The 288,358-nt window shown below is 33.1% G+C and overlaps 3 protein-coding genes across 3 annotated transcripts in view; all 3 read left to right on the top strand.

Annotated features, from left to right (window-relative positions):
* The window catches only part of LOC129218981 (solute carrier family 23 member 2-like), a 6,024-nt gene extending 4,068 nt beyond the window's left edge, over positions 1–1,956 (top strand). Inside the window, exons 3-4 of the mRNA XM_054853300.1 lie at positions 681–831; positions 1,771–1,956. Coding sequence (XP_054709275.1) covers positions 681–831; positions 1,771–1,956 — 337 coding nt within the window. The remainder of the gene's footprint in view (positions 1–680; positions 832–1,770) is intronic.
* A 44,576-nt stretch (positions 1,957–46,532) lies between these two features.
* Positions 46,533–52,716, top strand: LOC129218980 (solute carrier family 23 member 2-like). Its single transcript, XM_054853299.1, has 4 exons — positions 46,533–46,649; positions 49,550–49,823; positions 51,031–51,126; positions 52,442–52,716. Exons 1-4 carry the CDS (start codon positions 46,551–46,553, stop codon positions 52,714–52,716), a joined length of 744 nt encoding a protein of 247 aa, XP_054709274.1. The 5' UTR covers positions 46,533–46,550.
* A 48,965-nt stretch (positions 52,717–101,681) lies between these two features.
* LOC129218979 (USP6 N-terminal-like protein) lies at positions 101,682–283,675 on the top strand. The gene is made up of 14 exons (XM_054853298.1): positions 101,682–101,782; positions 217,368–217,456; positions 239,080–239,233; positions 240,557–240,599; positions 240,740–240,820; positions 242,744–242,851; positions 242,940–243,049; positions 243,131–243,179; positions 252,168–252,233; positions 253,240–253,294; positions 273,434–273,594; positions 276,858–276,957; positions 280,861–281,141; positions 283,046–283,675. The coding sequence occupies exons 2-14, from the start codon at positions 217,453–217,455 to the stop codon at positions 283,673–283,675; spliced, it is 1,842 nt and encodes a 613-aa protein (XP_054709273.1). The 5' UTR covers positions 101,682–101,782; positions 217,368–217,452.
* Positions 283,676–288,358: the final 4,683 nt, after the last annotated feature.

The following is a 288,358-nucleotide window of genomic DNA, read 5'->3' as shown; positions in this document are numbered from 1 at the left end:
GCCCCTTGAAAAAAAAATGAAAATTTTCCACTTTTGTCTTGGAGGCTTAAAATTTTTGCCAAAAATAGAAAATAATGTTTCAATGAAAGTTTTGGAATAAAATACAATGTTCTTTCTTTTTGTACTGTAATTTTCAAAACAAATTTCCAATTTCTTCATTTTGAAAAAGCTCAGTCATCTTAGCGATTTCACTTTGCCCCACATTTCCCTACTTCGAAAAAGTAATACTGTTTTTTTAGATTACCAGTGAATCTATATGGACCTATTTGAGGCTTTTTTGACACCTTAACGTATGTTCACCACATGATTATCTGAAGATGGGCTTGCACAGTGAACATGCATAGCATCATTTTCATCTTCACTTTAACTTCTCCATTCTTTCTTCTCTGAAGACAACTAGTTCCGACATTATCCGTCGATGTCGATTGCATATATATTGAAGAACATGAATTCAGTACAATCATGTATATGAATTTAATACATAGGTACCCCGTATTAGGAAGTACCGTCATATGTGGGATGTTTTTGCCCTACGATTAAGAACCAGAATTAATTGGTGCGTAATTAGCTTGTGTGTGTGTGCTGCCGAAATAGTTTGAGTTTGGTAATATAACGTGTATCGAATTTTTAGTATTAAGAGTATCTGATGTAATTTTTAAATTTATAATTGTTTTCTTCAGATTACCAATCATACAAGGTCCATCTTTAGGATTACTTAGCTCAGCTCTGGCGATCCTCAGTCAACCTAAATGGAAATGTCCAAGTGAGCATTTACTTAATAATATGACAGAAGACATGAAGAATGAAGAATGGATGTCAAGAATGCGAGAAGTAATTGTAGCTAAAATATTTATTACGTTTAAAAATTTCTGCTTTATTGATTCTGGAAGTCAGTCACAATTAACTACATAATGATGATGTTTTATCGTAATAACTCCAATGTGAAACGAGTGACACATAAACCGCATTCATAGATTACACAGGCCTGCATTTTGGTCAAGACTAATGACTGACTTTAATTTGTAGTAGTTGTTGCGTTGATTTCATGTATAACGTCCATTTTTCTCAATGTATAAGGAGTTTTTCCAAAATAGGCTTGACTGTATGGACAAGAATATTTACTTTTCATACTCAGGGAGAAAGATTATTTTTCATACTATGGGAGACAACAGAGCACATGTTGCTGGTCTCTGTCATTAAGTTGCAAGGTATCGGCCAGTGAGTTGCCCTTGGTGGGAGGTTATCCAGAAGGGAAATATTTTTCGCACCCTTTTGATGCTATATATAACAAAACGTTGACTAGTGGAACGAATTCCGAAAGGAAATATCACCAGCGTAAGGCTCCAACCACCATTTTACGTTCCCGTCGTGCGACCATAATCGAATTAGAAACCATTTCATGCGAATTACTTGAAAACAAATTAAAGCCCTACCAATGCATTGCCCAGTTATACACTTTAATACGCTGCCCAGTACACGAAACTCTAAACATATGTATATTTATATCTTGCTATCCATGAATTTTGTCACTTCAGTATATTTATCATCAGTGTACTTTTCCTCCATATCTATTGTTTACATTCTGAATTTTTGCGCGAAAACACTGCTGAAGATTTCTCTAATTATCTTCTTTTTATATCTTCTCGAAATTTCTTAGAAAATTGCTCGGGATGAATGCAAAAAACAACTTTTATGCAACATCTATTTGTAAATACTTTTGCGAAAAAAGATAAATTAATTGTACTAAATGAGATTTCACTCCGTTTTTAGATTCAGGGAGCCATAATCGTAGGTTCCGTTGTAGAAGTTCTCATAGGTTTAACTGGTCTAATTGGATTTCTGATGAAGTGGATAACTCCTTTATCTGTGATGCCAACTATTACTTTAATTGGACTGTCTTTGTTTGGCGAAGCAGCTAGGCAGGCATCCGGACATTGGGCTGTTTCAAGTTTGTAAGTTTGCCACTAATTCGTTATTTTAATTTTCTGTTTTACCGTTGTTAGTAACTAAGTAACTATTGGCATGAAGTACATAGTAGACACAAATGTACGCATACTCTCTCTCCCACACATGCTATACATGCTATATATATATATATATATATATATATATATATATATATATATATATATATATATATATATATATATATATATATATATATATATATATATATATATATATATCAAAATCAAAATGGCAAGCTGTTGACTTAAGACAATATTTTGGGATGAAGCAAGTTTTACCAAGCGATCACCCCCTCCCCCCCCCCCCCCGACTTATCAGAACTTAGAAAGACCAAACAAATAGAAGAAGCAGAATACCAGACGAAATCTGAAATAACAAAACTCTAAACTTCTCACTTTCTGAAGTGAGAAAATGAAACTACTAAAGTTATACCACAACAAATATACTAAATAATTTTCGCCATCAATTAAGGTACTTAGGCTCTTTCAAGCTTATGTACCCATAACTAGTTAATTAAAATATTGTATCTCAGTAGTGGGCACTTAAGACCAAAATTGATTTTTCAGTCATTCTTACTCAAAATTATCATTTATAATTGATGATAAAATTGAGGTTAAATTTGGCAGATGATAAATACAAATGCATCAGTAAAATTGTTTTGTTCTTTTTCAATTGTTATTACATTTTTGTTGCTGTTCAGCCGAGCCTTTCAAAAACGATTTCTCAGTTATCCATTTTTAATTTCAATGTTGCTCGAATTGCTGAGTTGAAATTTGATTATATTGTAAGAAAAATAAGTGCTTTGATGTAGTTAAATACTTTTCAGGGTATTTGCTGAAAATAATTGAATTAGCTAGCAGGACCATTTCTAGATTTTAGCATGCCCATAAATGAGCGAGCGTAACCATAACTGGTTAAACCAGTAGTTCATGTCAAAAAAAAAAAAAAAAAAGAAAGAACGAAAAATTCATACATAAATCATAGTTAAAAATTAATAAAAATTTCACATCTATAAAAGTGCAATTCCTAAGTTCTAACACGGTGAGCAACAGAACAGTTTAACAACAATCCAAATTTTAAAGAACTCTTTTGACTATGCCCCTAGTCCCCTACATTATTGTCTTTCTTTTCCACTGATTTTGGTTTCACGAACTCTTAATTTTTCTATAATTATTGATAACATTGATGAAATTAGGCGTCATTCAATTTTGGTTGTAGTACATTTTTCAAAGAAGTGAAAAATGATTAGCTGTTTTTTTATACAGGTAATCACAAAGTATTTTTGAAATTCGGTAAGTTCTTTTTTAATATTCCACGTTTTAACGCCCTAACTATAGTTCAGATTATAAAAGGATGTATTGACCGCGATATAAAAATTTCCGTTCTTTAAATGCTCCACATATCACTCTTGGAAATCTATTGAAGACGACTCTCCTTGTGGTCGCAGTGTCCCAGAAACTACTGCGTGCTCTGAAAATCTTCAATTTTAAGCAAAATAAAAGCATTAATATCTGCTGATTACATGATTCTCTATTTAAGCAGGCCAAAAGCGGATGCAATCTGGGGCACAAATAAGTAAGTAAAAAAAAAAAAGGATGAGATCAAGTTGCATTGCCCACGCCTTGAATTCCTTCCTGTACTATTAGTGTACTAACTCGTTTATTTGTCCGATACTTGAAAAAAAATAGATTGAATTATTTTATAACGTACCGCATAATGAAGGAATATTTAAGGAAAATATTCGTGAGTATGTGTTAGTATCTTATTTTTGAGGGCTGTGATTTTGAGCAAAGATTTGTTTTAACTCCTCATATATCTAGTAGTGATGGGCATAATCGAGATCTTTTGATAATCGAGATCTCGGTAATCGAGTACTTCTGATAATCGAGTGATTGATAATCGAGATCTTTTTAAGTCGATCACTCGAGTGATTGATAATCGAGATCTTTTGAAATCGAGAACTCGAGCGATTGACTTCTCGAGATCTTCCGAATCGAGTACTCGAGCGATTGACTTCTCGAGATCTTCCGAATCGAGTACTCGAGCGATTGACTTCTCGAGATCTTTTGAATCGAGTACTCGAGCGATTGACTTCTCGAGATCTTTTGAATCGAGTACTCGAGCGATTGACTTCTCGAGATCTTTTGAATCGAGATCTCGAGATGTTTTAAATCGAGATCTCGAGATGTTTCAAATCGAGATCTCGAGACGTTTGAATCGAGTACTCGAGTAGTTCATTTTCTGAGCTTTTCCAAAATTGAGTTGACTGCTACGGGGGTGCCCACTAAAAGGGGGTGGGGCATGGCGCAGCCTGTGCAACTAAAATTTTTAGAGCCGGTTTTTTGAGAGGGTTTTTTTAATCTCATTTTCGGAAGAGGGGAGGGGGTCCATGGCGCAGCCTGCGAAACCGAAATTTTTAGAAGCGTTTTTTTTAATTTTTTTTTTTTTAATCTCATTTCGGGAGGGGGGGGAGAGCTCTTTCTAGACGGATGCTCCGTAACATTTGAGGGGGTCCGCCATCGCCCTGCGAAAGGGGGGAGGTGGACTCCCTTGACTTCAGTCGAATTCCCGAGTTGTTTTGACAGGAGTGCGCTCGAGATAGGAATGTGACATTTAGCCTGCCATTTAGGGGTATAATAAGGGGTGAACCCTCCTGGCTTTTAGAAGCTTTAGGTTAAGTTGGGGGGGGGGGTATTGACACCCCCTTTTTAGAAGGGGAATCAATACCACTCCCCCCAAATTCCATGAAAAATTCTAGTTTTTACATTTAAGTGGGTCTAGTTTTTTGTTGTTTTCCGATAAAATTAGCAGATACACCTTTTGTCCCCTTACCCTCCGGTAAAGTTCGAAATGCAAACTTGTTTTAGGGGGTCGATTCGATAGATTTTAGTCTTCATTTTGGGGTCGCAATCCTTGGCGGATGCAGGTTCGACTAGATTCCCTGTTAGCTTGTCAGAAACTAGGAGCTCGGCATTTGGGCGACTGAGTGATTTATTCGAACGGTTATGCATTTAAACTAATGATTTTCAGTTATCACGTGATTATTTCGAATGTGGTTTCGGACTCTCCAACACGAAGTTAATAATGTAAACAAGTAGGGGAATAGTTGCTCTGCGCAAAAGTACTCATTCTTTCCTAGTTTATAGCTTTGCTTTTTTTTTTTTTTTTTTTTTGATGTTCTTGTTGAGAGTAGTTGAGTATATTTATCTGATTAATACATGAGGAAGGAGGGTTAAATATTTCTGATTGCGTTTTCCAGAGGATTGGGGTTCCTGACGCATTGAAAAGTGTACAAGTGTGGCTTGAAGTGCATTGAAGTTCATGATTATTTTTTTTCTTTCTTGATCCGCTCTTTTTTATTTTTCTTTTTCATTCGTCGACTTTAGGAATATGCAATAACAGTAAAAGTGTTGGGAGTGAAGTTGAAATGTTTCTGAGTGCATTAAAAAGAAATATTGAAGTTTGTCGTGTGGGATTAATTTTAGCTTCCACTCTTCGGCCCAATTTTTAAATAAAAACTACATTTTATACAGATTGTTTTTTCTTTTTTTTTTTTTGAAATTCCATACGCAAAATATTTGTGACTTCTTGCGTGCGTAGCATTTATTTTCGCGTGGGTAGTTAAATTTAAGTATTTTGCTTGTTTTACTCGCTTCTGTTTATGTCATATTCCTTATAGTTTCGTAAATGTTGATTAGTATATTATTTACTCAACTTAAAAATTTTCAGTCAATTAATGTGCTGATTTTATGGTTTTTTTTTTTTTTTTTTTTTTTTTGTAAAGTTGAGGCAAAACTGCTGAAAAGGCTCGCAACGGTCCATTTCGGAACTTAAGGTTCCGTAGCTACGTTTCATTTTCCGTGCGCTGGTCCTCAAATAGGTTAAAATTGATTGTCAAGTTTCTCTGAAAAGTAAATTACGTATTCGATTTTCAAATCATCCGAGATGCTCGATAACCGAGCATTCCACAACAAACAATATATTAGAGAGAGAGCGACAATATAAGAGACAATATAAGAGAAAGCGCGGGGGAGGGCGGTAAATGGCGCAGACCGCGCCATTGAAGTTTTGAAGAGGAGAGGGTAACTTAAGCGGGCTTTAATTTATTTTAGGGCGTTCAACGTCGCATTTGAGGGATGAGTGTTATCGTCATGGGGGGGGGGGGGGGGGAACCACTGAATTATAAACACCTTGCGTTTAAACATTTCATAAACGTTTTAACATGGACGTCACAGCGTTAACAATCGCTTTAAAACGTTTACTCAACGAAGTGTGCTCTCTGAGTAACCCCATTAGAAAAAAAGCAGAAGCAAATATTTGATTCAATAACTTCATAGAATGACAGGGGTGACACATTTGAGAAGCAATTATTTGATTCTAAAACCTTATAGAATGACAGGGGTGTCCGTCCGTCCCCTGTGCGAGCTTTTTATGACAATCCCCCCCCTCCCCCAAGAAACGATAATCCGAAAAAGGGCTAAGACTACATTAAATTTTCAATTACACGGTTTGTACCATACCGGTCAAGGGCGCCCATATGCAAAATTTTAAGGGGGGGGGGCTCAGATATTTTCCCCATGGTTTAATAGGATATTTCCCCCATAGAAACCGATTTCAGTACAGATTAGAGTTATTAAAATTTGACATTTTTAATAACTTATTGATTAATTGTGCTGGAGAAGAAATGATTTTACATTTTTGCAGAAAAAAAAAGTACTAAAAGCAAGGATGTCCTAATTTCAAAGAAGGGGGAGGGGGCTTGAGCCCACACTTGCCCCCCCCTATATGGAAGCCCTTGATACCGGTTTAATATATTTTTAAGTTTAACAACTCTCAAGTTTAAACCTGCTAGTGTCGCCCAACGACTTGCCCATATTATCATTATCCTTCACTTTTTAATAAAAATTGTACATACGTACGTATTTAATCTTAATAACTGTCAAGTTCAAAACAGTATGGAAAGCGTTTCTCTATCCTTTGCTTCAAGATTTCACCACCGGATCACACCAAGGACGGATACAGAAAACCATTTGAAGGGGGGTGGGGGTCATGCTGAAGAAAGCCCTCCCCCATGAACGAAATTCCCGTTTTAAGTGCGAAAAAATTCTGAAACTTTTTTGGGGGTCAATAAAAAGCCCCAAATCGGTCAGGAATAAGGCACATAATTGGGGATAAACGTTGCAAATTAATTTCATAAGCAATAAAACAAAGTAGTAGTTCAAATATTTTCTTTGAAAAATAATTGATGTATTGAAAAGATAAGATACTGTAATCGTTTGCATTTTATGCATAAATTATTTGAACACAATGTGTACGGATACTATTCTCGAGAGTTCAAGGGGGGGTCATGACCCCCACGACCCTCCATTGTATCCGCCACTCACACAACACATGCCCCTCCATAAATCTGCTCATATGATAATGAACAATTTTCGTTCTAAAAATATCGTTCGATTATTAAGGAATCTCTCAATTATCGAAAATTCGAAGCCAAACATTCAACTATTACCCCATTCGAATAAAGCAAGAGAAAAGCAATCATTCGATTTTAAAAATCATTCCAAATCTATTCATTTCAAGAGCAAATAGCACCACCTATGAAGCTCTTCCCCCAAGAGCAATACCCCCAAAAGAGGCAAAATCCCCTAAAAATTACAATCCCGCAGTTTACGTCAAAACTCCCCCCCCCCTCCCCTCTCATTTGCACCCATAGGGATGAATTACACGAGAAGTTAACCACTTGTTTTATTAAGAAATAACTAAGTATCTTTGTGCCGAGAAGTAACATGAAATAACAAACGTTTTGTATCCCAAATATACAGAGTACTGCAGAAACGTGTTTTGGAGTTTTAAAGTACCCTTTTTTCAACAAAATAGTAAGCTTTTACATATAAGGGGCCATTCCTTTGGTACATATGTATGATTTTGGCCATTTTTGACCCCTTCCCCCATGTAAGGGTACGTAAGGTTTTTCAAACCCCTCCCCCTATTTTTACGTAAGATTCCATTTCGTTTTTAGAAATAATGAAATAACTAATCTAATATCACTGGAATCGAAATTTAATTCACTATTATTAAATTAAACCTTTTTGCGTGAAGAAATATTTACTAAAAAGTTGGAATCTAGACTGAATGTGTTTTCGACATTTTTTTGTATATGATGCGATAGTAGTTTAAAATAAAACATGCCATACATAGTGCAATTCTTTTATTATGTTTTACATAATTAATTCTTCGTAAAACAAATAAAAAAGTCATCCTAATACGTTTTTATTTTCCAAACGCAAATGAAACATCGGCTTGGAAAATACTGCTTAAGAATGCGTTTGAACCCCTCTCCCCCCCAAAGTATGCAGACATTTTTCCACCCCCACCCCCACGGGACCCTTACGTAATTAATGAATAGTCCGTAAAGACATCCAGTAATGTCCTTACATCCACAATCTCACTATTTTGCGTTGAAAAAAGGGTTCCTTCAAACCCTGAAACACGTGTCTGCAGTGATCTATATATTTGGGCTCTAAAACGTTTGTTATTGCCTATTACACTTGTATCATTACCCAATCGTATAGTCGAAGGTGAACGTAAGGGGGAAGACGTCCCCTCAGGTTTTCAACTTAAGTATTCCCCCTTTTTACCTGAACTATAATTTTAATGCCTCTCAAGTTAGAACCTTATATGAGCGCCTCCAACCTTTAGTTCCACCACCGGGAGACACAACACATGTCTCCCACAGACCCGTCCATGTGTTTATTCATTAACACCTTTCGCTCAAAACATATCATTAGACTACCAAGCATCCCCAAAGAATCATTTGATAATCAAGCATTCAACAGTATACATTCGATTATAACACTATTCGAATGAAACATTCGAAAGGCAATTATTTGATTGTAATACCATTTAGATCGCAAGGGGATCTATTCCTCAAGTGTGCAGGCACACTTTTTAAAATTAGGGATCCTCTCTCCCCCTCAAGAAGGACACTCCCTAAAAAAGTCTAACGTCCATTAGGAATTTCAATGGAGCAGTCTGCGCAATGACCCACCTCCCCTGTGGGTTCCTCAGCGCAGCCCGTCTTTCTGGGGGAAGGGTTAAAAGGTTTCAATGCAAATTTTTTCGGAAGACAGAAAAAAACCATGCTCATTCATAAGTAAAATCATTAACTTTTCAAAGCCAGCTCTTTGACCGCCTAAATGACGGATCCGCCCCTGCAACTAAACACTTCAGAAGCAAGGGTGCTCACCCGCCCTGAGGTATAGCCTCCCCCCCCACCCTCAATATCGCAGAGACCTCCCCCCAACAAATGAGAAAAATAACCCTTAAAACACCCCCCCCCCTAAAAATGTCAACAGCACAGTCTGCGCCATGACCCCCCCCCCCTCCATAGGTGGGCACCCTTGTCAGAAGTCAACTATATTGAGAGGTTCATTCGATTATCAAATCGATCGAAGAATAACACTGCTTGAGTGATTGACATCTCGAGAACTCAAGATCTCGAGAACTCAACATCTCGAGAATTCAAGATCTCGAGAACTCAACATCTCGAGAACTCAACATCTCGAGAAGTTCAAAGCGAGAACTCGAGCAGTTGATCGCTCGAGAACTCGGAAAGTGACAATCGAGAACTCGAGCAGTTGATCGCTCGAGTTCTCAGAAAGTGATAATCGAGAATTCGAGAAATTCATCGCTCGAGAACTCGAAAAGTGATAATCGAGTACTCGAGAAGTTCATCGCTCGAGAACTCGAGAAGTGATAATCGAGAACTCGAGATACGATAATCGAGAACTCGAGATACGATAATCGAGAACTCGAGATACGATAATCGAGAACTCGTGGTAATCGAGTTCTCGAATGATCTTGAATAATCGAGTGATTCGATTATGAGAACTCGATTATGCCCATCACTAATATCTAGCTCAGCATACACCAACAATAAATATTTTATAAGTGACGTAAATGAAACAAAAAAGAATGGCAAATTTTTACAACACGTGTTTCAGCATTACAATGAACCTTTTTCCAATGCTGAAAGTGTGAATTTATTAATGGAAGCGCATCTGACAAAAGCGACAGGAACTGAACGGAAAAAACGAAGGATTAACAAGTAACCAATGAGTATTAGTAGTGCATTATGATAAAAATCGGTAGAAAACTCAAATGAACCAAGAAAGTATTATTATTATTGTTATTACCAGGGCTGTGGAGTCGGAGTCGGACTGATTTAGGAGTGAAGGAGTCGGAGTCGTTGGAAAACATGCAAACTCTGACTCCGACTCCGGGCTTCCCTTTTTCTTTCCTTTTTACTGACTCTCTTTGTATTTTTTTAAAACTGAATACCAATTGGTTCGATTACATGTATAAAAAGATACTAATGAGAAAATAACTGCCGTTATGGCAATCAGCTAGCTTGAGCGCTTACCGAACTTTCTTTAGCCGTCCCCAGGTTTGCTTCTTTTTAACTAAACTAATAGCAACTGTCAGCAAACGGTTTTGTTGCATAACATTTTCAAGTAATCACTTTCCAATAAAAATAGAAATATAGTGTTTTGTTCAATCTCAGTTATAAAACAGTTAAAAAAAACGTAACAAATTAGTAAGTCGAGGCCCGTAGCTAAGGTTGAAACTTTTAAGGGTGATCGGCAAATTCAAAGAAGTTCTGGCGCGAAAGCACGAATCCAAAAGATCCGATGAAATAATCTAATGTTTTTTTTTCTTTATCCTTATATATTATTTCTGTAGCCTGTTTTTGGTTTCTACGCCAGATTTTCCTCAATTCTTGATCGATTTCTTTGATTTACACCTTATTTTAAAGCTTATGGTGCTGGCTACTGACGAAAAATAGACCCACGGTCTAAAAATTGTTTTTTGAGCTGAAAAACCTGTTTTAAAGAACCAGAATGAGACTTTCGGTTAAACTTATAACTTTAACTTGCACTATGACCGACAGAGCTGAATAGCTTGATCGGCAGAGCGTTCTCCTCGTAACCAGGAGAATGCGTGTTCGGGTCCACGTCCGGACAATCTGTATCAAAAAATTAGAGAACTATCATGCATTACATGAATACTTAATAAAGTGAATAGCAACTATGAGGTAACAGAATAAATGAGTAGGAACCGCACTTTGCTGGTATGAAAAATTGATGTGTTTTTGTGCTAAAGTACTTCTGAATTGTACGTTTTTTTTTTTTTTTTTTTTTTAAGCTTTGGCTCTGGTAAGAAAATTAAAGCTTAATGTAAGTGAAAATATAAGTAACAGGTTTAAGATTTCAGACTACAATAGAATTGTTTTTTATTCAGAAAAAAATAATAAATCGTATATTGAAATATATATTCTTCTAATGAGTTTTTGACTCTTTGTACAAAGAAAAAAATTACTACCTCAATTTGATGGGAAAAATACATATTTTTTTCTTTTTTTTTGCAAAAAAAAAAAAAAAAAAAAAAAGCTTATCACATTTTTACTACATTCGAAAAGCTACTCTTAAACAAGAGCATAGTTCAATTTATTTTGTATTTTAACCGTGCTGTTAAATGATGAACACGTGCTGCCATCTAAGTTATAACTGTTCAAGCAGCCTGAGGTAACAAATTGTAAAAATTTTCAAAAAGAAAAAAAAAACATTTCTCTTCAATATCTTACTTTATATATTATTCCCCTCTCATTTTAAAATTTATCAGGCTGGCTAACGACGAAAAATAGACTTACGGTCGAAAAATCAAGTTTTCGAAAACGCCCCTTGCTGTTTCAAAACCTTGATGCAGCCTGTAGTTCTTATGCATTTTTTTTAAAGCAAAGTTCTAATGAAGTTTTCCAATTTTTTTACGTCGCTTTCGGCAAAAAAAAAAAAGCCTGTGTGTGTGTGTGTGTGTGTGTGTTTATATTTTAATAAATCTTAAAAGCACTGGACTTAGTTGTTCGGTTAAATTGATAAGTTTTTTTCGGTAGAGCGTTCGGCTATAAACTATCTGAACTTCGGGCAAGCTTGGGCTGTCCGACATAATATCAAATTTATATTAGTATTACGCATTACATGTACTCATAACATACACACGTAATAAAATAAATGCAGTGGGAATGCTACTTGGTGTTTCGATTCCTTTATGCAGGCTACAGTTATCATTCGGATAAGTTGACTGTTAATCGAAGGGTGTTCTTAATTTTTTTAAGCTTTGACTCCGTTCAGACCACTAAACATAATGTAAGCATAAAAAAGTATTAGATTTACCTCAAGGGAATCCTTTTTGTGCAGAAAAACATTTTCTTTGTATGCTGAAATGTAGATTTTTCTAATAGCAGTGTTCGACCTTTTATACAAATGAAAAAAATTCTACGCCAAATTAAAACTCCGAGTTTCACCCAAAAAATACATTTTGTCTACGTTCGAAAAATTACACTTAAAAAACGGACTCAGTTCAACTGGTTTTGGTTTTGAATTTTAAGTGTTCGGTTAAAAGAGAAACATGTGCATCCATTTAAGCCGTAACGGTTAAAGCAACCTTCTATGTGAAATAGTTCAATATTCAAAGATAAAAACACTTGTTTTCAATCTAATTTATTACTTCTCTAGAATGTTTATTTCTATCGCTACGGGAGATATTCGTCATTCTTTAATCAAATTCCATGCTTTACGAATAATTTTAAATCGTATCATGCTGGTTAATGACAAAATATAGAAGCATAATCTTATTATTACTATTATTATTTTTCTTTTGGCAAAAAGCTTTTTTGCTGTTTCTTACTACGCATTCCTTCAATGAATAGCTTTCGAAAAGGAGGGCGCAATTGCTAGGTTTGTTGGGGTGTCGGGCTGTTAATCAGAATGGCGCCAATTCGAATCCGTGCCAATAAATATCTCTTTAATGTTTCTTTTTCCCCGTCAGATGCTCACATGGGCAGGACTGTATTTGCCACAACCTGTTTTTTTCACATGCACAATTATTGCTTTTTCACGAGTCATTACTCAGCCACTTTTAATGATGTTTATGTTTGCATTGAAAATATGTACGACCAAAAGGTGAGCTATGATCAAATTATCACAAGGTTGTATTTAACGAGGTTTTGTTACTGATGTCTTTAAATTACATGCCTTCTCTTCTGCGCTTACTTTTTTTCGGTTCTTCTTCATAATGTTCTTTCTTTGAAATTTTTAAAGAGCGAAATGCCTTATGAAACGATTCGAAGCACAGTGCGGAGTTCCGCACGGGTCGTCTAGTTAAGACTATTTCTATAAGCTTGGTTCTCACTAAAAAGTATGGAACAAAATTATGTAAATGATTTCTTGATTACAACACTCAATTATTGCAGTTAATCTTAAAATCTTCATATTAAGGTTAATTCTAAAGCAGCCAATAAAATTTAAATTAAAAATTAGGCGAAGAAGAAATAAGGGTATAGTAAAAGCTATTCGTACAAATTTGTATACCGTCGCATTTTGCGTAAAAATAGCTCCTGACGTATATGTGCCCTATTTTCGTTGACATTTTATTGATGAAATATAATTTAAAATATATTCGCGAAAATTTTCAGAATTAAAATATTTATATTTTTTATAAACTCTGAAATTAACTTTGGGTGTCATCTACCAGATAGGTGTCAACCGGAGTAAACCACCCCCTCTCAAGAATTTGGATTTAGAAAAAAAGCTTTTTTTCTCTCTCAAGTTACAGTTTTCAAAAGTTGAAAGCACACGATTTAATCAATATCTATTTGTTAAACATTAAAAGGGGGCAAATTACAGGTAATCCTTTTCAATTTTTTAAAAGGGATTTTTAAGTGATCTCACTTTTTAATTCGTAACTATTGGAAAATTAGATTTTTAAATTGAATTTCTAACGTTGTATACGTCTTGGGTTTACAATAAAAAACAAAATGAAATTTTCATAAAAAGGAATTAATATTTCAATCTCTGTTTAGAGGTTTCCCCCCTTCCCCTGAAGGGAAAGAGGGAGTTGAAAAAGTGCAATTTAAAAAAAAAAAAAAAAAATCCGGAGTCGGAGTTGGAGTCGGCCATTTTCCTTCCGACTCCGCAGCCCTGGTTATTACTATCGTTTTTGGTGGGGGCCGGGGAAAAAAGGGTAGGTAAATCGGATTGGTTGTGGCATAAAGCTGATTAGAAAGAAATTGAATCACAGTGATCGTAGAGAATAAAAGATAAGTGCAAGAAGTTAATTAACAGAAAAAGTGAAAGGAAATTACCGTACAGAAGTACAGAATTAATAAATTAAGAATAAAATCAATTTAATGCGGAAATTTGAAGATAATAAGTAAAAAATATGTAACGAAGAACGAGTCAACCAAAGTTCGAAATAAAGACATACATAAATGAAACTAAGTTCAAATGAAGTTAAAATTATAAGACAAGAAAGAGAAGACAATTCTTTTTTATTGAACTGACAGATTCAAAAAACATGAAAAAAAAAATCCTCTAGCAGGAGGTGCTGAGATAAGTTTGCATTCATCAACATTAATTCATTTTCAGTTTTTGGCATTAAAAGTCGTTATCAGTTAGTGAAACGTTTCAATCAGTTGTGTATTCCTTTTATTTATGTAGTATGTAATTGTTTTATTTCTATTATTAGCATTTATTTTTATTTGTTTACCAATTAATTTATTTTGTTTTGTTTACCTATTTATTTATTTTTTCTTTCTTTAATCGTTCGTTGCGCTTTCTTAAAAATAAACCAATCTTTTTATTAAGAGTTGCTAATGTGTGTGAAATATTCCACTATCTGAAACTGCTCATCAGCTCTAAAATTTCTTCTTGTATACTTTTAAATTCTTAATAATAAACAAAACTCCTTTTTAATCATGGGTCAAACATCGCGGTAGAAACTTCGCAGTACAAAAAAATAAATAAATAAAATAAAATAAATTAAATAAATAAATAAAAAAAAAAAATCTCGGACTGAACTTCGCGTGGCAAAATTTCAAGCCGCCAAACCTTCGAGTTGACAAAACTTCGCACATACATCACTTCACAAGTAAGCACTAAATGTAAAGAAAAAAATAGTTTTCAAATCTTCAGACATGGACTTTCAATATCAAAAGAATAAGATAGGATAAGCTTAAGATAAAATTGTAGAAAACATAGGGTCCAGGAACACTTGTTAGGAGGCGGGGGGAGAGGGGTACTATCCAGTAGCACAAACATTAGTGCATTTTTTCTATATAAACTTATAAAAAAGAAAAAAATTTTTTTTTTTTTTAACTGTTCTAAAATAAAAGTACAGTGGCTGCCGCTTATATGAATCACGTTTGTTCTAAAGAGTTTTCATTCCATAAAGCAACTAATTAAATAAAGCGGCTAGTTCAATAAAGCGACTAATTCAATAAAACTGGTTTTTGTAACAGCGGTTGATTTAATTAACCGATGATTCAATTAACCAGTGTCCAATGTTAGAAAGCCAAAATCGTTAAATCATTTATAATTTTAAATGTTACAATTTTGGTTTAAAATAAATTTAAAACACGATTTAAAAATTATTTTAATGATAAATTAAGTGTTTAGAAATTTAGACTCGCTGTGCATAAACTTGAAATAAGAAACAATACTTTAAAGAATTGTTTTTACTGTGGGTTTATAAGGTTTATAAGTTCAATCAACGCCCCTACTCTCCCTGTCTCCAAACACATTTTTAGAAGAGGAGACGGGGGGGAGGAATTATCCAACAGAAAAATTAAATTGAATATTCATTGTCCCAAAAATTTACTTTTATTAAATTAAAATAGCAAAATATTTGAATGATCAAAAAATCTTCAATTAGCTACTAATAGAAGATCAAAATGATAATCATGCTGTCACAATTTCTCTATTCTTTGATTGTTTTGGAAAATCAATTCATACATTTTAATTTCATCTTAATTAAGTTTAAATCAATTTCATGTTTAATTGATTTGCTATTTTTTATTTTATTAAAAAATTCAATTGCTACAGTCAAAGTTGCTTACAACGAGCGCAGAAGGACCGCGAGATTTGCTCGTTATAACCAAGTGCATCATACAAGTCATACATGTTTACTTTATTTGTTTTTTATTTCTCTATAGTGATAAGGAATTTGGTTAATCTGTTTCAACTGTCTTATTGTTTCTTTCTTGTGCTAGTGTTTTTTGGAAGATACTCACAGCCAGTGGCGGTTACAGCCGGCGGGCAACCGGGAATTTGCCCGGTGGGCCGGTCATGCTTCGGGCCGACCAACTAACAGCAAGGTGTTTCGGGCCTGTCTACTAACAGCAAAATATAAATTTTGCGCGCACGTTTTTAGAATAACGCAAATTCGCAAAATACAGCCTCAGCTCCTCTTTACGCATGGGCTAAAGCTTGCGGGTGGAGGGAGGCAGGGCCGTCACCAAGACGGGGGGGGGGGGGGATTTCTGAAATGGGGCTGCCCAGGGCCTGATTACCGCACAGGCTGACCAGGCCTGGAGCCCCATGTTTCTAAGGGGCTCCACATTTTTTAAAGAACTATGCATAGCATTGCAACGATATGAAAAATACATATATTTTTAAAAAAATAAAAAATTATGACTTATTAATTGGAAAAAAACTTCTTTAAAGGGGAATTTTTAATCATTCTGCCAGTAACGAATTTACTTGGTCACGATTATGAGGGGACCCAAAGGGGATTCATAAATGCACATAAGTGATTTACACATTGTTGTGTGATTAGACAAAGAGGCCTCCAAAAGTGCATTCGTGCTTTAAAAATGTAAATCAAACGCTTCATAATCTTCAGGGGGGCTCCAAATTAATGTGGGCCTAAGGCCTCACAGTCAATCGGGCCCCGGGGCTGCCAATATATTTTTAGTGGTAAAATAAAAAGTAAATGAATAAATTAAAAAAAAAAAAAAAAAACAAGGAAACCTTAGCGGTCGTAAAAAGTTAAAATACTTTTGGTCTCTTTGACGCTTTTATTTATAAATGACTATTCACGATTGCTATAAAATGCAACTTACAACAAGGGCCGACGTGAGGTCATGTCAGCTTAGTTGGAGAATAGGGGCCCGACTCGGAATTGAACTCGTGCAGAGAGTAAAATATCCTAATGGTGAAAGGAGTAGAAGGAGGCTTGTGAAAAAATTGACCTTTGTCATTTTTTTCTCAGATCCGCTTTTGCTCTCGGCGACCCTGTTTATAACAATTGGAATAAAAGTGACAAAATATTTTTTTCCGTAAAATTATTTTTAAAAAGGCAATCTTAAAATACCATTGAGGAGCATGAAAGACTCAACATTATTAAGATTATCAAATCAAAGAAAGGTCAAAGGCCGCCGAAATGTGAGTTTCAAACATTTTTTGACGAAACATTAAGTATTCTGTACACTGTACAAACTCACGGTTTCGGGTCCCTCAGTTTAAAAAGCAAATAAGTTGATAAAACAATATCGAAAGAATTCCGGTGGTCCCCAGAACCTCCCCCCCTGCCCTCCTAATATCATTGAAGATCGTGGAAAACTTAAATTTTTTGGCTTCAATTTTGAACAACTTCATAAGAGAACAGCCGAGAACACCATTCCCGCCATAACATGGAATTCCAGTTTCAAAAATTTGCTGGAGGAAAGTACTCGAACCTCTGCCATTTTTTAACATTCCCAAAGATGGTCTAAAACTGATTTTAAATTAACAGTATCAAACATTTTCTGGGAAAGTCCCCCGTCCCCTCCTCTCTCTCGGTATCATCAATGAAGAATGTTTTAAATCTTGTTTTTAGAGCTTCAATTTCGAAAATTTTCAGGGGTGCGCCTTCTTAAAACTCCTTTTCCTAACATCACTGAAGGTCAGCAAAAATTTTGTTTTAGGAACTTAACTTTCGAGTAACTGCCGGTGCCCTAGTCTTTAATAAAGATGGCTTTTAAGACTTCAATTTGAAAATTTTCTGTTGGATGACCTTGAAATCTATTTCGACTTAAAATCACCAAAGATCTTCTAAAACTGCGTTTTCAGAACTAATATATTTTTAAAAATTTCAGAGGAGAGCCCCCGGAACCGCTCTTCATACCACATACTCGAAGATAATTTAAAATTCTGTTTTTGGATTTCCACTTCTGAAAAATTGCAGCAGGAGAAACTCTGAACCTATGCTCCCCTAACATCACCAAATATTGTCAAAATTGAGTTTTTAAGACAACAATTTCGAAAATTTTACCGGGGAGAGGCCCCCCGGACACCCCTATTTCAGACTCAATGTTAATCTTTCCATTAAGTTTATACTGCTAATACTTTAATGACTCCCAAGAAGCCAGAAAGCTAAGTCCACTCTCTCTCTCTCTTTTTGTATTGATACATGCGTTTGAAAAAAAATTAAGGGGCTGCGAAACTCGTACCCGACCCCTCCCACCAGGTTTTTGACCTCGCTTCGAGTCTGGGGGTCGTCAAGATATGGTAGTATATAAAAAAAAATGGAATGTTAATGACAGGGCCCAGTTATGTATGTTTGTGTCGAGGGACCCATCACGTTCTAAGACGGCCCTAGTCTTTCCCCCATGAACATCGCTAGATCAGTTTCATATAACAGGGCAATTAAGTTACTTGTTATGACTGCAGAAAAGGACATACTAGCCAAGCAGTGTTATCAGTACGGAAATATTCAATCAAGTTCCGGGCATTATAAAAATACTTAAGTAGACAATTACAATCACAATTTCCCCCCAAAATAAGGTTTAGCTAATACTGTATAAATTTCGTTTAAATAAAACATATTTAGTTGTTAAGAATAATTTCCTCATACAGTGAAACCTGTGTAAGTTGACCACTTGCGGTGCAGTACTTTGGTGGTCAACTTAGACAGGTGGTCAACTTATAAAGGGGGTAATGATTTTTTTTTTTTTTTGTCGTTTCTTGCACCATGTATTCATTTTTTGACTAATTGACACTTACTCTTTCCGTTCAACTCACTTTCATTTTTTAACATTACTTTGAAGCAATAATTTAAAATGTTATTCAAATATTTTTAGAGGTTATTTGCTCAGAATGACGTATGTAAATTAAATTTTTAGTAATTGATAAAAAAAATCATTGTTTAAAAAAAGTTATTTGATATTAATAGTTCCTAAAAATTCATAGCTAATCAAAAATAACAAATTTTTCGCTTATTTATTTTTTTTCTCATATACATTTAATACATTTACAACCATGATGATCTACTTTTCAACAAAATAACTCCTTATTGAAATTTGGTGCACTTATTAATCACTAATTTTGGAAATTCCATATGTGTCAGCCAATTTTCTCTGGATTTCTCCCTATTCAATTAACTTTAATATTTCATACATTTATCAACCTCAAGTTCAACTAACTTTCTTTTTGAAGCCATTTTATGTAAAACTTTTACGCAAAGAGCAACAAGCTAGACTCTCATAGTTCTAAAAGGCAGTTTGAAAACGAAAATGTCCTATTTCTTAATCCCTTGCACCAGAAATACTGCAATGCAAGTAACTTTTACTCTAACACAGTTCCAGTGTTGCCACAAAATATTGCAACTGGAAAAAAATACTTAGTACTTTTCAACTGACACATGTTTTCATTGAACAGAGAGTACAAAATGTAATCTCAAATAGAACAACAAAAGAAAAACAAGTTTGGAGAATAAAAGGGTTCTTGATAGTTTTCCAATGTGGGTTAAACTTACAAGGAGGTTTAGTTATGCTGCTGTTTTATTTAGTTGGTAAAATGCTGGTCTGGCATCAAAAAATTCTTGGAAAGCTATAAAAAAAATAATAAAATAATTTACTAAATTAAGTTTTAAAAAATAAACCAAGTGGTCAACTTACAAAGGGTTTTTTACAATGCTCCAAACAAAATTTGGGGTACATTAGTGGTCAAGATAGACAGGTGGTCAATATAGAAAGGTGGTCAAGTTACAGAGGTTTTTCTTCATTATACAAGATAGGACTAATTCCGTTCCTGACAAAAGCGGTCAACATAGACAGGTGGTCAACTTACAAAGGTGGTCAACTTTACAGGTTTTACTGTATTTAAGTGATATCCCAATCGTTAGGTAAAATTTAATATCTATAAGCGCTATGGGCCGCTACATCTCCTAATGCCATTGCCGATTTTTTCAACCAATCCGGCACTGCTCGCAGCCCGAAAAACGTCGTCAGTTTTGTAAGGTTGGCTTCGGAAAGTTTTTAAGTTTTAGAATTAAAAGAAAGGCCTTTGTCACTTGTTCTCATGATTTATGACTCATCTCTTTCGGTTGACTTCGGGATGTTAAAAGTTTTTTCCTTTTTTTAAAACGATTAACTAAGCTGGAAGTCAATAGAAACTTAAAATCGCAAAAATATTGCTTGCTTTATCTGGGGCAGAAGGAAAGAAATTTACCCTATTTTGGTGCCCCTAAAATTATGGTACCCAGGTAGATACATTAATCGGGCCCTTAGACCCTGGATCGGTGAAGTTTTTACCCCAAACCATGTTTTTAAAGGTATTGATTCTGCATGTTAGATTGTCTATATCATTTGCAACAAGTGTTCCTTTAACTGTTTGCTTGCTCATTCCAGGTATTGGTTTCAACTTAAAAAAAATACTGTAATGTCTTGTCTCTTACAATAGCACAATCATTCTACTGACAATAGTTTGCCAGTTCCTGTTTAACGTAAAGATACCCGGATGTGGATACTCAAAAGAGCGAAAGTGCCACATCAGATGGTACCCATTCTTCAAATTCTTCCCTGTGAGTATCGGAAAATTTAGCCTAATTTAGATATATTTCATCGAAGGTATTTATTCTTCTGCGTGAGTATTTTGCACACTTCAAGAGGGTTAATATAGATTTCCTTTCTGCTTGATCTAAACAAATAGATAAATTATACAACTAATTTATAAAATTTTTAGTTGCTATAGTAATCCTTTTAAATTTAGAATGTTCATGAAAATTGGTAACATTTAGAGTGAAAATCGGTAGCAATAATTTTTCATGTGTACTGTGTTGTTTGCTGTGAGAAAAAACATGAGGTACGCATGCAGCCTTTTCACAATATTTACTCTTTCTTTACTTTATATATTAGCTTATTTTAGTATTTACTTGATTTAATATTACCCACACTTTTAATATTGATTTTTAACTTGAATTTTACAGTTGTGTTTTGAATTTTATGTCATATTTACTAAGAAACTTGTATGAAAAATATCTAAATCAAAAATATTTTGAAATGAAACTTTGGTGCAACGTAACGCATGTTGTTCGCATTTTTATGTGCACATTACATATTGTTAAAAGTAGAGATTTTGTTTGACATTATAAATTTAAATTGCCAACACGGCTGAATAGCAAAGTAGATGAAGTAGCAAAAAAAAAATCAACTTAATAGTCAGTTTTTAACAAGCTTGCATTTTGATGCTCCATAAAAAAAGCATTCAATTTGCTGCTTTGAACTCCGCCACTGCCTCCCCCTCCCCCTAACAAAAAAAGGGGGGGGGGATTTTCATCCGCCATAGAATCATTGCTGCCAAAAATTAAAGTCTGACGAATATGTTCCTTCAACTGAAAATAATCGGCGTAAAAAATGGTCAAGGAAAATTTTCAACTTCGTCTGTGCATTTTGAATGCAGGAAAATAGCGAGTTATCGCGAAAACTTGCAAGTTAAATTGCATACAAGGCCCGGACTGGCCATAGATTTACTGGGACATTTCCCGGTGCGCCCTCTCGAAAGGCGCCTTCTGTTGTTTACTCATTTTCCAAATCAATGTTTTAGCAATATGGAAATAAATTATGTACAATCAAGAAGTGATTTTGTATGTGAATATTTTCACATGCAAAAGCAATGTTCTTCTTATTTATATAAACGTTCCATTTTATTACCCTCATAAAGGCAATTAGTCCCCCCTCGTTTCGTAAACGGTCTGCTCCCAGGGTACCGTTTTTGTGGCTTATCTGTCACTCCAAGGTTCAGTTCTGAGGACAAAAAGGGGATTTGAGAGTGAAAGTGACAGCACACATTCTATGGTCAAGAATGGTTTGATTTATTGACTGTACTTAAGTTGCTGTCGGAGCGGATGGCATGACTTCCTGTTCTCCTAACGATTATGAGTGCAATAGAAGCAAGTAAGATTACAAATAATGTTAATTTTTGAAATTGGCGCATTAAAAATAGTGTCATGTCGAAATAAGCCGCATAAAATTAATATTTTAGTGGATAGATGCACACGATGACAGGTGTCGCATTTTTAGTCGCTTCACAAAAAAACCCAAGACAGGACCGTACAGTGATTATTAGACTTTTTGAGTCAAGGTGCCCTTTTTGGAACATGGATTTTTGCATGGCGCCCTTCCCAAAATAAAAATATGACTTGTAACTGACAGTCAAAAATAAATACGAGTCTTGTATCTGCATTGAATAGCCCTTATTTATCTTGCAGAGGTTCTGCAAAAACGGGAAAAAGTTTCATAAATAATAAATCTAAATTAGTGGAGGAAAAATAGTGAAATTTCGACGTGGTTCTAGGAGGACTGCAGGGCTTCCCGGAGCACATTTGGAGCATTACTGGAGTAAACAATAAAGATGCCGAACAGTTTTAAAGATAAAACATTTTTCGATTTTAAACTAAGTTTTTTCAATTAAAATCATAACAAAAGTTAAAGATCTTTGCCGTTGGCAGCTTTGTATTCAAAACATATTCCAGTTTTTGTAACTGGATTTAATTCCTTCACAGTCTTAGTCTTTTTAGCCAGAGGTGTGTGCACAATGGAGGGGGATCATGGCATAGCCTTTGGCATTGAAATTTTTAGGGGATCACTTTAGATTTTTAAAATCTCATGTTAAAGGTCACGTTTTCGGAGGAGAGGGGTGCTGCGTAGCATTTGGAGGGATTTTGTCATTATCCTGGGGGGGGGGATTCTCTTGTGTAAGCTACAGTACTACATTAAAAATAGTTATATTTGAATTTCTGCGTGAAATCATTATATTATTCATTTTATGCTGCCTTCCTACAGCTATATCATTTTGGGAAGTTTTTTAATTTTGTTTTCCCCTCTTATGAAGCTCGATACCCCCAACCCTCCTCGCTACTCTGCTGACTTGTGAAGGTTACTACTAATAAATTTTGCATGAAACTATACAAATCATTGTGAGCGAAACGAAATTTGAGTTTGAAGAAGGAATGCATAACAATGTCGGAAATATGTAAAACGCAAAGGTATTACTAGTGGCGGACGCGAAGGAGGGGGGTGGGTGTCTGCCCCGGGTGTGACCTGTCTGTGGGGGGGGGGGGGTGACACCCAAAGGGTAATTGCAAGTTTTTGAAAAATACGAAACTGAAATGCATTTTCAAGAGTACTAATTTGAAAATTTTCCACGGGGTGTGACCGCCCAGATCCCAGTAGTATTTCCCACCCAAATCATAGAATTAATTCTACTATACTCAGAATTAGGTTCATATTGTCTTAGGCATAGTACTTAGGCGTAGTAGTGACCTCTTATACCAACAAACTGAAAATCCATTATCTTGCCCTGTGTGTGAGATACGTTTAAAGTAACTAAGGTGTCAACAATTTCATACAGACCCCCTTACTTTTTTGATCCCTCGACGCCCACATTCGTCTTGGACAAGTTACATAAAAAGCATTCATAGTTTTTATTTGTCTTCTGTATATCATCCCACTAAAAATTTGTTTTTCACAAATGAGACAGTGAGAAGCAAAGGGATGTAAGTGGACATTTTCATGTTTTGAGTAAAACGCATTTAAAGATAACATTCTGGGTAGGCGCTTTTATTGAATTTTTTCTCTAAATCCTGCTGTATAGCAGCAACTACCAGGGCTACTAGTACCATCTCTTGCCCCAAGACAGAGGAGAGGTTCACCTACCATGTGTACTGGTTATCTCCAAATTTTTAATTTTGCCACTTGCATCCCTTTGCTTCTCACTGCCTCAAATGCAGTTGTTTCAGAAAATTTTAAGCTTTTCATTTTTTCATAGAATCTATTTTTTTTTTTTTTTTTTTTTTTTTTTGCATTTAGAGGGTGAAGTGAGGGGTGATATCACAAATTACCGCTCCAAGTCCAAGTGTCACTCATGCTAGGTACGCTACTGGTATTACAAATACATTAATAAGAGTCACTAAAGACAAAATTAGAAATCTAATGTGAGAAATATCGAAAACCTTATTCGTTTTCTATCTGCAGTTAGTTATACACATATTAGTAGAGTATATTGCCCACAAGGACTCCCATATAGGGGGGCAAGTGGGGGCTCAAGCCCCCCCCCTAGAAATGAGAACTTCCTTGCTTTTAGTGATTTTTTCTTTGCTAAAACGTATAAAAATTTCTTTTCCAGCCATTAATGAATACGTCATTAAAAATGTAAAATTTTACTATCTCTAATTTGAACTGAAATCGGTTTCCGTGGGGAAAATATTCTGATAAACCATGGGGAAAATTATTGAGCCCCCCCCCCTAAAAATTTTGCGTATGGGCGCGCTTGATTGCCTAAGAAAATAAAGATCACTTTTTCTTTCACAGAATAAAAGCTAAAGATTCTAACCATTGAAACATTTAATGAGGTTCTTTCGCAGCATTCTTGTACTGTACAAGAGCTTTTGACTAACTATCTTATGATAAGTAGAAAAAAAGGAGCATACATGTAGACCACACATGTTGGCTTCTATGGTTCTATGGCTTTAAATGACGCCTTTTAAGATGCGTTTTGTGGATGTGCGATGCTTGGGGATTCGTGGAAACGGATTTCTGTTGGACAAGGAAGGACGACTATCATAAATTTTATCCAGTTAGACGGCAGAGGTCCGATTGCTGTTATTTACATGAATCAAAATGTCATTTGGATCAGATTTTAGCGTTAGTAAACAAGTGACTTTGAAACTGCAGCAAAATTAAATACATCAAGTCAAGGATCTTTTCAACAGTAGGTTACTCGTTTCAGTTTTCATTTTCTTCTTATTGCGAAAATATTTTCCTTCATGTATGATCTTAAATAATAGAATTACGATCTAAGATTCGTAAAAAACTGTAATATGATCTATGAGCTGCGAAATGACAAATAAATGATATTGCAAAATTTTCCACAATACAAATAGTTAAAAAAAAAACAACGTACTTAGATAAGTTGAAAGATAAAATCTAAGTGACTTGTTGTATCAATTGAAAACTACAGATTAAGATCAAGCCTGACCCTGATTTTTTTTTTTTTTTTTTCATTCTTCCTCTCTTTTTAATATGATTGGTTTATTTCATGACGGCTCTTTCTAGGTTGCGCCAGGTTTCTAAAACAAATTTTTACACTCAAAAAGTTTTCGAAACTTTAAGACAACAGTGGCATAAAAATGAATGGAAACGTTTTTAAAATGTTCGTTTGCTATAAATGTATCTTCTTACATATAATAAAATAAGATGTTTGTGTGTGTGTGTGTGTATGGCGCGCTTCCCGGGAAAACGGTAAGGCCTGGAAAGATGAAATTTGGTATACAAGTGCTGTTTTTGCCGAAGATGTGCACCTCGGGCTTCGATTTTTGATATTTTAATTAGAAAAGAAGTTATTTAAGGTTTTATGTGTTTTTTGGCCCTTTTTACCTCACAGACCCCGAACCAATCGTATCACACAAATATTTTTTGTACTATAGTGTAGGAAATTCAATTTCAAATCTGATGAATGAAACTTTTTTGAAGATAGAGCAATTTTTGTATTTTTTATGAATTTTGAAAAAACCTTTAATTTGCATTTTTTCCTGGGTCTTATTTCTTTCTAATATCATCCTGCGAGAAATATCAAAACCTCATTTCTAAAATTTAAGTTGGTAATAGTAAAAACATTTCGCCCTCTTCAAAAGAAAAAAGTTCTTAAAAATACGCAATAGGTTTTTTTTTTACAATTTTTTTAATGCTGAATACATTATGTCTTTATACGCATCGGTCGAAAAAAGCGTTCTTCAATCTTTTATGCCTCTGACGTCACTACTTGAATTTCGATTCGATATATACGATGGAATCTTCATCGCAAATAATGTTGATCTTTTTTTCTTTTTTTTTTTACTATATAGCTTACTTCTACATTTTATGACGTGGTGATGACCACGTGTTTTTCCGGCAGCGCTTGCTTTTTTTTCTTTTCTTTTTTTTTTGTTTTATTTAAGGATTGTATTTATTTCTTTTTCTATTCCCCCCCCCCAAGCTGGATGTTTTGCTGTATCTGTATTACGTTACATTTCATAGTTGTGCGCATTTAATTCAATAAAAACAGCGAGATTTTTTTTTTCTTTGTCAAACGCTACTTTTTGCACACTGCGGGGAATTTTGGAGATAATTTTTTTTTTTTTTTGTTGCTCTACTTAAATAAAAAAAAGTGTTTTTTTGAGTGATCTTTGTTTTTATTAGGAAATAAGCGGGGAGGTTAAAATGAATAGAGATGGATAAGAAAATTTAGAGATAGATCGTAAAGGTAGGTAGCCGCCGAAGGCGGCAATCTTGGCGTAAAAATGTAAATGGCACAAAAAAAAGATAGAGATGGATTGATTAATACTGCTGCCAAACTTATTTAAACAGCCGCCGAAGGCGGCAAACTTGAGTTAAAAAGGTAATTGACAAGTTAGCCAAACAGCCGCCGTAGGTGGCTGCTTGCACAGAAAGGCGAATGGCGTAAGAAGGCGAACCAGATGGTCGCCGCAGGCGGCTAGTTTTAAAATATAACACTTTGGACAGCGAGAATTTTCGAAACGAATTTTCAGAAATTAGATCCTGATCTAAGAATGGGGGAAAAAATATCATCACGAAGCACGTTCCTGTTTTCTTACCCTGCGGAACAAAAAACTTGTAATTTTAATTTTACTTCGAAAAAATTAAGGAATTCATAAATGAAAAAAGGAGGCAAGGGGAAAGAAAATTCGACAACATGGTCAAGAAATTTATTTGTTCTTCTTTTAAATTGAAATCTTTGAGTTTTCTTGCAAAAGTTTTATTAATTAATTAATTTATTTTATTAATTCATTTATTCCTCATAATGGTCCCAAACAATGTTAGCAATTTTGAATGTATATCCATACATAAAAAATGATTTCTGAAATAATTTAATTTTCAAACTTTTCCCAACAGTTGCAGTGTTATCAAAATGATATTATTTATTATGTACTGCAAAGAGGCAATCAGGTGCACTGGATGAGTTAGAGTTTGATTGGTTGTATTTTCTTGCATCTTTGACCCAAGATATTTGCTATGACATTATCATGTTAATAATCATACTAATAATAAATAATTAAAGAAATATCGGATTTGAAAAAAAAAAGGACTTTAAAAATAGACTTTGGGGACTCTAGATATTACTTATGTTTGATTTATAAAAAATATGTATTGCAAATATTAAGCAAAAAACATTACATTTTTAATCATTTTCATGGTAGCAGTTACTTCTTTATCTTTACTAATAATAAAGCTTAAAGTCTCTGTCTGGATGTCCGGAGGATGTCTGTAGGATGTCTAGATCACTGTGACGCGCATAGCGCCTAGACCGTTCGGCCGATTTTCATGAAATTTGGCACAAAGTTAGTTTGTAGGATGGGGGTGTGCATCTCGAAGCGATTTTTCGAAAATTCGATGTGGTTCTTTTTCTATTCCAATTTTAAGAACAAAATTATCATAAGATGGACGAGTAGATTACAAAATTATCATAACGTGGAACCGTAACATGGGCACAAGCCAATTGGCGAGATACGAAATTATCATAACGTGGCACCGCAACATGGGTACAAGTCAATTGGCGAGAAAATTCACCATACATTATTTATAAATATACAGGAGAACCAAAAGACCTTTTAATTTTTCTATTATGGGCAAAGCTGTGGGGGTACCACTAGTTATAGCATAAATAAACCGATTTCATTACAAATACATAATTCGTATCAAATTTGACATTTGAGAAGCAAAAAAATAGTATTACACTTTAAGTACAGAACAAATGGGTAAACATAATTCTAATTATCTATATATATATATATTTTTTTTTTGTTGAGCCATCACGATTGCTTATTGCTTTTATTTGACTGTTTTGAGGTCCTATCATTTTATTTCCCACCAGCACCCTCTGCAGCATCACCATCGACCGGCCGCCTCACGATGCTGCTCCTCTAGCGAAAACCGTCTCAAGGTTGCGTCAATATGCTACACTTACACGCATACATACACGCACGTACACACACACACAAACACATACACACATGTACACACAAACACATACACACATGTACACACAAACACACACACACACATACCTACACACATACATGCACACACAAACACATATACACACGCATACATCCAGACACCTACACATACACACACACCTACACGCAACTACCCACACACTTTTGCCTGCACATAGACACAAACACATATGCCTACACATACATACACATTCCCTCCACACACAAACACTCATACACACAACTACCCACATACTCATACCTGCACACAGACACAAACACACATGACTACACACACATACACATACCCCCCCCCCACACATAAACACACACGCCTACATACACACACACACACTCGTGATTGCGAAAAACATAATTTGAATTCAAGAGGTCAAAATTCAAATTAATGTTTCTTTTTTTTTTTTTTAGGACTGAAATTAGTTAATTACTAGTGTCATTTCTCGTGTTACATTCGCACTATATTCTTCATCTTAATTACTCTTTATTAATTTTCGTTTTTGATAAATTATAATATTTCTTGATTTACCCAATTTATAAAATCATGTTTTCCATTCATGACTGTATGCCTTTCTTGTATAGCTATTCATCCAAAAACGTACCATTTTTCCTTTTTAAGTACATTTATAGAAACTAGTAATGACCTATTTAACCTCATAACCCATGATATTCATTACCACTTGCTCCTATTCTCAATTTAATTGCATAACTAAAATGCTTTTAAAAAGCACCATGCAAAGATGCAAAGATTTTAAACAATGCTATAATAAAATGATATTTTTAATTTATTCTTTTTGACTTTTGAACTTTAGAACCTCAAATAAAGTGAAAAAAAAAATAAGTCTTTGGAAACGGATAACAGTTTCAAACGTGATGTACGTACATCTCTTTTTAATTTTGAATTGCAGAAGCATTTTGTCGAAAGTGGTCAACTAGCATATGCTATGCAAGAAAAATACGAAAAAAAAAAAAAAAACGGGCATGAATATTGATCACACGGAGAAAAAAGCTAACAGCTCGTCAGCTTAAAGAATCGACAAATTTATGTGACAAAATGACAGCATCATGTTTTAAAACGACCAGCAGATACCAGTGAAAAATATTCAATCGACTACGCAAAAAATAATGTATCACGGCAAAAGATGTTGTCTCCTAATGCTATTGAACTAGTGAATGATGCAGTTCCAGAAGAAAGACGAACAAGCAATGAATTTTCGGAAGAAGTGCCTATTCAGAAATATTTAGCAAAACTTCTCATTCTTAGAAACTAGAAAATATGTCACCCCCTCTCGCCCCCCCCCCCCCCAGCATTCTTCAAAATTTCAGGGGGTATTTTGGTGGTCTTTCCTCTTTTTTTTAGGGAGAGTCTCTTTCTAGGGGGTAATCTGTAATATTTAAGGGGTGTGCCAACACTCTTGGAGGGAGGTCTCTCCTACTATCGTTGAACTTTTTAAAAAAAAAAGACTTTTCTTTTGGACATTTTTTGTAACAAAAAAAGGGCTTAATTTACTTCTCAATGATTTTTTATCCCCTTAAAATGTCCGCACTATCTCTTTAGTCCTTAGATATTATGGAGGAAAATCGGCGCCCTTCAACTCAGCCTTCCCGCGCCCTTTTGACCACCCAGTCCGGCCCTGATTGCATACACGTGTTTCGGGTAGCTAAGAACCTCTTCGTCAATGCGTAAATACGTGATATTCTGGATAAAAGTCATCCTATACAGTCAACTGAAATTCTTCGAAATAAAAATTTATCGTTACCTAACGAGCTAAGTTTGCTTTCATGAAATTTATTAAGCACTGCTGAAGGCGTTCTTTATAAATTTGAAACACATGTGTGTGCAATTCAATTTTCCTGTTTGGGCAACAAAACATACTTTTCTCGTTCAAACCCCACACAGACACAGAAATAAGCATTATTTTCGCATATCTATAGATGCATCTCATCTTACAATTCAACATACTTTCTTGACTAAATAACTTTTTCCTTTTTTTTTTTTTTTTTTTTTTTTTTTTTGCCTTTACAAGTAATAGGTAGTTTTTCTTGTTTAAAGGCTGTTTTTAGGTCGGAAAAAAATCAAAAATAATTTGTACTAAAATATGGGTAGAATAATAATAATAAGAATAACGTAAATAAAGCCCATATTGTTAAGAAAATACTGCAAGAAGACGCAGCACAATTTGTCAAATATTCGAAAATTTGACTTATATTCAAGGTGAATTTTTATTTCTCTCTTGTTCGTCTACGTATTCTAACGTAAAGAATGAATTTGTTTATTTATTTGGAGTGAATTATTTGCCTAACACCTCTGTAGACATACAAATATTTGGCATACAAATAGATCGATCCATACATATTTTCCCAATCTCAATAACTATTTCCTTTTTTTTTTCAATTTAATTGTAAATTTAAAAGCTTGTTTTGCTTAATTTTCATTCATAGTTTTTTAATCAAAAGATTAGAAATATTTTACGTTTTCCTTAACTTTTACCAATATATTTATTTTTACATCATAACATACTTTTACCGTAATTTTTTTAAGAAATGTTTTTTCCTCTTATTTCGCAGGTATTACTTACTATAGCTTTAGTTTGGGGATTGTGTGCCATATTAACTTGCACTAACGTTATTCATGTAAATAGTCCTGCCAGAACAGATCTCAAGCTTAACAACTTCAAAGATATTCCTTGGATACTAGTTCCATATCCAGGTAAGATAATTTAGTAATATATGCTTGGTTGAAATAGTTTCAGTCAGGGCCCAATTTCCCAACAGGCAGAGTAGGCAGTTGCCTAGGGCGGCAAATTTTGCTTTAATCTCACATTTTTTAAATGATTTTTTTCTTCTTGAAAATAAAATATTAGCATTCTTTCATTTTTCACAGATACAATTTTTTCTTGTCATTTAATAATGATTACTTACACACATCTTATGAAAATCAAATGATTTTCAATCATGGCAATTGATCAGCGTAAAATAGTAAGTGAAGACGAAAAGAGGGTGTCAATTTCAAAAAGTATCGTTGCGTTTATCCAGAAGTCGCAACAAGATTGGAGTTTGACTAAGATTTTAGTGTTATACTTAAGTTTATTCAGTACTGGTTTCTTAAGTAATTATGACGTTTATTTTCTTTTTTACGTCATTACTATTTAAAAATTGTTTTCTGTTAATATTAAGTCTCGGAGGTTAATAAAAATGAGTGACAAGCGAAAAAGGCTGAATGATTTTAAATAAAAGGAAACATGCTAAATTAAAAACCGAAGAACAAAAAAAGGGTCCTCAAAAAAATTTTAAACATATGTTTTTTTTTTCAAATGGGCAATTTTCAAAAGCGGAAACTTTAGACTATTTGCAAAGTAATCCAGTTACAATTTACAAATGAAATACCATTGACTGTGAGGAGTGGTAAGAACACAAGTGAGTGTGAACGTATTAACAGAGGAAATTATTCAAATCTTTGATTCGTAGATAGAAAAAAAAATAACAGGATAAAGATGCTGCTATAAATAAAGATGACAACTGATAAAATGGTTAACGCAGAAGACATTAAAGTTCAGTGCTCATCAAAGATTCAGCGATATAGATATTAAATAATTAAGCTAGGTTTGATTTCAAAACGCAGTTTTGATCAAAAGAGCACTAATACGTAACTTTTTTAAAAAAGGTAACAGAATTTATTCGGAATGTAATCGTTTTTTTTTTTCTTTTTCTTTTTTTCCTTCTAAATTCAAATTGACTTTTTAAGCAAACGATTACTTATAATGAAACAACAAAGAAGTTGGTTATTTTTTTCTGAAAATAAAGATGCTCTCTTATGTGAAACATGCTTAGCATTCGAGAAAACTCTCGGTTACTCTTTATCTCCCCATTTTCTATTAGTATATTTTCCCTTATAGGTCTAACTCAAGTCTATATCATTTTTCAGTAATTCACTTGCGTTCCCATTACAAAGAAATGTTTTAAAACTTCAAAGAATGAAAGAGAACATGTTTTATGAAACTATAAGGCCATGAAAAAAAAAAATAACCATGCTCTAATAATTGATAATTGCAAATAAATATAGATATTATAAATATTATTTATATTGATCTTCTGTGAATCGCTTGATAACCTGCCCAAGAGCAGTACTTGAGCCATGAACGATGTTCAAAATTAATTAATGTAAACAGAGGAGCATCGAACTAAAATTTTGGGGGGGAGGGAAATTTTAATTTTACCGAATGATAAAACACGAGCTTACACGCATATCACACATACGTCCATAACATCTAATGAGAAGGAACGTTAGGTACTATTAAAAAACAATTTTTAGAATTCAAAAAAATAAAAGAGAATATGTTGCAATGTAATCTCTAAATTTTTGAATCGTCAGCAAAATTTTCCGAATAAGGAGTTTTTTGTGAAATTGCTGTAACCTCCCATCGGGGCGCCCCTGAATGTGAAACTTCATCATTTCTTCATAAGCTTGACAGTTGAAATTTCGGGAACACTTATTTTTTGCGTGTCTTTTTGAGTTTTTGCTTTTTGGAAAGGGGGGAAGGGGGGTAGATTTAAAATCTGCCTAGGGACGGCAAGGGTTCCCTGGGCATTCGGCCCTGGTTTCAGTGACAACTTTGTTCTGCATTAAAAAATTTTCTTGATATCAGGAAGTAGAGTAGGGAAAGCAAAGAGATGTAAGTGGATATTTTCAAGTTTTGAGAAATACGAGTTTAAAGTTGTGGCCCTAGGTAGGCTTTCATTGAAAAGTTTTTCTAAAGAATGCTGTATAGTAGCACCTACCAGGGCTACTAGCACTATTTCTTACCCCAAGACAGAGGAGAGGTTCATTTACCATATGGCCTAGCTCCAAATTTATAATTTTTCCACTTACATCTCTTTACTTCTCACTGCCTCAATTGGCATTGATCCTCATACATTTCCGAAAACAAAACCACTTGAAAATCTAATGTTTGTCTACTGGTTGGGGGGGGGGGGCGGTGATCTTTTTTTTTTCGCTACAATTCCCCAAAAAACTAACACAGAACTGCAAAGATTTCTTCCAATTTTTTAAAAATAACTACATATATGTATCAGGTAAAAAAAATTTTAACGTCATGCGCCAAACGCGACACTTTTTATTGATGCTGCGAAATTTTGAAAATAAAATGCGCCTAAGTGTTCAGTCACTGATCAGTCTGCCCTACAAAACATTCATGATTAATGAACTTTATTTTAAAATTGTGTACATTAGTAACCAGAAAGTTTGGTAATTTTCTTCATGACATAATAAAGGGATATGTTTCAGCATAAAAAGTTCCAAATATCGCCGCCAAATATCGTATTAATTTCAAGTCCTATTGTATGGAAGCTTTTTTATTTTTATTTTTATTTTATTTACTAGCCGCCTGCGGCGACCAGCTGGTCTGCCTTTTTACGCCATTCGCCTTTTTATGCCAGGGGTGCCGCCTTCGGCGGCTGCTTAAACAATTTAGCGACGACATTAATCAATGTTTTTCTCTATAAATCAGTATTATCATTCGTTTTTTTACGCCAATGTTGCCGCCTTCGGCGGCTGCTTAAATAAATTTCGTGGCAGTGTCAATCAATCTATATCTATCTATATCATTAATAATTTGAATAAAATATTTTCTAGATCTGTCTCCAGTTTCGTCGTTTGGAATATTTTTAAAGGAGGGAGAGGGGAGACACAAACGACGTACTCTTCATGCAAATTTTGTCGAAAAATAACAAAAAGCACTTCCGCTTTTATGTGAAAGCATTGTTTTTTCAAAGTCATGGTGTATGTGGGAGAGGGAGGGGAGCATTGACATCCAATGTGCAAGCAGCCACCTACGGCGGCTGTTTGGTTAACTTGTCATTTACCTTTTTACTTCAAGTTTGCCGCCTTCGGCGGTTGTTTAAATAAATTTGGCAGCAGTATTAATCAATCCATCTCTATCTCTTTTTGTGCCATTCACATTTTTACGCCAAGATTGCCGCCTTCGGCGGCTATCTACCTTTACAATCTATCTCTACATTTTCTTATCCATCTCTATTCATTTTGACCTCCTCACCCATTTCCTAATAAAAACAAAGAACACTCAAAAAACCGCTTTTTTTTATTTAAGTAGAGCAAAAAAAAAAAAAAAGCTCAAATTCCCCGTAGTGTGCAAAAAGCAGCGTTTGACAAAGATAAAAAAAATCTCGCTGTTTTTATTGAATTAATGCGCACAACTATGAAATGTAACGTAATATAGATACAGCGAAAGGTCCAGCTTGGGGGGGGGGGATGGAAAAAGAAATAAATGCAATCCCTAAATAAAACAAAAAAAAAGGAAAGAAAAAAAGCAAACGCTGCCGAAAAAACACGTGGTCATCACGTCAGAAAATGTAGAAGTAAGCTGTATAATAAAAAAAAAGATTAACATTGCTTGCGATTAAGATTCCATCGTAAATATCGAATCGAAACCCAAGTAGTGACGTCACAGGCATAAAAGATTGAAGAACGTTTTTTTCGTTTGATGCGTGAAAGGACATAATGTGTTCAGCATTAAAAAAATTGTTAAAAAAAAAAAACTATTGCGCATTTTTAAGAACTTTTTTCTTCTGAAGAGGGCGAAATGTTTTTACTATTACCAACTTAAATTTCAGAAATGAGGCTTGGATACTTCTCGCAGGATGATATTAGAAAAAAATAAAACCCAGAAAAACATGCAAATTAAAGGTTTTTTCAAAAATTCATAAAAAATACAAAAATTGCTCTATCTTCAAAATTTTTTTTGTTCATCATATTTAAAATTAAATTTCCGACACTATAGTACCAAAAATATTTGTCTGGCGCGATTGGTTCGGGGTCTATGAGGTTAAAAGTACTAAAAAGTGCTAAAAATCACATAAAACATCAAATAACTTTTTTTCTAATTAAAATATCAAAAATCGAAGCCCGAGGTGCACAACTTCTGCAAAAACTACGCGTTGTATACCAAATTTCATCTTTCTAGGCCTTACCGTTTTCCCGGGATGCGCGCCACACACACACAAACATCTTATTTTATTATATGTACTAGCTGCGTGCCCGGCGTTGCACGGGCTACTTAAAAAATGAAAGAGATTTCCAATTGATGTTTTTGTATTACTCTGACATCAGTTTCTAAAGCGCTAAGGAGTAAATAAACATGCATAATGCAAGGTTTGCAAAACACCAGTAGAGCATATTTTTGGCAAAAATCTCTTTAAAGTTAATCATAGTTATCAATAATGCAAGTTATGAGTATTTTCAATCAGCACAAAAGATGAAAATATATGCATTATCAATTATAATTTGTGCTCACATTAAACTGAATTAAATCCGATAGACTATATCTGAAACATTTGTATGTACAATTACGATCAGCTTTTTACATAAAATGACACATACTTTTTGGTTGCTTACGTGAAACTAAAGTACCAAGACTTAATAAATACCAATCAGCATTAATTTAATACCAAGTCATCAGATTCGAATTAAGCTTTAGTTAAAATCCTTAAAAACAATATTTTTGTTCAAATCTGTTTCACTTAAAGAAATCCAAACAATCTTAATTTAACATGTTCTTTTAACGATACAAACTGTATTTCAAAAATAGAAACAGGAAGGAAAAAGAGAGTTATTAAAATTCGAAAACTCACCCATGTGACGGGAAAAAGTCCAACAAAATCAACATAATTAGTCGCACATCCTAAATGTATCAAAATATGAGGCCAGTGAATGATAAACTTACGCTACAATCAATAAACATAGCTAAAGAAACAACTTTCATATGTTGGAAGGAGTTAAGAACGTTGAATGTAAAAAATAAAAAAAGGACAGACGATAAAATAAAGGCTATATCCGAATAGAGCAACCAATTTTAAACTAATTTAAAATGAAATTCTAGATGGAGACGTTGTTTTAAGATTTGGACAGCAGCCAAAAAAATCTCTTTTAAAACAATTATTAGAATTTTACTTGCTCACGCAAATGCAAAATGGCAACTGGAAAGAAATAAAATTCCCGAATAACGTTATGTTAATTAACGTTTTAATTAATATCTCCGCTAATTAAACTCGCACAATTACGAGATTGGTCCTATTGTTTTCTTTGGAAAATTTCGAATTGATCGGTATCTCGTTTGACTCCCGATTCGCAGCGGTTCTCGAGAAGATAGATCTTCAGACAGACAGACAGACGCGAACAGATTTTAATATTATAGTGGATAGATAGATTTATTTATTTATTTGTTACGTCACATATCAGTTTTTGTCAACGTGAGAGAAACATTAGGAGTGACTTTATTATTATTTTGCTTGCTGGAAACAGTTATATTTTCAATTTACAAGGTACTGAATTACGCCAAAACGCTTGATTTCACAGCATCTACTCTACGGAAATTTCGGATTTTTGACTAAAATGAAAAAGATACTACATAAAAAACGTTTGAAAAATGTTTACGGAATTTGAAGAAACAAGTTTTTTTTTTTTTTTTTGTTGTTGTTGTTGTTGTTTGTTCTGAAAGAGGAAGTAAATTTATATCTCAAAAAGGGTCTAAGGACCTTCAACCTTTCAAATTTTCAATTTTCTGGGAAAAAATGTGATGCATAATTTAATTCTGATCAATTTAATATCTTATTTATTTACCACACGCAAAAAAACATTTCGAGTTAACGTAAAAAAGACGTAAACTATCTTCATAGAGATTTCTGTTAACAAGTTTTAAGCTGTTTTAGCTTCTTTTTCTCAGAAATATGTTTTTCGTTTTGCGTGCATGATGTTTCAAAAAGTTCTTTATATATTTCCAGAAAATTTTTCATGTATGTTTGTCTGGCATATTTTTATGACTTAAAAGTCAATTTTACTTAAAAATGAGACTCATTTTTACTTCCTTTTACAGAAAAGGAAGTATTGTATTCGCGAAAAATTTTTCACTCAAAAATCGGCCTTAATTTCCATTTTTCTCACCCCTGAATGAATGTTGAGTTTTTTTTTTTTTTCGATCCGACCACACGTGGATACATGCCTAGGAACCTACAGACACCCGAAATATCCATTTTGACGACCCCCCGTGTTAATTACAACGAATTTTCTCGTGACGTCTGTATGTACGTATGTATGTGCGTATGTATGTATATGTGTATGTATCTCGCATAACTCAAAAACGGTATGTCCTAGAAGGTTGAAATTTGGTACGAAGACTCCTAGTAGGACCTAGTTGTGCACCTTCCCGTTTGGTTGCATTCGGATGTTCCTAAGGAGATCTTTTGCAAATTTTTGGGGGGAAATTATTGTTAATTTCGATTTAAACTCAAGTGGTGTTATAATTTGTCGCACACTTGGCCAAATATCGCCAGTCTTTTGATCGCCAAGTTTTGTCGCCAACTTGGCAACAAATTGAGCGATGTTTTTTTTTTTTTTTTTAAATTTTAAATTTGGTTTCAATTTGGAAACTGTTGGTGATAGTTAGAGAGTAAACAATTGAATCATATTAAAATTGCTAATAATGGGGAAATGACATTAAATTGGAGTAAAAGGAAGTCATGTGATGCACACATCAGCTCGTTTTTTTAAATATTTTCTCTCAAAAGTTTGGTAAATTTAAATTTTTATTTTTTAAATTTCAAAAAATAATAATAATAATAATGGAAAATTCTCATATATATAATAGTCAATGATCGAGTAACGCTCCTTACGTCATCAACAATGAAACTCGCGCCACGGCATGATAATTTGATAATATGTTTTGGTTGTGCTTAAAATGCAGGGAAAGGCTTTATTGTGACAAGGCTGAACTGAATCCGGTAAATTAAATGTTTTACTGGTAATACTGTGTCATTTCAGGGGAATGAAGAAACGAAAAATGGATCATCAATGATCGCTATCAACTGGTGTTTAGGGTTAATCCACTGGAATTAGGGTTAAAATTTCAACCATCAAAATATCACAAATCAGGTAATTGCTTCGTTCAAATGTAGAACGAATTTTCATCCGTCATAGCTTGACGGGCGATTTTCTAATAAATAAGTAAGAACAAATAAATTAAGAAAAATTTAAAGCTAAGTTTCGGTTCCACCCCTGAGGAGATTTTATAGCAATACTTCAAAATTAATATTAGAATCATACATGCATTTTACAGTGAGAGAGAATGCGTGTAGTTACATGTTATTTTTCGAACTTGAGGAAAAGTTAAGTTTTTTCCTATAATTGTAGTGTTTAAATGTATGTTATATTATGTATTTTTCTCAGATTTTCAGCTTTAATTTAAAACCAAAATTTTAATCATTGCTTGTATCGAAATTTAGTTGCAAGCTTTTAAATAACGGTAATTTCTCGTGTCATGTTAAAGTTTATAAGTTCTGAGGCCCCTACAGGCAGTAGACGAAGTTAAAGTTTTCGTTGCAAAACACAAAACTACAAACTTTGAGGCTTGTAGCAGCGCCCGCTGTCCGCTGGTGCATTAATTGGAAAATATTTCTAGTAAAGCGAATGAGAAGAAGACTACTCTGATGCGAATGAGAAAAAGACTCTAGATGGACTGGTTGTTTTGTGTGGGGCTGGGGTTCAAACCTTTTAAAAAATACCAATAACTGCAAAACGGTTGTCCAGATTAGAGATGATCGAAGAAAAGGCTCGAGAAGACCAAGGGCAGTCAAGGGTTATCAAAGTACTAAAAAAGCAGAAAAACTATCTTTGTTGATGAAACAACTAATATTTAGGCGACAGACGTTTATTTTATCATTAAAGTAGTGAGAAAGATTAGTAAGTTCACGCGAGCTCAATTAAATGTTGCTGCTCACTGTTCCATAAAATTTTTGCTGAAGATGTGGTGAATTTAGGATAACATTTGTGACAAACGGTACAATTAGCAAAAATTGCTACTCCGAGTAAACGAAGTAAAATGTTTTGATGTGTTTATTTAACATAAACAGCATCGCATGATTGTATGCTTGATGAATGTTTTAATTAGATGCACTGAAGTGAATCAAGAAAACTGTCTTAGAAATTTACCTTTATATTTAAAATAAAGAAATAGTTTTCTATCTCACACTTGTATAACGCAGACTTGTGTTTTAGTTTCGATTAGAAAACTCGAGTTAGTTCAACTTAAGCTTGTATAGCTTGAAGAATGAGAGCATTTTTTTAAACAATCACGATTGCTTATTGTTTTCATTTGACTGTCCTTAACGTTACGCTGATTTTATTTCCACTCCCGCTTCCCTCTGCTGCACTCCCGCCCACCGTCCTCCGCAGGCGCGGCTCCTCCACTCCTGAGCAATGTTCCCCGAAATCCGCTTCTTCTGGTCGATGGCGTCCATGTCCTACACACGCTCTCAAACACACACACACACGCCTATATGCATACACAAGTCTATGCACACACAAGCCTACACATGCAAAAGAACCTACACACACACACAGAGACACACAAGCCTACGTGTATGCACAGGTCTACGCACACACAAGCATACACATGCATACGCGCCTACACACACACACACACACACACAACTATACACACGTAACCGCCCAGGAGAAGGGCAGGGTGGTCATTCCAAACTATTTACGTTTCAACTTCGAGATTTCCCGTCACGTGATCGATGTTGTCGAAAAAATCTCGCAACGTTGAATTCTGAACAGCTCGCAGCTCTCTCTCGAAGAGGCGCCGATTTTTTCGATTAGTTTGATCGGCCAGGAGGTACACGTGACTTCTTCCAACCAATGTCCTTTCAGTGCAGCTAGTTTTGTTTTGTTTAATCCTTGCACGGAAAAGCGCGAACTTTGACGACTGGCACGCTAATGGCTATTCTTCAAAGAATACGTTTTACGTTACAAAGAATCACACCGAAATAATTATTGATTTTCGTGAAGCAAATCCAGATGTTCTTAAAAATTAATTCTCCGAGAATTTTAAAAAATAGTACACAAAGGAAAAATGGTAGAGGGCTCCGGTGCAAAAAGCTTAGTCGAATGGCAAAAAGTAAGTCGTATTTTTTGCATATTTCAATATTACAGTGTCTACAACAAAAATAGAAGAGGTTAAAAAGCCAATACATAAATTTGATAAAAATTATCCGTATATTTTGTTGATTTACTATATAACACCATCTATATTAGTAAGAATGTCTTATATGAAATATATTTTTCCCAAGAAACTATAATCGAAATAATAATAATAACTTTAAAAAAATAATGATACTAAAAAAAAATCTTAACCGTCATAAATGCAGACGAAAAAATATAAATAGTTCGTAATCGTGGATTGAATATTATGTTGTTGCCGTGTCTAATGAAGTGCAGAGTGTGAAAAGTTTAGAGGCATCCAAAAGTCTTGATGAAAAAATCTGCTAATTCAAATTGAATAAAAAAAAAACACTGAAATGTAAGGGGGGGGGGGGGTTAGGGAATGGCGCTGACTGCGCCATTGAAATTTTTAAAGGGGCTTGAGGGGTATTTTTTATTTGGGGGGCTCTTGCTTTTGGAGGGGGAGTCTTCGGGATATTTATGGGGAGGGGCACCCCTACAAAATGTAAAAGGTTTCTTGTGCTAATTGAGCTTTTGGGGATGGGAGCAGACCTAACAGAATATATAATCTTCCATATTAGGATTAGTAATGTGAAAACCAACCCTCCCCCCGCTCCAGTTGCAATTATAACAACAATCTCAGTTTCAAAGACATGTTCCAGATTTTTTTTCTCTTCTCCTTTAAAATTATAATTAAATCAGCATATGCTAAATAAAAAGTATTACTTCTTCAATATTCCGGTTTTCAAATTCCATTTTTTCTAGGTATTGTTTTCCAAGACCCAAACTAAAGATATCCTCAAAACAGTACTTTTCTAGATTTTTTTTTTTTTTTTCAAAACAAGCAACTTGTACTATACCTATGATTACACAATTCCATCTTTATTTTCAAGATTAAAAAGTCAAAACAGCAATCTTGGTTACAAGAGCAGTTTAAAATAAATAAATACTCTGCTTCTGTAAATGTATATTGAAAAATATTCGTAAAAGGAATAAATTTTTCAATCATTATTTCTCTTCAGCTGATAAAGAACTTTAAAGTTCAACCCAAAGGAAAGATCCTAAATTGAAGAAGAAAAGAAAAAAGGAGCATTTTGAAGCATTCTCTTTTTTTTTTTTGAAATGCATCATATTATATAGCAGCCAATTTACAAATGCTTACAGTATAATCGAATACAGTATTTATATAATATTGCTAATTTTGATGTTGGCGAAATGGAAAATCAAATTTTAGAAACAACTCCCCAGAAATTACCAGCCTTTCTATTGTTTTGTAATTAGTTAATCGATATCAAATTTCAATAAAGAAAAATAAATTTTCTTACAAATTGAATTCAATTGAAATTGAATATTGACAGTAGGTAATAAATAAAGAATTTAGGAAAAAAGGGGGGAGGAGGATTTTATAGCAAAAGAAGACAAAAAGAAAAAACAAAGGAAAAAAAATTACCTACGTCAGTGGCGTACCCTGGGTGACACCTGGGGCGGTAATTTGTGATGTCACCCCCCCCCCCCGCTAAAACGCAAAGGAAAAAAAAAAGGGATTGTATATTCTGTGTAAATTTGAAATTCATACAATTTTCAGAAACAACTAGCAATTTTGTGAAAAAAATAAATTTTAAGTGGGATAATGTACAAATGAAAATAAAATTTATAAACGCTTTTTACATAAAATTTGCCCTAGACGCATTTGTGCAGGCCGTCGAGCGGTCAAAAAAATAAGAGGGAGTAGGAAATTCCTAGCCCCTTAATTATTTCAAATGCATTATATCTTGAAAATTTGGATTGCCCCCGATTCCCCCCCCCCTCCCTACCCTTACCTTAATTCCTAAATGATGGGTTTGGTTACAAGAAAGTGGAATCAATGGAAGTTATCAACCGTAGCCGAATGCATTTTCATTCACAAACTAACATTTTTTTACATTGAAAAAGAAGCCCTTAACACGTGTCTGCAATTTAATTCGGATGTTTGTGCATTATAATGTTGTTATTAGTTAAATTAAGCATTTTAAGCTTTGAAAACTTGTTGTAAAGCGAAAAATGTTGCATATGTACCTATTTTATGTTTGCAGTTATAACCCCCCTCCCCACCCCCTGCACCATTTTTGGGGTTGGCCACATCCTAATTCGTTTTCCTCGTGCCAATACCTATCAGAAAAACCAACTGCCGTAATTTTATCACAAAAATTCCACGGACAACCACTTTTCCCCTCCCCCCCTTTCACTATGTTCAAGGTTCCTAACATTCTAATTTGTTTTCTGCTTGCCAATACTTTTCAGAAAAACTAACTCCCGTTTTTGTGTCACAAAAGTTTAACGGAAAACCACTTGCCCCCAGCGCAGTTTTAACCCCCCTCCCTCCCCTTCACAATGTTCAAGGTTTGTAACATTCTAATTTGTTTTCTGCTTGCCAATACCTTTCTGAAAAACTAACTCCCGTTTTTGTGTCACAAAAATTTAACGGAAAACCACTTGCCCCCAACGCAGTTTTAACCCTCCTCCCTCCTCTTCACTATGTTTAAGGTTCGTAACATTGTAATTTGTTTTCTGCTTGCCAATACCTTTCAGAAAAACTAACTCCCATTTTTGTATCACAAAAATTTAACGGAAAACCACTTGCCCCCCCCCCCCAGTGCAGTTTTAATCGAGACCCACGTGATAACAGGCCAGACAACTCCCCTCCCCCCCCGCTTCGTTACGCCACCAGTAGTCGATCTTTGAACTTGGCGCGAAATTTTGAAAGAAGTGCAGTCTACCAGTTAAACAATAGTGCTTCTTGGTCTGGTTGAAATAGATGAAATAGGAAATATTAACTTCGGCTGCACATTTTTGAATACAATACTGTTGGATTTATCTCATCCTTTCCACGTACCGGAATGTAGAGGCAATTAAAAAATATATATATAATATAAGTGTCTGCTGAGTGAATTTGAGTCAGCGATTTCCGCTTCCGAACAACCTGCATGTGAAGAAAAAAGCTGGGCGTCTCATGGAATAAATTTTAAAGTTCGGAGGTAAGTACTTTTCTCTTTCATAAACGATTCCATTTATTAAAATGGAGGTAAGAAAACCCGGTTTACGTCACCAGTAGTTATTATTTGCGTTGTGCAAAAGCTGAGAATTTCGTATCTTTTAACCAAAGCATAAATAAGCTCAGCTTAAGCATCTTCCTACTAGAGCTACACTATAGGTTCATGTGGGGTGAAATGATCATACATTTAGCTATTTTCGACTTAACCAGGGTACCATCACACGAATGGGGTAATAATGAAGATAATTAAAACATCGTTGTTATCGAAAGAACATATTGAGACATTTCTGGTTCAAAAACTATTTGCCCTCGTGTCCCCATTACTGAGATGCAGTCGACTCTCGTTACTCGAAGCCTTATAATTCGAATATTCCTTTATCTCGAAGTTTCTTTTGGTTGCAAAATAATTTAGTATTTTCAGCACAAAGTTGTCTCTACATCTAGAATGTAATCCTTTTAAATCGAAATTTTTACAAAAGTATAGTTTTCATTTTATGCATAAAAATGCAGCCAAAATAAGAAGAAAAAAAAGTTTTTTTTTCTTCTTACACATTGCTTTTCTTATCAGCTTGTGTGAGGGGGATAACTTATTTAAAACTGTGCTCTTTAGTGTGTACAGTGTTGCAAGATTGTGTGAGAAGTAGCGGATAGGGCTTTTTTTTTTTTTTTTTTTTTGCCGTGGCTGACGACCTAAAATGTTATTACTGACTAATCTTTGAGATACTTAAAACTTTGTCAAATCTGAAAAAAAGTGGCCTATATTTTCTAAATGACTCAAATAATCGTGCTTTTGCGATAGAAGCGGCCTACGACAGAAAGAGTAATTAAAACTGCTTTAAGAACTGTGGTTTCATAAACAGCATTGTTAACGAAGCTAAAGGGACTGACGAATGTCATCATTTTGAAATTTTTGCTGATGTGGTGTGGGCTGCAATAAAATATTACTTGAATATTGAGAAGAATGTAACAACGTTTGAATCCTTTTTCTACGAAGCTATTGTGTAAGCTGTCCTTGGAGAGTCTGCTTGTGCGGATTCTGATGAAAACAATGAGAGAAAATCTTTACCGTCTCCATAGCTAATCGGCAAGTATCATAGTTTGCAAATATTTTACTGCAGTGCCTGGAAAATTCCGAAAATATGAATAGGTCGAATTGTGTTTGCAAACTTAACGTCTTAAAATGCGATAAAAAGATATAAGCAGTAAAAAAAAATCACCCTTTTTTTGAAGTATCATAATAAAATTTGTTCTCTATAAATGGTATTTTTATGTAGTACATAATGGTTCATTTTATCCAAACTTTAATTGTTATAGTCTATCTACACTGCTTGACAATTGCTAAGGAACAAGTGATTTATGCAAATTTGTACCTCAACCACTTGGCCAATGGAAATAAATTCAAGTTCAGATGGCGTGGTAGACCAAGACTCGTTATCTGTATAAAAAACAGTGCATACACGCTCAAGATTCGTTCGAAAATTCACGCTGTTTGGTTTTCAACAAAAATAGTGCTGGACGTTAAAAAAGGTTTTGCTCTGAAATTCTGTTTGGTTCTTGAAATACATAAGAGTAAAATGTCAGCAAGACTTCATTTGAGTATCTACGATCATGGACGAGCGGTTGGACGACTGGAAGCAAGTCAAAGTGTCGTCACTGTGGCGGCTGCAATGGGTGTATCTAAAAGTGCCATCTCCCGATTAAAGACGGCCGCTGAAGGCGGAAATGTTTTGCAAAAGCATGCCGGGGGTCGTGGTAGGAGCACCACAACTTCAGAGGATCGCTATGTAGCCCTCGTGGCAAAAAGGAACAGAAATTTCACTCTTGGACAGATAGCTGCAAATCTAACAACCGCTACCGGTACGCATATGTTTCTGCAAGAACCATCTCACGGCTAATAAATAATGTCGGTTTGTATGCACGGAAGCCCGTACGCAGCATCCAAGTTCAACCACGCCATCGTCGAGAGAGATTACGCTGGTTTAAGGAAGATGTTGGTGGGATCATCAAAATTGGTCTAAAGTGATGTTCTCTGACGAATCTCGTTTCAGTGTGACAAGTGATTCTGGTCACCAACTACTGTGGAGAGAGCGTGGAACACGTTATGCATAAAAATTTGTTTGCGAACGTGATCTGTACGGCCCAGGCGTCATGGTGTGGGCAGGCATCATGCACAATGGCAGAACAACCGCTTCACATTTTTGAATAAGAAAGCGATACGTCGCAAATGTATTGCAGAGATGTTATGCTGGACCATGTTCGTCTTTTTAGGGGGGCTGTAGGTCCAGACTTTCTCTCTATGGACGACGATACACGGCCACACTGGAACATTGAAGTGTCAGACACGCTGCAATGTGAAAACTTTCTCCGCATGCAGTGGTCTGCTTACTTTCCCGACTCTAAAATCCAATTGAACTTGCCTGGGAGGCTCTTGGCAGACGTGTTACGCGAAGAGCCGTCCCTCCCAGAACCGTACAAGAACTCAAATCCGCATTGAGAGAAGAGTGGGAAAACATCTCTCAAGCACTCCTCAATAATTAGTGGAGATTATGGAAAACAGATGAAAATTGTGCATCAGTGTCCCTGGTAATCCTACATCATATTAAGGTACTCATGTCTCCATCATTCTGACCTAGATCATTTTTTTGTGGTTGTATGAAAATCATCTAAGTAGGATTATTTTTTTATTTTTAAGTTTTTACTTCATTGATGCAGTAATATCTGTATTATTTTGTACTAATAATAAAGGCACATCCTCGCTACTAACTATGCATTTCGTTCTGTTTCTTTAATCATTATCTATTCTTAACTATTCCAAAAAATGTAATTGTTAGTTAGCAATTGTCAAACAGTGTATTATGGACCATTGCTGAGAATAAAAATTAAAATATTTGAAATAGATTTAAAATATGTATTTTTTATTATGTATCATAAAAACTGTTTCAAGTGTGGCGTGATGTATGACAAAAAAAAAAAAGAAAAAGTCATCGTTTGACGTAGCTTTAAAATTCTAAAGCCTCAAAAAACTAAACTCTCTCAAGTCTAGATGAGTATAAACAAGTTTTGATTTATGTCTACGAATCTGTTTTAAATTATTTTCTTTATTAATTCGATAATTTATACTTGAATCTAATTTGAAATCCAACATGATATATAAATAGTTAGCATGATGTAATGACTTTGATACGATATATCTTTTTGATGATGAGTCCATGACTTTCAGGTCAATATGGAATGCCTACTTTCAGTATAGGCCCAGCTTTAGGAGTGATTGCTGGGTTTGTGTCTTCAGTTATCGAATCAGTCGGAGACTATTATGCTTGCGCAAGAGTATCCGCTGCTCCACCACCTCCTACACACGCAGTGAATAGAGGTGTAATGATTGAAGGAGTAGGCTGTATTTTTGCTGTTCTTTTCGGAAATGGATGCGGCAACACTTCCTTCAGTCAAAATCTAGGAGCAATTGCTATAACAAAGGTACAATTATTTTCATTTACTCTTGATTCTTTTTACTTGAGTCGGTTGAGCATTGATGTTCTCCCTTTTAACGTGTATCTTTGCTGGTGGTATCTAATGACATTTTCTGTAAAGTTATATGGGGATAGTCAAGATAACTTGCCTGTTTCAAAATGAAAACATTAGAAATTTGACTTCAAAATTATAGTACGTGAACAATGAAACAGTACAAGAACAATGTACATAAAATACACCGCTAGTTCAGTCATTCGAGGACTGCAGTTTCGTGCTTTTTAGCACTCATCAGCCCGGAATAGGAAGTAACCGACCTGGAGGCAGAAAACCTCTTAAAGGAGCCAAGAGATTCAAACAAACTGGTAAATAATGTAGAATTAGCACACCAGAAGAGTGACCTCAGCAATGGTGCTGTTCAAATCAAAGATTGAAGACAAAGCTAGGTGTTTTGCAGTAAGTTACCGCCAGCTGATTGAGCTGACGGTGTATTTTATGTATTTCTGCCTTAGCCCTAGTTAGGGCGGTAACTTACAGCAAAACAAGAACAACGTATTTTATAATACAACTTGTGTTGAAACAGTGTTTTTTATTTTTTTGGAAATGAATTTGTAACTCAAAAAAAAAAAAAAGAGGAAACTTTTTCACTTTTTTTCTTATGGAGCAAAGTTGAAAATAAAATATTCTGCTAATGAAATATTTTTTATTTGTTTATTAGAAAATATTTTTGATCAAATTAATGAGAAGATAAAAGAATGAATGAATAAATGAATAGATAAATAAATTAGTTAAAACATGAGAAAAAATAAATCAACGAATAAAATAGTGAATGAATAAGAAAATAAGTGACGATGAATAAATAAGTGAATTATTTAATGAGGGAGTGTAAAAGAATAAGTGACTAAATAAATACGTTAGTGATTTAGTAAATTATTGAATAAGTAAACGAAATGAAGTATCTCACTTTGCCATGCATGCACATGACTAATTGCACAAAATATTTAAATTAAATATAATTTTAAATCAAGTAAGCAAATATGTACTGCACTGAAGTTTAGTAGGTCCAAATTAATATTTAAAATTTTAATAACAAGAAAATTATCATTTTATAACAACAAAATTATCATTTTATAAAAACAAAATTAATTTTTGACTCACAAAATACTACAATAAGGGTATCCATTTTTTTAAAATTGCTAGCATTATCATTAGCTTTGATCTTCAGAAATAACTTTTTTCCTGATTGGAAGAGACTACATATGCTACATAGTCGAAATATTACCAACTAGGCAGCGCTGAACACAGAGTAGGGGAGATTGGGGTTACTTGTGCCAGAGGCAAGTTGTGCCGTGGAGCTTCCTGACTGAACCAATAGGTTGCGGCATCAGTGAGCAGTTTGATTATCTCAGTGTGCTAATAAGCACGTTAGGAAGTATATTTTTTTGCTGTTTTCAAGATTAAAATATTTATCGTGTTTTCTATAGCAAAAGTAAATTTTGTGATCTACGTTGGAATTGTCATCGTCACTAGGGACACTGAGGTGTGTAAACTTCCATAACATTGTTTAAATAATTATATTTTCAGCTTTTATTCTATGTGTTTCATTTGTTAATCATGACACTATTTCAGAAACTTATGAATAAAGTTCAAAATGGCGTAAGGCGGGGGTAGTTGTGACGAAATCAAGGAGGCGTGTTGTGGCAGTGTCGCTACTTGCCCCGGCATAATTTTTAATTTCAGGTTTTTGTACTTCAGGGGGAACTGTGCGAAATGACAAGAGGCATGATTCTATGACAGTAGACATCAGCAATGTATCAGCGGTAAGTGTTACAGAAATAAGACCGATAAGACTGAAGCAGGACCTCATAAGTCAAGCGCTCCACTCGTAAATTTTTGAAATATGCCATTCTAACAAGCGCACCTGCAAAACAGAAAATTCGAGCAGAACAAAAAAGTAAGAGGACGCAAGAAACGAATTGAAGAAGAAAAGGCAAAATTAAAAACTAGTGTATGGAAACGCCAAAAACTGCATAAACAATTTACATCTACGTTATTGAAAACAATGGGGAAGCAAGAACCAAATAACTCTGAAGATGAAAAGACAGAAGACTGATTATTTCATTCCTTTATGAAAGAAATAGTCCTCGAATTTAGCAGCTTTCACTTTTCACAGTACAAATCCAATGCTTAAAGATCCTAAGAGGTTGTTTACATATTATGTCACGCTTTGAGGGAGTTCGTGATATTGTGAGTTTTTGTGACCTTAGACCATTGAGGTCTAAGTTCTCTAATGATTTAAGTTTGTGACAACGTGGGTGGGCGGGGGGGGGGGGGAGCAAGAAGTGAGTGAACGCGCATTTTTTTATGAGAATATGCGTATGAAAAACAGGAAAACGATTCACGTAGTGTTGTATTTTTCAATATTTTCTTCTAAAATCGGAGTTAAACTTTTTCTATGGAGCAAAAATAGTTTCTATTTCAGTAATAATACTAATTTCGCTTTTTAAAAACTAGGTGGTAAATTTTACTTGCTTATTTAAAACATCCTCTAGACTTGGTGTCAAATTTTCTGTGTCTATTTTGATTTTTTCCAATTCGCAAGCTTACCCCGTGACGAGGCAAGTATGCGAACTCTGCAAAGGTTCACAAAAAATTATGTAAAAAATACATAAAGCATAGTATTGTCAAAAAAAAAACCTTTTGCTGATACCATACAGATAATCTAAGCAATTAGAGAAAGTTTTTTTACTTCATTTACAACCTTTAAAAAAATAAAGTTTAAAAAGGTCGCCAACATTCCCCGGTCTCCTCTATTCTTTACTAATGCTGCTTTTATATCAGGGCGGTATCACGTATTGCGTATTTTATTCTATGACATATTTTCTTTCCTTCTTTCTTTTTCTTTTCAGGTGGCAAGTCGAAGAGTTATCATTTTTGCTGGAATACTTATTACATTCTTTGGAATGATTGGAAAAATTGGAATGCTTTTTGTCATTATACCTGATCCTATCATGGGTGGAATCTTCTGTGTCATGTTTGCCATTATCACAGGTGTAGGTATATCAAACCTGCAGTACGTTAATCTGAACTCTTCAAGAAACATTTTCATCATAGGCTTTTCATTATTCATGGGACTTTGCATTCCGAGCTATCTTCAGAATAATCCAGATGCGTTGCAAACTGGTAATGAATACATTAAGTGTTTTGAAAGTTTATTTTTATCTTTTACATTTTTCACCACTATGCCTAATATTTTCTCTGATGGTTCATTGGTGTCTTTATAAAATCCTTGTAATGGTTCTGCATTAAATTTGAACCAAATTCCTCTCGACTGAGAGGAAAAGTTTTTGAGTAGATAAATTTTGGTTTATAGATAAACCAAAAACACGTGGATCTTCTACGAGCAACCACAAAAGATTCCGATTAGAATTGATATCTTGAGCAATTTAAGAAATGTGAAAAGAAAAACTTCATAGATAAGCTTTATAAATTCCATTAAGTCTTTTGTTAATAAACTGCTACGACAGTTCACGTCAAATACATGAAGAAGCAGTAATCTGAGGTGTGAGATTTGTTTTGCTAAATCACCTTTCTTGATTAGAACGTTCAAGATCACCATTGCTCGCTCTATGTATTTTTTTCCCCTATGATCATTTCATCTCTCACAAAGATCCAGATGTCAGATAGAAGATGAAAGAAAATACTATGAATACTACGCGCATGTGCATGTTTAAAAAAATGCTTTAATTATTATCTTAAGCTGTGGCTAGTTCACATAGAGGGGTGTAAAGATCACGACGAGGAGCCAACTAAAAGCAATTGAGTCAAAGTTTTTAAACAATTTTGCAAATAATTAGGTGTTTTATAGGCACACCTCCTGTGTTTCATCACTTTCGCTTTTCATTCATAAATAAGGAGGTTGGAGCTAGAAATATGGCCGAAAGATGAAATCTCTTCAATTTTACAGAAACGCAAGATTCTAATAGCTGCCTCAGAATAACTGTTGAATTATGTTTAGGCATATTTAACAAAATAGGAAAATAATATTGTCCAAGTCCCCTTGAAGTTTTGATTAAAACAGGCTGAAAATCATTTCCTTAGCCAAATTGAAGTCGTTCCCCTATTTTACGTAATAAACGGTAGTCCGAGAATTGAGAAATACCCTAATAAACTAAAACCAAAGTGGTTTGTTAAGGCTCTATAAATCACCTACAAGAGGCAAAAATTTTTCGGTAACTTTCGTCCAACCTAGTTCTTTCCTATTGTTTGATTTTATTCTAACTGCGTCGCCCGGAGTCGCAAAGCTACCGTTTCAGAAACTTTGTTTGACCAGTAGTAATTTATATTTATGTATAAAAATGTTAATGTTTAAAGTATGGATGTGTTTCAGGAAGCGAAGTTGCTGATCAAATTCTTGGAATTCTGTTGAGAACAAATATGTTCGTAGGAGGATTTCTAGGATGTTTGCTGGATAATACAATACCAGGTAAAACGGTTTTCCATAAGTATTTGATATTCTACAGCTTTTTTGTAAAAAGAAAAAAAAAAGTAATATTTTGAGGTCACCTATTTGAAGAACATATTTTTAGTTTCAGCATGATAGGCGTAAATTCTTTTTGATGTGTTAGACAGCTAGTAAATATGCTTCTCAAGTATTTTTTCTAAATATGTTCTGCATCAGATAAAGCAGTGTTTACGAGTGTTTTGGAAATACTTTTATTTTCAATTCTTTTTCCGACTTCACATTTTATGAGCATTTAGCTGTCGATTAAAAAGTGTCATGTACGTGATCATATAAGGATCTTCTGTTAACAAAGAACAAATAATTAGTTTTCAAGTATATTGTTTGAAGTTGTACTTCCTTTGGTGCGATGAAGATAACTCTTTAAAGCAAACGGAAGCAATAGAATGCAAGTAATGCCGTAAATTGGCTACTATTTGGTGAAGTCACTTAATTTAACACCAAAAAGGAGGTGCCAAATTAATTGTGGGCTTCCTAATGTCAAACAATATCAGGTTTCAGATGCCAATAAAAACGCTACATTTTAATTTGCCATTTTCTACAGTTACTTAATACTCACTTTACTTAATAGCATTTAATATTCACATACACATGAGCAGGTAAGTGCCATTCTTTATACGTATTGTACCATATTTTTTAAGGACTTGCAAAAATTGTTTCTATCGTCATCTGAGGATGAGATTTAATAGATTTTAACTCTGTTTTAGTAATGCATTTACTCTGAACTCTGAAAATCAATATTTTTTCTCCAAAGCAAATGTTTATAATTAATTCATTAAAAAATGTTTTTTTTTTTACTTTTATTAGCATTGTGTATTTTTCTAAGCATTCTTTTTCATTTAAAACAATACCGGAAAAACCCCAATTAAAGCATACAGAGAGCAATGATTAGAGTTTCGCCCTTATTTTGGATTCGTTAATAGCCGTAACCGAGCTGCAGGCAAATAACCTCAAAAAAGCGATGAGTATATCTTCTCATTAGTAGCTAAAAATATTTGATTAGCATACCAAATGCTGGTGACTTGGCCTTTTGATGCTTTATTTATTTCTTTCACATGATTTATACATGTTTTGATAATCATCCAAAATAATAAGCTTAGAAGTGGAAGAAGAAACAGAAAATATATAGACGATTTCCTAAAAAGTAAAATTTTAAGATTCAATTTTCCTCTCTAAGTGCTCGAAGAATGCATTTTCCTTTTCAAAATTTTTATCTACCAAAATACACTTACTGTGCTTTTATTACTTAAATGCAATCGTCTTTTATTCCTTTGTCTAGCTACAGAACAAGATAGAGGAGTTCTTGCATGGAGAGAAAAAAAAATGAAGAAAACCGACGAGTTTGAAGAAGCTTCTGAAGTTTATGACTTACCTTTCGTAATGCAATACATCAAAGAAGTCTCCTGCTTTAAATATTTACCTGTCAGTCCAACATATGGAAATGAAAGTATAAATTTCGCAAGTGCATGCTGTGCGACTAAAAGTGAGAAAACTTCAAATGTGAATAACGAGATTGAGCTTAGAGATGCAAAGAGTAGAAAATGTCCAGTTTAAAGCCGGATATTGGCATCAGATATCGTCTGAGTTTTTTCGTATATTTCCAGTGGTGAATCCAAGAGGACGCCTATGGAGATCCAGCCTTCAACCCCATTTTCGTTGCAAATCTAGAACTTTAATCCACTGTTAAAGTCTCAACTTTTGTTAGTTAGTTTTTAGTCTTTTTTTGTTTTTATAATTTCTATTTAATTATTTTTTACGTTGTAGCATTGCATTCGGACTGGACAGGTGTAAAAGTTTTCCATCTTTCGTAGTCAATCTACCTGTAGCTTTAAAGAGGTCGAAACACTTCATAGCTAGTATGTTAAAGTAGTAGTTAAAATAGAACAACGTCATTAGGCATGGTAGTGATGAAGGAAACGATAACCGATCAGCCTATTCAATCCTATTGCTCCAATTTGCGCCTATTCTCACTATTCTATTTTAACTATTTTACACGTTTTGTGCAAAGGGTTCAATTTTAATTTTTTGACTAGTTACATGATTATAATTTTATTAAATTATAAAAAGTATTTTTTTTCCTTGACGAGTTCAAAAATTTCAAACAGTTTTTTCCTTTTCCTGTGTGCATTTTATCACATATAAATTCACGTTTGTATATGTTTACATTTATGTCACATATACACACGCTTTTATATATATATATATATAAATGAATTTGTGATTGTAAATTGGTCCATCTTTCACTTCACTGTAGACGTCACGACTGTACAAAAGTTTTATAACCTCCTATGTCCCCTTCAGTTACCAAACTCGTGGATTCACCTCTGTATAGCAGGTTGTTTCAATTTTTGTGCACGTTTACCTTCAGCCCGCTGGCGCAAATCTTGGACAGGCCAAAAAAAGAACAGGGAAGTTATATCTCGTTATTCATGTTCAAAATTGAATCCAGTGAACATCATTGCCAATAATTTGGAACTTTTTTCTTGAAATCACAAATCGTGAGAAAGTGCATTTTGTACACCTTGAACCATAGGCGGCTCGTACGAGGAGGGAGGCGGCAGGGAGGGTCACTGCCCCCTCACTTTCGAAAGTAAAGGGGCCTTGCCGACTTGCCCCCTCCCTTTTCAGAGTTAAATATTAATGATCGATTGAAAAATGATTTTTTAAAGAGTGAATTTTTTACCAAAGAGTGATTTTTTTTTACCAAAGTAAACACTAAAAATTCCAAATAAATGAACTTTCCTCATCTTATTTTATAAAAATGGAACTTTGAATTCTAAGAGGAGAGTCTGCTGTGGCCATCCGTCCCGGTTTTTGAGGCCTTATTCCACATTTTTTGGATTTCATAGAATCAAAAAAGTTGAAAGCCTTTGCTTTGATATATATACAACCCAATTCTACAAAAAAAAAAAAAAAAAAAACGCATTTTTGGAGCACCGGCCGCCTATTTGAACTTCCACTACTGCCACTCCCGCTTTCTAGTCTACTTTTACAGTAAAAGTCAGAGAAAGATGAAAAAGGCATGAAAGAAGGTTTAATGCTTCTTTAAAATATCGCAAAAAACAAAAAAAAGTCACAAATAAACAAAATAATTGAATAAGTGTCGAAAACTTAAAAATTGGAAAGTCGGGTATTGAGATCACGTATTGAAAAAATCTTCCCCCCTAATAACTTTGTTCAATTCGAAGATTTTTTTAAATTTTATTTTTACTTTATTTATTTATTTATTTTTTCGTAAGATCTTGGCGAGGACACCTCATTCCCATATTTTCTTTTTTGATTAGAACAGTGTTTTGTTTAATTTTGAACAATTGAAAAAAACTTAACATTAGCGCCTACGCGGAAATTCAAGGCATATATAAATATCGAACTTATAGAGACGAATTTGCTTCAAACTAACTTTGTATGAAAAAGTTTTTGAAGAAGAACATGTATAGAAAATATCTTGTTGATTTGAACAATTTTCCGTTCAATTTTGAACAGTTCCAATCCCTTTAACATTAGCGCCTACGGGAAAACTAAAAGTCAACATAGATCCTGCACTTAAAGGAGGATTTACTTCAAACACATTTTGTTGTGAAAAGCTCTTGATGATCAACTCCCGACTTCAACTCCTAGAATTTTAGGGTAGTCGACTCTGACTCCCCGACTGCGGCTCTGACTTCGAAGCTTGGGCAAAAATTTAGACACGAATGGAAAATGAATGACTCTGACTCCTACTTTTTTATCTCAAAATAAGTCCGTCTCCGATTCCTCAAATATTGGCAGAGTTGTGGACTCTGGAGGAAAACCCAGAAACTGACCGATCAAGACTTCGAGTCTTTGAATTAAAAACCTTCGACTACTGACTCTGACTCTTTTAACCCAAAATGAGATTGACTCTTTCTCCGACTCCGAAGTCATGGTTTTCACTGTGAAATAATTACTGTTGATATGATTTGTTTTTATTTTCACTCCAAAATTTTAATTGACGTATTCAGTTTTTGGCGTAGAAATTTGGTTCTTTATGTTTCCATATCAAGCTATGCGCAGACGATTTTTTTTTTCTTTCTTTCTTTTTCATTTCTTTTTTTTTTTTTTTTTGATGATGAAAATTATGTTGACATTTTATTGTTTTTTATTTGTTTTTAAAAGTGCATTTATTTATCTTTTAAATTTTTTTTTGGCAACAGGGGCAAAACGAACGATTTTTTTTATATTAATGTATTTATTTTAATGAGCTTATTTTTTTTTTCCTGCTTTTCGAAAGCGATTGCAAATTTTTTTAATGATAAAAAAATATATTAGCTGCTTTGTTTAAAAGGTGCTACTACTTTATTTTCTCTTATATTTATTTTTTACGCATCTATTTCTTCAGATGAGGAAGGCATGTTTTTATTTTTAGAAATCAGCTTAAAATGTTAAAAAGTTATGTTTGACATAATTTGCGACTTTATCTAATTTTGAGAATATTGATCAGATAATAGAAAGTCGATATTGGTATACGGGAAAGTATGCCCATTTAGTTCTGGACGGAACTTCTTGTTATATTTCTATAGGAGGATGGTTCAAAGAAAGCCGTACATTTTGGAATATTTTTCAAAGCAAACTAAGGAAGAAAAAAAAAAGGAAGAAAAAGGGGGGAGGGCGGCAATTCTTTTTCCTTACTGATTCAACGAAGTTCCAATTATCGGTATTCATGAGTTCATTTGAAGAATTTTATCCGGTGGCTTAGCAGTCAACAAAGTTTAAATTATGCTCAACAGAATTTGCTGCTGTGTTCTGCTTGCACTGTAAAAAATATCGGTGAAACATCGAACCAAAATCAGGAGAACATTTGCTGGCTCTTCTGTTTGGGGAAAGAATGAACCATAAAGCGGCGCCGTTTTCTTCCCGCAGGAATGGTGAAAGCTGAAACCTAGAATGAGTCTCGCTCGCGCAAAAGACTAGTGCGAGGTTGAACCAAAATATTGATCAGTTGAGCGCGGGTGGATAGCATATGGTAAAACAATGAAATGGTTTTATTTAATGCGAAGGTTTAGAGCGTGATCGAACTGTATTTTGGCCCAACTTTGATATTAGAAGCAGTGCGTAGTTTAACGTACTATTATGTTGTTTTCAAGTATTTCTAAGAAATCGAAAATAAAATAAAAAATGTTATTAAAATCTAAATGAGCAGAAAAAAAAAAAATTCTGATTCTATTGCATATTCTTTCATTTAATCACCTACGCCGATTTTCGATTTCATTATTAATTTTATTACTATTGAATCCAGCAATAATAATAATGTAAAACAAGAACTTATTTTTTTTTTTTTACTTTTTAGGCATAAAGATATTTTTTCAACTCTTATAATTTTAAAATTTTATTTAACTATTTCAAAGATTTTTTATTTATTTATTTTTGTTGTTATTATTATTTTTTTGGAGGAAAAATATGAGCAAATTTAAAAGTAAAAGCTAAATTTGTGCTTTTGCCTTTGTGATGAAAAGTAAAACAAAACGTAAATAATACAACGTTAATGTCTAAATCTGCAGGACACTACACACGTGTTTCGGGGGTTACAAGGAACCTCTTTTAAATGGGGAAGAATTAAGCTCATGAAATAAATATTATATATTGTTTCAAATGTGCCTGAATTTTTATTTCGTTTCTGTGTGTAGAAAAATGAATTTGAAGTAATTAAACGCATAAGCAATAATTTTTTTTTTTTTTTTTTGCGTTTATGCATTGAATTTTTCTTCAATTATTTTTGCCCACAGGTAAACATTTCATTTTTCAAATAACGTATGATTGATTCAGAAATTAATGTATAAGGGGGAGGGAGTGAAAAAAGTACATCACCCCCTCCCCCTTAGACAGGCAGGGCAAACTTTTTCATTGAATTAAAACTCCGAATTGCATAAACTAATTGATAATCAAAATTAATAAAATTGATAGGTAAGAGTATTTCTGCAAAAGAAAAAACAAATTACAATTTTATACAAGTTGAGTAAAAAATATAGTTCAAAGATTGATAGGAAGTAATCAAGCTGACTTTGTAATTAATAGGTGTTCTTTTAGAAAAAAAAATATATGCTGGTATTGTTTTAATATAAAGTATGTTTAAAAAATACAACAGATAATAAGTTTTTGTTTGAATTTGATTAGCATTTAAATTATGTATTGTTACTGTACATAAAAAAAATGAATTTCGAGATCTTTAATTTAAATCATGTTTTTTACAATCACAAACTGCGATAGGACTTGACACGTTGGGTTTCCTGTTTCTACTAACGGCTTTTATTGCAACCATTCTTTGAATTCAAGACCTCAAAATTCAAATGAATGCCATGGGCTGGATGTTAGATGTTATGTACTGTATAGCGATTTTGCTTAAAAAAGATTGTGTCAACTCAAGGTGGTGGTTTATAAATTCAGTACACACCACCTAATGTGATAACATTTAGGCGAAAGTGATTTGATATCAATAACCGGCTGATTATAATAAAAGAGAAAGTTGAATGTACATATGCACAACCAAACAAGGCTCAGCTGATAAAATTAAACAACTGTGTTACACAAATATTAAAGGTGATCACATAAAGCGGCATCCACTGTAATTTGATTCCAAGGCACAGAACGCTGCATTATAAGTGTAGAAAAATAAAATCAAAAGACAAATCAATTGCTGTCAAGTGAAAACAGTAAGCAATCGTGATTGCTCAACAGAACCCTCCCTCCATTTTATAATCTATACATAGCACAGGAATGATTATACCCCTCAAAAGCAAAGGCACCTCTCTAAATGCCACAAACTCTCCCCCCCCCCCACCCCAAAGAGAAAAACATCTCTCAAAGCAACCCCTCCCATTAAATTTCAATGCTGCAATGTGCGCCACAACCCCCCCCCCTCCCCAGGTGGCACCCCAACATAACATCGAGAAAAATTAAGTTGTAATGGAGACAAGAACATTGAACTCGAATTTTTCTATTTAATGTAAATAAAACATTTTTTTAAAAAAATACAAAAAATTCAATTTTTGTAGCATGTGCAAGTTTTAAGTGGCAAACAAACCTAATGCACATTATTTTTATGGTTTATCCAGTGGCCACCTCTTACATGAATTCCCTTTGTTCTACACAGTTTTGATTCTGTAAAGTGGATGATTCAATAAAGATTTTGTTCTGGTTTTGAAAATTTGATTCAATAACGCATTCCATTGAATTTACTTCGGACTCAATTAACCAGCGTCCACTGTATTTTTAATCATCAAAGTTTTTTTAAAGCGACACGTTAATAATAGTCAATTAAAGTCAGAAAAAGTGTTGTTTGAGCGTTTTGGATATGTCATATAAACAGAGCAGTGGTTGGGAGTAGGGGACATGCAGTCTCCAAAAAATGTTCTTTTGTTGTAAAAATATTGCAAATAATGTGTTAACTGGTTTCACACCATCTTTTCTTTTTTGGATTGCCCAAAATATTTTTTTCAACTACAGCATTGCTTTTTAAAATTAAGCGAACATACTTGAAAATTATGGAAAAATCAGTAAATGAACACAAAATATAAGTTAAATAATATCTTTATTCACAAATGTACATAAAAAGTTTTAAAACATCCAATTTTAAACATGTTTATGTTATTTCTCATTACCAAAAGGAGATACTACCAATATAAAATTCCATAAATGTAAAAAATACTTACATGGATGATTTTACAAGTACATTAACCTTTGCCTATAGTAAGTTGAAACAGTCATCTCATAATTAAACTTTGGGTTTTAATTCTTGTATGAAAACCATGCAATGGTCGAAAAAATCTAAATGTAGCAGCTAATACGGGCTCCAGGTTGTCTGAATTAATGAAAGCATGGATTAAACAAATTAACCTACAAATTCAGTCAAGGTGCATAAACAAACTACTGTGCACAGTAAAATTTTGAATTCAAGGCAATGAAATATAATACTGCCTAAGAGATAAAAATACAAAATACAGCCAACAAAAATACATCATTGCTCTAAATATCATTTCATTTATACAGCATGTACACATAAATGATTGTTCAGATTAAGCAAAGACAGGTTTAATTGGGTATGGATTAATGAGGGTTTACTGTCCAAATTTAGCAATGGTTTTAAATTCAAATTTCATGCAAAAATTAACTACTGTCCTAACTTGAATGCTTCCCAAACTCAGGAAAAGATAATTATTTTTTTTTCAAGTAATTAAAATTGAAAAGTTAGACAAAAGACGTTATTTTAAGTAATGTTGATTTAAATTTCAATAATATGTTTTAAAAAATATATGGCAACAATTGTGAAGAAATATTTTGAATTTTGATTATTAAAAAGAATTTTTGGTGTTGTACGTTAGCAAAACTTTTTTGTACATTTTAATAGTACCTAAGTGAACACATTTAAGGGGATCAAACTTTGTAAATAAACACATAATATTTTTAATTTAAAATGAAAAGTTGCTGATTTAAATTGCGACTTTTGTTTCAAGGAGCAGCAAGGATGGGTCAGAAATTACAATAACTTTATTTTTAACATAATTTTGCTTTGTTTCAAGACTTTTTTATGTAATATTTTTTATAAATAAAATCATTCCCTAACATTTCAGAACATATTTTGCTTATTTCATTTAATTGTCTGTTGTACAGAAGAAGAAAGAAATTGGGCACGATGGCACATTTATTATGTTGCTGCATAATCTCGCTTTTAAGAATGTTTCCTTCATTTTATGCTTTTAGCCTCACAAATACTACATTTTTTTTTACACTGGTATTTTCCCCCATTGACTTTCCCTCATTTATGTAGCATATCTTGAGTTAAGAAACTGAAATAAGTAGTAAACTGAAACTTTGGATCAGACTACATAAAAAATGCTTTTTTGCAGTTGGTATCCAAATTTCTATTTATTAGAAGTTAAAACAAAAAATATGTAAGTGTATACTGAAAATATTTGAAAATAAAAACTAATTAGAAAACAGTTTATTGTATTAATGTAATATGAAAGTACTACTCAGTTAAAAAAACAATCATGCAAATGCTTGATAGTATTCAAATTTTACGAAGGATAAAGTGAGAATAGTTTTTAATATATTATAACTGCATTTAAATTGCTAAGAGGGACCAAAAAAAAAGTTTACTTTTAAAAAACATTTTTTTAACATTTGTTTTATTCTACATATTCTCAAAATTAAAACTATTTTTATAAGACAAATTATTCTGAACTAATTAAACAACATTTAAATAGGACATTTAAAATTTAATTAACAATAGGAATTACCAGGGATCTCAATAGAACTAATTAACCGCTAAATGTTTATTTTTATCAAAATTTAACTATAGTCCACATTCAAAATTTACATTTTGATTTACATTCAAAACAAAATCATGCATGGCTTACTTAAGATTAAAAAAAGAGGGATGGGGGAATTCAAGTGGCTAACTACCACCGTAATATGTATATTAAGATCTTTTTATCTTTTCTTTTGTACTAATGGCAGTATCTAGGGACACATATACAAAATGTGGAATGATTTTAGGAGCATCGATTTAACAAATTTAATTGGACTTATGCTATTTTACGTATAATACAACTTGCTGGAAAATCGATAGAATGCATGTTGTGGACAAGGTACAGAAATGACATTTTATTTGCATTTTATTTTTTTAAAACAAATTTTAAAAACAAAATGACAGTGATAAATATTTTTATTACTCCTTGTGAGTATTTTAAGTAAAATATATCAGTATGTATTTTTTATTGAATGCTTAAGAAAACTGATCTCAAAAAAAAAAAAAAAAAACTAGATTCTATTCATTTCTTAGATTAGTGGGCAGATAGGTGATGTTTAATGTCAAAAAGAAAGAAAAGAACTTCAGTCTTTTTTCATTATCTGCTTTGATGTGTAAATATTGGAAGTCGGAACAGAATAGAAATGGTGGTACCACACTGATCATTCTTGGTTTAATAGTAATTTTATCTTCATTAAGCCATGACAATAGTAATAATGATTCAACAAAAAAATGAATATACAATAAATAAACAAATGAATAAAACAATATAAAATAAATAAGTAACTTTCAGCACATCTCCTGCACAGGATGCTATCTTTTTGAGACAGCAGACCACAAAGTCGGGATCCTGTTGAGGGCCACTTAGAGAAAGGTTCTGTGAAAAGCATAAAAGTGTACAGCATATTTAGTGCAGTATTAGCACATAAAATGTATCTTAAAAAGGAGTGGATAATTAAATCACTTAACTCAGATAAAGATAATGAAAAAAAAGAAAAGAAATATTAATGCAAAAAAGGGCTAAGTTGGAAAGCAACAGGTATGACTAAGGTGACCATATGTTCCCCTTAAACATGACTCCCGTGGTCCCTGGACATGCTCAAATGTATCGTTCTTCAAGGTGACAAAACGGAAATCTGAATGCTTCAACTGAAGGTCATTCATACAGCAATTTAAGCCTTTTCAAGGCGATAATTTAATCATGAATAATAATTGAATTTATTTTAAGGTTCCTTGGCCCTCATACACCGGTGGAAAACGTATTTGTCGATTGGTAAAAAAGCCCCAATTGCCAATCACGTATCTTATTTCAAGATGGGTTAAAAAAACAAATTGTATGTATGAAATTCTGCCAAGCATTTTTCTCTTTTTTAAAATACTCAATCACTCCACACTCAATCAACTGGGATGTAACTAAATTTTTACTTACAGTCACCCTAATTTAATACATAACTTTAATTTCTTTATTTTTTCACTTGGAATATTCAATGCATCATTGAAACAGAAACCTTAATGTTTAGTTAGTGCTCTTTTAGTAAAATGCTTTTGTAGTTAATGCTACACATGCAGAACCCCCCCCCCCAAAGGAGAGTCTAAATAACAATAACTCACTGACTTGGATTAAAGTTTTTAACTATTAAGCAACACTTATAACCAGAGGCTCAGCAAAGGGAGGTTTTGGGGGGTCAACCCTGAAGTCTTTAGATTGAACACATTTTGCCAGATCATCCATTCTGTGCTGTCTCACCCCTTTAAACCTTAATTGGCTAGAGATAAGGTGCTGGACATAAAGGGTGTTCTGAAGACCTTGAGGAGTAAAAGCATTAAAATCATCACTTGTCATCCACCACAGGCGGCATTGAGGCCTCGTAGGTGGTGAACAGAGGTTGGCGAATGAAACGAGCAGGGGGAGGAGCCCAACACAATCCTAATATATATCGGCGAGCCCTGTATTAAACTACTCCTTAAATAGTGAAAACAGTTTAATCTCATCAAATTCAGTTGACTTTGTAACATCAGAACACATTTTTTTTACTTCCTTTTACAAAAAAGGAAGTATTGTATTCGCGAAAAAATTTTCACTCAAAAATCGCCCTTAATTTCCATTTTGCTCACCCCCAAATGAATGTTGAGTTTTTTTTTCGATTCGACCACATGCGGAAAAGTGCCTAAGAATGTATAGACACGCGAAATATCCAGTTTGACCATCACCGAGGTAATTACAACGACTTTTCTCGTGACGTCTGTATGTACGTGCGTATGTGTGTATGTGCGTATGTGCGTATGTGCGTATGTGCGTATGTATCTCGCATAACTCAAAAATGGTATGTCCTAGAAAGTTGAAATTTGGTACATAGACTCGTAGAGGGGTCTAGTTGTGCACCTCCCCTTTTGGTTGCTTTCGGATGTTCCTAAGGGGGTCTTTTGCACCTTTTTGGGGGGAAATCATTGTTAATTTCGATGTAAACTCAAGTGGCGTTATAATTTGTCGGACACTTGGCGATATATCGCCAGTCTTTTGGTCGCCAAGTTTTGTCGCCAACTTGGCGACAAATTTGGCGGAGTTTTTTTTTTTTTTTTTGGTTTCAATTTGGCCATTGTTGGTGATATTTAGAGAATAAATATTGAATCACATTAAAATAGCGAATAATGGGGAAATGACATTAAATTGGAGTAAAAGGAAGTCATGTGATGCACACATCAGCTCGTTTTTTTTTCAACACTAAATAGCAATATCAAGTTTTGAAACATTATTCCGAACCAGTTTCATTTTGTTCGAGAATTATTTTCAAATATTTTAATCAAATGTAGTAATTGTTCTGATTTAGAACCTAAATGTATTAGTTACAAAACTATCAATTTTTAATTTAATTATATTCAGATAAGTTTCCTAGTCTTCGACATGATGGCTGGTTTTTACCAGTGCCCTACCAAAAGACCATTTTGTTAACAAAATGACCAACCCTGCAATTATTGATCTTCTAATAGTTAAAAAAGAAGTGACCAAATAAATAATTGAACAGATTTTTATGTTCTTAAAAGATAATAAAATAGCTGAAGTGTTACATTACATCATACTCCTCATGAAAGCTCCAATCCACATGCCATCCATGGATTTGGCAATAATGCCTAGGTATTGTAGTGTTGTTTTCAACTCCAAAAATAACCTGGAATTAAAAGTTTGTTTAGTCTGAATATTTGAACATGAGGTATAAATTAGTTACACACAAAATCTTTCCTTTTAAAAAATAATTTTTAGAAAACAAAGTATCATGCCCAAATAAATTTTTCAAAAACTGTTATCTACATTAGAGACATACCGAGTGGCACTTTGGCTGAGTATCGACTATTGAGTAATAGTTATGTTTTAAAAGGAAGACATACACGTGATGAATTTTGACCTCATTGGAATAGCATTATAGACCTCCATATAATTAGTTTTCAAAATGAAATTCCAGCTGAAATTCAATTGAATATTATTTTAAAAATTTGGTTTATGTAAAATATTTTGATAAAAAACTGGTATTTTTAAAATTAAAAACAAACAAATCAATAAATAAAGGGTAGAATTAATAAAGTTGTTATTGCAATGAATTATATCAACCTATTATAGTTCTAGTATGCCAAACATCAATAGTTTTTAAAAGCAAATAAAACACTGTTTACAGCAAATGTGCAAGAAACTGCAGACAGGTGTTTCTGCGTTACAAGGGACGTCGTTTCCGATGCACAAAATGTGAGCTTATGGATGTAAAGAAATCAGACAAAAGTTGGATTATTTTGTCGTTTATATACACTTGCACCTTTTTATAATTTGAAAAATTTATTCATTTGTTAACAACTACTTAGTAACTCGGCAAATTGGCCGAGTACCGAGTATTTACCGAACGCTCGGTATGTCTATGATTTAAATGTGCTTTTTTTTTTTTTTTTTTGAAGGGACTTAAGGGCAGAGATAAAGGGGTCTGCCCCAAAATAAATTAAAAGTACACAACCTCCTTAATCTGGACTAAAATCCGGATAATGAGCATAAAAAATTCTTATATAAGCAGAGATACCTTTTGTTAGAGCAAAAAATAATTCTTAGTAACACAATTCCATAGAAATGTTTCATGCAAACTCTTTCATCATTGAGAGTTCAGCGTCATTGGCAACTACCGGATCTAGGAGGAAGTAAGCCGGGGCTCTTGCCCTGACTGGCAACGTCTGACAAGCCGGAATTCGTGACATTTCTGTTTTTTCTACTGGAACTCACTTGGGGGAAGATAGGTTAGTACAGCATTTTTAAGATTTTAGCCCGGCTTGAAAAACTTGTTGATCAAACACTGTTGGACTGCCATAATAGATTATTTTGTCCAATCTATGCGGAAGTGGCACATTTAATCAAAATATAAAGCGAACGTTAGGCACAAAAATTAAGAATTCTTAGTTTAAATTTTTTTTTGCAAGTAGAAAACTTTTTTAAAAGTAGGATGTGGTTTAACTGGTTCTACTATATTCATTGCGAAAGAGGATTTCCATATTTCCAAACTTAAATTCGGAAAATTATCATAAAATTTGGCTGGAGCCTCCATCCCCAGATTATTCTTATATACATTCCTGCTATTTTTATTAGTACACTTACTGGTACGTAATAAGTTTACCTTAAAATGGACATTGGTTAAAAATAGAAGGTATGTTTCACTTTTATAACTTGTCTCATTAACATGGTCAATGATGTTTACTTAAACAATACGACAATTGTACATTTGATTTATAATTATGATATCACTTATTTCTAATTTCAAAATTATTTTACTGAAACCATTTTTTCATTTAAATGCTGTGAATGAAGCGGGAGATTTTTCAATGTCACATTAAACAACTTGCTTCTGTCATCCTAAGTAATTCTTACCAAGATTTAAAAATATGTATATCAAATAATTTCACTTACTTGTAATCGGCTTGTTTTTCAACTCCAAGAAAAGTTCTCCCAAAATCCTCAACCTTCATCCAAAGTAAATTAGGAACATAGAAGAAGTTGTATTTCACTTACGTACGTTAATTATCAAAAACATAACTTAAACCTATTTTCAAACCAAAACCCTCAATCTTTATCAAAAGTAAACTAGCAAAATAGAACAAGTTGTATTTCATTTGCGTAAGTTGATCATCAAAAACATAGTTAAAACCTATTTTCAAACCATTAGTCAACAAACAGGCACACACTTACTATAAACAAAGCTCTAAATAAGCCTAAGCGAACCTATAAATGCATTACTGAAGTCAAAATAAACCAAAGTTATGTAAATATTTTACAGTCTAAATTATCTGCGTTTGTTTTAAATTGTTTGGTTTCAAATATGAAAACATAAAGTAATCATAGTAACACATGCATAAAGTACATAGTGCACCAGCTCTTCGGAAGGGAGTGAGATCGGGAAAAACAGGCGATTTCCCGACGCGTGCACAGTTGGCTTATTACGAGCTGTACGGAATCGGGAAAAAGAACCCGTTTTCGGGTTTTTTACTCATTCACTTCAGAGGTGGTGAGATCGTGGTGAGATACAGTGAGATGGAACTTTTTCAATATGGCGGACATGTTAGTGTTAGCACGATTTTTGTATTTAGCCATTGCAATCAATTAAAACGTTTTGCATCTAACTAGAGAGTCTTACGTCTTGAACCCTTTAAAAAAGCAACTTTTTTTATACACAAAATGAAACACAGCACTCTGAAAATAGTTTATAGAACTAACATTATTAACGTAACTAAACCAATGGATTCCCCAGGTCGAACTACATATAATTTTGCTTTTTATGTTACCCTACTTTTCCGTAAAAGTAACTTAAAGATAAAAAAAGAAAGAAAGAAAAAGATTTAAAACATTTAGAACCCTTGAACTAAAACAACTGATTCCTGCAGCCAAAAATCATCAACGTTATTCGAATATATATGCTCTCAGTTTTCAGCTTCAAGAAGACACAAAAACATAACAATAAAAATGGAAATAACTTTCTACATTTACTTAATATCAACTGACGTTTAAATTGAATGATTTAGTAAACTTAAACAGCTCATTTAATGCATACACAACTTGGATAGATGGAGTAGCGTATGGTTCAAAGGGTTTAAGCTGTATTTGGGCAGCAACCTTGTGTTCCTGTGTGGCGCGGTTGTTTAAGCACGCGCGTGGAACTACCGTGATCGTGGGTTCGAATCCCACCATGTGCATTTTTTATCAAAAACTCGATTAATTAAAAAAAAAAAAATTTTTTAGTATTAATGTGTTGACATTTTTTTTTTCTTTTTATCAACAATCAGATCATAAAATATTTCTTTCGAATTGAGAATTTTTTTTTAATGCGATTTGTCCACAAATAGATAACCTTTGAAAATAATTATAAATTTTGCACTAAATTTCTTTTTTAACCTAATGATTTTTAACTAGATGAGGAAAGATTGTTGGTGCAATTCGGTTCTGTGATTTTCTTCCTCATACGATATAAAAAACAAATGTGCTTGAATTACATAACGCCGAACAGAGAGCACAAGCATGATATCGACCAAAACACGTTTCTTTTTCCTTTTTTTCTTTTTTGTTTTTGAAAAATAGATTTTGTTTTAAGAAAACTACTTCAACTATAGAAGGATGCTTCTCTCCTTACCGAATGGAAAACAAAGGAATAAATAACTTGAATTAGTCTTGATTCAGAGACAGTCAAATTGTATTTTTCGTAATCAAATTTGAAATAGGATAGGAATACAAAAATAAAAAAACCTTTCGAGGCATAATAAAAATACGCACAAATGTTTTTGTTTATAAAATAAAAGTAATTAAAAACGCATAACATTTCTAAAGTAAATAAAATAACTTTAATTAGAATAAGGACAACAGCCATCGAAAAACAAATTAGAAAATGACGTTTGCAAATGACAAAAATAATATAAGTCTATTTACAGGAGAAATACTCACAAATGATAGTTTTATCGTGTCAAAAAATTAAATAAATAAAACGAAGGAAAGAATTTATAAGCTACGAAAAGATTTATCGCCTGCAAAAAAAAAAAGTTAAATTAATGAATGGGGTCCCGAAATTCGCTATTTACGTTCAGCAACACGACAAACCGATGGTTGATTTTCGCAATGATATTAAATCACCGTGACTAGCTATCTGCCAATCACAAGGATAATAAATTGAAAACATTAAGCCCTAGCAAAGGGAAATCAGCAAGCAATCTTGATTTAAAAAAAAAAAAATCAAACAGTGTATGCCAGAGGGGAAGGAAAATTCATCAAAATTACTGGCTATTCCATCAAGCAGAAACAGAATACGGAAACACACTGCAAAAGATATTATATTTTAGTGTAGATATCAATGTGGTTTCGACATTTTTTTAAAACTATTGTACGCTAAATTTAAAATGAAATGAATTTAAAGTCTTGTTCATTGAATTACAAAACAAAGCCGTAACTTTCAAATGAAGGCTTCGTAAAAAATTTTTCGGACATGGAGCTCACAGGAGTAAGCTCTACACTCTAGTTTTAGGTCGCAAAATAAGTGAAAAATTGTAAAACAAACCCCCTATACAAAAAATATGGGTTCTGATGATTGATTTTTGAAATAATTTAGTGGGAATACCACTGTGAGTCTCTTGACTTAGTCTAAATGTTCATACTTTGGAACCTTGCACCTTTCTAGACCTTCAGAAGAGTAACAATGGCTGCTTTTATGCTTCCTTTTCCTCCAAATAAAAATAATGGCTATTAAACTGTCGAAAACGGGAAAAAAAATGGGAAGGGGGGGGGGGCACTATTTCTAAAAAAAAATGGGACATGTAGGGAGAAAACGGTGGTCACATTTGAATTCCGGGGCTCATTTTACATAAGAATCAGCGAGAATTAATGTCAGAAGCACTTTGAATTTTTTTTTCGTTTTGTTTGTTTTGTTTAATTTGTCTAATTTGGATAATCTCTGATAGTTAGAACAAAGAAAGCTAGTGGCGAATTTAGTTTAATAGGAAAAGGTTTATGTATATATCTCTTTGAAAGAAAAAAATACCATGGATTGCATACATCTTCAAATATTGAAAATTCTAAATGCTTTTTGATAAAATATATCAATTAATACATTTTAAATTTAAAAAAAATCAAATTTTCCATTTTAATTCAAAAGTTTTTTTTTTCCCCACCGCCGCAAAATTTTCGGAAATTTTGTATCTCTAATTATTTTTGAAATTTCATTAGTCATAAAAAAAAAATGTTTAACATGTGATGAAAAAAAAAACAAAGCCACTATTAAAATTCACAAAATCCATATGAAACGAGAACGCATAGAAACAACACCATTTCAAATTTTCACGCTGCAATCTCTTATTGGTTCATCTTACACCACGCCTACAAAACGACGTCATATTTTTTTCCCGAACGGCAAGTCTTTCCCACTGTGAGTATGCTTCTCACTTGTAATTCGTAATACGCCTAACGACTTCGTTCGGAATGAGAAAGGTGAGATTTCTAGCTTCCCGAAGTCGAAGCCGAAGAGCTCGTAATAAGCCCCCTGTACGGAATCGGGAAAAAAGAACCCGTTTTCGGATTTTTTACTCATTCGCTTCAGAGGTGGTAAGATCGTGGTGAGATACAGTGAGATGGAACTTTTTCAATATGGCGGACATGTTAGTGTTAGCACGACTTTTGTATTTTGCCATTGCAATCAATTAAAACGTTTTGCATCTAACTGGAGAGTCTTACGTGTTGAACCCTTTAAAAAAGCAACTTTTTTTTTACACATAAAATGAAACACAGCGCTCTGAAAATAGTTTATAGAACTAACATTATTAACGTAACTAAACCAATGGATTCCCCAGGTCGAACTACATACAATTTTGCTTTTTATGTTACCCTACTTTTCTGTAAAAGTAACTTAAAGATAAAAAAAGAAAGAAAGAAAAAGATTTAAAACATTTAGAACCATTGAACTAAAACAACTGATTCCTGCAGCCAAAAATCATCAACGTTATTCGAATGTATATGCTCTCAGTTTTAAGCTTCAAGAATTCACAAAAACATAACAATAAAAATGGAAATAACTTTCTACATTTACTTAATATCAACTGACGTGCAAACTGAATGATTTAGTAAACTTAAACAGCTCATTTAATGCATACACAACTTGAATAGCTAGAGTAGCGTATGATTCACAGGGTTTAACCTGTATTTGGGCGGCCAGCTTGTGTTCCTGCGTGGCGCGGTTGTATAAGCACGCGCGTTGTACTATCGCGATCGACGGTTCGAATCCCACCGTTGGCATGTTTTTTTTTTTAAAAACTCGAATAAATTTTTTTTAAAATTTTTTAGTGTTAATGTTGAGTTTTTTTTCTTTTTCTTTCATCAACAATCAGATCATAAAATATTTTCTTCCGAATTGAGAATTTGTTATTTTAATGCGATTTGTTCACAAATAGATAACCTTTGAAAATAATTATAAATTTTGCACTAAATTTCTTTTTTAACCTAATGATTTTTAACTATATGAGGAAAGATTGTTGGTGCAATTCGGTTCTGTGATTTTCTTCCTCATACGATATTAAAAACAAATTTGCTTGAATTACATAACGCCTAACAGAGAGCACAAACATGATATCGACCAAAACATGTTTTTCCTTCTTCTTTTCGTTTCTTTTCTTTTTTTTTCCTTTCTTTTTTTTTCTTTTTTGTTTTTGAAAAATAGATTTTGTTTTAAGAAAACTACTTCAACTCCAGAAGGATGCTTCTCTCCTTACCGAATGGAAAACAAAGGAATAAATAAATAACTTGAATTAGTCTTGATTTAGAGACAGTCAAATTGTATTTTTCGTAATCAAATTTGAAGTAGGATAGGAATACAAAAATGAAAATAAAAAAAACCTTTCGAGGCATAATAAAAATACGTACAAATGTTTTTGTCTAGAAAATAAAAGTAATTAAAAACGCATAACATTTCTAAAGTAAATAAAATAACTTTAATTAGAATAAGCACAACAACCATCGAAAAACAAATTAGAAAATGACGTTTGCAAAAGACAAAAATAATAGAAGTCTATTTACAGGAGAAATACTCACAAATGATAGATTTATCGTGTCAAAAAATTGAATAAATAAAACGAAGAAAAGAATTTATAAGCTACGAAAAGATTTATCGCCTGCAAAAAAAAAAGTTAAATTAATGAATGGGGTCCCGAATTTCGCTATTTACGTTCAGTAACACGACGAACCGATGGTTGATTTTCGCAATGATATTAAATCACCGTGACTAGCTATCTGCCAGTCACAAGGATAATAAATTGAAAACATTAAGCCCTAGCAAAGGGAAATCAGCAAGCAATCTTGATTTAAAAAAAAAAAATCAAACAGTGTATGCCAGAGGGGAAGGAAAATTCATCAAAATTACTGGCTATTCCATCAAGCAGAAACAGAATACGGAAACACACTGCAAAAGATATTATATTTTAGTGTAGATATCAATGTGGTTTCGACATTTTTTTAAAACTATTGTACGCTAAATTTAAAATGAAATGAATTTAAAGTCTTGTTCATTGAATTACAAAACAAAGCCGTAACTTTCAAATGAAGGCTTCGTAAAAAATTTTTCGGACATGGAGCTCACAGGAGTAAGCTCTACACTCTAGTTTTAGGTCGCAAAATAAGTGAAAAATTGTAAAACAAACCCCCTATACAAAAAATATGGGTTCTGATGATTGATTTTTGAAATAATTTAGTGGGAATACCACTGTGAGTCTCTTGACTTAGTCTAAATGTTCATACTTTGGAACCTTGCACCTTTCTAGACCTTCAGAAGAGTAACAATGGCTGCTTTTATGCTTCCTTTTCCTCCAAATAAAAATAATGGCTATTAAACTGTCGAAAACGGGAAAAAAAATGGGAAGGGGGGGGGGCACTATTTCTAAAAAAAAATGGGACATGTAGGGAGAAAACGGTGGTCACATTTGAATTCCGGGGCTCATTTTACATAAGAATCAGCGAGAATTAATGTCAGAAGCACTTTGAATTTTTTTTTCGTTTTGTTTGTTTTGTTTAATTTGTCTAATTTGGATAATCTCTGATAGTTAGAACAAAGAAAGCTAGTGGCGAATTTAGTTTAATAGGAAAAGGTTTATGTATATATCTCTTTGAAAGAAAAAAATACCATGGATTGCATACATCTTCAAATATTGAAAATTTTAAATGCTTTTTGATAAAATATATCAATTAATACATTTTAAATTTAAAAAAAATCAAATTTTCCATTTTAATTCAAAAGTTTTTTTTTTCCCCACCGCCGCAAAATTTTCGGAAATTTTGTATCTCTAATTATTTTTGAAATTTCATTAGTCATAAAAAAAAAAATGTTTAACATGTGATGAAAAAAAAAAACAAAGCCACTATTAAAATTCACAAAATCCATATGAAACGAGAACGCATAGAAACAACACCATTTCAAATTTTCACGCTGCAATCTCTTATTGGTTCATCTTACACCACGCCTACAAAACGACGTCATATTTTTTTCCCGAACGGCAAGTCTTTCCCACTGTGAGTATGCTTCTCACTTGTAATTCGTAATACGCCTAACGACTTCGTTCGGAATGAGAAAGGTGAGATTTCTAGCTTCCCGAAGTCGAAGCCGAAGAGCTCGTAATAAGCCCCCTGTACGGAATCGGGAAAAAAGAACCCGTTTTCGGATTTTTTACTCATTCGCTTCAGAGGTGGTAAGATCGTGGTGAGATACAGTGAGATGGAACTTTTTCAATATGGCGGACATGTTAGTGTTAGCACGACTTTTGTATTTTGCCATTGCAATCAATTAAAACGTTTTGCATCTAACTGGAGAGTCTTACGTGTTGAACCCTTTAAAAAAGCAACTTTTTTTTTACACATAAAATGAAACACAGCGCTCTGAAAATAGTTTATAGAACTAACATTATTAACGTAACTAAACCAATGGATTCCCCAGGTCGAACTACATACAATTTTGCTTTTTATGTTACCCTACTTTTCTGTAAAAGTAACTTAAAGATAAAAAAAGAAAGAAAGAAAAAGATTTAAAACATTTAGAACCATTGAACTAAAACAACTGATTCCTGCAGCCAAAAATCATCAACGTTATTCGAATGTATATGCTCTCAGTTTTAAGCTTCAAGAATTCACAAAAACATAACAATAAAAATGGAAATAACTTTCTACATTTACTTAATATCAACTGACGTGCAAACTGAATGATTTAGTAAACTTAAACAGCTCATTTAATGCATACACAACTTGAATAGCTAGAGTAGCGTATGATTCACAGGGTTTAACCTGTATTTGGGCGGCCAGCTTGTGTTCCTGCGTGGCGCGGTTGTATAAGCACGCGCGTTGTACTATCGCGATCGACGGTTCGAATCCCACCGTTGGCATGTTTTTTTTTTAAAAAACTCGAATAAATTTTTTTAAAAATTTTTTAGTATTAATGTTGAGTTTTTTTTCTTTTTCTTTCATCAACAATCAGATCATAAAATATTTTCTTCCGAATTGAGAATTTGTTATTTTAATGCGATTTGTTCACAAATAGATAACCTTTGAAAATAATTATAAATTTTGCACTAAATTTCTTTTTTAACCTAATGATTTTTAACTATATGAGGAAAGATTGTTGGTGCAATTCGGTTCTGTGATTTTCTTCCTCATACGATATTAAAAACAAATTTGCTTGAATTACATAACGCCTAACAGAGAGCACAAACATGATATCGACCAAAACATGTTTTTCCTTCTTCTTTTCGTTTCTTTTCTTTTTTTTTCCTTTCTTTTTTTTTCTTTTTTGTTTTTGAAAAATAGATTTTGTTTTAAGAAAACTACTTCAACTCCAGAAGGATGCTTCTCTCCTTACCGAATGGAAAACAAAGGAATAAATAAATAACTTGAATTAGTCTTGATTTAGAGACAGTCAAATTGTATTTTTCGTAATCAAATTTGAAGTAGGATAGGAATACAAAAATGAAAATAAAAAAAACCTTTCGAGGCATAATAAAAATACGTACAAATGTTTTTGTCTAGAAAATAAAAGTAATTAAAAACGCATAACATTTCTAAAGTAAATAAAATAACTTTAATTAGAATAAGCACAACAACCATCGAAAAACAAATTAGAAAATGACGTTTGCAAAAGACAAAAATAATAGAAGTCTATTTACAGGAGAAATACTCACAAATGATAGATTTATCGTGTCAAAAAATTGAATAAATAAAACGAAGAAAAGAATTTATAAGCTACGAAAAGATTTATCGCCTGCAAAAAAAAAAGTTAAATTAATGAATGGGGTCCCGAATTTCGCTATTTACGTTCAGTAACACGACGAACCGATGGTTGATTTTCGCAATGATATTAAATCACCGTGACTAGCTATCTGCCAGTCACAAGGATAATAAATTGAAAACATTAAGCCCTAGCAAAGGGAAATCAGCAAGCAATCTTGATTTAAAAAAAAAAATCAAACAGTGTATGCCAGAGGGGAAGGAAAATTCATCAAAATTACTGGCTATTCCATCAAGCAGAAACAGAATACGGAAACACACTGCAAAAGATATTATATTTTAGTGTAGATATCAATGTGGTTTCGACATTTTTTTAAAACTATTGTACGCTAAATTTAAAATGAAATGAATTTAAAGTCTTGTTCATTGAATTACAAAACAAAGCCGTAACTTTCAAATGAAGGCTTCGTAAAAAATTTTTCGGACATGGAGCTCACAGGAGTAAGCTCTACACTCTAGTTTTAGGTCGCAAAATAAGTGAAAAATTGTAAAACAAACCCCCTATACAAAAAATATGGGTTCTGATGATTGATTTTTGAAATAATTTAGTGGGAATACCACTGTGAGTCTCTTGACTTAGTCTAAATGTTCATACTTTGGAACCTTGCACCTTTCTAGACCTTCAGAAGAGTAACAATGGCTGCTTTTATGCTTCCTTTTCCTCCAAATAAAAATAATGGCTATTAAACTGTCGAAAACGGGAAAAAAAATGGGAAGGGGGGGGGGCACTATTTCTAAAAAAAAATGGGACATGTAGGGAGAAAACGGTGGTCACATTTGAATTCCGGGGCTCATTTTACATAAGAATCAGCGAGAATTAATGTCAGAAGCACTTTGAATTTTTTTTTCGTTTTGTTTGTTTTGTTTAATTTGTCTAATTTGGATAATCTCTGATAGTTAGAACAAAGAAAGCTAGTGGCGAATTTAGTTTAATAGGAAAAGGTTTATGTATATATCTCTTTGAAAGAAAAAAATACCATGGATTGCATACATCTTCAAATATTGAAAATTTTAAATGCTTTTTGATAAAATATATCAATTAATACATTTTAAATTTAAAAAAAATCAAATTTTCCATTTTAATTCAAAAGTTTTTTTTTTCCCCACCGCCGCAAAATTTTCGGAAATTTTGTATCTCTAATTATTTTTGAAATTTCATTAGTCATAAAAAAAAAATGTTTAACATGTGATGAAAAAAAAAACAAAGCCACTATTAAAATTCACAAAATCCATATGAAACGAGAACGCATAGAAACAACACCATTTCAAATTTTCACGCTGCAATCTCTTATTGGTTCATCTTACACCACGCCTACAAAACGACGTCATATTTTTTTCCCGAACGGCAAGTCTTTCCCACTGTGAGTATGCTTCTCACTTGTAATTCGTAATACGCCTAACGACTTCGTTCGGAATGAGAAAGGTGAGATTTCTAGCTTCCCGAAGTCGAAGCCGAAGAGCTCGTAATAAGCCCCCTGTACGGAATCGGGAAAAAAGAACCCGTTTTCGGATTTTTTACTCATTCGCTTCAGAGGTGGTAAGATCGTGGTGAGATACAGTGAGATGGAACTTTTTCAATATGGCGGACATGTTAGTGTTAGCACGACTTTTGTATTTTGCCATTGCAATCAATTAAAACGTTTTGCATCTAACTGGAGAGTCTTACGTGTTGAACCCTTTAAAAAAGCAACTTTTTTTTTACACATAAAATGAAACACAGCGCTCTGAAAATAGTTTATAGAACTAACATTATTAACGTAACTAAACCAATGGATTCCCCAGGTCGAACTACATACAATTTTGCTTTTTATGTTACCCTACTTTTCTGTAAAAGTAACTTAAAGATAAAAAAAGAAAGAAAGAAAAAGATTTAAAACATTTAGAACCATTGAACTAAAACAACTGATTCCTGCAGCCAAAAATCATCAACGTTATTCGAATGTATATGCTCTCAGTTTTAAGCTTCAAGAATTCACAAAAACATAACAATAAAAATGGAAATAACTTTCTACATTTACTTAATATCAACTGACGTGCAAACTGAATGATTTAGTAAACTTAAACAGCTCATTTAATGCATACACAACTTGAATAGCTAGAGTAGCGTATGATTCACAGGGTTTAACCTGTATTTGGGCGGCCAGCTTGTGTTCCTGCGTGGCGCGGTTGTATAAGCACGCGCGTTGTACTATCGCGATCGACGGTTCGAATCCCACCGTTGGCATGTTTTTTTTTTTAAAAACTCGAATAAATTTTTTTAAAAATTTTTTAGTGTTAATGTTGAGTTTTTTTTCTTTTTCTTTTATCAACAATCAGATCATAAAATATTTTCTTCCGAATTGAGAATTTGTTATTTTAATGCGATTTGTTCACAAATAGATAACCTTTGAAAATAATTATAAATTTTGCACTAAATTTCTTTTTTAACCTAATGATTTTTAACTATATGAGGAAAGATTGTTGGTGCAATTCGGTTCTGTGATTTTCTTCCTCATACGATATTAAAAACAAATTTGCTTGAATTACATAACGCCTAACAGAGAGCACAAACATGATATCGACCAAAACATGTTTTTCCTTCTTCTTTTCGTTTCTTTTCTTTTTTTTCCCTTTCTTTTTTTTTCTTTTTTGTTTTTGAAAAATAGATTTTGTTTTAAGAAAACTACTTCAACTCCAGAAGGATGCTTCTCTCCTTACCGAATGGAAAACAAAGGAATAAATAAATAACTTGAATTAGTCTTGATTTAGAGACAGTCAAATTGTATTTTTCGTAATCAAATTTGAAGTAGGATAGGAATACAAAAATGAAAATAAAAAAAACCTTTCGAGGCATAATAAAAATACGTACAAATGTTTTTGTCTAGAAAATAAAAGTAATTAAAAACGCATAACATTTCTAAAGTAAATAAAATAATTTTAATTAGAATAAGCACAACAACCATCGAAAAACAAATTAGAAAATGACGTTTGCAAAAGACAAAAATAATAGAAGTCTATTTACAGGAGAAATACTCACAAATGATAGATTTATCGTGTCAAAAAATTGAATAAATAAAACGAAGAAAAGAATTTATAAGCTACGAAAAGATTTATCGCCTGCAAAAAAAAAAGTTAAATTAATGAATGGGGTCCCGAATTTCGCTATTTACGTTCAGTAACACGACGAACCGATGGTTGATTTTCGCAATGATATTAAATCACCGTGACTAGCTATCTGCCAGTCACAAGGACAATAAATTGAAAACATTAAGCCCTAGCAAAGGGAAATCAGCAAGCAATCTTTATTTAAAAAAAAAAAAAAAAAATCAGTGTATGCAAGAGGGGAGGGAAAATTCATCAAAATTACTGGCTATTCCATCGAGCAGAAACAGAATACGGAACATACTGCAAAATATATTACATTTTAGTGTAGATATCAATGTGGTTGCGACATTTTTCAAAACTATTGTACGCTAAATTTAAAATGAAATGAATTTAAAGTCTTGTTCATTGAATTTCAAAACAAAGCCGTAACTTTCACATGAAGTAAATTAAATCATGAGAGATATTTTACTAAATAAATCCCTATACATTAATGCAACTTTATAAGCATATCCTAAGTTCATTTTTAATCATACTTATATCTGGGAATGCAAGTTAAATAATACAGGAAGGTTATTTACTGAAGATCTTCGATGCGAGTCTGAAAAAAAATGCGATGCTTCCTTTTTTTTTTCTTTTTGTTTAATTTTTTGACTTCGTAAAAATTTTTTCGGACGTGGAGCTTACAGGAGTAAGTTCTACACTCTAGTTTTAGGTCGCAAAATAAGTGAAAAAATTGTAAAACAAACACCCTATACAAAAAATATGGGTTCTGATGATTTTTAAAATATTTTAGGGGGAGTACCACTGTGAGTCTCTTGACTTAGTCTAAATGTTCACACTTTGGAACCTTGCACCTCTCTAGACCTTCAGAAAAGTATCAATGGCTATTTTTATGCTTCCTTTCCCTCCAAATAAAAATAATGGCTATTAAACTGTCGAAAACGGGAAAAAAAGGGGAGAGGGGGGGGGCACCATTTCTAAAAAAATGGGACATGTAGGGAGAAAACGGTGGTCATATTTGAATTCCGGGGCTCATTTTACATAAGAAGCAGCAAGAATTATGTCAGAAGCATTTTGATGTTTTTTTTTTTTTTTTTGTTACACTGTAATTTGGAAAATCTCTTACTTAGAACAAAGAAAGCTAGTGGCGAATTTAGTTTAATAGCACAAGTTTTATGTATATATCTGTTTAAAAGAAAAAAATACCATGGGTTGCATACACCTTCAAATACTGAAAATTTTAAACGCTTTCTGATAAAATATATCAATTAATACATTTTAAATTTAAAAAAATCAAATTTTCCATTTTAATTCAAAAGTTTTTTTTTTCCCCACCGCCGCAAAATTTTCGGAAATTTTGTATCTCTAATTATTTTTGAAATTTCATTAGTCATAAAAACAAATGTTTAACGTGTGGTGAAAAAAAAAAGCCACTAGTAAAATTCATAAAATCCGTATGAAACGAGAACGCATAGAAACAACACCATTTCAAATTTTCACGCTGCAATCTCTTATTGGTTCATCTTACACCACGCCTACAAAACGACGTCATATTTTTTTCCCGAACGGCAAGTCTTTCTAACTGTGAGTATGCTTCTCACTTGCAGTTTGTAATATGCCTAACGACTTCGTTCGGAATGAGAAAGGTGAGATTTCTAGCTTCCCGAAGTCGAAGAAGAGCTTGTAATAAGCCCCCAGGTGGACGATACATCACCTTCGGCTGAAGGATCGAAGGAAGTGTCGTAACGAGCTTTCTACCAGAGAAGTATCCAGAAGTATCCCTACGCGAGCGGGAAATCGGGCTGTCACAATGAAAGTGTCAAAAATGGACGATAATGTTCAATGTTGGGAGAAATTGTTCCTCAAATGCGAATCCCTTTATTTTGGATATGTTTCATCTTATGACAACTAAATGGGGAGCGGGGCACGAAATGAGAGGGCGACGTAAGGCGTAGAGTCTTTGTGTTTTTGAAGTACTCGTGGATAAAAATTCTGAGAACATATACCTGTTTAGAATCTAAAAAAGGCACTTCTCCTTTGCTTAGTTCCCTCTAAATTTCTTGGAATATAGTCCCTGCGTCTGGGGAAGTGGGGAATCTAGCATTAAATTTTGCTGCTTATTTTAAATTCAAATGCATTCAAAATTATTACTTGTCACAGTTAAATTAATTTTTCATCTGTAAATTCTATTTTGCTTTTTTTTTAGAAGATCTGCATATTATTTGTCAAATTTCCTTAGGACACCCCCCCCCCCGGAATGAAAATCTCGCTACGCCACTGATTGGACCCCCTCCGAAATAAAATCCTGGCTACGCCACTGCAAACAATCCTTCACTGCTGCTTGACTCATAAAATATGACACTATGAAATACAAAGGGTAAGAAAAGCTCCATATGTAAAGAGAGTGCAGAGCGAAATTTATTACTACGCACTTATTACTGAATACTTAGTTGCGAGTTTTAAAGATAGTAAAATGTAACATCTATTTTTATGCTGTACACATTGAGGGGAGTTTTGACAAGCCTATGCTTAACACATTTTTAAAAAAACAATAGTTAAACTTTTTAATTGCAAGTTGATTTTTTTTTACATTATGCAATGACTTTTTGAAATAAACAAAAATCATTTTGTGCTATGGTTTTGGCAAACCTAACCTGGTTAGTTTTTAAAGGTGTGATCTGCTTGATAGCTCTGCAATGCAAATCTCTTCTTCAGAACATAGTAAAATGTAAATTTACCTTGTCACCTTGTCTAATAATCGCATAAATTCTAAATTTGAAGTAAAGCACAGTGTTTTAGCACAAACTTGCTATGAAAATATAGTAGGCATGTGTTGAAATTTTCGGAACACCCTTGTCAATCAATGCTAAGAAATAAAAACTACGCGAAAATGAAATATTTTTGAGTTAAATGTAATGCCTTCAGTGCAAAGAAATTAAGTTACTCGCCAGAAATGGCTATTTTGTACGATTAAATGAAACTATTTAAATGATCCCATAAAAAAAGTGATAAATTTCCACCTTTTTTTTATGGAGATACACAAATTTACTATCAAAAATAAACGCTTCAATGCAAGTCACATATTATTCTTTCTTTATGAACCATAATTTTCAGAACAAATTTTAAACTTGTTCATTTTTTAAAAGTATAAGTTATGTTAACTATTTCACTTTGCCCTACATTCCCCAATATAGCGAAATAACACTTCCTCATTCTTCAGGAGTTAATATTTAAAAAAAATAAAATATTGGTTCTTTAAAAATTCCAAATAAAAAACTAATGAAAACACATTTAAAAATTAAGAACGGTAATTTTTATTATTGTTATTTTATTTATTTATTTATTGTACATTACAAATAAAAATTAAGATATTATTTTATATCACTAAAAATAAAGTATGTTCTTTTATCCCAATCAAAAAATGACTGAAAATACTTTTGGAAAATACAGAACAGTAAATATATTTTTTACACTTGTATGGTAATCACGCCCGTCTTTTCTAATATTCCCATAAATTTTCTCGGATCAGGCTGGGGGGAGGGGGCGGGAATAATAAAATAGTTCAATAATCATGCCCTTTTCCGTTTGTTATACTCATAATAGTCGGTGGAGTTTGTGCAAAAACATTTCACTTCCGGATACCAGTATGAAATTTTGTACAGCACTTATGTTCATATAAGAGAGCAAAAAAACGCAGGGGGGCAATTGATTGGAGATCAAGACCCCCTGTGGTGACGTCATCAAAATGGCCGCCATGTATCGGTTAGTACGTTGGTTTAACTGCTTAGAACTACATAATAGGTCATAATTTTGTAAAATTCAAATACATTATCTGAAAGCCGTTTAAAAAAGCTCTTCAACAGTGCTTAGTTTTATTTCCTACTAGCGGTACCCGCACGGCTTTGCTCGTAGTAGAAAAATTAAAAGGTCATTTGATTCGCCTGTATATTTACAAACAATGGATGATGAATTTTTCCCCAATTTGCTATGTTAATTTGCTCAGCCATTTTATGGTTCCTTCCTTCCTCAGTTGCAAGACAGCCATGAGTGGGCCCTGGTCTTCCCAACAATTTTTTTGTGTTACGGTTCCACGTTATGATAATTTGGTAATTTACTCGTCCACGTTTTGATAATTTGCTAGGTAAAATGTTTTTTAAATTGAAATAGAAAAAGAATAAAATCGAATTTTTGAAAAATCGCTTCGAGGTGCACACCCCCCTGCTACAAACTAATTATGTGCCAAATTTCGTGAAAATAGGCCGAACGGTTTAGGCGCTATTCGCGTCACAGAGAGACATCCGGACAGACATCCCGACAGATATCCAGACAAACTTTGAGCTTTATTATTAGTAAAAAAGATAAATAGTTTAATAATTATTACAATATCAACGTGAAAATTGATAGGAAAACAATGACTTCCTTGTATTCGCCGATATTAAAGTAAAATTTTTACTGTTATACCTGCATTATACATGAACCTTTCCAGTTTCATTTGTACTTCATGTTTTAACACCTTTTGTCAATATTTTACCTGTATACTGAATGAAAGGGAGGTTAAAATGCAGAAATAATCAAAGTCACCGCCCCAAATGAATCGAGGACGTAACTATTAATGCTAGCGTATAATAAAACAATTTTGTTAAACATGCTTACATTTTAAACATTTAAGAGAAATAGATGAAAATTATACGTTTTAATACAAAGAAAAAGTACCTGTTATAACGAAAACTCTAATAAGTTTTTTTAAGGAACGTTTTACGTATTGCACTGACCATCAAAACTACAAAGAAGTGTACGATTCAGACCTGATCTGACGCATCGACAGCGTGTAGACATCTCTTTGCACTTGCATGATATAATTTCCTGTAATTTCTCAATTGTTATTTCGGGGTGTGCATACCAAAGAGGTTCAAACTCTTCACTAATTTTTTTCCATCCCCACTGACATGGATCCAAGAGCTGAAAATTTTGCTGAAGGCATTTTGTCTATAGTGAACACTACAACATTGCTCTCTTTAGGTGATGCAGAAGAACGTTGCAAGATGGTGGAATACATTCAACTTGTCTGTTTTGCGGGGTGAAGAAAATTCTCCTAGCCGCATTTTTTTACGGTTTCCACTGAGCTTGATGAATTATACGCCAGGACGACGAAGCGCTGAATAAGTAGGAAATGCTTATTGTCTTCATTGATGCTTTCGGGTACTTTAGTATAGGACTAGAAACTTTGTCAACATCTCTAAACGTCATCCACATTTTCCATGCAGTACCTAGTTTTACCAATGCTGGCAAAACTAGACACCGGATCAACTCATATAAAGGCATGGAAAAAAGGCAGAAGATCTTGTAAACCTTGTGGAACTTTACGGTGCGAAACGTGGATAGAAAGATACCGCAGATATTCTCCACTTCCATACTCCACCCATAGCTCTTGCAGTTTCAGAACTGGTAATGTAGCAATCACTACATCATCCCTGTCAACAGTTTTCGCAGTGATCTTAGCATGACCCGAGTATTCTATTGCATGCTGCATATAAAGGAGTAGCATCGCATCGGCTTCTTCGTGGGATATAGGAGACATGGTTTCAAAATTGTTCTTAACTGAAGCAATTACAGTCTTTGCAGGCGCATACAACCTGCTTTCCATCTGGTAGATCCATCTTCACGAAATTTTCTGCCAAAAATTCGAAAAGCTCCTTTTTATTTTTATCTTCCGCGAGAAATTTAGTAAATGACTTTGGTATAAAAGCATTGGATTTAATACTTATTCTTGGTCCATATCCTCTCGATTGTCTCGTGTCGCTTTTCAAACTTCCTTTTAAATACCGGTCAAAAACTAAATCTACCCTATGAACGCTTTTCAGTCTCATTAATATGTATGGCTTCACAATCTGATCGCAGTATTGTTGGAAAATTGGAGTAGACTGAGGAAAAGGCATGTGAATCAGTGTAGCCCCATCAATGAACACTTTGGTTCCGGAATAACCGTCAAAACCAGTACAGTAGATAGGACGGTACAAGAAACTACGTCGGACTTTTTTCTTGGTGTCCTAAATTTGCCAAGGTTGGATATAGAAGGTGGACACGAGCTGTTTTCATGGGGAAGAATTCTTTTGCATCCATTTGAGTTGCTTGGCCGGCAACATATAGCTTAGCAAAAAGAGTGCTGCCCTCCTCAAATCAACAATGTTTTGCTTGTCTTTGCTTGTCTTTCTTAACAGTTTTTTTTTTTTTTTTTGCTGCTCATTAAGAGGAGATTGTTTCTTTTAATAACATCATGTATGGACAGTTTTCTTAACACTAAGCGATCTTCTACAAATGTATTGAATTGGCTTGCGCTGACATCACAGAAATGGCACTTTCTTCCGAGAGAATATTTTTGTTGCTGTTTACTGCAGTTAAATCGTCATCTTCGAAAAGATTCCCGAGTTCTTCAATTGTTTCAACCAAGCTGGAAACATGAGTTTCATATCGAATACAAAAGCTTCTAGTACCTTCATGTATCTAGTATCTAGCTTTTCAGTAGTGACGTCAATTTCAGGCTCTGATTTTCTTCAGACTCCCCAATCATGCGCACAACTTCCGGTCCAGCAACGATCCACTGTATTAATGAAGCCTCATATGACTTAAACGGGATAGATTAGTTGATGATTTTTAAATTAATTTGTTGATTTGCTCATGCAAATGGTCGTGTGCCAACCTGGAAAATTTTCTCTCAGTTTTGGAGCCAGATATATCTCCCCTATGAAACTCCTGGAAAATAGCTGGATGCATTTCTGGTAACTGCTTCCAATTGAACAGAAATACTGAAGGCCATCGGGCATAATTTGTATGATCAAGAGCAAACATCTATGCACGTATGTTCTCAAGAGTCACATTAAAACCTGAGAAATTTCCTTGACGAATAGGGCGCACCAGATTTGAAAGTATACATTCTAGCTCCATGGTGATCTTCCAGTACTTAACTCTAACAGAACCTGGAGAGTGGTTACTGCAAAATCGTGAGCGTATCGATTTCTCTTCACATGCGAAACTTTCAGTGTTCCTTCTGCTCTTCCCGATGTTGTTACTTGAGTTTCTACTAGGAGTTCAGTTCATCCACTTCCTTCAAGCCATGTACCTATTGCACATGGAACAGCCATTTCTATGTGGATACCACCTATCATGACCAACTTTTTATTTTCGCCATACCCATTCGGCATAGCCCACTGAATAGATTTTAGCAGAGCACGTAGGTAGGACCTAGATTACAAATACTTAATTCATTAAATATTTTACTTTTTCAAAAGCACATTAAAGAAATGATTGCAAGCTATGTTAGTATTTTGAGGTTACATGGAACAAATGAAGAAGAAAAATTTATTCTAAAAAATATTGCGAGTTTTAAATACGTTTTGCTTATTGAAAATGACGTAAAGGAATGAATACAAGCTATATGATAAATTTAATGCTAGATGGAACGAACAATCGAAGTTATCTATTTCAAGCCGTAATAGAATTATATGACTCACCTTTATTTGATATTATTTGCTATAGCATTAACCAGTCAAATATTCAGTTATTGAAAATTATATCTGAATAATAAACATATCACTATGGAATTAATTATTGCTGAGAACAGCAGAACTGGGAAGAAACGAGCTAGGCGGACTGCAATACAAAGTTACAGCATTTTGTTGGCGGAAAAAAAATTGAGTAGTCGTTCTGATTCTTGCCGCTAGACGGCAGTCGTTCGCACTTGCAAGATAAGTGAATTATTATGGGACAATATATATGTATTTAATCCGGTAAGGAATTTTTAATTTAAAGTTTCACAGCGGGTTAAATGCGGCGAAACAGTTTGAACAGTTCAATGAGACTCCCCCCCCCCTTAACGCTCCATGTTGTTACGTTATTGCAGTGAAATTTTTAAAGCTATTTACTAGGGGGGGGGGACAAATGCATATTTTTCTAGTTTATTTTAGAGCTTTTATTTAGTGCACCTATTTTTTAAGGAAGAATGATTTCTAATGGCGTTTTGAGCAGTTAACGAAACTTTTCACCTTTTCACGACAGCCATTTTGATGACGAAAATTTTAATAACCCTAAAACTACTTGTCTTCGGAAGAAAAATCAGTCACTGTTAAATAGCTCTTTTAAAGTTCTTTCAGATGATACACATTAATACTACAATATAAAGATCTGTATTGTAGTTCTAAAAGCAGTTAAACGTACGTACTTACCTTTCCAGGCAGCCATTTTGATGACATTAATTGTAATAACTCTTAAACTATATGCGATAGGAAAAAAATTCAATCACTATTTAACAGCTCTTTTAAAAAGCTTTTGAATGATATGCTTTAATATCACAATATTCAGATCCGTAATAGAGTTCTAAGCCGTTAAACGAACGTCCTTTTCTTAAAAAGGCGGCCATTTTGATGACGTCATCACAAGAGTTCATGACATCTGATCAAATGCCTCCCGGCGGATTTTTGTTCTTAGATATGTACATAAGCATTGTGCAAAATTTCAGACTGGTATCCGGAAGTGAAATGTTTTGGGTATTTTTGTCACAAACTCCATGTACTATAAGGACTTCCTGTTGTTAAGGCAGCGAAATACGGAACTACTTCTGCCGCAAACATAAGGGGGAAAAAAAGGCGGAGCTAAAATGACGTGACTTCCTTGGATCCTTCAGCCGAAGGAGACGTACCGTCCACCCTGTAAACATGGCGGCCGTGATTAACTTCACTTCATTTCGTTAAAGAAGGTGAGGAGAAGGTTGCACCGCGATTTCGAGCCATCGTCGCTTCTGAAAAATTTTAGTTGAACCTCTTTTTCGCGATATTTGTACAAGTGGACCATAAATTGGTTCAAACTAGTACGGAAATTTTTTACAGTGTGTGATATCATCTTCTGATATATTAATTCTTGTGAGCATTAAAATCTTTGTCGAAACTACCTTTTCTGTCGAGATAATGTTATTGCATTTTTGTGCAATTTTTAATAAAATTGGATGAATGACAATTGACAAGCCCTTTTCACTATTCTATCTAGCGTTGTTTCTGAGCTCATTTTTTTCGAAAAAAAAAAAAAAACCTGCATCCTTTTAACTATTTTCCATAATTTTTACGCAACCGGAACATCGTTTTAGTAATTCATGATGCAAAGCAAGCAAAAGAAATAAATACAGTAGAGTCCCAAAAATTCGGCCTTATGTGGACCTAAAACTGGCAAAGTTTGAAACTGTCAGGTTAAAGGGAATGCGCGAGCTACAAATTTTTCTCGCGGTATTATTTGGTATTTTCCAATTCGTGGCCGAAATTTCTGGATTCCTCTGGTTAATCGAGTGACAAGTTTTAAGACTTAATTGTAAAGAAAAAAACAAGAAAATGCATTTCATTTATGCTTTTGTTTAATGCAGCCATTCCCAAAGTGTGCTCCGCGGAACCCCAGGGTTCTGTCGAAGGATAAGAAGGGTTCCGTCACGAGTTGGTTATTGCAAGAAATTATTTTCCCATAGTAAATTATTTTATATATATATATATATATATATATATATATATATATATATATATATATATATATATATATATAAAAATTTCGTGTCACGATGTTTGTTCGGGGTAAACTCGGAAACTACTGAACCGATTTCTATCAAATTTCATACCTATCTGTAATTTGGTCCAACTTAAAAGATAGGATGGTTTTTATAATTTTTTAATGCAAATAAATGTTGATTATACATTAATAATGTGTATTGATTGTTTGGTTCTGTAAATTCTTACTAGATGACGCTGTAAACTGATTCATCCTCAAAAATTTTATTCTTAAGTAAATTAAAATTTACAAATATTACTATGTTACGGATATTGATGGTTATCAACAATATCGCCATAGAAAGGAGGAGTATAGAGGCCACACTTTTCAATCTTAATGTCAAATTCTACAAATCAAGTTGAAATTGATAAGCAGCGGGTAGTTCCATACTCACCACTACTTTTAAAAACGTACGAGGCTCATATAAATGTCGAGTTTTGCTGATTCGTGAAATCCATTAAATAATTCGTCAAATACGTTATTGAAAGTCCTTATTAGGTAGCATTTGTAGTAATAGATATGGACGACATAAAAATAGCAGCGAAGCTATCTGGCTTCCCCATATACGAAAGAGACCGTTCTGTACATCCTCTTGCAGTAAAAAACTTGAAAACAATCAACGAGTATGTTTTACCGAAGATATTTTCTACGGAGAGTACTTGAACCACAAAAAACGACCTAGAAATTTTTTTTTTTACTTTGTCAAAAACCCAATGTGTTTGGCCCAATTCTCAGAAATAAAATTATTTACCAATGTTCCACGCTATTTTACATGCACTGTAAACAAATCCGAAATGTCACTGATTATTTCCGTGGAAAATGTTGGGATTTCACAGGTCCCCAAAAATTTTATTTGGAAATAAAGTATCTGCTTCAAAAAGTTTCTTGAATTGCTACAAACGTCATGAATGCAGACTTCTTCTCACTGTTGCAAAAAATATTTTTAATTTCCAGTTTAAAGATTTAACTGAGCGTATTTATTAAGTGTATCGGTTTCAGTTCGATTGTGTTCAGTCTACATTGACCAAACTCTCACTGATAGTGAATGAGCCTCTGGATTCCGTAGCTTTGCATGAATTGCAGACGAATTACACCATGATACTTGCTTGCAAATCTGTCTTATCTTTCGCCATGCTTGCTGCATTGGTGTTGGAGCTTGGAAAAGTAGAGAGCTGTAAAGCTTTCTATTCAACTTACCTAATCCTTTTCTGAAGGTTCAGCGATACGACTGGCTTTTAACCTGGGATAGTACTGAATTCTTCAAAGATTCCAGGATAATTTCAGGAACGTTAATGAATTTTAGTGATGAACTGACTTCATTACCGTCGTCGTGGTCCGTACAGATTGACATAACTTTCAATGGGACGAAGGGAGTCTCTGGATTCCGTAACTTTCCAAGAGTAACAAGCAAGTTGAATTCTTTGTGCGTGCTTGAAAGTCCTTCTTAGCAGTGGCTATGGTTGCGATAATGCTTTTGGTACTTTGTCGAAAAATATGCCAGGCTATTATTTTTAATCTCACTCGGTTCTCTCTAAAGGTTTCAAAAAAATGATTGTCTCGAATCGGTGAGGTTTCGGAATTCTTCAGGACGTTTCTTAATTGTTTTTACAGTGTTGCATAAAATCAAAAAAATCATGGAAGCCACGCAAACAAAGAATACAACATTCATCCATCTCGGGCATTTTTAAAAATTAAAGCCAAGACATTGGGACCAAAACTCCATCCAAAACAAAACTGTGCATCCAAAACAAAGACAATGTTGTTTTTGCATTCGTTTTCGTTAAACATTCCCTAAAAGACGGGAATATTTGCGGACCGTTAATTGTTGAGTGTTTAAAACATATCACGATGCATTTCGCGAATTGTAATTATTGGTAGCACACAGTCATTGAGAGTTGCATTTCCTAATGCAGGTTTTGCATAACGAGAAACGGTATTCGTCATTTGTTTAAGATAATTTTGATGAACTGACTTCATTACCGTCGTCGTGGTCCGTACAGATTGACATAACTTTCAATGGGACGAAGGGAGTCTCTGGATTCCGTAACTTTCCAAGAGTAACAAGCAAGTTGAATTCTTTGTGCGTGCTTGAAAGTCCTTCTTAGCAGTGGCTATGGTTGCGATAATGCTTTTGGTACTTTGTCGAAAAATATGCCAAGCTATTATTTTTAATCTCACTCGGTTCTCTCTAAAGGTTTCAAAAAAATGATTGTCTCGAATCGGTGAGGTTTCGGAATTCTTCAGGACGTTTCTTAATTGTTTTTACAGTGTTGCATAAAATCAAAAAAATCATGGAAACCACGCAAACAAAGAATACAACATTCATCCATCTCGGGCATTTTTAAAAATTAAAGCCAAGACATTGGGACCAAAACTCCATCCAAAACAAAACTGTGCATCCAAAACAAAGACAATGTTGTTTTTGCATTCGTTTTCGTTAAACATTCCCTAAAAGACGGGAATATTTGCGAACCGTTAATTGTTGAGTGTTTAAAACATATCACGATGCATTTCGCGAATTGTAATTATTGGTAGCACACAGTCATTGAGAGTTGCATTTCCTAATGCAGGTTTTGCATAACGAGAAACGGTATTCGTCATTTGTTTAAGATAATTTTCACGACATAATATCCAACACAATCATCATTTCTGTGGGGAAACTATATAAACTTTATGCTTCAAGATGTACTCCATAGAGTGAAACAAACACACCAATGTCCAAATCTAGATCTTACACCAAAGATGTATGATGAAGCTTTAGTGTTGATTGAAGATTCATACATTTCAATTTCAAATTTGTTGTTTAGTTATTAGAGTGTGATATCACCCGATCGATTGGTCACCGACTTAGATGACACTGATTTGCAACGAGAAAAAACAGTGCAATGGCGCTGTCTTAGCTACAGTTATTGTGAATAATGAGCCATTAATGACAGCTGAAAAAAAAATCATAATCAGATTGTGCTGACCGTCTGTGCTGAGCAAGGCTATAAAGTTGTGGATGAAAACAAAGCCGTAAACATCCCAACTGAATTTTTAAATTCTCTAGATATACCAGGAATACTACTAGACGATTTTCGGTTGAAAATTCGTTCACCAATTATTTTTTTTCATAGTTTAAACCCACCTAGATTATGCAACGGTACGCGTTTCTTCATCAAAATTTCAACAATTTTGACGGAAAGTTTAAAGGAGAAATTTTTGTGTTGCCACGTCAGCGATTAATAGCGTCATAATTTTCAAACACATTTGGAAGGCTTCAATTTCCGATTTGTTTAGCTTTTGATAAGACCATAAATAGATTTCAAGACCAAACAATGTCTACTTTCGGTTTGGACTTGAAACATACATGTTTCTCTCATGGGCAACTACAGGGTGTCCAGAAAAAGACTGACAGTTTTCAAAAATTCATAACATGAAATGGTTAATGATTAAAAAAAATAATTTTTTCAGAATACTCATATGGTGACCCATAAGTTTTGTCACCTAAGTTCCAAAACTTAGTTCAAGAACTTTCCAATAGATGGCGCAGAAGATGTAAGACCGTAAATGAAAGAGAGACAGAAAATTACATCATAGTTTTTCGAAAAATGTTCTTAATAAATAAAATTTCGCAACAATGATTTCAAAATGCCTGCCGCCGGCTGCAACCACATGTCGCAATTAGAGGAAAAAATCGGTGAATTCCAATATTTTTTTTTTTTTTTTTGACGTAGAGGCTTGCTATCTGCAGCGCCATCTATTGAAAAACTTTTGAACTAGACTTTGGAGTAAAGTCAGAACAAACAACGTAAGTAGAAGCACAAATTTGTAAAATTTGCGGTAATTTACAAATTTGTGCTTCTACTTACGTTGTTTGTTCTGACTTTACTATTCAGCACAAAGGTATTTATTTATCTTAGACTTTGGAGCTCTGCGGGGCGAAACTTACGTCCCACCACATGAATTTTCTGCAAAAATTGTTTTTAATCAGTAACCATTTTCCTGTTATAAATTTTTGAAAACATTCAATTTTTTTTCAGGACATCTTGTATCTATCGCCTACTCACGAGTGGGAAAGTTATCATACATATTCGTGTTAGCAAAAGACAGGTTAAGCAAGAATATTGTGCACAACTTAGTACTTAGATAATTTTTAGTTTTCAAATAATGGAAACAATATATAGAAGTCAATTATGTAATCTACCTCATTTATAAAATTATTTTTATATGTATTTAATTTAGTTAATTTTTTTTTTTTTTTTTTGTAAAAAAGTTATTGATTACAAACTATAGATTAATTGAGATGAATAAAATTTAGTGTACATTCTAAAAGTGTATGTTGGTTTATGTTTAATTTCTACTTTCTGATATATTACAATCAGTTTCGATATTGACTATAACTTTCAAATTATTTTGCTTTTATTTTTGGCCGAAGTCATACTTGCAAAATTTACTAAGCGTAAGTATAGTGCTTTAACCATTGAAATTTTAGTTAGTACTTACTAAATTCAATAAGTACTTAATTCAGTATAACACGCCCATTATCAATCTCATTTGTTTTAAAATTGGCTAGACTATTTCAAGATTTACTAAAAATATTGATTAGATTCTATCAAAATATTGAGCAAAAGAATATTTTAATTCAACTACTTCGCCACAGCAACGCGTGGCTGGGTCAGCTAGTATATATATATATATATCAGAGATTTAAAATACAACACCAGATCGCAGTTGTAATCATCATTGTGTTTTTCCTCGCCATGCCAGCATAACAAAGACAATTCCATCTGATTTGAAGCAAATTCTTCCTTAAGATTTAACAGTAGTTTTACCAAGTTTATTCCCGTCCAGTTAAGATTATTCAGCTATATTCATATTAGAGATATGAGAAGTCAACACAAATAACTACTTTCCCATACAGAAATACTCTGACTTTCTTCTGGAAAAGTTTTTGGGAGATTGTATGAGCTTCCTGACGAACTGAAGTTTTTTTAACTGTATGAAAAAACATCAGTGTCTGTAAGAGTTTTCAATGTTGCGCACGCGGAGCGATTTCTAATAAGATCTGCTTATCTTGCTGACATTTTTGGTAAACTGGACGAAGACGAAATTTCCATGCAAGGAAAAAGTTACCACATTTTTTAAAAGAGATAAAACCACTGTAATAAAAATGGAACTTTGTATTCCCTGCTTAAAGGAAAAGACCAGAACGTTGAAAATGAAAGAAACAGAATGTTTTTCACTCTTAAGTACATTTTCTACTAGAAAACCCTCTCTACGAAGCATAGTGCAACTGTTCCGTGACGTAAAAAACTAGCATTGCTGTGAATTTGAGATACCTTATAACACTTGTCCGAATACTTCCCGAACACTCATATGAATTTTGAGTCAATGATGCAAAAGCTATTTACCAATAGAGATGACACTGTCCAAGACGGAGTATGAAGTTAAGGATTCATGGAATCATGGGTGCCCACCCCCCTTAGAACAAGGGCGCACCTCCCCTAAGTATCGCAACCCCCCCCCCAAGGGAAAAATACTCCTGAAAACACCCTCTCTCCTAAAAATTTCAATGGCAGTCATACCCCCCCCCCCCAGGTGGACACCCCTGAGGAATAAGAAAGCTAACCTTAAATCTGCATAAAATACACTGCCAGCTCAGTCATTCCATCCGAGACCTTATCCTTATTATAAAATAACCTTAAATCTGTTTCTGTTCGAACTACCTCATCAATTCGAAACGAAGTATTCAGCTTCTGCTGGATGCACAAAAAACGAATTTAGATCTGTATATTGGATGCAGCTCTGGAAGCCAACCTTGCTTTATGGCTGTTAAGTTTTTGCATCCATTTTCAGTAATACAATGATTCGATATCATTCTTCATATTTATGTAGTTTGTTGCAAAGACACTTAATTGCTGGCAGTTATTGTAACTACATGAGAAAATTTTGTCTTTTTAAATCGGCCTTATTTTAAATCGAAGGTAGTATTTTTTATTCACCTAGCCTCATAATTTTTTGAAGTTTTTTTTCAAGGTACAAAGTTATCTAGTAAATTTTGGACTCTGACTGATGTAGCCCTATCGGTAAAGAGCTCAGCTCGAGGATGAAATATTACTGGTTTAATACCGGCCGATCAAAGAATTGATTTGATTGGCTCCTGGTAAACGAGTCATGGTCACAAAATCCTCAGAGTTTTACTTCCAAACCAACAAATACGACTTAAGTGCTAAATGAAAGTCTGTTCGGCTTCTGGACTGGATCCAAAAAATGAGTTGTGTTCAGGGTTTCATCGGTAAAGCCATACTGTGCAGTGTGCACTGCACGGTGAACCCTAGAGTGTAAAGTAAAGTATGTTCTGCCAGCACGAAACTTCCAATTCAGAAGAACTTCTGTAGAACATGTCTCTACATATTTCATACGAACAATCGATGCTGACGAATTATCGCATTTACCAAACTTTTGTACTGTGATGACATAATCAAATTCACTTATTGTTGCAATCAGGACCGGGCAATTTTTTGTCTTGGTGGAATTTCAAATTTATTGTTACGAGTCCAGCCACTTTAAGAAATTCTTTAAATGACGACACAGTTCTTGAGAAAAGCACAGGAGATGTATTTACAGCTATGTACAGGAAATGTAGTTACAACTGCTAAATCAATCATCAGCAATTAAGCAAATGTCAATTAACACCGTAAAAATCAACGGTCACACACGTATTTACTTCAAAATATGCAAAAACACAGCGCAAAGGCTAATACACACAGAGCTAAATACATGCTCTCCAGCGCACGGCTGATACGATTCGCAAGCAAAACTAAAACTCATTCAAATGTCACACGGCTTTATACTCAGCAAAGAAATATCCAGAAAATCCTGGTTCGTTCTACCAGTTTCTCATATTTTCTTTTTATTCCATTTACAAATCTTATCTGTTAAGAAATTTCAGGACAGTTCAGAAATGGAGGAACCATATACTTCATTCGAATGTAAGGGGATTGTATATTCATTACAAGAAACTATTTACAGGTTACGTTACTAAGACAATTTTAGATGAAAGATAATGGAATAAGCGCCAAATTAAGCCAGATTACAACAAATTAATTATAAAAATAATTATTATTTACAGAATTTGTAACATTATATATTATCGCAATCAGGTTGATGCGATTGAGATTCTTTACGCAATTCTAATAACGCATAGGTGCTGAATCATTACGTAGGGCGAGAAATGCACTTGATGCCCCCCTCCTTTGACCAATCCAAACCAAAGCTAAAGACACAAAACCACACGTTTCCGTTTGGGTTCCTTTGTATATTAGTTTTTGTTTAAATTCATGCATTAATTTTCAAAATATAAGAAATCATGTTTAAAAAGAGAATCGTTCTATTGCGCACTGTTTTGAAATGATTGGTACCAAATTTTAATCAGTACCTTCCCCATCGGGCATCAAGGTATATATGTACACCAATTTTATGTGAATCCTTGTAGTTTTTTTTTAATGCAGTAGTAACGCTAAACGCGCATAATCGTTCGACTGGGACTCTCTCTGAAGAGATTGGTGCCAAGAACTAATCATCACCTGTTCACGTTCACATTATGTAGATGCACATGTGTATCGAATTCCGTCCGATTCCATGCTTTATGTTTAGAGTTAGAGCGGCCACAAAAAAATATCGATCAAAATCATTCAGTCACAGACACACAGACAGATAGCTTTGAAAAATGCTTGAAGTAGGTTGGACACAACGTAAACTTTATAGCGAATGATTACCATTTTTCATTTGACTTCCAGATTGTAAGCATTTCGTCTTCCTTCCTTGAAGTATAAGTGAAGCACTAAGGGTTCCGTGGCTCAAAAAGTTTGGGAACCGCTGGTTTAATGCATTTAGTATGACACTTATGCCATCATACTTTTGGATGAATAAAAAAGTTTCGAGATTTATTCGGAGAATTTCATGAAATGAATTTCATGAATTCATGTTCATCTCATGAACATAATGGCTAACGAGTAGAAGTTCCCTGATACCCAGACTTTAATTCGTGCTCCTGTGTTTTTTTCTACAATTTTTCTTCTACCTATCTCAAATACATCTTATAGCCATTGCTTGTCCTGATTCTTCCATAATTTGTTTAAAAAGGTATTAAACGGTTATGCATTTCTTATTAATTTTGAAAAGACTTCAAGTTTTTTTCTCTCAATTGATTCAAACGATTTTTCTCTCGCTTTTTTAGAAACAATATTTGAATAAGCAGTGGAAAGTGGGTCAAAACCGCAAAGGCAGGTCAAACCGACCCCTTTCGGTTTTGAACAATTCCACTTCAAATCATGCAGGTAGCTCTGAAGAGTGTCAAATGACCATCACAGATTTTTTTTTTTTGTAAAAAAAATACAGTACTAGTTTCATCAATGGATTTATAAAATATCCCAAAATGATTTTTCAGGATTTTTCCCCCTCTCCAATTAAAGTATAATAAAATTTAACCTATTGGATTTATTTATTTTCTACAAATGAAAGAGGACCTAAGAGTTAATTAATGAAACTTAGCTGTGTTTATTGATAGAGAAAAAACAAAGTTTTTCTGTAGTTAAAAAACTGCATTTTTACGCCGATTTTATGAATTTTTGTTTCCCTCTGAAAAAAAAAAAGAATTTTTTTTTTACTTTACACACTTGGAAGTCTGAAGCCCTTATATGCTAGTTTCATAGTATGTTTAATTGTAATCCTTAGATACTTACCAGTCTTGAAAATCAAATATTGAGCTTTGAAAAATTCTGAAAAGTACAATTTTTTAATTGTGATTACTCAAAAAAGCTATTTAGAAAAAAAGGTATTTCCCCTGCTTTATTACCAATTTCAAATAATGTTAGAAAAAAAAAATCTATTTTCTGATTATGCAAATCTTTAAAATACTCTTCCCGTAAAATCTGGTTCAATGCAAATTTTGTCGGAAAACAACGAAAACCAAGCCCATATTCGTAAAAACATAAATTTTTCAAATTCTGATGGGAGATGGACCCTTGTTTTCTGAGGAGGAGCAGAGAGGCTTAAAATAAGAAAAATACAATTAAAAAGAAAGAATTGTCTACCTAATAGATCATTCATCATGCCCTCAAACATTTCTAGGTTAAACGCTTTTAAAAGACTTCTTTTTAAAATAAAAAGAAGAGTCTCTATATGAAAACACTACGTTTTCATTTAGGGATTTTAAAAGTATCCTCAGTGACGGTTAACACCCGCAGGTGACGTCACGTGTACAGAGTCCTAAGACAATCTATCGGCTAAATGCTGGATGGTACGATACGAGCTGGACGAATATATACGTAGGTTGATCCAAGAAAAAGTTTACAAGCAGAAGCATTTGAAACGTTAATTTTGTGGAGCGAATATTTCTACCCAGGGTGGTTGACAGATGGCGCTAGTTGTCCTACGGTTCGACGAGTAAGTAGCGTCAGTATGCAGAGACGTAAAAGCGACAGTAATGGCAACACGTCAACTAAAATGGTCTCTCAAAGAGGTACGAGTCGTAATTCGATTCTTATGTACCAAGAATGTGGCCGCATCTGAAATTCACAGACAAATCGTTGAGGCATACGGGGACAAAGCAATGAGTAGACAACAGGTAGCGTATTGGTGTCGTTCTTATCAGGCGGGCAGGGAGCAAGTGGAAAACCGCATTAAGGAAGGTTCAAGTGGGAGCTCTGGAATCCCCCCCCCCCCCATACAACCCCGACTTGGCTCCCATTGACTATGTCCTTTTTCCGGACTTGAAGCGAAGCTTATTCGGAACACGGTTCACCACCGATGATTCAGTGAAAACAGCTGCCGAGAAAGGGCTCACGGCCCTGATTGCTACCAATACGGGATAACCAAGTTGGTCGAACGTTCTGACAAATGCCTAAACAAGGTTCGGCGATTAAAAGTGAAGGCCAGATGTGTCTCTTGATTCCCATTTGTATCTTTGTTTCTCTTGTTAATAAATACAGTTTCATTTGCCTTGTTAACTTTTTTTGAATAACCCCTCGTATTTTATTTCATGTATATAGCCAGCCACCTACCTAAAGATCAGTGGAGGGCGAAAATAGCTCCTTTTTAGCGGAGGCAGGAACTGAACTACCACCTCCACGCTGCGTGCAGGCATGCGCCGAAGCAGATTCTTTTGACCTCTCAGCCAAAGCCCTAAAGAGGAGTTAAACCCCGTTTACACTGGCCGAGATATACTAGTTTATTTTTAAACGGTGTTAAAGTTAAACCGCGAGCCGAAACGGGCGTTTACACTAGCGTTAGTTTAAACACGTTTAACCGTAACTTTTTGTTTGTTTACATTCTGTCATTCTGCTGTAGCGTCGTTGCTTTTTTATTTTCATGCTCGCTTACACTGTTTTTGTTATTAAAGAAAATAATATTCAAGACTGAATCATATTTTCTAAGCACATTGCGAAATATATTTAGCAGTTTGTACGATTCTTATTTATTTTTAAGCAATTTATGTTCGAAGCATTGATTTTGTGCACGAAAAAAAAAAAACCCCTTCAAAATCAAAGCTTTGAACTTGAAATCAGATTAATAGAGTGTTTTGAAACTTCATTGTTGGGAAATAAATGATTTCCTTTACATTTTCCTTCATGTTTACGTTTCATAGATAAGAAGAAAGTAGATTTTGTACATCAATAACAATTCAAAGGTGAAACGCACTGTCTAGTTTTGACACAAGTAAAATTTTTTCGGTTGATAAATATCTCAAAATGTTTAGACCAGAATAAAAGTGTTATTAGTTACCTGGAAAAATTTAGGAATTTGTAATTACAAACGAGCAAAAATTGACTTTTTAATTTTTTTTTTATCTTGAAAGTAAAGCTAATATTTTGATCAGTTACGCTCATGAATACATAAAAATAATAATAAAAATGTTCACTTTGTTCTTTTTTTTCCGAATGGAGAATATGTATTTATGAATTAGTACTTTTTCAGTTCTACAGATCATACACTGATCTTTTTAATTTATGTACAGTGCATTGGTCTACATTTTGCACAGCTGAGTGCATTTGACATGTATCCAATTAAAGTGAACATATCGGTAGTGGCCACTGCTTCAACAGTGCCCACTTCAACGTTTATATTTGAAAAAAAATAGGGTTCCAGGTTTTCCAATGGATTCAAACATGCAGGAGGTAATATCGTAAGTGCACATTTGATGAAATTGTGATTCCATTGGGATACCTGGAATCCTAATTTTTGAAATATAAACCTTGAAATAGCCACGACTGAAGCACTGGCCACTATGGGTGTATTCACCTTAGAACCTGTTTTTATTTATATTTCTGTTCAAAAAGCTTTCGTAGTCCTCAATCACTGCTTTCGAGAAGAATATAAATCCTTTTCTTTTCCTCAGCACAATTATTTCGATTTGAAACGGTTGCTTTTCAATGTAAGTACTTATAGTTATTTCAAGTTATTATAAGACCCCCTTCCCCCTTAATTAGCCAAATATAGCCTAATTCTGCCTTTTAGGGATTCTTGTTCACCAACTTCGTACATCTCAAATATTGTTTAATAAGCAATTTAAATGAAGATCATATTTCTTCCCTGAGTGCTCACGAATTCCCCACAGAAAAACATTTTTAAAAAGTCTTTCGATAATGAAATGCTATACAAATCATTTGTTTCAAGTACACAATAAAATTCACTTTGCGACATATTGTCAGACCCGACCTATTTATATTGCAACCTCTCACTTTCATGCTCATTTTTTCTGCAAAAACAATTTTTTTATTGCGAAAAAAATTGCATTTTTTATATATTTAGCAAGGATGTCTCTGAAAGGAGAAGCAACTGTATGAATGGTTTCTTAATTGTCACACGTAGAAGTACCTACTAAATTGATTTCCCAAGAAAAAGTGTTTTTTTTTTTTTCAGTGTAATTTTCCTAAGACAAAAATTAGGACATTTTGGCATAAGAACTGCACCTTTTAACCTGTGCTTCTTCGGTATATTTTTTTTCACACCTTCGAACCCGAGCGCCTTTTTTTTTTTCTTTGCCCTTGAACAAACCTGTGCAACTTCAGATTTTATGCACCTGTGCATTTTTTGTTTTTAATTTGCGGCCTCTTAGGGTACCCAGTCTGCCTCTGCATATGCGTATGATCCTTTTGTAATGATGAGCCTATCTTTCTTGTTTTTCACATGTTTTTGTTTTTAGTTTCAATGCATGTGTTAATGTTACTGGTAATCTAAGCTATTGTATATATTAGTTTCTTTTTTACTTCTTTCGGATTATCCGGCAAATTAGCTTATCCGATGTTTTTCTTGATGCCCTGTTCTAAGAATAACCGGAAGTTAGCTGTATTTTCATAACTTGAGAAGAAAAAAGGGTAATGAATATACAGTACAACTTTGGTTTAACAACACCCGATTTCCTCAATTTAATGATACTTTTTTCCGGATTTCACTTGCATTGAATGTTCATTGCTCCTGGATTCAACGATTCCCTTGGCAATTGTTAAGTCGGGTTATACTGTACTTTTTTCTTAAAGAATGTAAAATCAACTTATTAACAACTTGGTTTTAAAAAAAGGAATTAAATAAAAGCTGTAATATGTTTAACTTGAAGTGTAAATTATGATTTCTTTTAAAACAAGCAAAAACAAAGTACAGCATTTCAACAAAAATTGATACTCATTCTTTAATTTAATGCTTATTTCCACTGATATTGCAACTCTTGGGGAACGTACTCGCTTCACAAGGGACTATATGTATTCATTCTGGTTTCAAAGCAGTGGGTAAAAAAAAAATAACCTACTTACTGCTGCAGTTTATGATGCAAAAGATGTTCTTCTAGGTGTTTTCAATTATATGAGTTTTTTAATAAAACAAATAACATTTCCTGATGATTCCAGGTTCTCGCTGACAAAAAAGGAACCCAGAATGTTAAACAATACATTTTAGGAGATGTAATTAATTATCAAATAAATAATAAAAAATGAATTGAAATATCAAAACATTTTCACATTTCATTATTAGAGAACATTCATACTTCAGGTAGCTCTGAAGAACGTCAAATGACCATCACAGATTTTTTTTTTTTTTTTTGTAAAAAAAATACAGTACTAGTTTCATCAATGGATTTATAAAATATCCCAAAATGATTTTTCAGGATTTTCCCCCCCTCTCCAATTAGAGTATAATAAAGTTTAACCCTATTGGATTTATTTATTTTCTACAAATGAAAGAGGACCTAAGAGTTAATTAATGAAACTTAGCTGTGTTTATTGATAGAGAAAAAACAAATTTTTTTTTGTAGTTAAAAAACTGCATTTTTTACGCCGATTTTACGAATTTTTTGTTTCAGTCTGAAAAAAAAAAAGAATTTTTTTTTTACTTTACACACTTGGAAGTCTGAAGCCCTTATATGCTAGTTTCATAGTATGTTTAATTTTAATCCTTAGATACTTACCAGTCTTGAAAATCAAATTTTGAGCTTTGAAAAATTCTGAAAAGTACAATTTTTTAATTGTGATTTCTCAAAAAAGCTATTTAGAAAAAAAGATATTTCCCCTGCTTTATTACCAATTTCAAATAATGTTAGAAAAAAAAAATCTATTTTCTGATTATGCAAATCTTCAAAATACTCTTCCCATAAAATCTGGTTCAATGCAAATTTTGTCGGAAAACAACGAAAACCAAGCCCATATTCGTAAAAACATAAATTTTTCAAATTCTGATGGGAGATGGACCCTTGTTTTCTGATGAGGAGCAGAGAGGCTTAAAATAAGGAAAATACAATTAAAAAGAAAGAATTTTCTACCTAATAGATCATTCATCATGCCCTCAAACATTTCTAGGTTAAACGCTTTTAAAAGACTTCTTTTTAAAATAGAAAGAAGAGTCTCTATAAGAAAACACTACGTTTTCATTTAGGGATTTTAAAAGTATCCTCAGTGACGGTTAACACCCGCAGGTGACGTCACGTGAACAGAGTCCTAGACAATCTATCGGCTAAATGCTGGATGGTACGATACGAGCTGGACGAATATATACGTAGGTTGATCCAAAAAAAAGTTTACAAGCAGAAGCATTTGAAACGTAAATTTTGTGGAGCGAATATTTCCACCCAGGGTGGTTGACAGATGGCGCTAGTTGTCCTACGGTTCGACGAGTAAGTAGCGTCAGTATGCAGAGACGTAAAAGCGACAGTAATGGCAAGACGTCAACAAAAATGGTCTCTCAAAGAGGTACGAGTCGTAATTCGATTCTTATGTGCCAAGACTGTGGCCGCATCTGAAATTCACAGACAAATCGTTGAGGCATACGGGGACAAAGCAATGAGTAGACAACAGGTAGCGTATTGGTGTCGTTCTTATCAGGCGGGCAGGGAGCAAGTGGAAAACCGCATTATGGAAGGTTCAAGTGGGAGCTCTGGAATCCCCCCCCCCCATACAACCCCGATTTGGCTCCCATTGACTATGTCCTTTTTCTGGACTTGAAGCGAAGCTTATCCGGAACACGGTTCACCACCGATGATTCAGTGAAAACAGCTGCTGAGAAATGGCTCAGGGCCCTGATTGCTACCAAGAGGGGATAACCAAGTTGGTCGAACGTTTTGACAAATGCCTAAACAAGGTTCGGCGATTAATAGTGAAGGCCAGATGTGTCTCTTGATTCCCATTTGTATCTTGTTTCTATTGTTAATAAATACAGTTTCATTTGCCTTGTTAACTTTTTTTTGAATAACCCCTCGTATTTTATTTCATGTATATAGCCAGCCACCTACCTAAAGATCAGTGGAGGGCGAAAATAGCTCCTCTTTAGCGGAGGCAGGAACTGAACTACCACCTCCATGCTGCGTGCAGGCATGCGCCGAAGCAGATTCTTTTGACCTCTCAGCCAAAGCCCTAAAGAGGAGTTATCCTCTTTAGCTCAGTGGCTAAATTTTCACATTACAGTCAATTACATACCAATAGAACGATTCAAATCGCAATTTGAGGGGAACTTGAGAATTGCCTTTCTTCAGTTCGTATTTTTAAATCGTTTTTTCTTTTTTTTTTCCCATTTAATAATTTCCATTAAATCGTAATCAGCTATCCCGATGCTAAAACAAAAATTCGTAATCGGTGATCAATTTAAGGTTTAATAATTAAAAGATATGCGTAAAACATTAAGTTTTTCATTTTAATGAGGATTTTCATTGAACTTGCACTGCGCATTCCGTTTGCCACGCGTCAGCAGAAGTGAACTGAAGATGCGTAAAATTTTAGAAAACAGTAGTAAAGTTCTGTTTTCTTCCGCTTGGTACGAGCTAAACAATGTTGAGTGTCTAAAATAGTAGGTGCAAATTTGTCCGATATTTGATGTAAGGTATGAAACTTGTATGCAAGAAAAAGTAAAGCTCTCGCCCAGTAAGTGTTTACTTATTTTTTTTTCTTTTGAATCTACGGCAGTGACAAATTATGCATTCTTCGAAGGCATCGCTGTGTTGCCGGCAGCAATGTTTGCTTGCAAATTCGTTACATTTTATCGATGCGCTTTTGAATATGCCGTGCACATTTCGGTAATCTAATTTTTGAATGAAGAATTCAGTTGTGCTAGGAAAACTTCTAGCTGTAAATCTTTTTCTATTTAATTGTCAGTTGCGTTTTCTCTCATCATACGTCAACAAATTAAAAATGTATATTCTCATGTATTTATTTCACCGTAGTTTTATGTTTGCTTGGAACGTGCTTTCGTTTTTTTTTTTTTTTTCAGTTAAAATATTAAACGATTTAGTATTTTCAATTCTGATTTCATTTCAAGACATGATTATATTTTACTAGCATTTATAAAGCAGAAGCTATATAATCTAGTTTCAGTTATGAAGCTTTTAAAGAGTTCTTTCAAATCTCTCATGATTCAATATCATCATGCTTTTGAGATGAAAAATGTAGTTACACTTAGTGTAATGCATATTTTAGCTAGTAAATTTATGAATTAATGGCAATGAAATGCAATTCAATTTCAAGTCAAACAGTAAAATTATCATTTGTTCTGTTCAAATGTAAGTTGCTGGGATTCATGCTGTCTATTATTTAATTAGCTGTTTTAGAAATCCAGTGTTTAACTTTTTCATGTGAAAAAGTCTTACTATACTATTCATTGAGAATGGGATTTCATTTGTTTTTGTTAATGAACCCTGATGCTCTTGTCACCCCCCCCCCCCCTCCCAGTTGTGCTTATATTTAAAAATTTTTTTCCCCAGGCAATCTTTTTTTTTCTTCTAAAGTTTTAATGTTAGTAAATTGTTTCAATAAATTTGGATTGATATTGATAACTAGCACAGATTTAAAGGAGAGGTTCCTCAGCTGCAAAGTTAAAAGTTCTATAAAACAAAAATGTGTACAAATCAGCAAAACATATTTCAGCTTGAAAAATAAATTTCAGTAGAGTCCCTCGAATCCAAGTCCTAATAATCTGAGATCAGCTTTATGCAAGGTGACTTAAATTATTGTACTTTTTTCCATGCCAGAGAAAATGTTAAGAAAGTTGTAAGGGAATAAAGTGTTGGAAAAGTGACGCTGAGTACAAAAATTATAAAACGGAGTGCCAGATATCTAACACCCGATGATTGAATTAATTAACAACGGTTATAAAAAACACCTCATTGTATAGTTTTCCCAAACTTTAAAAAACAGTATTTTTATGCTTAAAAATCTGTCGGGCCTGGATCTGCGTACCCTGCGGATTCTTCTTACATGGTCCAATAAAGTGTAAACAATCCAGTAGGCAGTGGTAGCTCTGGTAATTTTTTGCACCTTGGTGGCCCACAATTTGTATATCCAGGCCTGATCTGTGAACTTGTTTTTTCGTTATTTTATCTCTCTTATTTTAAATTGTATATAAAATAAGTTTGATTTTATTATTTAGTCTTTATATTCCTGAGTTTTTAGTAGTCAGAGTAGGCAGGCCTAGGGCATCAAATTTTAAGGGGTGGCAAAATTTTACTTTAATCATTTTTTAAAAAAGTATTCTTAAAACTGAAATATTAGTTTAACTTCCTGTACTGACTTCTTATCATCAAATAAATAAACTTTATACATCTCATGAAAGTGAACTATTTTTCAAACATGGTGATAGATTATTTGAAAGTAACTACTCGAAAACTCTGGTGGCAACTGGAGAAAATCGGAAGGTGTCATTGGGTCTAGTCGCATCAACAACATTAGAGTAATTTTTGAAGAAAATAATTTTTTCTCTTCATTGAAAGTAGAATTTAGAATTGATGATATTTATTTTAAAACAAAAAGAATTATTTATTCAGGTTGTATTATTATTTTTTAAAAATCAAAATGCCTTTTTGAGCGACATATGACGAATCGAATCGAGAAACAACTTACAGATGAATTTGTTAAATTCTTCTGAAAGTAAAAGTGCTGTCGTTTGTGGAGCATGCAGGGGTGCTTATCCCCATAAAGGCAATGGCACACCGTCCTTCCTCCCATTTGATATCAATCCCCCTAAATATTTTGCATGATCTGCAATCTGCACCCCTCTAGTGGCAGGGTTGCTATTTTGTCCCCTTTTTTGTAAAAAGTCTGGGACGCCGGAAGAAATTGGACAAAATCAAAAATCAACTGATTATCCGCACATAAATGTATTGTTATGGTGTAATAAAATTAGTATATAATTCAAAAACCTTATGTATTATGAATCAATCATTTAATTAAAAAATACAATGATTGTTAACTTTAGAATTTTATAAATCCAATAATAATAATAATAATAATAATAATTACACATAGGTGCAACTAATTTTAGATCATAATTTACTTAAAAGTAATAAAATTTAACAATGTGAATAAGTTATCAGGCATGATTACACTATTGAAAATTACAATAGTAGAAATTAAATTTAATGGAAAAGTCAAAAGAAATGCCTAGGTACATACATACATACAAAATGAAGATTTATGGACTAAAAACATTTTATTGTTATATTTTTCGAGTTTTTATTGATATCACCTCATAGTAAAATATTTATGTACTCTGCATGTTTTTATGGATATGCTAAAATGTCATACAAATTACTACTTTAGTAGGGTTGTGGGTATTCAGAGCAGTGTATCAGAAGAGGCTATAATGAGGTAGGGGGTAGATAGCTTTAAAGTGGCCATTAATCTTCATTGGGGACTAATAAATCGACTAGGAACAGCTTAGCTGGGTTCAGAGCCTGTTGCATATGATCAGTATTTGTATTACAAAAACAGGTTTCACTTCATATCAATATTTCCTTTATTAATATCAAGTAGATTTTCTTTTTCTTTTCTTTTAAAAAAAAAAAAAAAAAAAAAAACCTTAGGATTTTAATGTTTTGAGAAATTTCAACCTTTAAAAACTTTTTATTTCTACTTTTTAATTTTATAAATGCATTTATTATGGGTAATAAACCTCCACATCACGGATAAACATCTTAAAATGCACAGCTGATGTGTTTGTTTCTATAAATGCTATTACCTGCATTATAAATTATTAACACTCATTTGATTTATATACACATTTACATAAATTTCAACTGATCTTAAATTTTTCATTTTCACTTTAAAATATTTTTCAATCAATTTTTTATATACATATTTATGTATACTATTTTTATATTAAAATAGTACTTGAATAGGAAGAATCTTATATAATTATTTATTAATTTTAAACATCAAATTTTTTACTAAAAACTTTCAGTTTACTAAAAAAGTGGACGAAATAGACAAAATGACATTTTGTTTGGGACGGCTTTTTCCAGAGTTTTTCCGACGTTTTTTTCCAGGGTGGACAAAATAGGACAACCCTGCCTAGTGGACATCCCTGAGCACGCTTCAGGAAAAATTCGGTTACTGCTGATTTTTAAATTTATTTTCAACATATTGTTCCCATATAGGCAGCAGGGCTTAACTTGAATGGAAACTCGCTGGAGCTCCGCTCTTGCAGTATTTTTCAATTTTTTGTGAATGTTTGCATATTAGATAGTATTTCAGACTACTTATGCATGAAGAAGAATTGAAGCCCATTTCTTTTTTGTGAAATTCCCCAGCATATAATGTCGAATTCATGTTTTTCAGCATAGCTTTTTACGATAATTCTTCTTCCATGTCAAAAGAGATACATTTTAGGACTTCAGAGAATTTTAGAAAAAGCAGAAAACTGCAGGGTTATAAAAAAAATAATATGCATAACCTATTAATTTATGTAAACAAATATGAATTGTATGCAGTAGCATCCTTATGATGGGGGGGGGGCGGAGGGTGGTCTTTCCCGGGTGTCACTCAAAGTGAATTGAAGAGTATAAAAAATATAAATACCTTAATTCTGAAAATTTCATCCAATACTATTTCTTAAGTCATTTTCAATCTATTAAATTTAAACGAAAATAGAGCACTTTGGTGCAAAAGGAGAGAGATTACATATGCCTCTATGGCGAATTTTGTATAAATGCAATACCTAGCTTTGCCTTCAATCATTGAGTTGAACTGCACCATTGCTGCAATCATTTGTCTTGCTCGAGGTTTTCCGCCTCCAGCTCAGTTACTTCCTCTTCTGGGCTCATGAGTGCTGAAAAGCATTAAATTGCAGTCGTGGGATGGAATAACTGAGCTGGCGGTGTATTTTATGTAAAATTTATTAGGGTGTTTTAAAATTACGGGACGCGGAAGCCTCCCGCATCGCCAAGGAAACCAAACGTCAGCAGCCAACAGAAGCAGATGCACCGCCAAAGACGACAGAAAAAAAAAGTGACCAAGAACAAGATTACACGACAGAACAAGGTGGGGTTTTTCGGGTTTTTCACCCCTCTATATCTCAGCCCCATGAAGACCCCCGGAGTTGATTTTTGGTACACTCAATCTCTAGTGGCCCCTGACGCCGTAAACCAAAATACAATCCCCTGGACCATAAGGGGAAGGAGGTATTAAAGTTATAAAATCGCTGTTCGAAAAAGTTTTCGCTTTCTTTGACAGGGCTACAGCCGAGACGAAAAAAGGAATCAAGCTGAAATTTCGCACACACATTCCTTGTGCCCTACTGATGTGCCATTTGACCCCCCTCCCCTTCCCCCCTCGTTTTTACCCCCCAAATTGTACCTTCCCAGGGTTCTATCACAGCCCCCCGGGGGCTGCGGTAATGATTTTTTGTGTACATATTCTTGGGGGGGGGGGCATTGAGTACATATACAAAAATTCAACCCCCAGGGACATCATGGACCGGAGTAATTGAAGTTTGAAAATCACTAATTTTCCCTAAATTGTTATGTACTTGCTCTCGGCTCTTAGGGTTTGTTTATCTCGGACTGCAATTGCAAGGTTAGAACAGATCTAACAGTTATTCCAAAGTTGTCTTAGGAAATGAAATTCAATCAAGAGTGAAACATATCCAACAGTTGCAACTAGACGTTAAATCTCTGATATCATAAATTTGTCACAGCGACTGCACATGCGCGCAGACTTAGCTCATTGGGCTTTCTGTTTTCAGATTCTATGTTGTTTGTTTATACTTAAACAGAGAAACAAATTAATGAATGAGATTACAATGCTGTCCTCTCCCCCCCCCCCCCCCCCCAAGTTTTGCCGATACGAAATTTCCTTCCCCGTTTTTCAGTTTTGATATATTTATGGAGGGAAGAAATTTTAAATGTCAGCGCGAAACTGGGGTTAAACCATTACAATATTTTATGTGTCAAATTATATGAAACTGTACGCGTATGAATACGGCACATATACCTTTTTAATTGAAAGCGAAAAATAGCACTTTTTTATTGATTTGCTTATTTTCTAAACTAATGGCTTTTTTACAAACAACACATATGGAATTGAAAATATATGAAATACGTGTGTGGATATCCATGCTTTGCTGTAATTTGCTAGCTGAAAAAATTTTTGCAATTAATTTAAGCAAGATTTTAATGAGATTAATCCTCGCGCAATATGCGCATTCGCTATGGCAAATTTGGGATATCTGCGATTTGACATTGAGTAAAGTTGTATAGATCTTCTGACACATTCAAATTTAAAATATTTAATGGCTTAGATTTTTTTTTTTGCTTGGTGATAACATGCGTTATTTTGTTTTTTAAATGAACTTTTAAACAAAACTAGGTATTAAACAAGACAAAGATCCACACATGCTTTCGGTGATTTATCTATCAAGAAAAAGTTAAATCACCAAACAATTAAAATTATCCCATAAAACGTAAAATAATTCACGATATAAGAAAAAATGTAATTAAACAAAAAGTGAAAAGCTAGATTAAAATAGCCCTCAAGCTGTAAAACATTTAAAGAAACCTTCATGAAAATGTTGAATAATCTGTCAAATAAAGAAACTAATAGAATTTATTGCGAAGTTGTAAAATACTGGAAAACAATATAGTTTAAAATATAGTATTTTATTGTCCAAGAAGTTTTTTTGCAACAGAGAGGATACAAGGATTGCAATAAAATTTAAACCGTCCAATTCTCGCAAAATGAACATACAATCTTAATAGTCAGAAAATAACTTGACGTAAAATTAGGCTAGCCATTATTGTTCCTTAAAAACACGAAACAGTGTTGTTTCAATTGAAAATTTTCTGACTTGAAGTTCTCAATTCTAAAAATACAGACAAAGTAATAATATCTATGCAAAAAGATGTGATATCTCAACAAAAACAACCTTGTTGTAAAAATTTCCCCGCCAAGAAAACCTTTTACTTTTCCGCACAAAAAAGAAAACCTGCATCCTAAACCCAAAAACCCTCAGCCATAAAAAGTTATGATATCTAGTTTGCCCACCAAGTATCTGCCAATCTATCATCCTCCCTCTTCTCCTTTTTCATCACAGCTACTTCCATTAGAACCTCCTCCCACCTTCAACTCCTCAGAAATTTGGATAGATCTTTTAAATTTTTTATCTTGTTTGGCGGGAAGCTTTTCAGAGTGAAGTGGTTGCTTGGTGAGCAAAAAGCTTCCTGCCAAACAAGATAAACAATTTAAAAGATCTATCCATATTTCTGATTAGTTGAAGGTGGGATGAGGTTCTAATGGAGGTAGCTGTGATGAAAAAGGAGAAGAGAGAGGATGATAGATTGGCAGATACTTGGTGGGCAAACTAGATATCATAACTTTTTATGGCTGAGGGTTTTTGGGTTTAGGATGCAGGTTTTCCTTTTTTTTGCGGAAAAGTTGAAGGTTTTCTTGGCGGGGAAATTTTTACAACAGGGTTGTTTTTGTTGAGATAATGTTTTACAAATTTAGCCTCTACCGCAATCACGGTTCTTAACCGAAGGTCATGGAAAAAAAGCATTAGGACCTGTTTACTTTTTTTTTCCTGTGAAATCAACCAACCATACTTGACCTTTAAATCCAAGAAGATTCTTGATGCCACTTTTGCCATTTGCTTTTTTAGTAGTTAAGGACATTGAGGGCTGGAGTTTGATCACGTCACCATCTCTTTCGATAAGAGAAAGAGCTAAAATATTCTCATTGCTCTCGCTGTTTAAAATTTTCTCAGTTATTATTGAAGGATAAGTTCTTTCCAGTGGCTCTGTTAGAAATAGTGCAAAGCGGTAGAAATATAAATGTATGGATGAGGTAAATCGATGAAAAAGAAAACATGTGTTCTTTCCCATAGGAGATGACTATTCCAGTCATTGAATTCCTCTCTTGAAGAAGTTAGGCTGAATGCAGATTTTACACACTCATAGCTGCAAATGAATAGTTGTATGCTTAACTTTAAAAAAATAAGCAGAAGAAAACTGAAATTTTTACTATATTTTGTTTCTATACTTCTATTTTTTATAACTAAAATAACTTTTGAGAAAGAAAAATGAGGAAAATTTTGAATTGAAGATTTCACTCTTTTTTGTGTGTTTATATGTGTGTGTTTTATCATTACTACAGCAAGTGTCTTATAAAGAAGATAATTTTTATTTTTCAGTCTTGAACTGCAATTGTATCGAATATTTTTCTTGGTCCAAAGTACTTGGCAATATTGAGATTCAACTGCATATTAATTACAAATCAGCCAATTTTACAGCAGCTGAGTCTATGCACACCTTAAAAACTCCTGTGTTTTAAAAAAATAAGCAGTCCATGAAACTTCTGATTTTTTCCTACTATCAAGCTCATTGGTTCATTGGCTTAAGTTTTTCTCAGGCCCATCATTTAAAATTTTTCCCGCAGGAAAGGAGGCAAAGAGTACATAAACAATGCAAATTATATCGAAAAACAGCAAAAATCCCATTTCTGTGTGAAACCATTAATTTCTCAATGCTAATTGGGGACAATTGCCCCCTCCTGACCCCCTTAAATGATGGACTTTGTTTTCCTACTACTGCTAAAACAGACCTGATCTGTTTTCCATATTCAATGAAACAAGTCTATTTTGTTGGAGGGGTTTTGAAATTTTTTGATGTGCATTTGAAAAATATATGATTTTAAATGTAATTTGATAACTACATCCAAAAAGGGGGGGGGGGGTTCTCACCGTGGCACCTTGAATCGATTACGCTGCAAATTTGACGTTTTAACCCTTTATTATTATTTTAGAAACTGCTGATCACTTCATAGCCTACTCTGAAATTGTTTTGATGTTTTCATTAAAATATCTTTAAAATCATGTACCATATTGCGCCACATTAGCTAGCATGCTGGAATCAAGTGAGGTTGACCAGTATGCCGGAAAAGTGAACAGAAACAAAAAATGAAATAAATTTCCCTGCTTAGTTCCTATTTAAAAGCAAACCTCAATGTTAAAAAAGTAAATAAGAGAACCAAATTTGTAGTAAATGTGGAACGAGTTCCACTAAATCTGGCATTTGTTGATCTGCATCACAGATTCTACAATTGCCTGATAGTGTTAACTTGATTGGGGAAAATGTGCAGCGCAGTCTTTCAAGTGAAAGAAGTAGAAATATCTCTTACATAGTCGAAGAATATTGAAGGGACTTATGAGGAATAACATTCTTTATTCATAGTATTGCAATGAAAACAAGTCGTCTCATATAAAAAAAAAGAGAAGAAAATGATGCAGGGGAAATAATTTTTAAGACTGAAAAATTTGTTTGTTTAGTCAAGAAAACAATGTATTTAAACAAGATGAGGGATACAATTAATGTGGGTTTGTTATTATTGTAGGTTGTTTGTTACAAATTTAGTTAAATACCAATTAACCGGTTGATTTAGAAGCGAACACTGTAATTCTGATTCATTTATAACTTTTCAAAGAGATTATTTTAAATTATTTTGAGAGAGATAGTTTTTTTGAACTCTTTATGTACTTGCAAAATATTTTAGTTTTAGATGCAGAAATGTTTGCTTCAGATTTGGTTTGTTTTAATAAAATTATTTGAGATTAATTAAACTTTTCTAATCAGAGTAAAAAAAATAGTGTTAATGTGTGAACAAAATTAAAGTAATTTATCAATATTTATAAAATTAAAAATCAAATTCACGTTATATTTTAAGTTAAAAACATATACTTATTATTGTATTAAATTTAACATATTTTCGTAACTTCGTTTTTCTCTAAATGCCGAAAATAACCAGGTAGAGGCTACTAAAAATCTGTGGAACCCCGAATTTTGCGGCATGCGTGGTGATATGGTGTTTTTTTTTTTTCAAAATTTAGATACCAGGCATTTTAATTACTACGTCCAAAAGTTTTTGCAGTGCCACCTTGAATCAGTTACACTGTAAATTTAATTTTTCAGCCTTTATTATTATTTTTTTTAGTAACTGCTGATCACTTCATAGGCCTACTCTGAAATTGTTTGGATGTTTTCATTAAAATACCTTAAAAATCATGTACCATATTATGCCGCATTAGTTAGCATGCTGGAAAAAGGTGAGGTTGACCAGCATGCCGGAAAAGTCAGGGTTCATTTTGCAACAAAAAATGAAGTACATTTCCCTGTCTAGTTCTTATTTAACAGCAAACCCCAATATTAAAAATGCAAATAAGAAAACTGAATTGGTAGTAAATGGAGAACAAGTTCACTATCCGGCATTCGTTGATCTACATCAGATTCTACGATTGCGTGATAGCGTCAGCTTGATTGGGAAAAATGTGCAGTACAATCTTTCAAGTGAAAGAAGTAGCAATATCCCTTACATAACCGATGAATATTGAAGGGACTTACGAGGAGTAACAATCTTGATTCATAATGATTGCAATGAAAATGAGTCGTTTCACAAACAAAAAGAGAATAAAGCGAAGCAAGGGAAATAATTTTGAAGACTGAAAAATTTGTTTGTTTAGTCAAGAAAATATGTTAAACAAGATGAGCGATACAATTAATGTGGGATTGTTATTATTGTAGGTCGTTTGTTACAAATTTAGTCAGATGCCAATTAACAGATTGATTCAGAAGCAGGACCTGATTACTGAATAGGCCAACTAGGCTGTGGCCTAGGGGCCCCCAAAGGACCTAAACCAGCAGTGAGCAGCCGAAATTGACTGAAGAACTACTTTCCAAGTTTAATGTGAGCACAAGATCGATTTGTGTGTGGGGGGGGGGGGCATAATACATACACTTGAGACTAAAACGGTTGTTTTGCATACAGGGTTAAGTTGAGACTATGCTGACTCCAAACTGTTGGTCAACCCTTACAAAAAATAGTTTGATACTTAAGTAGTTATTTTAAATGGCAAAAATGATGTTTTGTTAACCATTATCAGATTATTTTCAGAAACAAGTGTAATATTTGCTTTAAAATTGATGAAATTGTGACTAAAAAAGTTCCAGTGACTATTAAAAGTTTGGAAATTTTTCAAATATTTTTTGATTTAGACTTTAAACCGTTTTTTTTTCCAGAAATTAATGTTAAATAACTGTAGTCAGAGAAAAAAACTGGACTCAAACTATTGCCGCGATCGACTCATAATGGGCTCGAGATCGACCGGTCGATCGCGATCGACGGGTTGCCTACCGCTGACCTAAACTGTTTTAGCCAAAGGTTAAAACTGTAAGGATTGACTGCATAACATAACCCCCCAGGGCCCCCTGTTCCTATCACTTGGTGAGTATTGACTATAAAGGGCCCCCGAAAAACCATTTGGCCTAGGCCCCCCTGCTATCTTAATCGCGCCCTTTTCAGAAGTGACCACTGTAATTGTGATTCATTTATAACTTTTTGAAGAGATTATTTAAAATTATTTTGAGAGAGATAGTTTTTTTTTTTTTTTTTTTGAATTCTTTATGTTCTTGTAAAAGATTTCAGTTTTTTTGAATTGTTTATGTTCTTGTAAAAGATTTTAGTTTTAGAAACAGAAATGTTTGCTTCAGATTTGGTTTGTTTTACTAAAAATATATTGTTAATTAATGTTAAAACGAAATTAGGCCGTTTATTAATATTTATAAAATAAAAAATAAAATTTACGTTGTATGTTTTAAGTTAAAAACATATACTTATTATTGTATTAAATTTAATGCATTTTTGGAACCGTTTTTCTCTAAATGCTGGAAATGACTAGGTAAAGGGTACCAAAAAATCTGGGGAAATCCGAATTTGGCTGCACGCCGGCTAATGTGTTTTTAATTTAGAAAATAATTTTAACACTTTGGGACATTTTCCCCCTCGAAAATCATTAAAGTTGTACATATCAGATTAAAGTGTATGAAAATCTCTATAATATGAGTTATTATTCAACTCCATAGCTCCCATAAAACTTGAATTAAAACATTTTAAAACAAAATTTCAGCAGAGCTTTCCCCACATTATTTGCTGTAACTATGGATCCCTTCATGGTCTCATCCTAAAAATTTTTGAATGTATTTTCATTAAAATACATTCAAAATCAAACAAATAATATACTTTGAGTTTTTCAAAAAATTTAAGGGACGCCATTTTAAATTTGTTTAAAATTTCAAGTTTCAAAATTTTACAAACTTTTTTTACTCTCGACAATTATTCAAGTTGTATATCAAATTAAAGTACATATAATTTTCTATAAAATGAATATTTTACAACTCTAGCTTTCATAGAACTTGAGTTATAACATTTACGACATTTAAAGCACTACCAGCAAGTATAAGAAGATGCCTTTTAACGAATTTCAAAACAAATTACTCATCAGTTATGAATGATAGTTTTTTTTTTCTTTTAAATATATGTGAATGTAAGATGTCGAAATATAAGATTTCTGAAAGTTTCATGAAAATCTAAAATGGTCAAGTTGAGATTTTTTTTTTTTTTTTTTGACATGGCCCCATCGTACTTTCATCATTCCCCCGCTACGTGCCACGCTCCATAGGCATTTTTGCGGATTTCACTGATGAGACTTTCTCTTAATGCTTACTTTCTTCCATTTCTGAAAATTATATTCCATTTTACCTTTTTCAAGCATAAGTGCACGCAAAGGCTTAAAGTTTGTATTTAGGTTTTGACTCATAAAACTAGATAGTCCTGTGTAATTAAATCTCATAAATACGATGCATTTTTGAAAATTGTAATTGTCCAGTCAAATCAAGTTCATTAAAAGTCGCTCTTTTCTTTCATGTTGATTAAATGCGAAACCCTTTAATGTCTTAGGAAGGAGAAAAAAAAGTACGGGAGGACAGGGACTTAACTGTGCTATGAAAGAACCAAAGCATTTGATCATTATGCACTGTTGTGTTAATAAATGTCTTCATTGTTCACGCTGATGATTTATTCTTTGTTGTTCCACGTGCTTTGGAAGATGTGTTAATGTGTCTTTTCTTTGAAATTAGGTATTAAAATATTTGCAATTTTAGCACATAAACTCGTTTTCACGATGCAAGGAGATACTATTGATTATAGAATGAACACATGATGAGACCATTTTCCTCTTCATATCTTTGAGCTTAAAAAAAAAAGAAGAAATTGCTAGTACTTCGTCACGTCGTCAAAAAAAAAAAAAAAAAAAAGTAACATTTTAAACATCATTAGTTTGAACACTACAGTATCTCTGAGCCGCTATAAAATGAGTACAAAATATTTTTTTAACACATAATTGTTTCGGAAATCTGCTACGATTCTTGTAAACTAGAAAATCGCCCGTCAAGGCTTGACGGGAAAAAATTAATTTTCAAAGGTTTCAAATTTATTGGCCAGTGCGTGTAATTGGCCTATTGAAAATCGTACTCGTGTAAAGTCTCAAAATCTGTGGCAAAAATCAGTATTACTTTGGTTTTGATTAAGTTAGAAGTTTCGAGCAAATTTCTTCGTTTTTAAAATAATTAGGGTTTTTAAATTGTAAAAAACTTTAAAATACACAATTTTTTTTTATTATTATATTGCTTAAAATAAAAGTAAAGAAAAAGAAGTTCGAAGTTTGGAAAAGTTTCATCGTCGAGGTGGCCCTAACTAACTTTGCAAAATTTCCCTGAAAAAAAAAATCTACTTCATATATAAGGAGATAAATTAACTAATTATTTATCTTTTAGCTAACCGAAACGTTTTACCTGGTACAGAGACATTTACAAAAGGTACTTCCATGTGTCTAGTTTTAAATGAAATGTAAAAGAAAATTAAAAATTTATTTTAGTTAATTTGATTTGATCGTTAGAGTGGAAGATTGTAGTTTCCAATCAAAGGTGTACAAATAGAGCATATTAAAAAAGACTAACATATGAAACAAATAGAAATAACTAAATAAACTGGCAAAATTCTTTTATAAAAATCTACTTAAATGTTCTATATTCCTCAGATGGTTCAAGTTTTTGGTTGAGTATTTTGCAGTTTCCAAAAATTAAATAACTAAGTTAAATCGCACCAAAATGAAAAGAAATTATAAAAATGTCTTTCAAATTCTACCAAAATATTAAAATATTCGTAGAAATTAGTTGAAAATGTCTAAAAGCAACTTAAAAAATGAGTCAAAACGAATATAAACAAACACATATGTTATACTTGTGGTGGATCTCATGCGGAATTATCTGAAACATCTGTGTTCGTCAACGTTCTTTAGAAAAGAGGTGTAAGACATATTCTTCACTAACAACAATTTCGTGCTTCAAAGAGTAGAACGCAAGCTTTTAAAATTGAATTAGTCAACTCGTCTCGTTTCTAATATGGGATAGAAGAAATACATCCGTTATCTTTTTCTGCCAGTCATCTCAGTTATCCCTTTATGGCTTTCCTTGTGACTGTGCACAAAAGGAATTGTTTTCATTGCTTTTTTCGGGCATGATACATTGATTAATAGCTCTTTTTTCTTTTGAGTGAAAACGTTTTGGCGGAACTCCGACGATATCATGCGAAATCTAAAAATCTTTTGCCGGTTTTGTTAAATTTGATAAATTCTTGATCTTGACGTCCTGTTTTGTCATAAAACTGACCTGTGTTGAACATAGTTTTTATTTATTTGAAACGGAGTACCGTTTTGAATGAATAAGCATAATTTTTCTCCTCTCTGGTAAGTTATTTTATTTCCGTTATTATACCTCTGAGGTATAAAAATAAGGTTTTCTGTTTTAACCACAAAAAATATTATACTTTGTATAACAATTAAAATCAAGCATGTAGAATCATTTCGTTATACATGTTATATATTCGTTATACATGTTCGTTATTATGTATAGTGTAGCTACTACACCATATAACGAGAAGTATTGAGACACTTCCAAAAATTCGTTTTTACAGATTTCTCGAAGAATAAGAAACCAGTTGATCTGTAACTTCTGTTACATAAAAACTATGCTCCAACTGTCATTTTCCCATAAAAATTAAATCACCCATTCATTTAGGGGACCAGCAACAAATTGAGAAAACAAAAAGAGGTTTTTGTTCACCCTTCATCTTAAATAGCTGGAACTAAGCTATAAAATTCAAAAATAACTTTATTTAATGTGCACAATTATTTTATATATTTTCGTTAAAGTATCTCTTAGATTCACGAAGATATAAGCATCTTTTTTCAAAAATATGAATTTTATTTGAAGGTTTTGGACTCATAACACGCAGAGGGTTCCGTCAAACCTTATTAAACGTTTAGAATACTTGTTAGCATACAAGAAAAATTTGAAATAAAAATATTGAAAAGTTGGTAAAATATGAACATTTAAAGCAATTATTTTTTCACTGCTCATTCGCGAAAGATTAGCAATTTATAACTCTCAAAATTTCGTAACCATGTAGATCTGAAAGTTCATAAAAAAAATTCCAGTTCAATATCATGAAAACTGAAAAAGATAGGGTCATTCCATGCGAAAGGAGTAAATCAGCTGTGGTTGACATGTCACAGATTTCAATGAAAAATTTTATTTAGGTAAATCATGCATATCTATGAGGGAATGCAAAGTGGGAAAGTTTAAAAACTGTTTGTTGCTTTGTTATTGAAATTAGAAGTTGATGCTTACGCTAAGCCTAAATTTTCAGAGTTCATAGGCAGCCAGTTTGTGACTCAATAACTCCGTAAATTATAAACGTACACTTAAAAATAAATATTTCCACATTCTATAAACAAATCTCTATTAGGAAAGAGCAAAGTAAAATTTATTCGGATCTTTTTTTGAATCTGAGATATTAACAAAGATTGAAAACTTGCCAATTTACTTCAGATTTCAAAACACTCTTCTAGCTCTTTTAATGAAAAAATAACAGTAAAAATGATTCACACTGAAAAAATATCTATAAATAATTATCTGCTCTAACTTAGTAATTGTTTTTGAATTCCTTGATGACGAAATCGTACTTTAAAAAAATCAAAAATTTCCGATATTTTCATTTTTTCCTCTATTTCAGATGCTTGTTTGAACAAGAGGGAATGCTCTAAATTTACTCAAATTTTTTTACGTAACATATTGAAGTGTCTTTTAGATAATACTAAATTTTAATAATTGGAATCAGCATATTTTCGTTACTAGAATAACTTGAACTAAGGTAAAATTTCATTAGTTACGGCTATTTATTGTAAGTTTAACATGACTTAACCATTTCTTTCGTGTTTCATTTTTTCAAAAGTCTGTTTATGGAGTACTTGCCAGTATGTTTCCTTAAATATCGTGAAGTATATAATATTCCAGTATGCATAATTAAGTATAATAGTGCCACTGAAAGTTGAATTTTCCTCTCCACCCGTGATATAGAACAAAATAATTCTAAAAGTTTTAGAAAACCTATCATGTCAGCAGTACTAAAAGAACAAACTGAGTTTAAAGATTAAGACCATCTCGTCTAATTCTCAATAGCATTTGATATTGAGCTACGAGTTTGAAGAAATTTTTTTATCCATGAATATCTTTGGTAGCGAAATTCGTCTATTTTAGTAATATAGCTTTTCTTTCCGGAATAAAAATTGCCAGTTAAACAACATTTACCACAATGAATCTAATTTTCAATGGAAAGCAGATGGCTTTTCTTTCTGCTATTAATAGCATAAGTGCTTATTATGGCATTTGGCATTAATGAAACTATCAAACTGTTATCAGTCTGAACAAGGTTGCATAGGACATACAATAACCCACTTATAACAGCAAGATATATTCTCCTTCTGTCTGCTACAAGCATTGTATTTTTTGTGTCATCAGTAAAAATTATCAATCTTGAAAGTTAGGTTCAATAATAATTTAATGAAGTACCCATAGCTGTTTTGGAGATATGAAATTATCATCATTTCATCTCAATTAACAATTGAACTTCTATATTCCTTGTCTCACATTTATCTCAGTCATCAGTGAAAAGAGCATATGTTTTAAGAAAAAGAGTTTAGATATCAGGCCTAAATCCAATGTCAATAATTTTATTTGTTTGTAGGACTCGACCGATGCATCGGCGCCGATGGTTCAATAATTTAGCCATCGTCATCGGCGGCCGATGCTAACTTGCAGGAAACATCGGCCTTAAAAAACATCGAAAAGCCGATGGAATTGGCCGATGTTTTTGAAAAAAAAAAGGACCTTTGTTGTTTTACTTTTTAATATAAAGTAAAGGGAGTTATTGTTATCATATAAAATTGTTTACATAAATTTCAGTATGAATTTCTATTTTAATCACCTTTGAAAGAGTTTTTGATTACTGCATTCAGGTACCAAACAAGTTAATTATTTCGTTGTTTCTTCCGGCTGGATGTACTTATGTATCTCTCATAAGTCATAACTCAAAAATGGTAAGCTGTAGAAGGCTAAATTTTCGCATGTGGGGTGGGGTGTGTGTACGTTCCAGTTGTGCGCTTCCCTTTTTGTTTTCGATCGGGTGTTCTAAAAAGCCTATTTACTTATTTTTTGTGGCTATTAATTACTTATTTCAATGCAAAATTAATATAGCGTCTCAGACTGTCGATCATTCGGTGATATATTGCCGAGTTGGAGACCACGGAAACAAATATGAGATGGTGAAATCGGTTTTGTTTCATTTTATTCCCGTTGAACCGACGGTAATTTTTTATTTTTTCGATATTTGTAATATGAATCACAGTAATGCAGTCTTTTCTGTATCGCTTCGACGTAGCTACAAGTTTGAAGCCTGTCGAAATACATTTTGGGGCCCTATTTCTCTATCACAGAAGTTGTAAAACGTTTATCATAAGCATTTTTGTAACTCCTACGGTGCCCCTATGGTTATGGAGCCTCTCGCGCAATTGCAACATTTGCTATACAGTCGACGCTCGATATAACGACCATCTCCGTCCCAGAGAAAAAGGTCTTTATAACGAGTGGTTGTTATAAGAGGTATAAATTTAAAAAATGTACACCATCATCATGCTTGCCCAAGTAAATGCACAAATGTTTTTTATCATAGGAATTTTTAGAAAAGTCGTGTGCAAAATATTATGACAGAATATTAAACAAGTTTTAAAGTAGAAAATATAGGGAGGAAAATGTTACACACTTTCAGATCTACTACTACTACTACTACCACAACAATTTCTGAAGATAAAACCAGAAACAGAGGTCTGCCTTTTTAGCGGACGTGATTTTTGAAAAACATTATTTTCTGTTTCAGATATAGGTGATAAATTGTGTTTCTCTTGCTTTCCAAAGAAACATTTAAAAGTCCCTCGAGAACCCCAAACTTTAAAACCACTAAATTCAAACACCAAACTACCAATACATCTGTCAACTCCCTTTTCTTAGGATTCTGGAATTTTCTCGATTTTTCCTCCCATTATTTTTTCCTCCCATTATTTTTTCTGTGTTAGCTGTGGTGAATGGTAATCTCCCCCCCCCCCCACCCCCTCTTAAAGTTGGATTTGACATTGAAAACTTCAGGCAGATGTCCGTAAACAATAGTCAATGTCATTTTAAGCTACAAATTTGTTTTATTGGAAAGAACACAAGAAATAGCGTCCGCTGATTCGGTCCCTGTATTAGATTAGACGATACAGAACGGTCGTTATAACGAAAGCAAATTAACATAGAGTTTATAGGAACAAAGTTGGGACTTCTACCACTGGTCGTTATAATGGGACGGTCTTTATAATGTGTGGTCGTTATAATGAGCGTCGACTGTATTTTAAATCCCCCACTGCACGTCAAAACAAACTCGGGTGCAAGTTTTAAAAGGGTTTTTCTGCTTAATGTTTATGATTATTTTGAACTCTATTTTTTACGACTATTTTTTGCATTTCGAGAACACTTGCGTGCCCCTCTTCCCACTCCCTCAATTTCTGAAATTAAACTCTAGTTGTATTTCTGAGTTTTTTAAAACTAACACCATTCATAAAAGTAGAGATTTTGTTTTCAAGCTTTATCTATTGTTTAGGATGAATTTAGAACATTAATGTAAGAAATTGATTAAAGACGTTTTGAATGGTGACATAATTCGGAACTCAAAGGGACTTTTGAATTTTTTCTTTAGAAGTGCTGAAGTATATTCAGCAACTCTTCCGAGGCGTTGGTGGTAGCGGTTCTGTACGAAAAAAATTGAGGCCGAAGTTGGGAGCGAAGTTTAATGTTGTGAGTTACTCCAAAATTAGAGGGTGACCCCCCTAAACCACCCCCGTCGTTTCAAGCATTTCATAAATATTTAGCGAATATTTATTTTGGTCAAGAAATGAATTTTGCGTATTTCTTATACTTGTTTCACCTATATTTCGTAATGCGCCATCTTTTTTGCATCATTAATAGCGATCGATTTTTTTTCTGTTGTAAGTAACTATTTTTATGTATTTATATGAAATCAATGAGTAAGTTATCTTTGTTTTCATCATATTTTTGATAATATGTTATAAAAAAGTTTCAAGGATTTTCTATTATGCGTTTTTTTTTAATTTCAGAAAATTATTGTTAAATTGAAAAATTTAATTTATATTTTTTGTTTGTAGTGCTTCATAAAAGATTAAACAATCAAATTGTTCAATATTACGTGTGCAAACATCAGATCAAGTAGTATATGTATTCAGTTATTATCTTGGTATTAAGTAAATATTGAGTTTGTTTATTGTAGCTGCATTTTAAGAACCTCGCTCTTTTCATGGCTATTTCTTTTTTTCGCAAAACTTATGTCACTGTTATAGCTTTTATGAAAAATGCAAACTTTTCTATTCACAAGTTTTAAATAGAAGTATAAAAATATTTCTATTATGATTTATTATTGTTATTTATCTGTTAAATTTTTTGTTTAATTTGATTACTAAAAATGTCTACGTGCAATCTTTCCACTTTAATTGCGTAATTTGTTGACGGTTTCATAGTTTTGTTCTTAATTTTGTTTAATGACTAAACAACATAATTTGATGTTTTTAAACTATGTTTAGTGTATCTAAATCCATACATTCTTACAATATTACTGAAAACTTAGTTATATGTTCAATTAAAAAAAAAAACGAATCAATTGGTTATTAAACAGTCTCTTTGTTTTTCTTCCTTTTTTTTTCTTTCTTTTTTTTTGGCTGTTATTCTTTGTCTTCCATCATACAGCATGAAATCGACGTCCTTGCAAATGTTTTTTTTGCTGGGAGCAGGTAAAAGTGACACGGAGCTAAGTCCAACGAAACGTTATGTTATTTGTTTATCATATCAGAGTATTGACCAATCGAACCGTTTATACTCAATATGAAAGTCGCCTTATTTCCCGCGATGAAGTTGAAGCAGCAGCGCAAGAGGCCTCACAGGAGGTTGCGATAAATATCTTCCAGGAGTCCTTCTAAAAGCTACATGAACGTTGGCAGAAGTGCATAGTGGTTCAAGGTGACTATTTTGTAGATAGATGTACTTCGGTAATGTGTACTATTCAGGGTAAGGTTTTATACAACTTGTCCTCGAACTTTTAGATCATACTACGTACGTATGAGTTTTCAACGTACTATTTCATAACGTTTTTGTGTGACGCATGTTTACGCGCATGAAGACATCACAAGAGAATTTGCGATAATTAACTAAGGAGGCGTTCAAAATGGATATTTCAGTCATCTATATGTTCTTATGTACATATGCATGTACAGATGTGCCGAAAAAATTTGTGAAGTTTAAATTGGGGATCGTAAAATAGAAATTTAGGTCGAGATCTGATTTTTTTCTTTTTTTTTTGATTAAAATTTTTTATTCGTAGAAAGGAAGTAAAGTGAAAAATGAATCAATGATCCTTTAAATCCCTGACAATTTTATCAATTTATTTCTGTTAGAGTTTTTTTTTTGCCATCGGCCAAAGGCATCGGCCATCGGCAATGGGCCATTTGGAGGAAAACAATCGGCCATCGGCCACCTTTGAACAATCAGCCAACAATCGGCATCGGCCCATCGGCCAAAAAATGCCATCGGTCGAGCCCTATTTGTTTGTTACACATATAGCAACTATTTGTGACTAGGTAATGTGTTTCTACACATTAATTTTATGCATCTATATTTTTTCAGATAAGTGATTTTCTTATTTAGTGAATCCACATGGACCGTCACTGTAGTACGCATGACCTATTAAAGATAATGCTTGTCTGGAACTACTTGAAAAATATATTAATGAAAGTACTATTAATGTTTTCAAGTGGATTTTCCTACAAAAATTGAGCCACAAATTTTTAGGCAGATCGAAAAAACTTTTGTAGAGAACAAATTTTGTTGAAGTTATAATTATTATTGCTTAAGATATAAATTTTATCCACTATTTTTTTTTAATGAATTTCACATTATGCCAGTACATTTTTTTAAAAATTGAAATGAATGTTAGATATACTTGCTTTTGCATCATTTAGTCATTTATCTAGTACTCTGAATTCTCGTAATTTCACATAAAACAGAAAGAAAATGCTATTTTTCTGAATTTTATTTTAAGCTTGGAAATCAAAAACCAATTTTGAATTTCTTCAAACAATTAGAAGAAATACTGTTCTATATTCTTGCAAAATTTGAAAGTTTCCCTCATTAAGATTTTTGTGCCTATGTGAAGAAGAAAATCATGATTTTACAAAATGTTACTAAGTTCAAAACTGATTTTGAAGACAAAAGGTTTAAAATGCAACTTCAAAAGTAAGGTATTTCTTTTATGACACTTAGCACAATGTTGGGTATTCATTTCAGCACAGCTAAGACATTCCTTAAAGATTGAGATTAAAAAATAAAATGCTTAATTATGAGAAAGCTGAAATATTTTCAGTTTTTAAAACACGGTTAAAAGTTAACTATAATAAATTTGAAGGAAAAAAAATGAAAGCAGATTAATTGTCATACTCTATAGATTATAACAATTTGTAACTTTTATGTTTACATTAAATAGTTAATAAAATACAAGCCTTCGAAAATGCAACATTTAGCATTTGTGAGAATACTGTTCAATGTGACCAATTTTCAATCGCATGTAACTACTAAAAAAACAAATATTAAGCCAAAATATTTTAGATGTTTCTGTATAGACATAAAAGGAACCTGTATACCAAATTTCATAAAAATCTGTTACCATGCGGCCACCAGTTAGTCGATAGTCAAGTGATTTTTTTTTTTTAATGCGTTGCCACATCTACTAGGGTTTTAAATTATGAAGAGTATAAAATGATATCATTCGCGTATCAACTCACCGATTAACACAGCTGTCTCCAGGGCCCCATCCAACCGTTTAAACCACACATAGTGGTAGGTACGGGGAACCTGGAGTGTTATGTTATGTTATGTTATGCGCAGTGAAAATTTAATTGCTTTAAAGGCTCATATTTCATCAAATTTTCACTAGTTTTATTTCAAGTTTTAGTACTATAATTTCTCTAGAATGCTGTCAAATTTTCTAAAAGTTTCGCTTGACGGAAAACTCTTCGTGTCATGAGCCCAAACCTTCAAATAAAATTCGTATTTTTGAGAGAAATGTTTATTTTATGGTGACTGTGATACTTTCACGAAAATATGTAAAATAATCGTAAGTAAACTAATTTTTTAAATTTACAGCTTATTCACAGCTATTTACGATGAAGGATGATCATTTTTTGTTGTTGTTTTTCTTAATTTGTTGCTGGTCCTCTAAATGCACGGGTGATTAAATTTTTATTGGAAAATGTCAAATTGAGAATACTTCAGATGTGACAAAAGTTACAGAACAATTGGTCTCGAATTTCTCTTGCGAAATCCGTAAAAATGCAATTTTTTGAAATTACCTTAATAACTTATGGTTAGTGCATATCTAGTGGGAAAAAACTAGACGATAAATTCAAATATTTTACTTAAACTTTAATCCAAGTGTCCCATTCCTTCCTACTCACCTCTAATCTTACATTAGTGTTACATTTAATTTATCTTATTTTTTTCCTTAATCATATGAGAATACTTGTTTTAATATTTCTGATTTGACTTTTTTGTTGCATAAAATACTCCCTCTTTGACTTATTCCGTATTTCAATGCAAAAATAAATAAATAAAACCGTGAAAAGAAAATCTTTCATATCTTTTTCTACTTAGTTTGAAAATGTTAGCAGCCAAAAAAATATGCTGTATCTAACTGTCGTTTATGGCGATTTACTGTCTTCAGAAGAAAGTACGCTGTAGCAAAATCAGTTCTTACCTGAGTTTGTCGCTTCTTTTGTCAGCTAAGGACGTATGTGCGCGTTATTGATTTCTTTTGTGATTTCCGGTGTTAAGGATTTTCGAGTTTTATTGTTGACTATCTTTACCGTCTTTCTCTTCTATTCTTGATAAAAACAGCGAACCATTTGGATTATTAAGTTTAATTGTAATCACATATAAATATATTATTGTGCAAAATAGAAAAAGCTTATAACGTTATGAACCGAAATTTGATACGTACACGATCTGTTAACGTTATTCATGAAAATAATATTTCAATATAGTTGGAGCAAAAGAAAATCAAAAGCTTGATAGGGTAGAAAAAAGTCCAGTGATACTGTCAGTATCATCGTTTTAAGACGTTTTGTGGGATAATCGTTTTTTTGAAAATTTTGAAAAGAAGCAGCATTTAATAGTTCCATCCACTGTATTGTGTCTTTTTTTTTTCTTCACAATGGGACCAGGGGCGCACCCAGGATTGTTTTCTGGGAGGGGCTAGAAGTTTCGCGTGGAACCCCGATAAGTGAAGTTAAAGATGATAAGCCTTCTCCTTGAGAGCATTGCTAAATTAAAATTTCTAAATTCCGAAGTTTATTTAAAAATTGTAATTTTATGCTATTTTGGTGGCGTGAAAATGGGGGAGAAGGGTCAGGGTTCATGGGCTTCAAAAATGTTTTGATATGGAAGTTTTAGAAACGCTAATGTAGATTGTTTGCTGCGATATTAGGAGATTAGATAGGTACTCTCGGATATTGTTCAATCGCTTCGAGATTGAAGCCCAAAAAATACATTTTCCTGCTATATTTGGTGATTTTAAGGGGGTAGGGTTTGAGAGGATTCTCCTCGAAAGATTTTCGACATAGGTCTATAAACACAATTCTAAATGGTGTACCTAGGGCTAAAGGATGGAAGATTCGGGAGCTCTCCGGCTTAAAATAGATTTTATAGCTATCTTTTGGAGATGATACACAAAGGAGGAAAATACGGAAGTTCCGTACTGGAAATCCTTTGAAAAAATCACTTTAGGTTATTTTGTACCAGTTAGAGGAGCAGGAGAGGGTAAGTAGCCCACCCTAGGAAATTTTTCGAATTTAAAATCTATGAAAAAAACTGAAGTTATCTTTGCAGAAATTAGGATGGGAGTTGGGAACTGAGTGCTCTCTCCCGGAACATTTTCAAAACTCAGTGCCAAAAAACGCAATTTTAAGCTCTCTATGATCAAGGGGGTTCGACATCATGCTTCTGGGAGGGGCTAAAGCCCCTTAGCTCCCCCCATGAGTGAGCCACTGAATGGGACTGTATAAGAGACCCATCTCAAGAGGCACCTGGGTCATAACCAGACCTAGTGCGCTCCCCAACAATGCATCAGTCTTTCGTGTGTCACCATTAAGGCGCTGATGCATGACACAGCAGTGTTTTTGACGCCCAGCTTCCACTAGATGGAGGCACCTGGGCTCTCATTTGATGCGAAATTGCACTAGGAATTTAATTTAGCCGAGGATATTCTAAGCCAAACGAATACCCAAGGGATCTTTTACATGCCGCATAATCATATGACATGGGCGCTGAGGATTTTCTGCATCTCAAAAATCTACCGACTGGCCACTCAGGTTAGAACTTGGGTTCCCAGTCGTAGGCCAGCGCCTAACCATCGCGCCACCAGCCGGCCCTGTATTGTATCTTTAAGATAGTTTATTGGCAGGTTCCAGCATTTACTATTGACATTTGAAGTTTCTGGCTCTTCTTTTTCTTGGCTTCATTTTTTTTTAAATTTTGCTTGTCTTTTTTGCGCGTTTACTTTTAGCTTTTTCCTGTGTAATACTTTTCCTCCCCCTCCCGTTACTTTTCAGTTTTTGGCTTCTAGCCTTCCCATGGCGTCTTAGAAGAATTGATACTTCTCCATTCCTTTCTGGTTTTTGCCTTGTTTTAAATTCTTTGTTTGGATTTCCATTTTTTTTTTCATTTGACTTTTAGTTTGAACGTTTTTATGTGTTGATAATTGCCTCATCTGAGTGATTCTTCAGCATGAATCCCCCCTCACCCTAAAATGATAGTCTGTGTCCGACCCTGTATATATATATATATATATATATATATATATATATCGAGAAGTTTGTTTACCAATCGGTACTAATGACTTTAGTAAAACCTTTTCATTGAATGTATAAGTGTTTTTTTAACATTAAAATTTGAACATACACTGTAACAAATTTCAGAAACGTTTCTGGGTATATCGGAAACGTTTCAGAAATAATAAGAATCCTTCATCCAATAGCGAACTCCTCATTATTCACAAAGCTTTCTGTTATTTCAAAAAATCTAGAAGCGGAAGTGAGGCGCAATGCTTGGAAACCTATTTTATCTTTCCAACACTGGCGTCAGTGAGTCGGAAATAACGAGAGCTTATTTTTTTCCTTATCTATGGTTGCTGCAGTCAGCAACTGTTTAGCATTGGATTACTTGTTATTTCATGTCTAGAGAGTAGCAAATTGTGTCGAAACTAATTTTACAACTTTGCATTTTCGGCTGCCCTTGATTTTTTAGACGATGTACGCAGCTTTTAAGTTAGTTAATAACGATTTGCTTCTTTAAAATTTCCGGTGCGACCATGATTACATATATATTGTGTGTTCAAGCGTGAATAGTTTCAACACCCGTTTTTATACTTAATGAAACGAAACCCTTTGGATTACTTATTCAGTTGTAATGGAGGTACTTAGATTTTCTTCCGCTCATGTTCACGTGTAAGTATTAATGAATATTTTAAAGCATGTTGTTATATACATTTATATTTTTGTTGATTTACATTTGATGAGGCTCCAATTGTAATTGTTTTTGGGTTTATCGAATTAATTTAAAGTTATTCTACATACCTATGTGCGAAGTGTACTATTTGTTGTAACCAATTGAAACTGATTAATTACGCAAAAGAAATAAGATTTATATTTGAAAAGCAATCACAGAAAAGTTATTTCGAAATACTTGGATATACATACATTGGTTAAAAAAAAAAATCAATTGTTTAATTCATTAAAAATATGGTAATGCAAATGTTTTCTAGTATTGTGATATGCTTCACAAAAAATGTGCCAGAATTATTTATCTTTTTTTATTATAATTTATTCATTTATTTAAAAATATTTATACCATTAGAAAATGACCCAGTTATCTATTAGTAAGCAACATAGTTATGCAATTAATTCATGTGCTTATTCATTTTGTCAAATGTGGTTGACAATAAAAAAATTCGTTGACATTAGTTGTTCACTAAATAACATTTCCTTCGTGGATATGCTAGTTTAATATAGGATAGTCAGGAGGAATGAGTCAGTGGCAAAAATGGAACAGCTGCATTTACAAGCCGAAATAAAAAGAAATATTATTTCATTTCATTGTTTTAAAAGTGATCATTTTTTAAATACTATGTTATTAATATACAAAGTACATATAGGGAGAAGACGAGGGACGTTCACCACGCAGACTGCCATTGACATTTTCAAGGATTGCTTTTTTTTTTTTTAAAGGGGGGCGCTTTATAGCATTTTATGGGTTCACCATCACTCTTATGGTGTGGGGGGGGGGAATCTCGTATATATGAAATGGAGTAATCATGCAATAGAATTCAATGTTTTAATAAATAAAATATATAATGCATTTTGCGCACATTGTAAAAATAAAATCAGTAACCTATTTTGATTAAGAATTTATATTTGTGATGAACTGGAAAAGGGCAAGAACAGAAGAATCAACCCGAATGGTTCCAACAGGAGGACTTGGTGTCATATTTAAATTCACCAATTTCTCTGTTGCACTTTTCGGTTCACTTTGTTCGTCAGAGAAATAGACTTGACGCGAAGGGAAGGTAAGTTCTGTCAAATATTATCCGAAAATAAAAGCTATCAAGTTTGATACAAGATATGTTTTTAAGTTCTGCATTAAAAATACAATATGTTGATAATTTTGTCTTGAAAATATTGGGAGAAAAACTGAAATTTAAGATTGTTTAACAAACAATCCCACTTTTGAGAAAGTCCCCCCCCCCTCCCCTGACGATTTTGTGATTAGGAATGAAACTACTATATTATTTCATAAATTTTCAAAAAATTATAACTGTGCATATGTTATGCTGTTAACCATGCTATTTGTCATTAGAAATTCAGAAAAAAAAAATCCACGAATGATTCTAAAATTGCTTATTTAATTGCTGTTAGATATGAAAGAACTGAAACTGATATGGTATGCAATACTATAGTAAAGAATTATATTTTAGAAAAAATCACGGAAAAAGGATTTTGAAATTCTCGGAAACGTTTTTGAAAATTGTTTAGAGAGTTCTGAAATACCTGGAAACGTTTTCGAAACTTTCATGAACCACAGCTGCACAGAATACTCAGAAACATTTCTGGAAATTACGGAAAGAGGATTCCGAAATACTGAGAAACGTTTCTGAAAATTACAGAAAGAGTATTCCAAAATACTCAGAAACATTGAAAGAGGATTCCGAAATACTCAGACACGTTTCTGGACATTACAGAAAGATAATTCCGAAATACTCAGAAACGTTTTTGAAAATTTCATGAACCGCAGCTGCACGATATACTCAGAAACGTTTCCGGATTTTTTTTACAGTGTATGGCTTTTTGAATTCGATTATGTGTGATTATAAAGGTAGGTTTTTTGAAGTTTTACTTCACACTAGTTTTCCGTTCTGCTGTAAAATCCCATGGCCAACGTAAATCATTTCCGACATCTATACACTGTCAGTAGTGATTAAAAGTGTCAGTTTAGATTCGATCTAATCGGTTACGTTTGAATGATTCTTCTAAGTATGCGCCTTTTGTGTGACAGAACATTAACTCTAGTTTATCTGAAGTTCTTCCAAGTCCGGGCTTGGTCTATATTGGATGGTCAAGCCATTGTTGCGTGTAGACTTCTATTGTGAAGAGGTCGATTCTCTCTTCCAACTAAGACGTTTTAATGCGTGATAAGATTGCAAACTTTCTCTGACATTGAGCTAGTCAAGCGACAAAACAGAGTTCTAAAATAGCTCTTGTCTCATGTTACATTTTCGGAATTTCACCTCCGTTTTCATCTTTCAATTCTGTTGTATTTTATTACTTTCATTTAAAAATTCTACAGAAGAGAAATAAATGAATGTTCTAGCCAGTGTCGTAGCGACAATGATGGGGGTCTGGGCAGAGCCCAATATGGGACCTGTCCAATGTTAAAACCCGAATTCTTAAGCTATAGTGCGCAAGCCAGTGGGCAAATACCATATTACTCCGCATTATCCGGCATGCCGCAAAATTCGGGGGGTCAGCAGATTTTCAATAACACTTGCCTGGTCCTTTCCGGCATGCCGGAAAAATCGAGGTTAGGAAAAAAATTAATACTATAAAAAATATATGTTCAGCTTAAAAATGAATATAAGTTCTATAAATAATACATATCTTATTAGTATTAATAAACACTTTAATTTTGTAGAAATATTTACTAGCAATGTCATTTGTTATTTTAAGAAGAAAAATATTGTTTAATAACCAATAATTTTATAAAAATTAAATTAAAACTAAGTAAGTAAACATTTAAGCAGTAAGTTACCTCCCGTAAACCAGTGCCAAAGAATTTACCATAGCTGTTCAATAAATAAAAACTAAACTTGCCTCTCTAAAAGGAACCTAAAATAATTTATTTAAAAAGATTATGAACAAATCGCAGTAACGATGATTGCTTCTGAATTGATTACATTATTGGCATATAATTAAATCCATTAATAATGAACTTCCATAAATAACAAGCACATATTATATACAATGCACATTTTTTTTTATTTTAAAGAAGGTTACTTTCAGAATTTATTTATTTATTTCCTTACTGCAATTTGCTTTCTGATTAGAACTGAATGGTGAACTTTACTTTTGTTGTAACTTCTAGAACTCTGAAGTTCTATTTTGAAGTTTGTTTTGTTGCAAAATAAACCTCGAATTATCCGGCATGCCGGAAAATTCGGATTTCCCGGCATGCTGGTCAACCTCGCTTTTTTTTCGGCATGCCGGATAATGCGGGGTAATACGGTATTAATTTCAGTGAACTTAAATAATATCGCATACATTACGTTGCTTACAATCAGGGTCTGACCCAAGCATTGTCCCACGTTTTCATGGGCAACTTCATTTTAGAGGAGCAAAATGGAGCTGTTAATTTAGTTTTTGATTGAAAAGGTCTTTTAATTCGATAACTTTTTTATAGCTATTTTCACTCAACTTTCGTGCTAGGTTGCTGTATTCAACGATTTTATTTGAAGAATGACCCTTAAATGACTCCGAGGATGTTAATATTTTACTGCCGACTAATTAGTGCCATTTGTCAGAGGCAAAAAATAACTTATTTGAATTATTTAATGAACGGTTTTCTCTGACGTAAATATTTTCTTACTCTTTCATTTTTACAAATTATGAATGCTTTTAAATTAGTTTTCAAAAAAAAAAAAAAAGACTTCCTGAAAAATTAAAAACTATACCCCACACGAGATTCGTAAAGAAAAAAAAAAGCAGAAATGATAACTGGCTGACGATTGCTTTTTTTTTCCCTGAGTGGCACCATTTATTCAAAATAAAACATATATGAGGTCTTAAAGCAGGGGTTCCCAACCTGTGGGTCGCGATCCCCAAGGGGGTCGGGAAGCATTTTTTAGGGGGTCGCGACATTATCCCTAACTTTCAAAATATCTCATTGCATAGTTTGAAAATTAAAATACATAGGGGGGAAAATTGCATAATTTTTGAGCAGCATCGAAACTTGAGCGCAATGGCGAATCCAAGAGTAGGGTTATGGGGCTCCTCCTCCCCCCTCATCTCATACCACAGTGCCTGATCTCCCAACGTCCTCTTAGATATCATAAACGTTAGTAAAGGGACTTCAATCTCTACAAATTATGGCGAAAGAGTTCAGAATTCACCTCCGTCTAACATCACCCAAAATCGTCTAAAACTTCGTTTTTGAATATTTCAAATTCGGATTTGGTCAATTTCGCATAATTTCTGAGAGGGATCCTGTAAACTTCAACCCTTATTCTAAAAGATGTCCTGTACTTGCGGTTTTAGGATTTAATTTTGGAAATATTCCAAGGTAGAGCCCCGAACCCCATCGGGTCCCTAGCTTCATCAAAACTTGCCAAGCAGTGGGTTTTAGGATTTTAATTTCGGAAACTCCCCCCCTCCGGGAGTGCCTATTGTCTCCCTTCCCATAATTAAAGATTGTATAAAACTTCGTTCTTAAGACTGAAATTTCTAAAAAACTTCGGGTGAGGGTCTCGAACATTTTCCATTGTCATCAAAGATAACCCACTATTATAATTTTCGGACTTTAATTTCGAAAAATTTCCTTGGGATTACCCCCAATCCTCTCTCCCACCACATCACTAAATCTCGTCTAAAATTTCGTGATTGGATCTTCAATTCCTAAAAATTCCGGAGGAGAGAGGCTCCGAATCCAAACCCTTTTTCTAACGTTTACAAAGATGGCCCACAATTACGTTCTTAGAACCTCAAAATCAAATATTTTCCGAGGAAAGGTCGTCCGAACCTTTCTCTTGCTTACTTTCAACTAAGAAGGTCCACAACTGAAGGTATATTGGACATATCATTTTCATTTTCGAAAAATTAGAGAGCATCCCCGATCCTCCTCCCCCCTACCATGTCGCTAAAGTGTCTAAAACTTCATTTTTAGAACTTCAATTCCAAGAAATTTCAAGGGCAGATTCCGAGCTTAAACCGTTCATAGAAGTCCCTGACCCTCATCTCCTCCGAAGAGCACTAGAGATTGTGTAAACTGCAATTGTAGAGCTACATTTTCGAACATTATAAGGGAGAGTGAATGTTACTACGTTGAATGCGCTAACGACTGTAGATTCATATCGTTAATTCTCTTTCTCCACTTACATGACTCAATTCTCTTAATGTGATTTCTCATATGCTAGTAATGAGCCCCCCCCCCCCTTCCAAGTAAAAATCTGAACTCTTTTTCTCTCTTGCTAAATACATCTTAAAAAAATTGAGTGGCTACCAAATGCCCTCCTCCTAATTTTTTGATCACGCGACGGAGTTGTTTAAGGAAAAAGCCTTAATTTACTTCAATGAAAGTTAGACACTAAAACACATTTAAAAAAAAAAAACATTGTGCATAAATAAAATATTTCAAACACCTTGAGTTATTAAGAAAAATATGCGCAATGTTTGCGCGCGAGAACGTACACTTATATATATATTTATACTACACACACATATATATATACGTATGCATGTATGGAGGGCACATAGAGGGTTGCGGGTTGTTTAGTTGGTGAAAAAGGGGTCGCGACGTGAAAAAGCTTGGGAACCAATGTCTTAAAGTAACTACAAATCCCCCTCTTTAAATGGCGCCACGGATGCCAATTTCTTGCTGCCGACTAATTGTCTGAGGAGAGAAAAAAGTTCGTCATTTGAACTGCTTAATTAATGGTTTTCTGTGATGTAAGTTAGTATGTTGTTTTAATTTTAAATCGTAACATTGTATGCATGTTTTAGAATCAGTTTTAAAAAACAAAGATTTCCTAAGAAACTTAAAATTGGACCTCATATACAAAAGGCTCGTAAAAAAGTTGAATAACTTTTGAAAACATGAAAACACGTGATTTACGAAGGCATTTCATATTCATTAAATGGTAAAATGATATCTATTTCTCTTCTTTTTACACAGTTCAGTTACAGGAGGGTTGATTTGTGATTTCTAGATACAATATGGATAAAAATGAAAGATCAAATCCCTTGGAGGCGAAAGGCAAGTGATGTTCTTAAGATTTTAAGGTGCCGTTTACCGCACTTAGAACTCCTCCAAAAGGCTTGAAGTCACACTGAGTCGCGCCTTCGGCAATGTTGAATCCCACTGCCTCATGTGACCTCATTAGAGATTTCTTAGTAGTTTCTCTGATATGGAGGAATCTGAAATAAAATATAATTCTGCTGTATTTTGTTATAGCTGCTGAACATTAATATAGAGCCAAACATATCACCGTACTATTTGTTGGATTAAAGAAAAAAAAAATCAATAGTTTCTCTGATTACTCTCAGATGAAGGTTATTTTTCTACTATAAAGACAAAGCAATTCTCGTTGGCCGAAGAGAATATCAATAGTTAAGAAAAGTCATGGGTGTGTGTGTGTGCTTATTTTTGATATTCATCTTCCCTAGAACTGCATAGTGTGATTGATTTGTTTGTAATGAAGGATGCGCACTTGTAACCGTTACGGTCAGTCGCTTTGTAGGAATGTCTTTTTGTTATAGGTTCCGCTCTTTATTGATATGTTTGTTTCTGAGTATGAGAAGCCATCGTCTTAATCTTTTGTTGTCCACCTTGCTTAACATTCTTGTCTCTTAAAACAATCAAAGATGCCAGACGAGATCATCGGGATACTGGGTGGGGGAAAGGGTTTGCGTTAACTTGCTAAACCTTTATTTTTTACTAGCCCTTTAACCATAGCATTTTTAAATCGCTACAGTGGGGAATGTTTAATTTTATAAAAGAAAAAAAAAACTGATAGTGTTTGTAAATGTTTATGCTTTTTGTTTATCCATTTTGCTATATAAACATCAGCAATTTCATGTTGATAACGCTTTTTTTTTTTAATCATAAATTTCATTTAGATGAAACTGTTTTAAGGTATTATTTTTTAGATTATGTAAATGTAAGTTTTTTTTGTATACATTTATATGGGTCATTTTGAATTTACTTGCAGATTTGAAGTTCTGAAAAAAAAAAAAAAAATTGTTCTATAAGTAAAGAACTTGCGTATATTCCACATCGTTACCACTTTTGATATTATTTTTCACTCAAAAAAAAAAAAAGAAAAGAAAAAAGCTTTTGTTATGTCTTGAATAGACCCCTTTCAAAACTTAAGATAAATAGCACTTGTTACAGGAATTTAATAAAGTCCATTTGGTGCTTTAAAATGGCAATAAAAAAGACATGTCTCTTCGATAGGGCAACAAGACTGTTCACCCTGCCAAATAAACCTGGATTCTGTTTGTTCATGTACGCATTATGTTGCTTAGTAAACTGTAGGATGACTCCGGGTACAGTATTAATGGAAAATGACCTGTTAATAGATGTAAACTGTATTTCGGACATTGAAATGCTCTTGCACCCAACTTTTTCATTTCGAAAAGGTGATCGTGCATTAAACAAATTTTTACATGTTATTTAACTGGCTGAAGAAAAATATATTTGAAATACTTATCATTAAGATTTACAATAAATGTGTGCGTATATTTGAATTGATGACTTCGAAAACAAATTGTCTCCATCAAAACTAAAATGGAGATGATTGGTTTTCGGATTTAATCCTTTGTTATTGGTTTATTTATGTAACTTGAAATATACAAAACATATTTCGCCGAAAAAATGACAAAATCTTAGATCCTTGAGACTCAATGGTCTAAGGAAAAAATGGTATTCTAACTTCGTTGCAGTTCGTCGGCACGTCAGAACGTCAAGTGACAATCAAGCAAAAACCTGTTTCATGCTGGCGGCTGAAATAACAACCTTATCTGTTATTATACGTTAACCCTGAAGATTTCACCGAGAAAATACTCCAGGAATATAATACATCAAATCTTTCTACACCATACCTGTTAAGTGTACTATTTTTCGTTGAAAATGTTTTTTGCCGCGAAAAGGGCCGTATAAATGAATTTCGAGTCAATGTGTACGATCCAATGTCTCAAAATATATTTTGGTGCACAGGAAATTAGGCTTGTGTAGTTCTTGACGATCTGTTTGTTATAAAACGATTTACAAATTACAAAAAAAAAAAAAAAAAAAAAAAAAACTGAGAAGGAAAGAAAAAAAAAAAACTATTATCTTCTTTATATCAATTAATTCGACTAAAATTGGTTAATGTGGAGCAAAGTGGAATAGCGGGGCATAGTGAAATGGTCAGATAATTTACTAAGCTTTTAGCACAACCTATCTGGTAATATTTTTAGTATATTATAACACATGTTGTCTATTCCAGTCGGGAAAAAGTTTCCTTTGAAGATCAAAGCTTATGATAATACAATTTTCAAAAACTGATACTCATATCTTAATATTTTGATGCAAATCAAAAAATATTTTGGTATTATAAAATGATAAAAAGTTCTTGTTATTATAAAAAGTTCTCATTATGATATTAGTTCAGACCTACTAATATTCTCAGCAACATTTATTTATTTAATATTAAGCTTATTTTTATTTTAAATATTTTGTGAAATTAGTCAAATGCACGCGGGTAATCTGAATAGGGCAAAGTGAAATAGTTCATTTCCCGCTTACTTTTATTCCATCATTTATTGTATCAAGTATGTATTAATTTATTAATTAATTCATTTAAATTCCTTCATTTAATAATTCACTTACTTATTCATTCATTCACTATTTTATTCATTCATTAATTTCTCTCATTTATTAGTTAATTAATATTATATGTATTCGTTTGTTTTTTCACTATCATTTATTCATTCATTCTTTTAATTTCCCATTCATTTGCTCAAAAATGTTTTTAATAATGAAATAGGAACTATTTCATTAGAAAATTTTTTATTTTTAACAATGCCCCATGCATTTTTAAAGTGAATATTTTCCTTTTTTTTTTAAGGTACAAATTGTCTTGCCAAAAATCAAAAATAATATAACGGTGCGGGTTGTATTTTAAAATTACATTGTTCTTTATTTATGTACTGCAATTTTGCAAACAAATTTCCGATTTGTCCACTTTGAAAATATTAAGCTATCATAAATATTTCACTTTGCCCCAATTTACTTGTGATTATGCATTATTGGTTATTTACCTATACTATTTTAGCCGCTTAATTAAGTCTTACTTATTTGAGCTTCGCACGTTTTGTTTTTCGAAATGCCAAGCATACTTTAGCTTTTCTTTATTTATTCTAAATGTCTTCTTCAAAATCTCTTCAAATTCCTTATGTTTCGTAAATTGTGTTCATTTCTTCCCCCTTATTTGAATGTCTTAAGTGTTTTACCCAGTGCAATTTTAGACTCCATTTCCAATTATTTTCATTCTAAAGAAAGTTTATCTTTAATATATTTTTTGACACTTCCCTTTTTGCTGCTAACTGTTCGAAACTGCATTAAAAATGTTTGAACGTGATAAGGAAATCCTTTTACGCAAATTAGTGTGAACTTAGTTTTAAGAAATTTTGTAACCAAAAAAATGTTTTAGCTAATAGAAGTGAAACGAAAAGAAAATAGCATTTTTTGCAGTATCTTATTCTTCTTTAGTGGGACCTTTCTCAAATTGCCTTTTGTGTCTTGTAGAACATGTTGGTTCGAAATGAAAACGTTTTACACGCTTTCAAATTTGAGTATAAATTCAATTATGAAAGTTTATACTCACAAATGTTGCATTTGAAGGTATTAAGCTAATTTTCTCTTTTAAATGGGCACTATATTTAAAACTTGATTCCTTGATACAGGAGTGCCCATCTCCCCCAAGTTCAATGGCGCAAATCCCCCCACCCCCAAAATTTTCTCAACCCTTTCCCTTTTTTATATATTTATTTTTAAGTTCTCTTTTTTTTCCTTCATTTTCTGCACTTTTTTAAAATATTTTTTTTATTCTTTTATTTTTAGTTCTCTCTTTTATTTACTTTAAAAAATATTTTTTATTTATTTAATTTCATTCATTATTATTATTTTATGAGAATTTCTGTGCTACGCCAATGACATACACACACACAAACTAAATAAATAAATGAAATAAAATATAAACAGAACAAAATAAATAATTTAAATTAAAAATAAATCAATAAATAAATTTAAGTAAATAAATTGTAATGATCCCCCCAAAAATTTTGATGGCGCAACTTGTGCCATAATACCCTCCCTCCCCCCTGCCTTGATATGTGTTTGCAGTTATTAGAATAAGGATGAGTAGCTGGCTGACGGTGTTTTAAATGCTGTTTAGTTGTGTTATTTTTTTCTTCTCTCTTCAGCGTTACGGTTCATTTAAATCTCTCTTAGTTTTGTTACTACAGTGCAATTTTCATGTGACAATCTTGTGTTTTAGACTGTTTGGGTGCGACAATTCTCACTTCGACGAACAGTGCTACCATATAACGAATAACGAATAAATACCTTTGTGCTGAAAATTCAAAAAATCAGTAATCCAACGTCAGAAAGCACAAATATTGCAAAATATTGCAGACACGTGTTTCGGTGTTACAAGGAACACCTTTTTCAATGCAAAGAAATGTGAGCTTCTGGATGAAAAGTCATTCGAGAAAAGCAACACGGTGGAACAGGAGATATTATAAATATCAAAAACTAGAAATTAAACAAAACAAAAAAGATAAAATGACACCGGAAGGCAAAATTTATTATATAATTCCATCAGGAAAAAAAACCGTTAAGTAATAAATTTTCCAAGAAAACCCATAAACAATGCAAAAAGTCCAAAAATGAAACCACTCTGAATAAATTAGCAATAAATTTACCAGCGGGAAAAACTATGTGTGAAAGCAATGTATCAAATGGAGAAATGCATTTAAGAACAAAGTGAAGGATAAACATATTGGAATTAGTTAATCACAAAACGAAATAAGAAAGCAAAAAATGAAAAAAATAAAAGTAAGAAATGTACGACGTTTATATAAAATATAATATAAAACTAAACCAATTTTAACAAAGGAGTCCACACAGAAGAAAAATAGGGAATTGCAGTAAGATCATTGACTAAATTAGAACGGTTCCTCAGGATGTGGAAAGATTCCCAAAAATCAAGATCCAACGAATTGGGGCATTTTTGGATAATTTGATAAGAGTTAAAATCAAAAGAATGATTTGATTCCCAACAGTGTTGGGCAATACTGGATTTATTCAGCTGTTGTTTCCTCACATAGTTTTGATGTTCTTTTAACCGAAATTTCAAAGAACGGCGGGTCTGTCCGATGTATCCGAGTCCGCAATTGCAAACAATTTTATAGATCCCACAACAATTAAGAGGATGAATAGGATTTTTAAGAGAAGAGAAAGAAAGTTTATTAATAGGAGAAAATACTACTTGGAATTGGAATCGCTTCAGAATCTTAGCAACCTGAAAACTAATACCAGGGAAGAAAGGCAAAACAACTAAATTCTTAGTGTTAAAAGTTCTATTAAGAGCAATATTTTGAGATTTTTTGCAAAGTTTTTTATAAATGGAATCAATTAAGGTGGGCGGATAGTCTCTATCAACAGCCACAGCTCTTAAATAGTTGAGTTCCGCATTAAGAAGCTCAGGTGAAGAACAAATATTCATTGCACGATAAACAAATGTGTTGAAAGCTGAATATTTTTGATTAGGAGGGTGAGACGATAATCTATGTGGGGGTAATGAAACAGCAAAAGGTTTGCGATAAACTGTAGTTTCAAAACCGGACTCAGTTCGAGAAACGAGAATATCCAGAAATGGAAGGCAATTATTCTGTTCTTTTTCACAAGAGAATTGAATATGAGGATCAATGGAATTTAAAATAGATAAAGCATCATCAATGCTTAGTTGATCGTGATTCATAAGAACAAAACAGTCATCAACATAGCGAACATAGAATTGAAACTGTAGTTTCTGAAACAACTTGAACTCAAAGTAATGCATGTAAATATCACTAAGAATGGGGCTAAGTGGGTTTCCCATTGCCAAACCATCCGACATTGTATAAAATTTAGCAGTAAAAACAAAGGAACATTTCTTTAGACAAGTACGAGTAAGGAAAACTAAATCCTCAATTTCCTTAGAAGTAAAATGAAATTCAGACAGTCTACTCTGAAGGCATAACAATGAACCCTCGACCGGAACGTTCGTAAATAATGAGTTCACATCAAAAGAAGCCATAAAAGAATTATTTGGAACGCAATTTTGAATTTTTTTGACAAAATCGATAGAGTTTTTTACAGTGAATACATTATGACTCATAAGAGGAGAAAACACAGAGACTAAATATTTTGCAAGTTTATAAGAAGCCGTACCAATGTTGGAAACAATCGGCCTGAAAGGAATGCCAGCTTCATGTACCTTAGGTAAAGCATAAAATCTAGCGCAATTAGCAATAGAAGGAATAACAGAGCGTTTAACATTCAATGGAATAGACTGAACAGACTTGACAGCAGAAGAAATAGCCTTTAACTCATTTTCACTCGGATCTTTAGAAATCTCTAAGTATGGACCTGAAGAAACAAAAAACGGTTTTTGATCATCCTTCATCGTAAAAAGCTTAAATTTCAGCAATTAGAGTACTTACTGTGTACAATAATTTTATAGATTTTCGTGAAAGTATTATTTATGTTCACGAAGATAAACGCATTTCTTTTAAATATATCGGTTTTCTTTCGCATGTAATTAACTCATAATACGCAGAGTTTTACGTCAAACTTTACCAAACTTTCAGAAAGCTTGACAGTATTTAAAGAAATCATGGTACAAAATTTGAAATGAAAATATCGAAAATTTGATATTTTTTTGATGTTCATACGCGAAAGATAGTAGTTTTCCTTATAATTTCGCAGGCAGGTGTATGTGCCAACTTAATATATATATATATATATATATATATATATATATATATATATTGCACATAATAAGTTCTCCAATTGCTGAAATTTACAGCTTATTCTCAGCTTTTTACGATGAAGGATAATCAAAAAACGGTTTTGATTTCTTCAATTTGTTGATGGTCCCCTAAATGCATGGGAGATTTAATTTTTATTGAAACATGTCAGCAGAGCAGAACTTTTAGAACAATTATTTTCTTATTTCTCTAAAAAATTCCTTAAAATTGGTGTAAATGTTGCAGTTTTTTTGTCCGCCACTGTATACAAAAATTGCAGACACGTGTTTCGAAGCTTCAAGGAGCTCCAATGCACAAGTCGTGTTTTCAGCATTTACACCGAAAGTTTTTTTTTCTTTCTCTCTTTCTGCTGGAAACCTTGAAGCGCGAAATACGAAATTCACAACAATCGGCAACCGTTGCGCGCTCTCTTTGTGTGGGCCTTATGTATCCTTTTTTGGAATCGCACTTTTTCTGCTTTAGTGTTTGTCGACAGCATCCCAATCCATACTTATTTAAAAATGACAGACCACCCTTTTGTTATTGTGTCGCGCGCGATCTTGAAGTTGGTGGGCGTAAAGCTGGCTGTTAGCCAAACCCGTGTTGGTTCTTCGAAAAAAAAAAAAAAAAAGAAAAAAGAAAAGGAAAAAAATAAAAAAAACCGTCTTTATTGACTATTAACAAAGAATAATCTTTTATGGCAGAGTCTGGGGCTTCAATCCTTAATATGTATAATCCTGAGGTTTCTAGAGAGGACACTCGAGAGGGGTTGGCTTCATCCCCGTCCTCTCGAACTGAATAGAAGCGGGAACTCTTCTTTTTTCAAAATTCCACTCCCGAACCCCTTCAACTTTATGAGCGATCGATATTTGTCTTTTGCATTTATTTCCTGTAGGGAAGGAGATTCCAGTACGCGGAAAGTTTTCGAACTGCTGCTTCCTAATTGCTATTGCTCGTTTAATTTGAATATGGCAAGTTATAATGAAGAATGTCTTTCTATAACGTTCATTTCTCTGGAAATTGCATGCACGAATCCGTATTTGAAGCTATGGACTGTTGTGCGGGACCATTATTATAAATGCGGTTTCCATTAAAATTAAATACAACATTTCATTTTAAAATTATTATTAAGATGTTACCGCTTGCTGGTTGTTAACATTCAGTTTACTTCCCAAGTATGAAATTTATTTTGCTCGTAAATAGTTTTTGAATTGAAGTGCTTATATATATTTTTTTATCGAAATAAAATTTCGTTATTTGCTTACGCGGCTTTCATCTTATGCCTTTGTTCACGAAATAATTAATTCTCTCAGATTTCAATCATTTTGTTTCCTTTTGACTAGCGTCAGAAATTAATTTTCCCTAAGTACAAGAAGCGAAAAAGCCTTCTCGGAAGAGAAGCTGTTAGGTATGTTGGAATACTCCCCCCCTTTTTTTTTGCTTCCAGTTTATTTTAACCAGCAATTTTAAACAAAATTATTTTTAAACACTTACTTTTTAAATCGATATCTGAAATAATTTTGACTTTATTAGTTTTATATTGTTCAAACTGAATCTGTTGAATTTGTTTGGGTTAAAAACCGTTAACATGAGCGAAAGTATTCAGGAGCATCAAGTGTAATTTTTTTTCCCTGTTCTTAATTAGCTGCTACCGTATGCAAAGCGTACCGAAAGCGTTATTCTCATATTCCTCCGCAACACTAATTGATATTTTAAGTTCAATGCTGTAGATTTAGAATGAGTGAGTGATCAAATGATATCGTGGGTATTTTATATTTCGATGCACAATCATCTAGTACATTTGCAAACATTGTATTTTTGTATAGTAGGGAGGGCCCAAACGGGTAGGTCGCCTAAAGTGGATAGGCCTTCGTATGACCCACCATGGCGATGCATACTAGGGTGGGTCGATTTTGACATTTTTTTGAAATCGATAACGCCTGTGGTGGGAAAAGTTGTGTATTGGCATCAAATGCTCGCATAAAATTTTTTTTGGAAATCAAAATATATTTAGATCCCCCGCCAGCCCCTTAAAGTTTGGCCAAATACGTAAAAATTGAACTTTTTTAATTTTTTAAAAAAAAATCTTACGTATAATATTTTTAATCGCGTGTGGTGGGAAAAGTTTTGTATTGACATCTAATATTCAATAAAAAAATTTTTTTGGTTATTAAAATATATTTATACCTTCTGCCAGGTATCTGAAATTTCGCTAAATATGTGAAAATTGACTTTTTTTTAAACTTTTTTTTTCATTTTATTTTTCTTCTTATCTGTGATAGAATGAAACTATTTAAATCACCCACCCCCAGTCTGACAAATCGGTCTGTTCTTGGCACTTAACCAAGCATATATGAACCAAATAGAAATCGTAACGAAAAACTCAGAACAGAAGAATTAGTACAGCGAATGAAGTGTTATCAAGCATATTAGACTATTTAAAAACAACCCAAGTATCTACTGTGGATTTAATTGCAGTATAGGATCAGATGGAACAGCAATCTATATTGGTGTGAAAGGTGGTGTAATAAGACTGTTTGAGCTGCATTTAAAATAGCCGTTGCAGTGGCTCATATGTCAATTGCACGCCAATGAGCTACCTTTACTCTATCTGTTACGGCATCTTGATGGAAGCACTACAGGTCCTTTTACATATAATGGTCCTATAGGGAAGCTTCTTGGCACATGTGAGCAGCTTCCAATTGTCAACTTTTAAAAAATCGCTTTTGATTTGTCAACAGTTGATACAGACGGACTTGGCACTGACCAAAAATACTTGTATCAAATATGTCAAGCAATATGTTCAGGAAATTGTTCAACATCACTGTCCACAATATCCCCAGGAAAGCTATCTTATGTTAGATGGCTTACAACAGCAAACAGAGTACTTCGTTTGTATGTTGGTAAGTAGTATAAAAATGCCGTTTCCAAAACACAGGCTGCGCAGGCGGAGTGCCACGCCCCCGCCCCAGGCATGCCCTCAGGCGTTTTTCGAGTGGAGTTGAGTTGTTTTGCCCTCAGGCGTTTTTCGAGTGGAGTTGAGTTGTTTTGCCCTCAGGCGTTTTCGAGTGGAGTTGAGTTGTTTTGCCCTCAGGCGTTTTCGAGTGGAGTTGAGTTGTTTTGCCCTCAGGCGTTTTTCGAGCGGAGTTGAGTTGTTTTACCCTCAGGCGTTTTTTGAGTAGAGTTGGGTTGCAATAAAAAGTTTACAGTTTTAGAATGGCAACAGTTTTTAGTTTTGGTTTCAACTCTACGCCCCCCCTAGTGGTGAAATATGGAACTACTATAGCACTGTTAAGGTGTTAATGTTGAAAAAAGTACTTTTTTTAAAACTCAAAAGTTTATAGATTAGGGATGGCAACACCTTTTAGTTTCGGTTTAGGAATTTCGTATAACATTGATACGGCTGTGGCGCCATCTATTTTTACAAAATGAAATTATTTATTTTAATGTTTTTTTTCGACGTATTTAATAGATATATATTTTTTTGGACTTAGAAAATTTTTCTCCTAACCTTTGAGGCTCGAACCCGAGACCTTCTGTTCCAGTTCTTTGAAAAAGCATTCATGTACAAACCGCAGCGCGCATTGCCGTTTGTGCCACCAATGCTTTTAACTGGGGAGGTGTTAAAATCGACTTTTATATTTTTTCTATTCATTCTTGCTTGTTAGTATACTTAAATGCAGGAATTAAATTTGCATTAATGAATAAATTTTGATTCCTATGCTTTTTAGTGTAATTAATAAGCAAACAAAAGGAAGTTGCTAGATTAAAGACAACGAAGGCGGTGGTTATAAAATCAAATAAACAAATTATAAATTAATATCATTATGTACAATAAAAGCATTATATATTAAAAATTTTATGAAGCATTACCAGATATATTTTAAATGTAATAAGCTAAAGAAAAAGATGCTTGTGTTAGGATGGGGAGGCGTTTCCTACCCCATTTTATTTTTATTTTATCCTCAAAAGAGAACTAATTAAAATAACTAATTTTTAAAACTAATTTCAAGCCGAACTTCTCCATTGAAGTCCATATGAGTTACGATCTTAAAAATAATGAGAAAGAATTAATTTAATAGTAATTGTTCGTCTGCAAAGAAGAGACAATAAAACACAAAATTTACGCAAAAAAGAAAAAAAAGTTTTATTTACAAATAATCAAAGAAAGGATATAAGTAGCTGTAGAATGTATTAGATACTAAAATATATTTAAAAACACATAAGATATATATATAAATAAAAGAACATTATTTTTTTCTTAAACTATAGTGTCCTTGAGCAAGAGTAGAAATGCCGTCATCCATAATGTGTCTCTTTTCATCATTGAAAGATAGTGCTAATTTATTTTGTCTAACTGAGTGTATATTATGGAGTTTAGATCGGATAAGATTCATTTTTGTGTATAAGTTTCTTTTTTTAAATAAACAGTCCATGTAATCCGTAAACTGAATCTTGTTTTTCGGAGTCTATTTTTTAATACCTTTTAATCTTTTCTCCAATTTTTCCTCAGTTTTGTATGCATACATTTTTGATTTTAAGCCGATAAATTCGGTCATTATCCGACCCTTGTTCTCATCCTTCATTTTTCCTACGATTTTTTTGTTTACTATTGGCATATCATATATGTTGTTAGGGGAATAATCTGAAGTATCGTACAAATCGATACGTTGCTTTATGTCTGAATAAATATCTTCTGTTTCTACATCATAAATAAATGAATCTGTATCTGAGTACATTAATTTTGCTTTTGATCCATATGTTTCTTTCATGATTTTGTAGTAAAATGAATACATCAAAATTTTGGACACATCAAGAATTACCATACCTACTTGTATAGGTTTACAGAAGTTAATTTTTGTTTTTTTGAGATGAACGGCCATTAATCTTTCTGAAAAAATTGTCCTATGATCAAAATTTGGCATTGCAATGAGTTTTGTGGCTTGCGCGTCAGATGTACACAAACGAATGTCAACTCGTCGCCTTATGTTCTCCATCGTTTTGCCAAATATGCTGTTGTTCATTAGTTTATAAAAATCTTTATGAAAATCAGTCTGGGAATTAGTTCTTAATTGAGTATTAAAATTTATATAGCTCTGGAGCCACGGCGACTGATTGAATTTTAATACTCTATGAATTTTTGTTAATTTTAGACCTAACTCTAAATAAAGTTTTAAATTTTTGTAATATATAACATAATTCTGTTTTGGTTCCAATGTCGTTAAAAGACGAGGTTGTTTGCAATTGGGGGGTTTCTTATTTTCTGGTGCTAGGGGAAAATCCGAATGCACATCGTGAATCTAGATATTCCAAATCTACTTCTAAAATATATCCTACCGGAGAATCATCATCAATTTCGGTGACGTTAATATTTGGGCTGCTCCATTCAAATCCATTCAAAGGTAAGCTTTGGCTCATTGCAAAACCGTATAAGTTGTTGGCATCTAGATAAATTAAATATTTCGATTTTTCATTTGGATTTTAATTAGGCATGTATTTGTTATTTGCTTTAGAATAACGGTTACAACATTGACTTATTCCCCCCCCCCTAATATCCTTTTCTATAAATAATATCATATCATAATCTGTCAGTAATTCCAATGTTATTTTTGAATAGAAAAGCATTGCGTCCCAAGAAAGAGCAGGGGCTGTATAATACCAGCTAGGATCTAATCTATATGTTTTTAAACAAATGTCCCGGAAATTTTCAAATAAATCGGCTAATAAAATTACATCTGTTTTAACATATAAGTCACAATATTCTCCTAATGTTTCTAAATTAAATGATCGAAAAACATTTACAGCATGCTCATAGTCAGATTCACTAATTTCTTCTTCATTTAACTTGTTATAAAAATCTTCCCGCTTTGGTAAACTTGTGTCGCTACATTTCCTTATGTCATCAAAATAATCATAGGGAAAGACCCCTTTCCTCAAAAGCAAATCAATTTTGTCAGATGGAAAGTTAATTTTCATATGTCTAAACTCTTGTTTATTTAAGGTGGATATTAAAGTATCAAGACTTGCTGACATAAATTTAAAAGTATCTATAAAACGAACATGAAATTTATCTGAAATTGTTTTTGAAAATGAAATATATTTCTCTTCATTATTAGGAATTAAGAAAATTGGTTTACTGTCGTAACCTAATTCTTCTACGAATATGTGAGCATCATAACCAGACAAATTATGGAAGAAAACCGGTAAAAATTTAGGCGTTCTCATAAGAAGATTGCAACTATTGCAGCATGCAACATTAAATTTTTGAGATACATGGTTGTGATCTCGAACTTTTTTATTCGTGGAAGAAAAAGGTTCCGAACACACATAGCAGCTCATGGCTTTCTCGTACTCTTCGTTTTCTTTTTTAGATAAGGGTTTTAATGGTTTAGGATTATAAATTTTTTCGATTTCGAAAGCTTCATTTTTAATCATTTCTATAAATACTTTTGGGGCATCTTCCCCCCTGTAAACTACAGGCGCTTTATAAAAACCCCCCTCGTAACATATGTAATAGCAAAAGCTAATAGGGACATGTTTTTGATATATATTAGTAAAAGGTTGATTAGGATTGTGAGAACAAGAGTCGGTTTTCATAGTCAAACATTCAAAATCAGCATACACAGTAAACGGGACTTTCAACACATGTTGGAAATTTTTAAATTTAATATACTTACTCGTTTCAGATGGCATGACTACTCTTGCAGGACTTGTTTCGTCACACAACTCCTTATGCTTAATAAGGCAGTCTTCGGAGTTAAAAAATAACAAACATCTCTTGCAAATGTGCACCTTGTGTGCATGATTTGAATATTGTTTTGACGCTAGTCGGGAAATGTTTTTTATCCAGCAATAGTGTCCTATCTGTGAATCCGAAGGCACATACAAGTCAATATGTATATTCCCGTCAATGTCACTGACGATCAAAGGGAATATTTTGCACTCTTTATCGAACGAATAAACGTTGATTGATATGTTATTTTTTTTTTTGAAAATTTTTTGATTTCGCTTTTTGGTGTTGGATAAGTTATTTCATCAAAATCCAAGTTGTTTTGTAGGTTTTCATAATTTGATATACGGTTTGGGTTTTGATTTGCCGGAAACATGGCAGACAAAATAGACCATTTAAAACAGCAGTTATCACTGTTTCTGACGTTTACGACGGCATTTGTGGCACGAATTTTTTGAGGAAGTTCTAGAAAAGTAGAACCCCTTAAAGGAGAAGATTTGTTTGTGCGCAGCTCCAGTTCCAATACTTCATCAAGAGTCCAGCCTGAGTCCTTCTCTTCAAATTCTTCGCTTTCTTTTTCAAGCTTACTGCTCAACTCGTCATACAGACTACTAAGATCAGTAGCGGCGAAGACGGGGCTGTTGGTTGTCTTGAAGTCAACGTTTTTAATGTTTTTTCCATTGTCGGTCACTTTTTGGTAAATGCAGAAAAGTCGGAGTCGTACCTTGAGAGATTTGTATTGTTGCATTTTTGCAAGAAAGATTTCATTCGTTTCTTCTTTTTTAGAAACTAAAAATTCTGAAATTCCTATAGATCCATGTTCATTTTTTAAAGAAAATGTTTTGTATGCATTATTAAATGCACTTCTCTTTTTTCTTTTCTGTAACACAGGCGAGGAATTTTTTTCTTCAGTTGTATCCATCAATAACTCAGAATTCGAATGTTCAGTTGTTGAAGGACCAGCTGCATTCGAGTGAAGATTACATGTTTCTTCCTCCACTGAACTATTTCGTGACTGAAATTCTTCATCTAATTTGACGATATTCTGATCAATAGTAGCATCCTCACTCTCTTGATTTTTAATTTCGGGAACTTTTAAAGCCGGACTCTGCATGTTATTCTCGATATTTTCTTTTCCACTCACAACTTTATCTTTTCTCGTTTTCAACTTTCTCCTTTTTCTCCAGTTTTCTTTTGCAATTACCATTCTTTAAATGGTGAGTTAAATTGTCGTTTCTAGAAAACAGCGTGCTACATCGTTTGCATTCTATTTTTTTTACTAAATGAATCGAGTCAATATGTCGGTCTAAATCACATTTTTGAGCGAACTTTCGCTCGCAAAATACGCAGCTGAAACTATGTTTTTTTTTCATGAACATTTTCATGATGACGTTTTCTTGCGTATTCCGTTGTAAAGTCCTTTCCACAAATTTCACACGAATGCATTTTTCTATGGTATAACTAACTACACGCAGATCACTTAAGCTGCTAACGAAAGTCGAAGCTTACACTGCACCTCTGCCTGGTTCCTGTGCAAATGTGAACGTATACTATGGTCATTGAAAACATTTTCTAAATGGAAACAAGTTTTAACACATGTTTAATTGTTCACCCCTCTTTCCTTCGGGGGGAGTTTCAGAATTCCTGCCTTACACGCTCAAATGTACCTTCAGCTATAGCACGAAACATGTTTGACTAAACTGAATAGTCGAATTGTCTCCTGAATTGCCGCTTTCGGCAATCTGCCTTTTATTTCAACACCTATAAAAACGAAAGCATATGTGTTTTGGACATGTCTTAAACTGTAGTGTGAGACCTGTTTGAATAAATTGAACAGAGGGGTCCACCCTCTTGTCGCTTTCAGCAATCTACTTTTATTCCCACACCAATAAAACAAGCCAGGTGTTTTTTTTTTCCCTTTTTTTTGTATTGCAGGGCGCTGTGGATCATATCATTCCACAAAGTCTAGAACAAATTCTAAATGTATATATATATTTAAATGAATAAAAATAATATCTTAAATGGCGTATTTAAATCAGAATGTCTTTAGTCCTGAACAGCCTACTACATGTCGACATTAAATAATGATAAGAAGAAGAATGATATGGATAATAATTTTTAAAAAATGAAGTCAAGGAATTGAAGAAAAAAAAAAGTAAAGAACACAATATTTATTTATTCACTTGTTTATTTTTACTTCTATTACAACAACATCAAAGACTAATCCATGAATTAGACTTCGGCTTAGCATACATGTTTTTTTTCTTTCGCAAATATTTATTTTTTACATAAGTTGCAGGAAAATTATTTTTCAACAACACATCATAGAATTCTTGAAAACCGAACGGTTTTGTTTTTCTATCTCTTAGTAAATGAGTAATTAAAGTAACAACATCTGAAGAATGAATAATTTCTCCATTCAAGATTAATTCTCTATCTGGTGTCCATGATATAAGGTGATGACGTTTTTTAATGTAACCTAACAATTGTTCGGAGATTGATTTCCATTTACTAGGTACAGAGTTTATAATTTGGTCATAAACTTCCTTCGAATTACCATTCTCATTTGATTCTAATTCCATTCGCTTATCCTCCAATGCTTTTTCTTCCAATAGTTTACTGGATCTCTTTTTATTCTCTTCCATCTCTACACTTTTCTCGAAAGTTCTTTCTTCAGGTTTATAAATTTCTGAGTTTTTAAAAGGGAAATTCAAGCTTACATATTTTTGTAAGACTTGAACGAACAGTGGAGCTTTTCCTTCGTCGCTCAGATCTCTCCTTTTGAGAATGTGTTGCATCTGTTTATCAAGCTCTGAAAGTTGTTCTTCACTTATTTTTTGTGCTTTTTCAATAGGTAAAAGAATAAATTTCTTAGCGTGTTCCATTAAAAAGTGATGTTAAGAGCGACAACGCTGCTGGTATCAAAACTCTAAGGAACCCTTCGCCTTTTTGGATTAATACTCGTCGTTTTTGGTAAATTGGAGCAGATTTTTTCCCGATCTTTCTGATGTCTGGTTAATGGCACATTGCCTTCCAAAATGTTAATAGTACATTCACAAAGTGCTTTGATGAGACTGTTTGGGCAACTTTTTAAAATAACTTTCTTATTTTTACTTTTCGATAAATGCTTCAGTTGATGAGTGTGCTGCTTTGCGCAGGAATGCATACTGTCGAATGAAACCTATTTGCTGAGACAGGCGTATTTATATGAAATATTGTAAGTGGGTGGAGTTATTTAACGAGGTAAATAAACTATATGCTCATCTTCATTAAATATTCCTGTTCTTAAACGTAACTTCTCTTCAGTTTCCGGTTTAAAATCAATAAAAAGATAACCATAAGGTTTGGCAGTTGCATCAGCAAAACATTCTTGAAGAAATTTTGATCTACCGGGATACATTTGTCGAGCTAAATTTGATATTTGCAACTTGTCACGCACATTTTTATAGCAGCGTAAGTACGAAGCATTTAAAGAAATAGTTCTCATTTCTTTTCCTTGATAAAACATATTCTGAAGAATGAAAACAAGGGAGATATTTCTGTGGTGACTAAATTTTATAAATATATGTGATACATTTTTGCTGTTTCCTAAATCAGTCATCAAGTCATCCAGGATAACAAGCCCATGTGACGATTTATATTTGGCGGTATACCTTCAACAAACTCGATGTCAGACATTTCTTCAAACAAATCTTGGTAAGTACCGTAGCACCAAATAATGTGTTTCGGATAGGGTTTTATAACACTTCCTTCTATAAGTTTTTTCACGAAATGAGTTTTGCCCGAATTAGAGGGTCCGGAGACTATCATAGTAAAAGGATGCTTCTCGCACGGTAGCTCCATAATTAATGAACTAACGTATGAGAGACGCGATGTATTTATTTATTATTAATTTATTTTGTTTACTCTTATCATTCATAATTAAAGGTTGCTTCTTAAATGAAAAAAGAAAAAAAAAAGTGTGAGTAAAATTGTGGATTAAAAATAACAAGTAAACTAAAAACGTTTTTACATTCGATTTCATCTTTATTTTTTAAATACAAATCTTACACCATATTTCTTTTTAACAATCTGATACATTCGAAAATCATTTTGTTTATTTTCATACAAATTTTGGATAATGGAATACATAGAAAACCCTTGACATCGCTTTAATATATAAAATATGCAATATTGTCCACATACATTTGAAGTGGAACTTTGAAAAGTAATCTTATTCCAGTTAACATTGGAGTAATTATTTATGTACTTTTCAATAAAATTCCCCTAAAAAATAGGCGATTGCCCGTAAGAATCGAAGAATTCAACATCCTTTTCATCATTTACATAAACAGCTAGCCAGTGCGATCCTGGTTTCGTGGAATCATCCGTGTTTACGACGAGGGCTGAAGAACTTGTTACTATAGGAATCATGTCAGCGAAATAAACTCCTCGAAAAAAAGGAGCTGTATACTTATCACTGGATAATATATGACTTATCTGTCGTCCGTCCATTTCTTTTAATTTCCGAAATCGTACAGAATATTACGATTCTTATTTATCTCGATTAAGTTTTCAAATTCTGCAAATACAATAAGGCATACAGTTTGGCTTAAGGGCGAGCTAAATTTAACTTCTAGGCGCAGATTGCTATGTTTAATAAGATTTAAATGCTCTCCATTACAAAGATCAGGTGAAAAATCAAACGAAAATAAAACATTTCCTTTTGGATAATCCCCTCTTGATAAGAATATTCCCTTGTCTTGTCCTGATTTTTCAGTTCCCAAGAACAAGCTCTGGTAAGCTCTCACAAAATTATTCTGTGAAAAATCTAACTCGAGAGGATTGTGAGGTACAGGCTGTCCATCGATATATGCCCCTATGAAGTTTAAGTTAAAATGTTCGAAATTATAAGGAGATTTCGTCAAACTTCCATGAAATCCTTCATTGTCAACACAACCTATTGTCATTCGTTTAGGCATCTGCCCGATGAAAACATTATCTTGAACGAGAGACATATTCCCTTTCGGTATAGAGTATACTTTACACAATACTCTATTGATTGGATATTTGGCTGTTCCCTTTTCTAATGCTTTTGCATGACCTATAATGACTCCAGGATTAACAGAAACTTTTCTTACAAACAAAGATGCTTTTTCTAACACCACTTTAAAACCACTTGCTCCCAATAGGCAAAACTCTTGCTTACTTCTAATTAGTTTTATTTTTACATCAACCAAATTTAACAAAAGTCTTTCTTGATGGAACAAATCGCCATGAATGCCTCCAATCATGTCAACCGATGCACTTTCTTTGAAAAAAATCGATCTCTTTTTTAATCCATCCTCAGAATCTTTGTAAAAAAGTTCAGTCGTTAATTGTGAAGTCTTACTATCGAAGCCATGATTAAGCAATGTTTCTATATAGGAACGATGTGGATATGTGTTACTAGAATTCGTAACTAATCGATCGTTTAAAGTAACATCCACTTGAGAAAATAGTGAATGCAAAAACAAGTTGACAGGTCCAATGTTATCATCTTTCCCAATCGCAGTATTATCAATTTTTAAAATCTTAGCTTTCACATAAAGTTGGGTTTGACTAAGATCAATATAATCCTGGGCACTTCCTGAAACATGAAATTCGACAGGAGCATCACCAAATACATTAAATAAAGGATGAAATTCTATCCACTGACCACCTTGAATTACTGTTTGAGTACCAGGTAAGTGAAACAGTTCCAATTCAGATTTCAGACATTCTGGAGAATCTTTTAGAAGAAATGTCATCATGGATCAAAAATGTCACGTCTGCTTACTTTACGTACTTTTGATGAAATGATACGTTTTTGATTTTTACGTTTTCTTTTATACTTCCCTTTTCCAACCATGGACTGTACTTTGTTGATTGCTTTTGTTGCTAAACTTTTTCCACTTTCTTTAGTTCTTGTTTTTACAGATTCTTGAAAATCTTGTCCAGATAAAACGTCTGATACAACCCGAGCTCCTGTTCTTAAAGCTTCTTTTCTAACAGTTTTTGTTCCTTTTAATACAAAAGGAAATGCAACTTTGAACATGCGACGGAAGAAACTTCCTAATCCATATCCTTTTTGGAAAGAAGTTCCTTTGTAATGTGACAAACCTAAACCCTCCTGTGTACTATAATGTTCTTCGAAAGCTTTAGTACAACAAATGTAAGGTACACTCATGTTGAAGTTAGCTGTTGGAATGATAAAAAATTTCAGAGGAATCGATATTTATAGCACTTGTCTCATTCTGAAATGCAGTACTACAATTACTTTTCCTCTTTCGAAAGGTACAAAATTTCCGGAATTCAGCCGAAGTTCTATGTTGATTGTTTGAAATGTCGACCGTATTACTGGTAAATACTGCGGTCTATCAAAATACTGGCTCACGAATTCCCCATCTTCACCTTTAACCTTTACAATTCTCAGCAAAGGAGCTTGTGTATCTCCAACTATTTGAGGCGAAACAATATCGCTGTACACGTAAAAATATGAAAATCTTGACCAAACATCAGCTATAGAATCACTTCTTTTAGTTCCTCGAATAATTGTATTGGGATAAAAACCCAGAATTTTGTCCTAAATCTTTTAGATACAAAGTCGTACCCTTTACAGCATTAATTTTCACTTTCTTACTGGATTTGTTATAGGATATAGTAAACAAATTGGGGTTTTTAGGCAAAAGTATTTGAATAGCTTGAATTATATCATATATGGATTCATAGCAACCAGACTCCACTTTCAAATCCACTTCTTTCCCATCTGCTGTACGATATTTGAATGAGTTATTTAATTCATTAATGTTATACCATGAATGAGGGTAGATGATTTCTGACAAACCAACTTCATATTCTCCATTTAAGTTAATCGGTGCTGGTAGTTGTGTTATGAAATGTGAAATTTTATTTTCCGAAAAATATCGCAGAGAACTGTCGGAAGGTAGTGTTATGTAGAAAGACATAACTCACAATGAAAGTTTATATTACAGGTTAACCTTTTTATAGCATTTTAACATCCGTCACCCACGAATTAAATTTTTCAGGATAACCAAGGAATTTTACCAAGTACTCTGTTTTATTCCTCTTCTTTCTTTTTCTGATAATTTTTTCTATTGGGTAAAAGCCAGATTCCGATACTTTCTGTAACTCCTCTTCATAGAATGTTCCTTTTAGAATCTCCTTCTGTAAATCTTTCAACTCATAAACAATGGGAATTCTTGGAATTACTCGATGAATAGTGAAAATTTCTCTCGTCCAATTCTGTTCGTATCCTTTTTCGAATCGCAATTTCAATTTACTAACTCGTACGGTGTCGCCGACTTTAAATTTCGCAGGTTTAGATTTTAAATGCTTAAGATCACCATACAAATTATTTATTACTTCATTGCGGTTACTTTTATTTACAGATACAGGCTCCATTTTTATGCTACGATGGTAACTTTCATTGTAGCTTTTTATCAATTTGTCAATAACGTCAATGTACTTTCTCGTATTAAACTCTGTAAAATATTTCCACATTTTATTTTTCAATGTTCGGTTTAGTCTTTCTACTACACTAGCTTTCGTTTGATTGTTCGTAGTAAAGAATTTTACTTTCATTTTTAACAAAAAATTTTGAACTATTTTGTTTTTAAATTCTCTCCCATCGTCAGATTGAATAATTTTCGGCTTTCTTTCTTAGAATATTGTCTCAAATGCAGTTTTAACACTTTTTCCTGTTTTATCCTTTAAAGGTATTGCCCAGGCATATTTCGAGAAAATATCAATGCATGTTAATATATACCTAAAACCTTCGTTAAATTCAGCGAAAGCCTGCAATTCAACCAAGTCTACCTGGAATTGTTGATCAATATCACTTACTAATACTCGATTACGTTGAAATTTATGACGCATAGGTCTATGCAAAGTGTATGTATCTTTCAGTGTCAACCATTGCTTTAACTCCTGATGTTTTACTTTGCCTTTCAAAACGCGCTGCAAAGCATTTACTCCCCCGAAACTAGCTGGATGACTGGGATCTTTATAAGTTCCCTCCATTGCATGTGTTTCTAACAAAATTTAAGCATGAAATGAAAATTTTGTTCTTTGGCATAGCGTTATATTTATGACTCGAAATCTCATATATTAGGACTTGTTCTAACATGATTAAACATAGTTAGTTGTGTTTCTAGCTAAAACAATGCACACACACACACACAACCAAAAAGAAAAATTCAAAAGAAAAAGATTATTACTTCTCAATAATATTAGTTTAATAAAAAATGTTTTCTATGTGGAAAGAAAAGATAGGAACAAAAAAAGTTTTTTTAACATATTTATTTATCATGTAAGCAGAAAGCATTCCTTCCAGAACGTACAATATCACAAATGTCAATGGGATTAAAAAAGTCTTCTGTTACAAAATTTATCATTTCCTTTGTCATCAACGGTAAAGTTGGATAACTCATTACACTTTCGTAAAAGTTTGTAATAATTTCAAATACAGTGATTTTCATTACAGCTGAATTATATCCACTTACAGTATTTTTAGATAGTTCTGCTGATTCTAAAGGAAATACTAAAGGATTGCAAAGATCAGAGAATTTAGCAATAGCATTGTAAACCTCTGTTTTGAACATGAAGCGTAAAGTATCATAGATTATTCCATCTTTATCACGTTCAACTATTACTGGAAGAGGTTTTCCGTAAACTAATTCAAATGCTTCTTTAAAGTCAGCATATTTATATTTCAAATCGCATAGAATTGATTCTATACTATCCTTTTGAGCAAATAATTTGTTCCACTGGTCATCGTTCAAAGTTATTTGTCTGCTATGAGTATTACCGGTCCACTCGTACTCCCGTTTTAGAAACACACCATTGTCCAAAAATATGATTTCAATTACATCATCTCTCAAATTGTCTTTAATACCTATACGCGTTTCAGAATATACAGTCAGAAGATCCTTGTTCGGTTTCAATTCTTGAAGCATGAATGCATAATGATTTTTATCAAGATCACTCACCGTTTTTGATTGTAGGAAGCTCTTTTGCATTAGAGTCTGAAACTGTGATGGTCGGAAAGTAATACCTTCAGCTGATGGATAGTATCGGAGATCAAACTTCTTATACTTCCGGATATGGACCAATGTATTCTTCTTGAAGAATGTGCAGGATGCAAACACATTTTCGCCCAAATGGAAAGTGTTTTCAGGTACTTCAGTCTCAGTGAAGGAACCATATTTGGCCTGTGAAATAATATGAGCAAAAATAAATGATCGTTCAATCAGAATAGCAGAAGAAAAAAAAAGAAACAAATACACGCAAAACTAACTGACACATAAATATTAGATTGAATATAAGGAATACTTACTTTAGAACCATCAGCTTTACGCTTTATGCCTGCCATTGCGATAAAAAAATGTAGTATTTCTTCTACGTTTAAGTAGTACGGTCTTCAAATCGTGTATGAACTTGCAGTGAACATCTGGTGGAGCATTACAATAACAAACAATCTGATTGGTTGTCCTTGAAACGTCATTTAGACTTGTGCACCACCTATACTATGATGACATTTCCAGAAAAAAAAATTAAATAAAGCTCTAAATAAGAACATGGGCAGACATTGATTTTATAATCACCGCCTGCACCGCCTTCGTTGTCTTTAATCTAGCGACTTCCTTTTGTTTGCTTATTAATTACACTAAAAAGCATAGGAATCAAAATTTATTCATTAATGCAAATTTAATTCCTGCATTTAAGTATACTAACAAGCAAGAATGAATAGAAAAAATATAAAGTCGATTTTAACACCTCTCCAGTTAAAAGCATTGGTGGCACAAACGGCAAAGCGCGCTGCGGTTTGTACATGAATGCTTTTTTAAAGAACTGGAACAGAAGGTCTCGGGTTCGAGCCTCAAAGGTTAAGAGAAAAATTAAGTCCAAAAAAATATATATCTATTAAATACGTCGAAAAAAAACACATTAAAATAAATAATTTCATTTTATAAAAATAGATGGCGCCACAGTCGTATCAATGTGCCATCCCTAATCTATAAACTTTTGAGTTTTAAAAAAAGTACTTTTTTCAACATTAACACCTTAACAGTGCTATAGTAGTTCCATATTTCACCGCTAGGGGGCGTAGAGTTGAAACCAAAACTAAAAACTGTTGCCATTCGTAAACTATAAACTTATTGCAACTCAACTCTACTCAAAAAACGCCTGAGGGTAAAACAACTCAACTCCGCTCGAAAAACACCTGAGGGCAAAACAACTCAGCTCCACTCGAAAAACGCCTGAGAGTAAAACAACTCAACTCCACTCAAAAAACGCCTGAGGGCAAAACAACTCAACTCCACTCGAAAAACGCCTGAGGGCATGTCTGGGGCGGGGGCGTGGCACTCCGCCTGCGCAGCCTGTGTTTTGGAAACGGCATTTTTATACTACTTTGGTACAAAAGAGTCATCGCTGGAAATAGGGACTATATTGTGGAATACATTATAAAAATGTATGAAAAAGTTTGGTTTTTGATTAAAACTGAGCCTTCATGCACAGACGGTGCACAGCATCTTTAGGAAGTTATCCAATACTCAAGATATATAAGCGATGATCTGAAATCAGTAGTTACCCTGTTACATAAAGAAACGGTTTTTTTGGTCATCCAGAAAACCTGCTGATAACCATGATCAACGGCACGCGATCCTCAGTAAGGAAATTAGGCTACAGAACAATCCTGAAGGCCCGAACTCTAATTAATGAAACTGTACGTGATTTTGTCATTCCTCCTCTAAATTTTCAAGCAAAAGACTATACAGAATCGATAAATTGGCAAAATTGTGTCCTTATAGACCCTCCACTCACCAAACATATACACAATGCGGAACTTGAGAAAGTAGCTGAAACGGGTGACGTTATTGAAAGTCAGTTGTGGAATTTATCATGTCATACACAAGCGGTAGAAAGAGCAGTTAGGTTGGTGACAGAAGCATCTTTATCTGTTTGTGGAGCAACACGCCATGATGGCGTACAACATTGGCTTCCCGAAAATTAATGCCAAAATTTGAGTACAAAGCAATGTATAAGGTGTAAAACTTTTTTATTACAAAAAACTCCGACACGTGAATTCTTAGTCATTTTCCCCTAATACTTCGGGAAAATGAGCGAAGAACTGCTGTAAAACTGCGACGACGGACTTCTGGTACTTTAATCTTTTGTACCTATGTTTTAATCTTAAAGAATTCTATTGTGTTATTATAGGAAAATAAAGTATAAAAAATGCTTTAATTTAAAATAAAAAAGTGTTGGATATTTTTGCTTTAAAACGTCAAAATTTTAAAAATTATGGAAATATTCCAAATTTTACCGGTTGAGCGGAGTTTGAATATTTATTATTATTATTACTTATGAGTGAAGAATCTTACTAGGCAATCATTTTCACTATGGGTGATTAAAAAAATCAAACATGAGAAATTTAAAAAATAACAAATAAATGTCAATTTTTCTATATTTGGTGAAATTTCAAGGGACTGGTGTGGGATCTAAATATATTTTGATTACCAAAAAAAAAAAAAAAATTATACGAGCATTGGATGTCCATACACAACTTTTCCCACCATAAGCGATTAAAAATATTATACATAAGATTTTTGTTAAAAAAAATTAAAAAATGTCAATTTTTACATATTTGGCCAAACTTTAAGGGGCTGGCGGGGGATCTAAATATATTTTGATTTCCAAAAAATTTTTTATGCGAGCATTTGAGGCCGATACACAACTTTTCCCACCACAGGCGTTTTCGATTTCAAAAAAAAAGTCAAAATCGACCCACCCTAATGCATACGTATGTCGTGTTTACATGAATACCCACAAATTTAAATCGGTCTCAGCGATGCTGCAGTCAAGGACGTAGCCAAGGGGTGGGTCCATGGGGTCCGGACCCCCCCCCTTCCCGAAAGACCCCTCTCCTTTTTTCTCAGTTGTTGCATCTCGCATCAACAAAATTTTTCCGAAAGATAATGATTTTATAAAACGCAGCATTCTCTCCCCTTAAATATTCCCAGTAATCGGCAATAGGGAAGTTGCAACCTATTAAATGTTCATATTTTGGCTATTGGATATTGTTCATTGACCCTCAAAACTAAAAAATTCACCATCGCCGAATTTTAAAACACCGTGGTTGATTTTTAATGACTTTTTAAAAATCCACGCGCAAAAGTGCGCGCTTCTGACACGTCACGAGCCTACGTCAGAGGGCGCGAATGGGCAGCCTTCCGCCGAAGATCCCTTGTTTTCGCTAGGAACATTTTGAGCGCGCTGATATTTTTATTTTTTAGAAATTCAATAATCCTTTTGAACACACTATGGAGACCGTATTCGTTAAAGCACAATGTAAATAATCTTCCTCAAGTAAAATCAATGATGATATTCGAATATTTCCGAGAGGATGAGAGGTTTAATGTTCCAGAAACGCGAGGAGTTAAATGCGAGGAGATAAGCCTTTTACGTTTCGTCTTCGAAGTCGAATGCGTGACCTTCGGCTTCTCCCCTATCGGAAGAGGGCATGACGTCACTTCCTATGCCATTTGACGTCACAAGAGCTTGAACTTTAAAAATTAATTTAAAAAAAACTACTTATCGTATCGCAAAAGTTTTTTCACCTATGATGTTCATACATGTTACTCTATCATATAAAAATAAAATTGAAAAATCGAAAACTTCCCTATTTTCTCAGCGCTTGAGTCAATTCAGAACACGAGAACCTCGTGCAACAACTGCTGGTTCCCAATTTTCGTCTGCTTTTTGCTGTGTCACCTACTCCGTCCGAAACGGGGAAATATCCCTTTCGACTTTCAAACCAGCTGGGTCCTGTGACCTTGAAATTCAGCCCCTCTCCTTGGTCCATCAAATTGCCATTGGCAAAGTAAAAACAAACATTTATTGCCACTTCCGCCGTATCCCACAGGCTCATTGGCGTGGTTTTCTTTATTTCTTTCTCTTTTCTTTTTGGATTTTCGTGGATTTCGTAGGCGCATGTTGTACGAAAGACAGCCAGAGTGAGGTGCGTTCCTGGTGAATCAGTAATTGAATTCCGATTCTTTTCTGTTTTAACACGCAGTTTTTATCTATGTCATACTTATAGGAAACATATCTTGAACAAAAAATTGTATGCAAAAGAAAATTAAGTTTACCCAAACTAGGTAAGTCGCAGTGCTCCCTTTTAAAATTTTCTTGATAATACGAGCAATTTTACCTGTTAATGTGTTTTTCCATTTAAAAAAAATTTTAGATTCTAAGCCAGCAGCGAAAAAAGAAATTCTATACATTTCGTGTGTTTGAGGATGAGAAAAATAATTATTGAGTTTTTTTTTTTTAATTTTAACTCTGTATTTTTGGCATGGTTCATTTCAGATTCATTTTATATTTTGATAAAAGTTTTATTTGAACTTTTAGATTACTTTTAACATCTCTCTCCTTTCTGAGTAACAAATTACGTAGATTTTTTTACTGATGTTTCCCCCCCCCCCCCAACCCCCAATATTTAAGCATGATCATGGAACATATTAAATGCCCCCCCAAAAAAAATTCGTGTTTGAAGGTAAAATAAATAAAATAAATGAATAAATAAAACTTGAAGTTGATGTAACAACCTTTTTACGGTATCAAAATTTTATAGAAAAATTAAATTGAAAATTACTTGAATATTTTACTGTGATCAGTTTATGAAATTACAAGTTCGGCCATATTAACGCATGTAATAAGTAATTTATTAGAAATTATTACTTTTAAATCTTACTGAATTGTGATTCTCTGTTCCTCCCCCCCCCCCCCAAAAAAAACAGTTTTTAATTGACGAAAAAAATCTTATTCGATGTTGTTCCATAAAACATATTTGTATTTGCATCATTGGAATACATTTTTTGATTGTTATTCACTGGCTTTGTACTAAGGAGTTATTTAATTTGCATCTATTCATCCATCTTTAGTAAATTGTGAAGGTAGCATTAAACGTAACAAAAAACAGGCATGTGCATTTAACTATAAATTACTAGGTGAAAATTACCGCTATTTACTGCGTTACAAGCAAAGAAACAAAAAAGGTGAATTCAAGGTAAATGTTTTTGAGCTTTTCTTTTATATATTGCCTTTTTTTTTAAACACTTATTTTCTTCAAGCTAAAGATATTTACTATTTTTTGCAATAGTGGTTTGCTAACATCGTATTGAAGAAAAAAAATCATTACCTGCGTCGTAAAATATGATATGTATTGTTGTTAAAACTAACAACACGTTGTTAAAATAAAATTACACAGATGCTTAATTCAATTCATTAGGTATACATTCCATTAATCGGCATGTAAAAGATCCCTTAGGTCGTTTGACTGTGAATACTCTTGACAAAACTAAATTCCTTTTGCAGTTTCGCATCGAAGAGAGCTCAGGTGTCTCCATCTGGAGGAAACTGGGCATCAAATTTTCCTGTGACATTCACATCCGCGCCTTAATGGTGGCATATGAATGACTGGATGCCATATCGTTGGTTCGCACTTGTTCCGAAAAAGGCTAAAGCCTCTAACACAGCCCCGTTAGAAAGAAAAAAAATAATGATAAAAAACGGCAATACGCCTTTCCGATATTTAAAATTTTTTCAAACAGTTTTCACCCTTTGAGGAATAGCGACTTCACTTGAGAACACCATTTATTTCTTGCTTCTCTTTTTTTTCAGCTATCTGAAATCAATGTGTCAGTTGGCTGAAGAAAGAATATATATATATATATATATATATATATATATATATATATATATATATATATATATATATATATATATAATGGTTGCAACAAAGGAAACCTCGGTCCCTCAAAGAGTTAATAACTTGTTCAAGCTTTTAATTGATGATTAGGAATAATAATTAGAAAACGGATAAGATTGGAAATATCATTCTATTTCGTGTTATCAAAAGAATATTATAAATGTAAATAAATAAAAACTAATTCAAGCTTTTTAAATGAAACCTTGTTAATATTTTCGTTGAGAGAGTTGTGGGATTTTGCCTGAAATGTTGTTCAAATCGGACAGGGTTACGTTATGTAACATTCATATAGTTATACATTCGACTCCTTAGATATAGATTTATTTATCCTCATATAAATAATACCGATGATCGAGTAACCCGCGTGTTTCAACAATGAATTCGCACCACGGCATGATATGTAATTCGATAATATGTTTTGGTACATGCAAGGAAAGGCTTTATTGTGACAAGGCTGAACTCGATCCGGTAACTTGAACAGTTTTACTGGTAAAACTGTATCATATCAGAGGAATGAAGAAACAAAAACAATGAACGCTATCTACTGGAGTGTAGGGTTAATCCACTGGTGTTAGAGTTAAAATTTCAACTATCAAAATATCACCAAACAGGCAATTGCTTCGTTCAAATGAAGAAGAGTTGAAGCAATTTTCACCCGTCATGCCTTGACGGATGACTTTCTAGTTTTCAAATAAAATGGCATAAGTACAAAGGTACATATTTTGTTGAAATATATTACAAAGCTTTAATATTTTATTAAATTATCACATGCATTTTCCAAGTAATTTCTAGAACAGTTTTCGTTTTCCGTTTTTCTTTTATTGTGCCCTTTTTATTAATAGAAAATATATCACTTATTTTCAGGAGGACAGAGGTTCACCCATATTTGGAAACTTTGTTTGTGATAACTTTCAGTTTAATGTTAATTTACAAACTGACAATAATTAATTTACCACTTAATATAAACTTTTTGTTAACTAATTTTAACTAATGACTCTATTAATTCCAATTATTTAATTAATTTTAGTTAATTATCATATTTTAATGATCAGTTTTAATTGGATTTATCTTAGTCTTATATAATTAATTATCAGCGACTAATTCTGCTTTAGCATGCCTCCTCTTTTGAAGTTCGTGCAACCTTGGACCCCCCCCCCCCACTTAACAAAGTTCTAGCTTCGTGCCTGCTGCAGTGAAGCGTCATGGCGCAACATGGCTAAGAATTAAACAAAAATGATACATTAAAAAAAAAAGAATGAAGTTTTGTAACTTGTGATTAGTCGAAGACCAGCGCTTTTTTTTAATTGTCAATAATATTACGTTATTCTGACACCATCCACCTACAAACTTCGATGGTCATTCCGTTTTTTTATTTTTTTTTCAATTATTAATTTAAGGTTAAAATTGTTGAAATAAAAAACGTGCTTTTGGGCAAAGGGCGGCAATAGGATTTAATGATGTATTTATTTATAATTTCTTGACACATGTGCTGACTTAGATTTTCTATTTCAATTGGGAAAGTAAAACTTTAAAAAAGTTATTTTTTATAATGGCAATTAATTTGTCTATTAATTTAATCACTTATTTCTTTATGTTTTATAAACAAATGTACTGACTTTAAATTGGATAAGTATAACTTTTTTATACATATTTTTTATAATGGCAGGTTGCTAGTCAACTAATTTAATCATTTATAACTTCATATTTGATTGGCAAATGTACCAAATCACAATTAGTTAAGCTTACCCGCTTTGGGCCCCTTTGTAGGGCAAATCGGGTTTTTCAAGTGTTTGTAATGTTTGATAATAAATAAATATTGGGTTTGAAATAAAAAAAAAATCATACTCTTTATTTTGAAGTTCAAGAACCCTGCTAGGAAATAACACCGAAATTGTTGCGATAAAAATCCAAAAACTACAATTTTCGAGCATTCTTCGAAAACCTACCCGCTTTGGGCCACCCTCTCCTATTAGAAGTTATGAATCAATGTGTATTAAATAATTCAGAGAGTCTCAGTTTCACGAAAACGTGCCTTGAAAAAGATGCTATGCCTGTATTTTTTTTTTAATCTATTATTTTATTTTTTTTTTCCGCTGACTGGTATATTTTGTCACATATCTTGGTTACACCCAAACGTTAACACCCGATACATTGCGGAATTCAGCTTAAAATGTTTTACTGTGTAAAACTTCGATAAAAAACGATGAAATTAGTACAAAGATTGTGCGGAAACGTGAAGTAAACCAGCGTATTTATAGCATAAACTGGAAAAAAAAAAAAAAGTGCATGCACCTAGTGCAGTGGTGTACCTATCATGAAGGACACCCGGGTCGGTAATTTGTGGTGTCACCCCCCCCCCCCCCCTAAAAACACAAAAGAAAAAAAAAATATGCAAACATGAAAATATGAAATTCATGCAATTTTCAGAAACAATTACATTTGTGTTACAACGAAATTTTAAGCGGGCTAATGTTCAAATAACAAATAAAAGTGGGGGGCCCGCCCTCTTGCCTCCCCCCCCCCCCCGTAGCGACGCCACTGCATGCGTTTCGTGTCTACAAGAACCCTCTCTGTGTATGTAAAAAGGGTTGCGAGTTTCAGGCGGTATTTCGACTTCACTTGGATTATTTGCATTCTGAAACTAAAATGTATGCGTTGCTTCCGCAATAAAGAAGAAAGGGGATCCTTTCATTGCTTTATTCGGTATTTTTTCAGCATGAGTATCAATCCATAAGTTTATCTAATGCACTAACCCGAAAAAATTGGGTTCGTACCATGCTTCTTTAATTTTGATAAGTTGTTATTGTGTATTTTAAGCGCTGAATCTGGAAATGAACTTCATAAGTCCATCACCCAAAGATTTTTCACAAAATGCAAATTTTACAATTTCTGAAGCAGGAAAAAATTTTACTTCCAAAATAGACGTAAATACGTTTTCCTCACATTTTATTCATTTTTGAACTTATCACTATTATATCTAAACAAGTGAAAGTTCTGAAAAAATTAGTTGGCCCCTTAAACCCCTTAATTGAAAATTTCCGAAAAAAAAAGAAAGAAAAGAAACCCTTTGATTGAATTAAATTATTTTTTATTAGGCGTTTTATGTTTTCACAAGCCTTGACAACCTTCTTCACCAACCTTTGATAACGAAGTCTATGCTTTGACACATAGAATGAATCAGTAAAATCTGAATTGTTTTATTTTAGGTGTTTAAGCTTCTTTGGTCCCCCCCCCCTCCCCCACTTTGCGCTTTTTCTTTTATATTCTCAGCGGAATGCCTTTCCTTTAATTTTTTTAAAGAAACAACATCCTAACATGTTGAATTGAAAAACACAAGTGCATTTTGTTCTTTTCCGCACAAATATTTGCAAAGCCAACTATTTTGCATATTTTGTTACAAAACGTTTCTAACACACCTAGAAACCAGGGGGAATATATCGCAACCAAAAATGGCGAATGGTGTGCGATTCTTCCTCTCAACTTAGTGGATATACCGTCGCGTCCATTTGTACGAATTTGTATCTGACAAATTTGTATAGTGATAAAGAATGAATAAAATGTAAGGAGTAAACACTTCCAAATCTATTTTGAATTTTCGAACTTTTTTTTTCCCTCGTAAATCTTGAAATTTACGTTTTGCAAAAAGGCCTTGAAAGATGTGAGAAATCGAAGGTCATTTTTAGTTTCGCATTCGAAAAAATATATAAAAATTAATCAACGGAACTCAAGAAACATAACCATCGCAGGTATTTAATATTCCATGTTCATTTTCTGTGAAGTTTCTTTCTGCCACGCAAGTGAAAGCAACAGTTTACTGTCCCAATGATTAGGGGATTCGATATCTGCTTCTCTGATTTCAATCAGTCGTCAAGAAAATAAAAATTTTCCTCAAATTAAAAAAACTACGAGTGAGTATCAGAAGAATGGCCTCAATGCATTGGAAATATGATGCGTTCTTTGAAAGCTAAAAATGCTTTTTGCAAACCCATTCAATTTTCTGAACTTGAACAATGAAATACATAAATGTTGGTTTTAAAACTAGCAAACATTACAAATCCATTGTCCAACATTGACAAGTACAACATTTTTGTTCATAAAATGCAGTAACTATTGCATGCTTTGGTTTAGAATTTGAAGGAGCTCCTTTTACAGTGCAAAAAACTATGGTTATGCATTTAAAAAAAAAAAAAGAGAGAAAGAAGTCCTTTTAACAGAAATAATTCATGTTCTGTGAAAAGATCGATTTGACACTATGGACAAAAAAAAAAAAGCAATAATGTTACAAAAAATGGCGTATTAAATCTTTGAAATAATGGAATGAAATATTTGAAGTACAGAAAGGAACTATAAAAAAAGATACGTCATTTACTAAATTAGAGCAGATTATTCAAATCGTCGAATCAATTTCGAAAATCAATATTTGAAGAAGATAAGCATTTTGCATCATTTAACAGTGCAGTGAAAAGTATATTTAGATTCTAAGCTGTTTTTTTTTTTTGAGCTGTTGTATTTGCATAAAGTTAGTTTGGCGTGTGAAAGAAAATCCAGACTTTAAAGGGAAAATATCGTTGCCAGTTTTCTTATGTGGTCTAAATTAACGAGTTCTCACGGGAAAGGACATGAACATTATGTGAGGGAAACGAGAGTTGAAAAACTCGATCGTTGATCAGCATTGTTGGAATTCCAACCGGCACATTTAGCTATGCTGCAAAATTATGCGGAAATGAATATCTCCTTCGGGACTTGATTTTGGGAAAACTTGGCACATTTTGAAGAATTTTCTCTATTTCGTTAATGATTCAACTCATGTTTGTTTTTCTTTTAAGTTTGACATTCGTTTGCTAAATTCATTTTATTCCGTGATTTGCAGTATTTAACATTTTTGTAGGTTTATAAAATGTTTTATCAAATTTTCAACGGATCTTTGCAGATGGCTATTGAATAGTTTTCTTGGTATGCAATATTTTTGTTATTTTTCTTGCCCTTCTTTCTGCGTTTATCGCAATGAAAAAAGAATTCTTTCTTATTTCGAGACTTGTCTGCTTGTTTTCATTGCGGAATCGTGCTAAACAATGCAAAATGCATTCAATCGATGCAAGGGTATTTCAATTTATAGTCTTTTTTGAACATTTAGCTCAAACTTCTAAAATTCTTCAATTAGCTTTTGTCTAATACTTTGCTCAAAGAAAACGATACAAACCTATGCAACAGAACTGTCCGAAACAGAGTCATGGCACACAAAATTACTTGGCAGTATGTTGTATGAAACGGTGAAAGTAATTTCCTGTGCCTTCAAAATTCATTCTTCGCTCCATTGTTTGATTGTCATGACTATGCAAATCAGATATTTGCATAATCCTATTTTATGTCATGATGTACGGAATCGCAACCTTCTTCACATAGCAAAACGCAACGCATAAACATATTAAGAAGGCCGTGAGAGACCGATCGTGCACACGGGTTACAATGGCAAATGGTTTTCAATATGTCTTATCAAGAGAACATTTCCTCCAAAAAGTATTTTGGAAGAATTCAATCGTCCTGATTTATTTATTGCTGTGAAACAAGAATGGATGTCTGCCCTTCTTTCAATCATGTCATGGGTAATAAAGCTGTCATAAGCTTCCGCAGAGCTTTAGAATTGAGGGTATCATTGTACTGGAGAAGAGAGGGGGGAGGAGCAGCAACGAACGAAATTTTACAAACTGAAAAATAACGTCGTCGAAAATTCCTCCTATGATTTCAGCTGTCTGAAATTTATTATTCTTCGTATTATAATTCTTGGTCTAAGTGAAATGGATTTGAAATCATTTCGATTACGAAATAATGAAAATTGTATTTTTCACTTTTACCTAAATTACTTACTAGGATCAATTATGAAAGCTCTTGGAAAGTTAACTCGCGTAGATGTTTTGAATATTTTAAAAATTCACTAAATAAGGTGCGTAATTAAAATCCATTTTGTGTGTTCTAGCAGGAAATAAATTTAAACTGAAGTTTTTTGGAGCACTGAACTATTAAGTAACGTTCTGTAAGTAATATTAGATGCAGTTTTTTTTTTTTTTTTGATTGATAGAATCACCGTACGTATTTTTTGTTTATCTGCTTGTAAATTTTTGAAGTGTACTAAGTTTTCAATTTGTCTTTTATGCAGAAATGTGCCGAAGTAAATAAAAGAGCAGAAAATATTAGTATTATCTTTAAAAGCAGGTAACATCTGCATCACTTGCATTAAAAGGCTATTTATTACTGACATTATCATAGTTAAGGACATTATGTAAACCTTTATGTATACTTGTTTGTTTTTGATAAATAATAATAAAATCATACGTTATTTCTCTTATGTTTTAATTTTCTAATCAGCTTTAATTTAGTGCATAGGTAAGCATGTGACTGTTATTGTTTATTGTCTAACTAAAATAGTTGAGAAGTGCCTTTATTATTTTCAATTTTTTTTAATGAGCGAGTCTTTTTTGTGTCATGAAATGAAATTTTAGGCAACTTATATCTCTCTGATGTGTAGGATCAAATTGCTTATAATACATTGTCTATTTAATTACATGTCTGTTAGATGTTCATATCTATCTTTATTTCAAACAATGAACTAATTGTTATTTGATATGTTGATTCTCGTAAATGTAAATTTTTTCTCTTGCAAAAAAAGTTTTTTTTTCTATTTTGTACTTCTCCGATTCTTTTGCTTCCCTTTGTGCATTCACGAACGAAGTACACACGAAAGTCGAACGAAGTACAACGAAGTCTTCGTAAAGCTACTAGTTGTCAAAATAAATAAATAAATAAATAAATAAATAAAATTAAAATAAATAAATAAAAAAGAAATAAAAATCTAGCGACACTCATTGCTTGAAATTTGAAAAATTTATACGTTGCTTGCTCTTGTGTTAACTGGATTTTAAAACTAGAACTAATATGAATATTCTCTAAATCGGAAAAGTTAGAAAGTTTCAGTGAACATTTGGTACTGTCGTTTTTCCTGTGTCTAATTTCCTGGTTGTACACAAGTTTAGTACAACATGGAAAACACAACCCCTGTGCAGATTTATTTTTATTGGAAAAGTGTTTGGTGTCTATTATTATCATTGAAATTATTTTTTAGTTTTTAAAATTTTATTTCTTATTTATTTATTCATTTTTTAATTTTAAAGAAGAAGTCAAGTGTTATAGAAATAATTTAAATTGTTTTAATGCTCCACTTAAAGTTCCGGCACTGAGAAAATTATTTTGCTAATAATAATGTTTTAATCTAAATAGTTGCCACATTAGTTTAATTCATTTATTTCAAAATCATTCTAAGCGCATTTTCTCTTTTGATGAAAAATGCTCAAAAATTTCTTTAGTCGGGATTGATCCTCTCAAGATTCAATCACTTAAAAAGTGTTTGGTATTGTTTTAGATGCGTTAAAAATTGTTTTATTGAATTATTTCATTTTCGTAAAGTTAAAATAAACAGCAGTTTCTCGTTCAGGTTTTTATCTTTTTATTAATCTAATATTTTACGCGGTTTTTTTTTTAATGTATAGAGGACCTTTTTCCGGAACTTTACTTTCTATTTATTCTTTGCCTGAATTGCCTAGAATGTCGTGTAAAATCTTTACAACCTCAAAATTTGTTCACATTCGACATATTCTCTCTTTCATTGCTTTTAACTTTCAAATCTAAACTTAACTAAAACTCCCGTCATTATCATCTGGCAATTTCGTAGTCATTAAGGTTTTTTTTTTTTTTGCTGTTATATAGTTTAGAGACACTACTACTTTGTTCATAATGGAAAAGACAACATTGCCCTATCAGGACAGGTGAACAGATCTTCCCTGGGCTATCAAACAAAAGATGCTTTGAGAAGTTGGAAGTAAGAATAAATATAAATTCAAGTCGTTAAAATGTAGTGTATTCAGTGAGCAGCTCGAGACTAGTGACAAAATTTCGTTGTTTTGTTACTCAAAAATATTGTTTTAAGAAAATAAACGAGCCAGAAAATGAGAATTTTTAGTTAATGTTATAAATAATTTGGAATATTGTTTTAGTGGACGTTAACCATTCCATATCATTATTCCATTGACTAAAAATGCTAATCGTTTTGTATGTAGATTTTCTTAAAGTATAATCTCTCTGAGATCCTGCTATAGTTTTACAAATTTACTTTTTGACGTAAACTATATAAAAGGTAAAGAATGTAATTTATATCGTACTAGAGAGCTGCATGACCCGGTGTTGCACGGTCTACCTCAAAAATATACATATATTTGGCGTTCCAAGCATTTTATGTTATGATATAAATATTCGCGTTTTCATAAAAATTTTTATTGCTGCTCCACTCCTATTAGTCATAGCATGATGTTATATAGCCTGTAGTCTTTCTCAATAAATAAACTATTCAACACAAAAGGAATTTTTCAATTCGAACCAGTAGTTCCTGAGATAAGTGCGTGCAAACAAATTCGACAGAAATTAAAACACTCGTATATAACACTTAAACACTCGTAAACTCGAAATTAAAACAGCTGGAATCGAACCGGTTATTTAAGGATGTAGGCATCTATTAATTTAGGAGTTTTTTCGTTACACCTTTTACTTGTTTAATGAAGTTTTGCAACGATGAGCAGGCTATTGTACATTTTCAGCTTCATATTATTAGTTAATTGATTAATAAGAAAAATAAGACAATGATATATATATATATATATATATATATATATATATATAAGGACTCGACCGATGCATCGGCGCCGATGGTTTAACAATTTAGGCATCGGCATTGGCGACCGATGCTAAATTGCAGGAAACATCGGCCCATCGGCCTAAAAACACCGAAAAGCCGATAGAATTGGCCGATGTTTTTGAAAAAAAAAAGGACCTTTGATGTTTTACCTTTTAATACAAAGTAAAGGTTGTTTTCATATAAAATTGTTTACTAAATTTCAGTATGAATTTCTATTTTAGTCACACCTGAAAGAGTTTTTAATACTGCATTCAGATACCAAACAAGTTAATTATTGCGTTCTTCCTTGCTGCTGGATGTATGTATGTATCTCTCATAAGTCATAATTCCAAAATGGTCAACTGTAAAAGGATAAGTTTTCGCATGTGGGGTGTGTGTACGTTCCAGTTGTGCACTTCCCTTTTTGTTTTCGATCGGGTGCTCTGAAAATCCTGTTTACTCTTTTTTTGTGGCTATTAATTACTTATTTCAATGCAAAACTAATATAGCGTCTCAGACTGACGATCATTTGATGATATATTGCCGAATTAGAGACCATGGAAACAAATATGAAATGGCGAAACCAGTTTTTGTGTCATTTTGTGAGATTTCCGTTGAGCCGACGGTAATTTTTAATTTTTCGATATTTGTAATATAAATCACAGTAATGCCGTCTTTTTTGTATCGCTTCGGCGGAGTTACAAGTTTGGAGCCCGTCGAAATACATTTTGAGGCCCTATTTCTCTATCACAGAAGTTGTAAAACATTTATCATAAGCATTATTGTAACTCCTACGGTGTTCTTATGGTTATGGGGCCTCTCGCGCAATTGCAACATTTGCTATATTTTGATTCCGCCACTGCACGTCAAAACAAACTCGGGTGCAAGTTTTGGAAGGGTTTTTCTGCTCAATGTTTATGATTATTTTGAACTCTATTTTTTACGACTTTATTTTGAATTTCCAAGAACACTTGCGTGCCCCTCCTCCCACTCCCTCAATTTCTGAAATTAAACTCTAGTTATATTTCTGAGTTGTTTAAAACTAACACCATTCATAAAATTAGAGATTTTTTTTTCAAACTTTATCTATTGTTTAGAAAGAGTTTAGAGCATTAATGTAAGAAATTGATTAAAGACGTTTTGAATGGTGACATAATTCGGAAATCGAAGGGACATATGAATTTTTTCTTCGGAAGCCCTGAAATAGATTCAGAAACTCTTCCGAGGCGTTGGTTTTAGCGGTTCTGTTCTAAAAAAATTAGGCCGAGGTTGGGGCCGAAGTGTGAGTTACTGCAAAATCAGAGGGTGACCCCCCCCCCATTTCGTAATGCGCCATCATTTTTGTATCATTAATAGCGATCGATTTTTTTTCTGTTGTAAGTAACTATTTTTATGTATTTATATAAAATCAATGAATGAGTTATTTTCATTTTTTATAGAAAAGTTTCAATGATTTTCTATTATGCAAATTTTTTAATTTCAGAAAATTTTGTTTAATTGAACAATTTAATTTGAACTTGTTTGTAAAGCTTTCTAAAAGATTAAACAATCAAATTGTTCAATATTATATGTGCAAACATCAGATCAAGTAGTATATGTATTCAGTTATTAACTTGGTGTAAATATTGAGTTTGTTTATTGTAGCTGCGTTTTAAGAACCTCGCTCTTTGCATGGCTATTTCTTTTTCAGCAAAATTTATGTCACTGTTTTAGTTTTTTGAAAAATGCAAAATTTTCTATTTATAAATTTTACATAAGTATGAAAATATTCTTATTATGATTTAATATCGTACTTTATCTGTTACCTTTTTTGTTTAATTTGATGACTAAAAAATGTCTACGTGCAATCTTTCCACTTCAATTGCGTAATTTGTTGACGGTTTCATAGTTTTCTTCTTTTTTTTTTTGAATGATTTAATAGCCTAATTTAATGTTTTTTAACTATGTTTAGTGTACCTAAATCCATACATCATTACAATATTACTGAAATCTTAGTTATGTGTTTAATTAAAAAAAAAAAAAAATAATTCTTTTAAAGCCGAGCGAGGCTCGGTCGTTCAGGTACTTTTCTTTCTATACAGCATACATTCCAAAAAAAAAAAAAAAAATTAATTTGAATTCTGAAATTTTGAATTCAAATTATGTTTTTCGCAATCACGAACTGAGACAGGACCCTACTCATTGGAGTTATTGTTTCTAGAAACGGCTCCTGTCCCCCACCAAGTCTGCCTCTCCTCCTGGGCGGTTACTTGTGCATAGTTGTGTGTGTGCGTAGATCTGTGTGTGCACGTAGGTGGTGTGAGTGTATGTGTGTGAAGTCGTGTGTGTGTGTGAACGTGCGTGTGTGTACGACATGGACGCCTCCGACCAGGAAAAGCGGATAGCTCAAAACCGGAGCAGCCGCGCAGCGCCGCCAGCAGAGGACGGTGGGCGGTGGTGGTGCAAAGCCTTCTGGTCCAAGTTGAAAAAGGCACGGACACCAAAAACGGTCAAAGGAGAACAATAAGCAATCGTGATTGCTCAAAAAATCAATTTGTTATTAAACAGTTTCTTTGTTTTTCTTCCTTTTTTTTCTTTCTTTCTTTCTTTTTTTTTTTGCTGTTGTTCTTTCTCTTTCATCATACAGCAGTCAAAAAAGGAGAAGCATAACTACATCCTATGCAGATTGTACGAAGTACGATCCAAAAGTTCCGGGACAAGCTGTATAAAACCTTACCCAGAATAGTTCACATTACAGAAGCACATCCACCTTCAAAAGGTTACCTTGAGGTCTGCCAGTGTTCATATATAACTTTTGGAAACTCTCCTAGAAGCTATTTTTCGCTACCTTCTATGATGCAGCTTTATCTTCTCCTGACGGAAGAAAGCGGCGTCCGTGCAAATGTTTTTTTGCTGGGAACAGGTAAAAGTCACACGGAGCTAAGTCCAACGAAACGTTATGTTATTTGTTTGTCATATCAGAGTATTGACCAATCGAACCGTGCATCCTCAACATGAAAGTCGCCTTCTTCCCCACGATGAAGTTAAAGCAACAGCGCAAGAGGCCTTACAGGAGGTTGCGAAAAATGGCTTCCAGGAGTGCTTCTGAAAGCTATACGAACGTTGGCAGAAGTGCATAGTCATTCAAGGTGACTATTTTGTAGATAGATGTGCTTCGGTAATGTGAACTATTCAGGGTAAGGCTTTATTCAACTTCTCCTCTAACTTTTAGATCATACTACGTACGTATGAGTTTTCAACTTACTATTTCATAACGTTTTTGAGTGACGTAAGTTTACGCGCATGAAGATATCACAAGAGAATTTGTGATAATTAACAGAGGAAGCGTTCAAAATGGATATTTCGGTCATCTACATGTTCTTAGGTACATATGCATGTACAGATGTGCCGAAAAACTTGTGAAGTTTAAATTGGGTGATCGTAAAATAGAAATACAATTCCTTATTCGTAGAAAAGAAGTAAAGTGAAATGAATCAATGATCCTTTAAATTCCTGACAATTTTATCAATTTATTTCTGTTTGATTTTTTTTTTTTTTTTTTTTTTTTTGCCATCGGCCAACGGCATCGGCCATCGGCAATCTGCCGTTTGGAGGAAAACAATCGGCTATCGGCCATCTTTGAACAATCGCCCAACAATCGGCATCGGCCAAAAAATGTCATCGGTCGAGCCCTAATATATATCTATATATATATATATATTGCAACTCATTTTTAGCATCGTTTAGTATTTTCTCTGAAATTCAGACAGAACTGAGCTCGAATTTTAGGAACCTCGAGCTTTACCTCATGGCTGACTCGAACCTACGCGCATTGGATCGCGAAGCCCGCACTTTAAGGTCGAGCCACCGTGAATCCATACATTCGGTGTTCCAAGAATTTTATATTATAATATAAATTTTTCTCGTTTTCATAACATTTTTTATTGCTGCTCAACTCCTATTAGTCATTTCGCTATGTAATATAGCCTATAGCCTTCTTCAATCAATGGACTATTCAACGCAAAAATAATTTTTCAATTCGAATCAGTAATTCCTGAGATTAGCACGTTCAAACAAACAAACTCTTCAGCTTTATATTATTAGTATTGATGTGCATTATCAAGTACTTCAATGTTTCAACATTGTTAACTGCAAGAACGGTACTCATTTCGACATTTAATCCAACTGTTTTTTTGGGAAAAATGAACTATTCTGAAACACTATAAACACAAAATTAGCTCTTATCAATGAGTAATCCGTGTTAAATTTATTTTATTTATATTTTTCTTTTTAAAATCCTCATCAAATGTATTCTTAAGTTTCACTTTTAGCTTCGATGTTAAATTTTAAATGCGATGAAAAATTAGTTCAAATCTGCAGGAGATTTTGTGAGAGGATTCTGTAATGTACATGGAACTTATAAAACTTTAACTAAATATTTTTTTTTCCTCAAACAACTGTAGGCTTTCTCATATTTAGATTCTTTTATTACTAGTGAACTAAAATGCATTGTTACGGAAAATACACATAGATGTGAGTTAAAATGCATGTATTTCCAACAGCAAGAGAACAGAAGATTTGAAGGGAAAGCGAATAACTGGAATTTGCTGTTCCAAAATGTTTCTTTTTTGGATATCATAGAAAAGGAAATTGAATTTCGAAGTGTGACGTGTTGCTGCTTTTAAAGTGCATTCAGCTGAAGGAATTTTCTTCTGTCATTACTCATTTCTATCGAAATCTTGTGCAAGCATTTTTGACTTTCGGAGACTTTTTATGCTGTTTTTCAGCTACACGTGTTCTTCAAAAATTGCTTGGACCTATCCTGTTTCCTGGATAATGGATTGAAAAAGACGCCGTTCCTTTGATCATAAAATCTATGTTTCGTCGGGGTTATTCCCAAATAAAAACTTTTAGGGCGAGGCAATATATGTTTTGCTTGCTGCCTCGTTGAAATATAATGCTTGTCCTGCATTTTCCGATCGTGTTAATATGTGCCTCAGACTTGTTCACATGTACCCCCTTAGTGAACAAAATAGTTAAAGTAAAGAAATATATTTTTTAAAAAAATCTGAAAAAATTCCAGGCGAAAAAAATAAGATTATTCAATCATGGGAACTCATCTGCTTTGAAAGATTTGGTATTATTTTTTGAGAAATCAAGAAATGAAAAAACTTGTTCATATGTGCTCTCCTTTCACCTACTTTCCCCTACTTAATAATAAGTGATGTAACCAAAATATATGAAAACTTATCGGGAAATTCTACATCGGACACAGACTCAGATTTCGGTATGTCTGTGTCCATACCAGATTTTACCTTTACCGAAGATCTGCGATGCAACTCGTACGCAACATGCGATGCTTCTAAAATTTCTTTTAATTTTATGCCAGGAACATTTCTTTGAGACATGAGACTCTTAGAAGGGAGGTTGTTGATACTCTGGTTTTACACCGAAAACAAGTGAAAAACTCTGGGGGGGGGGGAATCAATAAGAAACTATCGTGTTGGCTGATTTTTCCCCTGAATAAAAAATCACCACGAATCCCTTTTCTTGCTACTAATGTCCATGTTTTTGAACTTTTCACCTCAGAAGAATGTTAACGGTTAATATAGTGCTCCCTTCCACTACAAATAAATATAATGGCTATGAAACTATCGAAAACCCAAAAAGAGAGGAGAGGAACGGTGTTCATATTTAGGTTCGGATAGCCATTTTACATTAAACTCAGCAAGAATGGTTGGTGTCAAAAGCATTTTCAGTTTTTTTTTTTTTTTTTTTTTGACGGCTCAGTATTTTTGCTAATTGATTTTTTCCATAGCCTTAGCTATCATGATTAGGTGAAGAATAACATTCTGGTTTTTGTACAGTTAAAAATGGAATACGATTGAAGTAAAATTCACTCTAACAAAGCTACACATTTAAAGAATTTTTTTTCACTCCAATTCATGCCTAATTCTTCTACTCAATCACATAATTGTATTTGCTCTTACATTTAGCGTTTTCATGTCTTTCTTTAATCTGCACTTTCCTTTAATGTTCTTCTAAGAAAATGCGGCTCATTTTTAAAGTGTTCTCAGAATTAACTCTATAATGCATTCGCTCCATTAATTCATAATTGCCTGCATTTTAGATAAGGCAAAGTGCAAACATGACATTTTTTCAAATGACGTTTTCTGAAAGTACTGGAAGTCAAGTGGTGGAGTTATTTATTTTTATAAATTACTTTACTTTGCCAGACAGCCATCCAACCATTTTAATTTTAGGAGGCAGATACGTCGTTGCATCAGAGCAATAGCAGGATTACTTACTGTTGCTTTCAGACTTAGATATACTGTTGCTCTGGTGCGACGATGTATTTTTTATTTTCATTTACTTAAAAGAGTTGCAAGTTGATCAAACTTGACTTTCATAGCATGACTTCTGATTTATCTGTCACATGTGTAATAGTATGTTGAATTACATACTAATTATGATTATCCACATGTTACACTGCTGCTTCGTTTGAAATTTAGGACGAGTTTGGAAAAAGGTTTCAGGAAAAAAAAAACTATCAATAACTAAGTGAGTCTGCTTTCTCGTAGATTAACTCTTGCTCTCAAACTTTGGGTTTATACTAGTTTGTTCATTCCTTTTAACTGTACAAAACAATTATTTTGTAACAAAACGGTCTTTATCAAGTTTTCCCTTTCAATCAGTGACTCATCAAATATCAAATACATCTAACTAGCATCAAGAAATTTATATTAACGATGAAAATGATGATTAACAGAAATATTAACAAATTATTGTTACTTATAATGGATTGTTTCATCCCCACGCTTAACGTTTATGCATTTCTTTTTTTTTTTTTTTTTTTTTTGAACTGTTTGAAATTAGTGATGTAAAATACCCTGGTATTTATTTTTAGGGGTAAATACCCAAAATGGGTATTTACCCGGGTATTTATTTCAAAAATTTATATTCAACTAAAATACTTTTCTGTATGTTTTCCACAATGTATATATATAACCAACCATATACAAAACAATAAATTTTTGCCCAAAATTGTATTTTGATCACATATTTAAAGAATTATTGTGTGAAACAACTTAGCAATCAAATATGATATTCACATTAAATGTGTTGGATTTGCCTAATCAATGTTGATAGCCAAATTTCAGAAATAACAAGCCATTCTACAAAAAGTAAAAAGCTCTACTGGTTACAAAAAAAGAAACAAACATCAATTTTTTAAGGTCCTAGTCTTTTATAACAGAGTAATATGTCCCTGCATGACATCAAAATGTAACGAAATGTCGCTCAATTTATTATTACTATTTATTTACCTATATCTTTTACAGAAATTTCCTCCAAACCTATCTCAAGTGTTCAGGCATATTCTGCATATCATTTTTTTTTAATAAAGCCTTAGATTTCATTAGGCCTTTAATTAAAAAAATTATAATACATAATTTTTTTAATTTTTTATCATTTTGTTTTTTTGGTTTATGTTTTTAAAAAGAAACATCACATTTTGATACCATTTAAGTTTTTTTTTTGCAAAATGCTCAATTTCTAGGGGATTTACCCTGCCTTCGGATAAATACCGAAAAAAAAAAAGTTTATCTTCCCACCCTACATCACTAATTGGGTGCATTAAAAATAGTTTGAATAAATTTTCATCATGAAGTACCGGGGAGCAAATGCAAATAAGCAAGGCAACAGAAAACAATATTTTGATTTTTTGTTTTTTGCTGATTAATGTGAAAACTGTTTCTATATTTGCCACGGTATCACTTAAACAGCAATAAAATAAATAAATACCATCATAGTCTTAATAACTTCTCTGTTTATTCTTCCAAGTTCATCATTGAATTGCTTATACTTCTCCAATTATGACATTGAAAAGAAAAATTCTTTGGTTCACGATATGTTTCTTTCATAATTTCATCAAGTCTTTCGATTAAAAATATTATAAACTGTGTGATACATATGTATGTATCAGTTTTACCAATAATTTCATATTTAGATTTTGAAAAAAAAATTTCCCATTCACTTTTTGCATTTTTTTGTAAAATACCCAGTTTTTGGGTATTTACCCAGGCCTTGGGTAAATACCCAAAAAATATTTACCTACCCGCTGGGTATTTACCCGATCCACATCACTATTTGAAGTTCAATTAAATATTGTTCAAATCAAAAAACGTAACGTTTATTTTCGCATCATGAGTATCGTCTGTACCTTCGTTCTAACTTTTCCAAAATAAATAAATTCTGTATCAGTTTCTTAGCATTGAGCTTCTTTTTAAATAAATGTAACTTGTTTCGTTATCAAGCTTTGTGTTTTGTTTTAACGAAATAGTTTGACAAACAGTGTCCCTTCTTTATCTAAGAAACTGATAAAATCTAGTTCGGTAACTCAAGGAATATACTAATGTCAAACTGACACTCTAACCGCATTTTGAGCTATCTGTCTTAATTGTATGTCAGGTTATTCTCATTCAATTAATTTCACCGTTTAATGCAGTTATGATTTACTTTCTTAGATTCCGTATGAATCTATGTCAAACAAAGTTTTCTTTCCTCCTAGTTTGTAAGTTAATTATATGTTGGCATCCTTATTTGCCTTACAGATGTTCCGTTTCGGAGTAGGGCTTCTTTCATACGCTACCGATCGATTTATATCGAATATTCAGTGGGAATTCACCTGTTTAACAAAACGTGTTAGGAAAATGGCTATGTTCCGCTTTTTCAAATGTTTGCAAAAAAAAAAAAAAAAAAAATCATTTACTACTCTAAATTTGCATCATTAAAAGCTAAAGGATTTATTAGTTTTATTGTAACAAAAAAAAAAAAAACTTTAAAGCTTTATGTATGAAATTTTAGATATAACGTCTTTTCTATGAGTTAACTGAAGCACAAAATTGTAAGATGTTACGTCTTACGTTGGGGACAGTCGTGATGTGTTTAATCTGAATTCCCAGCTGCATTTAAATGCCGAAATAATTTGAAAAACTATTTCTAGCTTGTCCAGTTGATGTAGCAGAATAGAATCAAATTTATTACACATACTGAACGAGTTAGAAATAATTTTTCCCATTTTATTCAACATTTAACATTTAACATTTAATTTTATTAAATGTTAATTATTTAACATTTAAATGTCGGCATGTATGTCCCATTCTTCCCCGCTCTCCCCCTATTGAAGTACACTCAACTCTTGATTTATAGGTCATCTGCAATGTAACGATAATCCTCTATCTATAATATATCTCTATTAATGTATAGCTGCTGTGTAAGAATTATTCCACAGCATTCTAATGTTGCCTGTGGATCATTAAAAACAAAATTTTGGTATGTTTGTTTTTTCAATTGCAATAATATTAAAAATTTTATCTTTTTCCCCCCCCTTGAGTAACATTAATATAATTTTTTCGTTTTAATGTGGGATCTAAATTGTGTTATTACGAGATATTTCAAATATATGTGAGGGTGGCCCAAAGCGGGTTTGTCGCCCAAAGCGGGTAGGCCTTCGTATCCCCCCCCCCCATGATGTGTTAGCGACGATGAATACGTATGTCGTGTTTACCCGAACACCCCCGAGTTATTATCAGTCCCAGCGAAACGGCATGGCGCAACCAGGCTTAAAATAAAAAAATGATGCATTAAAAAAAAAGTTTTGTAACTTGTGATTAGTCGAAGACCAGCTTTTTTTTTTTTTTTGTCAATAATATTAACTTATTCTGACACCATCCACCTATAAATTACGATGGTCGTTCCGTTTTCTTAATTATTAATTTAAGGTTACAATTATTGAAAAAAAAAAAAAAAAAAAAGTGCCTTTGGGCAAAGCGGGTATAGGATTTAATCATATATTTATTTAAAATGTCTTGACTCGTGTGCTGACTTAGATTTTCTCTTTCAATACGATAAGTATTACTTTAAAAAGTTATTTTTTAGGATGGCAATTAATTAGTCTATTAATTAACTCAGTTATTTCTTTATGTTTTATAAACAAATGTACTGACTTTAAATTGGATAAGTACAACTGTTTTATATTTTTTTATATAATGGAAGGTAGCTAGTCAACTATTTTAATCATTTATAACTTCATATTGATTGGAAAGTGTATCAAACCACAATTACTTAAGCTTACCCGCTTTGGGCTCAATGGTAGGACAAAGCGGGTTTTTCACATGTTTATTAAGTTTGATAATAAATAAATATTGGGCTGAAAATAACACAAAAATCACTTTTTATTTTGAAGTTCAAGAATCCTGCTAGGAAATAAAACCGAAATTGTTGCAATTGAAATCCAAAAACTACAATTTTCGAGCGTTCTTCGAAAACCTACCCGCTTTGAGCCACCCTTCCCTATCTTTCTGATACTGAGAAGGAAACGGTTATGGACTTGTTTTTCCAGAAAAAAAGAAAAAGAAAAAAGCATGATTCTTATACATATCGAGGGTTCTGAATCTGATGGTGGGGGTCTAATTTTTCGCAACTATCCCTGCGTATTACAGTATATTTGAATGACTTAGATCTCGGTGTGTCGGACAGGACGCGGAAAATTTTCATGCATTTTTTAAATTAGAACTAAATTGGCACTGCTTCATTCATGGACATGAATTTAATATAAAAATTTAAAACTAATAGCTATATAAGAGACCAATGACAGTGACTACTGGAAAGTCCTACATACGTTGCATAGATAACCAATCGACGCCACCTCGTATAAATTGACGGGCTGCTACGGAGCTGTATTTCGTTTAGTCCCAGGGCCGACGAGAGTCCATGTCAGCCTTATGTCATCCTAAATATAAAAGGGCCACTGAAAAAACAGCCTTTGTCTATTGGCAAAAATTTTCGAATAAAACGAAAATGATAGTTTGCTCACTTTTAAAGTGATAATTTCAAAGGGAAATAAATTATTATTTTTTTGATAAAATAGTGTTTCATTGCGAAAACTAGGTTAGTATTAAAATAAACATTTATGTTATTAATTTAGTTAATTGAAACAAACGGATTTCATCAAAAAGTTGACTAAGGTCACTTTTTCAGTGGACCCTTCATACATGAAAAATATCATGAACTTTTAAAATAATATATAACTTTTAACTTTCATCCAAAAATTATCTCTCTAAGATGAGATATTAAATGCTGTGGAATGATGACACTACTTTTCACCTAATAAACGTAAATCATTCCCTTCTCGCTTTTTTTTTCGAGTTTTAGTTATTTTTTATTAGTTGTGAAATTTATTAAATTAATTTTAAGGCTTTTATTTTCTTATAATGTGTTTAAAGATGTAAAATTTCCGGAAATTTTGAAGTGGTGGAAAAAAAGTTTTTTTTTTCGGGAAAAATTGGAAAAAATGGAAAAATTGATTTTTTTTTATGAATAAAAATAGGGTTTCTTAATCGTTCTGTGTTTCTTGGAACATATAAAGGGTTAAACATAAAAAAATACATGCAATCCACACATCTTCTTTTTCTGCTTGACAGAAATACTCATAAAGGCAAGTTTAGTTAGGGAAAAAAATAGCCTTTTTGTGTTTTATAACTGATAGCTTTCTTGGTCAAACGCCAGAAATAAGTCAAGTCTTTGTTCAACCAATAATATTGGGTAAGGTGCGTCGAATCATAACAATTACATTTTCTATTCTAGATTTACTTTAAAACTTGAAATAATAATAGTAGTTATTGACTTTCAAACATTATTGCTATTGTTTGAAGGAAAAATAAGTATGATTTCCCTTCCTTACAATGTAACTTTACTGTCCGTAAATGAAAGCTATTGAGTTTTGATTTTTTTTTCCAATCCAGTCTAAAATTCCAGTCGCCCAAATGAAAACTAAATTGGATTTCTTTTTCTTTCCAACAGAAACCCCAAACCAAAACTGCGAAATGATTTCTAAAGCTGAACGAAAACTTAAACTGGAATTTCAGTTTATTCATACGGCCGTGCGAAGCACAGTAGTAAAAGTAGTCGTACCTGGAATTATAAAAAAAAAAAAAAAAAAAAAAAAAAAAAAATGAGTTATTATAACCTAGTTTTTCTCTGTTTCGTATTTTACTTAATAAATAGAATGTTTTAGATTCATTTGATCAGGAATTATTTTTAAAAAAAACCTGAATCAAATTTATGGAAAAGCCAAACTTTAAAACACAATATATCACTTGAGCTCGACTGCAGATTCCACTTTTGTGCTTAGCACGGCAGTATACATGGTGCGACAAAAAAAAAAAAAAAAAAAACCTCGGCCAAAGATTGCATCATCGAATGGAAGTAATTTCATTTTAATGAGTGTCTTATTAATTTTTGTCTCTCAATTTATTAGAAAATAATTTGCAATATATCTCGTAGTTTATGTATTGTTTTTCGGTTTTCTTACAATTTTAAGCAAAAGACCTGCTATTTTAAAGTTGTTTAACCAAGTAGAACGGCAGTTCGTTTGCTTGTTGTACCTCAGCAAACAGTATTTGATATGCTGCTTCAAGTGGCTTGGAAAAGATAGTCAATGTCCGAAAAGTGTACAAAAGCGAACAGTGAACATTTTCGTTAATCGTCAGGCCATCCAAAAGTGAGTTCAATGAAATCCTTGAGTTTCCCCGGGAGAAGTCGTTCGTAAGATGGGGGGGGGGGGGGGAGGGGATTTGTGACCGATAAGTACGACTATGGGAAAAAACAGCTCAAGCAGAAGATTTACGAGTCCCAAAAAGTTCAGTCATTCGAATGACTTCAAAGATGCCAGAAACGTTCGAGACAGGCTGCAAATCCACGCTGGAAGAGATACCTTTCACTGATTTACCGTTCAACCAGCTTATAACCCTTAAAACAATAGGATTGGGTCTGTAGACACTCCAAGCACCTTAGAAATTCTTAAACATCTCCAAAATCTGAAGTCAGATATTGTCTGATGGAATCAGCACAAGCGACAAAAAATCACGGGATTTTGTGGATGAGGGTCACAAAATGAATCAAAAAGTGTACCAGAAGGATGTTTTAGAAGCTGTTATACTTCTGTGGATCTAATCAGCAGAGCAATGAAGACTGGACATTTCAATCTAACTCCACACCAGTTCATACGGCCGAAAAGACAAGAGTGGTGCAAGGCGCATCGTTCTTGACATGATATTTTCTTTAGAGTGGATGCTCTTCTCGCTAGACCTCAATCCCATTATTACATTGTATGGCGTGTTTTAGAGTCAAAATTCTGCCCTAATTTACACATAAGTTTGGACTCTCTAAACCAATTGCTTTATAGGGAATAGGATTGATTAAAGGACTTGCGGCCCTTGAGTGAAAATTTCAATAAGCAGTTGCACCTCTGTATTACTTCAAAAGGTGGCTAGTTTGAAACCAATTAATTTATTGATTACTAAGGGTCTTCTCATATTATTATTTTTTGTGTTTTGTTAATTTATTTATTTATTTTATATAAAGTTACATGGAAAATTGCTTGCCCTGTTTTTTTTTTTTTTTTGCCGCGCACAGTCAGCAGAAATAGTTCTGTGATTAAAGTTATGCTTGTTTGTTTTATGAAGAAGGAAAAGAAATTTTTCGCTAAGGATATTGTTTTTTTTTCTTATGCAAAAAATATTAAATGATTTTTTTTTTAAATCTGCATGCAAATTATATTATCATACAACAACTTGCATTATCAAAGTTAGACAGTATTTGAACATACAAGGAGGGGATGGGGGAGGGGAGAAAATTGCATCAAAAATTAAGTATGGGAGATTACTAATCATTTTTTGCTGAACATTTCAATTAAAATTTCCTGAAAAGTTTGCATTTTTTCAGTTTTTCTCGAGTGGAAATAAACCCCTTCGGAAAAAAAACGATTTTTTTTCGAAATTTTCCGTTTTTTTCCTGACTGTTTTCATCTTTAAATATGTCACAAATTTTACTACATTCAAACACCAAAATTTTATTACATTCAAAACTTTGTATCGTGTTATGTTCCTAAGTGTTGAGACCCTCGTTTTTTCATGAAAGGACCCAGATTTACTTAGGCGGCCTATGATCATTGCTGCCTTACTTAAGTTTGTGTGCCTGATGTCTAGAATAATATATTTTTATTGGAATGCTAACTCTTTTCTGTATTTGTGATTGGTAAATATTTATGTTTAACAATGCTCAACGTGCCCACAGCCATATGTAACAGAATGACGTGTGTAAATTCCTAGCTCGAAGCACGCGGTTTTCTGTTCTATCTTTGATTGTATCGCTATTTTTCAGTTGCAGCTGTGTTTGATTCGATTTAGCTGCTGTCGTCAAATTGCTAGTTTGTCTGACCAGAGTGCTTCTGATATTACACATATGAAAATGAGTTGATGTTTTTTTTTTCCACACCGCAGTCTATGTGTGTGTGGATTGGGGAGACACGAAAGTTAGAAGCAGTCTTAATTTCTTTTCATGTTTTGTTTATAATATCTCAACGAAAAATAGCCTAATAATAAAAAAATGCAATATAAACAGCTTGAAAATTGATTATATATCCCCTTAAAAACTAATTCATTGTAAAATTTGCATAGGGCAAAAGTAAGAGACCATCGTTGTTCTCGTTCATCGAGCGACCGCGTTAAACTTTTTAAACTATTTCATTTTTACTAAATCTTCTATACTTTTGCTAAGGTCGAAAAATTTCATCATCGTAAAATGTTTTGAAGTCCTACTAGTCTAGAATATCGTTACTTATAAAAACTGTCATTTAATCAGTATGCTAAGAACAAGATGTAAAATAGTCCCTTAGTTTTATTTGCATTTCATAAGCGTCTTAGCTATTTGCGAAAATTTGGCTTGATAAAATACTGTTAATGATTATGAATGTTACAGTAAGGGTTCCCGCTTGTAGTAAGTGGCGACCTTATCATCGGTTGTTCATTGTACAGTTGAATTAATTCAAGTATGTAAGTGAGGACAGTGGTGCCCACACTGGGGGGGGGGGATTATGGCGCAAGGTGCGCCATCAAAATGGGGGGGGGGGGGGGGGGTTTAAAAATTTGTAAATTTATTTATTTAAGTCTATTTATTGATTTATTTTATTATGGTTTTCTTTTTTTTAAATTTCATTTCTTTATTTAGTATGTGTGTGTGTATGTCATTGGCGTAACACATAAATTTTCTAATAAAATAACTTAAAAATGGATAAATAATAAAAAAATATTTAAAAAATAAATTAAATTAAAAAAAATACGAGCTAAAAATAAGAGGATTGAGAAAAATTTGGGTGGGGGGGATTTATGCCACTGAACTTGGGGAGGATGGGCACCCCTGAGTGAGGATGAAAGTAAGAATAGACAAATGGGCAATTCCATGGTGTCGGACGTAAAAAATTAAGAAAAATTTCTCAGTTTTAATTCTAGTTACACACACCTCATATAAACTGATCCAAAATGATTAAACGTATTTACAAGATACTTACTACATCCCACTGAATAAAAAATCATGTTAGTTTTTCAAAATAAATCCCTCAAGTATAAATGAAAAAAATTTAAAGAGTTGGTGTCGGACGTAAACACACAAATAGTGAGATTGATGGTTCACTTGAAATTTATTAAAAGTCTGTGAATTGGTTTACATTTTAATTTTAAAAACAGTTTAATTCTTAAGTATATTTATGATTGAAGCATATTTCACCGTTCTCAAATGATATTATAAAGAATAAAATTAAAAAAAATTTTTTTTTAGCTTGGTGTCGGACGTAAATTGTTCATATTGGACGTAAACTATTGATCTTAAATGTAAATACATAACGATGATTACAGTTATAAATATGTAAATTATAGGTTACATATACTGGAACAAAATTTGCCAATTAATTTCAGAAGTAGGGTTGGTTGGGGGAAGTGGGTCAACGCCTAAAACTGAAATATACATATGGTTTTTCTACTTTTTTGCATTGATCATGTCATGGTTCCTCACAGTGATTGGTTTTGCATATATCTGGGTTTCGTGGATTTTTTTTTTTTTTTTTTTTTGTCAGAAAACATAGTCAAAAAAAAAAAAAAAAAAAAATCTGAAAATATTTTTTGGCGAGTTCAAGCAACATTTTTCAAAGAAGTGTTTCCCTGTTAGCTTATATTATTTTTTTTATGATCATTAAACTTTCATATACAGTTTAACTTAAAGTGCATACTGCAACCAGAATTTTTGAATACAATATTATTTAATTGTTTTAGAGGAGGGGTCTCGCTTACCCCGTAAAATTTCACTATAAGAGATCCCCACACTATGGGGTAAGTGGTTCCTCCCATAACAGTGAGGATTTGATAATCAAAAGCAACTCTGATGAAATATTTGTATTCCAAAAACTGCTAAAGCTGGTGATTAGTTATTTGTGAAACTTACCTGAAAGAAAACCATTAAGATTTATATAGGTTGTAGGTCTAATGTTGATAATGGTTCTTCCTTAGCCAACTTTACATAGACGCAGTCATTTAGTGTTTCCAATTTCTTTTTCAACTTATGGTTTTGGCTAATTTGCCAAAATTGATCTTAATCAACTGTATTACGCTCATTCAACACACCTTAATATGTAAAAGTAAAATATATACCTGAAGGCTTTCAATAAATTTCACAAATAAAATTTTGCTTTTAGTTTTAAAATCTTTCGTGATACAGATTTGAAAGACAGTAAATATCTCATAAATGAATGCATTTGCAAAAAAGGATTTCACACTAAAAATTTATATACTTAATCATGTAAGACTCCTTTATCCCCTTTTTAGATATGCTTCATTTAAATTTAATTAAAAGTTGGGTGACCCACTTACCCTTGACTGTTACTATGGGATAAGTGGGACACCTATTTGATTTTTTAAAAATATAATCCTTAAAAATAATTGAAGCATTATCTTAGAAAATAATAATGGACATTTGTTTAGTAATAATGCCTATGAGATGAAATCAGACAATAACTTTAATTTTTTTTTTAGTTCGAAACTTTCGTATAAGTTTTCAAAAACGAACTGTTCTTAAAAGGGGTCCTACTTACCCCAATCAACCCTATAAGTATGTACAGTAAATTCACCAAGTCTTTTTTTTTTTCATGTTTCACTTTAACTTTGAAATTAAAGGCAAAAAAAAAAAAAAAAAAGGAACACAATTGAAAACATATGTTGTTTAAAGGAATGTAACAGTGTCGTACGTAAATGGTGTCGGACGTAAAACTTTTTTTACATCCGACTCCTAGATTTTAATTAAAAATATTCGCTTGTTACAAAATGAAAATAAGTTACATCAATGAGATTAAAAATATTACTTTGTACACAAAAATACATGTATGTAGCTTTAAAATTATTGACTCAGCATAATTAATTGCGCATTTTAGTGTCGGACGTAAATACCCTAGAGGAATTCTTTTACAAATCAAAATGAATAATATTTTGACACATTTTTGCAACATCACCAGCAACACATTGTATCTTTAATCAGTTATTCATCTCAATTCATAATATTAGTATGTATTTTTTGGAAAAAACAGAATTTCATTGAGAGTCACCAAATATGGTTTGAAAATACTCAAAATGTTGACTTCAGTTTAACCTCCTGTATATGAAGTTATCAAACTTTAGACTGGCATTTCAAAATATCAACTCTTTACCTTTAAAATGATACCTTATTTGTTTAGAAATTTCAATTTTGAAAATTTGATCATCTGGTTGACCTTATCATGGAATTGCCCAATTGCGTTCTAACCTTTTAAATTTTCAAAGAAGCGTTTGTTAGATCAAAGGAAGAGAACTAAGCAACAAAAATACCTTACAATGTTGGGTATTACAGCATTCAGTTATAATGTAGCAATACTTTATTGTTTTTTAGATTTGCTCGTACTTTTAGTTTTGAACATTTATTACCGTTATTTCTCGGTATAAATATATTTTGCTGTTCTGAAGAATGTACTTTTTGAGCAGTGCGTAGAGTTCGTGCATGAAACTCCTGAATTACTGTTTACGGAAATGATTAAATTGCATTACGATTTTTGTTCCACATCTGAAAGTAATTAATTTTCAAGTTCCTGTTTACGTCACCCATAGGTTAATAGCTCGGAATTAATGTAAAGGATGAAAGTTGCACTTAAATTTGATCATTGGTTGCAAATTAAAATTCTTGAATGTAACTAAAACTGCGTTAAATATTCATGACTTCGTTTTCCCCATTTGAAACCAGCTGCTGTGGATGTTCTTCCGTGCAACGCAATTTTGTGCTTGCTTTCGAAGATTTAATTGCTTTCTGATCTAATTACAGGAAAATTAAACCACAAAATCGGTGTTTTGGAAGGCTGCTTGATCGGGATTAATAATTACTGTTTTCACTATTAGACACGATGTTGCTATTTTTAAACCTTGCTTATAGTTTGAATAATAACTCGATTTCTCTGTGAAGGACATTTTTTTTTTTCTGTTTTATGATTTTATTTTGATAGTTTTCCCAATGTGCTTTCTGAATAACTTTTTATGAGCTCTTGAAAAGAAGCGATGTTGTTTTGAGGAGAAACAGTACGATTTGCATCGAAATAATGAACAACGTTATGAATCATACGAAAAAATAGGCAATAAATATTGTTGATTTCTTTTACTACTACTACGAAAACAATAAGGTAGAATACGTGCTTGCTGAAGTTAATGCTCTTCTTGAAGCTGAGATTACATGGACATTAATAACTTTTTTACATTTTATTTTCATAATAATACGCTTTTGAAAAAATTGGGAGAGAACATTAATTGATTAATTCCTGTTTGGAAGGCCGAAATTGCTAAACTTTTTTTTTGATTGTGTGTTTTCTTCTTTCAATTTCTTTATGAGGACAAAGTGCAAGTACTCTTTCCTCCCCCTCTGGTCTCAGTAGGCGTTTAAGTATCTAAAAGTAATCTTGAAAATAAGATTGAAGCTCCTAAGTTTACTTGCATAAAAATTGCCGAAATTCGAAATGTTAAATGCAAGGGAACTAAAAATCGCTCTCGTAGGGTTACTACATAGGAGAAGAAGCTAATAAAAATAGGTAAGTTATTATTATTTTTTTTTTATGTCCAGATGATTTTTGATATTTATGATATGCGTGCTGAAAACGATATCTTTAAAACAACTTCATCGCTTTTTGAATGCTGAGAGGCAGCTCAAAGTTATAAATGTAATAAATACTTATTCTCTTGCTTTTTATCTCCATCAAAAATTATCAAAATAAGTTTTTTATGCAGTTATTTGAAAATACAAATATAAAATTGGAAGCTTATTTTAGTACTTATACAGTGTACCCGCTAAAGTCCGCTGTCATCCCTATAATTTCTGAACGGCATGAACGATATTCAAAAAAACGGGGTCCAAGGTTTAGTCAAGTTGCCATGCGCTGCACAATAAAGCCATTTACAGCGCCGCCTGGCGGCAAAATTTGGAGTTGGTGTTCTTATCTCACAAACAGTAAGAGATACGGGGAAAAAATCAATTACAAATTTATTCAGCATCATGAAGTCAAGGAAGAAAAGACGGTAATGTTAAAACAGTGGGCGAAAATGCATTCCAGCACCGAGTCGTCAGGTATGGCTGTTGTGTTAAATGACTTTCACGGTCACCTGACCTGGACCCTTTGAATTTTTTTCTGTTGGGATACAGCAAACAGCGAGTGTATGCAATTGCTGTACCAACATTGCAGGAGCTTTGAATCCGTATTACGGATGCTTATGCCGGCGGGTCACCTGCCACATTGTAAAATATGCTGCAGGAAGTGCGGTCCCCTGGTTAGATGTATATTTGTACTGAAATACACCATTTTGAGACTTGTGAAACTCATTTTCAGCAAACTCAATTTTGCTTTAATGAACCACGCAAATGTGCGTTATGGGCTTAAAATTTTCGTCATTTTATGGAAAACGGCTTTTTTCCCCCGTACTTCGCCCCTCATATGTTTAACTAAAAAAGCGTAATAATTTAAAAGAGTGATAAACAAAATTGTGTTGCTTAAGGACTCACAAACGTATTTGTGATTTCTTAAGCAAAATATTTCGTCATTACCTTTTAAAATCCTTATATATTATTTATGTAGCCTGTTTTTGGTTTCTACGCCAGATTTTCCTCAATTCTTGATCGATTTCTTTGATTTACACCTTATTTTAAAGCTTATGGTGCTGGCTACTGACGAAAAATAGACCCACGGTCTAAAAATTGTTTTTTGAGCCGAAAAACCTGTTTTGAAGAACCAGAATGAGACTTTCGGTTAAACTTATAACTTTAACTTGCACTATGACCGACAGAGCTGAAAAGCTTGATCGGCAGAGCGTTCTCCTCGTAACCAGGAGAATGCGTGTTCGGGCCCATGTCCGGACAATCTGTATCAAAAAATTAGAGAAATATCATGCATTACATGAATACTTAATAAAGTGAATAACAACTATGAGGTAACAGAATAAATGAGTAGGAAACGCACTTTGCTGTTATGAAAAATTGCTAAAGTACTTCTGAATTGTACGTTTTTTTTTTTTTTTTTTTTTTTTTTTTTTTTTTTTTTAAGCTTTGGCTCTGGTAAGAAAATTAAAGCATAATGTAAGTGAAAATATAAGTAACAGGTTTAAGATTTCAGACTACAATAGAATTGTTTTTTGTTCAGAAAAAAATAATAAATCGTATATTGAAATATATATTCTTCTAATGAGTTTTTGACTCTTTGTACAAAGAAAAAAATTACTACCTCAATTTGATGGGAAAAATACATATTTTTTCTTTTTTTTTTTTTTTTTTTTTTTTGCAAAAAAAAAAAAAAAAAGCTTATCACATTTTTACTACATTCGAAAAGCTACTCTTAAAAAAGAGCATAGTTCAATTTATTTTGTATTTTAACCGTGCTGTTAAATGATGAACACGTGCTGCCATCTAAGTTATAACGGTTCAAGCAGCCTGAGGTAACAAATTGTAAAAATTTTCAAAAATAAAAACATTTCTCTTCAATATCTTACCTTATATATTATTCCCCTCTCATTTTAAAATTTATCAGGCTGGCTAACGACGAAAAATAGACTTACGGTCGAAAAATCAAGTTTTCGAAAACGCCCCTTGCTGTTTCAAAACCTTGATGCAGCCTGTAGTTCTTATGCATTTTTTTTAAAGCAAAGTTCTAATGCAGTTTTGCAATTTTTTTACGTCGCTTTCGGCAAAAAAAAAAAAAAAAAAAGCCTGTGTATGTGTGTGTTTATATTTTAATAAATCTTAAAAGCACTGGACTTAGTTGTTCGGTTAAATTGATAAGTTTTTTTCGGTAGAGCGTTCGGCTATAAACTATCTGAACTTCGGGCAAGCTTGGGCTGTCCGACATAATATCAAATTTATATTAGTATTACGCATTACATGTACTCATAACATACACACGTAATAAAATAAATGCAGTGGGAATGCTACTTGGTGTTTCGATTCCTTTATGCAGGCTACAGTTATCATTCGGATAAGTTGACTGTTAATCGAAGGGTGTTCTTCCTTTTTTTAAGCTTTGACTCCGTTCAGACCACTAAACATAATGTAAGCATAAAAAAGTATTAGATTTACCTCAAGGGAATCCTTTTTGTACAGAAAAACATTTTCTTTGTACGCTGAAATGTAGATTTTTCTAATAGCAGTGTTCGACCTTTTATACAAATGAAAAAAATTCTACGCCAAATTAAAACTCCGAGTTTCACCCAAAAAATACATTTTGTCTACGTTCGAAAAATTACACTTAAAAAACGGACTCAGTTCAACTGGTTTTGGTTTTGAATTTTAAGTGTTCGGTTAAAAGAGAAACATGTGCATCCATTTAAGCCGTAACGGTTAAAGCAACCTTCTATGTGAAATAGTTCAATATTCAAAGATAAAAACACTTGTTTTCAATCTAATTTATTACTTCTCTAGAATGTTTATTTCTATCGCTACGGGAGATATTCGTCATTCTTTAATCAAATTCCATGCTTTACGAATAATTTTAAATCGTATCATGCTGGTTAATGACAAAATATAGAAGCATAATCTTATTATTATTTTTTTTTTTTTTTCTTTTGACAAAAAGCTTTTTTGCTGTTTCTTACTACGCATTCCTTCAATGAATAGCTTTCGAAAAGGAGGGCGCAATTGCTAGGTTTGTTGGGGTGTCGGGCTGTTAATCAGAATGGCGCCAATTCGAATCCGTGCCAATAAATATCTCTTTAATGTTTCTTTTTCCCCGTCATATGCTCACATGGGCAGGACTGTATTTGCCACAACCTGTTTTTTTCACATGCACAATTATTGCTTTTTCACGAGTCATTACTCAGCCACTTTTAATGATATTTACACTCTCAAAAATTATTCCTTCAATTGACGGAAATTCTCTTGGCAGCAGTGCTGCCGGACTTTTCACGATTTTTAACGGATTTCCGTTTTTATTTTCTCCTGTCAAATGAAGGACGTCCTTCTTATTTCTTTTCGTCATAGGAGGAAAATTTTCCGTCATTTGACGAATTTCCGTTTTTATTTTCTCCTGTCAAATGAAGAAAGTTTCGTCCATATTTTTCCAGCTGTGGGAGGAATATTTTCTGTCATTTGACACTTTCCCCGTTTCTTTTCTTCTCCGTTAAATGTGGGAAATTTTTCGTTGTTTGAAGAAACGTCCGTTATGGTAGTTTCTGTTACATGAAGTCAACTTTTCGTTATTTGAAGAAATGCTCGTTATTTTTGTTTGTTACATGAATGATTTATTTCGTTGTTTGAAGAACATCCGTTATGATCGTTTCTGTCAGATGAAAGACAATTTGCGTTATTTGAAGAAACTTTTTTTGTTTCCGTTAATGAGGTTTTTTACAAATATTTTTTTCAGATACTTTGAAGCTGTATTTTTTCTTAGCCCGAAACGTGGATACATCAAACCACCAAAATCCCAAGTAAAATTTTAGACCCCACTCCCTCCCCCGCGAAAAAACTCTCCAAAAATAATTACAAACTTATTTAAAAACAACTTTTATTTTTTTTAGTTTTAGAATATGTTGTCAGTCGAAAATTTTCGGAAACGGCAACCCAAAATTTTCGAATCAAATACGCCTCTGAAAATTCCACAAGAAAGTTCAGAAGTAGATTCCTTATTGCTAAATGTATTTATCAAAAATCTATTTTTGTCACCTGAAAGCAGGTATCTTATTACATAGCAGTTTCAAAATGCAGGTTTCTTTCATTAAAGACGACAAATGGTGTAAGTTTAAAATTTTCATAAACTTCATAAAAATTTTAGGAATATGAAAATTAGTTTGTGAAAAACGGCCATTTCGTGTAATGAGATAACCACTTTCAGAGGCTGAAAACAAAATTATGAAAAATTGATTGTATGCTGATCAACTTGAGATTTACTCACTCTGGTATTTTTCTGAAGTTCTATTTAAATAAGAACCTGAAAAATGCATGCTGTAAAACATATATAATGGATAAAAAATGTGCTTAGTATTGAAAGAAGATAGATTCGTCTAGTATCACTCAGTAAAATACAAAAAGAAAAAGAGTGTAGAAGAATGTAGAATTAACTTTATTTTTATAAGCATTTATACATACAGGTAATATTAACAACATCAGCAATTTCATTCCAATGTAAAATGAATCTTTTGCAAATGAATAAAAAATAAAATCTCTTGAAAATTCAATTAATTTTATTTATATTCTTGCATCAACTACCATCTTTATGGATATGAATAATTGACTAAAATAAAGAATTGAAATTGAAATTATATGATAAAATTTAATTGATTTAATTATGTTAGCCATAACTGAGACTAGATAATTTAGAAATGGATTAACCCTCCAAATAAGAATATAGTTTCTTTACTTTTTTTTTATTTGTTCAAAGAGTATATGATGTTTTGAACAAAATATACAACAGTCATTTTACATAGTTTTCCAATAATAAAAATTACACTAACTAGATAAATAAAGCTTGATTTAATTTTTTATATTAATTAAATTCTGAAATTAAGGTTTGCAACATAAAAGTAAGCTTCTATACATAATTTTATGAATAAAGAAACGGGAGAATAGCCACAAATTTCAAATTAAGACATTCCGAAGATTATGTAAAAATATTACAATTTTGAAAAATAGACGAGAGCAAAGTATAAAAATTACCAGGCAATTTTTTTTATTTTTGCTTGCTTGTTTGAGCAAATTACTTCTAGTAAGGTACCTTTGATCTATACTTCGGTTTTATATTGTTTTTAGCTTCATAGTGATATGACATCACTGCCCATATAGTTTGAATCTTTATCACCGTAGTTTTCAGTGCAACTGAATTTCTTTTCGCGAAGCAACAAATTTGAGATAATACATGTTTAAGAGTAACTTAAAGTATTTTACATCCATTAACTTTGAAACAGCAATGTAGATTTAGTTGTAATAGCATGTAACTAAAAAAAACTAATCCCATAATAAACACTGTAAAGTAATACAGAATTATCGGCAATAATTTCCAATGTAGCAAAATTAGCATTTACATAGCGACTTTTGACATCAATATGTTTATTCATCCATATTTACTAATTCATTAGCATTTCTTCAGTTAAAATTTTTAGTCTGTCTTTTAATTTTTAAATGACTAATTTTATTAATTAAACTAATTTTATTAATTGACTAATTTTTTTTAGCCAAATCAATTTTTCTGCCAATTTTATTAGTTTCAGCAGTGAACAAAATGTTTTTCACAGATTGTTTGAGTAAGAAAACCCTATTTAAAAAAAAAAACCCTTAAGAGTCTTGACTAAAATCTTAAATATTTTTTTGTGAGTTCTGTGCCACTAAGGATATTTTTTAATAAAGTAATTTAAAAAATTGACACTTTAAATAAAAGTATAATTTGCAAGGATAATTGTATATCAAACCATTGCTGAATGGGGTCGTTTCCTAAATTTGAAAGTATTTGATCATTTTTAAAATAATTTGAAAGTTTACTATTTTTGAAAAATTATTTAAATTGATGCGCAGACTCAATTTTAATTTTTACTCTTCTGCCCATGACATAACACATGATGAACTGCCATTTGCACAGAGCATAATATTTAATTCGCATCTTTACTCACATGTATGGCAAGGATATGGTTGATAGCAAGCGTAGAGCGCAATATTAAATTTGCTTTTTGGTTATCATAACGTGGAATTGTGGTAAACAGCAAGTGTAAGTGTGCCAGTGAAGTATGCGCATAAGTTGATCATTTGTGACGTCATAAAGACCATGCCTTGTTTGAAAAATCGGACAATTAAAAAATTAATTAAAAAATAACTGCTGGGAAAATGAAAGTATTTTCTGGGTCCATGTTATTATTATTTATTTTGCACATTATATCAACTCCAGTGACTAAAAGTAGTACTTTTGACTGAAGAAAACAACCCCATTGTTTATTCAATTAAGAACAACATTCCCAATATCAGCTGGTCTTAAAACTTTTACTTAAATTTGCATTGATAAGTTTTTGTTCAATAATGATTAAGTTGCAGAACATTAATGAAGAAACTATTCTTAAAATGTCTCAAATACAGCTCGATATCACGAAGTCGAAGGGACGGTAAAAAAAAGTTTGAGATAACAAGTCTGAGATAACAAGGGTATAATCATAATTTAAAATATTTTAAAAATTAGTCACACTAGTTAAAAATAAGTGGAAACATATAATGAAAGCTTAAAAAAGGACTCTAAAGCAGTAGCAAAATGTAGTGATATACCACAACTAAACTGATCAAAGATTTGGATTACTAAGTTACAGAAAGGTTTCAAACGAGTTTCGAGTGCTCCGGAACAAAAGAAGTTAGACAAAGGATTTCACCATTCCCTGCGCCTCTAAAGGGGTTTTCCGTTCATCTCCCGTTTTCAAGGAGGTGAAAATAGGGTCAAAAGGTCCAACGAAATGGCATGAGAAGGGGGCAAAAAGTTTGAGGTACGTTTCTTGGACTTAAATTTTCTGAATCCCCTAGGCTGCACAATGAAAGTGACAGAAGATAAGATTCGTCTAATCATTCGTAACCCTTGAGAGAAATAATGAAGGGGTGTGAAACTTTTGGAAACATTCCTTGAGTGGCTTCAAGACAATAAACTGCGGTTTTTCCGAAAAAGTCATATTTGACTTTGAAAAATATTCCACATAACAAGGTTTTGATTAAAAACGCTTCAACATAAGAATGAAAAATAACATTAGAAAAATATGCAAAAGGGGGGAAATAATTTTTCGTCATATCAAGTTTTTCGAGATATACTGTACTTGAAAGACATAGCACAGAATTAAAATATAAATGTCAAAGGCACCAAAAACTAAGCATTTTGATGAGGTTAACACTTTTTTACTCTTGGTTCTTCTTTCCCGGTTTATTTCTGCAAAGACACTGAAAGAAAAGAAAAGAAATTATCACAAGACAATAAAACTAAACAGAGAAGGGTGCAGCAGTATGCCTGCTGTTTGTTTAATAAATTCTTGCCCTCTTCCATACCTTGAATCACTTAAAGGTGAGCATTTTTGAAAATAAGAAGAAAATATTTGAAAAAATTGGTTTCTATTTTAAATGACTTAAAAAACTTGAAGGTAAAAAATGTTAACATAGTTGCAACCGTCCATAAATAATCAACATTCCAAAAGTGATGTAATTTTGTTGTGTTTACCTATGCATTTTTAAAAAACACTTAAAGTAGGTTACAGTAATTTTAACATTATATGTTAACTGTTCACATGTGCCCTTAGATGTTGTTCATAGGATCCCCACCATTCACCTTAGAACAAATTGCAAAAGTGTAAAATCTAAATTTACTAAAAAAAGGAAACATTTTCATTAATTTACTTGAATGTTCATGTGGTCAGACTGGTATTGAGATCACTCAAACAATTTTCTAGATTTTTTGCAAGTCAATTTCGCACTGGCAAAAAATTTGAATTCTGAAGTTACATCATACCACATGCAACTTTCGACTGTAAACAAGACTAATAAAAAAGTTTGAACCAATTTAAGCAGGAAATTTTAATTTTTTTTTGAAAAAAAGTGAGGTGAAGTTATGAAAATTGTTGGATATTTAGTATAAATTTGAAGGTATTAGGAATTATAGGATTTTTTTAAAATTAGAACAATACCTACACCTGTAATAGTAATAAAGATGTGCTAGGAGATTGAAAAACTGTTCCATATAAGAGACAATGAGAATAAAGGGCTGGAACAAATAGATAAAATTCTGCTGGACAGAAGTTTTTTTTTCTATCATATTCTTTCAACAAAACAAGATTGCAAATTTCTTTTCTAAATAAATGTTAAATGCGTACTTAGAGAATGCGCTTTCTTTTACTAGAAAGGTGTTTATTTTTGGATGGGTCTTGGTAAATACTTCCCAAACAAACATACCCAAATATTAACTATAACTTACTTAAATTATTAAAATTAAGACACACATGCATGACAATTACATACCGCTGAATGAACTAATGCAGAAAATATATTACTTGCGCGTATTGATGCTTTCCATCCAAAAATATTAAAAACTCTTCTGAATTTTAATATTGTCCCCTATAAACAAACAAAAAATGCATTTTGCTAAAATTATGCAAGTGATGATTTCAAAAGTTTTAGGACACAATTTTTATAAAATTTTAGTACATTTTTAGGACAACAAATATCAAGTTTTTTTTTAATTTAAATGAATTCATTAGCTTGATTTTTGTATTGGATTATAAAACGTTTCAAATTCTTGAAAACTACAACAAAATGCATTCAATCTTTTATTATTTAACACAGTGACACATTATGAAGTAGAAACATATACCAGTAGAATAAATGTCTGTTCAAGTGCTTCTCTACTTACCTTGTTATTGTTTCATCAAAGTGAATTAAAGAATGAGAAAGAAATATCCTTAATAAGGAAAGATTTAAAGTAGGCTGCAAGCCCAAAATTTTATGTATACTTAACTTTTATCAGATATGTCCCTGTAAATTACAGATAAATCATTTAAAGATGCAAATGAATAATTGTTTATTACCGCAACTAAAACTAAGAAAAATCTCCGCTTTCAAAATTTTATCTTGGAGTGAATTTGGCACAAAAGCTTTGAATTGCTTCATTACAACTAATTTGTTTTCAGTAGAGGACGAAGAACATGGAATTAAAAATACAGCTTGATTTTTCAAGCTACTTTCAACCTCTTATGTCTTGCCACCAGTGGTGTTCCCATTGGGTATGCTCCACATACGCTGTATACTCTCAAACATTTTAAAAACATATAGCTTATACCCTCAACCCTCAAAAATTCTCACATTATGACATATTATGTATATGATCGCATACACATTTTGTGCATAACTGATTACTGGGAGCATACCATCAAAAAATTAATGGGAACATCACTGCTCGCCACATCAGCATGAGACAGTACCTGTAAAAATCCTTGATTATCAATATTGGAAAGATAGTGTATAAACAGAACAAAATGCTTTAAAGTGATCCTTTTCTGAACAGCACCAATGCTGATCCTGCATACATTTTTGTCTGCTTTTTCCAACCACAAGAAAGAGAAATTTGTTTTCCGTGGCATTTAAATAAAACAAATTACTATTTACAATTTTAAAGCAAAAAGTTAGTGACTAAATTTAAAAATTATGAGTGCAAGAAATGATCCAACTTCAATGAAGCGAAACACAAAGCAAACTGACTTCTTTGTACTGAAAAGAACAAGGTAATGCTCAGACCACAACACAAGATAAGCACTATAAAAATAAAATTACTTCCCATTTGGGGACAACCCATTTAAACTTTGATCTAAATATATTTTTTGATCCAAGTGTTTATAGTTGGGTTCTAACTCAACTCATTATCTTTATTTTATTTCAGTAAGCTATAATACTCTTCACTCCCCTCCCCTCGACCACAAAACTGCAATTTGAGAGAAGGAGGGAATGCTCCAACATTTTTCATTTCTTTTGAAAAGAGAAAAATTAAAAATATCATATTCTAATTTTTTGCAGAAGAGAAACTACTGTATGAGTTACAAAGTATATAGATAAAACAAACAGCTTTATTTTGAGCATATGTTTTGGTTAACTGCATCCCCCCCCCCTCTTCATCAGAAAAAAAAAACAACAGCAGCAGCATAGGCTTTTCTCTTTTTTAGAGAAAATTTCTTAGGGTCTACCAAGTTTATTTTATCCTACAATATAGGCATATCATCATGAAAAGTGTCATTTCTGGTTTGATTTTTAGGAGAATTCCTACCCTTGCACTAAGTACTTGCAGAGCAAGATAATAAACAGAAAGTAGTATAGCTCCATTCTACATGCCAGGTGCGAGAAAAAAATTATTTCTACTTGGTGATTTATTACCTGAACCTATCTAACAATAAGAATACTTTTTCCTGAGTTACAGCAAAAAGTATATATCTTAAAAAACTGCATGTCATGTAGAGACTCCCAACTGAAGAGATTTTTGTTCAGCAGACTGCATATTACACATGTTCTATCCAGTTCATACAGGGTGTATGAGAGCCGTTTTAAAAAATTAAGATGCATTAGCAATTATCAGAAAAGAAAGAAAGAAAAGAAAATACATTCACATATTATTTCCTTCTTAAGTCTATCTAGCTTTGAACCGCCATATACATAGGATGAACTCACAACAATGTATATTTATTTCTAACCCTGAATTGAATTCTTTCTTCTTTTTACTGATATTTAAAATTTTCTCCCCCTTAAATGTATTAAACGGTAAGATTGTTGAAACTGAGAAAAGGGGAAGGAAATTTTGTACCGGCAAAAAGTATGAAACACCCAATTCTTGGGGAAAATTTCATTGTTCTCATTTGATTCTTAACAATTAGAAGGCTAGTAAAATCGAGTTCAGGTTCTATTGGATAAAAAAATCACGTGCACCATTAAATTACTTTTTTCTCATTACAGTCAACTCTCAATAACTCAAAGACCCTAGGGACAAGCTAAAACCTTCAAAGAATCGGTAGTTTGAGTTATCGGAAGTTCCTTTCTCAGTCTTTTAAAGAATTTGTATTTTCTTCTTCAGGAACAGTGCATATTGGATAAACTATAACACAGATAGTTAGGACAAAATTAAATATAAGTACAACATAGAAATATTTTTACAGAGAGAATAATTAAAAAGATACTTTGAAAAAGGAAGTTATTTTCGCCTGCTTAGGCTTTTTATTGCATTTTAAAATGTCATTAAATTTGTATGCTGTGGGCTCAATTTTTTTTCTCTTGATCAATCTTATTGTCTTCAAAAGTCTTTTTGTTCTCAAAGCAGATTCTTTCGAGTCATCCAGAAAAAAACTTTTTTCAATTTTGGCCAAAATTTTAAGTCTCTCTAAGACTAGCCAGCAATAAAATTTTTAACTGTCAACCACAGCAAAAAATATCCGCTACTTTTCCTCACACAATCTTGCAACACTACGCGCTTTAAGGAGCAGTACTGTATAAATAATCAACCTTAAAATGAAAACTAAATTTTCCTAAAAACTTTTTACGAAATTTTTTTTAAGCCATAAAGTTTTCCCAAGAAGCGCTCACCAAAGATCCAAATGAAACATATTTTAATTCAAGTATATATTTGTTCAGAGTGACATGCATTAGCATTTGAATGAATTCAATGTTGTAACCCAATTCTTAAATCCGACAAAGTCCAAAAAAGTAAAAAGTTGCTCATAACACAAATGGATCATTGACAAATACTATGCTCCAAGTCCAAAATTTTACATTATTTCAGAATTGGTGCATTTGAATTTGATAAATTCCTGATCCGGCAAATGAGTGCTGATCTAAGTCTAATTTTACTCTTGGAAGATTGGGGAAACACCCAAGCATTCATAATTGAGACAATAGCGGAAGGGAAAATCAGTGTGGATAAGAGAAAAATTAGCAATCCATCATCTCTAAGGACTCGAAAAGTAAGAGGTATCAACTAGAGGTATCGACATCAAAATTGAAATTTAAAAAAAATAACAAGTTGTGGCCCAACCCAGAAACACTTTTGACAAAACTAATGACGAAATTTTTTGAAGTTATTTATTGAGCTCATATGAATTTTGGTCACAGAAGAAGAAAATTGGGTCACATTCAGTGGCGAATCCAGGGGGGCGGCTATGAGGCTGCGGCCGCCTCCAGACTAGAACTTTTTTTTTTTTTTTATTGTGTATGCATCTTAATGTAAAATAACAAAATATATAATTTCCTATATCCATCCTATCTTTATCATTTTAATCGTTTTCCCTCAGGTTTATACACTAATTTGCTATAGTAATAGAGATACATGTTTTCCGAAATTTCCTGTCGAATTTCGGAAATTTTTCCCTGCCTTTTAAAAAAATTTATTTACACAAGAAGATGAAAAACAGAAAAAAAAAATTTCAGACCTCTTTAATTAATCCGCTTAGTGTCAATTCTCAGAATTTTATCTTCGTTTTCCCTTTTTGTAACTATTAGTCCACGATTTTTCTTACTTACATTTAGTGACTTGCATTTGCCATGAACAATTTTCATAATCAACAAGAATTGTTATTTTTGCCTTCAAATTGCTTAGAAATAATGTCTAAAAATTTTATTTTTTAAAATTTAATTTTAATTTTTTTTACTGACATTTAAATTTTAAAATTTTACCACTAAACACCAAATTTTAGATAATTTCAACTGTGACTCCGAAAATGTCACTAGCCCTTGACACCTCCTGAAAAATATATTTTTTTTCAAACGACTTCGTTTACATCAATGAACTTTTGGTGATGTCAATGAGACATACATTTTTAATGATCTCAGCCACCCCCAGAACTAAATCCTGAATTCGCCACTGGTCACATTAGAACATATTTTTTCACTATGGACTATTGGAAATGCTTTTCTAACTGTAAATATTCAATAAACATCATTAAAGCTAAATTTTAACTCATTCCATTCATAGGTTAAGTACCCTAGAGTTAAAAATGACTCTTCTGACATCTATATGGCTTAGAGATGTAAGGAGTATTTCACCTATCTTTTAAATATGAAGTCGGACTTGGGTCACTACTAATTTGCCCGATTGCGAATTAATGAAATTTAAATGCACAAATTCCAAAATTAAATTTTAGAATAGGGTTGTTTCTATCAGTCAAAAGTACTACGTTTCGTCACTGAAGTTGATAGAATGAGCAAAAAAATAATAACATGGAGCAAGCAAAATCTTTTTTTTAATGGATAATTTTCAATTATTTTTTTAAATGTACAATTTTTCAAACAAGGCGTCTTTATGACGTCGCAAATGATCAACTTTGGGGCGTACTACAGTTAGTGGTGCTGACGCTTGCTGTCTACCACGTTTCCAGGTTATGATAATTCAGAAGCCAATTGAATATTGTTCTCTATGCTTGCTATCAACCATAGTAGTGCCAGCAAATGTGAGTGAACATGCAAACTAAATATTACGCTCTGCGCTAATGGCATTTCATCATTTGTGATGTCATGAGCAGAAAGAAGCAAAAAAAGAAAAAATTGAATCTGCACACCATTAAAATAATTTTTTAAATATTAAACTTTGCAATTATGTATTTAAAAAAGGTCAGATCCTATATTTTTAAGCATGCTTTTATAGAAAAAAATACTTTTAAAATTTCAGAAGCAACCCCATTGGCACATTTACTCATGATCCATTCATGTTGTGGGCATTTGTTTTCAGACATTGTCCAACTTTCATGCTGGGTTCCAACATAAATATAATATGAACTTACCAAAAAGTCCCGAGAAAGGTGTTAAGAGGACAATTTTACACATCATCAACATCGGGAAAATCTAAAACATAGATTATCAATTAATATGTAAATAAGCAATTTTTTAACACAAATAGTTCTTGATAGTTTCATTTTAATATGAAATTGTTTGAAAAATAACTCATTTTTTCAAAGAAAATTATGAGTTTTTAATAGAGATGTACAAAGTACTTGGTCAATTCGCCAAATACTCATAGTTAGGCCAAATTTTGATGAGGTACTCAGCTCAGTATAGTACATAGATTTCTTTGCCCCCCCCCAAGCTTCCGTATGAATTTTTAAAAATTTTAACATAGTGTTATTTTATTTTAGAGCGTGCACCCTCCCTTCGCGAGGATGCAATGTATGCCACTGACTCGGCCAATACCAAGTAGTTGTAAAAAATTAAATATTGTTCAATACACATTTTTCAATTAATAAAAAAGTACAAGTATTTGTTATGACAAAAAGAAAAGGATGTCTACATCCATAAGCTTACATTTTATGAATTGAAAAAGCATTCTTTGTAACGCCAAAACATGTGTCAGAAGTGCTCCTGAACATCAGTGTTTTTAACATTGTTTTATTGCTTAAAAACATTATTCATGTTTGGCGGATGATTAGAACTATAATAGATTCATGTAATTCATATTAATTCCAACTTGATTAATCATATTTTTTATTTATTTATTTATTTTTAATTAAAAAAAAAAGCTTTTTTGTAAAGTTTTTGACATAAACATAATATTTTAAATAAAATCAAATTTTAGCTGGAACTTGTTTTGAAAACTATTACATGGAGGTCTATATAGCTATTCATATGAGTTCAAAATTTATCATATGTATGTCAATCGTTCATTTAAAGCATAATTAGTACTTGGCGGAGTACTCTGTACTCTACCAAAACGATCTTTGGTACATCTTTATTTAATATTTCTTATGACTGTAAAACTTCAAAAATTAAAATGCTGCAAAATTTAATTCATACTGTTTCCTTCCATATATTATTGATCACCTTTCCTATTATTTACGAAATTGAAGATATGTTTTCGGGAGCATATTTTATAGACAAAATGAGCAGTTAAATTGACTTTTGAACACTTGATAGGATAATATGAACATATTTTTCTGGTTAATGTTTCATACTTAAATGAATTAGTTACAGTAAGGTTAATATATCAATGTGTTGTAAGACTAAAATCGCGTATTCAGTGCGTCCCTGGTTAAAAATCTATAATGATGCTAAAATTATATATATTCAGTTGATGTTGTTTCAACATTACATGGCTTTTTCATAAATTTGAATATCAAAAAAAGCTAGCAAAGAACTTCAATGCAAAAAGGAATAATCAACATATGGCCTAATGGGGCTGGATATTAACCCCATAAAAATGTTTCCTTAACATTCTGAAAAAATATCACTGACACAAATAGTAAATATTTTATAACAGTGGAATTGTTGGCTGAAATGGATCTTTTCTTAGTGTTTTAGCTACATTTTGCTTTTTATTTAAAATGCTATATAACTTTATAATTAGTATTTCTATTCCAATTATCACTTCATTTGATTACATAAACAATTATCGTTAATTTGAACTTTCACCTACATATATGCATTATTCGTTTTACACGCAAATTTCTGAAATCAAGTTTTGAAACCAAAAATAATGCTAAATGAAATTTAATTAATTTGAACTCAATTCATTTCAGATTAATATCCTGTTTGATTTCCAACTGCAATTTTACTATGACAAGAAAAATCTTTAGTTGTTATTTGAGGAAAAGATATTAAGTGTTGATGGCTTCTAGCTGCGAAAGCGCACCGAAACAAGAATTATATTTATTCTATCTTCCATGAAAAATTTAAAAAACAGAAAGTTTCTCTTGTTAAAGCCTTAATCACAAAACGGTAAAAAGACATTTGTATCAGCTATTCATTTTCAGCAAGTCTAGAAATATTATAGTTAAACACCCTTGCTTGAATTACCTTGCCTACCCTCGCTTATTAAGGGGGGCACCACCGGGGGGGGGGGCACATCCCAAGAAACCAAATAAATAAATACAAAATAAATTATTAAAAACTGTGATCAAGTCTTTTAACAGTTCAATATATTTTTGCAATATTTTGGTACAAATGTGAGAAAAATTTAAAATCATCACATATTACTAAAGCACATAAGCAAGGAATGGGGGGGAGGGGGGGAGTCAATGTAAAGTTATGAGACACAGGGCCGTAGACAGGGTGGGGACCGTCGGGACAAATCCTCCCCCGAAATTCTTGAATACATATTTTTTAGATTCTGAATTCCAACTATGCTACCGTTTAAAAATTAGTCACTAAAACTTTCCTTTGCTTAAGTTTATTTTCCCCATTTGTTTTCGTCCTATACTTTTTATTATGTCCATACGTTTTTATCCTCACTTAACCATTTTCATCTATTCAAATACTCTCTTACTCAGCCTGAAAATAATTTTTAATTAGCCGCCTGTAAGGCGGCTGGAGCATCAAAGAAGTGGGAGATCAAAGCAGCTATTTTGTCTTTTTTTTTTTTTTAATCAAAGCATCCGACCTAAATAAAAGATGTCTATATCTGATTTATTTATTTATTTATTTTTTGGATCATTTTTTTAATTTTTTTTTCAAAGAAGTCTTTATTTTTTTTACACCTTGGTCCATCACAGAATGTTAATGACTCTTATTACGAATAACACTTTTAAAAGAGAGGAAAAGGACATTTTTAAAACATCAATAAGAAACTTAACAAATTTACATGATCAAAACTCATTTTTAACCCAATCATACTTTTGATTAAATGCTTGATTTTGGTCGATTTTAATAAATCAACGAGTAAAGGATTTATGTTTTTTGATGCAAAAAATTTTACCTTCTAGTTGACGCATTTGTATCCTTTAAGTTTTTTTTTTTTTTTTTTTTTTTTTTTTTTTTTTTGCGGTGTCAATTGTAGATTACTTTTTAATTGTGACTTTTTATTTTCTTGCCAGAAAGTAATTCTAAGAGCCCCCTTGCAAGCATTTGTAATAGCGAACATGTAATAAACACTGTATGATACATTATACACTATATGTTTACATCCGTATAAGTCTTATTTTGTTGAGTTGGGCAGTCATCAGATAGTGGCCTGGCAGTGACAGAGATCTTATACAAAAATATCATTTTTATCTGATGAATAATTCTGGTGTAATATAAATTAATTATTAGACATTAATCAACGAAGTTGTTAATTAAAATAATTATTTGATAATATTTTTTTATTGAGCAATCAAAAATGCTAATTATTTTCATTTTACCGTCCGTGATGTTGTGGTTCCTTTTTCAACCCCACTGTCCTCTACAGACGCAACTGGCTCCCGGTAGATGCTTCTCCTGATCGGTGGCGTCCATGTCCTAGACACACGCACGCTCATACACATACACACACACGCACACACACGCAAACATGCATACACACAGGTCTATGCACACACACACAAGCCTACACATATTATACACACGTAACCGTCCAAGAGGAGGGACAGGCTTGGGGGGACAGGAACCGTATCTAGAAACAAGTGAGTGGGGTAGTAACCAATGAGTAGGGTCCTATCGCAACTCGTGATTGCGAAAAACATAATTTGAATTTAAAATTTCAGAATTCAAATTAATTTTATTTTAGTTTAATTTTTGCAAACAACATAATAAACATATTTTTTTTAAAGCTATTTTTCTCCTGTATTACATGTCTCGAACCACATTTGCCTCCGACCATGTCCCTCCCCAAAAAAATATCCTGGCTACAGCCTTGAGACTTGTTTCCTTGCAGATATAACTTATTAGTAAAATGAGTTTCTAAAAATCAGGATAAAAACTTCACACAGCTACCCAGAAGCGTTTAAACACAAGTTAAAAACTTTTAAACAATAATAATAAATAAATAAAACATTGAAATAAATGAATTCAAAATTTAAGTAGAAACATTGAAGCAGTTAAAAACATAAAACAATCACTCTTTGAGGGACGGGCAGAGCAACTTAGTGGGCGTTTAGGGGCCCGACTGATTTTTAGCAGGGGGACCCAAAATTTATAGAGCCGGAGCTGTGAATTTAAAATGAAAATAAGAATCAAATTCTATGATAACAGAATTATTTAAATTTCATAACACAAGCAAAATATTTTACATCGATAGAGAAATTTGAAAGGTTCGTTCAAACTACTTATTTATTAATTATTTCAAGTAATATAAACGAAGATTTATTCTTTCATATAGTTAAAGTTTCATAGTCCAGGTTAAAAAGAACATCGCTCGACTAGCATACGAATTTGTATTATCATTTTCAACAAAAGCAACTTCGTATTAAAACGAAATTACACTGCTTAATTGAAATTTTTCAACAAAAACCTTTCTCAAGGCTTAATGGAAAGTTAACAAAATGAACATTGTCTCGCTACTGTAAAATCAATTTACGTAGACTATAATATTGAAATATCGTTCTCTCAACCAAAATTTGACTTTCAAACAAGTCCCAAGGTTTATTTCTAACCTTTTTCAGTAAACTCAAATAAAAGTACATTTGTTGGCTTTGCATAAGCCCTGTTATGTTCCTGCTCAATATAAATGGAAGCTTTGTTTTGTATACAAATTTAAATATGGCGGCGTTTACTCATCTGCGAAATTAACTTTTTTTTTCAAGCTATATTACGTACGGCTTTCCAGTAAAAAGGAACAATACATATTTTTGGAATCAAACTCTAAAATAAGTACTCACCCAATAACTAGATTATTCATATTGAAGGTACTTCTTGAGGTCACAGGACTTGCATTCACTTTCACACATGGCCGTTGTCAGGTCTTGGTTTTGGCGGGCAGTCGGCACGGCGCACGGCAAGTGTTGGTAAAAATGTCAACTACGCATGCGCGCGCCCATTTGACAGAAAGTTTTCGTTTCACCGGAAAATGATAATTTTTCGTCGAAAAATGAAGGAAAATATAGCGTATGAACCGCCGAAAAAACTGAAATGCAAAAAATAATAAACCATTTTAATTATACCTTAATAACTAAGTTCTTAAACTGATGTAAGTATACCTAAGTATATTTTTTTGTAATAATTTAGAGTTTTTAATTAACCTTAATAACTCAGTTCTTAAATTAATGTAAGTTTACCTAAGTAGTTTTGAGTCGGTGCCAAACAAGCAATTAATTATTTTTGTAAAGCGTGAGGCGCAGCGGTGGCGTATGGCGACACGCCACTTCGCCGGAAAATGCCGAGCGTTCACGAAGTTAAACCCGAACGTCGTCGAGTGGTCTCGAAGAAGCACGTGTCGAGTATTTGGCTGCTACTGAGCTTTTGCCTCATATACAACAGTCAAAATGTTTATATCATTGTTCATCATACTGAAGAAGGATTTCTCATCTTGTTAAAAGCTCAAATAAATGGTTTTGTGGGTCATAGTATTATTCAGCGTAAGTATGGCATAACAACTGTAGCCGTTAATTGCATACATGATCCTGAAGATTTTTCTCACTGGTTGTTTGCCTCTCTCGTGCGAGGTCCCAAAGGTTTCAAAGCTCCAACGAGAGGTACTTTTTGTTGTATACGATCTACTAGTATTCATGATTTAATGATGGCGTGCGGAGGGAGCATTTTTGAAACATTTATGTTTATCGCCGGACATTTCACATTACATTGCTAATTTTATTTGGTTATTTCTTTAAATTTAGGTAATTTAGGGATCTTTGTTTATTTATTGTTTGGCACCGACTCAAAACTACTTAGGTATACTTACATTAATTTAAGAACTGAGTTATTAAGGTTAATTAAAAACTCTAAATTATTACAAAAATATATACTTAGGTATACTTACATCAGTTTAAGAACTTAGTTATTAAGGTATAATTAAAATGGTTTATTATTTTTTGCTTTTCAGTTTTTTCGGTGGTTCAATTTTTTTGTTAAAAAGTTTTTATTTTATAATTTTTTGTGGCTATAAGCTACTAATGTGGCTATAATCTGTATGCTTATATTTTTGATTACTTTTAAAATAGCTACCTACCTTACTTTATCTATTAACATATATATATAATCGTATTTTAACAATTATCTGTTGTGTTACATAAATAATTTTAAAAAAGCAGGCTTTATATACTAACATGGGTAGGCCTACAAAAAATGCTGCTCGGATGAGGAAAAGATGTTTAGAAGAATCTATTAATGAGAGAGAAAAAAGGTTGGAAGCAAACAGAAAGAGAATTACATTAACACGTTCACAGGAGAGTTTAGGTCAGCGCGAGGAAAGACTGTCGAGAATGAGAAGCTACAATAACGATAGGTTATTGCAAGAAGGTGATAAGCAGCGCGCTCGTCGTTTAGATATGATAAGAGAGCGACTTTCAAATGAGAGTGAAGAGCAACGCGCTCATAGTTTAGATCTGATAAGAGAGCGACTTTCAAATGAGAGTGAAGAGCAACGCGCTCATCGTTTAGATCTGATAAGAGAGCGACTTTCAAATGAAATTGAGGACGAACGTATGCTGCGTTTGGATGCTGCTCGTGCCGTTCAGCAATGTGGTACTTCACGGATCTTCCGAGGAGAGAACTAATCGTCTGAGCGCCATGCGACAAGCAGCTCGCGAGCGAAGAAACCAGTGTAACGCAGAAAACTTTAAGAAATCAATTAATGTTTATGCTGACTTGTCGTGTTCAATATGCAAAACAAATTTGTATCTTCAGCAACGTAGGAAATTGCAAACTAAAAATTTAGGCTCTATTTTGCCTAACGAACTGGTAGCTTTAGGTAATATAATTACTTGTTCACGATGCTCAAACAATATTAAAAAGCATAAAACTCCACCCCAGGCCTATTGGAACAAAATGTCGGTAGCTGCAATACCTACAGAAATTAATGAGTTATCGGAAATTGACAAACGTTTTATTTGCAGAGTAGTGCCATTTCTCTTAAAATAATAAAAGTTCAAAATCGTTTGAGTCAAGACTGGTGCAAAGGGCAGGCAATCCTTTTTGCTCAGGATGTGGTCGAGCTGGCGGAACAACTTCCGCTTGAACCTAATCAAACTGGATTAGTGCTCGTTGTAGAAAGTCGTGAAAATTTAGAACAATCTAGGGAGTTTCAAATTAATATAGGTAAACTTCAAGTGGCATTGCAGTGGCTCCTAAAGAATAATGCACTGTATAAAGATGTTCGTGTGCATTTTCCTACTGTGATCGATATTTCTACGATAACACAAATTGCTGACGAACCCGCACATGTTCATGATAGTGAAGAACCAATTGTTGAACGGTCAACTATTAATAAAAATCTTGCAAAACAATGTATCTATACTACATGGGTCCTTTCATCAGGGCAATGAACGATTTAGTCCACAGTCACGTGGTCGACAATGCACAGGGATTGCAACTGTTGCTATTGTGGCATTTTCTTTGATCAATCCTAATGATTGGTGCAAAAGTGACATTGATTATATGTTACTAGTAGGAGATAAGTATTATAGAGACTGTATGGTGGCTCGGGTTAACCCCAATCCTGAAGAAGCACACATAGATTATTTGGCTGCAACTGAGCTTTTACCAAGTATCATATACAATAATCGAAAAGTTCATATCAATATTCTTCATGAATCATCATTTAATGGTCACGCAGACAACGACAATAGTGGAGAAGGATTTCCGAATTTGTTAAACGCTCTAATAAATGTATTTAGGGATCATAGTTATGCCATACTTACTATGAATAATACAACTGTAGCCGTCCATTGCAGACCAGATCCTGGAGGTTTTTCTTACTGGTTGTTTGACTCCCACGCGCGAGGTCTAAAAGGTTTCAAAGCTCCAACGAGAGGTACTTCATGTTGTATACGATTTACTAGTATTCATGAACTGCATAATATCGTGCGTAGAAATTTGATCATTAAAAAAACATCTGTAAGTGTGTTAACTGGGAATGTTTTTTTACTGACACCAATTACGATAACACCCGAAAATACACTAGAACAGTTAAATCAAGGTAAAGAAACATCTTCAGTTCTTCAAAAACAACGCCAATCATTTAATTGTCATCAGCCGCAAATAATGCATACATCTAAAATCGTGCAACATAGTATGTCACCATCACTAAACTTCGCCCTATTTTTTCATACAAATCCTGAATATAAAAAATGTTAGACGACTGGTACTGAAAACTAACCCTAATCACAAGTACCAGAGATTGAGAGGTCTACACTGCCGTGTGCAGGTAAAGGGCTATAACTGCAATTTTATCTTTTTTTTTTTTTTTTGCATTTTGTCATCATTGTTTGTACGTTAGCTTTGTTGTACAGTCATAGAAAAAAAAAACGAAACACTCGATCGTATTCAAAGACTACTGACACTAGAGACACGTGTAAGGTGTCATTGTTTCAGGAATAAAAAGTTCTACATAATTATGTTAAAAAATTATTGTTAAGGGGTCGTCTTCATATTAAAACGAGCATCAACTTCAAATTTTTCAATGAGAACCCCCTTTTTTTATCACATATTTGTGATCAGCATTCATTTTTAACTTTGTATACAAAATTTTGTTTAATTTGAACCAGCCGTTACTTCAGAATTGAGTTTTGAAAAATCCCTCTCGTAATGTTAAAACGTATTTTGATATTTTTACTCATAACACAAAAACTAGATTAGGCACGGCAAAGATTGTTTTTTTATATCAAAATATGAATCGACCCAATAATAAAAACACCCTTTACAACACCTAAAATGTAATTTTAGTTTTTTTATGAATTATTTTAATATTTTTTGAAAAAAATATGATCTGAAACTATATTAAATTTTAACAGAAAAACAATCTAGAAGAGCTTTTATGCAGGAATCCAAAATTTGAGCTCAAAATATTCAGTAGTTTTTGCACTATGCTTAAAACTTCATTTTTTCTCACTTTAGGGGACCGTATACTTTTTTAAAACAGAAATTATGAAAGTTGGTTTCTTCGTAAAAAAAGAAAAAAAAATGTTCAACAAAATAAGCAAACCAATTATAACGTGGTTTTTCTACATTAGAGTTACGTCTATGAATTTTTTAAATGGATAAATTTATTCGCTGTCTCTGCAGAAAAACAACACAATATTGCAACTGTCAGTTTTTTGTGGATATCATTCAAACGTCAATGTGTAAATAATGCGAAACACTACTTCATTGTTTAATAAAATAATATTTTATAGATCTTTTTTAATTAAAAGCTACACTTAAAATACTTCTGTTTTTTTTTTTTTTTTTTTTTTTTTTTGCAATAGACAGTGTAGAATTAATGGCTCTTCCCGGTAATAATTTGCTAAAAGGAAAAATTATTGCCTTATCTAAATCGGGAAAAAGCACTCGAAAAATAGCCGTCGGTGTGAAGTTTCGCCTTTAACAGTATATTACTATTATTTTTTGTAAAGTGTTTGAATAATTTTCAATGTGGTAGGAGAGAAAATTTTAGCAGCAGTAGAGGGCCGCGTGCTTTGAGCCTCATTCTGCACAAAAGTTGTAGTTGTAGCTAATTGTGAACTTTTTTTTTTTTGACTTCGTCAAAAATTTAACAAAACATTAATTTGCGTGTTACATTAAGTTGAGTTTTTGTCTATTCTTAATTAAAATTTAAATACTTTTTTTTTTCGATTTATTTTCTCGGTCATTGTCCGTGCATTTCACATTAAAACTATTCTCGCAAGATAAAGATAAAATTTCATTTTTTTTTTAATAACGTGGAAAGTGGAAAAATATCGACAAAAAAAAAAAAAAAAAAAGAGTTGTAAAAAATTATTGTTATCAACTACTATATGCCTATCTTATTAAATGCATGTTTTTCAGAATCCAATATCTGAATATTCGGTTCCACCTTTATGACACTGGCACTCTAATTCAACTTTCTGGTCCTATTCTTTAAGCAAACAACGGGCCACATGGACCAGCTGCGAGGGCTGAATGTGGCCGCGTCTCCACTGTGGTTTGGTCATCCCATTCGACGACTGCAGTGGGTCCTAATAATGAGCACAGCATCTCTGCACCGAGCATCTGGTTTAACCGACCAATGAAGCAGGTGTCATGTCATTGAGGCCGAGAGTGCCTAAAAACTGGTGGATGAAGAAAATTTATCTCACCAGTGAGATGCCGTAAACATACAGCAAATAAATTTACTTTACCTACCAGTTTATTCGCACTCTTAGCTTCAATGAGGTGACTTCTGCATCCCTCACGATTAGTTTCGATTCCAGTCTACGAAATCCGTAGCAAGGACGAAATTGTAGTTTCTTTATAGATTAAACTCATCTGTCGGATATAATTCGTGTAGTATTGCTCTAGGTGCGCCTGCCTACAGCCTCACACTATAGGAATTGTTCATTTGCAAGTATATAGTACGCGAAACAAAATCAAATAATACTAAGCTTTGTTTGCATGTGCTAAGTTAAAAATCGGAGAAATGACAAGAAGTCTGATTTCGATTCACTTTGGTTTAAGCTAAAATAACTTTTGTCTTTTTAAATTACGAGTTGGATCACCTCGAATCTCGTTGCGAGAAATAGCATTGGGAAATTACTTTCCTAAATTGCTTTTAAGAGCCATTACATGTTTAACTAAAACCGCCAATTGTGTTCTGCTTTTTTAATATTACCACGCATTATGATCTTCCGCATCAAATTTGGATTTGAAACAAATTCTCTTTTATTTATTACAAAAAAAACCGCTAGAACAATTACAGTGTTTGTCCACTGTGTTAATTCATATAACCAAATTTTTACCAAATAAAATTCGAGTATGAACAGTTTGCTCAATAACGGGTATTTATATTCTCCTATTTCTGTTTTATTTTTCAGATTGATACTTCGTTCATTTTATGTATATAGAGCAAATTTTCACGGAATAAATAAACCTTGCTTCACTCGTGTCTCCAATCTATTTTATGCTGCATCTTCCCACGTTGTGCGGTATATTTTTTATATTTTTGTGTGCGATGGCCTAAACTTCTGCCGATGTTCTGCGAAATTAAAAACGCGCAATTCCATTTGACATCAAAAGACTTTCTATTCATTCCAAAATAAACCTGTAACATAGGTGCAATACATTTATCAAACATATTCACATCATGATTCTAGGTATAAGGTTTGATATTTACATTTCTTTGAGGCTAATTTGCTGAATGATTATATAAGCAATCCAATAGGTTCATATTAGAAAAGGCAAAAAGTTCCATTTATTTTAATTTGTCCTTATTCGATTTACTAAACAACGATCTATACGATGAACCAGTCAAACCCAGTCCGTCATTCTTAGGTTAATAGACTGATAGACAAAAGTTTGTATAATATCCATTATTTGTATATATATTTTAACTTTTTTCTCAAAAAAAAAGTTTTCGACCGTAAATCGCTTTTTGGCGCAACATTATCGGCCCAAAAAGTATCGATTACGGAAAAAAGAGAGAATTTCAAAAAATCATGAATTGAGCTGGATAATCTCGATCTTTTCTTTGTTTACATTCCGTTACTTGATAAGGCGTGACCTTGAAAGAAGCGTTTTCAATGTGGTGACGGTCCCTAAAACGTTTTTTGCTAATAACTCCTGTTCTACTGCACGGAATGCAGTGAAATTTCGTACCCTGGCTGTTTTTTGCGGTCTAAACATAATTATGTAGCAAAAAATAGGGGTTCCCATTAGAAAATCAAGAGTTGGTGCTCGTTTTGCTTTGTATATGGTCCCTTATCAAAATTTTACCTATGTAGTTTTGAAGAAGACTTTAAACCAAGTCGGATGATACCTTTCTTTAATTTCTAGCATGTATAATGGCCGCATAATTAAAAGTGTTTCGTTTTTTTTTTTCTATGACTGTACAAACTAACTTATTTGGTTTCCGCTAAAAAAAATATAATTCCAACATTTCCCAGTTGATAGTACTGAATCCAGCGCACAATTCTTCAAATATCTCGAAAACTCATTTCTGCAGATACTGTCGTTTACCTGCTCAAGACAGTACACACGAGAGACATACAAGTCTGCATCTCATTCATCGTGAGGTTTTTTTTTTTTTTTTGTTATACCCAATTCAGCATCAAAAAATCTTAGATGAACTACTAATCGCCCCCCTTTCCCCACCCTTAGGGTAGGATTTTTTCCCTCAAATTTATATAGGAACAACTTCAGGCTATACCCTTTCCAATAAAAAAAAAAGAATATTCTAAATCGGACTATTCTGTAAAAAGTTATGTGTGGTCATATATAAAAAAATCTGTGAGTGAACAACAAATCTCCCCCTTTTCCCACCCTTAGGGTAGGAATTTTTTCTCCAAATTTATATGAGACCAACTTCAGGGTATAACCTTTCCAATAAAAAAAGAATTATCAAAATCGGACTATTTTGTAAAAAGTTATGTGTGGTCATACATTAAAAATCTGTGAGTGAACAACAAATCAACCCCCTTTTCCCACCCTTAGGGTAGGAATTTTTTTTCAAAATTTTTATGGGACCACCTTCGGGGTATACGCTTTCCAATAAAAAAAGAATTATCAAAATCAGACTGTTCTGTAAAAAGTTATGCGTGGTCATACATTAAAAAAAAAATATATATATACGTGTCGAATTGAGAACCTCCTCCGTTTTTTCGTCGGTTAAAAAAGAAGGATTTTTTCGACAGTGTATGTTTGCATTGAAAATATGTACGACCAAAAGGTGAGCTATGATCAAATTATAACAACGTTGTATTTAACGAGGTTTTGTTACTTATGTCTTTAAATTACATGCCTTCTCTTCTGCGCTTACTTTTTTTCGGTTCTTCTTCATAATGTTCTTTCTTTGAAATTTTTAAAGAGCGAAATGCCTCATGAAACGATTCGAAGCACAGTGCGGAGTTCCGAACGGGTCGTCTAGTTACTTTTTAATGAAAATATATGAGCTGTTACGTGTGGGACAAAATGGCTACTTTTTAATGGAATGGCCCTGCGCATAATTTTTTTTTGATGGTTTTAGTTATTATTTCGCAACAAAGGAGATATGTTTCATTTACATTGTAACCTTAACTTTCAAAACCTACAATTTGTTGCGTCATTGCTATATTAATAGAGAAAAACTACTGACTAATTCATACAGCAAAGTACAAGGGGTTGACTTCAGATGTCCCACATATGACTCATGCAAATACAGTCGGACCTCCATATATCGAAGTAGCAAATTGCCGGGAAAAAATTCGATGTATCGAAATTTCGATACATGGAAACGATCTTATTTTATCATGAAAGTATCCGAAAACATGAAAATAAAAGCTAATTTTCGAGTATGAAACCCAATTTATAATTTATACGAGTATCGGATTAAATGAAATTTAATGATTAAAAAATTGACAGAAATTACATTTTTACGCCAACCATACATCTTCATATTCTTCGGCAATTCAACTTGATCGCAACATTAGGGGATTTTCGTTTTAACAATGTGATCGGGAGAAAAGTAAACAATCAATCTACTTAACTTGAATGATTTTTGCTGAAGCTAAGAAGACTAGAAATGATAATCAACAAACAAAAGGGATAATTTGAAACGAAACGGATTTTAGTGCTACTGGTTACAGCTATGATTTGAAATAAACTTGAGGGAATTTAAGAACTTCAGAACGGAACAACGACTTAACTACACACCCTTCAACCCCAGATTTTTTATGAGTTCCGTAGCAACCTTTAGTGTGAACGTAATTTTCTCCTCTAACCTTTATTTTTCATGAGACAAAGTCTAAAGTGGAAAAAAAAAATCTACCAATGTCTCGAAATTTTTTTCGAAATATAGAGAATTTTCGATATATAGAAACAATTTTTCTATATAATGAACATAGAAATTTGCTGGGATTTCGATATATCGAAAATTTCGATATGTGGAAGTTCGATATATGGAGGTTCGACTGTAAATTACTTTTTAAGTAATAAAATCATGTGATAAAAAAAGCAGTGTCAAAGGTATCTCTATCAAATGTAAAGATTAAAAAATGTGCTTAATCCTGTTTAATTAAAATATTAAGACATGTAACAAAATGTTGGTGATATTATCGAGTCTAATTATCCCACACATGATCGTGGAATGACCCATTTGTGTCATTTTTGTATGTACAAGATACGTTTTTTTTTTGTTGTAATAAATCGATGATGGTGAACAACTTTGTAACTGATTATTCTTTTTATCTTTCACCGTTTTTGAGATAAAAATGCTAACTCAAAAATTTGCCGTCAGATGGCGCTGTAATCGGCTTTTTTACGAAACGTATTGCAACTTTATTATACCTAGACCCCACTTTTATGACCATAGCTTCTAGCTGTTCAGAAAGTATTGAGGTGAACCCGAACTTTAGCGGACACACAGTATATTATTGCGCTATATGACCAAAAAGAGGGCAAGGCGGATTTTAAATAAATCTAATGTTATTTTTGAGATTCAAATGTAGTTTAAATTAATTTACTTACCTTATTTTAAGCAATCACACTTGCATGATGAGTACTTACATTTCATTCATTATGAATAATGATATTTAATTCATGTTTATTCTACCTTTATAGAATATTGAAGAAATGTGTGGAGCATTCATTGATGTATGTGACAAATGAGTAAAAATGTGACATTTACTTGCTACAAACTACAGGAATGAGTAAGAATATTGTCTTTCCTTTGTATATTATTCTCCATATTGGTCTTAGTACATTTATAACCTTTATAAATACAATGTTAATTAGCAGTGTCACAAACCCCAGATGCCAGGTAACCCAGGTGACTGAAATAATAATAATAATAATTACAATACCTTGGTTTCTAGGTCTTTCAGAGTAAGAATCTTTAAGGTTTATTAGTGTACTTTGCATAAGTGATTTCATCATTCTGTTATAAAAATTTTCTATTGACCTTAGGGAAGAGCATGCTTCAAAAAAATGTGTTCTTTAGCAAAAGGTGATGGTTACTGGTTTTACACATATCTATACACTTATGCAATGGCATTGATGTAGTCAGAATGGCGAGGCCAACAAGTTTGTGATCTTTGAATATTCTGAATCAATTCTAGGCGAGCTATGTTACTATGACTCTGATATATGTCTAATGTTCATCAATAGCTGCTCAGTTTTGTGGCTAGCTAGTAGACAGCCTTTAAATTGTCATTCGTTTTTAAAATCAATTATTACCTTATTAATAATAAATATTACTTCTACTGTGCTATGTTTACTATACTTCACTAATAATAGTTGAAATATTAAAGATTGCAAATTTTTGTTCATTCACTAACATTGAATATTAGTGGTAAAGGCAGTGGCTATTTTACCCCACCTATCACCTACAATGCTCACTTTGTAAGCATTTTTCCTTTAATTATTATTTTTTTATTTTTCAGAACAATATACTGGAAAAATGAATTTTTTAGAGTAGTCTAACTGTCTTCTAGCTTTCTGCTGCATTTTATATAGGTTTAAAAAAAAAATAATCTGGGTTTAAAAAAAAAAAAACCTCATCAGTTGCTAATTTTGCCCAAACTTCCCCCTCCCTTAGACACTTTCAAGAATTTACAATTTTCCAAAATTTTCGAGAAATACTTGACTTTGTTTTGTAATTTTTGTCATATAAAAGGCTTGACAGAACTGAAAGAAACAGAAACTGAAAAAATCCAAGATGGCAACGTGAGTTTCGCCTACGTCCAGCCATATTTTCACAGACTACACACCCAAAAACATATTCATCTAATCATAAATACAAGGGTTGTCCGTAAAATAACTTTCCCTATTTTTTCCACAATGAAACATTTTTTTTTACTTACACCGAGTAAAGCATCATTCTAAAGTTTGGACTTTAAACTGTTTTTCAACGTAGTCCCCATTGACTTTAATGCATTTTTTCATCCGGGTAACCATCTTTTTTATGCCTTTGTCGCAGAAGTTTCCCGACGCGCTGCGAAGGCAACTCAGAGCCTCTTTTTTCAGTTCTTCTCCGGTTGCGAAATTCATACGACCGAGGTGTTTTTTCAAACCTGGGAAGAGATGATAATCGCTTGGGGTCAGGTCCGGACTGTAGGAAGGGTGTAGAACTTTTTCCCATCCAAAATCCGTAATGAGTGAGGTGGTTATTCGGGCTGTGTGTGTACGAGCATTGTCCTAAAGAAAACAGACTCCTTTCGTCAGCATGCCCCTTCTCTTGTTCTGTATAGCTCTTCTAAGGCTTTTCAGCATTTTTCAGTCTTCTGATCGACCTTCACATTTGGCGGGAGAAGAAATCGGGAGCTCTGTTCTTAATGACTGCCAATTCCACACTAAAGGTCTCAGTGAGTTCAACTGAGTGGGGCCATGGAGGGGAGAGACCAAGCTGCACGCTATGGTTGCCAGATTGCATGTAACAGTGATTCGCACGCTCGTGGCAAATAGGGAAACTTACCTTACGGACAACCCTCGTATGTATGAAAATCTTATTTAATTTAAAAAGCAGATAGAGGCCAAAATTTTCTGTAGGATATTATACTAAAAGTACTGGGGCACCTTTACTGGTCTCCTTTTTTGACAAATGCTGATTTTGATGTTTCAAACAAATGGCTTAGTTTCTGCCAAACTTGAACCCCATTATGATTTGCTGTGATATCATTTACAGCTAGTAGGGTGATCTAGTATTGGTGGATTTGACTGATCATAGCTAAAATAATTGTTTTGGAAAATGCCAATTGCAGACTTTAGCACTAGTTCAACTTCCAGTACTTGGCAATGTTTCAAAACTTTTAGCTCGCTGAAAAATTCAACTACCTTAATGAAAAAAGTTTAATTTTATAGGATTTTACCTACTCTTTCAAAATACAGGATGCATTATGAAAGTAATGCATATGTTTTTTTTCTGACATTACTGTTCGTCGCAGTGTGATCCAACTGGCGAGAAAAAGTAATGGAAAGTCTGCCCTTCAACTGAGCTCATTTGGCTTCTACCAGCCAGAGCTCCAGGAAATCGTTCCTCGCAAAAGCTGTTTTTGCACTTTGTAACATTGGGTGTGGTTTCAAATTCACTGGAACAATAATACGCTCTGCAAATTTTGCATCCTGATCAAGCAGAATGTTACAGAAACACGCCAAATGTTTGACCAGACCTTCAAAGATGACTACTCGTCAAAAGCCTAAGTCAGGAAATGGCACAAACCCTTCAAAGAGGACCGGGAAGGCATCAACGATGAGCTCCGTTCTACATATAAAAAAACCTCCCCTTCCCTACGTTGAGTTAGAAGTTTTTTTTTTTTTTTGTTTTTTTAAATGTGTTTTTTACTAACAAAATAGCGGAATTTTCATGAAAAATAGCACTTTTAACTTTAATGGCTGCTGAAAATTTTAAATTCAAACAAAAAAAAAATCTGAGAATGTAGGGGGGAGGATCAATTAATACTTTGACTAAATTCAAATAGAATTTAATTTCGGATAAATGTCAGCTGAGATACAGTGAACACCACAAATCATCTTCCTCTAATGGTGCATTTTTGAAAAGTACTGAATTGAAGCTCAAAAATTTATAGAATATTCTTAAAACCATACATAATACTGCACAAAAGGTTTTGATAAATTTAATAAAACCATTTTCTAAAAATAATTTGTGAAAGAAGTGAATTTTTTGACGCTAAAAACCATATCCCCCTCCCCTCCCTTTAAGCATCCGAGTAACCTCTGCCATTATGAACATTTCCACATTTGTGGCACATGGGATAGTAACCAAAGATTTGCAAATCCGGAAGGTCTGTGCGAAGCTAGGGTGAAAAGTGTTAACGAACAAACCAAAACTTTGGTCTAGAACAAGGCCACTGTGGTTCTCAAGCCCCACAAATGTCTCGACCTGGCACACTGTGATTTTTTGCGCCCCCACTTGAAGAAAGAGCTTAAAGGAAAGCATTTTGGAGTCTAGAGAACATTCAATCCGGTGTTACAAAGTACAAAAAAAATTTCGCTCGAAACGATTGTCCTGAAACTGTGGCCAATAGGAGCGAACTGAGCTCAGTGACAATTCAAAAAGCAGGCTCTCCACTACTTTTTCCCTACAGTTGAAGCCTGCTGGGATGAACAATCACAACAGAAAAAAACATGCGAATTACTTTCATAATGCACCCTATATATATACGTATTATGTCTAGATTTTGAAGGAATTTCAGAAATCTGCTTTTTTCTTAACCCATTAATGCCGATTTCGTTAAAATCAGTAAATTTTGATAATTTTATTAGTATTTGTTCTATCTATGTATACTAAGTGTATCTATACCCGAATTTGATTTTTCCCATTACATTAACTATATTTTTTTTAATGGCAGATTTTTCTACCAACTGGTGCTTGTATAGTACGACAACATTTTATGCAAAGTTAGGCAATTATTGTTTGATTGTAATAATAATAATAGATTATAAGTATCTGTAGCTGTAAAATATTACTTACACTTCCATAAAAGATTTTTTTAATAAAAATTAGATTCATTCAGAAAGAATAATAGTAAAGTTGAATTTGAAATATAGTTTAATGAAATATGAACTTTAGAAACTTAAAACTAAAAAGAAATAAAAAATGAAGTTGCATTTTAAAAAGCACTTAAAATGAATATTTAAGCTTTTTAATGAAAACTTTTATGGCGTTTGGGATGAAGTGGTTGATTACACCTTTCACACTTCTAACCCTTTCTTCCATCACTGTTTTTACATTGAGCGTGTTTCTGCTCTGATTTGACTACCCAATGGCTTCTTTGGTCAAATCCTTGTTCATTTTTAGCTTTATATGTGAGTGTAAGTCAGTGGACCTAGTGGTTGACTAAATCCACTGGGCAGTGTATCGTTGCTTCCCAGTATTTCTTGTGCTCTTTGTCGCGTGAAATCAAGTAACGCTTTAAAATCAACCCGGGGGGGGGGGGGTTCAAATACTACTGTCACTATCAGGCCTAAAAATCATGTCCATGTTAGTAATTATTGTTCTGTTATTTTTTTAGAACAATAAAAGAATTATAATCAAAAAAATATTTAAATTATTTTATTAGCTCCATAAGTCATGCAATCGTTCATTCACAGAACAACAAATAGATGCATAAAACTTATATACAAATGGCGCCATCATATATATATCGAAGCTATAAACTATACAACCATCCTTTTTTTTAAATGATGATAAATCAAAATGTAAAAGCTATAGGGTCTGGTGGGGTAAAGTGGTCATAAAATCATAGATTTTCAACTTAGGTGGATAATAAACACAATAAATTCTTTAAACGCTTCAACTTTTTTTGTTGTTATTTTACATTGCATTATTAAAGAACACAGTACATTGAATTTCAGGAAAAAAAAATTGATTGAAGTAGTTTCATAACACTTTCATGTCCCTTTGTTTTTATGATCACTTTACCCCATGGGATGGGGGAAAGTGGTCATAGCATGGGGTAAAGTGGTCATAGTTAAAAAAACACTGCAAAACCGTTACAAATAACCCTAAGTTTTGTATATTTCGGTTATTTTTATAGTTACAAGTATATATACGAGTGTATACCGGTATACACGAGTATACTATACGTGTCGTGCAGACATGAGTAAACATGTTCATATATGAATAGATACATGTATACAACAGATACATGCATGCATGTGCCTACTCAAGTATATACGTGTATACACGAGTATATAAGCATGTACACGTGATTACCAACAGGAGTGTATACGTGTCTACACGAGTATAAACGTGTCACGTTATATGCGAGTATATACGAGTATAAACGAATATCATATGCGTGTTTTGCACTTGTATCTCGAGTATATGCGTGCATACCTGAGTATATACGTGTACAGTCGACGTATATGCGTATATATAAGTGTACATACATACTTATACGGGTATACACGAGTTAATTGGTGGATGTATATAGAGCGTGTTTGTTCGTGTCTACTCACGTAAATATGTATAGAAGCACGAGTATATACGTATGTTTACGTGTAAACACAATTATATTCCTGTTAGACGTATATACGTGTATACACCAGTACATGTATCCACGTATATCGACGAGTATATCCGATAATATATATGTATGCTTACAGAATGAATCCAAGATAATTTGCAAAATCTAAGTGGTGTGAAATGGGAGGATAAGAAGCAAAAAATCATAACGAACTTTTGGTCGCTGACACGCTATATGCACAAAAGGTCAGAAACTGATGTTAGCAAAACAGGTCACAAATTTGTTATACAAAGATGATTTTACCCGACATTTTAGTTTTTAAGAAATATTTAGAGCAGCTGTTAAAAGTTACGACCTGTAGTAGATCTAATACACGCATCGCAACAAAGGCGCAGCGACTGATGAAAGTTTTTCAAAAGCCTCGTAATTTATGACAGAGTGATTGTGATGCATGTATTACAGCTGCCGGCCGCAAATTTCATCAATAACTTTAAAACTTTCTCAAAACCTAAAATGTTGTGTAAAATTGTCTGTGTAATACATTTGTGACTTGTTTTGCATCCATCAGTTTCTGGTTTCACGTGCATGTAGTGCGTCAGCCTTGAGTTTGAGTCCATATTTTTCTTATGATTCTTGCTTCTTATCCTCCCATCTAAAACCTTTTAACAATTTTCCCAAGTGTTTAGACTTACCCTGTTTACATGTATATCATATACTTGTATGCAAGTGTCTACTCGAGTACGTATGCGTATATACGTGTCTCCCTGAGTATATAATTGTTCGGATATATACGAGCATAAGCGGGAATATAACATGTATAGTCGGATGTATATCTGTATAGAAAAAAAAATACTTGCAGATACCCAAATACGTGTTTATTGGTGCATTTATGTGAATACGTATATATACGTGCCTATACGAGTATATGCGTATGCATACGCATATACTCGTATATTTAAACCTGTTTATTGTAAAAACAATACATATTAAGTGAAATTAATATTTAATTTATATCTGTCTTATACTTAAAGATTAAGTGACTTTAGAAGAACAATATTCGTCAAGCCTAATATTATGACCACTTTACCCCATCTTACTTAAATTGTTCTAAAAAATTATTCAAAATAGATTCAGCTAACTGTTAATGAGTAAGGGTTCTTGAGACATGTAGGAAGCTTCCTGTGCAGTCAATCTGTCCATAATTCCAACAAACAAAATTTCCCAAGGAAGTTTAAAAAGGTGTTTAGATTTTAAGAATTTTCATATTTACATGAAATATTTTTTTTTTACCAAATAAAATTTTGCCAGTTGTAAAATTTTGTATTCAAAATGTAGTTTCTAAATGCACTACCCTAAAATAAAATTTTCACATTCATTCGAACATTAATTTCCAAGCTATAGGCATTTATTTGAATTATGACCACTTACCCCATTGACCACTTTCCCCCACCAGACCCTATGCGCATATACACGCAAAGACCTTTATTGTATATACTTATATGATTTACAATAATCTATGCTGTTGAATTTTGAGGAGGTAGGAAAAACTCATTATTTTGAATATATTACTTGAAATATATATTTATGATCTAAATTAGCAAAAATAACTAATATAGTAAAATCTGTTCATTAATATTATTTTTTGTACTAACTTTAGGTCAAACACTATTGGTTGCCTTCAGCAAGATTGAGAGTACATATTCTCCAGATGGTGCAATTTTCTACCATTAAAAGTTAAAGTGAAACAAATATAAAAATAACTTTTAAAAGCGTAATTATATTAAGCAGACTTTTACTATCGTGAATCGATTCGGTAACATTTTTGAAATTACAAAATAATATGAAAACTTACATTTTACTCCTTCAAGGATGTAGCAAATAGTGACGGTTTTATATTACACTCAAGTCTTAAGCCTACCACTACACAAGTTTTCAACAAGAATAACGCAACTTTATTTTTATTTCTGTCTTTGACTCTTTAGTGTGTAAAACAAATATAAATTAGACTGATAGTGCCATCTAATGACAAATTAAAAAAATAATTAAGATTGGTACAATTTTGTACCAAGTGGCATTAATGGGTAAAATTTGTTTTTTGAATTTCCCTCCATCTACCATAACTCGATTACATTTATGGATTGACAAGGTAATGAGTTTTTCTCTGCTCCACTTAGACTCTTTTATCATCCCCTTTCATTAGGCATATTAGTTCAAATTCACCCTGTATATATGCACTACACTTTAAGAAATATTAAGTGACCTGGTACTTTTGTAATACAGCAACCTCTCGTTAGGTCGTGCCTCGTTATATCGCTCATTTGGATATACAGTGAAACCTGTGTAAGTTGACCACTTGCGGTGCAATACTTAGGTGGTCAACTTAGACAGGTGGTCAACTTATAAAGGGGGTAATGATGATTATTATTTTTTTTTTTTTTTTACGTCTTGCACCATGCATTCATTTTTTGCCTAATTGACACTTACTCTTTCTGTTCAACTCACTTTCATTGTTTAGCACTACTTTGAATCAATAATATAAAATGTTATTCAAATATTTTTAGAGATTATTTTCTCAGAATGATGTATAGTATGTTATGAAAATTTAAAATTTCAATAAATTGATCAAAAAAAAAAAAAAAAAGTCTTATTGTTTATGAAAAGTTAATCATTTTATATTAATAGTTCCTAAAAAATTATAGTTAATCAAAAATAAAAATTTTTTTGTTTAACAACAAAAGAAAAACAAGTTTGGAGAATAAAAGGGTTCTTAGTAGTTTTCCCATGTGGTTAAACTCAAAAGGAGGTTTAGTTATGCTGCTGTTTCATTAGTTGGTAAAATGCTGGTCTGGCATCAAAAATTCTTGGAAAGCTATAAAAAAAATAATAAAAATAATAATTTGTTGAAAAAAATTTTAAAAAATAAACCAAGTGGTCAACTTACAAAGGGTTTTTTACAATACTCCAAACCAAACTTGGGGTTCATTAGTGGTCAAGATAGACAGGTGGTCAAGATAGAGAGGTGGTCAAGTTACAGAGGTTTTCTTTCATTATATAAGATAGGACTAATTCCGTTCTTGACAAAAGCGGTCAACATAGACGGGTGGTCAACTTACAAAGGTGGTCAACTTTACAGGTTTTACTGTATGACTCTTTTTCATTGTCTCCCAAAAAAATTAAAAGTAAATAAAAACACGTTGCTTTAAATTCTGGATGGAAAACTATCTCTCAAGAAAAGTCTGTCCTTTTAATGAGCTAAGGAAAACGGGTATGTTTTACATACATCAGAACTTATTGCAGTTTATGTTGCAATTTTTTATTTTCATTTTACCTGAAAAACAATCGAAACATTTGAAATTATATTTTTGTTATCTCCCGACAAGCCCAATATAAAAAGGGGTTACTGTATTGTGTCCTGATTCTTTTTCAAAGCCATTATGAAGTCTGCTGTAGCTCAAAGTTATCATTTCAATGGAGATCGAAAGTGGTGAATAATTGAATGAAATCTAGGAAGGTCAAACACAATTGGAGGTCGCCCAAATTTTGAATCTCCATCAAAGGGTCATGCCAAAGATTAAAAAGCTGTTGTATAAGCTCTGGATTAGTTGATAGACAGCTTGACCAAAGGTGACCAAGAGAAACAATTATCCAAAAGACCAATATCCAAAGACCAATTTCTGTCATTCTGGGTTTGAAGAAACTGTTAAGCAATTGCAAGAGATTTGAATTTGGAGTTTAGTCCTTGAGGTTGCTAGGGGAATTTAAATTATTAGCTTTTCTACTCCTGTACATAAACTTTTTAAGGTTAGAATGTATGCAAGAAAGTCAATGTTTTGTGTCCCATTCACTTCAGTTGCCAACGGGGCATCTTTAAACTATTGCCGCCATCATGTTCAATGGAGGCAAGCCTGGTCCCCAGTATTTACTGAAAAGTCCAAATATAGTTTGAGTACTGATTCTAGACCTGTTTTGATCTAGACTGTGGTACATGCAGCTTGCCTTCCCTGATTTATAAAATATCCTGTTTCTGCGGCCGTAGTTTAATGGTTTGGAGATTAATCATGAGAAACTGCTGCATCAAGCTGAATAACTTTCAAGGAGGCTCTATAAAGGTTTGGAGATGTGGTGACAAAGTATTGAAACCCACAGTTATACTGTTTAGGTGGGCTATTAGTCAAAAGTTTTTTCTAATGGATGAATGCTCCACTAGGGTGGTCACAAAAAATCGATTTTCAAATTTCTTCCACGGCACCCCCCTAAAATGTGCCAATGGACTAGAAAACATGATTTAAAAAGTTTCAGCTCAATCCGATAATATTAACACGTCCCGCAAAGAGGCTAAAGTTACAAAAAACAGTGATTCTTAGCAAAAAATCGTAGTTTTTCTCCTTTAAAAACCAAAATTTTTCATCCTAGAAACTTCGTTCTGGTCTCACTTTATAGGAAATTTTACTCTCGTGATGAGTTATCGTATCCATTTTTTAACAAAATTTATAGAATGGTACTTGGCATTTTTCAGGTCAGGTCGTGGAAGATATCATCAAAAAGGAATTTTCATGCAAATACCTAAAGGCATTACAATATTCAATTACATTTATTTGCTCTTTGTAGGTTTTAATTTATCCATCAAAAAGGCTTCATTTGGAAGCACTTTAAAAATTAAATGCAACAAATTGCTGATTTAAAATAAAGGAATTAAGTAGTTCAGAAGAGAAAGCAGTGTTAAAATTACAAAAAAGAAAAGAAAAAATTGAATGCATTTTATTGCTTACACTGAAAATTATACATCATTATGTTATTACTTTTCATTGAGAAGTTAAAGTGGTAATGGTTTCGGTATGATAGATTTTGATGAATGGAAAAATGTACCTGCACTCGGACATAAATTGTAACAGAAACTGTCATTAGTTAGAAATTAGTTTTACACCTGTTTCAGCTGTGCCATTGACAACCCTTAAACTGTTTACTATCTTTTTAGCTTTAATATAATATTGGTTTTTACACTCTTCATCAAGGTAAGTATTTAAAAATTTTGTATCGATTTCGAATCTCTTAAAAAAATTGCATATCTTAAAAAGTTTGAGGAGAAATAAAAAAAAATCTACTTCTTTGTCCAATAAGCTAAGATTGAGCTGTGCTTTTGTATCCTTATCATCACAATCATCTTCATTATCTTCTACTTCAGATTTTAATTTTGGATCTTTCTTTGTTTTGATGTTTTTTTTTCTCCCTAAAGCATCATCAAAAAAGGGAAATGCAACCTTTTCTGAGTTCAGGGACCACAAATGGTTAATTATTTTATGTAGTTCTGTGCCTACATCATCTTCATAAATACTCTTGTATTGAACCAAAGATTTTACTACTGTAGATCTTGGTTATGGGCCAAAGCTGGATCGCAGACAATAAACCGTACTTTTGCATAAATATTGTTGATAAACAACCAAATATCTTCAATACCTTTTAACTTTAAATCGATTAAGGAAAGCTCATCCCTGAGAAGATATATTTGTAAAGAGTATATGATGCAGTGAGAAGCAAAGGAATGTAATTGCCAAAATTTAAATTTTCGAGATAATCATTAGAAATAATAGGGGAACGTCTCCTCTGCTTAGGGGCAAGAGATGGTACTAATAGCTCTGGTAAGGGCTGTTATATAGCATGATTTAGAAAAACAGTTCTATGAAAGTCTACCTAGGATCTGCACTTTAAACGCATTTTAAAAGGAACTTTAAAACGTCCACTTACATCCCTTTGCTTTTCACTACGTCATATAGCCTTTGCCATCCATCTTGTGTGATAAATAGCGCCAGGTACTTGAAAAGTAACATTGTTTGAAAAAAGACTCCCTAAATTGGTTAAGCAAAGTGGAATGAACTTCTTATAGGCATCCCTAAGCTGCAACTGTTTTTATTTCTCAAAAAGAAAGCTTGAAATTTCACCTTGATTGCTTATTTTGTTTTTAATCTTCTATACTTGCTTTGAATTGCTTCTTATCTATATCATTCGTCCTGAAATTCTTGAAAAATATCTGATTGAGGACCAGTGGACGTACCTACTTTGCAAATCAAAACTCCTTTCAAACCAACTTCTAAGATGTGGTAGCAACAATCTAAATACAAAAACTTTTTCTGTAACAAACTGCTCAGAATACGCAAGTTTGTACTGCAGAAAGGAGCCATAAAATGACTGTCAGTTTAACAAAAGCCCTAACAAGCCCTCGTCTAAGAACACAGGCCACTATCTTGGGAATCGTAGTTTTTCCTTTCCCTGGGGGGTCGAAAACCCTTACATGACTGGGATTTTTAAGCTAGTGTTTAGCACTGACCACCGAGGAGGAAAGCAACCTTCCGTATTTACGGCCTCTACAGCTAATTTCATAAGTTTTACATGCAGTTTTTTTTTTTGTTTTAGCTTTGAGTTTTAGAAACAACTATAGTACAGTGAAATCCTGTTGCAACGAACTTCAAATTACGAGAAATTTTCTTCGTTGTAACGAGGTTTTAGTAGTAATGAAATTCAAACAACGTAATGGAAATCAAATCGGAGCTGAAAATTTCTTTCGTTGAAACAGATATTTCGTTGTATCGGTATTCGTTGTATCGGGATTTCACTGCATATATTTCTGATAATATTGCAGTTTTTGCTCTGATAGCTTAACATTGTAAGAGGGTTACAACCATTAACTAAGAGAAGCAGTACAATTTATATTATAATGATTCATTCTTTTTACGCAATTTTGAGGATATTAGCTACGACCTGACTTGAAAAATCCTAAATAATGTTCAATAAATTTTTACAAGAATTTAAATTAAATTAGACTTAAAGAGAATAAAATTCCCTATAAAATGAGATGAGACAAAAATTTCTAGAATGAATAGTTTTGGTTTTACAGATGAAAAACTACGATTTTTTGCTAAAAATTGCCATTTTTCGTAACTTTAGCCTCTTTGCAGCACGTGTTAATATCATCGAAATTACTTGAAACTTTGCAAATCACATTTTCTAGTCTATTGGCACATTTTAGGGGGGTGCCGCAAATGATTAGTTGAAAAAAGTTTTTCCTCATGCCAACCACCATATCAAGCATTTGTGGTATCAGAATACTTGGAAACAGAAGATATCAGTCACATTACTTACTTCACTTGAACAACCAGTGAACTTCTATATGATGTCTCAGACTGTCAAAATTTCTCCCCACACCTTCTGAGAATTAAAAAGTGCACTTACAGCCAAGTGGTGTTCGATTTAAGCAGCCTTATAATCCACTTTGGTGAAGTTCACTTAAATCAAGATGTTATGTATGCATATTAGGGTGGAACGAAAAAAACAAAGTTTTTATTTTCGAATTGTAATAGTGCAGAAAAGTTGCGATTGGTGAAGACTTACAAAACAAAACAAAAATTTTTAAACTCGGATAATATCTTCCGATCCCGCAACGAGCCTAAAAATTTGAAACAATTGAAAATTTCATGTGTTTTTAGCGATTTTTTAAAAATTTTGCTCCCACGTTTCTTTTTACTACTCTAAGACGAAAAAGTTACGATTTCTGAAGCCTTCAGAAATTTTAAAAAACATATTGAAATAAAATAATACCTTCTGATCCAGGAACAAACATGAAAAGTAAAAAAAAAGTTAGAATTTCATCTTTTCTTATAGTGATTAAAAATTAAATTATTCTTCTTGTTTTTTTTCCCCAGTGTTACAGGGAAAAGCCTTTTAAAAAACCCTATATTACACATAAACATTATGCAAAACTACCATTCTTTACAACAATGAAATATTTTCAAATAATAGAAAGTTATAAAATATTTTCCAAATTTACAATCCAGTATACAAGTCTTATTGTTTTAAGTGTTACTTGTTAAAGCTAATTTATAATCAGATTTTTTGTAAAATTCGGGCATAATTGACCTAGATTTCAATGTTGCTCTTATGTAGCCATCTCTTGATTTAAATCCATACACTTTGAGTGAAGCCTCCGTCACTAGTTTCACACATCTTTTGACAGCTTGCGTATGGCAGGGGAATAGTTTTATATCCCAGTCGGGTATAGTGCCTGTTGCAATAAGATTTTCAATGTCTTTGTTAGGAACTTTTCGAAGAAAAGGTGGAGAAGATAACTTTGTCGTGTTCCAATAATAATCTCTGTGTAATCTTCTGCTTCGAAATTTAGAGATGGGATGACAAAGTTTCTAATGCTTTTGCCTTTAGAAACAGACTCCCTGGCTTTTAAGACGTTTTTAAACGCTAGTTCTCTTATGTCCTCCTTTCATCAAACACCATTGCCATTAATGAGTTTTCGGGATGCGCGAAGAAAGAGTTTCTTTCAATGACAGGGTAAACAACTTGTTTTAGATTGTCAGGTAAGTATCGACAGGTTTGAATTGTTCTGTAAACATGAATGGCACCGTCTGTGAAATTTTTGCGGTTCTTTATTTCAAACCAGACCGGCATGTAACATCTCAAAATAAAAGTCACTATGTCTTTTAAATCACCTGATGGGATCGATACATACTTACGTACAGTCAAGGACTCTATTTGCACAAGTGAGCCATCTGGAATGTGAGAGTGGGCCGGGATCACGATTTGACAAATCATTTGGGCAATTGCCACCCTTTATTGCCTGAGATATATCTAAAAGATATTTTTGATCTTTGCTCAAGCACTTTCTGTTTACATCTGGAATTGTACAGTCAATTGCTTGAAAATCTATTACTGGCAGTTTTTCGCAACCTCTGAGTTGTTCCCCTTTTCGCCGATAGAGGGCGCTACTGTTGCTGGGGTGATATTTTGCTGCTCCTTAGATAAGTGATTTTTTACTGTAATTGTTTATTTTACTGCTTTAATTTCAGTATTTTTATTGTATTTTATCATATAATTAAGTATTTTTGTGCTTTTAAGTATTATTTTTGATTTACTTGCTTTCTTAAAGTGTTTTTCTATTTTTTGTAGCTAAGCCTAAAATGTGCTGATTTCTTGTTGTTAAGCCTGAGTGCTCTGTTAAGTGTGTAACTTGTTTATTTTAATTTACTGCTTGTCTTAGGATTTTGTAATTTTTGTACCCTTTTCTTCCAATGCTTTCTAATTCTAATAATTAGTTTTATTTCTTCAATTTTGCATTTTTATATTAACTTTTAAGTATCATTTTGAGCTAGAATGGGGGTTATATGCATAATGAAGGAGGTTAAAAGTGGTAAAGGGGACAAGTAGATTTCTTGTGACCTATGTCAGATGTTCTGCTTGTTTAAGGGGAAGGATGAGTCTGAGAAGGATTTCATTTGCACTAACTGTGTTGAACTCTCAGAAATCAGAGTTAGGATGCTTACTTTGGAGAGTGAGTTAGCATTAGGCTGTAGGAGTGTAGATGGGGTAAACACTCCAGAGGGAAAGGGGGAAGTTAGTAAAAAGGAGGTGGGCATTAGCTGTGTGTTAGATAGTGGGAATATTCCAGAGGTAAAGGAGGAAGTTAGTAAAAAGGAGGTGGGCATTAGCTGTGTGTTAGATAGGGGGAAAATTCCAGAGGTAAAGGTTAAAGCTATTGCTGATGTGACAGACCGGGAAACTAAGGGTATAATTTTGGGAGATTCAATGGTGCGTGAGGTGGGAAACTCAATAGGCAGAGTTAGACGTAAGGTGGCTAGATGTTGTTTGTCAGGGGCTCGGGTGAGAGATGTAAATATCGTTGCTGAAAAGAAGGGGGTATTTAATAAAGAGGATGAAATTACTTTGTGGGTGGGAACTAACGATGTAGGCCATAGTAACAACGATGAGTTTACAAAGGAATGGGATTCCCTGTTGGACAAAGCAACCAACTGTTTCGCAAATGTCCAAGTGGTTGGTTTGCTTCCCAGGTATGGAGTGCATAAGAGTTGGTTAAACCAACAGGCTAGGTGTATGAACCTGAGATACTCAAGGAAATTTGCGTTAAGCGTAGTATCAGGTTTATTGATGTGTGGAGTAAATGTAAATGCGATTGGATTGCTAGGGATGGCCTGCATCTGAGCTCTACAGGGGTCAAAATGGTTAGTGGTTTGGTTTTAGAGGCTTCAGAATCAAAAAACTAAGTTGGAATGGGGGGCATGGTTTTAGGAGCAGAATTCGAAAGGGTATTAACTATTTGGATTTTAGTAGAAACGGAAATAGTGTGGCTAATAAGAGAAAAGATTTTAACAGTTGGGATTCAAATAACCGTGCAGCATTAAATAAAAGTAAGATGGGCTTACTTAAGGTTTTTTATACAAATGCTCGTAGTATTAGGAACAAGATGGAAGAATTGAAAAGCATAATTATAGAGGAGAGGTTGGATATTATTGGAGTTACTGAGACATGGGCTACCAAAAGTGATGATGATTTATTATCTATTGCTGGGTGTAATTTGTTTAGACAAGATAGAGTAGGTAAAAGAGGTGGTGGGGTTTTATTTTATGTCAGAGACACTTTAACTTGCAATGAATTGGTAATTAATGATAAACCTAATGAGATTGATATGATTTGGCTGGAGTTGATGAGCAATAAGGGAAATAAACTACGTTTAGGGAACATTTATAGGCCACCCAACTTAAGCCAGGGTCAAGATGAACAGATGTTTAGTATTATTAGTGACATTTCAAGTAGTGATGTTCTGGATATCCGTATCCGTATCCGTATCCGCGGATATCCGAGGAAAAATAAAGATCTGTATCCGTATCCGTATCCGTTACTTTTTTGACGGATCTTAAACGGATCTTTTCTATTCTAAAAAATTTTAAATATTTGAATAAAAGACTTAAATTTCGTTTAAATTAGGTTTTATTCCCTATTTAAATTATAAGGTATCATTTCAGAAGCCAACCGCCATATGCGTTATTATTATTATTTTTTTAATTTTTAGTTTAATATTAGTTTTTGTTATTGATGTGGGGTTTCTGTTTTTCTTCATTTTGGTTTTTCCCGGCATCCTTCAAAAAAAGTGAGACAAAAGGCTCTATTTACTGTTTGTAAAGGTGTTCTCGGCTCTGTTATTTCGTCGGTCGGAGTAATTTGGGTGGAATGGGTCAGCGCTGCATTTATGCTGAAATAAAATGCGAAAAATTATTTCTAGCCTATCTAGTAGCAGCTTTACATTCTTGCTCCTGTATCCTACACTACCGAGCAACATAGAAATAATTTTTCACATTCTATTTAAGCATTAATGCTGCGCTGACCCGTTCTTTCCAACTCTCCATCAGTTTTAACGGAGATTTCTTCAAAGAGTAAATCATAGTCTTTATTATATTTTCGACGTAGATCACATTTTTTGAAGAAACAGTGTTTTTATAGTGACGGGAATACCTTCCGTAATAAATTTTACATTTGGATAGTTGAATTGGGCAAAAACATTTTGAGATCCGTATACGTATCCGTATCCGCGGATCTTGACACTAATGATCCGGATCCGGATCCGTATCCGCGGATCTACTTTTTTACCGATCCGGCACATCACTAATTTCAAGCAAGGGGTCAGTCATTATAATGAGAGATTTTAATTTTCCAGGAATTGATTGGAATAATTTTTACCATAGTAATAGCAGAGAAGAGGAATTTTTGAAAGTAATTCGTGACTGTTTTTTAGATCAAATTGTAACTCAGGGTATTCGACTGGACGTGATTTTGGATCTAGTTTTCTGTGATATGGAAGGTTCTGTTCAGGGGTTATGTGTAGGGGAACACATTGGAGACAGTGACCACAACAGTATTAGGTTTGGGATTAAATTTGATACGCACAAAGTAGAGAATTTTAGGTTTGTGCCCAATTTCAGAAATACTGATTTTGTGGCACTTAGGCAGAGTTTGAAAGCAGTTTTTTCTTCTGGATTGGACAATAGCGATGTGAATCTTCAGTGGGCAGAGTTTAAGGAAAAGCTAGCGAAAACGGTTGGGGATCATGTTCCTTTTATGAGAAAGGGTGTCAACACTAAAATTTGGCCAATGTGGTTCTCCAGGGAAACTAAAGACGCTCTAAATTACAAGCAAGCTGCTTTTCATAGGTTTAGAGAAACTGATCACAGTGCAGATAGGCTCCAATATTGTAAGGCAAAGCGTAAATTTAAGTATTTGGTACGGATTCAGAAAAGAGAGTTGGAGCAAAGACTGGCAGATAACATAAACAGGAATCCCAAGAGGTTTTTTGCATACGCTAATTCGGGGAAAGTTCGAAATAGTCATATTGGGCCACTGGTTGATGAGCACGGAATTTTAATTCAGAACGATAGTGATATTGCTAATGTTCTTAATAACTTTTTTTCGAGTGTTTTTAACGATAACTGTATCTCAACAGTTGACACAAGCTACAGTACAGCTTGAGGACTTTGTATTTTCCAGGGATGACGTTTTACTTCATTTGAAAAAAATTACAGAGACTAAGGCTCCGGGACCTGATAATATTTATCCAAAAGTTTTAGTTGAATGTGCGGAGGAATTAGCAGATGTAATCGTAAATATTTTCAATGCTTCTTATAACTCGGGGACAGTGCCAGAGGACTGGAAGCTGGCTAACATTACACCGCTCTTCAAGAAAGGGTCTAAAGGAAGTGTGGGAAATTATAGACTTGTGAGTCTAACTTCGGTGGTTTGCAAAATTTTTTAAACATTGATAAAAATTAAGATAGTAAATTTTCTAGAGACTAATAATCTATTGACTAGTTTTCAGTACGGTTTCAGGAAAGGTAAATCTTGTGCAACTAATTTATTACATTTCTATGACAAAGTTACCATGGCTTTGTACAATAAGAAGCCTGTAGATGTTGTTTACATTGATTTTCAAAAAGCTTTCGATAAGGTACCGCATGTTGCTCTACTTAGCAAATTAGCTGATACAGGAATAGGAGGGAAAACTTTCATTTGGGTGAAAAACTGGCTGACCGGAAGGAAACAAAGGGTAGTTGTAAGGGGAAATTACTCTAATTGGAGTGAGATTTTAAGCGGGGTTCCTCAAGGATCAGTGTTAGGGCCTGTTTTGTTTATTGTTTTTATGAACGATATTCACAAAAATATTTCTGGGAACATGAATTGTTTGCTGATGATGTCAAAGTTATGGGGACTGTAGATAATGAAGATCAAGCAAAACAGCTGCAAGAGGATCTAGATCATATTACGGAGTGGGCTGATAAATGGGGTATGGCTGTTAATGTTGGGAAATGTCAAGTGCTACATTTAGGGCATGGAAATAAGTGTACAAGTTATTATTTGCAAGGTTCAGTCATTAGTCAGGCAGACAAAGTGACTGATCTGGGGGTCTTAATAAGTCGGGATTTAAAGTTTAGCCAACAGTGCAGCATTGCTAGTAACAAGGCCAATAAGATGCTTGGGTTTATCAATAGATCTATTTCAAACAAATCTAAAGAAGTTCTTCTGCCCTTGTATAGAAGTTTGGTAAGACCTCATTTGGAGTATGCTGTTCAGTTTTGGTCTCCTTATCTTAAGAAAGACATTAATGTATTGGAAAGAGTTCAAAGGCGAGCTACAAGGCTAATAAAAGGACTTTCTCACTTAGACTATGATTCCAGGCTTAGAAGGTTAAAAATGTACAGTCTTAAGCAAAGAAGAGACCGAGGGGACATGATTCAGTTGTTTAAATTTATTAAAATGAAAGATGTTATGGGACTGAAGTTAAGCACTGAAAACAGGACAAGGGGTCATTGTTTTAAGCTATATTAATCTCAGGCTAACATGGATATTAGGAAAAATTATTATTATAGCAGGGTAGTGGAACCTTGGAACAGTTTACCAGAAGAGGTGGTAATGAGCAAGAGAGTAGATAGTTTTAAGAGGGCCATTGATCTTCACTGGGGATTGTAAATTGACTAGGACCAATCTAGCTGGGCCCAGAGCCTGTTGCTGGTCGTCGCTTTTGTATTTGTATTTATTGGTCCAGAAAACGAATTTGAGCCAGTTGTTCCACCATCCAAATACCGAAAAAGATGGCGAAAAAGCAACTCAATGAAATGTAATAAACAAATAGCCCATTGCAATGGTCGTCCAATATAAATTTCAAATTGACGAATCGTGCCACTTTTCCACCCAGTATTGATTTTAGTACCATCGCAACCTACGATGGCTAAATCACCCAGTGAAATTCTTTGTTCATTTAGATATGAAACAATGCTATTCGCTATGTCTTTGGCTGATCCAGAGTTTGGAGACACGTGGCCAATATAAACGGAATCAGGTTCTTTGATAATAGAATAATGCTCTTCTTTCACTGTTCGCCGAAATTGCTTTGATTCAATCTTATCTATATATAAAGTATCATCTTTTCTTCCGTCAAAATAAATACCCCGAACGGAGTCTTGTTTAATGCCACTTTGCAGATCTTTTCTATTTTGGCTCTTTTCTCTCCTAATTTTTTGTCTATCAACAACTTTAGAAGTATCTGTTTCAGTCACTAAGCCAACGTCTTGAAGCACACTGGATGCTATGGCAGCAATTGCACGATCAGATACGCCGTAACGATCGCAATTTAGTGCCGTAGTTTTCAGCTTAATCCTCATCTGCCACCCGGTTTTCTTCTCTGAGTCGGTTGACTTGTAATCATTATCAGGTTCTCTCTTGACTGAACTTGGTTGTTCTTCATTTGAAAGATCAGATTCATCTTTCATGACTGAAACGCACTCAGTAACTTTTCGTTTTAAGGCATAGGCTTTTCTTTGAAGTCTTTTTTTCAACCTTTTTGTTTCCTTTAGTCCAAAGTTCCAATTTTTCCTATGCCATGTTTCCTCTGAAGATAGAGAAATCTTTGTTCAGAGATCGGTATCTTTTTAGATTTTTCGCAGGTACATTTCATGTAAATTGGACATTCACAAATGTCTGGGGTCTTTTTACAATTGCAAATAACCTTCATTACGCACTTACACGCAGAGACGTCAAAGAGTTTCCTTGCTTCACTTTTAAATTTATCAATCCTTTCTTTAAACTTTGGTTTATCCTTGTCTCGGTTGTAAGATCTCATGAAATTGAGATATTTTTTGTAGAAGATATCAATGAGCTGAGCAATTCTTTTCAGGGAAACTGTAAGAATCGAGGCCTTATCAAAGATACATTTAACTTTTTGCGCTACTATGTCCTTAACAATGGAAAAACTCACTTTCGTGTTATTGACTTTTCTAGCTAACTCAAATCTCTCTTGAAAGCAACTTTGAAGTACATTTTCATAAATAAGGAGCTTATTTCTTGGCAAATCTCTCGGGTGGCCAAATATAGGGCACTCAAAGGGCTTTCTCGTAATTATTTTCTGCAAAGATTGATTCATGTTTGAAACACGTTTAGCAGAGCAAATCGACTTCACACGCACATTAGAAACATTGAGAAATACTGATGCCAGCGCGACTGCTTGATTCACTTGAGTAAGATACCTATAGACACAAGGCAACTAAAAAGTTCATAAATTCAAGATCGTGAGGCGCTAATGGGGCATATTAGATGCATACTCTGTCCTGAGCTGCATAAACATATAAGTCTCGCGTGATTAAAGGGCCATGTGGACAATTTCACAGGCAGGCTAATACTAAAATATCAAATTTGTTTTATAAACAAACGTTCTTCCATTAGTATTTCATACCGAACTTATGTGGATCGTTAAACTAAAATAAAAAAAAAAGCTGAAAAGGTATTAAAGTTTACATTTTTTCAAACATGTAGGTTCGTTGCGCAATCAAAAGATATTGTTTTATTTCAAAAAGATATTTTTTTTTTGTTTTGAAGACTTCACTAAACGTAACTTCTAAGTACTGTAGCCTGAAAAAGTACATTGAACCAAAAATGTTAAAAATTCGGAAAAAAAAACTGAAATTCTCAACTTTTTCGACGTTTTAGGCTTGTTTCTGGATCAGACGGTATTATTCGATTTCAATTTTTTTTTTTATTTCTGAAGGCTTTACCAATCGTAACTTTTCCGTCTTAGAGCCTGAAAAAGAAACATTAAAACAAAATTTTTGAAAAATCACTAAGAAAACACGAAATTTTCCATTTTTTTCAAATATTCAGGCTCGTTGCGGGATCGGAAGATATTATCCGATTTTTAAAATTTTTGTTTTGTTTTGTAAGTCTTCAGCAATCGCAACTTTTCCGCACTATTACGATTTAAAAATAAAAACTTTGTTTTTTTCGTTCCACCCTAATGCATATCTGTCTAAGGTGACAGTATAACCATATTAAAGAATAGTAATTTTTTCCAAATTCCATAAATATGTTTTAATTTCAATATTTTATGAATAATCAAATTCCAAACATTGTAGTTTTGTTCAATTTTCTTTTAATATTTCTTTCAGTTAGTTTTATTTCTGTGTCTCTCTCTCCTTTAATTTTAAATGACCAGTGTATTTTTCTATTTTAAGGTGTCTGCAGTTTAACAAATGACATTCCTGGAGATGAAAGAAAAGATATTGTGAGAAGATATGAATTGGGACGTCATGATAATGCCCACATATACCCTTGGGAAGATCCTGGGTTTGAAGTTTATCATGTAACTGATAGATATGGGTTTCTGCAGTAAGTAGTTTTACATTTTTTTAAGTGTTATTGAGTTGTCTATTGCTCTCTCTATATTTAATATTTAAAAGGTAAATTTCATTTAAAACTTATTTTATTATAAAAGCTTGTTTAAATAATTTAATATGTACAGTAGGCGCCGCTTAATGTGATCACTTTGAGACAAATATAATTTGATAACAATAACCAATTGATACCAATAACCGAAAAGAATCCAAGACACAACAACATGATTTTTTTCAAGTAAGAAACATTCATTTTTACAACTGCTAATTAAAATGGCTATGCGTCAACTTAAGGCAGTTTTAATTTATAAATGTCTAAATTAGCAGAAAGAAAAAGCAGTTTTTTTCCATCGTTTAAGCCATCTGGCCGATGCTACTAAGTCTTTTTGGCCCGTTTTTCAAGCAAGATCTTCTGTTTTTTGCAGCATTAATGGACCGTTTACTCACGTGTCCTTTTCCCTGACGTTTGTGAATCAGATTCAAAGCAAATTCAACTTCACCATCTTTTCCAGCATGGTTTTGTTTGTTGTTTAAACTTTTATTTAGCGTCGTTTTGTTTTCAATCTCATCATGATATTTTAGTAATTCACAAAATACTGGCTGAAAAATTTTTAACTGTGCTGCAGCATTTCTTTGATTTACCATAGTTAAATCGTCAAAGCATTTTAAAATTTCATTTTTTTTTTTTTTTTTGACAGTTAAATCATTTTGGTTTTTCTTCATTGCTAACATTTTTGACCGTTTAAAGTGAACTTTTTAGTGTAACTGGACGGGAAGAAAAATTCTTATGCTTTACTGATAAGAAGAGAACTTGATTTACTGGAAGTTACATTTAATTCTCTCTTAGTGGGAGGAGCTCAGCCCCAGCAACATGTCCAATGACTGAAATTTTTGCATGTGCAACCAAAAGTCATCTTAGGGAGAGTCTGTGGTCACTAAAAAAGAAATTCCTGTTGTTATTTTTCTAGAAAAAGATTGCATTGCTATTTGAAACCACAAAATGCCACACAGAAAGTTAGTCTTGTCAGGGTTTGTCTTTGTATTTCTGTGGATTGAGGGGAAAAAAAGGTGAAAAGATTGAAAGTTTATGAAAAAGTGACAGCAATAAACAAAGACTGATTACAATATTGGACTTTTTTAACGCATGTTAATATACAAGTATTCCTAGACTTTGGTTCTGATAACATTAAGTGAATGGGAACATTAACCGTAATCACATTAGGTGACGTCTACTGTACAAGCAATTTATGTTTGCATTGACTTTGTCCTTTCTTCACTTTGATTTAATACATAGTTTTAACATGTTTTTCTCCTTTAGTAATCATCGGCTTCCGGAGAAGTTAACTGCTCATGAAACTAAAGTAATTACAAACTTACATTTGCATTATTAAAACTACCTTATTGCCTGTTAATTATTTATGAATGTTTTGTAGAGTCATTTGATGCTTCCACAACTAATTTTACCCTGATTTCTGTGTTTTTTTTTTTTAAAATTTTCTAGGTGAGAGAAATTGAAAGTGAAAGGCTAAATAAATGGCTGAAAATGTTAAAAAATTGGGATAAATACAGTGGTGGAGAAAAGGTAGGTTAGATACATACACACACACATATACAGTGAAACCTGTGTAAGTTGACCACTTGGGATGCAGTACTTTGGTGGTCAACTTAGACAGGTGGTCAATTTATAGAGGGCAGTAATGATTTTTTTTTTTGTCATTTCTTTTCCCATGCATTCATTTTTTAACTAATTGGAATACCTTAAACTCACTTTCATTGTTTAACATTACTTTAAAACAATAAGAAAAAATGTTGTTTAAATATTTTTAAAGATTATTTACCAGAATGACACGTAAAGTATTATACAAATTTAAAATTTCTGTGAATCGATCAAAAGAAAAATTGCCTTATTGCTTATGAAAAACTAGTTTCTTGATATTAACAATTCCTAACAATTCATAACAAGTCAAAAATGACTCAAATTCTTCATTTGATTTTTTCTTGTACATTTGTAACCATGGTAATCTACTTTTCAAAACTCCTTATTGAAGTTTGGCGCATTTTCTGAGACAACATTAGCGCAGTGTTTTTCAATGGAAAAAATAATATTCATAGGTTTTTCTAAAATGTCTGGTTACTTACTTGAGGCATAACTGATGAAACGTTTAGTACAATCTAATGCTTTTGCCTAGTGGTCAACTTCCAAAGGGTTATTTACAATACTCCAAACCAAATTTGGTGTATATTAGTGATCAAGATAGACAGGTGGTCAACTTACAAAGGTGGTTAACTTTACAGGTTTTACTGTATTAGGGTGGTCCTTTGTATATGTGTGGAAATTATTTACTTTTTTTAGTCTTACCCCTATTTCTTTTCCTTTTGAGTTAGTAGCTGGTAAAAATTATTGTTAAAAAATTTCAGTAATAACACGTGCAACGAATGGGGTGAAAAATAAAATAAAATGACCAAATTCCTCTATTTTTGCAATAATAGTTAGTCACTTTATTTAAAAAAAAAAAAATTATTAGTAAAAATGACCTAACTAAGGACTATAACTGCTGAACCTTGAAAATAAGTTATTGTAACATTACTAGTCGGCTAGCGGGGCTGCTTCTGTAGGTAACAACGTCAATTATGATTGTTTAAAAAAATTTTAGCATAATTTAAATATATAATAAGATTTTCAATTTTTTTTTAAAATCAGAAACCAGTATTTTGACTTTTAAGTGTTGTAAAAAATTGAAAAAAAAAGTTAAAGAAAATAAACTCAACCTTGTCTCCTGCATAAACTTATTAATTAATAAAATCATTTTTATTTCTTGATAGTAGATAGTCCACTGTTGAGTTATAAGAGGCACTACAATAAAACTTTTTTCCTTTCAGATGTGTGCAAGAGTCACTGTCAATGACTCTTTCTTCACAAAAATTAATGCACATTCCTCAGAATATTTTTCAAGTGTTACTTTTTTGTGTAGTAGTTAGAGAAATAAAGATGTATTAAGTGTGTCGTCAAAAAAGAAACAAAACAAAAATATACTTTTTGTATTGAATTAACCTTCCTCCCCCCCTTAAAAATAAATGGTATATGATAGGAACTTTCTGACTCCATGTTTGTATTTACCGTGCTAAAAATACCCCCAAAACATTCAAACTTTGGAGGCAACATTTTAATGGCAGGCTATTGTTAATTAATAGGCAATATCATCATGTTTTGAAAACAGATTACTTTTGTCAAAAACTCTTTATGCCAAAAAAAAAGAAAGAAAGAAAGAAAAATATACGGAGTTTATATGTCAGAAGTTATTATTAAGCAAAATTTTTGCTTGGAAGTTTAAATTGTAAAAAAACTTCTTTATTATTATGTACTACATTATAAAAAGTTAACGAATTATAAATATTTTGCTTTAGTTGACGGCGTCACTAAAGCAAATTCAAGTGCATTTGAGGCACTTTATACACTTTATATTTGATTTGATTGCTTATACATTTCTCAATTTTTCATTTATAGTTAAGAAGACGCATATACAAAGGAATACCAAATGCAGTTCGTGGTGAAGTCTGGTGTCGTGTTCTTGAAGTAACTCAAATAAAGCAGGAACAAGAGGGCAAATACTTAGTAAATTTTTTATTTTGCTTTTTGAAGTATTTAAAAGCAGTTGATGACAGATCTATGTGTACTCAAGTTTTTATGTATATTTTTTTAGGAAATGAGAGATAAAGCAAAACTTTTATCTCCTGATATTAAGCAAATTGATTTAGATGTAAATCGTACTTACAGAAATCATATAATGTTTCGAGAGAGATATTGTGTAAAGTAAGTATATTGTGCAAGTGTTGTTTTGAATTTTCAAAGTCTATTTTTATGTTTACTAATCTTAAACTTTCATTTTATCAGGCAACAAGCTTTATTTAATGTTCTGGCAGCATATTCTATATATAATATGGTTAGTATATTTTCTTCAATTTATTTAGTTTTGTTCTTTAGCTTTGTTACAGTTAACTTCTATTTATCATAAAATGACTTTTGCTCTGCATCAAGATAATCCAACATGTATTGAGTTTTTGCCTGTTTAAAAAGAATATATCATTTGTAGGAATACTGATTTAACTGTGCTACCTTATCTTGCAATCTTTGTTAAACACTAAAAAAAATAATTTGTACATAATTGAGTTTCATTTTTTGATACCCTGAACTTTGCAGAACTGCCATCTTATAAGATTCTACCCTGAACTCTACAAACTTTGATCAGATCATATGATTAAATCAATAGTTTCTTATTCTTATGGGTTTGAATGTTTCGTATAATAAGTTTGAAGAAAATTTGTAAAACACAAAGTCCTATAATTTCACCAGCTTTTTATAATGTTTTACAAGTTTTATAAGACTAAAAAGCATTCACACTTCTAATACATATCCATACAATCGAAATGTAACTAAATAGAAATGTTTCGTTATGTTTCAATTATCTGTTGAACGTATGCTAATTTGCAATGAATCCAGACATGCCAACTGCTCCGCTTTGAGCGGAGTTTCTCCGCTTTACAGTTCAAACTCCGCTGATCCGCGCAAGTTCACAAAAACTCCGTTTTCGAAACTCAATTGTCAACAATCGGTAAGACCTGCAAGGGGAGAAGCGAGAGACGATTACCGTAGGCTACGGAGCTGCGCGCGCTCCCGCTGTCACGGAATATGCCAATCATCCGACGCCGAGGCCCGCGGCAGGGGGGGGGGAAGCGCAGTGTTACTGAACTTTCGCTATCTTGATGCGCGCGCGTGTCCTCAATAGGTTTTGATGGCGTCATGAAACGAAGGGTTTGCCGGTCAAGTACCGTTTGAGTCTCCTCGCGCTTGCAGATTAATTTTCTGTGCTACAGACTTTCGTGTTTGGCAACGGGTGCAATTATTGGTGTTCTCAACTTTGAATGTTGTGGTTTGGTGTTGATAGTGAACTTGTGCTTGCTGAATTTTTCTTACCGATTTTTTGATTGTGATTAATAATCATGCCCCCAAAGAGGCCGCATAGCCAAGTTTTCAAAGAAGATTACACAAAACTGTTTCCAATTTTAAAAAAATCGCGAAAGTCAGAAAAACATGCTTATTGTATGACGTGCGATTTTGATTTCAGTATTGCACATGGTGGACAATCGGACTGCAAGCGCCATGTTGATAGTCAACGTCATAAAGAAAAAGTGCAGTTATTAAAAACTAATAAAACTTTGAGTTCTTCGTTTGCTGTATCATCAAATGATGATAATACAATTAGGGCAGAACTTTTATTTACTAATTTCCTTTTGGAGCACAACTTGCCTATAGCCGCATCCGATCATGCAAAACCTTTATTTAGAAAAATGTTCCCAGATTCGGAAGTGGCAAAAAAATACGGATGTGCCAGAACTAAAACAACTGCTATCATCAAGTGCTTAGCAAGCAACACTTCTCAGGAACTAGAGACGTACCGAGTACTCGGTAACTACTCGGTACTCGGCCTACTCGGCCAATTTGCCGAGTACTCGGTACTCGGCCAAATTCTGATCAAATACTCGGCCAATACCGAGTAGTTGCAAAAAATTGAATATTGTCCAAGGCAGATACTAAAATTTATAGAAAAAAGAGCAAGCATTATATTCTGCAATCATTTAAAATTAAAATTTATAAGTCAAATTTTAAATTTTGAGAATAATGAAGTTTGTAATGCTTCAATGGAATAAATCTTTATTTTAATGTCCCCAAAGTTGATAAAACTTATTTATGTAAAATTATGCAAAAAAAAAGTATAGAAAATACGGAATTTTTATATTAAAAATGGATTTTTGTTACAAACAAAAATTAGTTATAAAAAATTATGAAAATACCTTTGCTTAAAAAATAAAAGGAAATAAAATAACGTTAAAAGCACAGTGCAGGAACACTGCAGACACGTGTTTTGACATTACAAGGAATTCCTTTTTCAATGCACAACATGGGAGCTCATGGATTTAAAGGCATCCGACAAAAGTCAGATTTTTTTGTCGAATGTCTTTACATTCTTTAGCTCACATGTTATGCACTGAAAAAGACGTTCCTTGTAACGGGGGAGGGGGGGGGGGCAGGAACACATGTCTGCAGTGTTCCTGCACATTTGTTGTATTAAAATTATTTATGTTTGGTGGACTAAAACTATAATTGATTGGTATAAATTTGTTTTAATTCCAACTTGATTAATCATACCTTTTATTTATTCATTTTTAATTTTAAAAATAACTTTTTTGTAAAATTTTTGACGCAAACAAAATTGTTTATATAATGCGTAAATTGAATTTCAGCAGGAATTTAGTTTTAAAAACTATTATATGGACAAGGAGGTCTATACTACTATTCCAATAAGTTCAAAATTCATCACATGTGTGTCGGTGGTTCTTCATAAAACATAATTGGTATTTGGTAACTCGGCCGAGTAGTGAAAGGCCGAGTACTCGGTAACTCGGTACTCGGCCGAGTAGTAAAAGGCCGAGTACTCGGTACTCGGCTACTCGGCCAAAGTGCTACTCGGTACGTCTCTATCAGGAACTATCAGACTCTCTAAAACATTGCAAATTTGCATTAGGAACTGATGCAAGCAATTCTGCATCTTTAGAGAAAATATTTCCAGTTGTGGTGATTTTCAACGATAATGGAACTATCTCTACACGTTTGTTAAGCCTTCCAAAGTTAGAGGGGGATTCAACAGGTAAAAATATGTTCAATTTACTGGACGAAGAACTCTCAAAGCGATCAATACCGTGGTCGAATTGTGTTGCATTTTCATGTGATAATGCTAATGCAATGATTGGTAAAAATAAAGGCTTTACAAAATTTTTGTTGGAGAAAAATCCTAAAATATTTGTCAGTAGGTGCTCTTGCCACCTCCTACATTTAGCTGCTAAAACAAGTGCCAAAGCATTGAGCATGAATGTTGAAGACTTTTTAGTTGATACATTTTACTACTTCAAAAAAAGTGCAAAGCGGGTCGAATTCTTCAAATTGTGCCAACAATTATGTGAGCTTGAAGAACATAAAATTTTAAAGTATGTTTCGACAAGATGGTTGTCCATGTTGGATGTGATCACAAGATTTTTGGAGCAATGGGAATCGCTTACTCTTTTTTTTGAGAGTGAAGGTGAAAATCCATCTGAAAAGTGTAAAAAAATAAGAAAAATGTTCAGAAATTCTGCAACAAAGTTGTATTTGCTATTTCTGCAGAATACTTTACCTGTGTTTACAGGTCCAAATGTTCTGCTGCAGACCGAGGCACCACTCATCCACCGATTACGTCGGGAGTTACTTGCTTTCTTGACAAAGCTTATAGCAAATTTTATTTCCCCAGTTGCTGTTAAGGAGGCCGACTCAATCCTTAAATTGAAGTTCTCGAGCAAAAAACGACAGAAGTGTGATGAAGATCTAGTAATTGGCAGTAAAACTAGACAACATCTAACTGATCAGACTTTATCTCTAAATGATAAATCAGAGTTCTACCAAAATGTTAGAGACTTTTACGCCGTAGCCTGTCAGTACATAGTTGATAAATTTCCTTTAGAGGACAATACATTACTGCATGCTGAAGTTGCTGATGTCAACATGAGATTAGAAAAGTCTTTCTGTTCAGTGGACTATTTTATTCAACTGTTTTGTGAGGATTTTACCGATGCTCAAAAGGGTAAAATTGAAAGTGAATTTTCGCTCTATCAAATTGATGAATTTTCAAATGATATTCTCAATTGTGACAGGACGGATCAGGCTTGGTTTCTAATTAGCCAGCTCAAAGATCATCGAGGCTGTGTCAAATATGAAGTGTTACCCACTTTGATGCGAAGAATTTTGTTAATTCCTCATAGCAATGCAGCTTGTGAGCGTGTGTTCAGCTTAGTTAGGAAGAATCAAAATGAATTTCGGGCTAATTTAAGTGTGTCAACCTTAGAATCGATAGTTATCGAAAAGTCAAAATTAATGTCTAAAAGAACACTTTGTTATCAAAAAGAATTTACTAAAGAGGAACTCGTTAAAGCAAAGAAAGCAACTGTAATGTTGCTGCAAAAAGCCTAATCTAGGTACTGTCATTTTAACTTCTGTTACTCATTTGATGTTCTTTTCCCATGACATTTTAAATTAATTTTTATTTGAAGTTGACTGTATTTGAGTAATAACTAATTTCAATAGTCATTTATTGTTTGTATATTGTATTTGCTAAATGTAACAGAAGTGCTGGTAATAAAAAATAGATGGAAATAATTTTTTAATAATATGTTTCATTTAAAATCCACAATAACACTTAGTGTTGCCATTACAAATTATTAGTTTATCACAAAGTCGCTGATATGCAATTTTCTCGCTCGCAATACTCGAATCTTGGATCTGCGGAAAAGTGCTCCTCTTGAGCCTGTCTGAAAGTTGGCAACCCTGTGAATCATACAAGTTTTGGTAATAAATTCCACCAATGGGTTCAACTTAGGTGCGAAGAGCTAGCTTCTGAAATGTAAAATAAATCTACCTCTTAAAACTGCTATCATGCTCTAAAAAACAAATTAAAATTTGCAACTAGAATCTCCTTGTTTTAACATCTTGTAATGATGATGCTGATGATGTCGTGTCTATGATAATGTGCATTTATATGCCTCCAAAGCTGTCTTAAACAGCCTTTGCAACTTCGACAGCCTTATCTGTAAAGAGAAGGTCGACTGGGTCTTCTAAGCCGATGTTAAAAAGTTTGGCCTGGACTGCTGGACAGCTGAAGATGTGTTGACGAGACAGTGGGATGTCATCTGGGCAATGAGGACAAAAGTTGGTGTAACTACGCTGTCCGTCCGCAGAAATCCTCATCCTCTTTAAGTGATTTGTCCTGTCTGGTTAAAATGGTCGACATGGCTCTGTCACAGTTCAAATCCGAAATGGAGTTTCTTTTCACTTGTTGACCGATTAGTCTTCGGCCAGCAACAGCGTTGGCGTCAACGAGGGTTAGAAGTTGGATGGTTGAGGAGCATTAGGGGATGCCTTTGCGAGCTCATCGACCTTCTCGTTACCAAAGATGTTTACCTGAGCCGGTATCCATTATGAAATGCAGGATCTTTTTGCCGCAATGATTTTGTTTGTGAGCTCAATGATCTGTTGGCTAAGATGACATTTGCCCTTCTGGGTCACCTGCAATGCTGATCTGCGATCAGAGAAAATGATGATGCCTCTGGAACTCTGGTCCTCCCTCGAAAGATAAATCTCCAGAGCGCTTTTGATGGCGACAAGTTCGCATGTGTTGTTCGAGGCAATTTTCCCAACAGGAATACAGTGACATTCCTGCACTCCGTCTGTTTCGATGAAAAAGACTCCTGCTCCTCCTCTTTCCAGATTAGAGTTGGAAGAGCTATCTGTGTAGGCAATCGTCAGATCTTGAATTGAGGTCGTGAGTTTTTCAATGGTATGGTCGCCTTTTTCTTTGATTATTGTTGTGGGTTCTTTCTTGGTGCAAGGCCATAAGAGATTTAAAAATATTTTGGTTTGGGGGAGAGGGCACAGGATGTTGTAAGGCTCTTTACAAATTTTGAAAGTCTCATATTTGAAGTTGATATCATTCCTTATATCATGATCAAATTGGAGGGTCGAGGATCTCTTCAGCCTGCACTTTCCACTCCACGCACCAAAGGTTTTACTTGAGATATGGCGATCAGCAAAGGTTTGGATTTTGTTGGTAAATTTAATGGTTGTTAATTTTCTTCTGCTTTCTAAGTGGGCAAGGCCACATTCCTTTTCAATTTTTAGGTTATTCGTTGAAGAAACAGCTCCAGTGATGATTTTAGAGGCTCTGTATTGAACATTGTCGATCTTTTCTTTAACAGTAGGCCTTGCCGATGCCCATATGGGTGCTGTGTATTCGAGAACAGGCCTGATGATAGAAGTGTAGTTATTCTTGAGAGTTTTTGGACTTGACCCCCAGGAAACCCTGCAAAGTCTTTTGATGATGTTTAGCTTTTTCAGTGCTTTATTTGAAACATTTTCAAGGTGTTTAGAGAATCTTAATTCTGCATCTAAAGTTAGTCCAAGATACTTGGGGTTAGAAGTTTGTCTAATTTCGGAACCTAATAGCTTTAAAATAGGATAGAACGAGCTTCTATTTTTCCTGTCTGTTGAAAAAACACAAAAGTTTGTTTTGTCTGGATTTATTTTAAGCTTAAGATGTTTGGACCAGATTTTAATGCCCTTCATACAGATATTAAGAGCTCTTTGTGAAATTTTGAGATTTGAGTGGGTGTGCCAGACTGCAATATCATCGGCATAACAGGCAACGTTTATTTCTTTACTGATGTGAAGGTCTATCGTATTCATGTACAGAAGAAAAAGAAGAGGGCTAAGTACGAAGCCTTGAGGAACTCCAGCTCATGTATGGTGAATGGTGGAGTAATCGCCATTAACCCTGAATTTAAAGCTTCTTTTCCTGAGAAAATCATTGATCCAGATTAGAGCATTTGAAATAATGCCTGTTTTGTGTAGGATGTTGATCAGTTTCTGTCTCCAGACTCTGTCGAAAGCAGCTGAGAGATCAAGAAGAACCATGGTAGTTTTCTTATGGGGTTTGTTCTGGAAGCCGTCAATAATCAATTGGCAAAGATAGAAAAGCTGATCGACGGTGCTGTGATTGGCTCTATATGTGATCTGGTATGAGTGCAAAATATTGTTCTCAGTGATCCAATTCATCAGTCTAGAATGAATGATGTGCTCCATAAGTTTGCACAGAATGCAGGTGAGCAAGATAGGTCTGTAATTTGCGCAGTTACTTGCAGATTTTCCAGGTTTTAGGATGGGAACAATTACAGAGCTTTTCCAGGACCTGGGTAACTTACCAGAGCGTCATGAGGTATTAAAGATATACAGCTAATCTCTTTTAGCATTTACACCAAGATGCCTGATCATTTGTCCAAAAAATGAGATCTGGGCCGGGGGATTTCTTTTGATCCAGGCGATTGATTGCAGATTCCAGCTCCTCGGGACTAAAGTCAGTAGTGAAGATGCTGTTATCGGTCCTATTCCTGCTTCTTTTAATAGCATGTTTGTATTTTTTATCGACTTTTTTGTCTTCTGTAGAAAATTGTAATTTGCTAGAAACCTCGTAGTGCTTTGCAAGTAGGTTTGCTGTCTCTCTATTTGTTCTGGCATTTAAGCCATTTGTGGAGATCACATTTGACTGAGGTTTCGCCTGTGTGTTGGCTGCTGGACTGCTTGAGTTATTTAGAGCCTTAATCAAATTCCAATATTGGGACGTGTCTTTTCTCGGGTCAATTTTTTCGCAGAGCTCTGCCCATTTTTCTTGTTTGCTGGCTGAGATGGCTTCTTCCACCTTATGACTTACTTCTATAAGTTTGCGTCTTAACTCCTCACTGTTGTTACTTTGGAATTCCTTACAGGTTTGGTCTCTTTCCTTTATTAGTGCATCAATGTTGTAATCCTTCCAAAAAGGAATCCAATTGTCCTTAATCTTTCCTCTAGGGATGTGATGCTTTGCTGGAATTTGGATGCGGCTAGTGAAAAGAGAGAGAAGTTCCTCGAGGTTACTACAGACTGTTGGTTCAGAGCATAGGTTCTCTAGTTCTTGGGTAAACCCAGGCCAGTCTGTTTTTTGAAAGTTCCATGAGCGCTTGAGTTGCGAAGGATGTTCTCGGTCTATTGAGAAGGTTGTGAGGACTGGGTAATGGTCACTGATGGCAGAATCTAGAACTCTCCAGTGCGTTTTGTCTGCAGAAAAGTGGCTAATGGCGGTGATGTCAAGTGCAGATGCTGTACCATTTGTTTTAGAGGTGTAGGTATTTTCACCCGTGTTGAGGATGGTTAAATTCAGGTCATCTGCTAGGTCCTCAACCTGGGTTCCTTTAGAATCCAGCAGATTGCTTCAGGGGCATTCCAAGGTATTTTTGACATTTATTTAGAGTCCGTAACGTGACCTTTTTTGCCATAACTTTTTAGTTTACTGTTTGATTAGCATATTATTTTATTTTGATCTTTTCCTACCAACACACCAGCTCAAATTCAAATAATTTGCAAATCAAACAGTAAATTAAAAAGTTATGGAAAAAAAAAGGTCACGTTACGGACTCTACATAATTTTAAAAATACCTTGGAATGCCCCTTCAACAAGAGGGGCTCTTGGCATTGAGGTCTCCTAAAATTATTTTTGTCTCTGAGTTTGAAGATGTCAGATCCTGAAGGAGGTCTGTATCAATAGGAGAGTTGTCAGGGTGATAAACATTAATCACGGTGATAGTGTGGTCCGGAAGAAGAACATTTATTGCATGAGCTTCGGTGCTGGTGTCAAACAGGAAGGTCGAAAGAACTTCAATGTATTTAATTTCTGGTGTCTTTATAAGGAAAGCTATTCCTCCTCCACTGCTGTTTGAACTGTCCTTTCTGTGTACCATTTAATCTTAAGACTAAGATTTTGGTTAAGTTTTGTTTCCTGCAGGCAGGCAACATCAATATTGTCGTAAAAAAAAATGTCTGAATGTTCAGCCAATTTTCTCTGGGTGCCATTAATATTGAGCTGTGAGAAATTGTTCCTCGTCCCACTGTCCTCCTCGTAGCTGATTTCTCGACACGACCCCGGACTGCAGGTTGCATCGCGTTTGCTGCCCCGGACGAGGTAGCTTGGGGACTAGATGACATTGCACAATTCATAGAAGAGGGGATTGCCAGAGCCTCGAGAAGTTGGACTTCTGCCTGTTGGTCTACGGGATGTATTTTATTTCCCTCCTACCACCCAAAGGAAAACCTACGGAGGCATTCCCCTATCCACCACCTGGGGACACGCTCTCTAGAGGTTACAGGCTCCCCCGAGAGACACACGCACACATCTTGTAATATTATGTATTTGAAGGCATTTTATTTTTTCTTATTTTCTGTGCATGAATAAATTTGAACTTCTTTCTTTTGCATATTTTAGGAAATTGGGTACTGCCAAGGAATGAGTCAAATTGCAGCCCTTCTGCTTATGTATATGAATGAAGAAGTGAGTTCAGTATTTCTTCATTGGAGTTATGAGTCAAAATTTATAGGTTGTAAAATTAAATGTTTTTACTGTTATTTTGTTTCATAATTGATCTTCTTTACTCTATGTTTTTTTCTGTTTTTCCTTCAGAATTTTTTTTATAGTATTTATGCCCTTTGACATTGTGACATTCTTATCCTTTTTAAATGTCAAATGTGGATAAGTGTTGAAGAATTTCTGAAACTAAGTTACTCCATAATAAATCTATTCATCACTTTCAAATCTCATGCTTAGAAATCTTACTGTAAAACTATAAGACATTTGAAATTTCCTTGAAATTATAATTTTGGTTCAAGTTCAGCACATTTATGTAAAGTTAATCTTCATACAGTCAACTTGCAATCACTTAAAACAAATATTCTTTTGTATCAAAGTTTTCATTCGGTCCCAAAATAATTCCGTACATTTCAATGCAAATTTTTCTTTATGTCCTGAATGAACACCTTTCAAGTCGAAATTTTTACAATATTTTCGCCTTAATTTCATGCATGAAAATGCAGCCAAAGGGGAGGGGGAGTTTCTTCTTCTCTTTACACATTGCTTTTATGAGGGGGAAAATTCCTTCCCAATAGTTTTCATTGGCTACCTTTTGAGTGACCTAAACTGTTAACAAGAATTGAAAAAATAGCCTTTTTTCCAGGTGATATAATTAATCATGCTTTTACAACAATAGCAAGCTGAAAAGCATTGTGAAAGAGATGAAAGATGGGGCCACAGGTGTCGTTATTACAAACTGCTTCAAGAGCTGTAGTTTCATAAACAGCAATGTTGGGAACTCTGTTTTGTAGCTCTGTGACTTTAGTTGCATCACATTTTGGGATCCGTCACACTATTTTGTTGTCTTAAATGAGCATGTTATAATAAAGGTCTTGTGTAATAATATTAATGTTTACTCTTAATGTATTAGAAATTCATTGTATTTAAATATTTTCTGTAGCATATCTTTAATATCTTTTTTTCCCCCTAGGAATCATTTTGGGCATTATCCAGGCTTATGAGTGATGATAAACATGCCATGCATGGTATGTGTTCAACTTTTAAAATGAAAATTTGAAATATGTTTGATGAAAACTTCAAAAAAATGCAAATCTTATATATTTGTTGAAAATATTTATTTTTCGTTTCTAAAATTATAGATCTAAAAAAGTGATTGCAGGAGTCGAAATAGTCCTATATATCCTATATTTCCTATATTTTCAAAAAAATCATCAATGTCCTATATTTTTCAAAAATGTCCTATATTTCCTATATTCCCATTTTTTACCCTATATATCTTTTAAAAAGAACAGTAAATAAACTTTCTGACATTGAATTTTGAAAGTACGTCTTGACATTGAAAGTACGTCCGCAAAGGAATTTCAAATTAAAAAACAAAACTAAATCCTACAACAGGCATTTTTGCTAATTGGCTACAGCAATGTGATGTCACTATAGTGGGTGGAGTTTTGAGAACTAAGTCTGAAGTTGGTTTTATAATTTTGCGTTTGGCAACAGCCGTTTGTTTTGTTTTCCATCATGGTTTTCGTTTTCATTGGTATATTTTTGTGTTCCGTGCATTTTCTGATTGGAATGTTCTAATATTCTTTTTGCAATCTTTTCTTTTTGTAGAATTTTGTGATCGTGGAATGTTAGTTCCTTATGATGTTAAAATGTAGTTTGTTGTAATAAGTGGAATTATAATGGCGAAATCACATCCCTTAACAAAATTTTGTGTTGAATGGTTGGATCAGGAGGACATTAATAGTACAAATTTTGGTGCATGGTGCACTAAAGGAAAAGATGATTTTACCGCTTTTTGCCATTTTTGCAACTGTTCAGTGCCTATAAGAAATAGTGGATTTTCACAATTGAGGCAGCATGCTGAAACATTCAAGCATAAAGAAAACTCTGTAAAACCTTAGAAGGATCCTTCTCAAGTTCTGTTTGTTCTTAATACAAGTGGTAAAGGGTTCAGTTTAGATATAAAATCAAAGAACAGTGGAATTAGTACTTGGGTCATGAGTGAGGAAGAAATAATAAAATCATCTTTGTTCAAATTTTGTTTAGTTATTTAGTTTATAAAGTACAGTTTTTTCAAAAATTATTTTTTCAACTACAGGAAAGTCATTTCAGATGTAAGTTATAATTTTGTTTGAGGTTTTTTTAAAACAAAATCATTGATAAAAATAACTAAATAATATATCATATGTATTATTTATTTTTTATAGCAAAATTATTCGTATAATGTGTCCTATATTTTTCTTATATTTTTTGTGGAAAATATCCTATATGTGACAAGTCAATCACTTCTACCCCTGTGATTGGATTTGTTAGAAATATTTACTAATTACTTAAATAAAATGAGCCTTTGTATGGATGAGCTATCAATTTCAGTTTTAATTATTTTTATATTGCTAATTAGTTTCATCATGCTAACAATAAATAAGATAATAAGGTGACGCTGAAGAGAGCCTCCAAAATTACGAAGTCAATGTTTAGTCTATGGGTAAATTTCCTCCCGATTCCTAATTTGCACATCAATATTTTGAGATAATTTTTTCTGCATAAGATTCTTCACAGCAGTTCAAATGATGCGCGCTTTTCAATTTTTCATTTTCCGTTAAAATTAAATATTAAATAGTGGTTAAGTTTGTGAGTTGACAAAGTAAGAGGTGCTTTCTGTTTAATCACTTCATAAATACTCAAGATCACACATTTGCTCAAATTGAAAACTATGCGTCATTCTTGAAAGTTAGGGCTTTTCAAGGATACCTTTTATTTGATCTTACTTAAATTAGGACTAGTCGACACGCGCGGAACTCTGCACTGTGCTTTGAATCCTTTCATATGGCATTTCGCTCTTTAAACATTTCAGAGGAAGAACCTTATAAAAAAGAATAGAAAAAAGTTAACAGATTAAAGTAAACAGAAAAAAGTAAATGCACAAAAGAAGGCATGTAATTTGAAGACATCAGCAACAAAACCTGGGTAAATACGACGTTGTGCTAATGTGATCATCACTCACCTTTTGACTACGTATTTTCAATGCAAACATAAATATCATTGGAAGTGTGACCAAGTGCTTCGAGAAAAAGCAGTAATTGTGCATGTGAAAAAATGGGTTGTGGCAAATAAAGTCCTGCTTATGTGAGCATCTGACAGGAAAAAAGAACTATTTATTAGCACTGATTTGAATTGGCACTATTCTGATTAACAGCACGACACTCCAACCAACCCAGCAGTTGCGCCTTCGTTTTCAAATGCTATTCATTGAAGCAATATGTAAAAAAAAACAGCAAATAAAGCTTTTTGCCAAAAAAAAAATAAATCATGCGTCTATGTTTTGTCATTAGCCAGCATGATACGCTTTAAAATTATTCATAAAACATGGAGTTTGATTAAGGAATGAGGAAGATCTCGCATAACAATTGAAACAAACATTTTAGAGAAATAATAAGTTAGATTGAAAATAAGTTTAATTATTTTTTGAAAAATGATACAATTTCGCATAGCAGACTGCTTTACCCTTTACAGCTTTAATGCCAGCACATGTTTTTCTTTTAATCGAACATTTAAAATTAAAACCAAAACCGGTTGAACTGAGTCCAATTTTTAAGTGTAATTTCTCGAACATAGACAAAATGCATTCGCCCCCCCCCCCCCCCCCCCCCGAAAGCAGAGGAGTAGAAAATGATTTCTTACTAATGAAGTTGATGATAATTTTAATGTTTTACATCGTATTTAAATAAATAGTTAAAGGTTTACTGGGTGAAACTTGTACTTTCAATTGGGGGTAGTATTTTTTTCATTTATACAAAAGGTCGAACACTGCTATGAGAAAAATCTACATTTTAGCATACAATAAAAAGAATTTCTGCACAAAAAAGATTCCCTTTAGATCTGAATTCTTAAATCTAATATTTTTTTCTTCTTGCATAATGCTTAGTTATCTGAACGGAGTCAAAGTTTAAAAAAAAAGAAAGAAAGAAAGAACACCCTTCAATTAATAGTAAACTTATCTGAATAATAACTGTAGTCTGCATAAAGGAGTCAAAACACCAAGTAGCATTCCTGTTGCGTTTATTTTATTGCCTTGCGTGTGTTATCTGTTGTATGTTATGAGTACATGTAATGCGTAAGATTAATCTAAATTAGCTATAATGTCGGACAGCCCGGGCTGGTCCGAAGTTCAGCTAGTTTATAGCCGAGCACTCTACCGAAAAACTTATTAATAAAACCAAACAACTAAGTCCAGTGCTTTTAAGCTTTATTTTTCAAAAGGAATTAAATAAAACAGGTTAATTAAAAAAAAATTTTGCCGAAAGCGAAGCAAAAAATTGGAAAACTGTATTAAAATTTTACTTTAAAAAAATTCTGCATAAGAACTACAGGCTGCATCAAAGTTTTGTAACAGCAAGGGGCATTTCCAAAAAATTGATTTTTAGACTGTAAGTCTATTTTTTGTCACTAACCGGCCCGATAAGCTTTAAAATGAGAGGGGAGTTTTTTCAAGAAATAAGAAAGATCTCGCATACTAGACAGAAAATGCACCGAAAAATAATCTGACAGAAAAATAATCCACGCAAATAATCTATAAGATAAGAAATTGAAGATTTTTATTTTTGAAAATTTCTACAATTTATTACAGGTTGCTTGAACCATTATGGCTTAGATGGCAGTACGTTTTCATCATTTAACTGAACGGTTGAAATACAAAATTATTTCAACCATTTAGCTTTTCGAATGTAGTAAAAATGTGACTGGCTATTTGTTTTTTTTCCGAAAGAAGAAAAAAAAATATTTTACACATCAAGCTGTTAGTAATTTTAATGTTTTACTTTGTATTCTAATAAATATTCATAGTTTAACTAAATGAAAAGTAATTGCAATTTGTTGTAGAAATTTTTTTAATTGTAGAAAGGGTCAAAAGCTCATTAGAAGAATCTACATTTCAGTATACCTTTTATTTTTTTATGAACAAAAACTACTCCATTGTAGTCTGAAATCTTAAATCTGATACTTATATTTTCGCTTACATTATGCTTTCGTTTTCTGACCGGGGCCAAAGCTTTAAAAAAAAAAAAAAATAGCATGCAAACTAAGAATTTAGCTACATGTTGCATCTTGCATCAAATTTTTGTTTCAGCAAGGAGTGTTTCCATCACATTTGTTTTGTTACCTCACTTGCGTTATTTATTGTTTTTAAGTATTCATGTAATTTGAAATATTTGTCTAATTTTATGATGCAGATCGTCCGGGCAGGGCCCAAACACACGTTCTTCTGTTTTTTAGTTTGCTCACAAATAATTGCTAAATAATCAAACTTAAAGTGATAAAATAATAATTATAATACATTGGATCAGGGTTTTCTGAACTTAGTGCTGCAGAAAGAGATGAGAGATGCATGAAGTGTCCACGGCACCAATAATTATAAAACTAGACTAGGATGCCATGAGCAAATTATGATTCTTCAAAGGGTGGCGCGAATCGTTAAAGTTTGGGACCCCCATGTCAGAGGGCAACAGGCAATGGTGTTCAGAATTGGTCAGGGGATTTGTACCCTTGCTTACTCAAGAAAAGAACGTCTTGGGAAAGTGAAGTTATTTTAACAAAAAGGAAAGCAAATAACGTTGAATGGCAGACCGCAATTAGGAAACTGAGGTGCCCCGCGTGGGAGTACAGAGCGATAAAGCATTGGGTACTATGGGACAAGGCTCATAAAATTACCTATATTATGACATCATATTATTAATATTTAAAACAGGTTAACATATAGTTGGGGAATGTGGAGCAAATTGAAGTAGCGAAGCAAAGTGAAATGGTAAAATATTTACTCTGCTTTTAGCGTCACCTAGTAACCAGTGTAGTTTATTCCAGTCAAGAAAAAAATTACATCTGAAAATCACAGAATATAATACAAACAATTTTCAAAAAATTGATACTCTTATTGCAATATTTTGTTGTAAGTCGAAAATTATTTTTGGTATTATCAAAAGATAAAGTTCTTATAATTAACATTTGAAACATTTCTTGAGACCTTAAATATTCGGCGCAGTATTTATTTAATATTAAGCTTACTTGTATTTTTAATATTTTGTACAATTAGACAATTACATACTAGGCAAATCGGATGGGACAAACTGAAATAGTTAATTTCATTAAATTATTCAATCATCTATTAAATCTCTTACATGTTCATTTCTTTGTTCATTCAGTCACTTATTTTCTTATTCATTCACTCTTTTACTCACTTCTTTATTTGTCTTCATGCATTAATTTATTTAAATATTCGTTTTTTTTTTCAGTATCTTTCATTTATTTTCAACTTTTTATTTACTGATTCATTTGATCAAAAATATTTTTTGCAATTGAGTATTAGCTTTCCCCTTATTTTTGATGTAACATAACACATATCAGCTCCATTGTGTCTTCATCCTCGTCAGATAGGCTAACTGATGATAAAGCGCTATCAACTAGCAGTTTTTTGTCACCAGGTAACAATTTAGCGATGGGTGTGACAGAAGAGAGTTGTCAAAAACCCCTGCCCTTATTTTACACTAAGTTTTGTTTCTCCATGGTTCACTGTAGTCTGCAGTTTACTATGCAGAAAAAAAGTTTTTTATTGTTCTTGAAGACTAGTTTATGTAGTTGAGGAATTCAAAAAGAAAAATATGGTTTCCAATTGTTTTTACATTGATTTGATAAACTTAAGTAAGAAAATAGATTGTAGCTATGCAAGGCCGTGGTTCGTTTCTCTTGTCACCAGGTTTGGGTGGGGTATTTGATCCATTGCTGCATATGCTACACATTTGTGCACGAACTATGAGCAGGAGGGAGCGAAAAAGGATCAGAGGGAGGATTGTTTTACATAAGAATCAGAAAGAATGGTGTTCCCCTAAGCCTAATATATTAAAAAATGTATCAAACGCTATATTTTTATATCCTATGGTTTGTTTTACAATTTTTTCATTTTTCAAGGTAAAACCAGGATTTTGGACTCTTATAAGCCCCATGTACAAAACATTTTTATCGTTGTAAAATATGTTTTAAATAGGGCTTGGAAACACGACATGTTGAATTCAAGCTGCAAAACAGATCTTCAATAAAAGGATGCACTGTCCCCATCTTTTACCACTATATCAAGAAGTGTTAGGAGACGGTCCATGACAGTAACAGTGAAGGCAATCCATGAGCTATGGATATAATATTGCAGTAATGTTGTATTGCATGAAAATGTAATTTCATTTTTAATCTTTATTATTTCAATGTAACTTGAATAATGAGAGAAATAATGATAAATAATGAGAGAAGTTTCTCAACGATTGATCTGCGATGGTGACTTGTATGCACTGTGCGATATTTTCAAGATTTGCTTAAAACATATTTTTTGAACATGGGGCTCATAGGAGTGAGTCCAATACTCGGGTTTTACACTGAAAAATTAATAAATGAAAGAATTGTAAAACAAACCCCTTAGAAAAAAAGACATTTTTCATGATGGTTTAAATATTATAGAGGGAAAGCATATATGAGACTCTCACCTTACTCCAAATGCGCATGCTTTAGAATGTTGCACCTCTCTTAACCTTCAGAAGAATTTTAATGAGTATTATACTACTCCTTTCCTGTCCAACTAAAAATTATGGCCATGAAAATTTAAAAACTGAAAGAAAAGGGGGATGGAGATGGGGCCTTAAAGCTAAGCCCCCTTCCATAACCTTTCCCTTTCCAACCTACAATACTCCAATACCTTACAGGGCTCTAGATTGCATAGAATGTAAGAATAAAGCAAATAAAAAAATGTGTTATTTATGCGTGTGTTACTTTAAAAGAATGCATGTGTATGTATTTTTAATACGGTTTTCCAATTTCAACAAAATATGCTAACTTTCTCAAAATGTCTTTTAGCAAAAAATCTTCCATTTAAAATGCCTTTTCCCATCGTTCAAAAATGGTAGAAAAAAAGTAAAAAAAAAATCATTACAAAACTTAAATTTCCTTTTGTTTCAAGTCGAAATTTCTAGCAGTTATGGAAGTTCTGTCTTGCCAAACTCAACCCGTCTGGAAGTCTCCTGTCTTTCAATCAGGGGATAAATGAAGACCCTGGGATGAATGCGTGCATAGTAAATAGTAAACAAGGCAAAGCAACAAGGGGAAACCTCAACGCCTGAAGGTTGTCCAGTGTTGGGACGGCAGCTAATAAATAACATGTGAGGGGTCCTGGATACAGTAACAATTCCTTCTCTGATTGGATACTCATCTGTCAATCATGTGAGCTTAGCACAAACCTTCTCACCATGCTGAAAAATGAGCTCAAGTGAAGCCGAGACCCACGTGATAACAAGCCAGACAACTCCCCTCCCCCCCGCTTCGTTACCCCACCAGTAGTCGATCTTTGAACTTGGCGCGAAACTTGGAAAGCAGTGCAGTCTACCAGTTAAACAATAGTGCTTCTTGGTCTGGTTGAAATAGATGAAATAGGAAATATTAACTTCGGCTGCACATTTTTGAATACAATACTGTTGGATTTATCTCATCCTTTCCACGTACCGGAATGTAGATTCAATTAATATATATATATAATATAAGTGTCTGCTGAGTGAATTTGAGTCAGCGATTTCTGCTTCCGAACAACCTGCATGTGAAGAAAAAAGCTGGGCGTCTCATGGAATAAATTTTAAAGTTTGGAGGTAAGTACTTTTCTCAGATAAACAAATTTACATTTTATGCAGTTAAGATTACTTAAGTTTTCCTCCATTACACGAACAATTGTCAGTTTCCTTTCTGATATCTTTGTCTGTAATTTGTAATTTTAGTATACTGCTTTAATATTTGAAACGGTTAACTTGCAACTTTTTATTTCTTTATTTTTTCAACTTTGTACACGCATTTATTCGAAATGGATTTTCCAAGCTGAGGATATACATGTGTCAAAATTTTCTGCAGATATACTTGTTGCTATCAGAAGCAACGTAACTTGGTGTTGATATTCAGTTAATATGTAAGCAAGTTTATTGAAACAGGGTTTTAACTGAACTAATCTTATATTTTCGGTTTCGATTAAATTGTTTCATACGCTAGCATGTGTTATTTTGATCAAAAAACATTCCTTGATGGGCTTCCGTAGTTCTGAGATAGAAGATTAGATTTGAACGCCGGAGGTTGTGGGTCCGATACTCAAACATTTCCCCCCAACTACGCCCCTGCAATGTTATTTAAACAAGCTGGTTCTGTGCGTAAATTAAAAAAATATATACGGTTCACTGTTGTCTTTAAGTTTTATGATATTTATGCACACATTGTGGTTAAGTTAACGGTATTCATAATTTCTGGGCTTGCGAAAGATTAGTTTTGAGCAGTGGATACACAACGTGTTTTTGCCAAATGCTCTGTGCTTGTTTGTTTATGCTTAAAAAGGGCAAAATATCTTGAACTGCATATTTTTTGAACTCCTTTGGTTTTCTATTAATAAGCTTTCAGGAACTCTGAAACTGTAACATAAATTGAATTAAGGGGTTGTCTATAAAGTATTATGCAAACTTTTGAACAAATTCCCCCCCCCCCTCCTCCTTGTTACATGTAACGCTGTTCAACATGAGCATATTGTTATAAACAACGCGTGATGTCACACTTCTTGTTATCCCCTCCCTTCCCCCTGTCACAAAACTGTCACATTGATTTCCTAAAAGAGCATACTCGGCAAAATGTTGATCTAAATTCAACATATATGAGGTTTTAAGTATTAAAGAAAGTTGCTAAAATGGTCATTCTATGAAAAGTTTTTTGAAAAAGGTTACTTTGTCATCAATTAATGCTTTTTAAAATAACTTTTCAAAAGCCTAAAATGATGAACTATTAAAGCCCCCCCCCCCCACACACAAGAATCATTAGCAGCAGAAAAAGCTGAAAATGGAAAAGTAGCCGAATTCCAAAAAAAAAAAAGGCTGTTCGGATATTGAATACATTTTTTGGATGTACAACATACAGTGTTCATGATGTTGTATTATACATTCTTTAATTAACGTTTTTCAAGTTGAATTCCTGTGTAATTTTTCGAGAGTGCCCACCGAGGGGGGGGGGGGTCGGAATCATAGTCTTATAGTAATGATAGCTTTTCAACGGCTATAGTTATAAATAACTGTGCCCTTGAAATATTAAGGAAGATGGAGATGTTTTGGGTTTTTTTTTTTTTTTTTTGAAGTTTTCATAATTGAAGGGGGTAGGGCACCGTCTACTTTGGGGGATGGCACCCAAGCATTCACGTCTTTTGAAAAGCATAAATTTGCTCAGCTAAGTTAACATTAATAATATGGTATTATGTACTTTAATTTGATGTTATGTCTTTGAAACATATTGCAGTCATGTTTCCCGTTTTCTTAAGTAAAAATGTTTATTTATTTTTTAAAATATCATTTAATTCTTATTCAAATACAATAGTAATATTATTTTTTGTTTTGATGTAATTGTAAAATGAAAGTTCATTTATTTATTTGAATACTTCTTAAGACTTAATGTTTCAATACAATATACGAGTAGTTAAAATGCGATTAGTTAAAAAAACAATTTCCAATGAAAAATAAAACTGTGTTTATTTATCACTTTGTTTTAACATGATTGTAAAATAAAATCGTGTTTAGTTATTTGAATACTTTGTAATACTTATAAATGTTTTTATGTCGAATACTATGAATTAAGCTCAGTGTATTTTTTAATGTATGATTATCGGTTCCTTTTTATGTTTTCAAATGAAAAAGTAGAACTTGTAATGCTACTAAAATAACAGAAGTCAATAATAAATAAACCAAATAGTTTTATTTAACCAAAATATTAATCGAAGTGCTCACTTCCCAATATCATTGTGGATCGACAAACGATGACGTCATTTGCTAGTTGGATGGCCTTCCTATCTCGAAGGCCTCGGTGAAGCGATGGGCAACTTTCAAATTAGATCTCTCTCCAGCGCCACCTTAATATATTTTCTAAGAAACTAACAGTAAGAAAAACAACATTGCACAATTTGCAACAAATTGCAGTGGTGTAACTGCCATTCTTCTGACATTCTTAGTTTTGTTTATCTGTATTTACATTTATTATTCCTATTTTTATCTTTTAATATTCCGAATATATGTTTGTTATTTTCTAAACAATTGATAGTTGTTTACGTTTTTGATCTGTTTTTTTTTTTTTATTTTTTTTGTGTCTTCTGCTTTTTTCTAAATGTTGCAATGATCTGTGACTCATTTTTTTTCCAACATGCAAAATTTATTTCTTGAAGGATTGTTTTTTTTTTTTAATTGTTTTTTAATTGCTTTTTTTTTTTTTGATGAGAGTTATGTGATCTTGAATGGAGATTTCCTTTTGTCTTTGTTGGTTTCTCAAATGACTGTTTTTACTATTTAAACTTTCTCTTGTTTCAACTCCATCCTTTGATGAGTTGATTTTGCACTCATAAGCTCACACATCTCCGTAAAGGGGTTCCTTGAAATCCCGAGACATGTGTTTGCTACATTTTTATGCTTTTATTTTGTTTTTCTTACTGTAGCAATAAATAGTTCCAAATTGTCCATAGATCGTCTTTCATTCTATGATAGTGTATTATGTGCTATTGTTATCTTTAATCTACTCAAAATTTCGCATTTCAGCATTTGCAGGCATTGTGACATTTTGAATGAATAGTTTAATCTGTGAAAGTTTTTTACATGGGTATTAAATTGGAATGATAGCTTTAAGGAGGTCGTTTTTGATTTCTAAGTAAAGGTACTTAAACATGATTGATATATAATAACAAATAAATGAATAAATGGCACTCTAGGGGTGTACAAAAACTGTCTGCCCACTAAAATTGCTGTTCTGTTAAGAATGACAGTAGTGTAAGTCAGTTTCAGTGTTGTTGATTTTACTAGCAGTGCTTGACTTTTGGGTTAAGGGGAAATCATCGCATACTCATAACAGTCCTTAAACATAACAACTTGTCAGAATATAACCCACCTTAATTGATTCCATTTTTAAAAAAACTTTGCAAAAAATCTCAAAATAATTGTTCTTAATAGATCTTTCAACACTAAGAATTTGGTTGTTTTGTCTTTCTTTCTTGGTATAAGTTTTCAGGTTGCTAAAATTCTGAAGCGATTCCAATTCTAAGTGGTATTTTCTCCCATTAATAAGCTTTTGTTCTCTTCTCTTAAAGATTCCATTCATCTTCTTAATTGTTGTGGGATTTATAAAATTGATTGCAATAGCAGATTTGGATACATCAGACAGACCCGTCTTTCATTGAAATTTCGCTTAAAAGAACATCAAAGCTACGGGGAAAAAAAACAGCTAAATAAATCAAGTATTGCTCAACACTTTTAGGATTCAAACCACTCTTTTAATTTCAACTCTTATCAAATTATCCAAAAATGCCCCAATTAGTCTGATCTTGATTTTGAAGAATCTTTCCACATCCCGAGGAACCAGTCTAATTTAGTTAAAGACCTTAATGCAATTCCATATTTTCTTCTGGGTGGATTCCATTTTTATAATTGGTTTTGTTTTTCTATTATTTTTATGTAAACTGGCATCCCCCCCCCTTTATGTTTTTTGTCTGCGCATTTCTTCTTATTTTTTCAATTTTTGCTTTCATATTTTATTTTGTGATCAACTAATTTCAATTTTTTTTATCCTTCAGTCTATTTTTTCTGCAATTCTCTATATATATTTCAGGGGTCTCCAACCTTTTTTACTCAAGGGCCACATTGCGAAGTTTTGAAGACAAGGTGGGCCTACAATCCAACAATATTGGTTCAAATGGTTTTGTTAGTGCTCATCCCCCCCCTCCCCCCTTACACCCACAACTTTTTATTTTTATTTATTTTATTGAAATAAGCGCATAGTAGCATGGTCACAGCCAGTATTCCTGCTAAGGAGGGGCAAACCAGGGTTCAACAAGATGGCAGTTTTCAGCTGCCTCCTCATGTTAAAAGATAGATATCAAAAGCTATAAGTCCTTAAAAGTTTTAGACCCACTTTGAATCAGAAGAGTGACTTAGGTGGGCGAATCAAGTGATATCGCCCGGAAAATCTTCCAAATTGAGGTTTTAGAAAGGCAGTTTTAGTCAATCTTTGAAAGTGTTAGAGATGGTCGGAGAACCAGTTGCAGAGTTCACCTAAAGAGAAATTTTCAGTTTCATATCAAAATTCACATTTTTAGGCAATTTTAGTGAAATGAAGGGAAGAGGGGTAGCGACTTACTCCCCCAATTATTTTTCAAAAATGAAATCAACTTTAGCTTATCTTTTGTGACATCAAAGTCTTTTCCCCTTGCAAATTTGTTTAAAAAATTCAATTTTAGGCTGTCTTTGGTGATTTGTGGTCTTAAAGAAATGAAGGTTCAGATGTGCCTTCAGAAACTTTTTGGGAATGAAGTTCTAGAACACATTTCTGGACATCTTCAATGATGTTAGAAGAATAGTCAGAATTTAGGAGCTGTCCTGGAAATTCTTTTGTTATCTATGTTTCAAAAACCCAATTTTAAGCAATATACTTGTATCTTGAGATGTTCAGGAAAGGGTTGGTGGCTATTCCCGGAAATCATTTGGAATTCATCTAGAACATTTTTTTAAATTGACGTTCCAGAAATGCAATTTTGAACTATCTTTGGCAACTTTAAAGAGGAAAGTGAAATTTGGAGACTCTCCTCAAAGGATGAACAGTTGCCCCTTGCTGCCCCATCGCCTCTGGCTACGCTCATGCTAAACTCAGTAGTGGTTTTTGAGATATTCTGTGCATAATTTTCTTTCAAATTGTTTAAAAGAAAATATATTGTCAAATTAAAAGTTAAAGAAAAATCCACTTTGTGAACTTCCCGCGGGCCAGTTAAAATCTGCTCGTAGGCTGGATTCGGCCCGCAGGCCATAGGTTGGGAGACCCCTGCTCTATATGTTGCTTCAGTACATAATTTTTCCAGTCAGTAAATTTATTGCTAATTTATTCGGAGTGGTTTCATTCATTGGACAATTGTTTTGATTGCATTGTTTATGTGATTTCTTGGAAATTTATTACTTAACATTTTTTTCCTAGTGGAATTATATAATAAACTTCGGTTCTGAGTGTCATTTTGTCTTGTTTGTTGTGTTAATTTCCATTTTTTGCTATTTATATTGTCTTCTTGTTCCAACGTGTTATTTTTCTCGAATGACTTTTCATCCAAAAGCTCACACTTCTTTGCATAGAAAAAGGGGTTCCTTGTAACCACAAAACACGTGTATTGTAGTAATTTGCAATTTTTTGAGCATTGAAACGTTGGTAATTCATTCATTTAATAGTGGTTGCATGTATTTGACTTTATTTCAATAAATGTAGAAAGGGAGTGTTTGGTGTGAGTCATATTAAACTACCTTGCAGCGAGTTACTAGTAACTTTCTATAAAAGTTGATGCATGATGAAAGAAATATCTAAATTTAAGTTTTCCATCTCTTGAAATTAAAATTCAAGCAGTCAGAATTTTTCTCAGATGTTTTTACAAAACTATGTTACTTGTCACTCCAGGATCCACCGTACCTACCACTATTTGTGGTTAACCAGTTGGGTGGGACCCTGAAGACAGCTGATTTTTTAATCCACACCTAAAACTGAGCAATCCCTGGTCCAACACCCCCAGAGGTATAGCTTCACTTGGAAGACTTTGACCATAAGCATATTTAAGTTCCCTCAGTCACCATTAATGAAGACGGTGGATCTTTCACAGGCTAGGATCAAACCCGAGACCCTCCAGTCACAAGTTACAAGTGATGCCTTACTGATCAGGCCACCGCCCTGCAACACTATGTTAGGATGACTTATGCTACTCTCATTCTAACTGTGACATGTATTGCTCCATTTCTATTTACTTGAAATTATACATAATGCTGATCAAAATACACTCTACATCAAAGCATTAGTGCATGTACTTAAGTGAAAGAAAGGAAAGAGCAAAAAGGTGTACCACTGTTCAGGGCCACCAAGTACCAAGGCAGTTCCTGTATCAGTCGGGTTTTTGGGCCCCCCTCCCCTCCTAAAACTTGTAAAACTTATACTGCTCTGGTTTAGTGCTGAGTTTTCCCTAGGACCAGGCTCCTAGTTTCTGACTGTTGTAACATAGCCTCTCGTCAATCCTACCTCTGTTGTTTGTCATATCAGTTTATCTAGAAGGGAAAGATGGCTTTTAGGTATTTTGAATTAGAAAAAAACTTGAATTGCTTCAAGGCTTTGAAGAAAAAAAGAACTCAATTGTCAAATGATTAAGACATTGAAGAATCTAAGAGTTTCTAGAAAAGCTTGTAAAGAAAAGTTTTATCACCAAATCTGCATTGATTACAGCTATTATACACAATAAGCAGCTAATAAAGTGTGGTAATTCTTGAAACCAATTTCTCTTAGTTTTGCGTTCTATATGTATCTTTGAAAAATATTGTTATTGAGGATATTGTTTTGGTCATAAAAATCTATTGTTTTGATTCAACCTTGTGACCGAAAAATCACTTGTTCATTCTTAGCTTGTGATTCTATATTTTAGAAGTACTGGAAGACAAAAAATCTTAGTGCTGTCTGTAATATTTGACCTATGAGCGACAAAGTGACAAATTTGATAATTTCTAATCATCAACTTTTCAGTTCATTTATACAAATACAAATACAAATGTGACGACCAGCAACAGGCTCTGGGCCCAGCTAGGCTGGTCCTAGTCAATTAATTAGCCCCCAATGAAGATCAATGGCCCTCTTAAAGCTATCCACTCCCTTGCTCATTACCGCCTCTTCCGGTAAGCTATTCCAAGTGCCCACAACCCTGCTAAAGTAGTAGTTTTTCCTGATTTCCAAGTTAGCCTGAGATTTAAATAGCTTAAAACAATGACCCCTTGTTCTGCTTTTCCGGCAAAAATTTAATCCATTTACATCTTTCATTTTGATAAATTTAAATAACTGAATCATGTCCCCTCTGACTCTCCTTTGCTCCAGGCTGTACATGTTAAGCCTATTAAGTCTGGTATCATAATCTAAATCTGAGAGTCCCCTTACTAATTTAGTTACCCTTCTTTGAACCCTTTCCAATACAAAAATATCTTTCTTCAGATAAGGCGACCAAAACTGAACAGCATACTCCAAATGAGGTCTTACTAAACTCCTATATAAAGGCAGAAGAACTTTCTTAGATTTGTTTGAAATAGATCTATTGATGAACCCAAGCATTTTGTTGGCTTTGTTACTAGCAATACTGCACTGTTGACTAAACTTGAAGTCCTGATTTATAAAGACACCCAGATCCATAACATTTTCTGCCTGATTTATGACTGAACCCTGTAAACGATATCTCATACGCTTATTTCCATGACCTAAGTGTAGCACTTGACATTTCCCTACATTAACTGCCATACCCCATTTATCTGCCCACTTAGTAATATGATCTAAATCCTCTTGCAGCTGTTTTACTTGTTCTTCATTTTCGACAATCCCCATAACTTTTACATCGTCAGCAAAACAATTCATGCTTCCAGAAATATTTTCATTGATGTCATTCATAAATATAATAAACAAAAGAGGCCCTAAAACTGATCCCTGAGGAACCCCACTTAAAACATCACTCCAATTAGAATGATTTCCTCTCACAACTACTCTTTGCTTCCTACCAGTAAGCCAATTTCTAACCCAAAGTAAAGTTTTTCCTCCTATTCCAATGTCAGCTAACTTGCTGAGAAGAGCAACATGCGGTACCTTGTCAAAAGCTTTTTGAAAATCGATATAAACAACATCCACACATTTTTTGTTATCTAAAGCTGAGGTAACCTTGTCGTAGAAATGCAATAAATTAGTAGTACAGGATTTACCTTTCCTGAAACCATACTGCAAACTAGTCAACAGACTATTAGTCTCTAAGAACATCATGATCTTAATTTTGATCAAAGTTTCGAAAATCTTACAAATCTCCGAAGTCAAACTTACAGGTCTATAATTCCCAGCAATACCTTTAGACCCCTTCTTGAAGAGTGGCGTTATGTTAGCCAGCTTCCAGTCCTCTGGCACCATCCCCGAGTTATAAGAAGCATTGAAAATATTCAATATAACATCCACTAATTCCTCTGCACATTCAACTAAAATTTTTGGATAAATATTATCTGGTCCCGGAGCTTTAGTTGCTTTAATCTTTTTCAAATGAAATAAAACCTCCTCCCTGGAAAATACCAAATCCTCAAGCTGTATAATAGCTTGTGTCTTGTTAGTGTCAACTGTTGAGATACAGTTATCGTTAAACACACTGGAAAAAAAGTTATTTAGAACATTTGCAATATCCCTATCGTTTTGGATTAAATTTCCATACTCATCAACCAAAGGCCCAATTTGACTGTTTCGAGCTTTCCCAGAATTAGCGTAAGCAAAAAACCTCTTAGGGTTCCCATCAATGTCATCTGCCAGCCTTTGCTCCAATTCCCTTTTCTGAATCCGTACCAAATACTTAAAATTTCGCCTTGCCTTACCATACTGGAGCCTCTCCGCACTCTGACCAGTTTCTTTAAACTTACGAAAAGTGGCTTGCTTATAATTAAGAGCTTCTTTAGTCTCCCTGGAGAACCACATGGGCCAAATTTTGGTACTAACACCTTTTCTCCTAAATGGAACATAGTCCCCAACGGTTTTAGCAAGTTTATCCTTAAATTCCGTCCACTGCTGATCTACGTCGCTATTTTCCAACCCTGACGAAAAAACCTCTTTCAAGCTCTGCCTAAGTGCAACAAAATCAGTGTTTCTGAAATTGGGCACAAACCTAAAATTATCATCTTTGCACACTTCAAATTTAACCCGGAACCTAATGCTGTTATGATCACTATCTCCAATATGCTCCCCTACACTCAACCCCTGAACAAAACTACCTATGTCACAAAAAACTAGATCCAAAATCGCCTCCTCTCGAGTTCCCTGAGTTACAACTTGATCTAAGAAACAGTCACCAATTACTTTTAAAAATTCCTCTTCTTTGCCATTACCAGGGTAAAAATTATTCCAATCAATACCCGGAAAATTGAAATCCCCCATTATGATAACGGATCCCTTACTGGACATGTCACTAATAATACGGTACATCTGTTCATCTTGTCCCTGGTTTGAATTAGGTGGCCTATAAATGTTTCCAAAGCGTAGCTTTTTGCCCTTACTGCTCATCAACTCCAGCCAAACCATATCAATATCAGTAGGCTTATCATTTATGACCAATTCATTGCAAATAAAATTGTCTGTAACATAAAATAAAACCCCACCACCTCTTTTACCTACTCTATCCTGTCTGAACAAATTATACCCAGCAATATGTAATAACTCTGCATCAGATTCGGTAGCCCATGTCTCTGTAATTCCAATAACATCCAACTTCTCATCCATAACTATGCTTTTCAATTCATCCATCTTGTTCCTAATACTGCGAGCATTGGTATAGAAAACTTTAAGCATGCCTAAGTTGCTTTTATTTAACACCCTGAAATTTCCTAAATTACAATTGTTAACATTACTACTCTTGTTCGTCATTTTATTTCCATTTCTAGCAATACCCAAAAAAATTTCATTCTCTCGATACCTGATGCTTGAACCATGCCCCCCATTCCAACTTAGTTTTTTGACTCCGAAGCCCTTAAAATTAATCCACTAACCATTTTGACCCCTGTAGAGCTCAGATGCAGGCCATCCCTAGCAATCCAATCCCGTTTACAATGACTCCATACATCAATGAACCTGATACTGCGCTTTTCGCAAATTGACTTCAGTAGCAAGTTCATACACCTCGCACGTTGATTTAGCCAGCTCCTATGCACTCCATACCTGGGAAGCAAACCAACCACTTGGACATTCGTCGAAAAGCTGGTTGCTTTATCCAACAGGGATTCCCATTCCCTAGAAAACTCCTCATTTTTACTGTGACCTACATCATTTGTTCCCACCCACAAAGTAACCATGTCCTCCTTATACAATACTCCCTTCTTTTCAGCAACCATATTAACGTCTTTTATCCGAGCCCCTGGTAAACAACACCTAGCCACCTTACGTTTTACTCTCCCAACTGTGTTACCCACCTCCCTTACCATAGAGTCCCCCAAAATTACACCCTTAGTCTCCCAATCTAACTCCTCATTTGAAACTTTCCCCTGAATCTCTGAAACATTTATACCCTCTGCAACTGGCCTACACCCTAATGCTAACTGGGCTTCCAAAACTTGCATCTTAAGTCTTAAGTCTGAGAGTTCAGCACATTTAGTGCAAATATAATCCTCCTCAAAAACAGACTCATTTTCCCCCTTATACAGGCAGAACATATGACATAAATCACAAGAGATCCACCTGTCCCCCTTCCCACTCTTTACCTCTTTCATAATGCATATAACACCCATTACTACTCAGTGAATATGTTCCAAAAGGCAAAACAGAAAGATAAAAATGCAAAAAAACACAGAATAAATACTAAAAACAGCAGTAAATAAACAGAGTTGCTACACCCAATAAAGAACACAAGATCAAAAACCAGGAGATCACCACATGTTAGGCTTAGCTCCAAAAAATGCAAAAACACTTCAAGAATACAATAACAGCAAAAATGAGCCCCCAAAACACAATAAAACTAAATTACATGATAAAGTGAAGTAAAAAAACCTAAAACTAGACAGTAATAATGAAAAATTATAGTAAGAAAACACTTATCAAATTAGCAGCAATAACACTCCCTGCATCACAGGCGCCCTCTCTAGTTATAGTTTAATTACTTTTAACATGATTGTAGCTATTAAATTATTAGTTGTTACTTTTTTGGGGGAGGGGGATGTTATTAGTGAATAACAGATCTTTATTTATTACATTTTTGTTAAAGTGTTTTCAAAAGTAAAATATTTTCTAAAATGTAAATTTTTTTTTGCATATTTTAATTTGAGTTTTATGTCTGCTAAAGATCCTGTTAGAAGGATGTACTTTTACTATCATATAATGCTTTTGGAACATGAATTTACTTATTTATTTTTTGTGGTTGATTTTTCTTGCATTATCTTTGTGCTTTATTTTGCTCCAGTTAAAATAGCTTTCAAGTTCTGGTTAGTAAATGATTATTATTTTAAGCTCTTTTGATTGACAAGTAGTAAATTAACGTCCTTAAGCCAGTTCTAAGGCAAAACTGAATGTTCAAAGAACCAAACCAGTTGTGACATCCAGAGACTGCAGATTTGTCCTTGTTATGGACTTATCATTCCGAATAATCAATAACTGAGCTTGAGGCTGATATTTCCTCATTGAAGCTAAGATTTCCAGCAAACTGGTTGCCAAAATTAGTTTAGCACACCAGCAAAGATGTGTCCATAAGAAGGACAAATCTGCTGTCTCTGGATGTCATAACTGCGCTGTTTGTATTTTACATCTTTTGATTGAGTTTGAAAATTATTCAAAGCAGTATAAGTTTGAAGTATGATATTGAAGTTGTACTTCTGCGTTCTTTTCCTGCCCCCATCAATTTTTTTAGTACTCCTATTGGCAACTGCTAGTGCCAAACATTTGACCAAAAAAGCTGATCTTCTGGATGCATTCTATCATTAAATATCCATGATACTGTATCACAAGAAAACATTATTAATGATTCAGTTCATTTAAAAAATTCTCTAAAAAGTAACATGAAGTACTAATCTGCTCCGACCTGCTCCCTACTGATATGACCAGTGAGAAATTTGAACCATTGATGTCAATTGATAGAAATATTCTTGTTGCTGCTCCATTGACAAAATGAGTAGTTTTTGAGATTATTTCTTGTAATGAAAACACGACGCAACGGTAAAGACTCTAAAATTCGGAAAAGTCAAAGGCCATAGAATTTCAAGTTTTGGACAGACACTGTACTACACTAAGAACTGTATTATTGTGCCATGAAATATATCAATATAATTTAGATATGTTGTTATACTTTTGGTTATTATATGTTCAATGTATCTCAATTATTATTTACATTTATAAATCATCCTTTTGACCTGCAAACACGGATAGCTGTCCTTTGGGTAAAATTTGCTTTTTTTTTTTTTTTTTTTGTTTTTTGTTTTTTTTCCCATTTAATTTGATTTAAGCAGATAATGCAGGGATATCTTTGAAACTAAGATATTTTTTTTTGTTTAGAAATCATTCTTAAGTAAATGTCCCTCTTTTTACTCTAGGGTTTTTCATCCCTGGTTTTCCAAAACTACAGAGGTTCCAAGAGCACCATGATAAAATACTTACTCGGTTTTTGCCAAAGCTGAAAAAACATTTAGATAAATATGAAATTCATACCAGCCTATATACACTGAAATGGTTTTTTCAATGTTTCCTTGATAGAGTAAGTATCGCTTTCTTATTGTGCAGTAGTGTTCTGCAAACTTATAACATTCATACTTGTCACCATCAAAATATTTAATATTATTGTTGGGTGCTCAAATAGTTCCTGTGAACCGTTGGCGTTTATTAACCACTGAAAAGTGTTAAATAGTTAATATAAGTACATAAATTTATGCATATTTTTTTCATACAGTAGCATAATTTTAAATGATTAATTATCAAGTTGGATGAACCCTCTCTACCCTATCAATTCTATTTAATAACCACCACTCTAAATGGCCAAATTTTGGTGGAATAGGTTTTTATCTGATAGACAATGCTACTTTGTCACTCATTAAGCATGCAAATTTATTTATTTTTCTTTCAAAATACCTAGGTTTTTTTCTTGAGAATAAAAGTATCCTTTTTACTAGATTCAGTTACAATTTTCATTTCAGTTCATTCAATCACAAAACTTCATATTGGAAGTATTTATAAGCATTCTTAAACCTGAGATTTCTACTTCTAAAGTAGCTTATTGTCACTAATTATTGAAGTACAAGAGAAAAAATGAAATACTGGTATTTGAAATTTCTCAAAGAACAAATGAAAAACATTGCTTTGTTGCCATATTTCTGAATTTTGTGCCAAAAGTGCATAAATTTATTGTCAACAAATACAAAATAAAGGAGAGAAATTTAAAAAAAAATCAATAATATGTTAGAGTAAAAAAATTGATTTGTTTTAGTTTCCTTTCCAAAAATTTTTATAAGAATGTAAGTGAATGTTGAATTCTATGATTTATCTAGGTATTCCATAGAACAACAATTACTTGGTCGCTGAAGTATGAAATGAACTATGGCTCTCAAAAGTTCTTTGAAGTGGCTGTAGCTGCTTGTAGTCAGTATTGAATAGCTTATAGCTGCTTTATAATAAAGTTTGTGTGTGTGCTTTATTCATTTGCATATTCTGTTTTTTCTTTCTGTTTAACTTAAGTTGGAGAAAATTGAGTAACAATAAATTATATTAAATACTTTTCCTTATTAATTATCAATTTATCATCCAAGTTAGGGATACAATGTATATTTCAAGAGCTTTTAGTTATTTATGGTCAATTGGTTTTTCATTTATTACATTCTTTAACTGAGTTGTCTAATTATTTGCAAAATACCTACCTAGTTATTCTGTGAAATAACTGAATTATGCACTTTAATAGTAACATATGCAATTTTTTTCTCAATAGTGTAAACTTCTCTAAAATTACTTGCAAAAAATATTATTAGTTTTAAAAAAATCCTACTTGGTTACATATTTCAATTGCAATATTTTATTTTTATTTTTTTTTTTGCACTCGGTGATTTAATTATTACTTTCCTTTCTCTTTTTAAGATTAATCAACGTAAAATTTGCTATAGGCCTAGAGATGGGAATGGTCGGAAAAGAACGGAAATTGGGGTGGGGGTTGTTTCCCTTTTTCAGCAGGGGTTTATTTCCGCTCAGGAAAAAGTGTACATGTATATAAATGCATGTAACAAACTTTTTTTTAAAGAAAAGCTACTTTCCATTTAAAATTTTATAATTTATGAAGAAAAAAATATATCTGTCAAACAAAGTGTGACATATTATATTTTCTAAGAAAATATATTTAAATGTTTTAATGTGTAAAAAGTCACTTTTATTGCTTTTCCCAACTTTTCCAGAAAAAAAAAGGTCTTTTTCCCCAACCTTATAATTTCCCTAAATTTTACATCTATAATAGGCCCAAAAATAAGTTTTGACTCTGTTTTCTCTAATTATTTATTCAAATAATAATGCATAAAGAATGAATTAATGGAATTCAGTCAGTGGTGTGCTGTCATGTAGAGCTATCTCAAGAAGTGATGGCACCCAGAACAAGTGTTTCTTTTTGCCTCCTACCCCTGAATTTCTTCAGGTTATTACTGCATTGTATGTAGAATCATATTACCCATTGATCTATAACAATATTCAACAAAATTAATTCCTTTTTATAATTATTTACCAGTGTTATAAGAGCACAAGTCTCAACCTTTCTATGCACTAGACAAATGCTTTTATGCTCTCCTGAAAAGTAGTGATAATGTGACTGACATTATTCTGGCTTTAAGGTACAGATATATACATTGTTATTAAGTGTCTTTTTCAGCTTAAGTGTATGTTGTAGCTTTAAATGTAAGTAAATGTTTGCATTCTATATTTTATGTAATTATACTTTGTTTTCTAATTGAATTCTTGAAAAATAAAAGAATATTCAACATTGTAATTTCTGAAAACTAATCTTTGATGAAGACTTAGAATTCGGCAAATTTGCTGGCTAGCAATTTGAAATCGCCAATGGGGTCCTGTTTTCTTCTTGTGTGATTTTGTTGTCCTGCCATCTATAAAAAATATACATGATCTGTCATTAAGATATTGCCAGTGAGTAAATTACAGGACATTTATTGATCCTAGAATATGTATAAAGGTTTCAACATGGATTTTCATGTGTCAATATATTGATGTTGGCAAGATTCCTGACCATTGTTTGAGGAATCTCGCTCTAGAAGGCTATTAAAAACCATTACCATATAGATGCACAAAATGTATCTGAAATTGTCAACTAATGGTGTCTGCTGAGCAATTCTTAATGGAACAGACATTAAACCTTTTCCAAAAAGTACTGTTCAAGAGATTGCTTTGAATTATTTGAAATTGAAGAATGTGCATAGCTGATCACCAATCTCTTGACTTACATTTAAATGTGTCAAGTATTTCTCTGCCACCCTAGAGTCCTGACATGATTCCCCCCAACTTGTCCCCTCACTTAAAAAAAAAAATCATCTGAAGGACATTCCGAAAAGGCTAACCATGAATTCTTCAATGCCCAGAACTCTCACTGGAAGTGAGAGAGAAACTTAAGAGGAGTCTATTCTGAGACCTTTTGATGTATTGTAAGTATGATTTACCTCTCAAAATAGCTCTCTACAATTGAAAATAAATTCTTTGAAATTAATTCTTTTTGTAACCTATGATCAGCACGAATAATTTTTCATGTTACCAAATCATTTGTTGTTTTGTTGAAAAGATTATTTTGAAGCATCAGCTCAGTAAATTTGTGCAGTTAAATTTCCCATTCATCTAAGAACAGTAATGCGAGTGCTGAAAGGGAACATTTCTTTTTTCAGTCGTAAAAAGTTACAATGTAGGAAGCAAATTAAATATTCATAACTAAGTAGTTTTTGACCTTACATATAAGTTGTGTATAATTGATATTTAAATCCCTTGTAGGTACCTTTTACTTTGACTTTGAGACTGTGGGATATTTATATGTATGAAGGTGAAATTGTTTTAACTGCTATGTCTTACACCCTCTTGAAACTCCATCGAAGTAAGACTTTTTTGCTGTATCCAAATTAGTACAAGCATTTTTATTTATTTATTGTTAATTTGAGCTGAAATTAAATCCTACTATTTGTATCATCTAGTAAATAAATGTGCATAGTCAAATGTACTTCGACTATTTATTACTGTTATTATTTTGTTTAAAATCAAGTTATCCAAATTCAGTAAAATTTCATTCACTCTTGACTTTTAGACTTGGATTCTTTCTGCATTATGTGTTTGTAATTAGCTTTATTGACTTTAAAAATAGCGGCAAACAAGTAATTTTTAATGTAATATATTTAGAGCTTTGAAATAGTTATTCACATTCCTTAATTTGCTCAAAGTTTTAAGACCAGAAATCACAATTAGAACTTAGATGCTGCTACACTGCATTGGTGCAGCCCTCATGTGCCCATTCTTAACAATTGACACACAGGTCAGAGGTCCACCCAGAGAAAATGAGCATATTTGAGATTGAAAATGCACAACTTGTGTGCGCATATGAGAAGGTTTTGGTTTTGCAGTCAATTTTTTTAAAGGACTGATTTTTGCGATTGCATTTTTTCATTAAATGTTGCTTTTTTTTGTTGAGGAGAATTTCTTATCTAATAATACCCCCTCAATATTTCCTTTAATATTTGCAGAGTGAATTCTGGAAGAAGACTAATACGCTATTTCAAACTTGAGCGATATTTATTAAACAATAAGATATATAGCTAAAACAGTCTGTAAATGATAAAATATACTAAAAACGTAATAATTAATTCCATCTCACATTTAGCTACAAACTATAGCACACCACATGCTATGTGCTATCAATGTACGAGATGACTAATACAGAAATGATGAAATCTAAATTGCATGACTATCGGCTAAAGCTTTGATGTAAAACTTTAAACCCATTAGGAAATAAGCTAATACAAATTCATGATATTGAAGAGGAGCACGTGGCACGAACAAGCAAGTTCAAATGCCGACGAAGCAACCACCTACGACGATAATAGATAATCAGAGAGAACAGAAGCCGCGAGTGGTTTAAATATCCCCAGGGTCATTAGCATGTCCGAGTCATTTGAACAGACACTCATCGCTGCTATCGTTGAGCACACGTGCCATCAGATTCCTTCTAGAAGCTTCGATGTGACGTCATCCCTTACAGAGTTCCGTAAAGGTGGACGAAAGTGAAACCAAACATTCGGTCGATTCAACCAATGCGAAATGAGTGGTATTAAGCGTTTTTACCCCAGTCATGCTGAATGATTGGTAATACATTGTAACGAAAAGCATCCTCTTTTACTATTGTTGTTGTGAGGTGATGAGATAGCAACAACAGTAAATAATCCTAACAGGCATTTATGCCTAACATTTTTACTTAAAGTAATACTATAAAGCTCTCAATTTTAATCTCTTGTAGCTATAGCACACTTATTTTTTAAGGAAATCTTAATTTTTTTACGCAATCAATTAGGAAGAAAATTGGAGAAATCAGAAAGCCTCTTTTGGGCTTTTACAATCGCCAGGGCTTTTCCTGTCTTCAACTTCAAAGATCATGGTAGTTTTCTGCAACTTTTATCATCTGTTTTCCTAAAAGACTTTATTAAGACTATATAAAGTATCTTTATTAAAATTATGTAAGGATATGACATCGTTGTTGATGTTTTCACAACACTGATGTTTTTGTTAAAGCATTGATGTATTAGGGTTGCCATTTTCTTAACATTGATGTTTTATGTTCAACATTTCTCTTATCCTGATGTTTACATTTAAAAAAAGGTATAATCAAAAAAAGGGAAATACAGTCATGATGAAAGTTCCCACCTCAGTAATAGAATTTTTTTCATCAGCTGGCTGCACAGATTAGTCTGCAAAGCAAAGTAGTCTGCAAGGTAAACCAGCATTAGATTAGTCATAATACCAATTATAAATCATCGCAAAGGAATGCCTGAAATTCAAATGCTAAATTTGAAAAATACACTGTATATCTAATGAGTGAGTTCAAAAAACCTGGATTCTGATGCAATTCCAATGGAATGGTTGCAACTCCAGTGATGAGTGAGCGATTATTGGTAGTTTTTTATTTGTCTTTTTTTTTATGTCTCTGTTTTGACTGTACAATTGTAGTTTTAAATTGATTAAGCTTCTTGGGATGGTGGCTTAGGTTGTCTTCGAGTAAGTTTTAAATGAGAAATAATTTGATTGTATATTAGTTATAGTCTTCCATAAATTGTTAATTAAAATACTCAAATTATATGGATATTTTATTTACTATTTGCATGAACTTTGAATGTATTTTTCATTTCAATTATAATGTGTGTAATTCTTAACTGTAATTCAGCCGAAAGTATATGTTGTAATGGCTGTTTGTTCATGTAACTGCATTACCTTTGTTTTTTGTGTTAACCAGTTTGAAAACTATTACTCTCATAAAAAATAAGTTGTTGCCAAATTATATAATTTTTTATCGATATTGTAGAATTTTGAAGCTTAAATGTATGTGCCATGTACTCATTTCCTTGTTATTGCTTATTTAAAAATAATGTATTTTTAATAACTCATTATTATTGACTATGTCTTGACATTTCAAACAAATCAACTATAAACCAATAAATACAGGCATTGACAAATGAATTCACAAAACTTCCTCAAAACTATTTGCAATAGTTACTAGTAAATGTACAGGATTTCCATGAACCTGGAAAGTCAGGGAAAATCTTGGAAGAACATTTATATCAACCATGAATATGATCACGGAAAGTCATGATTTTCAGAAAAAAATGCTCAAAAGTCATGGAAACTGGTAATTTGTCTTGGATTTTTGGGTTCTAGAACATACATTCTTTTCGAACTGATTAGATGTAGTTAACTGATTAGATGTAAAATTTATAGATTTTAACGGTTTCTTATGCTTTTACACTTCACTTTTCCATTTTTATGCATTTAAAAATCCAATTATATCCACTTCCATAAAACTAGCTTGTTTTTTATTGCTATGTGATTCTACTGCTTGGACATTATTACACTTGGCACATGGCTTGAGGATTTTGTGTTAAACATTATTTTCAACCCTTCTTACATGTCCTTTTGTATATTTGAGGAGTTGCACATGCTTCTAATCTTGCTAGGCTCATTCACAAATTTTAATTCATTTGCATCCAAGTTGATTCCAGGCACTCATAAAAATTATCATTACTTTTCACCAGTCTTCTAAATTAAGATAGATTTTAGTCCAGCAAAACTTTAGAGATTAATAACAGATTGATAAATTTGAAAAATTATTTTTTATGTAATGCAAGTTTCCTGAATAGTATTTTTTATTTATTTTTTGAAAAATCAATGCAACATATTTAATCAATGAAACTTCCTTTATTAGGTACATATAAATGTACAAGGTAGACCAACTAAGTTTTTAAAAAATTATATGGAGAAAAAATCCGAATAGTTTTTGTCTTTATTTCTTTAAAATAGTTTTGCCAATATTTCCTGTGCAAAAAAAAAGGTTCATAAAATGAAAAAACTGCTTAATTATTTGATCATTTCACAAAGAAATTCATAGAATGTTCTCACTTCCTAGGGAAAATACATTAGACGAGTTTATTTGCGATATATAAGATCACTAGATATGGTTGTCTGCTTTATCAATTTAAGCAGGTAAATAGAATGTATTCAAGCTTCTTTTTTTTTTTTGATAACAATATACTTAAATTTGCTAAAACATCCTCGAATGAATTCTATTTGATGTTACTAATTTTGTTAATATTTGCAAAAACATTCACAATAAATATTTTGTGACGCTCATCAATGCTTCTTAAAGCTTTCATCCAATACTTGAAAATATTTCAAAAAATTTCAGCATATGGTAATTGTTTTTGTTTCTACAACTAATACTTTCTTTGTTCCATTCTTCCAGAAACACTTTTGAAAATGAACATGGAAGACTTGGTTGAATTTCTTCAAGTGAAACTTGAACAAGATTTTGGATATCACGATGATGCTGCAGTAGATGCTCTTCAAGCTTCCATTGAAGAACTACATAAGCATAAATTAGATCATCCAGGTAGAGCACCTCCACATGAACTTCCTCAAAAACCATTTGGCTTGATAGAGTCATTTTTGCACATAGAAGATAAATCTGAAGAAGTAATTGAAATTAACTGTCAAGAAGCAAAGCAGAATGGAATAAACAATCATGTTCTACCAAGGCAAACAAGTGTACCATATGAAATAAATGATTTGGTTAGTATATTAATATTATATGTTTTTGCATGGCAAATGTTTTCTTTCTTTTTTTTTACTCTTAAGCCATTTGTTGATCAGTTTTGTTGATTTCTCAACCTAGTACTATTAATTACTGATTTGTTTGTTTTCATTGTGCTTTTTCATTTCTGAGCAGTATGTTCTTTTTGGGGTTTCGTCTTCTTTCCTACATCCAAACGGACAAGTGTAGCAAAGCATCCAAAGGACCACACAGCACTAACTTTCCAAGAAAGAACTTAATTGTAAAGACCAAAGCAGTATTCAAATCCGGTGTCCATCTGATCCTTTCCAGTCAGTTTGTCAACAAAAAAACCAAATAAAAGATCCAAGAAGAGAAACTAAGTAAAACATAGCAATATTGAGACAGGGTCGACCTCCAAACTATAAAACACATCCACTGACTACCGTCACATGCAACTGCTTTGGGTAACTTGTATCATTTGAATGACGACATTGTAAACAAAGTAGTAAAGCACAGCGCCTTCAGTCCTGTACTTAACTACTTTGTTGAGCTATTGGATTATGAAAGCTCAATCTTATAAATTCACAAGAAACTTGGGTTATGCAGATTTCATGTGCAATAACATATGGTAAGATAGCTTTAAAAATATACATACTATTTTTTATGCAAAACTGTTGAGTGATGCAATGTCAGTACACCATGAAACTGTTAAGAACTGGATAGAAGGCTTTTGGCCCAAACTTATGTCCGGCATTGGTAAAGATAACATTTTTAATACAAATGAAATTGGGGTATTTTACAAACAAGTACCCAACAAAATCTTCAAAATCACTTAAGCAAAGAGTCTATGAAAATGAAAAAATATAACTCGGCAAACCATAAAGCATGGAGGACTTTGAAAACATTTAGGATTGAGTTGACAAAGTGGTATAAAGATTTGCGGGGGGAAAAAAACGAAAATTTATCTTGTTAGTAGTCTTCTGCTCACCCATCAGTTAAAAATTTTAAAAACATGATGCTCATATTTCTTCCTCCAAATGCTGTCAGTCCTATAGTCCGTTTTCAACGAGAAGGCACTTCGCCCCTCCTTCTTGAATGCAGAGTTCAATCCGTATTGATCAGATGATCGGTAAATATATCCTTGTGCTTGTAAATGAAACAACTAGACAACTTTTAAATTTTGCGCACATTTTAATGTGCTAAAACACTTAGTGTCCTTTCTTATTGTCCTTTACATCACTTGCTTCACTTTTCTGTTGTTAGTTTTATTATTCTTACATTAAAAAATTGCTGCTTTTACGACAAAATGCTATGATTCGAATATGGCTTCTGCGGAAAACAGCGAAACAGAATCATCAGATACCAAGTTACAAAGGCAGAGTCAAGTGCCTTCTCAATGCAAATGGACAGTACAACTGCTAGATCAGAGAGTAATCAGAAGTTTGATATCCGTTTTTTGCTGCTTTTCAACTTTGCATTTCATTGAAAAGATGGAGAGAAAACTAGAAGTAAAGGAAGAAGGAATGACTGCTCTGTAGACAGAGTTTTATCAAACTTTTGAAGATCTAGGTAAATTGTCCCTGGATTTGCTCCACCAAGTCAAACAAACAAATACTGGTCAATGGCTGGCTAAAACTTTAAAATAAGCAAAGGGGGGGCATTTTCATTTACTGCATAATTTTTACTTCATCAGAAGTACACCAAAAACATAGGAGGAAGTTGAGAGAGGGTGCACTGCTTACAAGATCTTTTTTCCTTTTCAATGTAAATATATGTATGTTGATTATTTTCATAAGTAAAAAGCATTATCTATTTTTTGCATTTCAGTATTATGTTTTTATAAGTAACTTATTTTGTAAATATTTTACTTTTTTAGGAAGTTACTAATGGCTCTCATTCACCTGTATGGAAGCGAAGAGATGAATTGGGATCAGATGGTTTTGACCAAACTGATAATGTTAACAGTATAAGGTACTGTAAAGGTTCAGATACAATTGAAAATGACAATGGAAGTTCAATTGTTGATCCCTTGAGCTCTCGAAATTCTTTAGCTGAAACTTCTCAAACTTCAGTTGCTGACCTATCAGCTTTATCTGGCTTTTCAAGTCCAAGTACAACACTAACAAGGCATAAGGAATGTCATGATGATAGCACATCACCTCAGAGTCCAGCTACTCGTCCTACTGAACTGCGACGTACCTTATCCATGTATGATAATGTTGACTCCAAAATTTCAGCAAGTATTATTACTAGACAATCGCCAATTGCCTCAAGAGCTCATTCGCCTGATGCTGTAAGAGTTTTTGTGCCATATGAATGTTCACCTACTTCTAAAGCTCCTTCATCATCAACGTTACTTCAGGATCGCTCGCCTTCTCGTTGTACTTCTATGACTCCTCCAAATGGTGACATCACACCAACAAATCAAGATCCTAATAAAATTACTATTCAAGTAAATTTAGATTATAACTCAAAGGAAATGCCAAATGGAAATGTAGATTACTAAAGCATTACATATGTTACAAAACTAGTTTTTTTACTGCAAAAGGAATTTATAATGTATACATAAATATATAAATATATATAACCTTCCAACACACACATGGCAATAGAATTTAGGCAGTGTGTGGTTAGTACCTGTTATTTATAGTAAAATTTCAACCTCAAATGTTACATTTTTAAGCCACAAGTTACATTTGTAGTAATGGTTTCAACTATTTAAACCTGAAATCGCCTTAAAGTTTTAAACTGATTGTATGTAGTTGCTTCTTGATCAATGCTACATAAGTCATTTGATAAACTGGAATACAAATTTATATGTCAGTCAGTCGCACAAAGATGACTCCTAGTTTCTTAAAATAACCTATTTGGTCTGATGTTTTATGTGTTTTAGATTATGTCAGCATGATGTGGTTATGTAAGTCATTGTGAGATTGTTTGTATCATCGTTCAATGCACAATATTTTCATTGTATCTAATTTTTCACTCATTACACTGCCATATGTCCAAAAGTTTTTCCATTAGTCAACCTTTATTGATTTCTTTACTTTCATAATAGGATCTACAACCTATACAGCTATTTAAATTATGTGTTTAAATAACTATCATTTCCATAAACTTTCTTTTATAGCTTTGTTTACTTCAACTTTAATATTAGCATTCATTTATCCATAGAATGTTAATTCTTGCACTCAAACCAAGTACATAATAAAACTTATTTTTGTGTCTTTTTAAATATTATATAGAAATTGTCTACCAAGGTGAATATGCTTACTATAAATGTATTGTATTCCATTCATTATATTTTTATAATATTCCTATAATCCTTTTTTATTAAAACAAATTAGAGTAATTTATTTATAAATAACTGTATATATGTCTATATTGTACATATGTACTCATAATACATTCTCATTTGCATCAATGTAAGAACACATCTTAGAGTCGTGCAACCATGCAACTTAAATGTGTCACCTGTTAGGTATTATCATAAAGAAGCTTGTGAATGAAGAAAATGATTTCTTTTTTGTTACAACATTCTAATTGAAAAGTTTTTATAATTTTCATTTCCAATGTTTAACAAGTATGACTGGGGTATGTGCTCAAGAATGAAGTACCTCAGATTTTTGTGTTTGTGGTGCACCTCAGTTTCTTTTCCCTTATTTTGAAAATTAAATAACTAGTCTGAAAATTTACTGACTCTGAGTACATTGTGGAATTGTGTTTTCTTTCATTATCACTTTATCTTGTTCATGTATTACTTGTTACTAAGTTCATAAATTTTTGTTTCCTTCAGCATGCAGTGCAATTTTTAAACAAACTGCAATTTAGTACAAAATGTATTTGGATAATGCATCAACACATTTTTCATTGATCAAATTGCATTTGAAGGAATCCTTAATCTTTGTTTTGTTTTATATATTGAATGATTAAATACAGTGAAACCTCAATAAGTAGTCGACGGGTTAAGTGGTCACTCCGTTTAAGTGGTCGCTTTTCTTTGGTCCCGACAAGGTCTCATTCATGTTAATATAAAATGATCCTCCTTTACTAGTCACCAAATTTAGTTTTGCCCGGTTAACTAGTTACTCAAAAATTGTTTTCTAAAATTCCTTTTCCGTATGGGATCTTAGAAAATAGTGTCGAACTTAGTTGAAAGGCTGTTCGATAGTAATTTTTCCTTGAAATCTCAATCCTCGGTTCTATTCATTCAAAGCATACTTCTTGCTGCGACTGGGTCGAGTGCCGAGAAGTGAATCAAACTCTTTCCAGCAAAACAGACAAAATCTAATACCTGGAGAAAGTTAGTCAGTATTTAACATCCGCATTCAAGGAACTACAACACAAAATTTAAAGCTTGATGTATGTTAGAAGAGATAGTTCTTTTCCGTAAGCAACAACTTCATCAGTCAACGTTGAAGGATTGTATTAATTTACCGTAACTACATTAAAATAAGTTGCTGTTATTAAGCAATGTATAAGTAAGAGAAAATAAAACAAAGTAACTATCGTTAGTATTTTTTCCCCTTTTTAAAATTTCCACTAATTTATAGACATTGATTACATAAGTTATTGTTTTTCTCACAGTATTCGACTGCTATTCATTAATATTTGTAAGGCTTTTTTTTTTTCCTTAATTTTGCACTCCACATAAGTAGTCCCTCCGCATAAGTGGTCAAAAATTTTTGGTCCCTTGAGTGACGACTTAACGAGGTTTTACTGTAGTTCCTTAAATGAACTAGAGATCTGGTTCAAGTTCTTTTGACCGTAAAAACTGAATGAAATTCAAATATTTTGAAACTTAATTTTTAATGTTTCATTTGTGTAAATTATGAATATCAATAATAATTCAACACCATTTTATGTTATGCTGCTAATGAACATTTTGGCTTGAATTATATTTCCTCAGATATTCTGCTTATTTGCTCAGTTTAATGATTACGAAGAATTCATGGGGCGAAAGTTAACATTTTGCATTTTATATCAGTGCTGTATTTATTTCTTGAAAACCTATAAATTGAAAAGTACTGCAGCATAAAAGCTAAGTCTCATTTTTTAAAATGTCAGATGATTATAAAAATAAACTTAAACAGTGAAAGAAACAACATTCTGAATCCAAGATGTGTGTTTTCTTTACACATATAATAATAAAACGCTTTTATTTGGCTTTGGAAGTAATACTAGAAACAGACATTCTTTAGTACTCATGCCGCTTTCTCTGTAGATTTGAAGTTTTCTAGGTTCAAAATTACTATTATATGCTGTAATTAATTTAATACAAATAATCGAACATGCAGCATATACTAGTATGAAACTACAGTGTTTGAGTACGGTTAAGAAATGACACCCAGTGACTGGCCATAGTAGCATATTTACTACATCAGTGTTGCCCAACTCATCAGCATGTACCCAAAGCATTTGTTATCCCCATACAAGCTACTATTATTCTGAAATATCAAAATATAATACTGTTTTGCTCGTTTACAGAAGAACAGAAAGCACTTTAAGTAATATTCATACATAAAATTTATTGTTGTAAAGGTCAAATTTTAAATGGATAAATATATGGAGGTGTTGCATGCATCTAAGTTTAAGGGTTTTTTGGTTTTCTTATTTACATTTTGCAACATTCAAGTAGATAAGGTATGCTGAAATTGAAGAAAATGTTGCCAAGCACTGTCATATACAATAAGTTTTTTTTCTCTCAACGTTTGTATGTTAAGCAGTTTTTTTTCCTGAATAAAATTAACAATAAAATTTTTTTCAAAGTACCTGTTACAGCATTCTTAACTCTTATTGAATGCTGAAATTCAATCTCAGGAAAAATACAAGTAATGCAGCAAAATAGTGTAGATACTTTTAAGCAAATGGTATCACTTGATTTGTGTGTCTTATTGTGTGTTGTATGAGTTTTAAAAAGCAAATTTTCTTAGTACAAAAATTTAAAATGCTTTGTACAGTTATGTTTCATAGTGCATCTTTTGCTGAAATGTTTTGCTCAAGTGTAAAGATTTGGATGATAGAGTTTTCATGGGGCAGGGACCGATTATATTTAAAAAACTTGTGCTAATCAAAGAGCTTATGTGTTTTAATGAAAGAATAGCTTGAGTTAAATGTTTTCTAATGTGCAAAATGAAATAAAATAATAAACAAATTAATGTAATAATTTTATAATAGAGATGATCTGTGTTGAAGGTCTGTCCCGGAAAGTGGTAATCTTATAAAAAGCTTGTTGGTTTTTGCATTTTTTTAACTATTATTTTTATGCAATGTTAAATCAGCATGTGAATTTAGGTGTATTTTATTATGACATCTATATTTTAATTAAATGTTCTTTTATTTAATAATATGTTTTCCTGAGATATTTAAAATCAATATTTTTATTGAAGCAGAGCATATTTTAAATCTTATCTTCATGCAAAATAAAATTATTTTGGCAAGAAGTTTTTAGAAATCATCAGAGTTTAGCTCTGCAGATATACTACATTTGTATGAAATAAAAGTGCTGTAGTAAGCACATCATACAGTGGCAAGTAAAAAATTGCAATACTTTTGGGGAACTATACAAAAGTGTACAAATAATTTTGAAATTCAGTGGAAATATGATGCTCTTACTGTGACAAAAAAACTAATTGGATTAGTATACATATAATTTTATTGAAACCACATAATTTCTTTGATTAAGTTTTGAAAGTGAAAAGTGCAATATTTAGGAAATTTTGAAACTTCTAAATGGGCATATGCATGCAGGATTAACGGATAAATTTTGCATGTCTGTAGTAATGTCTTCAATGGGGTTACATGCAAAGGATCATCTCAGTGTTTTTTCATATCATCCAGAGCTGCAGTGACAGTCATTCAAAGGACTGGCATAGAAGAAATTAAATTCTTAATGTAATTGTAGCTATTTTTATGGTAGCTAACTCTAGTAATGCTTTGTTGCATTATTAGTATAGTTCTCTTCTTAGTAGCAATTTTAGTACTCATTACATGCTAGCAATTTTTATGAAATTAAGCTCAATTCTTCTCACAGGTCAGGCCAAAACTTGAATGCTAAGTTTTTTTTTTTGAAATTGCTTGAAGGTAAATGAAGGTTAGAGGTTGAATTATTATTGTAATATTGTGAAGATAAAATCTTATAAATGATGCAGCAAAATCATTGTTAGAGCCTACTTACTGACTTTGTGTT

The sequence above is a fragment of the Uloborus diversus genome, chromosome 3 (genome assembly GCF_026930045.1).
Source record: "Uloborus diversus isolate 005 chromosome 3, Udiv.v.3.1, whole genome shotgun sequence".
Taxonomy (NCBI): Eukaryota; Metazoa; Arthropoda; class Arachnida; order Araneae; family Uloboridae; genus Uloborus; species Uloborus diversus.
Note: the sequence above shows the minus strand (reverse complement) of the source record. Positions and strands in the feature narration are given on the sequence as shown.

Excerpts from the sequence above, each read along its gene's own strand:
- LOC129218980 (XM_054853299.1), top strand. The coding sequence starts at position 46,551 with ATGATTGAAGGAGTAGGCTGTATTTTTGCTGTTCTTTTCGGAAATGGA. Across the intron at positions 46,650-49,549 it reads GAGCAATTGCTATAACAAAG|GTGGCAAGTCGAAGAGTTAT; the intron begins GTACAATTATTT and ends TTTTCTTTTCAG. Across the intron at positions 49,824-51,030 it reads TCCAGATGCGTTGCAAACTG|GAAGCGAAGTTGCTGATCAA; the intron begins GTAATGAATACA and ends GATGTGTTTCAG.
- LOC129218979 (XM_054853298.1), top strand. Across the intron at positions 243,050-243,130 it reads CGAGAGAGATATTGTGTAAA|GCAACAAGCTTTATTTAATG; the intron begins GTAAGTATATTG and ends TCATTTTATCAG. Across the intron at positions 281,142-283,045 it reads AGAATGGAATAAACAATCAT|GAAGTTACTAATGGCTCTCA; the intron begins GTTCTACCAAGG and ends TTACTTTTTTAG.